This window comes from Stegostoma tigrinum, chromosome 3 (assembly GCF_030684315.1).
Source record: "Stegostoma tigrinum isolate sSteTig4 chromosome 3, sSteTig4.hap1, whole genome shotgun sequence".
Lineage (NCBI taxonomy): Eukaryota > Metazoa > Chordata > Chondrichthyes > Orectolobiformes > Stegostomatidae > Stegostoma > Stegostoma tigrinum.
In genome coordinates, this window is record NC_081356.1 from 120,816,941 (window position 1) to 121,105,298 (window position 288,358).

At 42.8% G+C, this 288,358-nt stretch overlaps 1 protein-coding gene across 2 annotated transcripts; it reads left to right on the forward strand.

Moving 5' to 3' along the window:
* Nucleotides 1-24,640: 24,640 nt before the first annotated feature.
* On the forward strand, nt 24,641-237,670 carry vegfc (vascular endothelial growth factor c). Of its 2 annotated transcripts, none has more exons than XM_048525761.2 (7): nt 24,641-25,517; nt 146,742-146,949; nt 158,619-158,809; nt 181,895-182,046; nt 210,914-211,026; nt 222,262-222,595; nt 237,092-237,670. In XM_048525761.2, the coding sequence occupies exons 1-7, from the start codon at nt 25,398-25,400 to the stop codon at nt 237,210-237,212; spliced, it is 1,239 nt and encodes a 412-aa protein (XP_048381718.1). In that variant the 5' UTR covers nt 24,641-25,397; the 3' UTR covers nt 237,213-237,670. The 2 variants fall into 2 exon arrangements, with proteins under 2 accessions (XP_048381718.1, XP_048381728.1); XM_048525771.2 differs by lacking the exon at nt 24,641-25,517 and adding an exon at nt 140,835-140,854.
* Nucleotides 237,671-288,358: the final 50,688 nt, after the last annotated feature.

Genomic DNA, 288,358 nt, shown 5'->3' on the forward strand with positions numbered 1-288,358 from the left:
TAATGTGATAGATCATGCTAATGTGACAGGGGTCTTGCTTGCCGGCTTGAGAGTTGGTGTGAGACCTGTGTTGTCTTCTCTCAAGAAGACCTGCCAAGCCATGAGACACTCAGACAAATGGGAAAGAGGAGCATCGGGCCTTTTGCTGAGCTCAGGATCTGAGGGATGGAAGTCCCATCTGCCAAGAGCTGCTGCTGATGGTTTTTATTCAGCCATGTCACTGGGGAGATGCAGACTGTTACAAGGGTGACAGCCACTGGAGATCCAGAATTGCCCAGTGTCACAAGCTTAAGGCAAAGGCAGTAGTTTTGAGGAATATGGATGGCAGGGTGAGTTGGTGGAGGATTGGTAGCAAAGGTATGAGAGTGGCTTCCAGCCGATCCTCCCCTCCCATGACGAAATCTAAACACTGCTGAATGAGGCAATTTGTTTCCATGCATCTTGTATATTTCAAAATGGATAATCAGTGCCGCTAGCAAACTCATTTCCAATTCTTACCTACTCAATTTTCCTACTCAATTTTCCCTTCAGACCTCCTAATGCAGGGTCCTTCAATCAGTCAGTGGGGTATTTGAAGGAAGGGCCTTCTCCAATCTGGACAGTGACCTCGTGTTCGCATGTGGGAAATCAGATACAATGGAGAAGCCAATGGAGATGGTCATGAAGTAGGTCTGGGTATCATTAATATATTTGTGGCTGTTTGACCTGTTTCTATAGATATTGTTGCTGAGGAACAGCGTCAAACTGAGAAAGAGGCTGCATTCAAGTCAGAATATAAAGAAAAGATTTATTTTGTTTTCGTCAGTCTATTCTTTATTTTTCACAAGGATTATGTTTATATTCATTTGGGTGAAGAACATTCTGTTCAGATGCTGTTTCCTGATACTATAGCGACGACAGATAAAGGAAAATATGATGTAAGTTATTTGTAACCTGTGGCTGGGAGATATCCAATTTTTAAGCTTAAAAATCTCTTTAGAATAATTGTTAAAAACAAAGAAAACAATTTAATAAAAGCAGTTCGTCAGATACTTCTGTTATTTTGTGTAACTAGACTGAGAAATTTCTCATCAATCTACTGCTGAACTAGAGGTAGGGCATTTCAACACAATCACATTTCGGCAAGCTGTCCAATAATAACAATAAACTATCCTTGCTGAAACAGAGATTTGAAATCTCTAACAAATACAGAAAGTGCTGGGGAAACTGAACAGATCTGGTAGCACCTGTGGAGGAATATTCCAAGTCCCGTGAACCTTTGTCAAAACTGAAATCTCTCTTTGAGCAAGTCATTGGAGAAAATGTGCGTGTGATTGTTGTGATAATTAATGATTTGCCCTAGACATTGCAATCATAGAGAACACAAGTTTCCAACCTATTAGCCTGGTTATCAGTCTGTCATTGAAAGAAAGCAAACCTTTCTCACCAAAATAAGCATTTCACTCTCATATGGCCCAGTATCACATATGGTGGAGGAAAACAATCTGTCACTCTTCTTTAGAATATATCTGACTTAATAACTTATTTAAGCTTTCTTTCAAACAGTCAGATGGGTGCAGAGGACAATCCACTTTTTTTTTAGCTCGTTGTATAAGTATTGCCTGTATAGCAGCTGTACTGTTAGAAAAACAAACAGGTCCCAGAAATGATACAATATCAGTCTGTAAATATCACTCACATATTCCAAGTTAGATGCTAGTATTTTTCACAGGAAGACAAGCCTCCAATTTCAGACTGCCTTGTCATCAGTGGTTTTCAATTAGACCCTGGGGTTTTGGGGAAGAGAATGGAGCAACGTTGGGGCTGGAGGAAAATATATGAGTATGATTGTGGGAGACAATGTGGCATCACAGGTGGGACAGTCTAGCTCCTGTTGGTTCTCAGAGATCAATAAGATCCAGTTGCCTTGCCAGTGACAATCCGTGGCTGGAATTCATCCCAAAAATTGGATGGGACTATCTGATCCAATTTCTGATTCAGTCTCTTGTTAACAGGAAGGAAATGAATGCCTAATTTAGTTGGTGACCAGTCAAATGAGCTTCCCAAGTTACAGATCAGTTTGGTTGGGCACACTTGGACCACATGATGTTGTGCCATAGAAATGGTTCTCATTTTCATCTATTTCAAACATGCATCCTAATGCAATTGGGAATAGTTTCTGCCTTTACTTTGCTGGGGCCAGACTTCTTGCCTCCAGTCTAGGTCACATTTTTCTCATATCCAAGAGAGTTGGATGTGGCATTCTACATTTTAAACTTATGCATTTGAATGGTCTGACAGTCTCTCTGGTATTGTGGTTATTGAACAAGTGTGTTAAGGTCTGAAAGGGCTCATGCTGCATTCACTATGATGGTACCATGCAGACGTGTGGCCAGCACAGCTCGGCATCATGAACAACCAGCTCCTAGGCCTCCTGCAGTGCCACAATGATGCCACCCGCAGGTTGCAGGAACAGAAACTCATATTCCGCTTGGGAACGCGCAGCTGAATGGTATCAACGTGGACTTTACCAGCTTCAAAATCTCCCCTTCTCCCACTGCATCCCAAAACCAGCCCAGTTCTTCCCCTCCCCCCGTGCATCCCAAAACCAGCCCAGTTCTTCCTCTCCCCCCAGTGCATCCCAAAACCAGCCCAGTTCGCCTCCTCCCCCCACTGCATCCCAAAACCAGACCAGCCTGTCTCCGCTTCCCTATCCTGTTCTTCCTCTCACCCATTCCTTCCTCCCACCTCAAGCCGCACCTCAATTTCCTACCTACTAACCTCATCCCGCCTCCTTGACCTGTCCGTCTTCCCTGGACTGACCTATTCCCTCCCTACCTCCTCACCTATACTCTCCTCTCCACCTATCTTCTTTTCTCTCCATCTTCGGTCCGCCTCGCCCTCTCTCCCTATTTATTCCAGAACCCTCACCCCATCCCCCTCTCTGATGAAGGGTCTAGGCCCAAAATGTCAGCTTTTGTGGTCCTGAGATGCTGCTTGGCCTGTTGTGTTCATCCAACTTTGTTATCCTCCTCATAGTCTCTGTAACAATGTCTTTCAGATGAACGTAATCTGCAGCTGGTTGTTAATATGCAGAAGGCTACTTTCTGTTCAATGCAGGAATTTCTTCTAGTTAGGCTAGTAGTCTTCCTCTACCACAAGCAGGCCCCATAAATCCCGAAAACTATTACAGAAAATGCCAGAGAAGCTCATCAGGTCTGGCAGCATCTGCGGAGAGAGAAACAGTGTCAACATTTTGAACATGATATAACTCTTGATCCCCACAGTTAAAGAGGATAGCAGCTGCAAACATATAACTTGCAGACAGGACAGATGATCCAACGAACATATTCGAAGCTGACTGGAATTATATATTTCCTTGTTTTGAAGATAAAGCAAAGTAAAAATAATGGTAAAATCCCTCTGGCCGTGGTCAGAATGGAAGGCAGCAGAATCTGTGTGCACTTATTAACTCAAGGTTGATCTAATCTGACCCACCATGTTGGACAGCTAATCCTGGATAAATATGATAGTGTCACTTTACTGCTTTTTTTGGCAGTCTTGTAATTCATAACATACTTTCATGACGGACACTCCTATCCACAATGATGATTTCCATGACCTTCTCAACTGCCTGCTTCCTTTAAAAAAAGGAACCCACCTTTCTCCCTTCCTCTCTTGAAGATGGTGACTTCAGTTTAAGTATGGTTCAAAGTCTCTCTGGTAGCCATCTACTAACTTGCTGCATCCCATTGTTCATGTGTGTACTTCTGTGGTATTTGAACCATTAACCATCACAGTTAAACCTCGACTAACCTCCCGACAAGAACGCTTTCCGGTGTTGATTATGGAACAGCAATCTGCAATATCTGTTTTGTTCTTGCATTCCTTACTTAGCTCAGGCCAACTACAGTTGATTTATAGAAACATAGGAATGACTTCTGTAAAATAATCAGGAAGGATTGCATGGGTTGGTCCTCTTTACTCTAGCAATGTGGAAGCTGAGGGTGACTGCATTAAATAAAATTGCAAAAACAGATGATCTGATTGTTATCAGATTGACAAGCACAATTGTAAATGGTGATGGAATAAGGATATTCATCTGAGTTGCCAAGACAATGAAACCAGGAGCGGAAGTCTGTAAAATATGAAGAGCTTTGATAGGGTAGGTTAAAGAGATATTTTCAACTGTTAGGCAGGTGGTGGAGGCTGTTTTAAAGAAAAAAGAAACTCAAAATTAGAAAATAAAATTGTCACTCACATATCCAGTAAAGAATTCAGGAGAATTCCTTTTTTTACACAAAGTGGGATTAATGGTGTGTTGGATAGCATTTCAGATGCAGTTAGGGGTATGCGAGTTAAGCACATGACACAGAAAGGAATGGGAGGCCACACTGATCATATGAATCTGTTGGGTCAAATGGCCTGCTTTCATGTTGCAAATTCTCTGCAACCCTTTATAAAGCCCTTTTGTACCAATTAAGTCACAGCAGGCCTGTAGTCTTCTGTTAATTCAGTTGAAAACATAGAAACTGGGAACAGGAAGGGGTCATTCTGACCTTTGAGCTAGCTCCAACATTTAAGATGATCATAGCTATACCTCGATCAAAATGCCATTGTCTGGCTTTCTCACCTTACTCCTTAATGCTTTCAATGTGTAAAAGTTATCAATCTTTTTTTAAATATACTCAGTGACGCAATTTCCACAGCCTTCTGTGGGAGCAAATTCTACAGGTTGACTGCCCTCTGGGTGAAAAAATGTTTTGTCATTTCAGTCCTAACTGGCTTACCCTGTGTCCTGAGACTGTGACCCCTGGCTCTAGACTCCACACCAGGGGAAGCATGTTCCCTGCGTATAGCTTTGTTAGAATTTTATGCATTTCAATTCAATTCCCTCTCATTCTTCTAAACTCGAGTGAATACTGGCCCAGTTGAACTAATTTCTCCTCAAAGCACAGCCAAGTAAATCTTAACTATACTTCTGGTGCCAGCAAACAAATTACAAATTCAGTGCACTAAGTTTTGAGATTCCAATAAAAACAATATTCTAAGTTACCGCTAGGATTGCCAGTTTTGCTTGGATGCGTTACCCAAAGCTTCATTGCATTGAGAAACATAATGAGGTGACTCTGCTGAAACATGCAAGATTCTGAAGGGTCTTACTTGAATGTACACTGAGCAATTGTTACCACTGGTCTGAGGCTGTAAAACATGGGGCATGTTTCAGCTTAAGTGGCCAATAATTTGGGAACGAAACAATAAGACCAAAAGTTTGTGGCTCTTTGGATCAAATTACCCCAGGGAGTATGGGCACTTCAAATTTGAATCCATTTAAGGCTGGGTTGAGTGGCTTTTTTGGTCTCCTAGGAAGTCAAGATGAAGATGACCTACGATCATATTGAGTTGCAAAGCAGGCTTGATGGGTTATATCCTATGCCTATGTCTCCCGTTCTTGTTCTTTTAAGTCCTCCCATGTCTGAACATGCTGGTGAGCCAACAGCCCTTTCTCCAAGTTACCTATATAACTATAAGGAAAGGTGGTGGAAGAACCTTAGGAATTTTCTTTTGGATTGCCAACAGCAGACATTAAAGGACACTCCAGGACAACATTAAGGAGTGAGAAATCTAACTACACATACCATTTAGCATTGTCAGGTTATTTAGCTAAACCTCCTCAGTTCAATTAACACAAACATTCTAAATGTACTGCATCAGCTTTTCAAAGTTCTTATCTATAGTTTACATGTATTTTTTTCTCTCTGGAGCAGTGTCATCTCACTCCTGCTGCCTGATTAGTGGCCTACAGAGGAACTTATTCTCCATGATACAGATTTATGCTGGAACTGGTAAGACATATGAACAGCATGTATTTGTTAAAAGATATTACAAAGAAGAGAAGTTAAGAAAACACATGCTGAATAAAAAAAATCGATTGACCTGTAAAGGGCTGAAGATTTTCAAACACTGTGGCTTAATGCAAATCCTTATTACGCAAAAATAACAGTGTAAGTAGATCTGACCTTCATCTGCAAATTCCAATTTGATGTCTGGCAGAATGTGTTTTGAACCTGCAAACCTCACACCTCCAACATATACAGGCTCTAATGTCCATGAGACGTCATATAATATCCATCGGGGAGAATGACAAAGTATATGTGCACTGGCAGAAATGGGTTCCAATCACATTACTGATTTCTCAACACAAACCAGCACACCTTTTCAATGCCTTCCTGTATGTGCACAAGGCAAAATAACAGAATAAGAGACAGCCCATAACACCTATTTGTTCCTATTTGGGAGATTTATCCAACTTGGTGAAAGACTCTCTCTAGTCTGCCCAAAACTTGCTGGTCTTCCAGAATATGGAGGTGACCCCCAGCTGAGTGTTGCAGTCTGGCGCATTCCAATGTCCAGGACTATGTGCGGAGGGATGCACTAACGCTTGGGCGAGCTGACACCAAGGCGCAGTAGGGAAAGACCGCTGTCTGATATCCTTCTACCAAAGTTAAATTGGGATCTGTCCAGTTATTGAGCCCCTCTAGTGCCTCAATTGCATGGTCATGTTCAAGTAAGAGATGCCTTGGATTTGCTTCGTTAGAATCAAGCTCCAATGTTTAGTCAATACAATGTGGAGCTGAAGGAACACAACAGATCAGGCAGCATCGGGCCAAGGCCCTTCATCAGGACTGAACCTGCAAACCTCACAGCTACAGCATATATAGCCCCCAATGTCTACTATACATCATACAGGGAAAAATGACAAACCATGTGTGCACAGGCAGCAGTGGGTTCCAATAAAAAAACTGATCTCTTAACAGAAACCCAGGCGGTGATTGCCCAGTAGTGTTATTGCTGGACTGGTATTCCAGAGACCTAAATAACATTCTACAGACCTGGGTTCAAATCCTACCTCAGCAAATAGTAGCATCTGGATTCAAGAAAATATCCGAGATTAAGAATCTAATGATGATCCATGAATTGATTGTCAGAAAAGCCCAACTGGTCTACTCACATTCTTTAGGGAAGGAAACTGCCATCCTCGCCTGGTCTGGCCTACATGTGACTCCAGACCCACAGCAATGTGATTGCCTCTCAAGTGCCCTCTGGGTAAATTAGGGAAGGGCAATAAATGCTGCCCAGTCAGCGATGCCCTTATCCTATGAATGAATAAAGGAAAAAAAAGGCTTGCCTTTTGAACGCCTTCCCATATGCACAAAATAACAGACTTGTGGTCCTGAGATGCTGCTTGGCCTGCTGTTTTCATCCAGCTTCACACTTTGTTATCTTGGATTCTCCAGCATCTGCAGTTCCCATTATCTCTGAGACTAAAAATGGCAGGCTGGTGAATGGTCTTAGCCTGAAATGTCAACTCTACGACTCCTCTGATGATGCCTGACCCACTGTGTTCCTCCAGCTCCACACTGTATCGACTCTGACTCCAGCATCTGCAGTTCTTGCTATCCCCAAAACTCCAATGTTTGATTGTTTTCTCATGTGCTACCGTACAGAGCCAAGTTGTATTTGTGACAATGTAGGTATATAAAGGTATCAATAAGTACATTTTTGAAATAAAAAACAATATCTCCAGTAAGGTCCAATTTTAGCAGAACAGCCATGTTCTTTGCCCAATTCAACACCTGAGAAACCAGGATCAGGGTCATCACCCCATGATAACAAGAAGAAAATGATGGTAAGAAGCGCAGTATAGGTTTTCTATAAAATAAACATGGTTCTGTATGCACAGATTGTTGTTAGAAAAGTTAGAAAGTTGCATCAGACAGAACATATCAACTATCACAGTTGTGATATATTTGTTGCATTATGTCTCACAGCCAGTATACATTTAACATTAAGAGACATGCTTATAAAAGTAACACCTTATCGAAGCATGTGAGCTGACTGTATACTTTCTGTTAGACATAGCATGCTAATGTTGACTTCTATGTCCAGCACACAGGGTATTTGTTTTTAATTCATTCACAGGAGGGAGATGTTTCTGGCTTTTCTCCATCCCTAATTGCCCAGAGATCAGTTCAGAATCAACCATATTACTGCGGCTCTAGAGTCACATATAAGCCAGGCCAGTAAGGATGGCAGTTTCCCTCCCTAAAGGACATTAGTGAATGAGATAGGTTTGTCATCCCAACAATTGGCAAAAATTTCATGATCATCAATTGACAAATAATTCCAGATTTTAATTTTATGTGGAAACTGATTTCCGCTATCTGCTGTCAGAGATAATGGGAACTGCAGATGCTGGAGAATCCAAGATAACAAAGTGTGAGGCTGGATGAACACAGCAGGCCAAGCAGCATCTCAGGAGCACAAAAGCTGACATTTCGGGCCTAGACCCTTCATCAGAGAGGGGGATGGGGAGAGGGTTCTGGAATAAATAGGGAGAGAAGGGGAGGCAGATCGAAGATAGAGAGAAAAGAAGATAGGTGGAGACGAGAGGGGAGGTAGGGAGGGGATAGGTCAGTCCAGGGAGGACGGACAGGTCAAGGAGGCGGGATGTGGATAATAGGTGGGAATTGGAGGTGTGGCTTGAGGTGGGAGGAGGGGATAGGTGAGAGGAAGAACAGGTTAGGTAGGTTGGTTTTGGGATGCAGTTGGGGGAGGGAACGAGCTGGGCTGGTTTTGGGATGCAGTGGGGGAGGGGGAGATTTTGAAGCTTGTGAAATCCACATTGATACTACTGGGCTGCAGGGTTCCCAAGCAGAATATGAGTTGCTATTCTTGCAACCTTCGGGTGGCATCATTGTGGCACTGCAGGAGGCCCATGATAGACATGTCATCTAAGGAATGGGAGGGGGAGTTAAAATGGTTCGCGACTGGGAGGTGCAGTTGTTTATTGCGAACCGAGCGGACGTTTTCTGCAAAGCGGTCCCCAAGCCTCCACTTGGTTTCCCTAATGTAGAGGAAGCTACACTGGGTACAGTGGATACAGTATACCACATTGGCAGATGTGCAGGTAAACATCTGCTGAATGTGCAAAGTCATCTTGGGGCCTGGGATGGGGGCGAGGGAGGAGGTGTGGGGGCAAGTGTAGCACTTCCTGCAGTTGCAGGGGAAGGTGCTGGGTGTGGTGGAGTTGGAGGGGTGTGTGGAGCGGACAAGGGAGTCATGGAGAGAGTGGTCTCTCCGGAAGGCAGACAAGGGTGGGGTGGGAATAATGTCTTGGGTGGTGGTGTCAGATTGTAGATGGCGGAAGTGTCGGAGGATGATGCGTTGTATCCGGAGGTTGGTGGGGTGGTATGTGAGAATGAGGGGGATCCTCTGGGAGCGGTTGTGGCGGGGACGGGGTGTGAGGGTTGTGGTGTGGGAAATGCGGGAGGCGGGGTCAAGGGTGTTCTCGACCACTGCAGGGGGAAAGTTACGATCCTTGAAGAATGTGGACATCTGGGATGCGTGGGAGTGGAATGCCTCATCCTGGGAGCAGATGAGGCAGAGGAATTGGGAATAGGGGATGGAAGTTTTGCAGGAGGGTGGGTAGGAGGAGGTGTATTCTAGGTATCTGTGGGAGTCGGTGGGCTTGAAATGGACATCAGTTTCTAGCTGGTTCCCTGAGATAGAGACGGAGAGATCCAGGAAGGTGAGGGATGTGTTGGAACTGGCCCAGGTGAACTTGAGGTTGGGGTGGAAGGTGTTGGTGAAGTGGATGAACTGTTCGATACAACTCTGGATACAACGCATCATCCTCCGACACTTCTGCTATCTACAATCCGACCCCACCACCCAAGACATTTTTCCATCCCCACCCGTGTCTGCTTTCTGGAGAAACCACTCTCTCTGTGACTCACTTGTCCGCTCCACACTCCCCTCCAATCCCACCCCACCCGGCACCTTCCCCTGCAACCGCAGGAAGTGCAACACTTGCCCCCAAAACTCCTCCCTCACCCCCATCCCAGGCCCCAAGATGACTTTCCATATTGAGCAGATGATCACCTGCACATCTGCCAATGTGGTACACTGTATCCACTGTACCCGGTCTGGCTTCCACTACATTAGGGAAACCAAGTGAAGGCTTGGGGACCGCTTTGCAGAGCACCTCGGCTCGGTTCACAATAAACAACTGCACCTCCCAGTCGCGAACCATTTTAACTCCCCCTCCCATTCCTTAGACGACATGTCCATCATGGGCCTCCTGCAGTGCCACAATGATGCTACCCAATGGTTGCAGGAACAGCAACTCATATTCAATGTGGACTCCACAAGCTTCAAAATCTCCCCTTCCCCCACCACATCCCAAAACCAGCCCAGTTCTTCCCCTCCCCCCACTGCATTCCAAAACCAACTCAGCTTGTCCCCTCCCTCCACTGCATCCCAAAACCAGCCCAGCTTATACCAACCCCCCTAACCTGTTCTTCCTCTCACCTATCCCCTCCTCCCACCTCAAGCCACACCTCCATTTCCTATCCACTATCCTCATCCCGCCTCCTTGACCTGTCCATCTTCCGTGGGCTGACCTATCCCCTCCCCACCTCCCCACCTATACTCTCCTCTCCACCGATCTTCTCTCCGTCTTCAGTCTGCCTCCCCCTCTCTCCCTATTTATTCCAGAACCCTCTCCCCATCCCCCTCTCTGATGAAGGGTCTAGGCCCGAAACGTCAGCTTTTGTGCTCCTGAGATGCTGCTTGGCCTGCTGTGTTCATCCAGCTTCACACTTTGTTATCCACCATCTGCTGCGTCAGGATTCAATCCTGATCCCCACAGCATTACCTGGATTGCTGGAATCATAGAATCTCTATAGAGGCCAGTCAGTCTGCACTGCCTTGCTGAAGTACATCCCACCCTTCCACTCTGCAATTCCTGTGGTTAAACCACATAACTTTCATATCCCTGTACACTACGTGCACTTTGGCACAGCCAATCCACCTAACCCACACAACTTTAAACTGTGGGAGAAAACACATGCTGACATGAAGAGAACACACAAACATCTTACAGGCAATCACCCTGGGCTGAAATTGAACCTGGGTCCCTGGCACTGTGAAGTAACACTACTAACCAATGTCTTATGATAATATCATTAGACCATTCCCTTTCCTGTGAATGAGGGATGTGTATGAGCATAGTGTATCTCTAATAGAAATGGACTCACCTAGCCTCACTTTTCAGCCCTTCCTCTTTACTTCATCCAAATAATACATCTTTCGGGAGTTCATGCTGGGTAAAATAAAAATAACTTGCAACAGTGCCAATTCAAAGGAATCAGCTGAGGTACCGTTATTTCAGTATTACTGTGTTCTTTCCATCAGCTTCTGTGTACTTACTGCTACTTAGAAAGCATGCTGACAAATTTGACAGGGATGTAATTTACAGAATCGCAGAACTATGGGAAATGGGCTGTTCAGGATGTTCCCACATGATGAGGCAGATGCTTCCCACAGGAATTCTGGTGGAAATGTAACAGGCACTAAAGGAATAGTGGTCTTCTGAGGCAAAACTCCACCCCGGTTTCTAAAATTTCTGCCTGATCAGTGTCCAAAGATTGGGTGAACGGAGACAGTAAAATCGAGGCAACACTTTCAACATTTCTCACGGACAAAAGCGACCCCAATTCCAGCTGATTTTCCGATTCCAACAGCTTTACCCTCCTTATTATTGTAAAGCTCTCAAAGTCACTTCCTCAACCCCCAGGAAAGTCTTAGATTCCAAGAGAGCCATTACTGCACAAGGCGCTCCCTGTTTAAACTGACTGAATTCAACACCCAAAGCAAAAGACCGCTAACACGTACTACTCGCCTCCTTTCGGTCCAACAGTCCTAAACCCGACTTGGAATTAAAGATTTTGATCCTGACAGGAGCCCCAATTTGTTTTGGCCCAGACCAGACCCCCTCAAAGTATATTAAGAGTGTAGACAAAACCTTGCTTTTTCTTATTTTCAAGACAGAGGTGAAGTTTCATGTTCCAGATGCAGTTTGATCAGTCAAACTACTCAGCATTAAACAAAACATTTAATTTATTTAAACACTATAGTTTAAACAAAAACAAAAAAAAGAGGAATTTAGAATAACAACGTTTGGAAAACTTAACTGAATAAGAGATACAGTAGCTATTACTAATCAACTGTTCCAAGACAGTATTATCCTATAACACACCCCGGGCAAAAAGACAAATTCAGACACAGATTCTCCCATGCAATTCTTTAATCCAGGCAGAAAAATAACATCAAGAGAAAATTCAGAGAGTGTAGCAGCCAGGAGACATTTGCAGAAGCTCCAATTCTTTTGATAGCTTCTGATGTTATTGAAAAAAAAGCAAAATCTAGAAATCTAGATCTGTGAGAACTGGCCACACCCATTCAGGCTGTTCAAAAAAAATCCAAGGCCTAACAAGTTGTTTATACAAGTCGTCTTCAGCTGCCAGTTTGGAGCCTCTCCCTTATAACCTTGTTTCAAACAAAAACCAGGACAAAATAACCTTTAAAAGTGACAGCATCATCACATTTGGAATACAGAAGAATGTAGCATGCCCTTATTGGAATAGATAAGATTCTTAGGGGGCTTGGCAGGATAAATGCTCAGGGATAGTTCCCTTTTATGGGAGATTCCATGGCCAAAGGTCATAATCTCAAAATAAAGGGTTGTACATCTAAGACAGAGATGAGGAGGTATTTCTTCTCTTAGAAGTTAGTGGATCTGTGGACTTCTTTACCACAGAGGGCCATTAAGCATTATTCAAGGCTGAGATAGTCAGATTGTTAATCATTAAGGGAACGAAAGTTTATTGAACAAAAGCAGAAATGTGCAGTTGAAGATTATTAGATCAACAACAATCTCATCGAATGATGGAGCAGACTTGATTAACTAAATGGCCGATTTCTGCTCCCATATCTTCCCATTTTATAGTTGACTCTGCCTCAAGTTGCATGTTTATAACCCTAACCTTACTTTCATAGTTTTCTAATTATTTGCTTGGAGATAGCAAGATCTGCAGATGCTGGAGTCAGAGACAACGCAGCGTGGAGCTGGAGGAACACAGCGGGTCAGGCAGCATCAGGCGAGTAGGAAAGTTGACATTTCAGGTCTGAAGAAGGATCCCGACCCGAAATGTCAACTTTCTTACTCCTTTGATGCTGCCTGACCTGCTGTGTTTCTCTGCTCCACACTGCGTTGTCTCTAATTATTTGCTTTCCTGATTATAAAAAGTCACCTGTTTCCCCTTGTGTGAGAGACGAAGAGATAAAGTTTAAAAATATGGGTCTCCAACTTTAAGATGAAAATCAAAGTGAAAGGACCGCAACTTTCCCCCCACAGTGATCGAGAACGCCCTTGACCGTGTCTCCCGTATTTCCCGCAACACATCCCTCACACCCCGCCCCCGCCACAACCGCCCTAAGAGGATCCCCCTCGTTCTCACACACCACCCCACCAACCTCCGGATACAACGCATCATCCTCCGACACTTCCGCCATTTACAATCCAACCCCACCACCCAAGACATTTTTCCATCCCCTCCCCTGTCTGCTTTCCGGAGAGACCACCCTCTCCGTGACTCCCTTGTTCGCTCCACACTGCCCTCCAACCCCACCACACCCGGCACCTTCCCCTGCAACCGCAGGAAATGCTACACTTGTCCCTACACCTCCTCCCTCACCCCTATCCCAGGCCCCAAGATGACATTCCACATTAAGCAGAGGTTCACCTGCACATCCGCCAATGTGGTATACTGCATCTACTGTACCCGGTGTGGCTTCCTCTACATTGGGGAAACCAAGCGGAGGCTTGGGGACCGCTTTGCAGAACACCTCCGCTCGGTTCGCAATAAACAACTGCACCTCCCAGTCGCAAACCATTTCCACTCCCCCTCCCATTCTCTAGATGACATGTCCATCATGGGCCTCCTGCACTGCCACAATGATGCCACCCGAAGGTTGCAGGAACAGCAACTCGTATTCCGCCTGGGAACCCTGCAGCCATATGGTATCAATGTGGACTTCACCAGTTTCAAAATCTCCCCTTCTCCTACTGCATCCCTAAACCAGCCTAGTTCGTCCCCTCCCCCCACTGCACCACACACCCAGCCCAGCTCTTCCCCCCCACCCACTGCATCCCAAAACCAGTCCAACCTGTCTCTGCCTCCCTAACCGGTTCTTCCTCTCACCCATCCCTTCCTCCCACCCCAAGCCGCACCCCCAGCTACCTACTAACCTCATCCCACCTCCTTGACCTGTCCGTCTTCCCTGGACTGACCTATCCCCTCCCTACCTCCCCACCTATACTCTCTCCACCTATCTTCTTTACTCTCCATCTTCGGTCCGCCTCCCCCTCTCTCCCTATTTATTCCAGTTCCCTCTCCCCATCCCCCTCTCTGATGAAGGGTCTAGGCCCGAAACGTCAGCTTTTGTGCTCCTGAGATGCTGCTTGGCCTGCTGTGTTCATCCAGCCTCACATTTTATTATCTTGGAATTCTCCAGCATCTGCAGTTCCCATTATCTCCAATCAAAATGAAATGCCTTTTTTATTTAATATTTTCCACAGAGTGGTGCAGGTAAAGTAATTGAGTATTCTATCGATAGATTCTTACAAAATGGGAGCCTAAGTGTGTCGCAGTTCAATCGGGATTGAGACCACAATCAGTTCAGCCATGATGTTGTCAAATGACAGAACAGGATCAAGGGGCCAAATATTTTACTGCTGCTGTCGATTCATTTATTAGTGTGCTTGATTGTAAGTAAGTTGTGCACTGATCCATATCGTTCAGACCAGTGCTACATTCTTCCCGTTGCAAGCATTTAGGATTCCAACTGGAAGTGAGCAAAACAATGTTGCCAGAATTCTGTTATGGTAACAGTTCAGCTACTGCTACCCGTAACTGCAGCACGGAATATACTGAAAGTGGAAATCAGTGGATTTTTTCAGGTCTTGAAAATAATATATTGAAAATGCTGTCCTTTTCATTTGTATTAGGAAGAGAAAAATAACAAGGCAGACCAAGTCTACAAGGATTATGGTCATGTTTTATGTTATACTGGTCCAATCACCTTTGTATTTATATTGGGCACAAAATGCACAAAGGCATTTAATGGAATTCAATCATTGCTCACCTAAGTGCAGAGGCAATAAAGAGCAGGCAACAATGTTTTAGCAGCAATGGGTCATGCCTCACAAATCTGGTGAAATTCTTGCGGAGGTAATTAAACTCTGTGATGAAGGCAATGTGCTTTATCAAATTTATGCGCTCTTCTGGAAGTCAAAACTTCAAGAGAGTTTAACATTTATGAAACTGATGGAAAGTTATCTTAATGGACTGAAAACTGGCTTGGCAATGGAAATTGGAAGGTATGATACACTCAAACTGATTCTCTGCAGTTCCATAGATGATCTGTTCTGATTTCCATACTGTTCACCTGAGTTGAAAAAGGGCAGTTTGTCAATTCAGCTGATGACATCAAAGTTATATGGCAATAAGACAAATACTGTAAGATTAAATGGAACAAATGATTCCAGAAAAACAGTTTAATTGCAGATATTCATATGGCTGCATTTATAATGGACATAAGATCAACAATACATGAAATGCATGCCAAGCTAGAAAAAGGGGTTCCATTTGGAATTGGTCAATCCAGGACTAGTTTTAACTCAAGTTTGCAAAACAAATGCTACCTGTTTGAAAAAGTGTACAAGAAAAGGTATATATTATTGACCAGCACAGAAAGCTACCAAAAATCCAGCGTAAAAGTCAGTAGCAAATTCAGTTTGATAACAAGTTATATAAACTCTTCATGTCCCAAAAGTCAGCTAGTTTACAGTATTACTGCTGTCACTTATCTGATGGTATGCTGGTGAGATTTGCAAGGCTGAAGGTGAGACTTCCTGTGCTAACAATTCTTGAAAGGTCGTATTTTTACATGTGCTACTCCTTTTGGCAGAGTGACTCCACTTGGTGACCAGATTCAGTGCTTCTGAAGATCCTTGTGGTGAAACTCAGCACTACTTTGAAAAGCCTGCTGCCTTGGGAGAAAGCAAAAGTGCAAAATATCGAAGCTGGAAGTGGAAAAAGTGCAATTCAAGGAGGCAATTTTTAACCTTTGTATTGTTGCTGTTGCATACAATAAGCCAACTCGCAAAACTTCTTGGTATTTATTTCTAACTTTGTACCAACACCACATCATGAGGATGTAAAATATTAATTCTGTAACACACATTTTGGAAGAAGTATCTTCCAAATGGTATTTTGAAAGTTGTGACTTCCTAAGACTTCTTGGCTAAATGAACCAACCAACATCCACATTTGCATCCAGATTTGAGAGGAGTTATATTGAATTCAAAATGTTCACTCAGTTCCTTCCTTCACAGATGCCAGAAGACCTGCTGGGTTTCTCACTTTCTGCTCTTACACTGCTGTTGTAACCTTGTTCTGTGAAGTGTACCTATAGACAAGCAAGGTAACTACTCTGCTGGGATGTCTCTTTGCGTGATTCAGCAGGGAATGACTGTCAAAACACATAAGCCCAATGGAAGCCCTATATTAAATTCAAATTAAATGGTGACTTTAATTCCACATTCTCTCCAACCTGATAGCCTTTCCCTCACTCGTTTAGTCAAGGGTATATCTACCTCTGCCTGTAAAATATTCAATGAATTGGCTTCTCTTCCTCTCTAGCTCGCAATCCTCTGAAAGGAAACAATCCCCATTTCCATCTTAAATGGAAGACCCCATGTTTTCAAATTATTTTTCAAACTAAAGCTTGGCTATAGATATAGATTTAAAGGAGCAGCTTAAATGATGTGATGCAGAGAATTGAACAAATTTAAGAAAGGAATGCCAGATCTTAGGGCCTTAGCACGTAGAATCCCTACAATATAGAAACAGGCCACTCAGACCATCAAGTTTACATTGGCCCTCTGAAGAGCATCTCATCTGGTTCCTCCACCCCTCCCCTATAAACCTGAATATCCTATGACCAATCCACACAGCTTTGAACTGTGATAGGAAGCCAGAGCACCTAAGGGAAACCCACATGGCACAGGGAGAACATGTGAACTCCACACAGGCTATCATGCATGAGGAGAACTGAACCCAGGAGATATGAGACAGCAGTGCTAACAACTGAGCGATTGTGGCACCTGCTACGTCACTGTCAAGGTCATAAATTGTACATGGCGTAAGAGTCAATAATAATAGGTGTACAAAAACTTCAAAGGTTGAAGGGCTGCTGGAGGAGGCTACAAAGATGGGGAAGTGAGCCCTTAAAGAGATTTGAAAACAGGACACAGAATTATGAAGTTAGGATTTTATTGTTCATTCTTTATTCACCCATACGTCTAAGAAAGTAATTAACCTGACAAAACGAGTTTGAAATTATTTCCGCTGTAGTAGAATAAAATATGTATTATATAGCCTACCTGACATTACTCATTGAGGTTCATGTCGGAGTTTCCATTTCAGTGAAGGGCTGGAAATCTGCCATTATCTGTGTAACAGCATGACTGATGGTCTTGTAAAATGGGGAGAGTGGTTACGGAAATCATATATAAATTTCTCATTATGTATTGCTTTGAATGTTGCAAGTATAGAAACAAATTATCTAGCTTTCTGTGGGACCAGATTATTACCGTCGACTGCAGTTGTCTGTGCAAATAAACTTCAGCTTTTATTCACTCACTCATCCACCCAAAGATTTTATGTAATTGGTTATTTCCTACTTTTGTTATACTTGAGAATCTTTGTGACACACCCTCCACTTCGGTTTCAGAAGGAGAGGAAAACATACTGTTGCATTATTGTAGGCTGGTTCAGCCCTGATTCTAATCACTCTACAATCACTGCCATGCCATTGGGTGGCATGATGGCTCTGTGGTTAGCACTGTTGCTTCACAGCACCACGACCCCAGATTTGATTCCAGCATCAGGGTGACTGTGTGGAGTTTGCAAGTTCTCCCTGTGTCTGTACGGGTTTCCTCCCACAGTCCAAAGACTAGCAGGTTAGGTGAGTTGGCCATGCTAATTGCCCATAGTGTCCAGGGATGTGGAGGCTAGGTGGATTAGCCATGGGAAATGCAAGGTTAAGGAATTGGGTACAGTGGCAGCTCTGGGTGGGATGGTCTTCAGAGGGTTGGTGTGGACTTCATGGGCTGAATGGCCTGCTTCCAAACTGTAGGGATTCTATTTTGTACCCTTTGTTTCCTTAGGCTTTAAGATCTGGAATTACCTCCCTAAACCTCTTGGCCTCCTGCTCCTCATTGAGGATGATTCTTTTTAGTGAAGCTTTTGTTGACTCGTCCTACTATCTCCATATATGACATTTTTTCCCAAAACAAAACTTCACCCATGAAGCTTGTTTAAAAAATGACAAAACATTTGACTCAAACATTCCAGAATTTGACAGCAAATTCATCTTATCCCATTCCAGCATGTTGTATAATGTCAATAGTCTTGGTACTTACAAAATACATTCCACATCAGGTACACAGTCTGAGGCCAAAGCTTTTCAATTGGAAACCACAGAAAGTGTAACAGATATGGAATCTTTCTTTCTAGATTATGTTTCATTCTGAGATGCTTCAGTACGTTTCCATATGTATAGGGGCGCCTATGGCCCATTGGTATTATTGCTGGGCTGTTAATCTAGAGATGCAGATATGTTCTTGGGACCCAGGTTTGAGTCCTGTCACGGCAGATGGTGAAGTTTGGATTCAATAAGAAAATAATCTGGAATTAGGAGTCCATGATGGCTCTGCATCCATTGTTGATTGTCAGAAGAACCCATATGTTTCACTAAGATAACAATGTGTGGAGCTGGAGGAACACAGCAGGCCAAGCAGCATCAGAGGAGCAGGAAAGTTGATGTTTTGCGTTGGGACACTTCCTCAAAAATAGGGGAGGGGAAGGGGGCTCTGAAATAAATAGAGAGCATGGGGTTTGGGCTGGGGATGGTAGGTGAGATGATGATAGGTGAGTGCAGGTATATAGTAATGGGATTGGTCAGTGAGGTGGGAGGGGCAGATAAGAGGGAAAGAAGTTGGACAGGTCAGGCAGGTGGGTTTGAGAGGAAGGGTTGGTCTTGGGATGAGGCTGGGGGTGGGGAGATTTTGAAGCTAGTAAAGTCCACATTGAGACCATTGTGTTGTAGGCTCCCAGGCGGAATATGAGGTGCTGCTCTTCTAGTCTCCGGGTGGCATCGTTGTGATACTGGAGGAGGCCCAGGATGGACATGTCATCCAGGGAGTGGGAGGGGGAGTTACTAATGTCCTTTAGGAAATGAAACTGCATCCTTACCCGGTTTCATTGAATCATAGAATCCCTACAGTGTGGAAGCAGGCCATTTGCCCAACGATTCTGCACTGACCCTCCAGAGAGCATCCCCCTCAGACCCACCCCCTACCCTACCCCTGTAACACTATTTTTGCCATGGGTAATCAACCTACATCCCTGGACACTGTGAGCAATTTAGCTAAGATCTGGATTACATGTTACTCCAGATCCATAGCAATTGGTTGATTGCTTAACTGTCCACTGGGCAATTAGGATTGGGCAATAAATGCTGGCCTAGCCATTGACCCCTTCATCCAGTAAATGAATAAAAAATATATTGAATGTCCAACATGCATTCTTTGTAAGGCACAGAATTAAGGTGTAATGCAGTTTCCAGCCCCTCAGTAGGCTGTGGCTCATGGATGCTTGGCAATGATCTGTCCCAAATGCATCCTTGCAACAGCTGCACTGAGATTTACTGCAGCCCTCAGCATGTCGTCCTTGGAATGTGCCTGTCAATGACATCCAGTCCAGGACAACTCTTTTCACTGAAAGACCAGCAAGTGTTGGCCAAAGAAGAGTCACATAGGCACAAAGCTCTATTTCTCTCTGCACATACCATCAGGCCAGCTGCATTTCTCCAGCACTTTCTGTTTTAACTTGCATCTTCAACGGCAATGATGGCCCTCCAAATGAGGTTGATACTAAGACAACAAAATGTGAGGCTGGATGAACACAGCAGGCCAAGCAGCATCTCAGGAGCACAAAAGCTGACGTTTCGGGCCTAGGCCCTTCATCAGAGAGGGGGATGGGGTGAGGGTTCTGGAATAAATAGGGAGAGAGGGGGAGGCGGACCGAGGATGGAGAGAAAAGAAGATAGGTGGAGAGACTGTAGGTGGGGAGGTAGGGAGGGGATAGGTCAGTCCAGGGAAGACGGACAGGTCAAGGTGGGATGAGGTTAGTAGGTAGATGGGGGTGCGGCTTGGGGTGGGAGGAAGGGATGGGTGAGAGGAAGAACAGGTTAGGGAGGCGGAGACAGGTTGGACTGGTTTTGGGATGCAGTGGGTGGAGTGGGAGAGCTGGGCTGGTTGTGTGGTGCAGTGGGGGGAGGGGACGAACTGGGCTGGTTTAGGGATGCAGTTGGGGAAGGGGAGATTTTGAAACTGGTGAAGTCCACATTGATACCATTAGGCTGCAGGGTTCCCAGGTGGAATATGAGTTGCTGTTCCTGCAACCTTTGGGTGGCATCATTGTGGCAGTGCAGGAGGCCCATAATGGACATGTCATCTAAAGAATGGGAAGGGGAGTGGAAATGGTTTGCGACTGGGAGGTGCAGTAGTTTGTTGCGAACTGAGCGGAGGTGTTCTGCAAAGCGGTCTCCAAGCCTCCGCTTGGTTTCCCCAATGTAGACGAAGCCACACCGGGTACAGTGGATGCAGTATACCATATTGGCAGATGTGCAGGTGAACCTCTGCTTAATGTGGAATGTCATCTTGGGGCCTGGGATAGGGATGAGGGGGGAGGTGTGGGGACAAGTGTAGCATTTCCTGCGGTTGCAGGGGAAGGTGCCGGGTGTGGTGGGGTTGGAGGGCAGTGTGGAGCGAACAAGGGAGTCACGGAGAGAGTGGTCTCTCCGGAAAGCAGACAGGGGTGGGGATGTAAAAATGTCTTGGGTGGTGGGGTCGGATTGTAGATGGCGGAAGTGTCGGAGGATGATGCGTTGTATCCGGAGGTTGGTGGGGTGGTGTGTGAGAACGAGGGGGATCCTCTTTGGGCAGTTGTGGCGGGTGCGGGGTGTGAGGGACGTGTTGCGAGAAATACGGGAGACGTGGTCGAGGGCGTTCTCGATCACTGTGGGGGGAAAGTTGAGGTCCTTGATGAATTTGGACATCTGGGATGTGTGGGAGTGTAATGTCTTGTCGTGGGAGCAGATGCGGCGGAGGCGGAGGAATTGGGAATAGGGGATGAAATTTTTGCAGGAGGGTGGGTGGGAGGAGGTGTATTCTGGGTAGCTGTGGGAGTCGGTGGGCTTGAAATGGACATCAGTTACAAGCTGGTTGCCTGAGATGGAGACTGAGAGATCCAGGAAGGTGAGGGATGTGCTGGAGATGGCCCAGGTGAACTGAAGGTTGGGGTGGAAGGTGTTTGTGAAGTGGATGAACTGTTCGAGCTCCTCTGGGGATACTGGGGATATTGGTTGATACTGAACTCATTTTGCATTGCTGGAAACAGCCTGTAGACACAGAGACCTCAATAAATCACTGCCCAGGACAAAAGTTTGACAAATTGCTCCAGGGTGTGGTCCAAGGACAAAGTTGCAAGATTTGCCTCATTATCCCTATATTAATTCAATGAGTATTGGTAGAGTAGAACACCCGATAATAAGTAATAAAATTATGAAAAATTAATCTAAGGCATCTAAGACATTTAATGAATATTTTCCTAATGAACAAACACAGAAATGCATTAATGAAACATAATAATCAGACATATTCAGATTATTTTCACTTTCTAGAGTAACAACTGAAATATACTAAAGAGGTGCATCCATTTTACAGATTTCAGGCTAATCCCAATTCAATTCACAGATATCTTTTTTCTGCACCAGATGATTCCAAAACCTGCAACAATCAGCCACATATTCAGACATAAAAACAGAAAATGTTGGTGAAACTCAGCAGGACTGGCAACAAGTGGGGCAGAGAAACAGAGTTAACATTTTGAGTCTGAAATGATTTCTTCAGAATTGAAAGTGGTTAGAAAATGATGGCTTTTATGCTGTTAACAAAGGAATGTAACAGATTACAACTGATGGCGAGGCAACAAAAGTCAAAGTCATTGCTAAACGTGTAGTAGAGGGCTATAGGTGCTGAATAGGTGTTAATGGCAGGTGTGGACTTCAGAATGTAGGTCAACTCCTCTGAGTCAAGCCATGCAAACATGTGTGTGTGTGTGTCGGGGTGGTGATGGGGGGAGTATTGGGGGGGGGGGGGTGGTTAATCAAAATAGAGCCGAGTTTTCATGATCAGACATTGTTGCTCCTCAGCAGAAAATCAGATGTTGTTCTTGTAGGTTTCTTTGGGTTAGTTAGATTCTGTGACAGGCCAAGGACAGAAATGTTAGCATCTGAAAATGATGCTATCTTGAAATAGCTAGCAACTAGATGTGGGTCATTCCTCTGGACAGATTAAAATATTCCCCAAAGAAATCTGCATCTGGCCTTGCCAAAGAAAAGGGGATAGCATTGTGAGCAGCAATAGAATAGATTAGATCAAATAAAATTCAAGTGAAATGCTACCTCACCTGGAAGATATGTATGGGGGCTTGAATGGTGAGGAGGTGAATGGACAGGTGTTACAACTTCTGTGATAGGAGGGGATGATGTCATGGAAGGGTGAAGAGGTGCTAGGAGTGATGGAGGAGTGGACCAGAGTGTAACAGAGGGAATGGTCTCTGTGGGATGCTGACAGGGGAGGAGCAGAGAAAGCAGAAGACGAACCTTTAAAGGCAGAAGCTGGTGGGGTGGAAAGTGATGACAATCAGAACCTTATCATTGTTCTGTAAGGGACATCTTCATCAAGGGGATTATATTACCAAAAAGGCATCAGGCATTCCTTTAGTTAATTTGTGGAATGTGACTGTTGCTGGCTGGGCCAGCATTTATTGCCCGTACCTAATTGCCCTTGAGAAGGAGATGGTGAGCTGCCTTTTTGAACTCCTGCAGTCCACCTGCTGTGGGGTCGCCCACAATGCCATTAGTGAGGGAAATCCAAGATTTTAACCCAGCAATAGGGAAGGAGTAGTAATATATTTCCAAGTCAGGATGGTGAGTGTCTTGGAGGGGAACTTGAAAGTGATGTGGTGAAAAAACAGAAAATGCTGGTGAAACTCAGCAGGACTGGCAACAAGTGGGGCAGAGAAACATTTAACATTTTGAGTCTGAAATGATTTCTTCAGAATTGAAAGTGGTTAGAAAATGATGGCTTTTATGCTGTTAACAAAGGAATGTAACAGGTTGCAACTGATGGCGAGGCAACAAAAGTCAAAGTCATTGCTAAATGTGTAGTAGAGGGCTATAGGTGATGAATAGGTGTTAATGGCAGGTGCAGACTTCAGAATGTAGGTCAACTCCTCTGCGTCGAGCCATGCAAACATGTGTGTGTGTGTGTGTGTGTGTGTGTGTGTCAGGGTGGTGGTGGGGGGAGTATTGAGGGGGTTAATCAAAATAGAGCCGAGTTTTCATGATCAGACATTGTTTACATCTATCTGCTGCCCTTGTCCTTCTAGGTGGAAGTGGCCGTGAGTTTGGAAGGTGCTGTCTGAGGATCTTTGGTGAATTTCTGCAGAGCATCTTATATGCACTGTTGCTACTGAGCGTTGTTGGTGGAGGGAGTGGATGTTTATGGATGCAGTGCTAATTAAGGGGGTTGCTTTATCCTGGATGGTGACAAGCTTCTTGAGTGTGGTTGGGGCTGCACTCATCCAGGCAAGTTGGGGGGTATTCCATCACACTCCTGACTTGTGCCCTGTAGATGGTGGACAGGCTTTGTGGTATCAGGAGGTGTGTTACTAGCCATCGTATTTGGCAGTAAGTCATTCATTGCCTGTCATTTTTTTAATTGAAATGTTTGTGATTTCAACAACTAGCCACAATTAAAAAAAAAGAAAATCAAAAGTTGGTTTTATCGAAAGTGCCCAGTGAAGTTTTCCAACTATTGTAACAACCTAGCTGATGTCCTTCAGAGATGTAAAGCTGCCAGGTTATCCAGGTATTGTCCTATGTGCCTTCAGTCTTACTGGTGCAATGAACTTCCCTGCTTTCTCAAGAGCCCCATGGATCACAGTCAGCTTGTCGGACGGGGGGGGGTTGGACAATAAATCTCGTTCTCTTCCAGCAATACCCATATCCAAACTAATCATTTAGTAAAAAGAATGGCTCAATTAGCTTACTCTTACTAACTGTTTGTAATGGTATTTTCTCGCCCTGTGTTGCAAGCTGGAGGATGGGCCTGCAAGCTGTTGCTTCCCCACTTCACTGACGGCGTCCTTCACTGTCAGAGATACCCTCCCCAGTCCAAATATTGAATCGAAGTCCACTCCTTCAAACAGTCGTAAAGCATCCCAGAACACAATCGAGGGAAGGGCAGTTACATCATGCAACTACTGAGCGCTGACCTGATCTTTATTTCATTGTTTCTGCTGGGATCTTGCTGTGCACAAATGACATCAACCCCCACCCTCTCATCACCGAACACCGTTGCCCTCTTTCCACATTGCAGCACTTCCAGGAAGTCTCCGGTGCCTGTGAAAAAGCATTTTGTCTGCGGGGGGTGGAAGGGCACTATACAAATGCAGGTCCTCCATGTTATTGAAAGAAACCTGTTTCGGACAGAGCTGGACACCGGACCCGCCTCCCTCCCCGGGAGGGGGACATTGCCAGCGTATTTAACACTGGAGACCTGTGAAAGGGGGAGAAAAGGCTCCGAAAGCGGCCAGCCTGCATACAGTACGCGGCTAATGTAGCCACAGCGAAAGCTGGAGAGAGAGACAGCTGTCAGACTGGAAGGAGATACAAGGCAGAGCCTGGCTTGTACATTTTATATTATTTTTGTAGCCACGTGGGGATTGTCAGACCCGTTTCCTGGTTGTGTAGAGCTTAAAATGTGCACGTGTCTCACCCCTCACCACCCCCTCTCTCTGGTGTTCCTTGCCAAACTCCTTATATAAATAGTGCAGGCAAGGGATCACATCGAAACTCGGTCTGTGTGGGGAGAGAAGCTGCACTGAAAGCTTTGAGGGGAACTCGGAGCTGTCTGCATATTAAACATGCCATACCTCCCTCCTTGGCTGTCTCTCATCCACCAGCCAGAAGGATTCTTTCACCGGATCGTCAGAGTGAAAGCTCCGCTTATTCAGACAACACGTGGATAAACTTTACTTCCCCTCCTTTACAAAAGAAGTGTCACTTATTCCGCTGAAGTTAACGATCCAGAAAGCGCCACCGTCCAACAGAATATCACGTTTCGTGCCATTTTAAATCCTTTGAGTCCCTCTTTTTGTTGTTGTTTAATATCACCGCCCCGCACATCCCCATTCTCCCGCCCTCTCCTTTCCCTTCCACCTTGATCCCTAAAGGAAAAGGCAAAAGATCCGAGGATTATTTTTTTTTAATATTGCACCGGCCGCCTTCGCTTTCTGTTGTATCCCGGCACAAAGATGCTGCTGGTTTCAGAGATCGCTCTCTTTCTGATTTACACGGCCTTGCTGCAAAGGGACTCCGCTTATGAATCTAGCCAAGACTATTACGATGACTATCAGGAGCTGGGAGAACCGAAGGTAAGGGAGGTATTTTTTTTAAATCATAGAAGTGTACTCTCCTACCCCCTCGGCTGTCTTAGTCTGTTGTTGCTGTCTGGCTACTGTACCACTGTTCAACGAGGAATCACCTTCACTTTCTCACTGGCGCTACAGGAATTTATTACTAGGACCTGGACGGCACAAGCGGCAGCGAATCTGTGGGCGAGAAGGGTGCAGATTGCCGAGCTTTTTCTAACATCTGTGGATTTTTGATACATGTAATGCAATCTCCAGTCATAATCTGACACTTATGCAACTTTTTAACATAGATGTAACTTTTATTGTACTTTGTAACTTTGTAATAACAAAAGTTTTCCAATATACTTTTTATGCGCATTTCAGTAAAATCGAACGTTTGTGTAACTATATATTCTGCACCATTAATACATATTTTGCATTTTTTAATACATCACGTGAATTTTCAATGCATGTAAATAATTTTAATGCATATTTTCCGAGCCATATACACTTTCGGCACACTACTTTGGATTACATTCCGTATACATATTTATATGAAATAGTTGGCATTTGTAGTATCTGGGAATTTGTCTCCCTCTGAGGTAAGGACACAACAGAGTGGTGAACTGCTCACAGGAGATAGGGTCCCTGGAAGATTTGCTCTGGGTGTTAACTGAACTCTGGCGGAGTTTCGCTGCGACCTTCCACCAGCTCCTTGTAGGTCAGGAACACCTACCTCCCCGCACAGACGGGCCAAAGGTTTCAGTTTAGAAGAGAGGGGGAAAAAAAATCCCAGTCTGCTAACAGACGGGGGCGTGGATCCTATGGCTCTCTACATTAGAATGAAGCTCGCTGAGAAATTTAGGAAGTGGCATATTCAAAATGCACGGAGAACCTCTCTCTCCTTCATTTCGACTGAATTAACATGGTATGCCCGTCAACTTTCTCTCACAAAGTCCCAGGTTTGCCACAAGATAGACTTTCAAGAGTGGGAGATACAAATTTGAGGCACGGGGATTTATAAATCAAAGGCTCCTTCTTTAGACTTTGAGAAACATTTTGTTAAAACGAGAAAGCAGTAATTGTGTGTGTGTGTGTCGGTGGGTCAGAAGCAGTAAGGAAAAACGGGTTGAGAAATGTAACACAACGAGGAACCCAGCCTCTCTCCAGCGATTTGTAGAAACGAATTCCACCCACTGATGTTCTGAAGAGAGAGAGAGTAACAGGGATAATCTTGTGAGTTGGAGACAGTCCGTGGAAATTTGACAATTCCTGTTGAAGGTGTATAGGTGTCAATAATTTAAAATGATAGAGGAGGAGGGAGTGTGGACTGGCTATATGAAGAACAGATTCATAGAAGATGATGGTAACTGATACGGATAAGGGGTGCAGGAGGGAGGGAGAAGGAACAGAACTGGACACAAGTTAAGAAAGAGAATCTGCATTAATACATAAAGAAAGCAAGAATGAATACAGCGAGAGAACGGTTGCACTGACAGGGCTTCACAGGAAGAGAGGGAGGGGGAGGGCAAAATAAAAGGAAAGGACAAGAGGAGGGAAATCATATATACAAATTCAGCAGCCAGCATTTAAGAGTGAGAATAGCGCCCAGATGCACACAAAGACAAATGGAGATCCCGCACAGGGAATTCTCACGCCTAGGCGGATCTCTTTTCCTCACTCAATAAAAACTGAAACAATTGTGGATGCTGTACATCAGGAACAAAAACAGAAGTTGCTGGAAAAGCTCAGTAGGTCTGGCAGCAATTCTTCACATGCTGCCAGACCTGCTGAGCTTTTCCAGCAACTTCTGTTTTTGTTCTCTTTTCCTCACTGTCTCACACAAATGCACAATGCAGAATCTGAGACACACGCTCAGGTATAGAAAGTCAGTGACCAACAAATACATTTCAGTGACATACGTAGAGACAAGCAATTAAAAAGTGGCAGAGAGAGAAAAAAAACAGAAAATAATGCAAAGGTTGAAGTGCCCACTCAAAGGTAGAGATGCATACAGCACTACCAGACTTGTCAAATTCGCTTAAGTATAAGGCTTTTTTGTAAATTGGTGGGGGACTTTCATTGGCAAGAGAATGTTGTTATCTGGGATGGTACACTTTCACATGAAGGAAGTGATCCCTTTCTCCATTCAGAGTGAAAATGTGAGAGAAGTATTTTGACTTAGTGATTCCCTGCTTGAGGTGCATTCTGCTGAAGCCAGAGCGAAAATATTAACATTTCCGAGGGAGATACCGAGACAGCCTTGAATCTCATACGTACCCGCAGGGACAAAGACAGGGAAAGAGAATGAGATGCAATTGAGACACCATGACATGTCAGAGAAATCGATTTTCGGTGATAGACAGCGAACGCGTAAGAAATGTGTAAATGATTGCAGGTTTTAACGACCTAATTACACGTTTAGAAAATCTAGGAGGAGCTGAAGTTAGGATTCTGCTGTTTTGAAAGGTAAAAGGAGTTCTCTCTTTGCTGTCATAGCTGGAGGGCGCTATCACTCACTGAATGAGGCTACTGTAACTTAGATCCCCTGCTTAGCTGATTAAAACGTTATGTGATTTTTTTTAAAAGGTTGTGGATTACAGATGGTGTGTTTATGGCATTTTGCAGAGTGGGTTACAGCTGAAAGCATTTGTCAACACCACTGCAAATGTCTTAACCTCTCTCTGCTGATGCTGTTAGTTGCCAGATACACAACGTATTTTCCCAACAACTGTCGTTGCTTCTCCAACCTTTTCTCTCTCCTGTCCCGTTTTGTCCCTTTCTCAGTCTCACCTTCCTTGTCTTTTCCAGCTTTTTATAGTTCTTTCCTCTCTGTTCCATTGTCACTCAGAAATCTAAATTCTGCAGTTAGAAGTTAAGAAGAGCTTGGGGGAATGGTTTCAGCAGGGCATATTCCCTTTAAAGTGAGTATTTTTGACATGATAATATGTGCAAGAGATGTGGCAAAATAACTTGATGCAATTCACACCTTTTGGTTGTGTGCTTAAACAAATGAGAAAGGGCTGGCTCAAACGATAATTGCACTCTTGCCAAAAAAAAGCTATAATTTAGCCATAAAAGTTCAACAAAGGTCTCCATGTGTTATGAAAGCTAGTATGTAGCATCGAGACTGAATTTTCAAGTGCCTGCTGCACTTATGGAGTGCTACATCTGTCCCTTTATAATCCCATAAATTAAAACCAATAAGTTACTTGCTAGTTTTTCTTTTATCTCATTACATTAAGCGACCTTGCAGTGTTCACATTTGCTGTTGTGTTTCACTATGTTGCAACAATAACAATATCTCAAAAACACTAACTCACTGATGGTAGTACTTTGGAATGTCACTGCATATTGGTGAAATTTCTTTTTTGATGCTTTTCCTTCCTTGCCTTATTGCACGACAGAAATGCACTGCAGTTTTGTACCCCCTCAAACCTGTGACAGCATTCGGCTGCAGCGTTGTTGCAGGGAGCTATGCATTTTGACTGCAGATTGACAGCTGAAACAGGCCTACCAAGTTTAAAACTGTAAACTTGCTCAGCCATTGTGAATAATGCTAACATGTCAAATGAAGCTGGTTGCATGTGGATATTGTGATTTGAAATCATATAGCACAGCTTAATTATGTGGTTTCTACCACAGAGCAATAAGTCCAACCAATATTACTGAAGCATTCATGAACTGTGCACTATAAGAGCAGCCAAAGAAGAGAATTACTCTCAAAGGGGTTGACGTCTGCCAAATTGACAGAAAGCTATTTTTATAAACCTATAATTACATTATCCAAGGCAATTGTGACTATCATGACAATAGCTGCAATGGTCTGCCCTGCTTCCCCACCATTGGCGATAGCAGCCTGGGGAAAGCTAACATTATCTTATCACACACTGCAATGTGCAAATTTATCTTTCAACTTCAAGAAAAAGCCAAGTTCCTTGACGTGAAGCAAGATAAGGAGTTGCAGAGACCACAAATAACTTTGCTGTTGGTTTATATAAACATTCCTAATTTTGGGCAGTGAAAAATATTGTCCCGGCCTTAATAATTAGCTCAGAAATTGCCAAAAGGGTAACGGGCATAAATGATTCATGTGTTAAAACAAACCCATCAATTCGAGTTAAAGGAGTTCTAATTCTCCTGGATGTTTTTCTTTACAAAGGACTATGGATGCACTTTTTGCAGCAATTTCTATTGTTTTTTTCTTTGAGCTTCGTCTTGACTCAAATAATTACCTTCCTACTGTGAGATTAGTCATTATGTGCCCTAAAATTGTGGAGTGACACCACTAACACATGTGAACCTTATCTCAGCAATTTTGGGCTGGTATTTTATGTTACAATTATGTGATTTATGGTCCTGATGTGAAAATGAACAGTGGAGGTGCAGAAATATAAAATGGAAATGTGGGAATCTCCCACCTCAAAGTAATAAATACTTCAGAAAGATTCTAAAATTTGTTTTTTTTAAACTTTTGCTTTCTGTCTATTGTCTCTCATTCTTAAACCGTGTTCTTCCTTCCTTTCTCTATTATCCTTTCTGTAAGGAATTGGTGTTAGCTTCTTTCAGTTTGCTTCTTTCTCTGTTCTTCTACTTCTTTGGTTACAGCGATAGACTTGATGCTGAAGAGGTCCTTACTACTCTGATAACCTCCTTATCAGCTCTCACTTATCACACTTACCGTACTTTTGCAGTGCAAAAATAAATGAGCGGATGGATACATTAAAAAGTCGAATTGCACCAGCAACACCAGGGCCAATATAAAACATCAATTTCAGTATAAATGTGCTTTTACTGCATTAGGCATTCAGTAAAGGCAATTTTCAGAATTGAATATATTGTTAAAACTAATGTTTTCAGAGTGAATATGCTGATAAATTATTTGATGAGCTATACGACAGCATCAGCTTCTTTATTGCACATGGAAAATCCTTGTGCAGTGAAGTCATATGGTGACTCAGTGTTAGGCAAGTAGTGTTAGGAACTTGGGTTCAATTCCAGCCTCACAACTGTCTGTGTGCACTTTGCACATGCTCCCTGTGTCTGCATTGGTTTCTTTCCCAAAGTCTAAAGATATGCATGTTAGGTGAATTGCCAGTAGTGTGCAGGTTAAGTGGGTTAGCCATGGGAAATATAGGATAGAGGGGTGGTCCTTGGTGGGATGCTGTTCAGAGGATTGGTGTGGGCTGAATGGCCTTTTTCCACACTGTAGGGATTTTATGATGTACAAAATAATGGGAATTAGTGACACACCTTACTGTTGATGTGAGGGAAGACTAATGAATGGTAAATTATATGCTGAAGTCACGTACACGGAATAGTTCCAACTTGTTTTCCAATCTATATCATGCTATTAAAATTGTTTTGTTTCGCTGTTGTTTAATTATTTTATGGCATGGAATAGAAACAGTCCTTTTAGAATTAATTTCAAAATAGCTCAATATTAAGGAGTGCTAGTATTGCAGGTATGAGTGCAAATTTCCCTGCCAGCAGCAAAAGAATAGCATGACAAAGCCCATCAATTTCTGGAGTAAGTATCTTTGGGTAATATATTGGTCAAAATGATGCAAATGGCTGCCAGTGCTGGAAAATTGGAGTCCTTATACCAGATGATCTTATGGTCTTATGATGCCCTCAAATTTCCTGTGCATGTCAATTTGGAAGAAACTAGGAAAAGTAAATAGAAAATTTTAAGACTAACTTTACTAGCTCAAGTCATCTCAAACATAAGGAGCCAATTAAGCCAGACCTCAGAGGATGGACAGTCCTCTGTGTGTTGCACTTTACCCATTCCATCCGCAACTCAACCAACATGACAAAATATCTTGATCCAAATTTTCATTCTAAAAGTGGCAACAGCCTCACCAGTTTAGCACATATTTTATAAATGTTGTGGCACTAAAACAATGCCACATAATTAAATCTGTACAAACTATAAAATCAAAGTTTAATACCCAAGCAGGGTTTCAAACAAACTTTGATTCAGAAGTTGGCTCCAAGCCTGAAGCATCAGGGACACTTTTTCCTTAACCTACCAGGCAGAAAATCCACAATCTGAATGCCAGTTTCACACCTTGTCTAATATTAGCGACCACCCATTGGAGAGGAAAATTCATGGGCAGTATAAACAACGTTTCTCTTGATTGGTTGCCTGACATGTGGGTTCTCTTAATGTTGGAATTTTATAAATGATCATACACTGACAAGTAAGGATAATATATTTCTGCTGAGTAATCCAGTTATGAGGAAAAGTAATCAATCAAATGCATCAGTAACCTTTGCCTTTTTCTCTGCAGAAGCTACATGTTGGGTATTTGTATAATTTTTGATTTTGTCTCACACTTGAACTTCTGGAGAATTTTTTTTCTTCTGTGAGAATAATATTGTTCTTTTTTTTAAATCAGACTTGGAAATACAGCAGCCTGCTGGTATGGGTTAAATTCTGAGAATAAAGTATCATATTCAATAGCTGGCGCCTGACATTCATTCAGTACTCTGCCTTGTCGTTTGTGTCGAGCGATCCTTTAATTGTGCTGTTGCAGCTTAAAAATAACATTGATGATAGTTGCTGCATATTTGGGATGACAGCACAAAGTGATGCATGCAGTATCTGTGGAATGCATAAATACTTTGATGAAATAAATATGAATGAACTAATAATTTTTTTTATATATCCATTATGTCAATTCTAAAAAGTTCTGAATTGTGTAGCTGGGTGATGAACTGATTGGTCAGCAAGTGAGTCAAAGATATTGCCCACTAACTTATTCACTTAATGGTAGGGCCCTGGCGAATGTCACTAACCAAAGAAACCTATGGGTGCAGGTGCATAGATCCACAGTTAGACAGAGTGGTGAAGAAGTCATTTGGCATGCTCACCTTCATTGGTCAGAAGACTGAGTATAGGAGCTAGAACATCATGTTGCAGGACATTGTACAGGACATTGCTGAGGCCACTTTTGGAATATTGTGTACAATTTTAGACACCCTTCTATAGGAAGGATATTGTTAAAGTTGAGAGGGTGCAGAAAAGGTTTACAATGATGTTGCCAGGGTTAGAGGGTTTGAGTGATAGAAAAAGGGGTGAATAGGCCAGGGCTTTCTTCCCTGGAGTATCAGAGACTGAGGTGTGACCCTATAGAAGTTTACAAAATCATGAGGGACATGGATAGGGTAAATAGCCAAGGTCTTTTTCCTAGGGCTGGGAAATCCAAAACAAGAGAGCGTAAGTTTAAGGTGACAGGAGGAAGATGTAAAAAGGACCTGAGGAGTAACTTTTTTCACACAGAGGGCGGTACGTGCATAGAACAAGCTGCCAGAGGAAATGGGGGCTGGTAGAATTACAGCTGTTAAAAGAACATCAGAGCATAAGAGCTAGGAGCAGGAGTAGGCCATCCGGCCCCTCGACCCTGCCCTGCCATTTAATAAGATCATGGCGGATCTTTTTGAGACTCAGCTCCACTTACCTGCCCACTCACCATAGCCCTTAATTCCTTTACTGTAAAAGTCATCTGTATAGGTATATGAATAGGAGGGGTTTAGAGGGATATGGACCAAACTCTGGCACATGGGACTGGTCAGTTTGGGATGTCTGGCCAACGCCGATAAGTTGACTGAAAGGTCTGTTTCCGTGTTGCATTAATCTAGGACTCTATAAATCTATCCTGCTAACCTGTTCAAGTTTTAAGTAGATTTTGTGAAATTACAAAGAAAACAAACATTGGCAGTTCTTTTTAACAGAAGTATTACTCAAATTCAAATGAATATTAGTGAGTAACTCTTCAGATTCTGTATAAGCATTAATTTGCAGTTGCAGCCCTAGTTCTACTGTTAACATCCAAGTGAAATTGTTCAGAATAATTTTGCTACTGTGTTGAAGCTCCTTCCCAAGCAAGGGATTCAGTTTTGACCCATTCATCAAGACATTTATGCTGATCAGCTCTTATTGGGTTGGTGTGTGCCCAATGTGAGGGCAGGCTGCTGTTAATTATTTCTTTTATGGAATGGCGGGGTCAGATCACCTACAATTTAGCAAACTGTTGGGCTGCATAGCATCTTCTCATGTTGTAGCCATTGATACTAATTAGTGTATGACCCTTGACCACAGTTAGTAGTGGAGATAATGGTTGTCTTACATAATCTCTGAAATGTGTCATGATTATTTACCAGCCTGGTTTTAGCAACCATGTCCCTGACTTAATCCGTTTGTCCACATTTATCCATTTGAACTGGCGATGTCTCCAAGCATGCACTCACATTACCAAATTAGCAGCAGTGCAAAGCCAGAACCATTTTTCATCATTTAGAGACAATATTTAGCCCTCAATAAACATCACTGGAATTGATCATATGGTTATTATCACAGTGCTGTTGGTGTGCACAAATTGGACGACATGTTTACTCTATTAAAGTCTAAATGTAAACAGTTACAAAATGCTTTGGGGATGTCCTGAGGTCAGACAAGGTGTTATATAAATGAAAACATTTTTTTCCTTAAATATTTTGTTAGCCTAACCCCAACAAGCTAGAGCAAGCATTAACAAGTAATTGGTATTGGGTGGGGAGGGTAAGCGGGGTGGGAGAGAATAATAAGTGGCATGTTGTGTCCATCTGTCCAGTGGGCTGTTTAGCTTATCTAAAGTACTGGTGGCCCTGATTACTGCCAGAGAGAAAGCACATTACAAGCCTTTCACTGCGTTATATATTATTTTAAATCCATTAAGTGAAAACTTGTGTGTGTAGTTACCTAAATTGGACCACTTCACTGGCAAGCAAACTACAAAATAAATCTAGTATTCAGCAGTAATGTTCTGTCATTAAGAGTGCAATAATTTTGGAAGCTGTTTATAAATCAAAATTACTGTTTGGGCTGTGCATGGCAATGCCTCTGGGTAGCAGCCTCAACGTGCAAGCATCAAATTTTCATATTTTATCAATTTAGAAAATTATTTAAAACAGTTTCTGGCTGAAGTACTGCACATTGTGGGAACATAAGGAGAAGAGAAGGTCACTTAGTGTTCCTGGAGTCCATTCTGTCATTTATTTAGAAATGTGGCTGATCTCAAATTCAGCTACAAGCCATGATTTCTTAACTGTTAATACCTTTTCAGTCAAAAGTCTGTCAACCTCCGGCTTGATATTTTCAGTTGACCCATAGTTTCAATCGACTCAAAACCAGAAATCTCTGAAGATCTGGCAGCATCTGTGGAGGAAAGACAGAGTTAAAGTTTTGGGCCTGGTGACACACCTTCAGAACTGATTGTAGCTAGGAAAAAGTTGGTATATATGCTGAAGATGAGGTGGGGAGAGGAAGATGAACAAACGAAAGGTGGCGATGGAGCCCAGGGAGACAGAGAGACAGTTAGGCAGACAAAGGAATGGGTAAAGGTCAGGCTGGGATAAACAATAGCTGCAAATGGGGTCTGTTAGTGGTTGACAATGCATTGATTGTGGTAGCAGCCCATGTAATGACATGGCCTGTTACGTGGAGATTGGGGTAAGAACATGGGAGAACGTGCTTAGACCCCAAAATTGTTGAATTCGATATTGAGCCCTGACCGAAGCAAGGTCATCTATAGGCTGTCTCATGAGACAGTCAAAGATTCCCACCATTCCCTCTTACCTCCATGACAACCTGGTTCACTCCTCCATCGAACCTAACACTCCACCAACCACAAAGCACGTTCCCATGCAACTGCAGAAGGTGTAACACTTGCCATTCACCTCCCCACTCACTGTTTAGGGTCCCAAACACACATTTCAGGTGAAGCAGCATTTTCCTTGTACTTCTTTCAATCTGGCCTGTTGCATTAGCTGCTCACACTGTGGTCCCCTTTACATTGGGTGAGACTAAATATAGACTGTGTGACCACTTCAATAATAACTCCAGCCTTCCAGTTGATTACCGTTTCAATAAACCATCTTGCTGCCATGCTGACATTGTTGCCCTAGACCAGGCTTCCACTGAAACTTTACACAGAGTGGTGGAACAGCACCCCATTTTCCATTTGCGTACCATACAGCCTTCAGGACTCAATACTGAGTTCAACAGCTTTAGCACATACGCATTGCCTTCTACTTTGATTTCACAGACCCCATCTAATCCTGTCTCTTGTTTTTGGCTTGTTGGATTTGTTTGTAATGGAATTTACCTATTTTCTCATAACTTAAACCTATCATTAATGTCAATTTAACATCCCCATATTTTCTCTATGGCCATTAGAACTTTGTCTTCTGCTCTGGACACCATCACTGTCTGTTCAACTTGTTCCACTGCTTCCTTCTTTTATCAGCAGGATAAGAAACAAAGTTTTCTAGCCGTTTCAGCTCCAAAGAAGTGTAATTGGATTTGAAATCTTAACTCTGTTATTTTCTCCGCAGATGCAGCCAGACCTTCTGAGTTGTTCCAGCATTTTCTGTTTTAATAACAGGAGAAGGGCATTGCTTTGGTCTGTCAGTTTGATATTATTCGTTACCTTGAGTCCATGACTGTGCTTTCATCTTGTGCCTCCTTTTCAGCACCCCAAACTTTGCCTGGCACATCAAATGCCTTTAAAGTAATCAGCAGGGATATTGCAACAAATAATGCTTATTTCAAACTGAAATATAAGTACACTACAATTGTAATAAGAAATATTAAACTTCACTTTGTTTGACCAGAATTTCAGTGTAAGACGTGAGATAGTTTCAATAAACATAACCATTCAATATTTGGCTCAAAACGGAAAAGAACATAAAGCTTCTGACCCACACTTTGGAAACATTATCACTTCTGATTCTTGAGAGGTGGCAGGGTAGAAAAATCAAGTTCAAAACTGTGGGTGGTAGAAAATGGCAGCAGGACAATTATTGCTTGGTATGAGGTCAAAGGATTTTCTTTTCCCACTTGCAGCTAGAATTGATTCAGTGGAATCTGTCTGAATTTGAGATTAAGACTGCAGTCGTTCCTGAGATCCAGGATTTCTTCTTCCTCTTTCAAAGAGAAACTCACAGTTAGTTGGAGTAAGCGATTCAGAACTGAGACAAGGAAGAATTTCATCACTCAAACAGATGTGAACCTGTGGAATTCTCTCCCACAGGAAGCTTTTGGGGCCAGTTCATTTGATATATTCAAGAGAGAGCTGGACGTGGTCCTTGCAGCTAAAGGAATCAAGGGGTATGGGGAGAGAGCGGGAATGGAATACGAGATTGCATGATCAGCCATGTTCATCATCAGCAATCGTGCAGGCTCAAAGGGCCAAATGGCTTACTTCTACAACTATTTTCCATGTTTTTGTAAGTCCCAGATGATTTGAAATAATGCCTGCGCTTATCTTGAATTGAGCACAAATGTTGCTCCACAAATGAAAGCAATCTTTCATCTGGGTTTAAACCAGAAGAATGTTTGAACATTTGAAGCCCAGACTCTCCTCTCCAAGTTTTAATTTGAATCTATTTAGCTTGTCTGTGTATGTCAGTATGGTCCTGATATGTCCTTGCAGCCTCTGATTAGGCTTATTCAGGTGCTCAAATCCATCAGCAAAGTAAGGCTGCAGCCAGATGCTGGGATTCATTGTGCATGAATGACCTCAATTCTCCTTTCAGTCCATAAACAATTGACAGAACTTTGTGCCTCTTGAGATCCAGTGATCGCCAGTGCGATAGAGAAAGAATTGATGGTCTGCCCTCATTTCTTTGCATAGAACTGAAAAAAAAGCTGTCATGCTTGTTGAACTTGATGATTTTCACATTTAGTTGGCAAGCTACATGACACGAGAGCCTCTCTGTCAAGAAAGCAGTGAGGGATTTGAACCTCTGGGTTTCCACATTGTACTTTGGACGCATTCCCTGTCATTGCACTGCAGCTCGCACACTTATGAAGTCCTGCTGTGGAATTCCATTTGTTTTAAATATTTGTTGCTCTCTCTGAATGTTTCTTCGTTATTTGCTGTAGACGCTCTTTGCAAAATAAATAATGCACTTTCAAACTGACCTCCTCACTGAGCTGAACAACAGCAGTCAGCTGTGCACAACTGTCAATGGATGTAGATTCTTCAGGCCACAGGAAAAACTTTCCTGACCCATGTATTTTCAGGATCAGTGCTGCCTTTGTGACCTGTGCGTTGTCTTCGGTGCACATGCTGACGGTGTTATTTGAATGTGAGACTGTTGCCTCTTTTGCTGCTTCTTTGCCGATCAGCGTGCAATCAATTTCCTGGCAAGTGGATGGATGGAGAGTTTCAACAATTGCATGTTGCTTTTTTGCTTTGCCAATCAATCTGGCAACATTGCAGCTGGCTTCTTGAGCACAAGCCGATACTTTTGCTGGTTATCTCATGAGAAAGCTTTGCTTTGCGTTCTGTTCTTGCAACTTTTTGTAACATGTTGTTTTGGGGTTAAGTGGGATGCTTTGTGTAGAGATGCCGTTCCTGTTTGCTTGGAACCTTGGTTTAATTTTACAATAAGGTGGAACCTGTATGGACTGTAAGCAAAACATGGAATGAGCATAATTATTTCAATTAAGTGTGTCCAAACAACAGCCTGATGACGTTCTCCACCAACAACAGCTCCCTTTGGCAGAATTTTACAGTTGTCTGGACAAGATGCAGTTTCTCCAATTGAGAATGACGCACGCAAAAAAAACGGAGTTTTGTTTAGTTTGACATGCTGTGCAAATAAACAAGCCTTTTCTACATTGACTTTAAACAAAGTCAGTTCGATCAACCCTTAACCATGTCCATCTCGGTGACGTTTTGCGACTTGCAACCGCGAATCTCAAACCTGATATCATCCAGATCCTGAAGTACAAGTTTAAGCCACCCACCCTGTATAAAACATTGCAGCCAACACTCCAAGGTAGTAGGAACTGCCAATACTGGAGTCTGAGATAACAAGGTGTGGAGCTCGAGGAAGACAGCGGGCCAGGCAGCATCAGAGGAGCAGCAATGCTGCAGTTTCGGGTCTGGGTCCAGATCCAAACTGTCAGCCTTCCTGCACTTCTGATGCTGCCTGGCCTGCTGTATTCCACCAGCTTCACACCTTGTTATCGCAGCCAACACTCTGACTGCCATGAACCCTTGTTACTTAAAACAATATTGTTATTTAGTGTTCGGTCAGCTGACCAGCTGATTTACAATGCAGAGTGACCCAGGTCCAATTCCCACACCAGCTGAGGTTAGCCGGAAGGTCCCACTTTCTTAGCTTCACCCCATGCTCAAGTTATGGTGATTCTCAGGTTAAACACACCACCAATTTTCTGTCTGAAATGAGAGAGGAGAACTATGGTGATTTTACCTTTGCTGATGATGATCCTCATGTTACGCCACGATTGGTCATCTCTCTCTGAGGGGAGAGCTACACTGTGGTGGTAGGACTATGGAGACTTTACTTTTAGAAAGTGTGTTTTCACACAATTCTGCTTGAGGCTGGGTTACATTGGGTTTCTATATATGTCCTGTCATTTATAGCCTGTTAGTTAATGTGGCCCTCAATGCAAAATGTTCGGACTCCCTTAGTTTACATTGTAGCTATTGCTTTGCATGTTATTAACATACTTTTCTTCAAAGAAAGGTAAACATCAGTTCCTCGCTGTGAAAATTAATTTTAACAAGCCATACCAACATCAGCAACAGAGACCAAAGACTCTCTATTAAACTAAGCAACAGGAATATTGATGACTGTATCGGCGCCGCCTCTTGCTCCCCAGAGGAGCTCGAACAGTTCATCCACTTCACCAACACCTTCCACCCCAACCTTCAGTTCACCTGGGCCATCTCCAACACATCCCTCACCTTCCTGGACCTCTCAGTCTCCATCTCAGGCAACCAGCTTGTAACTGATGTCCATTTCAAGCCCACCGACTCCCACAGCTACCTAGAATACACCTCCTCCCACCCACCCTCCTGCAAAAACTCCATCCCCTATTCCCAATTCCTCCGCCTCCGCCGCATCTGCTCCCACGATAAGACATTCCACTCCCGCACATCCCAGATGTCCAAGTTCTTTAAGGACCGCAACTTCCCCCCCACGGTGATTGAGAACGCCCTTGACCGCGTCTCCCGCATTTCCCGCGACACATCCCTCACACCCCGCCCCCGCCACAACCGCCCCAAGAGGATCCCCCTCGTTCTCACACACCACCCTACCAACCTCCGGATACAACGCATTATCCTCCGACACTTCCGCCATTTACAATCCGACCCCACCACCCAAGACATTTTTCCATCCCCACCCCTGTCTGCTTTCCGGAGAGACCACTCTCTCCGTGACTCCCTTGTTCGCTCCACACTGCCCTCCAACCCCACCACACCCGGCACCTTCCCCTGCAACCGCAGGAAATGCTACACTTGTCCCCACACCTCCTCCCTCACCCCCATCCCAGGCCCCAAGATGACATTCCACATTAAGCAGAGGTTCACCTGCACATCTGCCAATGTGGTATACTGCATCCACTGTACCCGGTGCGGCTTTCTCTACATTGGGGAAACCAAGCGGAGGCTTGGGGACCGCTTTGCAGAACACCTCCGCTCAGTTCGCAACAAACAACTGCACCTCCCAGTCGCAAACCATTTCCACTCCCCCTCCCATTCTCTTGATGACATGTCCATCATGGGCCTCCTGCACTGCCACAATGATGCCACCCGAAGGTTGCAGGAACAGCAACTCATATTCCGCCTGGGAACCCTGCAGCCATATGGTATCAATGTGGACTTCACCAGTTTCAAAATCTCCCCTTCCCCCACTGCATCCCTAAACCAGCCCAGTTCATCCCCTCCCCCCACTGCACCACACAACCAGCCCAGCTCTTCCCCCCCACCCACTGCATCCCAAAACCAGTCCAACCTGTCTCTGCCTCCCTAACCGGTTCTTCCTCTCACCCATCCCTTCCTCCCACCCCCAGCCGCACCCCCAGCTACCTACTAACCTCATCCCACCTCCTTGACCTGTCCGTCTTCCCTGGACTGACCTATCCCCTCCCTACCTCCCCACCTACACCCTCTCCACCTATCTTCTTTGCTCTCCATCTTCGGTCCGCCTCCCCCTCTCTCCCTATTTATTCCAGTTCCCTCCCCCCATCCCCCTCTCTGATGAAGGGTCTAGGCCCGAAACGTCAGCTTTTGTGCTCCTGAGATGCTGCTTGGCCTGCTGTGTTCATCCAGCCTCACATTTTATCATCTTGGAATCTCCAGCATCTGCAGTTCCCATTATCTCTAACAGGAATAGATAGATTCCCATTCTGGTAATCTCATGAGAAGGCACCCTTGGATGACTATACAGTGCCAGTTTCCATTGCTTGATGGTGGTGATGTATTCACTTAATAAGCAGTCATGTGATCATTACTACAGCAATGCCCAGCAACTAGGGCACAGGACCTCTCAGAAACCAGTGTGATTAGGTAAATAAGAAAGAAATTCTGATATGTGATGATGGAGCCAGGCAGAAATTACTGTTATACAGAGTATCAAGGAGAAAATAACTAAACATTAGCATCTTAGAAATTTTATCATCTAATTAAAAAATTATGTTGCTCAATTAAAAAAAACTTAATAATTGCAACAACTCTGCAGCAGTTCTGTGACCCTTCTCTGGCACACTGTTGTGCCATGGCACATAACTTGGGGAAGCGCTATTCCAAGATGTCACGACTCATAGTCTGTCTTAATCTGATATCGCTAAAACCCATTGCTGTTCGTGCACCTGGCTGTACAGAAGTTGCTTGCCCAGTTCTTACATTACTACACTATAGTTAATAAGTACTTTGTGGGATATTCTCCAAGGCACAAAATAAGTATAAGCTCTTTCTGATTTTTCTATTGCACTGTTTTATGCTCCATCGAACACAGTTTATTAGTTTTGTTCGCTCACAGGTTGTGGTCATCACTAGCTGGGCTGACAATCATTGCTGAACCCTGAATACTTGGAAATGAGCGGCTGGCTAAGCCATTTCATTGGCAGTTTCAGAGTCAACCACAGTGATGGAGGTCTGAGTCACATATTGGACAGGAAGGATGGCAACATTCCTTCCCTTAAGAGCCTTTGTGAATCCGATGGGGATTTATTTACATTTGGCAATAATTATATGGGTGTAGTATAACTCCAGGTTTTTATTGAATGCTATGCTGGGATTCAAACCCACTAGCAGGCACTGAGAACCTAAGAAAGCACCATTAAAAGGCAGCCATTGTAAACATTTTTCACTGTATTCCTCTACTTCTATATTTTAGTACATGTAACAATAAAGGAGATGCAATTCAATTGAATCCACTCTGGATGACACACCACATTACCACTTCCCCTTTTTTGTCACTGACATGATGCACAACATACTGTGGAGTACAGTCCATGTTGTACTCTATATTAATGTTTAAGTCTTGTATTGAATTGGCATGCAAGGAGCCCTGGGCACTGGCTCTTTTAAGTAAGTTAAGAAAGTCTGAGCAGGTTAATTGGTACCCACTCAAAGTGCCCTTAATGTAGAATTGACGCTTGGTGATGTCATACCTTGCTGTTCTCAAGACCTGTGAAAGTCATCCAAAGTTCAAGAAGCTCATTACTTCAGCAGACTTTAAATTCTTTCATGATGGCAGATGGCCTGATTTTCCAAGATCAAACATTACTGCAGAAAGCCCTTTTCAACATGCTCACAGAAAGCATGTTAAAGTTTTTGCCAGATCTCACTTTCCCAGCGAGAAAACTAGCACATTTTGCAGAAGTATAAATTTTCAATTTTCATTCTTTCCCTGCCACTGTTTGTAGATTATTGAAATAATGATTCCATTTATGTAAATTCTGCCTATGAAAATCTTGGGCTTTTTCTCTGGTAAGGATTCCTTTATAGAACAGTACTGTGTATTAATAGGATAAGACTAAAAATGGGATCAACCTTTCCATCTTGGCAAATCTCAAATTTGTTTTAATCGCTTGAGGATCGCATTTAGAGATGATCTCATAAAGGGTGAAGGTTTAGGTGCAAAAATACACTGTTGTATTTTTTCCTCATGCACATTTCCACAACTATGCTTCAAATATTGGTATGTGTGGAAACTTGGATTAAGTAGTAAAAGGTATGGGAAAAAGGCTAGGGAATGAGATTATAATTGTTAGCTCTGGTCGGAAAGCCAGTACCCATGGAGGCATGATGGATGACGCTGCCTCCTATTTGCTGAAATTTCAATGCTTCTGTGTATTGTACACAATACAGTCTACTGTTAATTCAAAGCCCCATTATACAACAACATTTGTATTAACTAGTTTTTTGAATGAAGTAATTTAATTAAAACAGCATTTAGCATTTTTTTGCATGTTCGGCAAAAAGTAATTAACCAATAATTTCGATGAGGTGGCATTCGAACTAAAAGGGATATATTGTCTTTTAGTAGATGTTATATCATAGGAAAAGAATAGCTACCTGCTTCTGTAACAAATGAAGAATTGAAGAGCTATTATTTGAAGGCAAAATATGGAGATCAACTCCAAAACTAATTGTGGAGTATTTGACTGAATGGATATTTGTGAAAAAAATTTAATGCTGCTGCTTTGATGCATTGCTGTAGAACTTTTACATGTTGAACATCAATTTGATTCCTCTCCATGGGATGCTCTCAGGACCCTACGCAGCATCTGCCAAAATTATGGCAGAGTAAGAGGGGCCATTGCTGTGGGAACTATTCTCCAATGTCTCCTTTGTCTATCGGCCTCAAATGTGAACCTGACGTCAATGTTGTAATAAGTAGCAATAAACGTCCAATCCCACGCCAAAGATCACAATGAGTGCTGATGGATGGGAAATGGAAATCCCATACGTGTAAAGAAAGCTTTGCATTTTTATTCACTTCATTCTTTCCATAAAGCATCTCAAAGTGATTCGCAGCAAAGAAAGTATCTTTTCTAAATGTATTTACTGTTGTGGTGTAGGGAGCCAATTTGTGTACAGCAAGCAGCTGTGTGTTAATGTTCTGAGGAAGGGTCATTCTAACCAAAATGCCAAATCTGATTTCTCTCCACAGATGCTGCCAGATCTGCTGAGCTTCTCCAGCAATTTTTGTTTTTGTGTGTGTGAGAATGTGATTGGATGATTTTTTTTTAAGTGTTGGTTGAGAGACAGATATGACCCTGATAGAGAGACAGTTCTACCCTTGTGGTCTCTTATGGAAAATCCAATGGGAGAATTAATATTGAATAACAAAACAGATGAATTAAATGGCTATTTCACATTGGCCTTTCCTGTAGGTGATTCAAGTAACATTTAGAAGCATTTGTGAATAAGAAATGGAAGGGACGGCTGAACTCAGCAAAATCACAGTCACCAGAGACATGGTACTAAGTAAAGTGTTAGAGTTATAGAGTCATAGAGTCCATGATGACCATAATCCCCAACTAAACTAGACTCACCTACCTGTGCTTGGCCCATATCCCTGCAAGCATTTCTTATTCATGTATTTACCTAAATACTGTTTTAAATGTTGTGACTGTAGATGCATCCACCACCTCCTCTGGAAGTTCATTCCACACACAACCCACTTTCTGTGTTTAAAAACATTGCGCCTCATGTCTGTTTTAAATATTGCTCCTGTCATGTTAAAAATATGCTCTCTAGTCTTGGGCAGACAGGTGTTTGGATCTTGATGGACTTCATGCAAGGGTCTGAAATGAAGTGATGAGTGAGTTAGTTGATACATTGATTTTTACTTTCCAAATCTCCTTAGATTCGATGGCCCCGTTAGGTAGTGACTGTAACTGCTTTCATTAAAATAGGGAGGGAGACAGAAAACAGGAAACTGCAGATTAGTTAGTTTGATGTCTGTCTTAGGAAAAGTGGTCGAAGCTATTCATAAACAAGTTACAGCAGTGCACTTGGATGACTTCAGAGTAATCAGGCAGCATCAACATGGTTTCGTGAAAGGGAAATTATATTTGTTGATTTGATTGGAGTTTTTTGAGGAGGTAACTCATGCTGTGGACAAAGAGGAATAAGTGGATATACTGTACTTAAATTTCCAGAAAGCATTTTATAAGGGGCCACATCAAACGTTACTATGGAAAATAAAAGCCCATGATATAGTGGGTAACATATTGGCATGGATCGAACATTGGAAGGCTAATAGGAAACAGAGATTTGGCAGAAATGGATCCTCCTCAGGCTGGCAGGATTTAATGAGTGCTGTGCTTCGGGGACTGGTGTTGTGACCTCAACTGTTCACAATTTATTGAGGTTACTTGGATGAAGGGACAGAAGGTAAGCTTGCCAAATTTGCTAAGACATAAAGACAGGAGGGGAATTGAATTGTGAAGAGGTCATAAAGAGGCTACAAAAAAGCTATAGATAGATTATATGAGTGGGCAAAGATGTGGCAAAATGGCGTATAATGTGTGAAAAGGTGAAATTGCCAATTTTAAAAAACGAAGCATATGATCTAAATGGTGGGAGATTGCAGAGCTCTGGGATGCAGCAGGAGCTGGGTGTCATTGTGCATGAGTCACAGTGGTTAGTACGCAGGTGCAGGAAAGTATCAGGAAACCTAATAGAATGTTATCATTTATTGTGAAAGGAATTGAGAACAAAATTAAGGAGGTTATGCTTCAGTTATACAGGGCGCTGGTGAGACCGCATGTGGAGGACTGTACATACTAATGGTCACCTTAGTTAAGGAATAATTTCAATGTACTGAAGGCAGTTCAGAGAAGGTTTATGAGCTAATATCTGAAATGAATGAATTGTCTTAAGTGGAAAGATAGGGCAGGCTAGGCTTTTATCTTTTAGATTTAGAAGAGCAAGAAGTAATTTATTTGCAACTTATTAAATCCCGAGGGTTTTCAACAGATTAGTTATGGAAAGGATGTTTCCAGTTAATGGGCGATGTAGATCAATGGGGCATTGTTTAAAAATCAGCGGTTGCTCATTTTAAGCAGAGTTGAGGAGTATTCTTCCCCTTTGTTGTTCATGTGTTTGGAACATCTCCTGAAACTGTGGTGGAAGCTGACTGTTTGAATACTTTCTAAGATAGAGATGGATTGTTTTTATTCACTCATTGTGTTGTGTGTGTCACTGGCTGGCCAGCATTTAATGCCCATCCCTCGCTGCACTCGAGGTGGTGAGCTGCTTTCTTGAACCGCTGCAGTCCAACTGCCAAAGGTTGATCCAAAATGCCGTTCAAGAGGGAATTTCAGGATTTTGACCCAGTGACACTGAAGGACTGGTGATATATTTCCAAGTCAGAATGGTGAGTGGATTTGATGGGAACTTGCAAGTATTCCTAGGTATCTGCTGCCTTTGTGTTTCGAGATAGGGAGTGGTTGTGGTTTCGGAAGGTGTTGTTTAAGAATATTTGGTGAATTTCTGCAGTGTGGAGCTTCGGTATTAGAATAGATTCTTGTCAAGCAAGGAAGTGGAAAGTTATCAGAGGCGGAATTGTAGATTTGAGGTTACAATCTGACCAGTCATGACGTTATTGATTGGCAGAGCAGGCTTGAGGGCTGAATGGCTTAGTCCCGCACCTAATTATTACATTTCTGTATATATACCAATGATATCTGATGCCTGTAAGTTGCTCAAGTGGGATAACTTCCCTCATGTTGAAGCAAAAATCTTCATTCATAGCAGATGCAAGAAAAGTGGAGGTGCAAAGGGACATTATTATTTAAATTAGAACCCGACATTACGTTGTCTAAAATCCAAGGCATTACAATGAAATCAGTTGTTAATAGTAATTGTTAGTTTAAGTCAGAGTGAAAATGTGAAGCATAATTTAAATTAGAATTTACTCTCGTCTGTGAGTGCTGGAGCCACTATTAAGAAAAGTGTGTATATGAACCTTAAGTACAGTCTTCTAGTGGCAGAATCATAGACACAAGTACGGTTTCAAACTGAGTTGTTTTGCTTAGAATCAAGTTACCTTTTTCCATTTGCTACACTAATCGAGAAATGACTTGACAATTTACCTTCATAGCTCGTTTTTGAAACACCCATCCCCATGCAAAACTGTCCTGTGTACACTGGGAATGTGGCTGGTTGGATTCCTACCTGTGTTGGGACACTGAGAGAGCTACAGTTTGTGTTTACACCCTGAGCTAAGCATTGGTGGAAAGCCATGATCTAAGCACAGAACGATGGTGTTGCATGTTGGGTATAGATAGGATCTGAGTAGAGTCTTCACAGAAGAGGTAATTTACCCCCTTTCAATCCTCTGTGCCTAGGGAGTACCATTTTCCCCTTCCTATTCCCAAAGCCCTCCAAGTTTAAGTCCCTGTATTACAGTTGTATTTTCTTTTGAGTCATTGATTACCTTTGCTTCTATCACCCTTAGAGACAGTGTTGCCCCCTTACTCCCATAATTAAATGATATGGGAGGTTTTGTGAGCCTTGGCAATGAGCCTTAGCTGTTGATTGCACGAATAGAGAAATTGCTAGCATCCTGTCCAGGTTGGATCAGCACTGTCAACAAGCTGGACTAGATGTGACATCTTCTTCGCCTTTATAGTCCACATTGCCTACATTTTTGCAACATTTGACAGCACTCTGGAGACAATGCAGTGCTTTGAACAGCAGGGACTATTGTCATCTCATATGATTTCTAAGTTGCAGACCAGTGAATGAGGAGATCGGTCTCTGTTAACCTTAAAACAAACCATTGAAAGTGATGTCTTCAACTCATACCCCTCACTCTATTTTGAGCAGACTGTCAACACCATTAAGAAAGATTGCCACATTGTGAGGTTGATGCAGGCACCAGTACGCAATATGTCATTGACAATTGACTCCAGAATGACATCTAAAGTAATGAGTTTTACATCAATTAACATAGCACAAGGTCATTTAGCACAAAGCGCATTTCATTCAGCCCATTCAGTAAACCCAAGAATTTACCTTGAGAACTGATTGACGTGCATGTGAGATTGATGAAGAGACTGGAAAAGACTGATGTATCATGGAATCTAGTGATTGTAATGTCAAGGCTATTTCTGGTGCTTAATATAATTGACATATATTTAAACAAATGGGGACTTCAAGCAAACTGCATGTGCTATGTGGAGTATTTTTTTTAAATGCCTAATTAAGAATTTAACCAGCTATTATTTCAGGACAGATGTGGTGCACAATTACTCATTGTTTCAAAGTCATGGAGAGGATTGAAGGCAGCCAGGATGGCATTTTTTCCTGTACTCTTCCCTGCTGCTATGTTGGGAAAGCAATCAATCAAATAGTTAAGCCTTTGGCTGTTTGTGTTCCCTCATTCTGCTGCTGATCACTGAGACAATATTGAGGTCAGTTTTTGATTTGTGTGGCTTGTGGGTCTGGTATTCTAGCTTCCCCAGTCAGGACCCCAGGGACAAAGAGCAGACCTCGATAACACAAGTGTGTTAAAATTAGCATTAGCTCTGTGAGTAGTATGCTCATTTCTGTGTTAGACAGGTCATGGGTTCAAGTCCCACTGCTGGGACCTCTGTGCAATAACCAATGTTCATAATCCCATTTTAATGCTGAGGGATGGCTGTGCTGTTGGAGTTGATGTATTTCAGATGAGTTGTTGAAACAATTTCCTGATCTTCACCCAACACCACCACCACCCCCTCCAAGTACAAGTAAAATATCATGTAGTAGTCTACAAAAGAATGGAGAGTAACATTTGACTCGTAACTAATGTTACTGAGCTGACATTGGAGGCTGACTGCTCCCCAGATCTTGTTAGGCTTTGTGTTAGTCTCTTAAAAGAAATGGCTAGTCAGACAGCGGATGTGTTAGTTTACATCTCCCAAATGAAGTTTCCATTAGATTGAAAAAATAACAAATATAACATTTTTATTCAAAGAAAGGAGACCGAAATCTGTAAAATCAAGCTAGTTATTGTAATAAGTGTTACAAGAAAATTTTGGAATCTTAAGCTTCACTGAAAAAAGTATAGGTTTTGAGATCTTTACATCTTGCACTCATCAGGACAACTTGCAGTACCAATTCAAGAGGAAAACCAACCTTTATACCACATGCGATTACTGATATTTTTGGCCAGTGGATTTTGATCGGTAGAGGAGTTAGCATGGAGAAAACACCCATTAATGACAGCTGATAACTAAATGTCACACTTCATTTAAATTTTAAACAAAGCAGGTTGGCTCTGATTGGCCATAGCAGTGAACCAGTGAAATGGCAAGCATCTGTTTTGTGTAGTTGAAACAGATATGGTTATATGATAAATTGATATGCAGAGGGATCTGAGTGCGCAGGTCCACAGATCACTGAAGGTGGCACCGCAGGTAGATGAAGTATTAAAAAAAGGCGTATGACATGTTTGCCTTCATTAGAAGGGGCATTGAATACAAGGATAAACAAGTTATGCTGCAGCTTTGTAGAACTTCAGTGAGCCCACACATGCATATAGTTCTGGTCACCACACTACCAGAGGGATGTCAATGATTTGGAGAGAGTACAGAAAAGGTTTACCAAGATAATGGGAACTGCAGATGCTGGAAAATCCAAGATAACAAAGTGTGGAGCTGGATGAACACAGCAGGCCAAGCAGCATCTTAGGAGCACAAAAGCTGACGCTTCGGTCCTAGATCCTCCATCAGAAAAGAGGGAGGGGGAGAGGTTTCTGAAATAAATAGGGAGAGAGGGGGAGGTGGATTGAAGATGGATAGAGGAGAAGATAGATGGAGAGGAGAGTATACGTGCAGAGGTAGGGAGGGGATACGTCAGCCTGGGGAGGACAGACAGGTCAAGGGAACAGGATGAGGTTAGTAGGTAGGAGATGGAGGTGCGGCTTGAGGTGGGAGGAGGGGATAGCTGAGAGGAAGAACAGGATAGGGAGGCGGGGACGAGCTGGGCTGGTTTAGGGATGCCATGGGGGAGGGGATATTTTGAAGCTGGTGAAATCCACATTGATACCATTTTAACTCCCCCTCCCATTCTTTAGACGACAAGTCCATCCTGGGCCTTCTGCAGTGCCACAATGATGCCACCCGAAGGTTGCAGGAACAGCAACTTATGTACCTCTTGGGAACCCTGCAACACAATGGTATCAATCTGGATTTCACAAGCTTCAAAATCTCCCCTTCCCCCACCGCATCCCAAAACCAGCCCAGCTCATCCCGGCCTCCCTAACCTGTTGTTTCTCTCACCTATCCCCTCCTCCCACCTCAAGCCGGGCCTCCATTTCCTATCTACTAACCTCATCCCGCCCCCTTGACCTGTCCGTCCTCTCTGGACTGACCTATCCCTTCCCTACCTCCCTACTTATACTGTCCTTTCCACCTGTCTTCTCTATCCATCTTCGGTCCGCCTCCCCGTCTCTCCCTATTTATTTCAGATCCCTCTCCCCCTCCCCCTTTTCTGAAGAAAGGTCTAGCCTGAGACATCAGCTTTTGTGCTCCTGAGACGCTGCTTGTGTTCATCCAGCTCCACTCTTTGTTATCTAAGGTTTACCACGATGTTGCCTGGTATGGGGGATTTTGGCTATGAAGAAAGGTTAGATAGACTGGGTTTGTTTTCACTGAAATGCCGGAGCTTGAGGGGTGATCTGTTAGAAGTTTGTAAGACTGTGGATAACATGGATAGGGTGGAAAATATGAGGCTTTTTTTTCCCCAGTGTAGAGCAGACGCAATAGCAGCAATCAGGAAACATGAATAGTTTTATTTTAAAACATGAATTCAAGTTGTGAAAACACATTTTCAGGGAAGCAATTTGTCTGCCAGCTTCCTTTCTATCCTTCAGGAAGTGGATGAGAATGTTTCCCTTTGATCCTTTCCTCTCTCTCTCTGGAGGAAGTTTTAGGGCTCTGAATATGCACGATGTTCGAAATTCCATAGCAGCTTGTGCTGTTCCCACCAGATGAACAGCCCTGCTCATTAAATCACTGTTTTTGTGAAAATCAATCTTTGATGTGCTTTCATTTATACAATAACTCCTGTTTGGTATCTATCCAACCTCCAGCTCTACCAAATGGTGAAGAAAACTGAAATCTTACTAACAAAAATTCTTCCTGAAATTGACAGGGCCCCCATGATGACAGCTAGTGAGTTCTACCACTAGAGCTTCAGCAGCTGTCATGAAATGCAGATGTTACCAACTCATTTCAGCGATCCTTTCAGCCTGCGTAAAACTAGACAGTTTTCGATTTTTGAGTTGATCATGCATGCAGCCTTGCTTTCGGGTGAACCCGATTATTCTGCCTCCCATTTTCCTATATTGTCCATGGAAATGGGTGATAACCTAGTGGTATTCATGCTGGACTGTTAATCCCCAGACCTAGATAAAGTTCTGGGGATCTGTGTTCAACTCCTATCATGGCAGATGTTTGCATATAAATTTACAGGGGAAAAATCTGCATTAAGATTCTAATGATGACTGTGAATTGATTGTTGGGGAAAGGCTGTTGTCCTTAGCTGGTCTGGCCTACATGTGAGCAATGTGGTTGACTCTTAACTGCCCTTTTGTCAATTAGTGATGGGCAGTAATTCTGCCCTAGCCAGTGATGCCCTCATCCTGTGAATAAATAAAAGGGTATGTAACTTGTCCACAGTAATAAGGACTTTTGATAGTTTGACAATAGCTAATGATTTGATTCAATCTTTTTCTTAAAATGGCAGCCTTGCATTTATGTAGGGCCCTTCCCAATCTCCATTTACTCCAAAGTGTTTTTCCAATTAGCAACATTTGGAATGCGGTCACCATTTCAGTGTGTGAAATGCCACAACTATTCTGTGCATAGCGAACTCCCACTAACAGCAGTGAGTTGCCAAGCCACAAAAATCTGGATAGACACTGCCGTGGAATCTTGCAGTTCCCATCAGGATTGGTCATTGGAGCAATCAAGAGCCAAATGATCAAATTTTGCATCAGAACATCTCGTTAACATGTTCTCACTTCTAAGCCATGCCCAGGTAAGTGATTTCTTTCTTTCTAATTTTAGATGGGATTTGGGTTTCATGGGCAGAGCTACCATCTGTTGCCCATTCCCAATTCCCAATGAACTGAATGGTCATCTCAGAGGGCAGTTAAGAGTTAACTACATTGTTGTGAGTCTGGAGCCACAAGTAGGATAGCAGACTGCCTTTCTTAAGAAATGTGAGTGAATTACATTGATTTTTGCAACAAATAGTGGTAGTTTCATACTCACCACTACAGAGATTAAATTCATTCTCAAGATTTATTAGATTCGTTCATATTCCACCAGCTATCAACGTAGGATTTGAACCTGTGCCCTCACAGCAGTAATCTGGTCCTCTGAATAACTATCCAGTGACATGACCGCTGCACCATCGTTTCCCTTAATGGCAGTTGGTTGCTATTAATTAAATGTCCACTTGGGGGCATGTTAGTGATGACTTCAGGCTCTCCCCAACAGCAAATGGGCTACTGGCTGAGGTCAAAGGCTGTCAGTTGAAGTGGATAATGCTTCGCATTCTGGAATCAGTCTTATTGAAGGGTCCCAACTCCCTGGCAACTTTTGTCAACCTTTCAGTGACCTGGGCAGTGCCTCAGTTGCGATCAGAGATAATAGGAACTGCAGATGCTGGAGAATCCAAGATAACAAAGTGTGAGGCTGGATGAACACAGCAGGCCCAGCAGCATCTTAGGAGCACAAAAGCTAACGTTTCGGGCCTAGACCCTTCATCAGAAAAGGGGGATGGGGAGAGGATTCTGAAATAAATCTGGAGAGAGTGGGAGGCGGACTGAAGATAGATAGAGAAGAAGATAGGTGCAGAAGACAGTATGGGTGGGGAGGTAGGGAGGGGTTAGGTCAGTCCGGGGAGAACAGATAGGTCAAGGAGGCGGGATGACGTTAGTAGGTAGGAAATGGAGGTGCGGCTTGAGATGGGAGGAAGGGATAAGTGAGAGGAAGAATAGGTTAGGCAGGTGGGGATGAGCTGAGCTGGTTTTGGGATGCAGTGGGGGCAGGGGAGATTTTGAAGCTTGTGAAATCCACATTGATACTATTGGGCTCAGAGATAATGGGAACTGCAGATGCTGGAGAATTCCAAGATAATAAAATGTGAGGCTGGATGAACACAGCAGGCCAAGCAGCATCTCAGGAGCACAAAAGCTGAAGTTTCGGGCCTAGACCCTTCATCAGAGAGGGGGATGGGGAGAGGGAACTGGAATAAATAGGGAGAGAGGGGGAGGCGGACCGAAGATGGAGAGTAAAGAAGATAGGTGGAGAGGGTGTAGGTGGGGAGGTAGGGAGGGGATAGGTCAGTCCAGGGAAGACGGACAGGTCAAGGAGGTGGGATGAGGTTAGTAGGTAGCTGGGGGTGCGGCTTGGGGTGGGAGGAAGGGATGGGTGAGAGGAAGAACCGGTTAGGGAGGCAGAGACAGGTTGGACTGGTTTTGGGATGCAGTGGGTGGGGGGGAAGAGCTGGGCTGGTTGTGTGGTGCAGTGGGGGGAGGGGACGAACTGGGCTGGTTTAGGGATGCAGTAGGAGAAGGGGAGATTTTGAAACTGGTGAAGTCCACATTGATACCATATGGCTGCAGGGTTCCCAGGTGGAATATGAGTTGCTGTTCCTGCAACCTTCGGGTGGCATCATTGTGGCACTGCAGGAGGCCCATGATGGACATGTCATCTAGAGAATGGGAGGGGGAGTGGAAATGGTTTGTGACTGGGAGGTGCAGTTGTTTGTTGCGGACTGAGCGGAGGTGTTCTGCAAAGCGGTCCCCAAGCCTCCGCTTGGTTTCCCCAATGTAGAGGAAGCCGCACCGGGTACAGTGGATGCAGTATACCACATTGGCAGATGTGCAGGTGAACCTCTGCTTAAGGGCCTCCTGCAGTGCCACAATGATGCCACCCGAAGGTTGCAGGAACAGCAACTCATATTCCGCCTGGGAACCCTGCAGCCATATGGTATCAATGTGGACTTCACCAGTTTCAAAATCGCCCCTTCTCCTACTGCATCCCTAAACCAGCCCAGTTCGTCCCCTCCCCCCACTGCACCACACAACCAGCCCAGCTCTTCCCCCCCACCCACTGCATCCCAAAACCAGTCCAACCTGTCTCTGCCTCCCTAACCTGTTCTTCCTCTCACCCATCCCTTCCTCCCACCCCAAGCCGCACCCCCAGCTACCTACTAACCTCATCCCACCTCCTTGACCTGTCCGTCTTCCCTGGACTGACCTATCCCCTCCCTACCTCCCCACCTACACTCTCTCCACCTATCTTCTTTACTCTCCATCTTCGGTCCGCCTCCCCCTCTCTCCCTATTTATTCCAGTTCCCTCTCCCCATTCCCCTCTCTGATGAAGGGTCTAGGCCCGAAACGTCAGCTTTTGTGCTCCTGAGATGCTGCTTGGCCTGCTGTGTTCATCCAGCCTCACATTTTATTATCTTTGATACTATTGGTCTGCTGGGTTCCCAAGCGGAATATGAGTTGCTGTTCCTGCAACCTTCGGGTGGCATCATTATGGCACAACAGGAGGCCCAGGATGGACATGTCGTCTAAGGAATGGGAGGGGGAGTTGAAATGGCTCTCGACTGGGAGGTGCAGTTGTTTACTGCGAACCGAGCGGAGATGTTCTGCAGAGCGGTCCCCAAGCCTCCGCTTGGTTTCCCCAATGTAGAGGAAGCCAGACCGGGTACAATGGATACAAGATACCACATTGGCGGATGTGCAAGTGAACATCTGCTTAATATGGAAAGTCATCTTGGGGCCTGGGATAGGGGTGAGGGAGGTGGTGTGGGGGCAAGTGTAGTACTTCCTGTGGTTGCAGGGGAAGGTGCCAGGTGTGGTGGAGTTGGAGGGGAGTGTGGAGCGGACAAGAGAGTCCCAGAGAGAGTGGTCTCTCCGGAAGGCAGACAAGGGTGGGGATGGAAAAATGTCTTTGGTGGTGGGGTCGGATTGTAGATGGCGGAAGTGTCGGAGGATGATGCATTGTATCCGGAGGTTGATGGGGTGGTATGTGAGGACTAGGGGGATTCTCTTTGGGCGATTGTGGCAGGGGCGGGGTGTGAGGGATGTGTTGCGGGAAATTCGGGAGACACAGTCGAGGGCGTTCTCGACCACTGCAGGGGGAAAGTTGCGGTCCTTGAAGAACTTGGACATCTGGGATGTGCTGGAGTGAAATGCCTCATCCTGGGAGCAGATGCAGCAGAGGCGGAGGAATTGGAAATAGGGGATGGAATTTTTGCAGGAAGGTGGGTGGCAGGAGGTGTATTCCAGGCTTCAGCTGTGCCCTTTTCTGCCATTTGGATTGCTGGTCATTCCCAGCCTCAGCTATTGTTAGTGAAGTTTCCTACCCAATTCAAATTGGATACAGCCCACTCGGGCAACTACAACAGGCTGCCTCCAGGAAGACTGTGCAGATGGGCAGAGCTCTGACCCAAGTGATCTCGATGCCCAAGAATCTTCTAAGTCCGAAAGACTCTGCCTCTTGAAGTAGTACTGAGGGAACGCTGTCAATGGGGGAGGCCTTCCAAAAGGCCTTTGATACGGGTGCCTCACGGGAGGCTGCTGAGCAAGGCGAGGGCCCATGGTGCTCGAGGTGAGCTACTGGCTTGGATTGAGGATTGACTGTCTGACAGAAGGCAGAGAGTTGGGATAAAAAGCTCTTTTTTGGAATGGCAACCGGTGACGTGTGGTGTCCCACAGGGTTCAGTGTTGGGGCCGTGGCTGTTCACCTTATAGATTAATGGTCTGGATGAAGGGACTGGGGACATTCTGGCGAAGTTTGCCAATGATACGAAGATAGGTGGACAGGCAGGTAGTACTGAGGAGGTGGGGAAGCTGCAGAAAGATTTAGTCAGTTTAAGAGAGTGGTCCAGGAAATGGCTGATGAAACTCAATGTGAGTAAATGTGAGGTTTTACACTTTGGAAAAAAGAATACAGGCATGGACTATTTTCTAAATGGTGACAAAATTCGTAAAGCAGAAGTACAAAGGGATCTGGGAGTGTTGGTCCAGGATTCTCTGAAGGTTAACTTGCAGGTAGAGTCCGTGATTAAAAAAGAGAATGTAATGTTGTCGTTTATCTCAAGAGGGTTGGAATATAAAAGCAGTGATGAGCTTCTGAGGCTTTATAAAGCTCTAGTTAGGCCCCATTTAGAATACTGTGTCCAATTTTGGGCCCCACACCTCAGAAAGGACATACTAGCCCTGGAGCGTGCCCAGCGGAGATTCACACAGATGATCCCTGGAATGGTAGATTTTACATATGATGAACGGCTAAGGATCCTGGGATTGTACTCATTAGAGTTTAGAAGGTTGAGGGGAGATCTAATAGAAACTTACAAGATAATGTATGGTTTAGAAGGGGTGAACGCTGGGAAGTTGTTTCCGTTAGGCGCGGAGACTAGGAACTGTGGGCACAGCCTTAAAATTAGAGGGGGTAAATTTAAAACTGAAATGAGATGACATTTCTTCAGCCAGAGAGTGGTGGGCTTGTGGAATTCATTGCCACAGAGTGCAGTGGAGGCCGGGATGTTAGATGCCTTCAAGGCAGAGATCGACAAATTCTTGATCTCAGAAGGAATCAAGGGCTACGGGGAGAGTGCAGGGAAGTGGTGTTGAAATGCCCATCAGCCATGATTTAAATGGCGGAGTGGACTTGATGAACCGAATGGCCTTACTTCCACTCCTATGTCTTATGGTCTTAAAAGTAGGGGCGGTGGTGAGGTAGAGCTTAGCTATGCTTAAGTTTGGAAACAGATAGTGTTTTGTGACAAAGACCCTGGAGGCAGCCTGTAGATGATGGATCTGTGGGCAGCTCCAAGGAATAGCAGTACATGGGCTGGAAAAGAAGCCGATGGAGCCAGACAGAGCTAACTGGATTGTCACCCAGTTGGGTGAATGGTGTTAGAGAACGATGGTGCCATCGCCTGAGTCAAAGAGTCCAAACAGGTTGGGAAAAATGCCAGTCTGATAGTACAGTGCATTGGTCCCTTGTGTTCCAACGGAGAGGAAAATTGTTGGTGTTGCTCGTAATCACTACCCAGTAACCCAAGCTGGATGTGAGCATGGATTATGTAGGGAGGCTGTATTCAATTCACTACTTGACCATCACTCTCAAGTCCTTTGTGATGAAGGGAAAGGTGTTGGAGTGTTTCCCTCATTTCTGAACTGACACTTAAAACAGAATCAATGCTTTCAAGCAAATCTATGAGAAAATTGGTGAGAAGCAAGCACTTACTTTTCACGTGTAATAATATCTCTGAACAAGGTTGGATCAAAAATAACTTTTTAATGCACAGCTAATATTCATATTCTGCGCAAGAACAATCTGGTGTTTGGTAGAAGCCATCGTCTTTGGTATTTGTTCTATCCCTTTGCTGACATGATTTTGAACACTCGACTTAATTAGTGCCGTTCAACCGGAGTGTTTTCCAAGGGCTTTTGAAAGTAGACTTGGTACACAGAAGGTTGCAATGACCTGCAGCGCTCATCAATGTCTGGCACCATTTCACTCTGATGGTCGTCTGCCAGACTATCTGTTTCATTACATGAACTGTGAAAGTACTTCGGAAATGCTTGGATTCATTGACTCTTACAGCACAGATAGAGACTATTTAGCTTGTCATATCGCACCACTCCTTTGAAAGGACGATTTGTGTAAGCTCACTTCATCCCCAGGCTCCATTCACCCTTTCTCGAGTCCCTCCAACCTTCACGCTGCCTTGCAATCATTTTCTTTCGAAAAACAGTAGTCATCCGACTCCCTTTTGAAAGTTAATATTGCATCTAGTTCCAGCCCGTCCATTCCAGATTCGCAGAGTCAGAGAAGTGTTACAGTGTGGAAAGATGGCCATTCAACCCGTTGTGCCTGCACCGGCTCATCCAATGAGCATTACTACCAGTGCCAATACCCTGCTTTTACCCCGTACCCTCGCACACTGTTTTTACCCAAATGATTCTCCTCTTTGAATGCCTCAATTGAACCTGCCTGCACCAACCTTCCTGACAGTACATTTCATACCCTAAGTACTTGCTGAGTGAAAAAGCTTTTTCTCTCTTACTTCTTTTGCAAATCAGTTTAAATCAATGCCTTTTTATCCTTGCTCCTTTTAACAAGTTTGAACAGTTTCTCACTATCTGCTCTCTCCGGCCTACTCTGTTTCACCTCCATATATACACATAATCAAATTATCCTCCCTGCTGTGGGTGTTTTTCTACAACAAAAGATGTTAGCTTAAAGCCCTTTTTAGACCATTCAACTACTGATATCTTTCTCCATTCACGGAAATCTGGAATTGTCAATTTTAGTGGAAAGGTGGGATGATGATCAATTGGGAATGTAAAGGCTGGGAATGACAGATTGTTGTCAGATAAATGCAATAGAGGGAATATGGAATTAAGATTCAGATCAACCATGGTTAAATAAATGCGGCAAAATGCTGGAACAAAGAAGAATACAGCACAGGAACAGGCCCTTCAGCCCTCCAAGTCTGTGCCAGCACATTTTGCCCTTCCATATTAAAACTGTCTTCATTGACAAGATCTGTATCCCTCTATCCCTTCCTATCCATGTGTTCGTCCAGGTGCTTCTTAAATGCTGCAATTTTGTCTGCTTCCACCACTTCCTCAGGAAGCGTGTTCGAGGCACTCACCACCTTTTGTGTGAAAAATGTGCCTCACATGTCTCTTTTAAACTCCTCCCACACCCCTTGCACCTTGAACCCGTGTCCTCTAGTAATTGACCCCTTCACCCTAGGAGAAAAAACCTTCTATTTTCCACCCCATCCATGCGATTGACAATCGTATAAACTTCTATCAGGTCACTCCGCAACCTCCTGAGTTCCAGTGAAAACAAACCCAGTCTATCCAACCTTTCCTAGTAGCTAAAATCCTCCATTCCAGGCAACATCCTGGTAAGCCTTGTCAGTACCCTCTCCAAATCAACCACATCCTTCTGGTAGTGTGGTGGTGAGAACAGTACGTAATATTCCAAGTGAGACGGAACTCAAGTTCAATAAATCTGCAGCATAACTTGTCTTATCTTATACTCAGTGCCCTTTCCAATGAAGGCAAGCATGCCATGGGCCTTTTTTACTACCTTATCTACCTGTGCAGCCACCTTCAGTGATCTATGGATCTGCACCCCCAGATCCCTCTGCAGATCAATACTTCAAAGGGTTCCACCATTCACTGTATAATTTTCACAGGTACTTGATCTTCCAAAATGCATCAACTCACATTGATCCAGATTAAACTCAATCTGCCATTTTTTCTGTTCATGCCTCCAACTGATCTATATCCTGCTGTATCCTCTGACAATCCTCCTCACTATCCGCAATCCCACTAATCTTTGCATCATGTATAAACTTACTAATTAGACCAGCTACATTTTCCTTCAAGTCATTTATGTGGATTATGAACAGCAGAGGCCCCAGCACTGATCCCTGTGAAATACCACTGGTCACAGCCTTCCATTCTGAAAGGCATCCTTTCACTGCTACCCTCTGTCTCCTATGACTAAGCCAGTTCTGTGTCCATCTTGCCAGCTCACCCCCTGATACCTTGTGACTTCACGTTTTGTACCAGTCTGCCACGAGCGACCCTGTCAAAGGCTTTATTAAAGCTCGTGTAGACATCAACCGTTTTTCCCTCATCATCTTCATCACCTCCTCAAAAAACTCAATCACGTTAGTGAGGTACGATCTCCCAAAACCGTGCTGTTTATTGCTGATCAGTCCATTTGCTCTGAAATGCTTATAGATCTTGTCACTGAGAATCTTTTCCAATAATTTCCCTATGACTGATGTGGGGCCACAGGCCTGTAATTTCCCGGGTTATCCCAGTTACCCTCTATAAACAATGGGACAACATTAGCTGTTCTCCGGTCCTCTGGGACCTCACCCGTCTGAATGACCTCCTACTGCTCCTGAGCGCCTAGCTGCAACAATAGATACACCCACAAGGCAGCATGGTTGCTTCACAGTGCCAGGAACCCAGGTTCAATTCCACGGCATTGTCTGTGTGGAGTTTGTACATTCTCCCTGTGCCTTTCCTCCGGGTACTCTCGTTTCCTCCCACAGTCCAAAGATATGTAGTCTAGGTGAATTAACCATGGAAAATGCAGGGACAGGTTAGTTGGGTGGGTCCAAATGGGATGCTCTTCAGAGGGTCAGTGGGCCAAATGGCCTGCTTTCACACTGTAGAGATTCTTATACAGTAATGAAACATAAATTGCTGGAGAAGGTCAGCAGCATTAACATTTCAGGCCCAATGACCCTTCTTCAGAAGTGAACTGGGCTCCAGTATTAATTCTGCTTTCACTGCCAGTCCTGCTGAGTTTTTCTGGCAATTTCTGTATTTTCTGGCATCTGCATTTCTTTGTTTTTTTTCTTATACAGTGATTAAACTTTCAAAGCAAAGTCTCACAGTCATCTGATGCACCTTTTGATTTTAACTGGTGGAATAGTTCAAAATTGGAATGACTAAAAACAGTGGTTGTTTATCTCAGCACTCAGTACCTGACCATCTGTTATTTGAATATATTCTGAATGGCTGCCAAATCAGGAAATTTGTGGAAATGCAACAGAGGTTCACCAGACAAATCCCTGGCTTGTTGGATTGTCTTTTGCTGAGAGTTTGAAAAGATTGGAACTGTATTGCAACATGTTTAGATGAATGATAGATGCATAGAACCTTACAAATTTCTTAAAGAGTGCAATGTGGTAAGTGCAGACAGGTTGTTTCCTCTGAAGCAAGCCATTATGTAAAATTAGGGGACACAGTCCCAAAACAAGACGCAAACAAAGCAGATGGGGAAAGTTTTTACTGTGAGGGTGTTGAATCTTTAGAATTTTTTTATCCCTGAGGTCAGTAGACGCTCAGTTATTCAGTAAGTTTCACGTATAGATTAATAGACTTGTAGATACTGGTGACATCAAGGGATATGTGGATAGAGCAGGAATATGGCATTGAGGTTGATGAGCATCCATGACCTAGAATGGAGGAGCTGCCTTGTGGGGCTGAATGGCTTACATTTGCTCCAGTGTTCCTATGTGGTTTCTACTTGGGTTTTGTATGTGTATCTTAATTCAGTTTTGCAAAACAGGATTGAAATGGCAAAACCATGTGCACTGTCGCCAGCAGCTCAAGAATATAGAGTCATACAATGAAGCAGCCCAAAAAGAGATCGACCAGCCCATGCTGCCTGTACTGGCATGGTTAATGAGCTATCCAGATAACCCCACTATGTACTGCTTTACTGAATTAGTTTTTCCCCTGTCAAGTTTTCATCTAATTTCCCTTTGAGACCTATTCTCCAGTCTGTTTCCAGGCAGCCTTTCAAATAGCTTATTCCAGTTTACAGTAATTTATCTTTTTTTTTACTAATTATCCACTGGAAAAATGCTGACAAAATTGCTTTAAAAATTTCTTGGTAGTGTGTTAAATAAATCCAGAGAGAGATAAACACACTGAGGAGGCCCTGGGTAAGAAGCTTTGAAAGACAAGCCAATTTGTGGGATGTGTGTGTGTGTGTGTGTGTGTGTGTGTGTTTTCCAAGAAATTGAATATTTAGTAGCAGTTTGTAAGCTGAGCAGGTGTGTCAGCTGGAAAGAATGAATAATAACCTTAGTTTAATAAAAACTGAAAGAACTGCGGATGCTGTAAGTAAGGAACAAAAACAGAAGTTGCTGGAAAAGCTCAACAGGCCTGGCAGCATCAGAGAAAAAAATCAGTATTAACGTTGTGAGTGCGGTGACCCTTTCCCAGAACTGATGGTAGGAAAACATCAGTTTATATGCAGAAAATAGGGAGGGGGATGGGATGGTTAATAAATGATACGATAAGTGATAGAACCAAAAGAGAGAGAAGAACACTTGGATAGACAAATGATTTGCTAATGATCAGGCTGGGAGGGTGAATAGTTGGGGACTGTTAGTGACTCACAGCAGGGTATGTGTACTGGCAGGCTCGGTGGTAACAAGGCCTGGTGTGTGGGGTAGGGGACTGGGACATGGGGGAGTTTAGGCCCTAAAATTATTGGTCTCGATATTGAGTCTGGAGGGCTGCAGAGCCCCCAAGTGGAAAATGAGGTGTTGCTCTTCTAGCTTGCGCTGGGCTTCGGTGGAACACTGCAACAAGCCAGAGATGGAGATGATGGCCAGGAAACAGGGTGGTGTGTTAAAGTGGCAGGCAACAGGTAGCTCAGGGTCTGTTTTCGAGTAGAATGTAGATGTTCTGCGAAGCAGCCACCCAGTCTACACTTCATTTCCCTAATGTAAAGGAGACGACATTGTGAACAGCGAATGCAGTAGACTAGATTCTGGGAAGTGTAGGTGAAGTGTTGCTTCACTTGGAAAGTATGCTTGGCCCCTTGGATACTGGGGAGGGAGGAGGTAAATGAGCAGATGTTACACCTTCCTGCTTGCAGGGGAAGGTGCCAAGGGACTGTTGGGCGAAGGAAGAGTGGACCAGGGTGACCTGGAGGGAACAGCCCCTGGGGAAGTTCTTAAAGGAGGGGTGGGGAACTGTGCCTAGTGGTGGCATCTTGCTGGAGATGGTAGAAATAGTGTCTGGGATCTTCTGGATGTGGATGCTAGTGGGATGGTAGGTAAGGACAGGGAGAACCCTATCGCTGCTGCAGGAGAGAAGAGGAGGGGTGAGGGCAGAAATGTAGGAGACGGATCAGACCTGGTTGAGGGCCCTGCTGACAAAGGAGCTGGGAATCCTTGGTTGAGGAAGGAGGTGGACATTTTGGAGACTCCCTGGTTGAGGTTGACCTCATCTGAACATATGCAATGGGAAGGAGGATCTGGGAGCATGGGATGGAGTCTTTGAAGGAAGCAGGGTATGAGGATCTATAGTCCAGGTAGCTGTGGGAGTCAGTGGGTTTATAGTGGACAGTAAAACTTAGTTTAATGTTATCAGAATTGTTTAGCATGTTACCTTCTGTGAGCCAGTAGCTTACTGCACTTCCTACAGTTACTAGATTTCAGAATAATTTATTGTGTCTTAGACATAAAGCATTTTAACAAACTGAGGTGCTGTCTCAATGCAGGTGCACAGCTCAGATAGTGTATTCACAGAACAATTATTAATATGTAAATGACATGTTCAGATGGGTACTTTCTGTTCTGCTTTCTGTTGTATACAAATTTGACCTTTTGTTTTTGTGGGAGTTTATAGTAAAGAGGTTGCGATACATTTCCCCCCCACCATTTATAATGACAGCATTATTTTTCAAAATATTTTTCTCATAGTAAAACAGCATTGCATAAAGTAATGATCTTTGTCGTTTGAATAAAACATAAAGAACTGTAAATGTTTTCAATGTGTTTGCTTTTTGTTTTATCATGTCTCGTACAGTTTAATGTATTTACTTTTAGCTGGGTGGTACAGGCCGAGGGATGTCTGCACATCTGTTCATCTGCGTGAGAACATGGATGTGTGCCATGGTTTTTTTGGCCTCTTGTTTTGGCCTGTCCAATCTGCATAAACTGCTGGATGACAACTTAATGTAATCAGCAGACAGACATGTTTTCTTGGAGCAGAGAGTAGGACTCCCTTCCCTTCCCCCAACCTGAGTTATATTTAGAGGATTCACCTGGAAAAAAGTATAATCTCTTTTGGATTGACCCATGGCCGTGGCATTTTGTAAAGTTAATATTTACGGCTTTTGATGTGCTTTGAGCATTCTGGAGCCAAGTTTCTGATAGAAGTCTATATAACACAACCAGTACAAAATTTTAATTTGCAGTGTTGGATTGTTTTCCCTTTCCAAATAGTTGGATTGTTTGTCTGTGTTCCAAAATCTCACTTTCTTGTCAGGCAAGCCATATTTTTAAACAAAAAACAGAAATTGCTGGAAGAACCCAGCAGGCCTGGCAGTATCTGTGGAGATAAATCAGAGTTAACATCTCAGGTCACTTCCTCAGAACCGCTATGTATTGTGCCTTTGTGATTATTTCAGACCTTCTTTGAAGTGATCCCTTCAGCCAATCAGCTTTAGTTTTGTTCCTGTCTGACTCTGGATTGTGGTTATTTTGCATGAGCTCATAGACTCATAATCTCTTTTCATCTGTAATAATGATGAGAAAAACTACGTGACCCACGAGGATGGAACTGTTAGCACAGGAAGCCAGACAGGAATAATTTAAATCGTTGCCCTCACAACAGTAATCATTTTCCATTAAACATGCATTACCTTGGGTTTGTGGACAGCAGTCAATAATCTACTATGCCCGGGATAATAGGTACTGCAGATGCTGGAGAATCCGAGATAACAAAGTGTGGAGCTGGATGAACACAGCAGGCCAAGCAGCATCTTAGGAGCTGGAAAGCTGACATTTCGGGCCTAGGCCCTTCATCAGACATGGCCCATTTCTGAAGAAGAGTCGAGTCCCAAAACATCAGCCTTCCTGCTCCTTTGATGCTGCTTGGCCTGCTGTGTTCATCCAGCTCCACACCTTATTATCTCGCAATCTACTATGCCCATTGCCCACCGTTCACTCTCTGCACCGCATGCACATTTATACTTATGCACACACAACCATCATGGATTCAAATCCACAAGAGTTCCTTAGGTTTGAATTTGTTGGGCCAGCATTAGCTACGATGACAGCCGTAAAACTAGACACAGGAGCTAACCCGTGCTGGCTTGGAGAACCATAGTTAGATCCTGTAGTGATGAGGCCGTTCACAGGTGAGACATCCCCACATCACTGATTCCTCCCTCCAAGAGCTAATGGTCATTTGGGATCAGGCAGCTCTTCAATGAAGACACTGCCAGTGGAGGTGACCACAACAACATTTGAGTGAAAACAGGCCATTCAGGCCATTCAGTTTTCTGTGCCATCCAATGAGATCATGCTGCTCTAATAACCCTCAATTCCATCTTTCTGCCCTTTCTCTGCAAACCTTGATTTCCTTACTGATTAAAAATGTGTCCTGCTCAGCCTTGAGTATAATTAATCATGCAGCCTCAATAGCCCTCTACAGCAAAGAATCCCACAAAAGCTCTATTCTCTGAAAGAAGAAATTCATCATCTGTGTCTTTAAAGGGAGATTACGAATTCTCATTCTAGACTGTCCAACAAGGGTCAACAACATTTCTGCATCTACCCTGTAAGCTTCCTGAGAACTTTGTATGTTTTAATGTGGCCACCTCTCAGTCTTCTAAACTCCAATCGGCACATGCCTGACCTACTCAACCTCTCCTCATAACACAGTTTCTTTCTACCCAAGATTATCCTAAAGAATCTTCCCTGGACTGCCTCCAATGCCGCTATATCCTCCCTTAGATAAGGCCTCAAAATGGTTCCGAGTAGACCAGCTGTGGTCTGACAAATACCTTTTTAGTTTTAGCAAGACTTCCCTATTTTTATATTCTATTCCCTTTCAAAAGAGGTTAATATTCCTTTTGCCTTTCCTATTACTTGCTGAACTTGTTTGCCAGCTTTTTTGTGATATGCAGGCAAAGACTCCCAAATCCCTCTATTCCATAGTTTTCTACAGCCTTTCTCCATTTAAGTAATATTCAGCTCTGCTATTCCTTCTCACATTGTTCTTACAGTATATTCCATCTGCCAGATTTTCGATCACTTGCTTAATCTGTTCATATCTGTACTTTATCTCTTTGTGTCGTGCACACCATCTGCCTTGTCAACTACTTTTGTGACAGTCACAAACTTGGCGAGATTGCATTCACTTTTCTCATCCAAGTTATGAATATGGTAAATAGTTGAGGCCCCAGAAAAACACAGTAGGCGCTGCTCAGTCAGTTGCAGTACATGTCAACTGACCTCTGAGTAACTCTCTATCCTTTTGTGTTTTAAAACCCTGAGGAAAAGAGGAGCAGGAGAAGGCCATTCAGCATTGCGCTTCTATCGTTTACGTATTTCACAAATGGTGTTATAACTTAAGCGCTAGGCAGTGGCAAGTTGCCAAATAAATGTGAATATTGCTTGTTACACACATTGTTGAGGGCCCAACTCACCTTGTTGATATTCAGCTTTCTGCACTACCAAACTTTTCAAACAAGCTTAATATTTAGAAAAACCAAAAGAACTGTGGATGCTGTAAATCAGGAACAAAAACAAAGTTGCTGGAGAAGCTCAGCAAGTCTCGCAGCATCTGTGAAGGAGAAAACAGAGTTAACGTTTCGGGGTCCGGTGACCCTTCCTCAGAGCTGAGTTTGGAACCCAAAATATTAACTCTGTTTTCTCCTCCAAAGATGTTGCCAGACCTGCTGAGCTTTTCCAGTAACTTTGTTTTTGTTCAATATTAAGAAATCTTGACATGGAAGTCAGAGCAGGTACCTGTTGACTTGATCTTGTTGCTCAATCCAAAGGACCTCCATGTTGGACGTCGCACACTGACATCTCAGGGCACGCTCAGATGCGATCCACTTCATTCTTTACTCATTCATGAGATGAGGGCATCGCTGGCCAGGCAGTATTTATTGCTCATCCCTAATTTTCTAGAGGGCAGTTAAGAGTCAACTACTTTGTTGTGGGTCTGGAGTCACACGTAGGCCAGACCAGAGAGGGATGACAGTTTCCTTCCCTAAAGAGCATAAGTGAACCATTTGCGTTTTTCCCCCCAACAGTCAACAGTGGATTCATGGTTGTCATTAGACTCCTAATTTCAGATATTTATGAAATTCACATTCCACCATCTGGCCATAGGGGGATTCGAACCTGGGTGCCCAGAACATGATCTGGGTCGCTGGATTAATACCACTAGGCCATCGCCTCCCCTTGGACCATGAACTGTGACATTCAGCATGCACCACTTTCTTAAAGAGCATATTTTTCCCAGTCCTGCTAAAGTGTAGCCTGTCCAACTTGCTCATATTCTACCTGCCCAGAACTGCTCCCAAGGCCTTATAAATATGATGGTCTTTCTCCTATACCAATTTTCCAGCCATGTGTTCAGTTGATGAGCCCTGATATTCTTTTGCTGACTTACACTGGAAGTAATTTGGTAATGACTGCTGTTGAAGTATTGCTTATTAATTTCTTCCCTAGGTCTAGCCTCAGGGCATTACCCTTATTCCTACCTATGTACTTGGTACCAAAAATGGACCATGATCTCCAGCTGTTCACCTTCTCTCAGAAGGATGTCCTATAATTGACCTCGCCAATATCTTATCCCTGTAGCTCTAACATGGAGGGACAATAGTGACTCCAGCCACTGGTAGATTACCAATTCCTGGAGCTCAAGCTTCTGCACACAGTGAGACTTGCTACAGATTTATTCATTTGGAACACACGGTGCATTCATGACCTCCCACAAACTGCAGAATGTAAATTCCACTTGGCTGAACTGATCTGCCATGCTGTAACTTAGCGTTTACTCAGCAATCAGCTTCAACCCCAGCTCTCAGTGCACTGTCCTCATATTCAGACAGCTGTCTGGCCCTAATCAAGCCATTTCCAATTTTCTGGCCCCTTTCAAGCAAGTTTTTCAATCTTACTGTCCTGGAGGCTGAGAAAGTTATAAAATGAAAGGACCCTTTTGGTCCCTTTTCTTCCACAATCTTTTGAACTGCGCTCCACACCCTCTGCATTTTAGCCTTCCTTATATATGTGATTGAGATGTTATGCTCTTTAAAGAATAAGGTCAAATTAATTCATGATTTCAATGAAGCAGTACTAGATTTTAAAACAAGTTAATGTTTAAGATTCACTCCCTTATTCTCAGGTTTTTGAACGCTGTTTTAGCTGCATTCTGTGCTCACTGCTCTCTTGCCTTCATTATTGTGATTTAGATAAGACAGGTTTTATAGCAGGAAAAGGCTAGATTATTTAGTCCCTTCCACCTCTCAATTGCTGAGTCTGACACTGGAGATTGGTAGTTGCTCAAGGCAGAGTGTCCGCATTAATAGATGTCCACAAACTGAGGAAAAACACAAAACTGAAAGTAGAAACCAGGTTACCTTGTGAAGTATAAAATGCAATTTGAACTAACAGCTAAAAACAATTCCTCTGTTTTCACATTTTGCAGCAAATTTGCCAACTGTTTTTAGAAATTAAATTTGCGTGTTCTTAAGAGAAAAAGAGGTAGAACATTGGCATTCTTTCACCTTATCTGCACCTTAAAGCACGCTGATGTTCTTTTCACGTCTAATGGCTTAACGGTAGCAATAAATAGAAATGCTCTTTAGTAGAGAGGAATGCAGATTGCAGGGGGAAAGGGTAGCATTTCAGGAATTCACAGTTTTTACTGCAAGGTTAGACATGGAAGCAATAAAACCAAGTGGGATAAAAAAATGATGCATGCTTTCAGCAGGTTTATTACATAAGTGTATCTTTCTGTTTGTTTAATGTGTTCTGATTGTTGAAATGAACTGTTCTTTCTCAGTCACATCATGTGTAGTGGTAATTAGTTAGAAAAAGTTATGCAGACAAATATTATATCATTTAACATGCAAATCCTGCAAATGGAAATTAATATATGAAACGATTAATCTGGCCAGGACCTGGGGAGAACACCTTATTCTTTGTGTTCCCTTTGGACCTTAACCAATTGATGGGTAAATGAAAGTGCAGCACTTCCAAAGAAGCAGCGCTCCTCAATTTTAAACTGACCTTCAACTCAAACCTTGGGATGAACACAGAGATCTACAGCCTTCTGATTTAGAAACACAAGCACTAATAATTGAGACAAGCAGAGACAACTAATCTTGAAGTTTTCTTTGGGACATTATTCATTTACATAGCAGTCACTTAAAAAGTCCAATCAACTTGTTATTTCTTTGACTAAAGCAAAACAATGTAGGTCTTGGCAATCTGAGAGAAAACCAAATAGAAAATGAAACTATTCAGATTTAAATGTTCAACATGCTTTTTTCCCTTCACAGTTAAAGCCTAGTTGAACATTTCTACTTTTTTTTTCAAATTTTTATATAACTTGCACAAACATATTTGCAATATTACTTGTGATATTGTAGCCTATAGCTTGAGTGATGCTGAAACAAGACACGTTTTCTCGATGTTTTCCATCTTGCACACATCAGGGCAATTCGTATTTCATTTGAATTTCATTTGAATATCAACGCCAAGAGAAAGCAGCCTTCTTACACTATGTCAGAGGAGAGTGCTGATTGTTTAGCAAATGAATGATGATTGGGAGAGGGGTAGCCATGGAAAATGCACCAGTTAGAAGATAACTGACAATTAACTGCTAAGCTTTGTTTAAATTTAAACAAGGTAGTTTGACTCAAATTGGCCAAGACAGAGTATATGAAACAGAATATGATTTCATCTATTCACAATGAGCAAGTTACTGACCATCCTGACCAGGTGGGACCTACAATTTCACATCATTATCCTGATCAGTGCAGGATGGAAAGCATCAACATGCTATGTCTTTTTACAGCAATACTTAAATGTTGACAAATGCCGCAGACCTTTGTTACAAATTGTTCAGAAGGCTACCAGACAAAATAAATTGTAACAAACTATGTCTTTTTTCAGCAATACCCAATTACATTGCTGTGAGGCTATTAATTTCTCCTTAGTGGTACATTATTTTTCTACACATTGACAATTTAATCATGTCTTGAATGTGCTTCTCTCATGAAGATATCATTTTGCAATGAGGACTCAATGCATTTTTGTGTTTATTGAATTTGGTCATGAGCTGTAGAAAAACTTCTGCCAACATCGGGGCAAATTTTTTTTTAGGACCATAAGACATGAAGAAATAGGAACAGGAGCCTCCTTTGCCTTTCAATAGGATCATGCCTGATCCAACACTTCTCACAATAATTTGTCTGCATTTCCCCCATAACCCTTGCTTCCCTGACTGATCAAGAATCTGTTTCAGCCTTAAGTATACACAAGGAATCTGCCCTTACAATTGTCTGCAGTGAGGAATTCCAAAGACTCATAAGCCTCTTAAAGAAGAAATTCCTCCTCATCTCAGTCTTAGATTGGACCCCTTAATTATTTTTGCATGTTAAGTATGGAGATGCTAAGCATGCAGCACTAATCTGATTTCCTCTGTAACTTTCTGGGGTGGCCACTGTTAGCTCTGGAACAGTTTAGTGGTCGTTGGCATGTTCTGGTCACCTATTGGACTCCTTTCATCTTGCCAACCCTCCACATAGATGTAAAAAGCCCTTGACCATCACGAGTGTTTGATTATGAATTGTAATGTGTTATAACATTTACCAATGTGTGCTTAGCCAGTTGTGGCTCCGCCCAAAACTGAATTCATTTCTGCTACTACAACAACGACAGTTGCATTTATAAGGTAGTAAAGCATCCTCTCACATTTTGATGAATTAGTGTCAAGCAAAATTTGACAATGATCTACGAAAGGAGATATTTGAACAAGAAAGGCATCCATTGAAGGAGCACATTTTGAAGCATGTCTCCAAGGAGGATAGAGACATACGGAGGGAATTAGAGAGTTTAAAGCTTTAGCAGTAAAAGGCATGTCCACAAATGATGCAGCAAAGGACATCTTTGACACATAGCACAGTTTTCCAAAATAAGATCCATGGACACCAAGACTCCCTGGTGTCTGTCTGACTTAAACTGCAGAGAGGACTTTTAAGCTTGCTTCAGGGTCTATCTGGAACACTTATAACATTTGGAGAGGCAATGGCTTAGTGGTATTATCACTAAGCTGTTAATTCAGAAATCCATGCAATATTTTGGGGTCCTGGTTTCAAATCCGACTATGGCAGACAATGCAATTTGAATTCAATTTTTAATAAAAATTGGAATTAATGATCACTATGTTGGGTAAAAACCTATCTGGTTCACTAATGCCTTTGAGGGAAAGAAATCTGCCATCTTTACCTAGTCTGGCCTACAAGTGACTCCAGACCCACAGCAACGCACTTGACTCTTAAACTGCTCTCTGTGTAATTAGGGATGGGCCATAAATGCTGACCTAGCTAGTGATGCCCTCATCCTGTGAATGAATTTAAAAAACATTGTAGAACATTTATTACTAGCCAGAACATGTGCCTGCATGCTCAAACTAGTTTTCAAGGTTCAATAGCAGCCTAGCCAGCAGTGCCTTTATTTGGCTGACCTCAAGAGATTGCAATGGAAGAAAGAAATCGGCTTTCAGTTTTAACTTAAGCTTGGTATGGAGCCAGGAGAAGCAGGAGTGTCGACTGTGGACAAGCGTTTCATTGTTGAGCGAGGGGAGGTTGCATTCTGGTTCCACAGCAAAAAACACTGCGACTGCATTTGACCTGAAATCTTCATATTTGTGGCTCTTTGTAAACATGCAAAAGTAGGCTTGGGTCACCAAACTGCTTGGAGAGTGCCCGCTGTAATTACAAGGAAGGCCAAGCAGCACTTTTCCAAAATCATCAGGCACAAGATTAATAAAGGCAAAATATTGCGGATGCTGGATATCTGAAATAAAATCATGAAGTGATGGAGGAACCCAGCAGGCCTGGCAGCATCTGTGGAGCGAGAAAAAGCTTTAAGTCCGAAATGACACTTGCTCAGAAAATTAATCATTTACTAAATGTATTTGATGTCTACTCCAGGCTAAACTAAATTCTCCCTTAATCTCCAGATTGCTTTATATTTATATTGAGCCTATCGTTGTATTTTATACCTTGACGATGTACAGAGATACCATGCCAGCATCTACATCTTAATGCAAGTTTTATTCAATGTTTCAAAACATCTGCTTGCTCAAGCTTAGAGCTCATTGTCCCTTGTTTCTTTTTAGTTCATTGTTCCTTCTTTATGCACATGTGGGTTTGATTAATAGCACCATGAACAGTGGAAAAAGTAAGCAGCGATCAAACATTGAACAATTGAATGAGTGAATATAAAACCAATCCCCACCACTCCCTACCTGCACTCAGCTATCACCATCCAACCTACCTTCCAGGCCCACCCCTCCTCCCTATTTATTTCTCAGCTCCCTTAAACCCTCCCCATTTCTGAAGAAGGGTCCCAACCCAAAATGTCAACTTTCTTGCTCCTCTGATTCTGCCTGGCCCATTGTGTTCCTCCAGCTCCACACTGTGTTATCTATGAAACTTTTTTCCCTTTGTTTAGTTAAAATATCACAAACGACAAACATGTCTGCATCAATTCACTTAGAGCTCAGTTTCCTAATTGGGTTTTTTCAAGCTCATTTCCTGCAAGTCCACAAATAACCTTTGAGATAATAAAGTTATTGACAAGAATGCTGAGAAAACACGCACTTTGAGGTTTTTGGCGTGCATGATAAGCTTGCCAAGGGGAGGGATTAATGTCGAGGTCTCACATCAGGAAAGGAAATGGATCCTTATAATTGCTGTCCTCAAAATATTGTGGTCTGGTCACTGTCTTGCTTTTCTTTATGCTGTCCAACAGATTAGCATTGGTACCCCACAATGGTCTATATCTGGTTTTCTCCAGACAGAGATGAAGTGAGTTTATGACTGCAAGTTGATCGCTTGATGCAAATTTCCAAGTGTAGATCATGGCTGCTTGAGCTTCGTTCTTTATTTTTAATTCATTCACCGGATGAGGGTGTCGCTGGCTGGGAAGCATTAAGCACCCATTCCTAATTGCCCAGAGTCAACCACATTGCGGTGGGTCTGGAGTCACATGCAGGCCAGAGCAGGTAAGGATGACAGTTTCCTTCCCTAAAGGACATTGTTGAACCAGATGGGTTTTTCCTGACAATTGTCAATGGATTTATTAGAATCATTTGATTCTTAATTCCAGGCATTTATTGAATTCAATATTCCACTATTTTCCGTGGCAGGATTCAAACCTAGGTCCCCAGATTAACAGTCCAGCGATAATACTGCTAGTTCATTGCCTCCCCATTGCTTGTTAAAGTGAAGATTCTCATTTTGCGATCCTTTAAACTTCATTCTGGCATTCTTGTTGGATCTGTTAATGTCATGTTTATCAGATGGGCATTGTTTCTCCTAGTTAGGAAGTATAGCGCAGATTGATTGGTGATAAGTAGAATATGAATGAATTGTTCAGAATTCAACACTTATTAGGTCTCAGTGTGATATTTAGCAGACCATGCGATCCCGACCTGATGTAGACACACAGGTTAGAGCAGCCGTAGCCCTTGGGAGCAGTGTGCAGTGGAGGAAGGTCAATCTATTTTTCCAATCGAACAGGTTAATTGCCAACATCTTCTCTCCAATACCTCACACCAATTCTACTTCTGTTACTGCATCCATTTCCCACCAAGGCTCATGCTCTACCATTCTCATTATTGCATGCCAGCCTTCTCCTCCAATTCTACCGACGATCTCATTGTAGCCCATGTCATCGAGGGTGTTATTAGATTCCACCCATGATGGATTTTGTATCAATCCACATGAGATCTCCTGAAAGAATGATGAGAGCTAAATGTTCTGCAACACTGCACAGTACTTTCAATGTAGAACATAAACAACAAGCACAAATTATTGTTGGCCTGGGCTGTTTCTCCAACATTGACTGCTCCCCAAGACCAGTCTGAGCAGTGACAGCAGCAGCAACAAAGCAAAGGAGAACAAACCCAGGGGGTGAACAGCATGATAAGTACCTGAAGAGTGCGGTCAGCCAGAGTGAATCTGGGAGTGAACATCAGGATAGATTTTAATTCTTTGAAGAGGTGACAAAACACATGGATGAAGGTAGAGCAGGGGATGTAGTATACATGGATTTAAGGAATTTGATAAGGTTCCCCATGGTAGGCTCATGCAGAAAGTAATGAGGCATGGGATAGGGGAAAATGTGGCAGATTGGATTCAGAATTGGCTGACCCTGAGAAGACAAAGGGTGGTAGTGGATGAAAAATATTCAACATGGTGCTCAGTTACGAGTGGTGTACCACAAGGATCTGTTCTGGATCCTCTTCGATTTGTGATTTTTGTAAATGATTTGGATGTAGGAGTGGAAGGGTAGACAAGTGAGTTTGTGGACGATACGAAGGTGGGCTGAGCTGTGAATTGTGTGGAGGGATGTTCTAGGTTACACAGAGACACTGATTGGATGCAGAGTTGGGCTGAGAAGAGGTACGTGGAGTTTAACCCTGAAAATTATGAGGTAATTCATTTTGGAAGGACAAATTTGAAAGCAGAATACAGGGCTAACAGAAAGATTCTTGGCAGTATGGAGGAGCAAAGAGATCTCGGGATTCATGTTCACAGTTCCCTGAAAGCTTCCACCCAGGTTAGAGTTGTTAAGAAAGTGTACGGTGTGTTGGCTTTCATTAATAGAGCGATTGACTTCAAGAGCTGTGAAGTAATGCTCCAGCTATACAAAACCCTGGTTTGGCCACATCTGGAGTATTGTGTCCAGTTCTGATCGTCTCATTACAGGAAAGATGTGGAAGCATTGGGAAAGGTGTAGAGGAGATTTACCAGGATGTTGCCTGGAATGGAGGGAAGGCCTTAATCTACGGCTTTTCTCTTTAGAACGACGAAGGATGAGAGGTGACTTAATAGAGGTGTACAAAATGATCAGAGGTATAGATAGAGACCTTTTCCTCAGGCAAGTGTAGCTATTACAAGGGGGCATAGTTTTAAAGTGAGTGCAGGCAGATATAGGGGAGATATCAGAGGTAGGTTCTTTACTCAGAGTGTGGTAGAGGTGTGTAATGCATTGCCAGAGAGGGTAGTGGGGTTGCTGTCATTAGGGGCATTTAAGCAGCTGCTAGATAGGCGTATGGACGATGCTATAAGACAGGAATGGAGGCCAGGTAGACCTTAGGTTTAGGTTTAGGGTAAAAGTTCGGCATAACATTGTAGGCTGGAGGGCCTGTACTGTGCTGTACTGTTCTAGATACGTGAAGAGAGGAGTCAGTCGGAGTGAACCTGTGAGTGAATCTAGGGTGGAACGCAGGAGGACATCATGTGACCTCGGCTTGGCTGCTCAGTAACCAGGTTTGCAGATTGAGTGAGCAATGTCTGGAGAGACATAAACTTTTAAAATTTTTATAGCCATAGTCTGCAAGGAATGGAGAACGGGAGAGAGAGAGAGAGAGAGACCTGAGTTTGGTGACACATATCTGTAGCTAAGGTCTATAGTCTGTAGTTGATTTAGTTGATCAGGTTTGGATTGATGGGATAACTGGGCCCAGTGGTGTCCCTCTCCTGAAATATCTGGGAAATCAGGGACATTTCCGGTGTTTGTGCTGACTACATATGCAGAAGTGTGTTCAGCTGCAACTCCTGATTTACCATGTGGAAAAGCCTGGAACTGTAGTTGAACTCTCTATGGATCATCCATGAGGCTGAGAATGGCATGGATGGCACGTGTAGCGAGATGATCACACCACCCATAAGGGCTATAGAGATAGAAAAGAATTAGAAGACAAGTAAGCATTGGCAGGCAGTGCAGGGGTCCCTTGTGGCCATTCCCCTCTCAAACTGGTAAACCATTTTGGGGAGGAATGGCTTCTCAAGGGAAAGCTGATCAGTGGCACCATGCCTAGCACTGGTGTACAGCAAGAACGGTCAAATGTTAGTAAGAAGTAATGATAAGGAACTGTCTAGTCAGGGGCACAGATAGGTATTTCTGTGGCTGCGAGCAAGACTCCAGGATTGTGTGATGACTCCCCTGGTGCTCGGTTCAAGAATGTGTCTGAATGAGCACGTGATATTCTGAAGTGGGGTTGGTGTGCAGCCAGGCTGTGTTTCTATGTTGGTACTAACAGCTAGGGGCAGAAAGAGAGCGAGAGATGAGGTCCTGCAAAAGGAATTGACAGTGTTAGGTAGGAAATTAAAAAGCAGGACCTCTAGGGTTGTATCTTGGGATTATTGCACATGCCAACAAGGCAAGTAATAGGAAGATACTTGGCAAAAGAGCTGGTGTAGGAATGAGGGCTTCAGCTATGTGGACCATTGGGTGGTCTTCTGGGGTCTGTGGGTCCTATATAAGAAGGATAGGTTTCACCCAAATTGGAAGGGCACCAAGATCCTTGTAGGGAGGTTTGCCAGTGCCACTTGTGATTGTTTAAACTAGTGTGGCAGCAGGGGTGGGAACGAGAAAAGTAGGTCAACAAGTAAAATGACCAAGTAGGAATCTGAGACTAAGGCCAATAAGACTAAGAGGGAGGACAGAGATGAAAAAGTTACTGAACATGGCAGGATTGGAGGCCTGAGGTGTATTTGCTTTAATGCAAAGCATTTGACAGGTAAGACAGATGAATTTAGACCTAGGATTAATATATATATATATATAACTATAATGTACCTATTACAGAGACTTGGTTGAGAGAAGGACAAGACTGGCAGTTTAACATTCTGGGATTTAGATGCTTCAGGTGAGCTAGAGTGGGATATAAAAGAGGTGGAGGGATTGCGTTACAGATTAGGGTCAATATAACAGCTGTACTGAGGGAGCACACCTTGGAGGGCTCATCCAGCGAGGCCAGATGGGGAGAACACAGGAATAAGAAGGGTGCAATCACTTTGATGGGATTATAATACATACCTCCCAACAGCCATTGAGTGATACAGGAGCAGAAATGTGACAGCTTATGGAAAATGTAAAAACAACAGGATTGTTTTGGTGGGCGATTTTAACTTCCTCTCTGTTGACTGGAACACCCTGAGTGCCAGGGGCTTGGATGATGGGGTGAGTTGGCAGGTGGTGCAGGGTGGCATTTATTAGTTGTGTTCAGGATGGATTTTTGAAACAATATGTAAATAATCCAACAAGAGAAGAGGCCACACTTGACTTGACTTTGAGGAATGTGCCTGGACAGGTGATCAAAGTTTCAATGGAGGAGAATTTTGAGGAAAGTGACCATAATTCTGTAAGTATAAAGTTACTTTTGGATAAGGATAAGAATAGTTCTCAGTTGAAAGTACTATGTTGGCGGTAGGCTAACTACCACAACATTCGGCAGGAACTGCAGAATGTAGATTGGTGGCTGTTCAGGATCTTTGGATGACAAGAGAAATTGAGATAATGAAATGTGAGGCTGGATGAACACAGCAGGCCCAGCAGCATCTCAGGAGCACAAAAGCTGACGTTTCGGGCCTGGACCCTTCATCAGAGAGGGGGATGGGGTGAGGGTTCTGGAATAAATAGGGAGAGAGGGGGAGGCGGACCGAAGATGGAGAGAAAAGAAGATAGGTGGAGAGGAGAGTACAGGTGGGGAGGTAGGGAGGGGATAGGTCAGTCCAGGGAAGACGGACAGGTCAAGGAGGTGGGATGAGGTTAGTAAGTAGGAAATGGAGGTGCGGCTTGGGGTGGGAGGAAGGGATGGGTGAGAGGAAGAACAGGTTAGGGAGGCAGAGACAGGCTGGACTGGTTTTGGGATGCAGTGGGTGGAGGGGAAGAGCTGGGCTGGTTGTGTGGTGCATTGGGGGGAGGGGACGAACTGGGCTGGTTTTGGGATGTGGTGGGGGAAGGGGAGATTTTGAAGCTGGTGAAGTCCACATTGATACCATTGGGCTGCAGGGTTCCTGTCCGTCTTCCCTGGACTGACCTATCCCCTCCCTACCTCCTCACCTATACTCTCCACTCCACCTATCTTCTTTTCTCTCCATCTTCGGCCCGCCTCCCCCTCTCTCCCTATTTATTCCAGAACCCCCACCCCATCCCCCTCTCTGATGAAGGATCTAGGCCCGAAACGTCAGCTTTTGTGCTCCTGAGATGCTGCTGGGCCTGCTGTGTTCATCCAGCCCTACATTTAATTATCTTGGATTCTCCAGCATCTGCAGTTCCAATTATCACAGAGAAATTGAGAGCTTGGTTAGAAAAGAAAAAGGAGGCATACATAAAATTTAGTAAACTGAAGATAGATAAAGCCCTTTAAGAAGATAAAGACAACAGGAAAGAACTCAAATAAGGAAGCAGGAAGGCTAAAAGGGGCCTTGAAAAGTTTTTGGCAAACTGAATTCAAGAAAATTCAAAGGCATTTTATGCATTTATATGGATCAAGACAGTAGCCAGGGAAAGGGTAGGCTCACTCAAGGACAAAGGGAGGGAACTTATGCATTGAACTGGTGAAAGTTTGATTACTTTGAGCAATGAATACTTTGCATCAGTGTTCACAAAGGAAAATAACATGTTGTAGGAATATGTTGATATTCTGGGTCATGTACAATATGAGAAAGGAGGAGGTGTTTGGTGTTTTAAAAAGCATTAAGGTAGACACGTTCTTAAGACCTGATTGGATCTATCCCAGAATGCTGACGGAGGCAGGGAAGGAAATTGCTGGGCCCTTGTCAGAAATTTTGTATCCTTTTTAATCACAGGAGAGGTCCTAGAGGATTGGAGAATAGCCAACGTTGTTTAATTGTTTCAGAAGCTCAACAGGGATAATCCAAGAAATTACAGGCCAATGAGCTTTATGTCAGTACTGGAGAAATTATGGGAGGAGGGTTGCAGATGACACAAAGATTGGAGGATGTGTCCTTGTTCTTCTTTGGATTTGTTGCCATGGGTTTGTTTTAAGGATGTGGGATACATTTGACAGATTTTTCGCTGAGTGAAACTACACCATTTCTAGTGAACTCTTCCATATGCTGATAAACTGTTGTGATCAGAGGTAATGGGAACTGCAGATGCTGGAGAATCCGAGATAACAAAGTGTGGAGCTGGATGAACACAGCAGGCCAAGCAGCATCTTAGGAGCACAAAAGCTGACGTTTCGGGCCTAGACCCTTCATCAGAAAAGGATGATGAAGGGTCTAGGCCCGAAACGTCAGCTTTTGTGCTCCTAAGATGCTGCTTGGCCTGCTGTGTTCATCCAGCTCCACACTTTGTTATCTGCTGATAAACTATTGTCTGCTTCACAGCATCATTGTTCACTTCAATAGCACTCAGGTGCCCTTTGTGGGTAAGAATAGAATCCATACAGTGTGGAAACAGGCCCCCACCCTGACCCATTCCCCTACCCTTTCCCTGTAGCCCCACATTTCCCTTGGCCAACACTCCTAACCTACACATCCCTGAACACTGCTGGGAATGTGGAATTCAAAAAAACGATCAGAATGACGGTACAGGCTGAAGGGGCAGAATGGTTTAATACTGCTTCTCTTTCTTATGTTCGTAGAAACCCTTAGTCTATCTCCAAATCTGGGAAATAAACAAGGATAGTATGATGTGTAGTTATCTTTATTGTATTGGTGTTTGTAACTTTGAAGCCAAACTTGTCTGGGAAGTTTACTTCTGGAGAGGCAAAGGCTTGGTGTTATCACTACACTGTTATTCTAGAGACCCAGGTAATGTTTTGGAGAGCCAGGTTTGAATCCAGCTGTTGGAATCCAGTTGGTGGAATTTGAATTCAAATTTTAAAAAAATCTGAATTTAAGAATCTGATGATGACCATGAATCCATTGTCGATTGTTGGGGTAAAACTCATGTGGTTCACTAATGTCCTTTAGGGAAGGAAACTGCCATCTTTACCTGCTGAGTACTACATGTGACTCCAGACTCTCAGCAATGTGGTTCACTCTGAACTGCCCTCTGAACGATTAGGGATGGACAATAAATGCAGGCCAAGCCAACGATACCGTCATCCTGTGAATGAAGACAGAAAAGGTTGTGTGCCTTTTGTCCATGTAGAATGGGAATCTTTATGCATCATGCTTTTGGAGCCCATTTTTTTCGAACTATGAACTTGTTATGATAACTATGAATAAAATCACAGATTAGACACAGGACCCAGTGTGTTAGCTCTATATGCCTAGGAGGCATAAAACACAATTGCTGAATGCCATACATTGCATGAGCACAGTGTGTGGCAAAGTATTTTACAGCCAATTAGTTTTGAAATGTAATTCCTGCTGTCCTGCGTTTCACCCAAATTAATGCACAGGAACAGCTCCAAACACCAATGTGATAATGAGTGATAGCAAGGTGTAGGGCTGGATGAACACAGCAGGCCAAGCAGCATCAGAGGAGCAGGAAAGCTGGCGTTTCGGGCCTCAACCCTTCATCACAAATCAGCAATGTGATAATGACTACATAATCTATCTTTGTGATGTTGATTGAGGAATACATTTTGACAAGACAACAGTGAATGTCACTCCTGTGTCTTTTGATCTTTGAGAACCAGCTGAGAAGACAGAGTCTCATCCAAATTACAATACCTCTGACAGTGCAGCTCTCTAAATTTGAACAGGGCAGATGTTTTTTCAGGTTGGACAGACTAGAACTCAGGACATGGTCTCTGCATATGTGGTAGACCATCGAGGACAGAGATGAAAATTTCTTCACACAGGGGGAATGAACGTGAAGAATTTTTAACTACAGAAGGCTATGGAGGCCAAGTCACTGAAAATATTCAGGAAAGAGATAGTTAATTTTTTCAGAGTTTAAAAGCATTAAGGGAGCTGAAGAAAGAGCAGGAATATGGCATCGGGTTAGATGATCAGCCATGATTGTACTTATGGAGCCATAGAGTCATATATTCATACACGTGAAAACAGTCCAATTGGTCTACACTGAACAGACATCCCAATCAGACCTAGTCACACTTGCCAACATTTGGCTGATATCCCTGTAAACCCTTCCTATTCATATACCCATGAGTGATAATGGGAACTGCAGATGCTGGAGAATCCAAGACAACAAAGTGTGGAGCTGGATGAACACAGCAGGCCAAGCAGCATCCCAGGAGCTCTCTCATGAAGGGTCTAGGCCAGGATCGTCGGCTTTTGTGCTCCTGGGATGCTGCTTGGCCTGCTGTGTTCATCCAGCTCCACACTTTGTTGTCTTCTATTCATATACCCATCCAGATACCTTTTAAATGTTGTAATTGTGCCAAACTACACCACTTCCTCTGGCAGCTCGTTCCATATACGTGCCACCCTATGCCAGAACAAAGTTACCCCTTGAATCCTTTTTAAATCTTTCCCCTCTTGCCTTAAACCTATGCCTTCTAGTTTTGGACTTGCCCACCACAGGGAAAAGACCTTGGTTATTCACCCCATCTGTGCCCCTCATGATTTTATAAAACTCTATAAGGTCACATCTCAGCATCCAACACTCCAGGGAAAAATACCTCAAACAATTCAGCCTCTCCCTATTAGCTCAAACCCTCCCCGACCCAGCAACATGTTTGTAAATCTTTTCTGCACCCTTTCAAGTTTAACAACATCTTTTCTATAGCAGGACAACCGGAATTGTATGTAGTATTCTAAAAGTGGACTCACCAATGTCCTGTACAGCTCCAACATGACATTCTAACCCCTGTACTCAAAGTTCTGACCAATAAAAGCAAGCATACGAAGCACCTTCCTCACCACCCTGCAAATCCACTTTCACTTTTTCAGACATGTCAGAAGTTAGTAAGGTAGTTAGAAAAACTATTCCTGTGCTGGGGGAGCTCTGAACAATGGGGGAGAAGAATGCATTTCAGAAGTGAAGTGTAGATGTAGTTCCTCACACAATCCACAGAGTTTAATCCAGATTAATAATCCATAATTTAATCAGGGATCCAACCTATTGACTGGAGATCCAGCAAAAGTCCCACTTTGCTGTCAATGAGAAAGGCCCTGGTATTAAGTGACATTTACTTCTCGCACGTCCAAGGGCAAGGACAGTAGATATTTGTGGACACCACCACCTGTAAAGTCATTGAGCCCCCACCCCCAGACTTCATCATTACGGAGGGCTCTGCAAACCAGACCACACCCATCAGCCCAACTTAAATATCCCCTGCCCCCAGACTCACCTTTGGGGGAGAGGGGGGTGGTCATTAGATTTTGCCCCCAATGCAGTGGAGATTCGGCAACTCTCTGTGCATACCTTTGCCTTTTTCCCAGCAAAATACTGAGGCTGCATGAGCTAAAAGACTGATATTTATAGATGTGTGTTGTGCAAACAATGAAGTGTTCCAGAAATAAGGCACGTGCCATACGGACCAGCCATAATTTAATTGTGCACCACAACAGGCTCAAGGGCTAACTGGCATATTCCTGTTTCTATTTCCTTATGTTTATAGCAATCAGTTAATTGAATTGCAGTCATTTCTTGTTATGTAGACACATTTATCCAGTGTAGCAAAATAATCTACAATCTGATTCATTTTACGTCTGGTTTAACAAGAGCTGGCTGAGCCTTCAAAATACATGTCAAATATATCATAATTATTGCTGCACCTTCTTTGATTCCCTCTACCATTTAATGATTATCCTTAATTGCAATGATTAGCTTTTACTTTATCTGCGTTTGTCCCACCATGAGAGGGTACATTTGCTGAGCGCTGATGTTTTGTAGCTAGAAGTTTGTGAAGGTAAACCAGATCCCTTTTCTTCCCTCCAGGGCCTTGAAATTTGCAATGATAAGCATTGTGTTCCCTGGCGTCAGCAGTATGGGAAAAATAAATCCTTTAAAATGATATGTAATAAACTTTAAAAGCCAAATTCTCTTATCCAATACCATGTGCTAGAACATCACATTCACAAGGTTAACAGACTCACAACCAATAAGTAAATGCTCACTCAGGATAGGAAATAACTGGTTTCAGCAAACTGACAATTTCCATTGTGCTGAGTAAACAAGAGCTGCATTCAGCCACTAATGAACAATTAATGAGCAAAACTGAAGTGTTGACACAGGGGAGGCTGTGCTAAACTGGCTGAAGAATAAGCTGTTTTTCACTTGCCATCGCCCATTCTTAATATGGGAAGAATTGCAGCTGGAACTGCTACCTCAAAGAATGAGTTGATCAGTAAAGTTTACACTCTCCGTCTGCCTTCTCTCAAAACTAAAGCGGCTTTTCAAGAATGTATTTTTTCACGAGGTGTGGGCATTGCTAATTCGGCCAGAAATTGTGCTGCCCATCCCTGAATGCCCTTGATCTGAGTGGCTTACTGGGCCATTTTAGAGCACAATTAAAGGTCAGCCACATTGCTGTTTGTTCAGAGTAGGCCAAGGCAAGGAATTATGGCAGATGGGTTCTTATAACAATTAATGACAACTAGAACATCATAGTGCTGAAAAGGCCCTTTGCTTCATTGTGTTTGTACCAGTCAAAAACAACTACTTAGCTGTTCTAATAGAACTTTCCAGTATTCAGCCCAGAATCTTACATGCTTTGGCATCACGAGTGATATAGGGGTTTCTGCCTCTACCATCCTTATAGGCAGTGAGTTCGAGTTACCCACCACCCTCTGGATGAAAAATCTTTTTCCTTATATCTCCTCGAAATCTTTTGCCCCTAAATCTATGCCCCTAGCCGTTGATCCTTCACTGAGGGGAAATGTTTCTTCAAGTCTACCCTGTGTATGTATGTCTCTCAATTTTATACATCTCAATCCTCATCTCATCAGCTCCAAGGTAAAAAAAAACCCATTCTATCAAATCTTTCGTGTGGGTGTTGGGGTGTCGGGGTGAAGGGTGAAGTGAAACGTTTGAACCCAAATCTGAAAGCATTTACCTGGGTGGCTGACTCTGCATTGGAGAAACACAGACAGGGTAACCATTTTGCAGAAAGTCTCTGGTCCGTGCGCAAGCCTGACCCTGACCTTCCCTTAGCTGGTTCGTTTCAATGCAGTGCCCTGCTCGCATGCCCACACATCTGACCTTGGCATGTTGCAATGTTCCAGTGAGTCTCAGTACAAACTGGAGGAACAACATCTCATCTTCAGCCTGCTAGACTTAATAATGTGTTCAACACCTTTAAACTGTGCACCAACTCTCATTCCTTCCCTTTCTTTTAGCATTTGGCATATGGATAATGATGGGATAGTGTAAGGGGAGGGGCTTAGATTAATTCACAGGTCGGCACAACATCGAGGGCCGAAGGGCCTGCTCTGCACTTGTATTGTTCTATGTTCTATGTTCTATTACTTGTCACATTCTCTGACGCTATGCCGTCTGGGACTGTCTGCTCTTTCCAGTCTGGCAGTTGTTCTCCCATTCTCACATTCGGATCACATAATCTTTATCAATGTCCTTTCTCTCCCAGCTACGCCACCTCCCCACTATAGCAAAAATGCTACCCCCTCCACACTTCACGTCAGCTCTGATTGTGAGTCGTCTTGACTCAAAACATTAGCTTGCTTTCTCCCGATGGATGCTCCCTGACCCACTGTGGTTTCCAGCAATTTTTATTTTCAGTACAGTTTGGACCTGACCAAATTATATTTGAATCATCTTCATAGAATCCCTGCAGTGTGGAGACAGGCCCTTCGGCCCAACAAGTCACACTGCCCCTCAGAGCATCCCACTCAGACCCATCCCTCATAACCCACCTAATCTACACACCACAGGTAATTTAGCATGGCCAATCCACCTAGCCTGCACATCTTTGGATTGTGGGAGGAAACTAGAGCTCCTAGAATGGACCCATGCAGTCACGGAGAGAATGTGCAAACTCCACATGGACTGTTGCCTGTGGGTGGAATCGAACTCCAGATCCCTGGCGCTGTGAAGCAGCAGTGCTCACCACTGAGCTACTGTGCTGCACCATTTGGTCTGCTATTAACAAGATTAATTAATTACCACAGAGTTAAGACAATTCTAGGTAGCAGCAACCACAATATGATTGAATTTCATATCCAGTTTGAAAGGGAGAGGAAAAGGTCTAAGGTTAGTGTTTCCAACCTAAATAAGCACAGCTATGTGGGTGAGAAAGCTGAAGTGAACTGGCATTCTAGGCTAGGAGAGAGACATACAGACATTTAAGGGGACATTTCAGAATAGTCAGAATAACTACAGTTTTACTATAATAAAAATAAAAATCTAAAAGGAGCTCACAGCATCAGCAATTAACTGACGCAGTTAGAAAAAGCATTACACTTAAGGGAAAAAGCATATAACTGCGCAAAAATTGTGTATGTTTGTGTATATTTAAGGCTGAAATAGATAAACCCTTGATCACTTGGGGGATCCAGGGTTATGGAGAAAGAGCAGGAAAGTGGACATGACAAATATTGGATCAGCTGTGATCCCCATGAATGACAGAGAGACTCCCCGAAGCCAGTCAATCTTCAATAAGTTATAATTCAGGAGTGTGATTGAATACTTCCCACTTGCCTCCAATGACACTCAAGAAACTCAGGACAAAGCAACTGAGGTTATTGGCACCACATTCAGAAACAGTACTCCCTCCACCATCGACATTCAGAAGCAGCAGAGTATTCCATTCACAAGATGTGCCACAAAAATTCATCCAGGCTCCTTAGATCTTCCACACTCATGGCTAGCTACCATCTTGAAGAACAAGAGTAGCAAGTGTATGGGAAGGCTACCATCTGCAGGTTCCCCTCCAAGCCACTCACCCTCCTGACTTGGAAATATATTGCTGTTTTTTCTGTGTCATTGGGTCAAAATTCTGGACCTTTCTCCCTAACAGCATTGTGGCTGAATGTGTACTAAATGATTCAAGAAGGCAGCTCACCACCAGTTTCTCAAGGACAGCTAGTGATGAGTAATGAATGCTGGCCCAGCAAGTGATGCCTAATTCTCATGAAGGGAGAAGAAAAATAGATTGGTTGAGTGCATGGCAGATAGACTATAATGTGGGAAATTGCAAAGTTTTCACTTTGGCTGGAAGAATAAAGAAAAAGGTGCAGAGGAGTTTGGTTGTTGAAGTGACAACGTGTTAACACGTGGGTATAGCGTGCAATCAAGAAGACTAATGGGGTGCTATCCCTTACTATGAGAGGAATTGAACTTAAAATAATGATATTAAGCTTCAGTTATACCGGGCATTGGTGAGACTTCATCTTGAATATTGTGTGTAGTTTGGTCTCCTAATGTGAGGAAGGATAGAACCGCATAGGAGGCAGGTCAAAGGAGATTCACTGAATTGATGTCTGTAAAGAGTGGGTTATTTAATGAGGATAAATTAAACAGACTGGGCTTCTTTCCACTGGAGTTCAGAAGAATAAGGAGTGATTCCTAGCCCTTGATCTGCCCCTGCACCCACAGAAATTATATGGCTATTCCTGTTCAGCTCCTAAACAATGGTAACCTCCGAGATGTTAATAAGTTTATAAGAACCTGTGTAGTCTTTTCAAGGTGGAAACGTGGAAAGTATATGTCCTGTCATGTAACAGTACAGAAACAGGTAATACTGCTTTGCATTGGGATCATGCTCTCAGGGCACAGATGCAGATTTTTTGCTTCTGTCAGAGTTTTGTGCAACTTTGGAACTTTCTGCCTCAGAAGGTGGTGGAGATGGGATCGTTGAATATTTTTAACATTGATGTAGGTAGATTCTTGCTTCTCAAGGAAATCAAAGGTTATCGGAGATAGATGGGAATGTGGAATTTGAAACACAGACAGATCTGTCATGATCTTATTGAGTGGTGGAGCTGGCTTGAGGGGCTGAATGGCCTCTATGGTCAATTTGTATGAACCATTTATCTCCCTGGCTAATTTTAGAAATATAATAGCACTGAAAAAAAAGTTCTGAACAAGATCGAGTTTAGTAAGCAAATCACTGTGAATGCTGGAAAGATAAGAAATAGGAAATGCTGGACATTCTCAGCAACCTTGCATATCATCCATAAAGTGAGAAATAGAGTGACTGGGTAAGATTTGACTGAAACCAGTGGTTTTTGTGCAGGCAACAGTACACTCGGGAAAATGCCCCAAATCAGGCAATTAATTATTAAAAATTGATCACTTGCCAATTGGCAGGCAGCTGAGATGTTTGCTGATCCTCCCTCTGAGAAACCTTCCCAGTGACAGGACTTCCTGAGGAGTTATCTCAATTGGCATTCTACCAGCTCTCCCTTCTCCCAAGCTGTATTCCCAACAAGTGGCAGCTGGTAAAATTCGATCCACGCTTCATAACATCAATGAGAGGTCCGGGAAGGATTGCTGCTTAGGAACTGCAAACAAAGACAGAAAAATGTGGAAATGTGATTTCTCTCAATTGGAATTTAGGAATATTTATTCAGAGTTTCCATGGTTAGTTGGTAGGCTGTGTATCATAGTGTTGCAGCTCTAGGTTGCACAAGGAGTGTGCCAGCCCTTGGACAGTCAGGGAAGTAGCAGCAGCTGCTGAGTGCCATGTGGTGAGGGAAGCCTTCAGTGCTTTCCTGCTGCTGGCCATCGCCCCCACTCTGGCATTCTCAACAGGGTTCTTGGTCCCAAGCTCCCCTGGACATGCAGAAACTATCCATAGCAGGGCCATGTACAAAAATGCATCCAGTGAATTCTTTATTCACAGGATATAGTGATGATGACCTCGAGTTTGCATGTCCTTTCTGGCTTATGGAAGTTTGCTGTCATTGACTGGCATCACCTAACCTGTTTGCCCATGCACAGGTGCCCAATTTGGTGCCCGTCTTTATGTTCATGTCAATTACTCCATGTCTGGTACAAGGAAAGTTTTGGGAGAGACGCGTTTGTAAATGCATAAGCTTGTGACTTGCTGTTGCCATGGGACATCTGCAGTTAGTTGATTTCACTCTCGATTGAGTGACCATTCCATGATCAAGTCCCTGGTGGTGCATCATAACATGTCCAAATGTGTTAATTAAATATAGGTTTTCTTTGAACAGACTACCTGAGACAAAAGGCTCCATCTATTGTTGTTGGGAGAAGTTGTTAATTGAAAGAAGAACAGAGACTTAAATGCCAAGGTTGCCCAAAACTCCATTGTTTCGAGAGGAGCCTTTCGAAAAAGTAATGTGGGAAATGTCAATTCACAAGGCCTCCTCCAGCTAACAAAATGTGCCCAGCATGGCCTTAGGATAATAGACACCCTCCTCTGCCTTAAGGACAAGTACAATGCCACATGGAACATCTACGACAAACAAAAACTGGAATTTCCTGAACTTGCACCAACACAAAGACATTGTGATAATCAAAGTTCCAAGAAAATGAAAATCAATGTGTCACGCCGACCAACTGAAGATGGGAATTCCAAATGCAGCTCACAACCAATCTGGAAAATCTTCACACAGCCAACACAATTTCAGAAAATTGGGCTCAAATAAAGTCAACTGCACTGGAACCTTGTGCCCAGACTATGGGGTCTGAGCATCATCGCTACTAGGACTTGCTCAGTGAAAGTAAGGCAGAAACATGTGACCCCATGATCAGCCTTCATTGCCTTGCAGGACAACCCAAGCTCACAAGTCAAGAAGGCAGCATTCCGACAACTCAAAGCTGACACCCCAAGTCAAACCTGAAAATAAAAGACAAGTGGTGGGGAGAGAAAGTATGAGAGGTCCAACAGTTTGCTGGCTGTCGTGACATGAGAAGCATTTTTGAAGCCGCTTAGTGCCATCCATAGACCAAGGTCAAATGGACAAATTTCCCTTCAGTCACAGTGTGGTGTCTCTGTAAACACTGGGAAAAGTTTTTCTGACAATATCTCAGCAGTTAATCGATAACAACAGTTGGTGCTGCCACGAGTGAACCACTGTTGATAAAGAGACCTAACAGATGAAAAACAACAAAGCCTGAGGCCCAGATAGTACTCCAGCTGGGATCTTCAATCCTGTTGGGCCTTGCTCACATCTGGAATCCATGCACTCATCCAATGGAGTTTAGAAGGACAAAGAGCACTGAAATATACAGAATGATTATTTACTCCGAACCTAAGATTTTTATAGTTGCAAAAAGGAGTGCTGAAGATTTAAATTTGTGTTTTCAGAACTCTTCCTAGGCACTGAGTAAATTTTCAGTCTCTTGAATTTAGGGCCATGATGGACTACAAGCTTGGCTGTCTGCTAGAGACAAATGTTTCTATAGCTTAAGGTGTTTCTGTCCACTTCAAGCATTGGACAAGACAAGGAGACATTATTCCATGAACTGCCCCAGCTGTTACAGATGTAAACCTGTGTTGCTAGCACTATTTGCACCACACTCTTGCTAATTGAGGCTCCCTGAAACCACCCTCCCCCACCCCACCCAGCCTCCGCCACTTAGTGTGGTACCATCATGACATCTGTGTTCCTTAGATAACACAACTGTGCTGCTAACATTTATACTATATTTATAACCATTTCATCCCCTCTTCCCACACAAAAAATATCTTGGTCTCCTAAGCTACTTCTGTGTCACTGACAAACTCCTTTGGACGAAATGGCAGTGTTGGAACAGACAATTAAATTCTGCCCCATTGTTGGCACTTCCTTTCTGGCATCACATGGCATTGTTACGCCAACATGAAAGAACTTCATAAAGAAAGATGAAATGAAATTCTGAAGCATTTGATGGCACTGTTATGTCACACTCTTGGAAAGATCGCTTGGCTGCCAACAATTTGCAATGTCAAATTTCATTCTGTTTACAGACAATGCCAAGAGCAAAAGTAACATTTTGGCTGTAAAGATGTGATTGTTTAAAGGTTAGTCTGTGGTCCCCGGTGGATACTGCCACACTTGAATACAGAGGCAGAGGTTAATCAGAAGTTCAAGGTGTTTTTGAAGGATGGATGGTCAGAGCTTGACCTTGTTTTCTATTGTACTGTCTGCCACAGGAAGCAATCTTGCAAGATATATTGCTCGGCCTGTGACATGTATGGCTTAGTTGTGACTTTTAAATTCACATGGGTGTGTACTGACATAAATAAGGAGTCAGGAATCACACAACACCAGGTTATATTCCAACAAGCTTTCGGAGCTCCGTGTTGTAAAATAAACTTATTGGACCATAATCTGGTGTTGTGTGATTTCTGACTGTGCACTCCAGTCCAACAATGGCACCTCCACATAATAAGTAAGGAGATTATGCTTGTCTAGTAAGGTGATATTTCAAGGCACTGGCCTGCTTAATGTCTGTACTCATAATTTAGTTGTAGTCACTTTGTGATGACATTTCTGCCCTTTTCATTCATTCTTTCACTGGCAAGGCTAGCAATTGTTCCCCTTGAAATATTGGCAGTGAGTCACAGTCTGGAGCCTCTGTAGTACATGTGCTGTAGCTTCGTGGACAGTGCTGTTATGGAGAGACCACCAGAGTTTTGATCCAGCGACAATGAAGGAACGTCTCCAAGCTGGGATCGTGTTTGACCCGGAGGGCAACTTGCAGGTAGCAATGTTCCCGTGTATCTGCAGACATTTTTCTTCTAGAGAAGAAATGTGGGTTTGGAAGGTGCTGTTGATGCGTTAGTGAGTTAGTGCAGTACATCTTGTATGTATTGTACATTGGCAATGCTGTGCTCTGGTCGTGAAGAGTGAGCGTTGTGGTTGATGGTAGGTATGCATTAGGTGTGATTAAGCAGACTGCTTTGTCCTGAATGAGCCACATACATTCAGGCATGTGGACAGTGTTCCATCAAACTGCTGACTCGAGCTTTCTACGTGGTGGACCCAGCTGAAAGGAATCAAGAGGTGAGTCACTTGCCGCAGAATTCCCCTCCCATGACTTGCTTTTGCTGACGCTGTATGTGTGTAATTTGTTCGCTTCAGTTCCTGATCCATGGTAACCTCCAGGATGTTGATAGAGGGAGATTCAGTGACAGTAATGCCATTGAATATCAAGAAAAGACAGTCAGATTCTTTATTTTTTAGATGATTAATTTAATTCCTCATTTCGAGACATTCATTGAACTTTTGGCAGTCCTGGTCCATTCTGGTCATTTCTTCAGTTACCGTTAGATGGTGATTCATCCATAGTGAATATTCAAAATTCTGCTGACCGCCTCTTGACTTGCACAAAATCCTTATTGAACTAGACTGGCTTTGCGAAATAATTCTTGTTATCACATCCTTCTATGTCCTCATCCCTTATGTAATTTCTTCCAAACCAACAGTCCTTTGGGAGATACATGCTCCTCTGATTCTATTCCCCTGTATCTTCCTAATAACAATCACCCTACCGGAAGTGCCTTCAGTTGATTTTGTGTCCAGATTCTCGAGTAAAACTTCTTAAACTTTCCAGATCTTTATGCCACATTCCTCATTAAGATGCTGTCTAAAAGCTACTTCTTTGACCAAGCTTTTGGACTTTGGACTATTTCCTTATGTGGCTTGGTATAACACTCTGCTATGTAATGCTCTTGGAGACCGCCTTTGGCTTTTTTCGCTCTACTCAAAGGTATGTAAATACAAGTTGTTGTTGTTTGCAGTTTCCAGCTCCATCGTTAGCCGTGCCCTTGAGATGCTTAGTATTGCTCTTGGTTAAAAAAAAACGAATGGAACTTTGCTGTCAATACCATCTCCTCAGTGCAGCCTGAGAGTGATCCTGAAAATGATGGAAGTTACATTAGACGTAGGTGAGGCATCCAAAACAGGTGATATCATTTCAGTCACTCATCATGTGTACCATTCAAAAGTCATTTCCATTGGCTTCAATACAGCTGAATATTGGGCATGTCAGATCACTGAAAAAATAATCAACCATCGCTCTCATGTTGAGTTTTGCCTCTGATGTTTACCATGAATATTCACACTGTATGCACAACATGTATTTCGAAGCCTTGACCAATATATTGAAGGAAGGGACAAACTTGCATCTTTCTCAGAAATTAGTTATTTATTGTTCATAAGATCATACAGCCCAAGAGCAAGGAAGTGATGTTGAACTTGTACAAGACACTTGTTAGACCCCAGCTGGAGTATTTTATGCAGTTGTGTCACAGTTGTTGTGACAAAAAAATATGAATGCACTGGAATGCAGAAGCAGCTCACAAGAGTGGTTCGAAGAATGAGAAACTTCAGTTGTGGGAATAGATTTAAGAAGTTGAGGCGGTTCTCCTCAGACAGAAAAAGGCTGAATGGAGATTTGTGGGAGGTTTCAAGATTATGAGCTGCCTGGAGGGAGTAGATGGAAAGAAGCTCTTTACACTCATAAAAGAAAAACAAAATGAGAGGCCATCGGTTTAGGGTGATGTAAAAACAAAACAAAGGTGATAACTAAACCTTTTCACACAGAGTGGTTTGCACCTTATAAGAAGTTTCAATTTGTGACACAGTTTTGCTATAGCAGTTTAAAGGGCTATGCGTTTAAGCCTCGCAACAATATGCTGATAAAACAAACAGAGACCGGTGAGGAAGCACTGCCCTGTTGGCACTGAAATGCACTGCCTGCAAATGTGATGGAGGCAGGTTCATTTGAGGCATTTAGTTGAGGCATTGGATGATGAATTAGATAGAAATATTGTGGAGGATATAGGGAAATGGAGATTGGTGCGAGTTAACAGGACCAGTGCAGGCACTATGGGCCAAATGGCCTCCTTCTGCTCATCACAATTCTATGATTCAGCATTTGCATTGGACACATTCATTCATTCATGTAGTGAAATCCAACAAGACTACCACATAGCAAAAAACGGAAGGCACCAGGTCACCAGTTAATCAGTTTTGGCAATGCTTCCCATGGGATAAATGTGGACTGGGCCAACTTCCCGACTCACCTTTGAATAGTGAGCCCTTCCAACCACTACATGGGTCCACATCTCTTTCAATAGGCTGTACTACCAACAGGGCAGTGCTTCCTCACTGGTTTCTGTTTGTTCTGTCAGCATATTGTTGCGAGGCTTGAACACATAGTCTGTTAAATTGCTACAGCTAAACTGTGTCACAAATTGAAACTACTTTTAAGCTGCACAATGATCCAGGCAGAATTCTATGAGCATATAAGAACTCAGTGAATGGGCACAATATACTGCAGGCATAATTGGGGGAAATGTACCTCTTTGAATGTTACAGTTTCAGAAAGGCCTTTAGCAAAGGACTTTATCCATGATTAGATAAATCTATACAGTTTTATTTCTGGATGTGTTGACAGAGGAAGTATGTTATTAAAATCAAGAGAGTTTGGAAAAGATTTACCAGGATGTTTCCAGAAAGGGAGGGTTTGAGATATAAATAATAGACTGGAAAGGCTGGAACTTTTTTCACTGGATTGAAAAGTAACCTTACTGTAGTTTGTAAAATCATGAGGAGCATGGATAAGTGAATGACAAGGGTCTTTTCCCTGGGGTGAGGCAGTTCAAAATGAGAAGACATATTTTTACAGTGAGAGGAGAAAGATTTAGAAAGACATAGGGGTCAGCCTTTTCACACAGAGAGTGGTTCATATATGGAACAAACTGCCATTGAAGTGTTGGATACAGGTACAGATACAACATTTAAAAGACATTTAGATAAGTTCGTTAATAGGAAAGGGATATGGGCTAAGTGCAGGCAGTTGGGACTCGTTTAGTTTGGGAATATGGTCAGTGTAGATTGGTTGTACCGAAGAATCCATTTACGTGCTATATGACTCTATGACTGATGCAAGCAATTCATTCTCAAAGGAATCAAACTTGCAGCTTCTCTGATATCCAGAAAGGATAAAGCCAGTTAATCTGAGATGAGAATTACTGCCTCCCGTTATGGCAAGATGAACACAAAATCCAACTGCATTCATCAACACAGTTCTGTCATGATGAGCAAGATGTCATGCTATTATCATAGCACAAGGAGAAAAACAGACCAGCACTAACCAGTGCGCATGAGGGATTGTGCCACAAACCATAACATCATCAATTCACAGCGGCCATATTGGTTCGGTGCTACTATTTAAGGTACTTGCCTCTGGCAAGACAACTTTTTGTGGTCTCTTTTTTAAAATTTCTTTCACATGGTGTGGGAATCGCTAGCAAGGCCAGCATTTACTGCCCATTCCTAATTGCCCTTGAGAAGATGGTGATAAAGCACCTTCTTGAACTGCTGAATTCTGCCTATGTGACTTTTTCTTTCGCAGTGCAGTGCAGCAATGTCACCTGCTATACCATTTCAGAGAGCAGCTAAGAGTCAATCACCTTGCAATGCACATCTGGAGACATATGTAGGCCATACTGAGTAAGGACAGCAGATTTCCTATTTTAAAGGATATGCATTAATCAAATAAATGTTTAATGATATAGGTTAAGAAAGAATGGCAAAGATACTTCCAGATTTTTTGTACTCCAAAGTCATATCAAGAATGAACAAAAACAGAAATTGCTGAAAAAACTCAGCAGATCTGGCAGCACGTGTGGAGAGAAAACAGAGTTAGCGTTTCAGATCCAGTGATCCTTCTTTACAACTGATTGAACTACTGCTTTCTCTCCATCGAGCTGCTGAGCTTTTCCAGCATTTTTTGTATTTATTCCTGATTTCCTGCATCCGCAGTTCTTTGTTTATTTTTAATCATCTTAGCGATGATTGTGCCACGCTCACCATTGACCAAGATTAGCTGTTAGTCCCAGATTTACCAATTAATCAAATTTAAATTTTACCAGCTACTATGTTAAGATTTGAAAGTAAATCTCTGCAGTATTAGCCAGGGTCTATGGATTACTAGTCCGGTGACATTACCGCTATATAATGCACACAGTGGTTGAAAAATGTGTCCAAGAATATATGCTGAGAGGAAATCAATGCGCAAAGACTGTATTCTGGGAGCGGACCTGTTTTGTTTTCAAACTGCCCTTTTGAAGTAACTGTGTGGAATTTTTGAGGAGGTTATTTAGCCAAAATGCTATTAAGCAACAGGTGGATTTTGTCATGCTCAATGATGAATAGAGACTTTATTTTGTTAATGACATAGACTTCCTTCCTTCTCTGTCAAAATTCTAGGGAATAATGATTTACAGTAATGTATTTTATAGTGTTATTGGGAATAAATGCAGATTTAAAATGCTACCAAATGCCTAATGGTAAAGCTTCAGAATACAAAGGAGCTCTGGTTATATTAATTAATTTTGGTTTTATTTTCCATTCTTGGCTGAAATATTACTTGTTCTAAGTAGTTCGCATTTTGTTGTCTTGAATAGATGGGGGTAGGGATATGACTTTACATGATGGTGCAAACTGAATGTCAGTGAATTGAAAGAGATGGGGAATGAGGGGCTAATTTACTTTTATCCATTTTGCACTGTCACACAAAGTGCAAAATTCCTTATCGAGGGCCAAAATTAAACACTGCCTAATTCTAATGGTGTGATAATGTCCTTTGAGGTTTTGATCTATAATTAGACACCATATATTGCACTGACAGCAAATTTAATGTTGGAATAAGTTCATTTATAGCTGATCAACCTTTACATGCTGCAATTCACATTTACAAGTTTCTTTCCACAGTACAATATTATCATGGAAAATCAGTTATGTGAATAAATTGGATAACTTGAGGTTGTTTTCTGTAACTTCTCAACACTTTATACAATTGGACTATATTTTGTCTCAGTTCACTGAAGGAACAGAATAATAGTTTCATTTCATAGCTTAAAGAAATCATTTTTGCCATTTTTTAAAATCCTGTGCCTCATTTTCCCCTTGACTATGACTGTTGCCAAATTGCCAGTTCCCATCACTGTTATTGATTGCTGCAGCATTTATATCTTTGCTATTCGAGTCTTGATGTTTCCATTCCTCTTTTGGCTGGTCTCCCACCTTCCACCCTCCACAGACACAACTTCATCAAAACCACTGCTGCTTATACACAACTTGTACAATCCCATTCGCATAACAACCTTCATTGAGTGCTAGTACAGCATGCTTTGATCTTAAAATCTTAATTTTTGTTTTCAAATATATCCGTAATTCTCACCACTTCTTTGCTTTGTCCATTCCTCCAACTTTAGGGTCATCTGAGACCTCTGTAAACCTCCAATAGTGGTCTTTCTCACATTCTCCCCTCCTTGTCATTGTGCTTTTAGCGGCCTTTGCTTTATGCTCATAAATTCTCGCCATAGACCTCTCTGACTTGCTATCCTTCTGTAAGATCCTTGACATTTATCTTCCAAGCAAGCTTTCTGTCACCTGTCTTTTTTGGGGTCCTTTCATGGGATGTGATTGTTGCTGGCAAAGCCAGCATTTATTGTGTTTCCATAGTTGCCGTTAAGGAGGTAGTAATGAGTCGTTTTCTCAATTCACCATAGTCCATATGGCATAGCTCCATCCATAATGTTGTTGTGGAGGGAGTACCAAGAGTTTGGTTATATGACAGTGTAAGAACAGCAGTATGGTTTCGATGCAGGATAGTGCATGACATGGGAGTAACTTGTAGCTGGTGGTATTGCAATGCATCTGCTGCCCTTCACGTTCCAGGTGGTAGAGGTTGCAGGTTTGGAAGATGCTTCCTCAGGATCTTTGGCAAGTAACTGCAATGCACTTTGTATAGAGTACACAGCATGAGTACTGCATGTCTGTGGTGGAGAGTTTGGTTGGTGAAGGGGTGCTGATCAAGTGGTATATTTGTGCTGAGAGATGTTGAGATTTCTGAGTATTGTTAGAGCTGTGCTCATCCAGACCAGTGGAGAGAATTCGACCACACTGCTTACTGACTTGAGCTTTGTAGATGATAGAAAGTTTTATGGGATCAGGAGGTGAGTTATTTGCTTCAAAATCCATGCCTCTGATCTGCTATTGTATCCACCATATTTATATGGCTGGTCCAGTTCAATTTCTTGCCGGTGGTATCATCAAAGATTTTGATGGCAGGGAATTCAGTGATCATAATGTCATTGAATGTCAAGGGGAGATGGTTAGATTCACTCTTGTGGGAGATGGTTTTAGCCTGGCACTGATGTGGTGCCAGTGTTAATTGTCACTTATCAGTTCATGCCTGTCTGTTGGCACAGGTCACTTCAGTATCAGAGGCGTTTTGAATGCTGTTGAATGTTGTGCATCCACAATATGGACGTCTCCACTTCTGATCTAACAGTAGAGGAAAGATAATTGATGAAGCAACTGGAAGTGGCTTAGAAAATTACCCCGAGAAACCCTCTTGTAATGTCCTGGGACTGAGTCGATTGACATCCAACTAGCAAACTATTTCCCTTTGTGCTCAGTGCAATCAGTGAAGAGATTGCCCCTTGACCCTATTGACTTCGAATTTTGCCAGGGTTCCTTGTTGCCATATTCAGTCAAATGGTGCCTTGGTGTCAATCATACTCATGTCCTTTCCAGAATTCTACTTTCTTCTCCATATTTGGAGCAAGATTAAAGTGAGGCTAGGAGCCAAAAAGCCTTGGTTGAACCTAATATACACATATCTTCCCCCGCATCAATTTTTTAAAAATACTGTTTCATGGACTTTTGTTTTTCATGGACACTGTTAAAAATGCTATTTCGGTGCAATGTTTTGTGACTGTTCAGCTAAGTTTAGAAGTTCAAACACCTCCTCTGGATTTATTTCCTGAGGAACAGTGACTTCTCCAGATATGGTAAAAAAAAACTCTCTCTTAACCATCAGCACCAAACAGATTCACTGACTCAACTCTCCCTGAATCAACTACACCAAAAAGGCTCAGTGATGCGAAACACTAATGTATGTCAGACATTCCTTCAACATAATACATTTTGAGATGCATCTGAGATGTGATAAGGTGTTCCATACATGCAAGTCTTTATAATTTAAATCCGATCAACTAGCTGATTCCACGCTGCTTAAACTTCTTCCAAAAGCTTGCTCCCAAAATTTTTCTTATTCATTCATTGGATGAGTGCGTTGCTGGCCAGGCAGCATTTATTACCCATCCCTAATTGCCCAGAGGGCACTTAAAATTCAATCACAACACTGTGGTTCTGGAAACACATGTTGGCTAGACCAGGTAAGGATGGTAATTTCCTTCCATAAAGGATGTTAGTGAACCAGAGGTTTTTTCTCCCCCCAACAAGCAGCAGTGGATTTATGGCCATCATTAAGTTCTTAATTCCAGATATTTATTGAATTCAAATTCCACCTTTTGCCAAGGTGGGATTTGAACATTGATCCCCAGAGTATTAACTGGCTCTCTGGATTAGCAGTCCAGCAATAATATCAGGAGGCCATCACCTCCCTGACAAGACCGCAAAATATTTTCAAATGTCTTCTGAAAATCCAGGTAACTCATTTCTACTGGAGAGCTCTCCCATGCAGTTTCCTTTTCAAAGAATTTCTCTAAGATGTGAGACATTACGTATCACTAACTCCACGCTGGCTATTCCTGAGACGTCTTGATGAATTTTGACAACAGAAGATAAAAATGTCTTAAACAATTTCCTTGCACCAGACATCAGAATGGTTTGCCAAGGATTCCTACCTTGTGTCTCATTCACTTTGTGAATATTGGGATAGCACACCACGCTGAGCAGTTCTTGTTAGAAATTCAAGTGATTGTGCAACCACTTTTAAATGCCAGTGAGAAGCCAGCCTTTGAACCTCAGCAGAATTTACAAATGTTTGAGTGCCTGGTGAAATACAGCTGCCATTTCTTATACATCCCGTTCAATTTATATCGACCATTTTTCTACGAAGGCAGCACTCACATTGTAGGAGTTTGAAAGGTGACCTCATAGAAGTTTATAAAGTCATAACAGGTGTAGACAGGGTTAATGGCTGGTGTCTTTTCCCTGGAAGGAGGATTTCAAGACTGGGAGCATATTTTTAAGGTGAAAGGAGAGAAATGTTAAAAAGACACGAGAGGCAAATTTTTTACACAGAGTGTATTTCGCATGTGGAATGAACTTCCTGTGGATGTGGTGTCTGTGGGCAGAATTATAACATTTAAAAAAAGCTTAGATAAGTAAATGAATAGGAAGGTTTGGAGGGAAATGAGCCAGGAGCAGGTAGGTAGGACTAGCTCAGTTTGGGATTATGTTCGGCATGGATTGTTTCGGTGCTGTATGACTCCATGACTCTATGTCAAGTTCCCAACTTATTTCAGGTCAACTCTGCTGTTAAATCAGCAGTACTCACTTCGCTAGTGTCTACCTTTATTCTGAGGATGAAAGAGTTATCTCATGAGGAAACGTTGAACAGGTTAGGCTTGGAGAATAGAAGAAGGTGTGGTCATCTCTTTTCTCCTCTCCCTACCTCGCGCTCACTCACCTTTGATGGACTGCATTACCTTTCATGGGCACTGTCCATAAGCTAATCAGTTGTCGAACATGGGTGATTCCCTACTAGTGGCTATAGATGAAAAGAAAACACCATGGGTGATTATAGTGATTGGTCATTGGGAAAACCAAACTGTTCATTAGTGAATAAGAGCACTTCTGGATATAAAGAAAAAAGAAAACAAACCAAAAAAAAATTTAAAAATAAAGAACGATGAGTCTCTTAAAACCTCCAAGATTCAGAGGGGCTTCACTGAGTAGATGCTGAGAGGATATTTCCCTCATGGGAGAATCTACAATTGGACATGTTGTTTCAAAATGAGGAGTCTCAATTGAAGACTGAGATAAGAAGTTTTTCTCTTTTCAGAGGGTCATTAGTGTTTAGCATTGTCTACCATGGAGATTGGGCCATTGATAATATTCAATTTAAAGGCATTTGATCTCGGAAAGAGTCAAAGGTCAAGAGACAAGGCAGGAAAGTGGAATTAAGACCACAATCAAATTAGCCATGACCTTGTGCAATGGTGGAGCAGGCTTGAGGGGCCGAATGGATCCTGCTCCTATTTATGTCTTTCTTTGGTTCTTGTTAAAGAATGATAAGCTTGCCTATGGACTCCCCAGTCATTGTGTCGGGTTATAGTTGGCATAAGGGAGGTGATAGTGTTGCAAAATTGTAATGGGATTAATAACTTACAATCCCCAGATAATATTTGGAACATGGGTTAAAATCCACCAAAACAGCACCCAATAGCACACCCAAACTGCAGTGTGATGTACTGCCACCTGCAGGCTGATCATGCACTTCCCTTCCCCCTTTAAGAGCTGATGTAGCACAGGTGTAGTGTTCCTACCTCTGGACCAGAAGACCTAGGTTCAACTTTCACTGGTTCCAGAGGTGTGCCAAAGCACGGGCAAAGAAGCCAGTGTGAAATCATCCACAGTTTACATGATACCATCCACCCATGGCCTCATGGACAAGGCAACTAAATTCCATAAGAACATTCAATGTGAATCAGGGTATTATCAGAAGGTTAAAAACCAAAATAACTACAGATGCTGTAAGTCAGGAACAAAAACAGAAGTTGCTGGAAAAGCTCAGCATCTCATAACATAAACTCTGATTTTTTTTCTTCACAGATGCTGCCAGGTCTGCTGAGCTTTTTCAACAATTTCAGTTTTTGTTATCAGAAGATTGCACGTTCAAACCCTGGCACGTTCCTTTCGAGGCCTCTTGTGGTGCAGTGTGTCTCCCCCATGCTAGAAAGTCTGAGTTCAAGTCCCACTGTCCAGAAATGTGTTTAACATGTCTAATTAAAATAACTAGTTTGTGTGATGAGGGTCTTCAGGTAGAATGGTAGTGTACTCACCTTTAGGTTGGAAGTTCCAGCTTCAAGGCCTACCTGCCACAGATGTGTGTTATAACAAGTCTGAGCAGGTTGATTAAAAAGACTTTGTGGTTTGCATGATCAAGATTGCCCCTACAGTGATAATCTTCAGTGTGACACTGACATCCTATCCTGGACATTTGAACTGCTGAAGATGAGCCAATGTGAATGTGGTGGCTTGACTATCAGGTTCTTAATTGGAGAAACACTATTTGTTTTACTTCTCACTTCATGTAGTCCACGTTTAAACTAATGTGTCTGATACAAGTAGCCTGGGTTCAGTAAGGCTGGAATCTCTGAAAAACTGAAACAGGCATCATGACTTGTGAAGTTCCAGATACAATCAATCTAACTAGCACTGTCATATCCTGCACAATTTACTGGCAGACCTTATGGAACACCTGTCCTGATAATAAGCTATTTCAATATACTGGTGCTCCTAACAAAATTAGTCTGGTATCATCCACCTTCTTAAGTTAAGAGTGCTTATCCTCTCATTTAGAATTTATCTATGTATCTGCATTGAAGCTCTGAAAATGGCTGAGAGCTTTTAGTCTTTAGCAGAATGTTTTTATGCTCAGTATTGTACTTTAGTTTTGATAAAGCTCATAAAAAATGTAAAAAGAAGAGAGAATTTGATTTCTGCTAAATGTATATTTCGCACAGACTTTAGGCTTGGAAAATATTGTCTGCTAACAGTTGGGAAACATGAATGAGAGTGCAACAAGACATGAGAGGAGAGAGAGATCATGCAGGAAGAGTTCTTATCAATCAAATTTTCAGAGGAACTCAGCGCATGACAAGGCCGTGAAATGAAATGTCTCTGATGGTTATCGAGTTAACCTCAACATTACAGATGGGTGTTGAACTTTAACGGATCCCAGTGTCAGCGTTTCATGGTTAAAATGTAATTTAAGACAAATAAGGGAAGTGGTTTCTGGCGTGGCAGGTGTTGTGATGCACGCTTAGGACATGCTGTGTGGGTCAGATAGTGTTTATCCATCCGTCATTGTCCATATGTCAAAGAAATCAACAGGCACCAGAACTGGTCTTCGGCCTGTCTCCCTAAAGCAGCTGTATGTCTTGGTCACTGGGCAAATCAAGAGCACCAGCCCAATAATAAAAGCATGGACTGACTGTGTAATCTCTGGGTGTAAAAAGAGCTAATTTGCAATTCCACATTGTCCACCATAAAAGCGTCTCATTTCCAGGGTTCCCATGATGACAAGACAATCCTAAACAAGCCTCCTGCCAGCAGCGACTTACTGAAATGTCACATCACAAGGAATGTTACGCAGCAAGTATGACACTAAAGCACGTATATTAATCTTAGAACTCAAGAACATAAAAACTAAGAGAAGGAATAGGGGATTCAACCCCTCTAGCCTGCTCCACCATTTGATATGATCATGGATGATTCTTAAGTATCTGGAATTAAGTATCTAATGATGACTGTGAATCCATTGTCCATAGTCGGAAAAACCCATCTGGTTCACTAATGCCCTTTAGGGAAGGAAACCACCGCCCTTACCTGGTCTGGCCTACATGTGACTCCAGATCCAAGCAATGTGGTTGACTCTTAACTGCCCTCTGGGTAATTAGGGATGGACAATAAATGCCTCCCAGCCAGTGACGCCTTCATCTCTTGAATAAATAAAGAAAAAGATTCGAGAACACACAACCAAAGAAAGCACCTATTATTCATTTTCTTAATTTACTAATCAGAAATCCAGTTAGACATAGCTGGATTAACAAGTTGTTACATGTGGTTAGTGGTTTACACATTGGACACTGCTGCTTTTCTGCTTCACAGAGAGATGTTATGTGGGAACGTGTCTTGCAGACTGCAACCACAGAAATTCCTTCACTGGAAAAAGGCAATTTAACCCTCTGTGTTAGTCATTACTTATGCTCGACAGGAACCTCTTTCTAGCCTTCCTCATCTCATTGTCTTCTCCCATTCCTTTCTTCCATACTTAACTTCTCAAGCAACCTCCTAAAAAGCTATTTGCCTCAACTACTTCCATATTCCAGTCACTCTTTCAGTGAAGAATTTCCCCCTCAATTCCCAATTTGTTTTATTAATGACTGCCTTCTGTTTGTGAACCCTGAGGCGAGAAGCTTCCTCGGCCCTGAACTTGTGTGACCATTTCTTAACCCCAGCTTTGACAGGATCTTCAAAAAGGAAACAAAACCTTGCAACAATTGTGCTTTTCCAAGTAGTCAACGTGAACAGTTTGTCAAGCCGGCATTCAGTCTTTTGAATATCCCCATAATATGCCTTGTGACTACAGAGGATAGTCAACATGTATGAACTTGACCTGTGGAAAACTTACAATCCTGCACATAGCTGACATCCCTGTACGTTATAAAGACTTTTGTTGACTGGACTGCTCCCTGTCTATTAAACTAGCAATAGTTGTTCCATTTATATTAGTTTGTGCTTGAGGTAATGATATAGAATAAGTATAAGGCTTGCCTTGTGGCAGTCAGGACAGTGTTAAATTTAACTTTAACCTCAGGTGGCTCCCTTCGCAATGTTCAGATATTTGGATCAAACTACCAGATGATGAAAAGACCAGCCTAGATGTAGAAGGATTACTCTTCAGTGAAGCAATTGCATAAACTGTTTCAGTATTTTTTTTAGTTCTTTCGAAAGCAGGGCCCTCATTGACAGCAGGCAATTGGCAAATGTCGACTAATTATTGTTCAAACATGTGGGTGGACCACTCAGTTGACATTTAAATTAATGTCTGTAATACAACATTCTGCATAGATTTTTAGTAGCTGCCCACTGAAAATAGCAGTCTCTGAATGATATATCATGGAAGGATGCTATTGCACGTGCTGTTTCAAGCCCCATTCTCATTGCCCCGAGTCAAGGAATTGATCAAATTCTGTTTTAGAAGTTACTATGGAATCTGCTTACAACTCTCTTTTCCAGACCACAACAACAAGCTGCATAAATATTTTTGCCCATGTCGCATCTGATCCTTTTACCAATCCCCCTTTAATCTACGCCCTCAGCAATTACTGATCTTGCGAAGCGTGGAAACTTTTTACCTGGCACTCATCGGGACTAGGCAGCAAGAAAGGGAATACCAGTTGAGAAAAGGATGGTGACTGCTTGGAGTATGGTTAGCGTGGAGTTGCAACAGAAAAAACCACTCATGTAGATTTGCACTATAAAGAAAGGCTGGGTAGGCCGAGACTTTTTTCGCTCAAGTGCAGAGGGTTGACAGATGATCTTACAAAGGTTTATAAAACCATGAGGGGTATAGACAGGGTGAATGGCAGGTGCTTTTCCCCTAGGATGGGGATTTCAAGACTAGGGGGCATATTTTTAAGGTGAAAGGCGAAAGGTTTTAAACATATACAAGAAGCAAATTTTTTTTACACAGAAGGTGGTTCACTTGTGGAATGAACTTCCTGAGGAAGTGATGGATGCGGGTACAGTTCCAATGTTTTATAGACTCTTAGGTAAGTAGATGAATAGGAAAGGCTCAGTGAGATATGGGCCAGGAGAAGGCAGTGGAACTAGTTTAGTTTGGGATTATGGTCAGCATGGACTGAGGGGACTGTTTCCGTGATGTATATGACTCTATGAGCTGATTAAACACAGGACAGGCAGGAAGACAGTGAATGATTCAGGCATTGTGGTGGAGAGAATGGAAGAGATTGGCAATCTTCATAATCTTTTCTCAATGAAAAAAAGCACAAAATATGCAGAATAGAGTCCTGCGTGTGAATATCAGTAACTTCTACCACGCGCCAATCAAACACACTCCAATCACAACTGAGAATCTTATTGATCCTTTTGCTCTTGAAAACATTTCGCTTCTTTCATTTTATCAAAGAGGTGACAGCTCAGTGCATTACTGGGTGAACCAGGAGGAAATGACGAATAAATGTTGTAGACTGAAGGACTATCTCCTACCAAAAGAAAGAACTTGCTGTTCTATTATGCCTTTCATAACCCAAGGACTTTGTAGTCAAATTGCATACATTATTACTTTGCGTAACATGCAGGAACCAATTAAATCATAGAACGAAAATCAAAACAACTGCAGATGCTGTAAATCAGAAACAAAAACAGGAGTTCCTGGAATAGCTCCAAGATTACAAAGTGTGGAGCTGGATGAACACAGCAGGCCCAGCAGCATCTCAGGAGCACAAAAGCTGACGTTTCGGGCCTAGACCCTTCATCAGAGAGGGGGATGGGGTGAGGGAACTGGAATAAATAGGGAGAGAGGGGGAGGCGCACCGAAGATGAAGAGAAAAGAAGATAGGTGGAGAGGAGAGTATAGGTCAGTCCAGGGAAGACGGACAGGTCAAGGAGGTGGGATGAGGTTAGTAGGTAGGAGATGGAGGTGCGACTTGGGGTGGGAGGAAGGGATGGGTGAGAGGAAGAACCGGTTAAGGAGGCAGAGACAGGTTGGGCTGGTTTTGGGATGCAGTGGGTGGAGGGGACGAGCTGGGCTGGTTGTGTGAGGCAGTGGGGGGAGGGGAAGAACTGAGCTGGTTTTGGGATGCGGTGGGGGAAGGGGAGATTTTGAAGCTTGTGAAGTCCACGTTGATACCATTGGGCTGCAGGGTTCCCAAGCGGAATATGAGTTGCTATTCCTGCAACCTTCGGGTGGCATCATTGTGGCACTGCAGGAGGCCCATGATGGACATGTCGTCTGAGGAATGGGAGGGGGAGTGGAAATGGTTTGCGACTGGGAGGTGCAGTTGTTTGTTGCGAACTGAGCGGAGGTGTTCTGCAAAGTGATCCCCAAGCCTCCACTTGGTTTCCCCAATGTAGAGGAAGCCACACCGGGTGCAGTGGATACAATATACCACATTGGCAGATGTGCAAGTGAACATCTGTTTGATATGGAAGGTCATCCTGGGGCCTGGGATGGGGGTGAGGGAGGAGGTGTGGGGGCAAGTGTAGCATTTCCTGCGGTTGCAGGGGAAGGTGCCGGGTGGGGTGGAGTTGGAGGGGAGCTCTGATAATGATGCCCATCCCAAGAACAAGTATGAGAAAACTGACATGTAATGCTAAAATACACTACTGGGTTTGCCAGAGATCTGAAACAAAAGTAGAAATTGCTGACAAGACTCTGCAAGTCTGGCAGCATCTGTGGGAAGAAAGCAGTGTCAGATTTCGAGTCTGGTAACTCTTCATCAGGTTCCTGCAGATTTTGAGTTTCGCCAGCAATTTCTGTTTTTGTTTGTGACATGTAAAGGCGAACCTGACAACACTTTGTAAATAGTGCTAACACCGCCACTAACCCCCACCAACCCCCACCAACCCTCATCCCACCCCTGAGACAACTGCAGATACTGTAAATCAGAAGCAGAAACTTCTGGAAAAACTCAGCAGGTCTGGCAGCACCCGTGGAGAGAAATCAGAGTTAATGTTTTGGATCCGGTGGCCCTTCCTCAGAACACTTCTGAGGAAGGGCCATCAGATCCGAAACGTTAACTCTGATTTCTCTCCACGGGTGCTGCCAGACCTGCTGAGCTTTTCCAGAAGTTTCTATTTTGGTTGTAAATATTATTGTCTGGCATACATTACCACATAAGAAAAAGAAAACTGGAATAAGTAATATACCACAAAACACACTTTTGCAATTTATATATAATTGAAAGCTCTCCATAGAAGACATACTCTCATGTTTGGCATTGCTTTTTGATTACGTTACCGGAAGAAAGCTCAAAGGAAATTACATAAAGTGTGTTTCCAGCTATTTCTGTGCCTGTTAGAATGTACTTGGACATTCTCTGTCATTTAAACAGGACAAGATTGTTTCATTTGTAATGTTTTTTAGGGTGTATATGAACAAGGAACAAGAGTTGGTCACTTGGCCCTTCGAAACTGCTCCACCGTTCAATAGTCATGGATTTTATCCTCAACCTGCACATAGCCCTGATAATCTCTCATCCACTTGGTAATCAAGAATCTGTCTTGCTCTGCTTTAAAAATATTTAAACATTCAGTATCCATTGCATTTTGAGGACAGGAATTCCAAAGACTCACAACCATGTGAGAGAAAAGAGTTTCTCTGCAATGTTCAAATTACATTCTCTGCTGATTGCAGTTTCTCTCCGAAGACTACTGTAAGAGGAGGTGAGACAGGAGTGAGTGGATAGGCCAGAAGAACTAGCACAATCCACATCACAAAAATCTGAGAAAAAGAGTGAAAGCTTCAACAAATCTTGGGAGGCTCCCCTTCAGACATGCACTATGATTTTGCCACAGAGCGTTGGAAAATGGAAGGAAGCTAATCTGCAGTTCGTGGGAATATCAGAGCTGAAATGTCCTCCTATCACGCTTCATGGAAGTTGGGATTGTGGGAGCAGAATGGAGAGGTGCAATGGAGGAGAGGAAGGTAATCGACTTCTTTTACTGGAACATGAGAAGCAGCGTTACAAATTGAACTTTCACCTTCCTAGACTGCTGTGTCTCAATGCGACCAAACATCAAGATCAACTCTACTTTCTTGCCCAATATTCGTATTCTGTTACTAGCCAAAAATCTGCCATTCTCAGTCGCGAGTACACTCATTAATTCTGTAGCTCTCTGGGATAAGGAATTCAAAAAATTCACAAGCCTTCAAAGTGAAGAAATCTAACTGTCTATTTCCAAGCTGTGAACCATAGCTTTGATTTCTCCAAAGTGGAGAAATACCTCTCATCATCTCATTTATCAAGTCTCTATGAAATTTATACATTGATATGAGGGACATCGGGTCCAGATTCACCTTAAAAAAAAACACTTGTTCACTTCTCCAGAGTGTGTAGAGGCTATGTTTATGATGGTTGACATGAGGTAAGCACTGTTGAGGCCTTGTAACTAAGAACACTTCTCAATAAGCCCACAAACTCCATCAGGGCCAGCGTTGGACTTCACTGACAAGTGGTACACCCAGTGCCATTGCCAGCCTCAGGTACCATGGGTTTTTAAGCCCAGTGCCTACTGAAGGCCAGGGCTGTGAAGTCTGTAGCAACTCTCGTAAACAGCTTAAGTTCAATTCAAAATGAAAACAAGCGCAACTAATCCACTGGGAGACTAGGGTGAGACCAATTTATCAGCCTATGCAGGAGAAATGCGAATCTTTTGACCCTTTGAAGTTTAGTACTTGCGTTGATGAAGTAATCGCCTTGAGAGCCCACGTGCACAGATGCTGCCTGACCTGCTGAGTCTTTCCAACAACTTTTATTTACAATACAACTAGTCTAATGTTGGCTTTGGCTCAAGGTTTAGTAAGTATGCACTCACTAACTGCTTAGATATTTTGGTTAATATTTAGCTGTGCTGTTAGCTATGGCACCTTACCCTTGAGAATTGAACAAATTAAATGTTGGACTTTGGGACTGGGTTTTGTTAAATTTGGTTTGATGTCAAATACTGGATGTAATCTTGCCTCCCACCACTGGATGGCATTTATAGTCACATTGTATGAAAGTAACATGGATGTTTTGCAATTGGACAATGAGAGATAAAGCCCAGGTAGGGAGCAAAATGACTATATGCATTGAGAATATACAAAGGGATAAGAGCAGTGGAGACTGCAAGTAATGTAAAGGAGAAAATACCTATGCATGACCTGATAGTACAGTCTGGTCGATAAAAACTTGAGCATTACATCAACTTTACATACTGAACCTGATCAAAAGCAATTATGGGAACAAATAGTGTGTTCCTGTGAAGGCCCAGTGAAGAGATAGGAAAAAAAATGGAAAATAAATGTACAACGAGTTGCTGTCACCCGTTATTGTTCAAGGTATTTTGCAGTCAATAAGATTGTTAAAAACCCATGTTGAGATGAATAAATAGTTTAGCCAGTATTTGGGAAGCTAAGAACTCTGAAAGCTCACCAGAATCTTTAACATTGCCGAAGTCACAGGAACTGTTAGGACGTTAGGAAGTCTCACTGCAATTGCAGAGGGTCTTGGGGACCTTGTATCGAGAACACTGTGGTCAATTTTATTTTCCTGAGCTGGGCAAGGTTTACCTTGCTATATTAAGTATACAATGAAGACAGATTTTCTGGGATGAGATAACAAGGTGTAGAGCTGGATGAACACAGCAGGCCAAGCAGCATTAGAGGAGAAGGAAGACTGACGTTTCAGGCCTAGACCTTTCTTCAAACCCTTCTTAGGGTTTAGGCCTGAAACGTCGGTCTTCCTGCTCCTCTGATGCTGCTTGGCCTGCAGTGTTCATCCAGCTCTACACCTTGTTATCTCAGATTCTCCAGCATCTGCAGTTCCTACTATCTCTGAAACTCTTTTTTTCTGGGATGAGACACTTACTTCATGGAGAGAGACTGAGTAACCTGGGCCTATGTTGCTTTGAGTTTGAAAACACCAAAACATCTAAAGTCTTAGAACATAGAACTGCACAGCACAGTACTGGCCCTTCAGCCCACGATGTTGTGCCAAATTTTTACCCTGAGCCTAAAGTCTATCTAACCTCCACCCTGACCTTATACTATCATCCATACGCCTGTCTAATAGCTGCTTAAATGCCCCTAATGAGGCCAACTCCACTACCCTCTCTGGCAATGCATTCCACATCCCAACCACTCTCTGAGTAAAGAACCTACCTCTGGTGTCTCCTCTATATCTACCTCCACTCACTTTAAAACTATGCCCCCTTGTAATAGCTACACTTGCCTGAGGAAAAGGTCCACTGTCCACTCTATCTATTACCTCTGATCATTTTGTACACCTCTATCAAGCCATCTCTCATCCTTCATCGTTCTAAAGAGAAAAGCCCTCGCTCTCTCAACCATTCCTTGTAAGACCCTCCCTCCATTCCAGGCAACATCATGACAAATCTCCTCTGCACTTTTTCCCTTGCTTCCACATCTTTCCTGTAATGAGGCAATCAGAACTGGACACAATACTCCAGGTGTGGCAGAACCAGGGTTTTGTACAGCTGGAGCATAACTTCACGGCTCTGAACTCAATCCCTCTATAATGAAAGCTAACACACCATACGCCTTCTTAACAACTCTATCACCTGGGTGGCAGCTCTCAGGGAACTGTGGACATGAACCCCAAGATCCCTCTGCTCCTCCACACTGCCAAGAATCTTTCCGTTAACCCCATATTCTACTTTCAAGTTTGTCATAGAACATAGAACATAGAACATTACAGCACAGTACAGGCCCTTCGGCCCTCGATGTTGTGCCGACCTGTCATACTGATCTCAAGCCCATCTAACCTACACTATTCCATGTACGTCCATATGCTTATCCAATGACAACTTAAATGTACCTAAAGTTGGCGAATCTACTACCGTTGCAGGCAAAGCATTCCATTCCCTTACTACTCTCTGAGTAAAGAAACTACCTTTGACATCTGTCCTATATCTTTCACCCCTCAATTTAAAGCTATGCCCCCTCGTGCTCGCCGTCACCATCCTAGGAAAAAGGGACTCCCTATCCACCCTATCTAACCCTCTCATTATTTTATATGTCTCAATTACGTCACCTCTCAACCTTCTTCTCTCTAACGAAACGAGCCTCAAGTCCCTCAGCCTTTCCTCGTAAGACCTTCCCTCCATACCAGGCAACATCCTAGTAAATCTCCTCTGCACCCTTTCCAAAGCTTCCACATCCTTCTTATAATGCAGTGACCAGAACTGTACACAATACTCCAAGTGCGGCCGCACCAGAGTTTTGTACAGCTTCACCATAACCTCTTGGTTCCGGAACTCGATCCCTCTGTTAATAAAAGCTAAAACACTGTATGCCTTCTTAACAGCCCTGTCAACCTGGGTGGCAACTTTCAAGGATCTGTGTACATGGACACCAAGATCTCTCTGCTCATCTACACTACTAAGAATCTTACCATTAGCCATGTACTTTGCCTTCCAGTTACTCCTACCAAAGTGCATCCCCTCACACTTGTCTGCATTAAACTCCATTTGCCACCTCTCAGCCCAGCTCTGCAGTTTATCTATGTCTCTCTGCAACCTACAGCATCCTTCATCACTTTCCACAACTCCACCGACCTTAGTGTCGTCTGCAAATTTACTAACCCATCCTTCTATGCCCTCATCCAGGTCATTTATAAAAATGACAAACAGCAGTGGACCTAACACCAACCCTTGCGGTACACCACTAGTAACTGGTCTCCAGGATGAACATTTCCCATCAACTGCCACCCTCTGTCTTCTTTCAGCAAGCCAATTTCTGATCCAAACTGCTTTATCTCCCACATTCCCATTCCTCCGCATTTTGTACAATAGCCTATTGTGGGGAACCTTATCGAACACCTTGCTGAAATACACCACATCAACCGCATCAGCCGGTTTACTCTCATTACTCATCCTTCCAGAATGAATCACCTCACACTTTTCAGGGTTAAACGCCATCTGCCACTTCTCAGCCCAGCTCTGCATCCTATCAATGTCCCTTTGTAACCTAGAACAGCCCTCTGCACTATCCACAACTCGACCCACCTTCATATCAGTCTCACTGTCCACGGGTACAGTGCCGGAAGATTGGAGAGTGGCAAATGTCATTCCCTTGTTCAAAAAAAGGCATAGGGATAGCCCCAGAAAGTCTTGAGAGGCTTGATGGAGATGGGGAGAGGGTAAGCTGCTGTGTGGGTATTGTCACTGCCCAGAGAGTTGAGAATGAATGATCAGCATAATGGGCAGCTATTTCGGGCTGTGATTTGGAGAAAGGTCTTCACTGAAAGAGTTGTAGATATTTGCAATTCAGTATTCCAGCTGGGAGCGCTCTGTCGTTGAGTAGGTCTGAGTCTGTCACAGAGTATAATTAAGTCAGAGATTGATGGAAGCTTTCGTTGCCCCAGCACTGATCCTTTATAGCCTGCCAACTTGAAAATGCTCAATTTATCCATGTTGTCTGCTTTCTATCCATTAACTAATCCTCCATCTATGTTAATGTATTATCCCAATTTTTTTTAAGGTCACCCATTGGACCTTGGCATCACTTATTGGCCAGCCTATCTCTATTAGGCCTTGAGAAAGTGGTGGTGAGCTGCTTTCTTCAGTTGTAGCCCACTTGCTGTGGGCTGACCCACAATGCCCTGAGGGAGGGAATTTCAGGGTTTTGACCCAGCGACAGTGAAGAAATTGTTCCATACACATTTCACATGTTGATTTTTTTTCTGGCATATTATCAATACCTTTTGAAATTCTAGTGATACAATATCTACTGGCTGTTCTTTCCATGCTACTAATTATACTCTCAAAAACCTTACTTCTTAAAAAAATGTATTTACTCATAGAATGTGGGGTTCACTTGCTAGGTTAATAATTATCACTTTTCTGTAGTTGCCCTTGAGAAGGTTTTGGTGAGCTGCCTTCTTGAACCGCTGCAGTCCATATATTGTAGGGACATCCATAATGCGTTTAGGGGGGAAGTTGCAAGATTTTTGATCCAGTAATAAGATATTTTTGTCCTGGATGGTGAGTGGACGGGAAGGCAATTTTCAGTTGGTGGTGTTCCCATGTATCTGCCTTGCTGGTCTTTCTAGATAGCAGTGGTCATGGGGTTTAAAGGTGCTGTCTAAGGAGCCTTGCTTGATTTCTTCTGGGCATGTTACAGATGGCATTTGCAGCTGCTACTGAGCATCAGAGGTGGAAGGAGTGATTGTTTGTGGATTTAGCGCCAATCAAGTGGACTGCATTGTCCCAGGTGATGTCAAGTCTCTCGAGTATTGTTGAAGCTGCACCCATGCAGGCAAGTAGGGAGTATTCCATTGTACTTCTGACTCGTGCCTTGTATACAGTGGACCAGCTTTGGAAAGTCAGGAGGTAGGTCACTTGCTGCTGTATTTGTAGCATCTGACCCTCTCTTGTAACCACTGTATTTATATAGTGATTCCAATTCAGCTTCTAGTCAATCGTAATTCCAGAACATTGATAGTGTAGATTCATCAGTGGAAGTGCTGTCGAATGTCAAGGGACGATGTTTAAACTCATCTTATTGGTGACAGCCTTTGTCCAGCATTTGCATGGTCAAAATGCTACTTGCCACTTGTTACTTCAAGCCTGGATATTGTTCACATCTTGCTCCATTTGAACGCAAACTCCTTCAGGATATGAATCATGAATGATGCTGAAGATTATGCAGCCATCAATGATAATCCCTATTTCTGATGTTAAGATGAAGGGAAGGTCATTGATAAAGCAGGTGAAGTGGTTGGGCCTGGGACACTTGCCTGAGGAACTCCTGCAGAGATGTCCTGGAGCTGAGATGACTGACCTGCAACCCAACAACGATATTCCTTTGTGCCAGGTATGACTCCAACCACTGGGGAGATTTTCCCTGATTCCAACTGAGTCCGGTTTTGCTATGGCTCCTTGATGCTGCACTCAGTCAAATACAGTCTTCATGTCAAGGCCAGTCACTGTCACTCTTTTCATTTTTGAGCGAAGGCTGTAATGAGGTGAGCAGCTGACTGGACCACAAACTGAAAACCTGTAACCATTACTGAGTAAGTTTTTCTTAATTAAGTGCTGCTTGATAGTATCAGTGATAATGGGAACTGCAAATGCTGGAGAATCCAAAATAACAAAGTGTGAAGCTGGATGAACACAGCTGGCCAAGCAGCATCTCAGGAGCATAAAAGCTGACGTTTCGGGCCTAGACCCTTCATCAGAGAGGGGGCTGGGGTGAGGGTTCTGGAATAAATAGGGAGAGAGGGGGAGGCGGACCGAAGATGGAGAGAAAAGAAGATAGGTGGAGAGGAGAGTATAGGTGGGAAGGTAGGGAGGGCATAGGTCAGTAGCAGTTTCAAGGCTGAAGAAATTACAAGAGAGTTGCAGTGGGAGAGAGATTCCCTGAGGTTGGTCCGGAGGGTAACTTCTTCAGGTTAGGCATCCCTGGAAGAGGCTTCGCAGTGAGGTTAAAATTGTATCAGTGATAATGGGAACTGCAGATGCTGGAGAATCCAAGATAATAAAGTGTGAAGCTGGATGAACACAGCAGGCCAAGCAGCATCTCAGGAGCACAAAAGCTGACGTTTCGGGCCTAGACCCTTCATCAGAGAGGGGGATGGGGAGAGGGAACTGGAATAAATAGGGAGAGAGGGGGAGGCGGACCGAAGATGGAGAGAAAAGAAGATAGGTGGAGAGGAGAGTATAGGTGGGGAGGTAGGGAGGGGATAGATCAGTAACAGTTTCAAGGTTGAAGAGATTATAAGAGAGTTGCAGTGGGAGAGAGATTCCCTGAGGTTGGTCCGGAGGGAGGGGGTTGCTTAATAGTATTGTTGGTTACATCTTTCATCACCGTACTGACAATCAACTGATGGGGTAGTAATGGGCTGGGTTTGTCTTACTTTTTGAATACAGGACATACTTGAACAATTTTTCACGTCATGTAGATGCCAGTGTTGTAACTGCACTTGAAGAACTTGGCTGGGGGTGGGGCACGTGGGAGATGGGGGAGGTGAGGTTGGGGGGAGGGAGCAGGTTCTGGAATGTTGCTAGAATGTTGTCAGGGCCCAAATGTTTGGTACATCCACTTCCTTCAGCTGTTCCTTGATGCTCCATGATATGCCTGAAGATTGGAATCAGAGATGATGGGAACTGCAGATGCTGGAGAATCCAGGATAACAAAGTGTGGAGCTGGATGAACACAGCAGGCCAAGCAGCATCTCAGGAGCAAAAAGCTGACATTTCGGGCCTGGACTCTTCATCAGTTCTCTTTCATAACATCATTTTGGCTGTCTGATCCTGCTATTGTTTTCAAAACCATTGCTAATTCCGAATTAATATTTAATTCCAATATTTCCTAATGTCTGATGCTTCACTGGAGTTTCCAGGTTTCTCTATCCCTTCTTCCTTGACTAGCCCTGTTACATTTGCTAACTTCCAATCTGCTGGGAATGTTTTTTTTAATGTAGGAAATTTTGGTAAATCATACTCGGGGCTGTGTTTCTGCTGCTTGCTGTTTTGAACTCTGGGGTGTAGATAATCAGTCATGGGGATTTGTTGCCTTTTAATCCCTGAAGTTTGTCTAATAATTTTCCTATGCTGACATTAGTGTAGATTTTTCATGGTTATTAGTCCCATGGTTGTCTCAAGACAGACCCAAAATGATTCCTCAATGTCTCTGCCATTTCCTCATTACATAGTAACATAGAAAACAGGAGCATGGACAGACCATTTGGCCCTTCGGACTTGCTACACTACTCAATATAATACTAGCCGATTATCCAACTCAGTATCCTGTTCCTGCTTTCTCCCCTTACCGTTTGATACCTTTAGCCCCAGCAACTATATCTATCTCCATCTTGAAAACATTCAACGTTTTGACGTCCACCGCTTTCTAAAGGAGAGAATTCCACTCACCACTCTCTAGGTGAAGAAATTTCACATGTTCTTGGTGCTAAATGGCCTATCTTTAAATTGCAACCCCTGATTGAGGAGTAAGCAGACAGGAAGGAGTTACATTCAGCACACCACCTCCCAACCTCTGAAATATCACCATAGGCTTAGCATACGGGTGGCAAATCTAAAAAATCTAGCCCAATCTCTCTTGCAACATGGGCCTTTCCTATTTCCCAACGTTCATCTGCTTCACACACGGTTATTCCAGTCCTTCTCCTGTGATTCTAAACTTCTTTTAGGGCTCTCTTGGGATTGAGGCAGTTCTCCTTCAGATCTGTGGTCACTGTGGTGGTTTCCTCTCATATTCACATAAACCACCAAAAGGAACCGTTTTCCTCCAGAGGACTGCGGCATTGCTAAGGAGCAGTAGCTCATGTTAATCTCTGGCAGTTTACATAATGAATTCCAGGTGACCCTGTGGTACTGTTGCATCACCAGATAGAAATATACATATCGACTCGGGATACTTGCTTTGGTATTTGTTTAAAAGTTGAAATGAAGTTTGCAAGGTAATGGCTGAGAGTGATAATAAGGTTTTAATCCTTCTCCCTCTCACTTGACTCTGATTTCAGTCACTCCCCTGTTAGTAGAATAAAATAAAATCTTGCCAATGAAGGAAATGTTTAAAATACTTCACCATTTAATCGAAGTGTCTAGTAAAAAATAAGTGGAAAAGTGTAAGAGAGGTGATTAATGTCAAACAACAAACGGGTAAACTGGGTTTGTCATTATTAAATATTGTGGCTATAAATTTCTCATTAAGAAATGAGAAGGCATTGTGCTATTCATCTCTTTTATTCAGAAAAGCTACATTTGAGCAAATATCACGAACAACTGCGGTGTCTTGAAGAGAAATGGTTTTGTCAGTGGTGTGTGGATTTTAACTTTTTAAAGAAGATATTTATTACCCCTAATGTTAACTCGGATTAAATTAATTGGTGTGGATCAAGGATAAGAATGCTTTTCCTCACCAACTGCATTAGGGGATCAGTGGCTCACACTCCCCTGCAAAACTGTTAACGCCTCTGCTAGGTAACTACTTCCAAAATAAATGACATATAAAACCAAAATAATCCAACTGCTGGTCATTTGAAAGAAAATAGAAATTACTGGAAACATATAACAGGTCAGGAAGCGTTTGCAGGAGAGGGAGAGAGAATTGGTTTCCTGGCAGGGTAGGAATCCAGGTGTGTGAACAGGAAGTGTAACAGAACAGAATGGAAGAAGGGTCATATCATATGCGAAACATTAACGCTGTTTCTCCCTCTAAAGGTACTGACAGACTGGCTGAGTTTCTGTCTGTAGTTCAGATATTCCACATCCTCAAAATTTTGCTTTTGGATGAGATTCCCAAAACCTGCCTTCATGCCGAACTTGGAATTCGGAAATGATCGCAAAAGAACTTTAGTCAAAATTGACAGGTGAAACTGCATTTCCAAGGGAAGGGCTGCAGTTAGGCCCCACTGGTAGACCCACTGAGAGACATGGGCCCTGCTGAGGCTGACAGGAGATGAATGCTTCTCCATTGAATGACCTGTGCCCATGACTTTGACCATCTGGCATAGAATAAAAATTAGGACCAGACCATTCAGGAGAGATGTTCAGAAGCGCTTCCTCACACAACCCCCTTGCACAAATGGCAGTGGATACTGGGAAAATTGTTTGCTTTAAATCTGAGATAGAAAAATTTATGAAGGAATAAGGACTAAATGCAGGTTTATGGAGTTAGGCCACAGATCATCCCTGATCTTATTGAGGGGCAGTGGGACCATGAAGATTGTTGAAGAAGACATTGCTGGCTCTCCAGCTTCGGCAGAGAGACTGTCATCGAGCAACACCAGGCTTTGGACTCTTTGGTGGGAGGGGGATTTTTCTCCATTGGGAAGATCCTGGTGGCATCACTACTTTACCCTCCAAGTTGGCAAGTGCAAGATCGTGTGGAGGTGCCATGTGTTGTGGGGCTTGTGCCCATCAACTCCCTACCTCCCCCTCCCTGACATGAGAATCAGAAGTTTTTCTCCTGATCCGATCTCCACAGGACCAGGGTACATTATCCCAATATTTCACGTCAATGAAGATCTTTCCAATGAAGGCTCATCGACCTGAAATATTAAGTTGGTTTTTCTTTCCCCAGAGATAATCCCTCACCTGCTGAGTATTTACAGTGTTTTCTCTTCTTATTGCAAAAAAAAAATCACTATGTGGTAGAATGACGTTGAATGACACAGAAACAGGCCATTAGGCCAACCAGCTGTGATAGCTTTAATGTTCCATTTGAGCCATCTATTAGAATTTGAGTCTCTTATCTAACTTAATAAGCATGAGCCTCCATCCTCTACCCTCCAATATGCTTTTATAGATGACTAAAGCTTTTTGTGATTGGTTTTCAAATGGAAAGCCTTCACAGGGATCCGCTTGAACCAAAGAAGCAAGCCAAACCAATCAAACTGAATTTAGTTATCATCAATTTGTGACATCTCAACGGCCGCCGAGTGTTCCTTCATAGACATTCCCTCAGGATCAAAGATGACTTGCTTCCATTCTGTTTCAGTATGTCTGAGTCCACTGTGTGACACACACAATCTGCCACATGCCAACCAGCTGGTTGTTTCTAAAATTCATTCACAGGATGTGGGCATCATTGGCTATGCCAGTACTTATTGCCCATCTCTAATGGCCCAGAGGACAAGAGTTGAGAGCCTGTGGGTCTGGAGTCACGTGTAGGCCACAATTTTCCCCAGCCAATCGACACTGGTCTCATTAAACCCAGATTGTTGTTGAATTCAAATGCTGCCATGATGGTATTATGAGCCTAGGAACCCCTGGGTGTCTGAATTAACAGGTCTGGCAATAACACCACAAGGCCATCGTCTGTGCTGTTCAAAGACAAGGTGTTTGGAGAGGTGTGCACTCCCTTGGATGCCTCAACTTCACCTTGGCTTTTTCCCAACAAAGTCTCCTGACGTGCTCTGAACCTTGAAGTCATTGGAAAATTACGGTGCAGAAGAGGCTCTTCAGCCCATCGAGTCTGCATTGACAAGAAAAAGCTGAATGATTTCCTGTAATTTGGCTGGTCACAGGCCAGGGTTTCCAGTGAGGAGACTGGAATGTTCGAGCACGTCAGGAATACTTTGAGGATGTCCGTGTCCTTCTAGGAGTCTCCTATCATGACTAAGTTGCAAGTAAAGCAGTTCCTTGGGGAGTCTGGCATTCCTTGAGAATGTGCTGCCCACTATATCTGGTTTTAAGTGAAACCATGTGGAATGACCAGAATAGCTATGGCTGAGCCTTGAGAGTATGTGGGTCAGTTCACAATATATCGTGATTATAATCAAGTGTTCAGTCCTCTTCCGTCATTGATTGAGGAACTGAAATGGGCTTGATGTAGTATGATTCCAGAAAGCTTGTTACTCATACAAGTGTGACATCATTTTTGCATACAATCGAAACAACTCCTTATATAAAAAATCAGATGAAAAAGGTACTTAAGAAGTTAAAACATAACACCAAAACAATGGAGCAATAAAGAAAACAATTAGGGTGACCTTTCACCAAAGACGTCCATTGTATGAGTCTCAAAATCAGTTTGCTTGCTATTAAACAGGATGCTGCACCATTTCCCATTGTTTGCCTTATAACGCTTGATGAAATAGTTTAAAATTAGCGTTATGTCCATGGGAACTTGCTTTGGTCATTTGTGTGATGTTAAACAGATCGCTTTCAATTTTGGAATTCATGTGGGATGCACTGTCTGATACCAAAAAATGGTGCGAAGAGGCAGGAATGCTGATGGGGTACATTGTACTTTCTCCCACTTGGGAACAGCGGGAAACTGAAATCACAGGGGAAAATCTTGGGAAGATTCAGCAGCTCAGTCAGCATCAGAAATATTAGGAAAAAAGTTTCCTAATTTGGCAAACACCTCATCAAGTGCAGCATTAAATTGCCTCTTATTTGTCTTTTATTACTGCTTATACCAATTGATGCTAGTGAGAGTTTTACAACATTATAGGTTACCTTACTGTTGAGTAACCATTTGACATTGGATTGTGAGTGAGTGACTTGACGAACTCAACCCAGAGATAGCACCCAGATTCAGTGCCTGAGAAATGAATGTCCAGGAGATGATGGGAAGTGTCTCATGACCAACAAAGGCCAAGTAGCTCATCTCCTTGAAACAGTATTATTTTTGACCACCCTTCTGATCACTTGTTCATGAGTTGGCTTGGCTTTGAAGCTGACCTCTAACCCTCAAGCCCTGACCATCAAATTATATCAGGATTCCCACTTGGTACACAGAGCTGGACTGCTTTGGTCAATATAGCCATGATTAGCTCAAGCTTCAGGGGTTGACACAAATTGGTGTCCCCTGGCTGCCTGCTTCTTTAGAACACAAGCTGAATTTCCTTGCCACTGATTGCATTAAGTTAACTGCAAATCCTTCTGGTGGCGGGGACTTCAATTGCCCAAGCTCGGGAATTTCATCACTGCACCCCTCCACCTCCCTCCCTTACTTTCCTCCTTTTAAGAAACTCCTTTCCCTGGGTTTTGGTCACTTGACCCCATGCTCCTCTGGTAGAATTTTACTGTTCCCTCACAGGTGGATTTGTCAGCTGGGAAACCTCTGAGAAATTTCATGATAGCTGAATACTGTCTACCCAGCTGTGGTTCTATAAGTTGCAAGCAAGGCCTGGGCAAGCAAACAGAGGCCTTAAGGTGGACCAAGAATGGATATTTTGGAGGTATTTCCCAGGCCAACCACCTCATTTGTCCAGAATATAGGAGATTGTGTGGGTTGGGAGACACATAACCCCGCTGGTTAATCTACTTGGGCGTCTTGGGTGCAAAAAGTACTACTTTATGGACTTCCTTTTCTGATCACAAGCACTCCCATTCCCCACCCCATGGAGAGGTCATTTCCCTACCCAGGTGGCCCTGCCTCATTCTCTGCTCCCCTCGCTACTTCGTTGCTGCCCCTAGCGGATAAGTTGTAGAGTAAACCATCAGCAAGCCATGATAATAAAATGTGTTCATCCAGCCTCACATTTTATTATCTGTAATAAAATGTGAGGCTGGATGAACACAGCAGGCCCAGCAGCATCTCAGGAGCACAAAAGCTGACGTTTCGGGCCTCGACTCTTCATCAGAGAGGGGGATGGTGTGGGGGTTCTGGAATAAATAGGGAGAGAGAGGGAGGCGGACCGAAGATGGAGAGAAAAGAAGATAGGTGGAGAGGAGAGTATAGGTGGGGAGGTAGGGAGGGGATAGGTCAGTCCAGGGAAGACGGACAGGTCAAGGAGGTGGGATGAGGTTAGTAAGTAGGAGATGGAGGTGCGGCTTGGGGTGGAAGGAAGGGATGGGTGAGAGGAAGAACAGGTTAGGGAGGCAGAGAAAGGCTGGACTGGTTTTGGGATGCAGTGGGTGGAGGGGAAGAGCTGGGCTGGTTGTGTGGTGCAGTGGGGGGAGGGGACGAACTGGGCTAGTTTTGGGATGCGGTGGGGGAAGGGGAGATTTTGAAGCTGGTGAAGTCCACATTGATACCATTGGGCTGCAGGGTTCCCAAGCGGAATATGAGTTGCTGTTCCTGCAACGTTCGGGTGGCATCATTGTGGCACTGCAGGAGACCCATGATGGACATGTCATCTAAAGAATGGGAGGGGGAGTGGAAATGGTTTGCGACTGGGAGGCGCAGTTGTTTATTGCAAACCGAGCGGAGGTGTTCTGCAAAGCGGTCCCCAAGCCTCCGCTTGGTTTCCCCAATGTAGAGGAAGCCACACTGGGTACAATGGATACAGTATACCACATTGGCAGATGTGCAGGTGAACCTCTGCTTAACATGGAAAGTCATCTTGGGGCCTGGGATAGGGGTGAGGGAGGAGGTGTGGGGGCAAGTGTAGCATTTCCTGCAGTTGCAGGGGAAGGTGACGGGTGTGGTGGAGTTGGAGGGCAGTGTGGAGCGAACAAGGGAGTCACGGAGAGAGTGGTCTCTCCGGAAAGCAGACAAGTGTGGGGATGAAAAAATGTCTAGGGTGGTGGGGTCAGATTGTAGATGGCGGAAGTGTCAGAGGATGATGCGTTATATCCGGAGGTTGGTGGGGTGGTGTGTGAGAACAAGGGGGATCCTCTTTGGGCGGTTGTGGTGGGGGCGGGGTGTGAGGGATGTGTTGTGGGAAATGCGGGAGACGCGGTCAAGGGTGTTCTCGACCACTGTGGGGGGAAAGTTGCGGTCCTCGAAGAACGTGGACATCTGGGATGTGCGGGAGTGGAATGCCTCATCGTGGGAGCAGATGCGGTGGAGGCGGAGGAATTGGGAATAGGGGATGGAATTTTTGCAGGAGGGTGGGTGGGAGGAGGTGTATTCTAGGTAGCTGTGGGAGTCGGTGGGCTTGAAATGGACATCAGTCACAAGCTGGTTGCCTGAGATGGAGACTGAGAGGTCCAGCAAGGTGAGGGATGTGCTGGAGATGGCCCAGGTGAACTGAAGGTTGGGGTGGAAGGTGTTGGTGAAATGGATGAACTGTTCGAGCTCCTCTGGGGAGCAAGAGGCGGCGTAAAAACAGTCATCAATGTAACGGAGAAAGAGGTGGGGTTTGGGGCCTGTGTAGGTGTGGAAGAGGGACTGTTCCACGTAACCTACAAAGAGGCAAACAAAGCTGGGGCCCATGCGGGTGCCCATGGCCACCCCCTTTGTCTGTAGGAAGTGGGAGGAATCGAAAGAGAAGTTGTTGAGGGTGAGGACGAGTTCGGCTAGGCGGATGAGGGTGTCGGTGGAGGGGGACTGGGGGGCCTGCGGGACAGGAAGAAGCGGAGGGCCTTGAGTCCATCTGCATGCGGATTTTTCCATCCCCACCCTTGCCTGGGGGCTATCATGGGCTGCATGAAAGATCTGCTTATAACTACACTGCATGAAGAGGTTTAAAATTTTAAAGAGGAGGGCTATGGGTCAACATCTTCAGCAATGTCATTTATTAGACTTCAGAGTTGTGCTGTTGCCCTGCTGTTTTGGACCTCATCTCAACCCATCTATGTTGCCTGCAGTCCCAGAAATGGTCGTTGCTCTGGATGGTGCTGATGGGACCAAAGAGCTGCCAACCAGTCATGTCATAGATAACTCTTGGAGACGGGACTTGCTTGTCAGGTTGGGGAAAGTGGGGAGGGGAGAGGTGGCTAATTGAAACTAGTTGACGCCCCCCAGAAATAATTAAATCAGGGTCGCATCGATAGCTAGCTTCTTGGCGTAGACATTTTTTGACAAATAATTAGATCAGAGGTGTATCAAAATATACCTTCTTGAATATGCAATGCTTAGTAGACTGTCAATTCTGGAGCGACCATCTGGAATAGGATTGTGGCTGACTGATTCTACTTAAGTGACTGCTAGTCCAGATATCTATTATCCAAACATATCCATATGTTGTAAATGAAGTGAACAGTCAAGACCTTAACCAGGAGCCTGAGGTTGTAGCTAGTATCATGGGAAGCAATCAAAACTTTCACTAGACTTTAGAAGTTGCCATCTGTTTGAGAGCTCCTTTTAACTGGTAGTCAAAACAATTCACAAGATTCCATCCTTAATGGTTTTCCTTTAGCCTTAGAGACCAGGCTAACCTGCTGTCATCTGCAAAGGTATATACCTCAGATTTTCAAATGCCGAAACGGCTGTGATGCTTTGAGAGGGGGCTCCAATTTGACATTCAGCCCCGGAGGGTGTCTGAAAGTTTCAGGGCTGCGTTTGTTGCCAGTGTAGCTGCAGGGGGTGCACTCACTGCACTTGCCTGTGACAACATTGCATTCCACCAGGAGCTTAGTTTCAAATTACAGGGCAACAGCACAACTGTGAAGTCTAATAAATGGCATTGCTGAAGATGTTGACACATAGCCCTCCTCTTTAAAATTTTAAACCTCTTCATGCAGTGTAGTTATAAGCAGATCTATCATGCAGCCTATGGTAGCCCCCTAAACATGATGCAATCTAATGAAAGGCTCAACAATTAGTGCTAATGTATTCTAAGTTGCTAATGTCAACATGGCTTGCTGATGGTTTACTCTGCAACTTATCCACTAGGGGCAGCAACGAAGCAGCGAGGGGAGCAGAGAATGGGGCAGTGAGCAGGGCAGTGAGGGGTGGGGTTGTGGTGAGTGGGGAGTGGGTCTGTAAGGGAACAATCAGCGCTGGATCGCTAGCTCTGGTCTTAATTTTACCTCATCACCCTTATTCCCAGGCATTTATCCTGCTGAAGCTGTGAAGAGTTGCCTCCTTTGCATACCGAGGCTGTGACAGTCTCAAACATGGCTGCTGCCTTCATGTGGGGCTAGATCTGGACAGACAGTTCCCATCACTTCAGACTATTGGCGCCTCTCAATTAGATGCCGGGTTTGCCTCCTATACAATTAGTGCATTTGCACCCAAAATTGGTGATGCAACCAATGCCCATGGTCAAGTTCCAGAATTCATCTGGATGTTGGGTTCCTGTTTTGAAAATCTGACCTCCATGATCAGAGCAGTATGCTAATGTGCATACTGATACAGTTATAGTTAAGATTTTGCACACATATTCTGTTCCATTATAGATGTTCCGTGATGATGGAGTGTGAAGTTTGAGAACTCTGAGCCCGTACTTTGTGGAGGTTAGAAGGATGAAGGGGGATCTAATTGAAACTCACAGAAACCAGAAAGGTTTGGACAAAGTGGATGTTGGGAAAATGTTTCCATTGGTAGACGAGACTTGGACCTGAGGGCACACCTTTGGAGTAAAGGGAAGACCTTTTAGAATGGAGATGAGGAGAAACGTCTTCAGCCACAGAGTGGTGAATATATGGAACTCAGTGCTACAGAAGGCTGTGGAAGCCGGGTCATTGAGTACATTTAATACTGAGACACATAGGTACTTGATTATCAAGAGGATCAAGGGTTATGGGGAGAAAGTGGTAGAATAGGGTTGAGAAATATATCAGACATGATTGAATGGTGGAGCAGACTCAATTGAATGGCCTTATTTCTGCTCCTGTATCTTATGGTCTTATGAAGTTGAAGTTGATTCCAAAAAAGTAGTAGGTCAGCATCTATTGGTGAGACAACACTGCTTGTCAAACCTGATGGAACTGAAATGGCTTGCATAGCTCAAAGCATACCTATAGTCGGGGAACCATAGTGTCGGGATGAAGTAGCATAATGGCATTGTTATTGCTAATAGTTGCAGAAAGGTTTACTTTTATTTATCATCAGATTGTTAGATGGCCAATCTTTTAAATAGAGTAGGTGACACGTGTGCAAATTGAGGGTAACGAAGGATAACAGATTCTGTGTACTAGATAACAAAGTGTGAAGCTGGATGAACACAGCAGGCCAAGCAGCATCTCAGGAGCACAAAAGCTGACATTTTGGGCCTAGACCCTTCATCACAAAAGGGGGATGGAGAGAGGGTTCTGAAATAAATAGGGACAGAGGGCGAGACGGACCGAAGATGGATAGAGGAGAAGATAGGTGGAGAGGAGTGTATAGGTGGGGAGGTGGGGAGGGGATAGGTCAGTCCGGGGAGGACGGACAGGTCAAGAAGGCGGGATGGGGTTAGTAGGTAGGAAATGGAGGTGCGGCTAGAGGTGGGAGGAGGGGACAGGTGAGAGGAGGGGATAGGTAAGAGGAAGAACAGGTTAGCATCCCCCTCTCTGATGAAGGGTCTAGGCCCGAAACGTCAGCTTTTGTGCTCCTGAGAAAAATCCCTAACCTGTTCTTCCTCTCACCTATCCCTTCCTCCCACCTCAAGCCGCACCTCCATTTCCTACTTACTAACCTCATCCTGCCTCCTTGACCTGTCCATCCTCCCCGGACTGACCTATCCCCTCCCCAGCTCCCCACCTATACACTCCTCTCCACCTATCTTCTCCTCTATCCATCTTTGGTCCGCCTCCCCCTCTCTCCCTATTTATTTCAGAACCTTCTCCCCATCCCCCTCTCTGCTGAAGGGTCTAGGCCCGAAACATCAGCTTTTGTGCTCCTGAGATGCTGCTGGGCCTGCTGTGTTCTTCCAGCTTCACACTTTGTTATCTTGGATTCTCCAGCATCTGCAGTTCCCATTATCCCTGTATACTAGATACCTTGGTTGTTCTGACAAGCTCATTCATCTTTTGCCTATTCGATACGAACATGGGCTTCATAAATGACAGTCATCGCTGGAAATCTCCCTACATCATTTTCACTTCCTGTCTTAGCATTCTACTGCTCTGATTCCAATTTCTCCTGATCTGGATCTCAATCAACAGGACACTATCAAAGTCAAAGGCTCTTTCTTTTTCAGACTGATGGCGATCTCACGTATCTCCTGTTCCCTTTCTGACTACCCTCAGCCTCATTCTCGTGGGTGATCAGCCTCGCCAAATCATCCTGTCCTCAGACACGCATTTGATGTAGCTACTCCACTTGTGCTCTATATTCTTGACATGCTGCCCATCTCTAGCCACTTTCTCCCATGTGACTATCACTGTAGTATAATAACTTACCTCAGCTTTTAACTCTTTATTATAGTTGGCAGGCCAACACTGCTCAAATTCTGGGGTACCATCCATTACCTCTGACTCCCTCCCTCTTCAGATCCTGTGACAGACCTCCTGCCTTATTCAGTTCTGGCACACAGCATGGACGGTTTTTTGTAAGGTTTTATTTCAGTGCAGAGGCTCAGAGGAAACACTGTTGTCTTTGAGACAAGAGGGATCACAGATTCAATGCTCATTATAGGAAACCTAAACATGTAAGCTAGGATGACTGTCTCTTCCGGCATTGTTGGAGATGCTGTGTCTCTCATGAGATATCCATCTAAGACCCTGTAAACTCTCTAAGATGGTTCTATAAAGCCCCGAGACAGTATTCTGCAGCAACTTCGTTAAGGTATTCTGGGCAATATTTAACCCTCAATCAACCGACAAACCCAAAACAGATTATATGGTTTGGTTTTTGCTAGATTGATGTTTGTAGGGCCTTGCTGTGTGCAAAGTTCTGCATTCCCTGCATTACAATGACAACTGTATGTCAAAAATACTTAACTGGCTGTAAAACACCTGAAGGGCTGTCGCATGAAAGTTCACAAGTCTGTCTTTTAGCTCTAGCAGGTTACTCTTATAGCTGTTTTTAGCAGTTTAGTACATCTGTCACTTAAGGAGAAAATTACTACTCTCGTGATTCTGAACTCTTTCACTCATTTGTTCATGGTAATCCTTTTGATTCTGTGTACACATTTGAGGATTTCATGTGTTTGCACTTTTCCACACAGTTTTAATTCTCATTCTTACTTGCTTGCAGCTAGTCTCTCATTTTCCCTTCAGTCTGCCTCCAAACATTAAGATTGGAAGATGTATGGCTATATCAGTGGGAGAGCAGCCAATTCTCAGCATGGTTTTAAAAGCTATATGAAAAGAAACAAATTGCTTTCAAAAGAAACAGCATCTGTTTAAAATGTTAGAAAATGTGTAGCTTTTGTTTTATTCTGCAGTTGTTCATTTTTAGTTTGGTCTCTGATAGATTCACTTTATATATAGTTTTCAGTCTTGCCACATGCCCGTATTCCCTCTATATCCATTTAATATTTCCCTTTTGTTGAAATAATTAACAAATCAGGCAAATTTATTTAAGTACAGTGGAAAGTATCAGAAACATGGTGGTCACTGGTTAATATGTTGCATCTAAAGTCCTTGCTCAGAGCTTCTTTGAACAGAACAGCCTCTCAGAAGAATCACATCTTAATTAGGTAACATAATGATGTAATTGCAATATAAATGATGCCACTGCAGTATACTTAAGTTTATTGGGACATAAAAGAGACATAAGGAACCTGAAGAAGCTGCAGCGGAGAGCCACAAAGTGAATTCTTGATGTTGAGGGATGGACTATTAGGAGCAATTTGGCAAAATGAATCCTTAGCCTCAAAAGCATGTCTAAGATGGGGCCCAGCAATGTAATGATATCCTTACAATTCTATAAATATAAGTAGTTGTTATTCTTGCATGAAATGTGGGTGTTGTTGGCAAGGCCAGCAGCTGTTGCCAATTCCTTAATTGCTGTTGCACCTGATTGGCACTGTGGACCATTTCAGAGGGCACATTGCCATGGGTCTGCAATCACAAGTAGGCTAGGCCCGGTCAGGCAGATTTCCGTCTCGAAAGTACATTATTAAACCAGATGTGCTTATACGACACTCAACAGTGTTTACCATTAGGCTGGATTGGCACTCCAGCACAAATGCTGAGGGAGTTTTTCACTGTCAGAGTTGTCTTTTAGTTGAAATGTGAAACTGAGGCTTCTTCTTCTCTCCCCGGATGCTTTAGAAGGTACCCTGATCATAGCAAAGACCAGCAGAGTTCTCCATTGTGTCCTGGCCACCAGTTATTCCCTATCCGTCATCACACAAGTAGATGACCTGGTGATTTATCACTTTTTAAAAACTCGCTCATGCCAAGCGAATATTGCCGGCAAGGCCACTGTTTTTGCCCATCTTTAATTTTTAAATTCATTCTCGGGACATTGGCAGCTCTGGCTGGCCAGCATTTTGTTGCTAGTCCCTAGTTGCTCTTGTGAAGAGGGTGGTGAATGCCTTCTTGAACCGCTGCAGTCTCCTTGCTGTAGGTAGACCCACAACACCATTAGGGATGGAAATCCAGGAGTTTGACCCAGCGACAGGGACGGAATGGTGATATATTTCCAAATCTGGACCGTGAGTAGCTTAGAGAAGAACTTGCAGATGATGGTGTTCCCGTGTATCTGCTGCCCTTGTCCTTCCAGATTGAAGTGGTCATGGGTTTGGAAGGTGTGGTTAAGGATATTTGGTGAACTTCTGCAGTGCACCCTGTAACTAATATACACTGCTGCTACTGGGCATCAGTAGTGGAGGGACTGGATGCTTATGGATGTGGTGCCAGTCAAGTGGGCAGATTTGTCCTGGATGGTGTCAAGTTTTTTGAGTGCTGTTAGAGCGGCACCTATCAGGCAGTGGAGAGTATTCCAATATGCTCCTAATTTGTGTTTTGTAGATGGTGGGCAGACTTTGGAGAGTCCTCTGTCTAGAGGCAATGATAAAATTTCCTGTTCTTGGAGATGGTCATAATTCGATATTTTGTGTGGCATGAATGTTACTTGCCATTTGTTGGCCCAAGCTATTGTCCAGATCTCGTTGCTTCAGTATCTGAGGAGTCACAAATGGCGCTGAACATTGCGCAATCATTGGTAAACATCCCCACTTTGGACCTGATGATGGAGGGAAGGTCATTGATGAAGCCGCTGAAGATGGCTGGACCTAGGATGCTGCCCTGGCTCCTGTAAAGATGTCCTGGAGCTGAAGATACTGACGTCCAACAACCACGACCATTTTCCTATGTGTCAGGTGGGACTCCAACCATTTTGCGTTCTGATACTCATTGAATCCAGTTTCAAAGCCGCATTAAGTCGAATATAGCATTGATGTCAAAGGCTGTCTGTAATGCCTTGAGAAAGTACTGACGAGAAGACGTCTTGAACCGCTGCAGGTTGTGTTATGTAGGTTCACCCAAAGAACTGTTTGGGAGGGAATTCCAGCAATTGAACAGAGCAAGAGTGAGAAAGAACTGCAGTATATTTTCATGTCAGAACGACGTATGACTTAGGGAGAGACTTGTAACAATTGGTATTCCCACATGTCTACTACTCTTGTTATTTTAGCTTGTACAGATAGTGGATTTGGAAGCTGCTATTAAAGAAAGCTTGAGATAACAAGGCATAGAGCTAGATGAACACAGCAGGGTCAGCTTTCCTGCTTCTCTGATGTTGCTTGGCCAGCTGTGTTCATCCAGCTCTATACCTTGTTATCTTAGATTCTCCAGCATCTGCAGTTCCTTCTATCATTAAAGAAACCTTGTCCAGATGTTGCAGTGCACCTTGGAGATGGTGCACACTGCTGCCACTGTGCACTGGTGGTAAATGTTGAAGCTGGTGGATATGGTGCCACTGAGGTTGGCTGTTTTGTCCTGGATGGTGTCGAGCTTCTTAAGTGTCGTTGGAGATGCATTCATCCAGGCAACTGGAGGTAATTCCATCACACTCCTGACTTATTGGATTTGGGAGCTAAGTTACTCTCTGGAGAATACTCAGTCTTTGACCTGCTCTTGTGACCATAGCGTTTATGTATCTGGTCCAATAGGAGTCTGTACATGGGGCATGAAAGGAGCTTCAGAAGTGGAAATTCTTTCTTTAATTATTCGAGTAACCTCACACAACTACTGATGTACTGTATGGAGCTGGAAAAGATCCAGCAAACAGAGGAGCTAATACATATTAATTACACTTTAATGCATGTAATGGTTGCACAGAGGAATCTGGCTTTTATGCCTTTATTATCATAGATAATTGTGTTTTGTTCTTGGGTATAAAAAGATACAGAGCCTAATCAAGCCATTACATGAAATAATGCAGCCACAGCCTGGCCTCAGGATGCTGGGCCTGCTACAGCTGTTGCTAAGAAGAAAAAAAAGATGCATGAAAGGAGGTCCATCATATTCAGTTGAGTTGTCACAAAGTGGTGCGTGCTGAAACCTATGCTCAGAAGCAGCGAGGATGTTATAAACTGTGAAGCGCAGGCCTATACTTGTCTCAGGAAAGTACGCATTGTGTTTAAGTGAGAAGAACAATCTATAATATGTGTACAGCTTCCAAATTCACCAAGTGATCTGCAGCAACTGGTCGGCTATTGGCGGATGCCTGAATCCACTGATCCCAGGGGCAAATTGAATCTCAATTCTCTCACAGAATTCCAAATGGCCCACTGCATCTGTTTGCTTTCCAAAGTGAGCATCGAGACCCTCAACTGGGTCCTGAGCTGATACCTTGGTGTCTCGAGCTCCAAGGTAGGAATGGCTAACCCCTTCCCGCTTGTTCCCAAAGGTCTTCCCCACCTCCTGCACAACTCGCTGAGGCAATGTCTAAACCTCAAAATGGGGTCACAGTGGGAAAAGAAAATTGGGAAACACCGGCCCACCGACAGCTTGAGATACAGGCAATGTCACAAGACGAGGACGGGAGACACAAGAGATGTGTAATATAGGGCAATGACTGACTGCCCTTCAGTGCAAAACGATGTGCGCCAACATCTCCCAATGCTCCTCCACCCCCACACAGCATCAGCCCCCTCCCAGTCAGCACCACTCCATTTATTGTGACAAGAATGTTACTGAGGAGAGGTCATTGTGCTTTTCAGAAACTGTTTTGGCAATCTGTTGAGACGGCAGAGAATAAACTGCTCACACTGGGAATTCAAGTGCATAGCAGAACTTGGGGTCAGAGATACAGCAACCATCTTTGGAACCTGTGTTGTCGATACAAAATCAGTATTCAAAACTGGTGCACACTTTGAGCAGTGTGCAGTAATCCTCATTCCAAAATAGCTAGAAGGAACAATTCTTTAAGTTTGGCAGTCATACCATTGCAGAAATAAATGCACTGATATGACATCAAGTTTTGGAGAGTGGTTTGAGCCAGAGTTGGGAGGAACAAGTGCATTTGTCTCAGAGCTGGCAGTGATACAATAATATTCAGATCAAAAAAGAAGTTTCCACTCCTAGTAGCCAAAGTAAAGTTTCTTGAAAACAGATCAGCAGCTGATCAGAAATGGGAAAGTTGTTTGACTGTGAATCGTATGAATTAGAAAAAAAAAGTTTTTGGCACCAGCATGGTCTAGAAATCTGGTTATCGTTTCAGTGCTAAGCTTTCTGCATGTATCATCCTGATTCTAAAACTTGTAATCTCCAGGTACCTGTGAATCAGCTTCATTTACCACCCAGTCACAATGTGCAATACATCTTTTGAGAAATGCTCCTGGAAAAGAGCAGATTCGCAGCACTGCTCTCCCTGACTGCTTCACTGCTGGGTTCCATGTTGCACTATGCTGACATTCTCATTTGTGCATTGTGAACAGGGATGCATTTCTTTAGCGCCTTCACAGCTTCAGACTCTGTCCCCAAAACACAACTGGCAATCAAGCGAAGTGGCTGTAATGATGTGGGAAACAGATCTGTTAATTTGAATGCAGGAAGGTCCCACGCACTGCCAGAAAATGTGCTTTCTCAGAGACCTTGACAAAGATTCAAAGGAATATTGTATAAACACACAATGTCAACCATTGCCAATGTGTGGTTACGTAGATAGCTATCACCATCCCCTTTCCTGACTTGTTGTACAGATCTACTTGGTCTAAAGCAGCAGAGTAGAGCAATTAGGTAGTCTAACGAGAGGAGCCTCTTAGTTCTAAATAAGATGTAGCTTATGGCACGATAACAATCAAGTAAAAGTTGGACTAGTAAGGCGAACATTGTTACAAATTTAAGGAAGAGACCAAGGATAAACTGGTTACTAAAGTTAGATCACAAGGGATCCCGGAAGAGCTAGCCAATTAGATAGAAGGTCTAGGCCCGAAATATCAGCTTTCCTGCTCCACTGATGCTGTTTGGCCTGCTGTGTTCATCCAGCTCTACACCTTGCTATCTCAATTAGATATAAAATTGGCTTGATGTTAGGAGACAGCGGGTGGTGGTGGAGGGTTGTTTTTCAGACTGGAGGGCAGTGACCAGTGGTGTGCCACAGGCATCAGTGTTGGGTCTGTTGTTATTTGTCATTTATATAAACAATTTGGATGAACCTATAGGAAGCATGGTTAGTAGCTTTGCCGTTGACACCAAAATTCATGGTATAGTGGACAGTGAGGAAGGTTATCTAAGATGTAACAGATCAGACCAGACACCCTAAATATAATTTAAGAAAGTGGCTTAGACGATCACATTTTCTTATTTTAAAGGTAGATGTGAAGTGCCATGTTCCACATGAAATATGACCGGTTAAGGAAAACACAATTTCTTTAAACACAATAATTAAAAAGCAAACAAAAGAAAAACAAATTTAGAACAACTGAACTATTGGAAAACTTAACCAAATAATAGATACGGGAACATATTACTAGTTAGCTGTTCAAATTAGTAACTTCCCAAAAACATACGTAAGAACTAGGAGCAGGATTAGGCCATCCGGCCCGTCGAACCTGCCCCGCCATTTAATAAGATCATGGCTGATCTTTTTGAGACTCAGCTCCACTTGCCCGCCCACTCCCCATAACCCCGAATTCCTTTACTGTTCAAAAATTTATCCAGCCTTGCCTTAAAAACATTCTGCGAGGTAGCTTCAACTGCTTCACTGGGCAGGGAATTCCACAGATTCACAACCCTTTGGGTGAAGAAGTTCCTCCTGACCTCGGTCCTACATCTGCTTCCCTTTATTTTGAGGTGATGCCCTCTAGTCCTAGTTTTACCCGCTAACAGAAACAACCTCCCTGCCTCCACCTTAGCTATTCCCTTCATAATCTTATATGTTTCTATAAGATCTCCCCTTATTCTTCAGAATTCAAATGAGTATAATCTCAGTCTACTCAGTCTCTCCTCATAATCCAACCCTCTCAACTCTGGAATCAACCAAGTGAATCTCCTCTGCACCCCCTCCAGTGCTAGTATATCTCTTCCCAAGTAAGGAGGCCAAAACTGCACACAGTGCTCCAGGTGTGGCCTCACCAGGACCCTACACAGCTGCAGCATAGCCTCCCTGTTTTTAAACTCCATCCCTCGAGCAATGACAGTCAAAATTCCGTTTGCCTTTTTAATCACCTGCCTGCACCTGCACTCACACCTTCAGCGATTCATGCACAAGGACACCCAAGTCCCTCTGCACAGCAGCATGGCAAACACTTCTTGGCAAAAAGGAAAACTCAGATTCTCACATGCAGTTCGCCAATCCAGGAGGGAAAAAGCATCAAGAGAAAATTCAGAGAAAGTAGCAGCGAGAATACATTCACTGAAACTTTCAACATTTTTGAGATCCCAAAGGTTTCTGCTCAAAACTAAACCTAAAAATTAATATAAACTAGAAAGCCTGCTCTGTGAGAGTTGGCCATACCTAGGCTGGTTCGATTACTCCAACTTTAAAATAAAACCCAAGACCCCACAAATCGTTTCCTCTCTTAGACTCAGATCTACGTTACAACCTCTCTTCAAAAAAAAGGACAATATAATCTCCTAAAGTGACAGCATCATAAAAAAGAGGACAACAGGGTCTTGATCAGCTGGGCCACTGGGCCAAGGATTGGCAGATAGAGTTTAATTTAGATGAACATGAGGGTCTGCATTTTGTTAAGACAAACCAGGTAGAATTTACACAGTAATGATAGGGCCCTGGGAGGTGATGTTCAGAGAGACCTATGGGTTCAGGCACATAGTTCCTTGAAAATGTGCCACAGGTAGACAGGGTGGTGGCGAAGGGGTTTGGTAGGCTTGCCTTCATTGGAGTTACAGCATTGAGAAAAGGAGTTGAGATGTTTTATTGTGGCTGTAAAGGACATTGGTGAGGTCATTTTTGGAGTACTGCATACAGTTCTGGTTGACCTTCTCTAAGATGAATATTATTAAATTACAAAAGAGTGAAGTAAAGATTTACAAGTTAGCTGCTGGGACTGGAGAGTTTGAGTTGTGCAGAGAGGGTGGATAAGCTGGGACTTTTTCCACTGGAGTGTGGGTGCTTGAAGGGTGACCTTATATAAGTTGATATGAAATGCTGGAGTTCAGAAGAATGAGGGGGAATCTGATTGAGGTATATAAAATGCTAAAGGGGAATGACCAGGTGAACGTTGAATAGATGTTCCACGTTCTGGACAGTTTCGAACAAGAGGTTATAGACACAGAATGAGAGGAGGTAGGTTCAAAACTGAGATAGAAAGAAACCATTTCTCCCAGAGGGTCATGAGCCTGCAGAACACGCTGTCCCAGGATGCATTGAAGGCAGAATTAATCAACAGATTCGAGAAAGAAGTAGAAATGTTACCAATAAAAAGCAGGATAAAGGACTATGGGGAGCAGACAGGAACGTGGAGTTCAGACCAGGATAAGAACAGCCACTATCATGTTAAATGGTGAAGTGGAATCAAAGTGCTGAATTGCCTGCTCCCACTCCTAATTCCTAAATTTTTATCATGATGGACATTGATAGGGTGAATAGTAAACTTCTTTTCCCTCAGCTCGGGGAATTCAAAACTAGAGGGCATAGTTTGAAGGTGAGATGGGAAAGATTTAAAAGGTACCTGTGGGGCACCAGTTTCAAACAGAGGGTATTGTGTATATGGAATGAACTGCCAGAGGAAGTGGTATTTGCAGGTACAGATAGAACATTTAAAGTATATTTGGGAGGTATAAGAATAGAAAAGATTTAGAAGGATATGGGCAAAATGCAGGCAAATGGGGCTAGTTTACTTTGGGAAATTTGGTTGGAATGGACGAGTTAGTCTGAAGGGTGTGTTTCCAGGCAATATGACTATGACAGACTCCTTCAAGATTCTAAAATATCCTGCCTTTCCCCACCCAAGTCCTCATAATGCCGTCAGTTTGGATGGAGCTTTATGCACTTTTCAGCATTAACACTTTCGGAATCATTACACAAGAGAGAAACCTATTCAGTGTCTTCTCTTGCTCTGTTCGTGTAGGGCAGATTCTAAACTAGGATTTTCAGGGGAGGTTCAGATACAGATCTGAACTGCTCCCTCATTGCATACAACTACAGTTAAATGGCAAACTGGGTCTTTCAAAGGAAACTGAATCGATCTTTTAATCCAAGATTCCCCATGACCTCATCCACTCCATAAAGCCCATTCTTCAAAGTCAACACCAAGCAAGATTTTGACAATCTTAATCTGAAAGCAGCAATGCTATAGCACAGTGATAATGGGAACTGCAGATGCTGGAGAATCCAAGATAACAAAGTGTGGAGCTGGATGAACACAGCAGGCCAAGCAGCACCTCAGGAGCACAAAAGCTGACGTTTCGGGCCGAGACCCTTCATCAGACAGCGATAGCACACTTAGCTGGTGAGTGAAAAGAGCTGAATCAGCGAAAAGAACAGCTGAGGTTATAAAAACAGGAGTGGAACAATCAGCATCCCCTTCCCTCCAAGCCTGAAACTGAACTCCTTTAACTCATCTTTTATCCATGTCGATCCAGACTCTTAGCTAAACAAAAACAAAAACTCTTAACAAAAACCTTAGCAGCTGAATGCTAAGTTCTTTGTGCAGATGCCCTCTGCCCTTCCAAATGTTTCTAGTGCTATGCCCGAATCTGAGTCCGTCCTAGTTATTTTTTAAGATAATTGTGGTGATTTTTGAGAAGTTGCCGGTGGGTCTTCTTCATGTACTGGCCCTTGTTGTCCCATGCAGAATTAGTAGAAATGATTTAATCAGGATGATGTGTGGCTTGGGAACAGGTGATGCCATTTCAATCTCATTGCTGTCCCTTTCTGTGGTAGAGATCATGAGTTCAGGAGTCCCTATCAACCTGGGCTTAATGGGTTGATGCCTTGCATTATCCTGTGGCTAGCAGTCATTATCAGAGCTGGTCAGTAGATCCAGGGACGCTCATCAGTCTTATTGCTCTGTTCAGATTTGGCGTTAGGCTTCCTGATTGTTTCATACTGGAGAGGACTCAGGCGAACAAGTGTTTGCCCACAGTTCTGACTTGAATTGTGCATTGTGGAGAGAGTGTGTGGGGTCAGCAGGTGGATAAGCCATCAGAACATACCAAGGCATCTGTCCTGCTATTGTATCCATATTGTATGGTCAGGTGTTCTGGTCAGGCTATTTAGAGAATAGCCAATTTTTGCCCTTCAATCAATATTACGAAACCAGATTATTTGGTTGATATTGAGTCGCTGTTGGTGGAAGCTTGCTGTGCACATTTTGACTGCTGCGTTTCCTACGTTCACAAATGTACCCAAACTCCAAAAGCCTTCCATTGGCTGTAAACTGCTTGGGATATTGTGATGTTGAGGAAAGCTCTGTAAGAAATGAATTTTCTGAAGAAGGGTTCAAATCCAAAATGTCAGGTTTCCTGCTCCTCTGGTGCTACTTGGCCTGCTGTGTTCATACAGCTCTACACCTTGTTATCTCTGTATGAAATCAAACTCCTTTCTTTCTCGTAATTTATCCTCAGTGAAGGAAATACAGCGTGCTTGTCTAATGTAGACATTTTTACTGTAATAGTTTATGAGCTTTCAGTTCTGCTGGCAGAAAGCAGTGTTTAGAATGGAGTATTTGTTAAGATTTCTCAGAATAGTGGAAGCTAGGTGGTCCTCAAATTGCACTTTCCAACATTTGCAGTGAATTATAAACCATGCATGGGCTGTTTAACAGTTGGTGACTCACTGTACTTCCTTTCAGACATAGGTTTATGAGGCAAATTAGGAGCACTGTCCAAAACAATAATTACTTTTAGAATGGAGCTTGTATTTTAATAAGATACACTTTAAAGAGGGAACTGTACTCCATGCGTCAAGAGCCGTTTATACTCTTGTTTACTTAGGAAGCCTGATGGAGGCAAGAATTGCAGTGACTACAGCAATATTATAAACTAGATAACAAGGTATGGAGCTGGATGAACATAGCAGACCAGGCAGCATCAGAGGAGTAGGAAAGCTGACGTTTTGGGTCTGGACTTTTCTTCAGATTTCTGATGAACAATATCAATTGAGACAAGTTTGGCCGAGTTAATGTTACCCTGAGTCAGAAACTAATGGAAACAAGATTCCACGAGTTCCTGATACTGTGATAAAAATCTCCAATTTTATAGCCTCAGATCAGGTTAGATCACTTTAAGATTAGATAAAAGATAATGAACAGTTGACAGGAGTTGCAAGACAATAGTTTAATCAGGGCTATATGGCTCATACCCCAGTCTGCATGAGCACAGCTAAATGGCCAAGTCCTGCTGTTGTACAGATATGTCCAACAGGACTGGTTGCCGGCTTTGGGTAATTTGACCCTTTAGCTCTCATAACAGGAGCTATTTTGAAGGGGATGTGAACTACAACATTATCATTAATTAATTGGTTGGTCTGTACTCTGATTGCACATTGCTTCCTAATAAAGGTGCAGAGTTGCAAACTTACTTGATTCTGTAAGTAACGACCTCATAGAGCGTAGAACATAGAACAGTGCAGCACAGTACAGACCCTTCAGCACACAATGTTGTGCTGACCGGTTATCCTACTAGGATCAATCTACCCTGGATACCCTACAATTTACTATCCTCCATGTGCCTATCCAAGACTCACTTAAAAGTCTCTAAAGTATCTGACTCCACTCCCACAGCTGGCAGCACATTCCATGTGCCCAACACTCTCTGTATGAAGAACCTGCCCCTGACATCTCCCCCGTACCTTCGTCCAATCAGCTTAAAATTATACCCCCTCATAATAGTCATTTACACCCTGGAGCATTTTAAATGAAGAAAATATTATTGGTTAAAACATCCAATTGGAGAAAATCACTTTGATGTTTTTGCATATTAAATAAACTAAAATTGAAGAGACTGCTGTGACTTAAGTGTGCTGCCAAGTCACTGGTGAGTCAATGGTTTCTGATCCAAATTAATGGCTCAGTAGCTATGGCTCACACGGCTTAAACTGTCAATGTAGAACATAGTATTAATAATTCACAATCAAGACATCAGAAAGGTGTTTTTTTGTCCCTCCACTCAAAAGTGGGTGAGTTAACATTTTGTTTTAAGACAAGAGCCACAGAACACAATCAGAAGAGAGCAAGAAAGGGGATGGATCTTTGTCAAGGCCACATTCATACAGAGATCTGAAGGGGCATTGGGAAGGGATCACTATTCCACATAGTACAACTGTAAAAGAGACCATGATTACAAAGTCTGAGGTGAGAGCTGCAGCCAGATGCTGGCCAAGGTTATACCTCAGATAGTCCCTGACCAATGGGCACTTCCTTTGTACTTTGCCCCATGAGACATGTCCTCAAAAATTCTGGAACACAGAAGGCAAAATTCACCATGGTTTCAGTTACTGATTCATTTTTATCCATTGTAAAAGGAATGTTTGTCGTTATAAAATGAGAATAAGTTTAAGCTTTTCCAGAATTGAATAATCTGCTGACTCCTTTCAGTCCGCTGGTATAGTTCATGTACAGAAGGCCCCAAAAAAGGAAGTAAAGGTATCTGGGCGAGTCAAGTTGATTTGAAAATATGTGATAATGGGAACTGCAGATGCTGGAGATTCCAAGATAATAAAATGTGAGGCTGGATGAACACAGCAGGCCCAGCAGCATCTCAGGAGCATAAAAGCTGACGTTTCGGGCCTAGACCCTTCATCAGAGGTCTGATTTGAAAATATGGAAGTTTGAGAAATTTGGGATAATTTTACTGAAACAGAAAGTGCTGTAAGTACACAACACTTTTACCATTGAGCAAAGACAGATGGTAAAGATAAAAGGTTCAGGCTGCTTATAATAGCTTCACAACTGAGGCAATGTCTTTTCAGTGTCTCACACATCCCCAGTCATTTACAATCTATGTTTGTACTTGGATGAAGAAGGGGTATTAGAGTCAAAGTCTTGGATAACACAAAAGTAGGTCAGAACGCAAGTGACAAGGATGACAAGAGTCTGCAGAGGGATAGACAAGTGAATGGAAAACAGAACTTGTCAGATGGAATATTATCTGTGGAAATATGAAGTTATGCATTTTGGCAGAAAGAAAGAGGAGCTTAATATTATTTAAATGGAGAAAAACTGCAGAAAGCTCCAGAACAGAGGGATTTGGAGTCTTCATCCATGAATAACAAAAAGCCAACATTCAAGTCAGTAGGTAATAGGGAAAGCAGCTTGAAGATTGGCCTTTACTTCAAAAGGATTGAAATATAAAAGTAAAGCAGTTTTGGCTGTATTGGCTGTCCTGTTTCCTACATTGCAACTGGTGTCTACATTTCAAAGCTGCTTCACTGATTGTAAAACACTTTTTGGAATATTGTGTTATGTTTTGCATATACCTTTAAGAGACACACTGTGTCACACTGTGACTTTTAAGAAAACATGACTGAGATACCAGCACTGTCAGAGCGTATGACCTGACAGCATAACGATCACAAACACTATCTTAACTTGGATCACTTGAAGCAAGATTATCTTTATGATTTAGTGGGTTAACTTTGATGTCTCTGTGAACGTGATAACCACATATGTTAGTGAGCTGTATTAAACATGTACTGGGGAATCTTCCAATACTGCACTAGTCATGCCTCACTTCTTTTTGTAAATGATACCATTAGCATTACCACATCAGGACAAATACACTGCTGGAGATAAAATCCACATCAGCACTCATTTAAATGAAATGTTTTCTTTCTTTTCTGAATAAGGGATAATGCACTGATACAGTGTAGAATAATTTCTGCTCTACTGAGGCTAGAATGTGATATATTATTGCTCAGAAGAAGACTGGGAGCAGTGTAGATTTGAGACTATTATAATCATTGATGGAAAGAGGCATTTAAGTTGACGTGGTGTCTTTCACATCCTAAAGTGCCTTGTAGTCAATACATTGCTTTGGATGTGCAGTCATTGTTTTAATGTATGTTATGACTGTGAAAATTATCCATTTCAAGATGTGACATAGATGTTTCCTTTCTATCTAGTCAATGTTCCTTCTGTCATGTCTTATAAAAGATTTCTTTTGGTGGTATGATCTTATAGCCACCTTCAGATGACTTTATTAATCGTTTTTCTAAATGTCACCATTGCTTTGACTCTGAAATAACTCTACCGAGGCTGATATTCTGTCACCAAGTCACCCTTTATTTACACCTGCACGGTACATGAGCTCTGACTAGCTAGCTCAGAGCCAGTCCCTAGAGTGAGGAGAGTCCCTGTGACTCCTGTTTATATCTGTCAGCCAGGGTTCCCTGATGGGCCCAAGTTAATAGCCTCAATCAGGGAACTCGTACTCAATGAGATCCACCTGGCCAACCTCATTGAATCGCGACAAGCCCATTATAACTGGGCCATCTGCCAACCCTTACTCAATGTCTCAGTGTAAGTAAGATGGAAAGCAGTCAGCAGCTGCAACCATAGCTGGTTTATCACTACCCCGAACTAGGAGTGCTGCTGATAACATTCGCACCAAATTAGCAGCTTCACCACAATCTGGGATCTACCCGTCATGTGAGGCTGAGAGGTTTGTTGTGGAAGATCACTGAACCACCCGCAGAACCTGAATGACAGGTACATGGTGAGCCTGTCGACCTACTTTGTGTGATTAAATTCAGCAGAGAAGAAAGTTCTATATGAAAACCAAAAGAACTGCAGATGCTGTAAATCAAGAACAAAAACTAAGTTGTTGGAAAAGCTCAGCAGGTTTGGCAGCATCTTTGAAGAAGAAGATAGAGTTAATGTTTTGGGTCCGGTGACCCTTCCTCAGAACAGTTCTACAGTTTGCTCACCCTCAGATGCCATCAACCACCAACTCTGGAGGCCACACGTGCTGTAGAAAACGCTAAAAATAGAGTTAGACAGCGGTTCAAGTCCTGAAAGTAGTGATTAGAAGTAATGCCTGTGAGATGATAAGGAGCACAGTGTTAGGCCAGCATTTTTAAAGGGTTTGAATTAAATTTGTAAATAAAATCCCTAAATTGTACTGAGGATAATTTGATGTTTACATCCTTTTCGCTCCTCTGCACAAAGCATTCATTCATTTCAAAATATCTTCCAATAAACCAGCTACACATTTGGTACAGATCAGACTTTTTTTTGATGGCTGAAGCCTATAATCTGGTTGGATTCTTTGAGTCCTTAACTGTCAAGATGCTGTTAGTCAAACAGCAAACAGCAGAATTAAAATCTTTTTCCTGACAATTCAATCGACTCCTGTGGAATTGCCATGATTTTATAAAACCTCATCTTTTCCACTACTAAATGGGGCCCTACCTTAAAATCATTTGATTTGTTCCACTTTAACACACAAAAGTGTTCTTTTGCAAAGTTTGGGAACAAAACGTACGTACTTTGGTCATACTCAGCACAAGATCTTTGATGTAAATAGTGGCCCGGACTCGTGAATATCTGGATGTTAACAGCGAGGTGGTTGATAATGTTGTGGGGAAAGCAATGTTGCATCTGGGACCTTGGTGATCAAGGGGACAAACTCTGTAACTGATGACTTTTAAGAATTAGCACACGAAACAGAAGAAGGGTGAAGAAGACAAAAGAATTAAAAGTGATGTCACACAACTTACAGAAAGAGAAATAATGCGAGTGAAAGAAAAATTGAGTTCTGAGTGAGACAGTTCATGGATGACCTTCTTGCCCCATCACCAATTAAGGCTCTTAAGTAGTCACTTAGCAACCATCTAACGCCCTAACCTCACCATCTCATCCATTAAATGCCTTCCTGCAGGCATGAAATGCGGCTCGTTTCTCAACCAAGAGAATGAAGGTGCCCTGCCTTGCAGAGGAGTATTTATTCTTCAGCTGAGGGAGCACAGTACATCGTAATCAGCAGAGGTTACTGTGTTTGTGTTTAACCTGAAGCCATGAGATTTAATGGGGTCCATTGTCAATATTGAGGTCTCCCAGAGCAACTCCCCTGCAACACAATAGCACTACATCACCGCTTCTGTTGTCCCTGTCATGTTGGTTAGACAGGCCTTCCCCGGGAATTTGATGGGACATTGTGTGTAAGATGTGATTCTATGAGTAAAAATGTGCCAGGATGTTGGCTTGACTAATCTGTGAGACAACACTCCCATTTTGTCACTAGCACCCAGATGTTAGTGAAGAGAGCTTTGCAACATAGACAGGGCTGTGTTTGCCACTGTCGTTCCTGGTGCTGAGGCAAAATCCATCTAGTTCATTTATTTATTGTTACTTGTTAGCAGTTGAATACAGCTGAATGTCTCACTAGGCCATTTCAGAGGTCAGTTGACAGTCCACCACATTGCTTTGGGTCTGAGTTCAAATGTAAGACAGACTAGATAAGGGTAACAGATATCCTTCCCCAAAGGTAGATTAGTGAAAGTGGGTTTGCACTTCAGTTGATTCATGATCATCAGGAAGCCTTACCTTGGTCTCTTGATTAGTAGTCCAGCAATAATACCACTATAGCAGTGCCTCATACTTGGAGTCACAGATGAGGAACAATGGGATAGACGCTGAAATCCATAATCCCTGCATATGTCTCCACAGATCGGAACAACTTGCTGCATGACGTAATTACCAAGCTAACTGAGTGAGTAATAACATCTTCCAGAACATAGAAAGGAAAAACCATTCGTGGCCTGAAATAGTGCATTGAAAAAATTGGGGAAAAGCAGAAATTTTTAAACAGCCAATACTTAACAGGCTGGCAGAATGCTTTCTATATGTACATATGTATAATATATATTATACACACACACATATATGTATATCTCCAGTAAGTGAACTAATAATACAGTTTTATACTCTCTACTTTGCCACATTTGCTCTAATTATCTCTTTCCTTGATTCCTTTGTCCGTCTTGTAAGCATTAAGTCTGTCCTTCAGCACTTCAGTTCCGGCCTATTTTTACCACTCCATGTTCTGCATTCTCATCATTCACTTATTCACACAATTCAAAAAGTTCTTCCAAAATCCTTTCATTCATTCTGCACATGATCGTCTTGTATTTATGTTGCCTCGCCCTGGACTTCAGTTGTCTTTTTGCTGTCTCTTTGAAGGCAGTACCTGTTAATTGTATTCCCTCGATTCTCGAAACTCCTGCAACACTGTACTGTACTCCTCCACACTGTAGCGAATCTAATCTAAAAAATCCACGATCTGCCCATTTGAATGTTGGAGCAGGCTTGAAGGGAAGCATTCGTAATAGTGATGCATTCTTAATTGCAAAGTTTCAGTTATTTCCACAAACAAGTCAACTCATTGCAGACTGGGATACTGGGACTTTTGATTCAGATCACTGATGATCACACTAGATGGCACTTTTTGAAATTAGGCCAACTCTTGAGAGAACCTTGTTTTTCAAGTGTTTTAAATGTGACTTTTTAATTTGCTGAATGTAACACTTTCAGCTGCTTTCCTTAGCTGGAATAAAGCAACAATCCCCACTTTGTGTCGGGCACCCAGCCATTTTTATGCACAAACTAATCCAAACACCAATCAAATGGATATATCTCACTGGTAAATTGAAGCCAAGCAGTCAAGATTACTGGTATGTGTTTCTGCACATGCCAGGAATCTTGGTGCAGTAACTGTCGATTAGAATGAGGCTGTTGGGAATGAAGCCCTCATGTAATTGTGGTTTCAGTAAACCTTGGTTAATTAAATCCACTACATCCTACAGGAGTCTGTGCATTGGGGATTTGACAGTGATTGAGAGCTTGCATATTGTAGTTATTACTATAATACCAACATTGAAAAGGCATTCAGATTATAATGATCAGCTGTTGTGGAGTGTATTTTTGTTATTCTAGTGGAAGAGGAGTGAGAACCAATTTTATTAATCCTCTGAGAAGACTTTCTGTTTGTTGGCATTTCTTGCCGTAGCCTTTCTGTTGTGGATCCGAAACCGTCTGATCAGTGTATCAATTAACCAGTGGTAAAACTGAAAACCAGGGTTTCATTGGCTAGTTACAGGGTTGCAGATGCTCAATAATCCCTTCCAAATAGACAACAGATCTTCTTTAAATAGTTGGGATCTACAGAGGGAATTCTTTTTGGGTCGAGCCTAAATTGTACTTAAACGCTGTGATTTATATGCAGCTTAAGTGACTTTGGCATTCAGGAATGAAGAACTTGGACTTATTTTGAAATCAAAGTCATGCTGAAATACTAATCATTGGAGATGCCTGAGTCCCATCTTTTGACCTTTAAGCATTAGGGTGCCCTACCACTGCTAAGATGCAGCACAGTTTAAGTGAGCTTTTGTTTATTGCTTAAAGGCAATGCTCAAATGAGTATGTCAACGTATGCTGTGACAGCTTCACCCAATTCTTTTCAAATTCACACACAGTTGCCAGCTGGCCCTGGTTGTGATTAAAAACGATCTGCACCATGCCAGCCCATAACTTGACGCGACTGTGTGGCCATTTTTGTTCAAATCTATATATAGGATTACACAAATGAAAGAGTTAAAGTTGAAATCTCAATTTGTGGTTTGAAGGAAAGTAGAACAGCAAGGCCTGAAAATGTGTTGCAGCTTTCGGAAGGAAAGCCAAACATTTAGTCAAAATCTTCCATCTTGGCATTTAGCACACAGAAAAAATATGTTTGCTCGATGATCTCAAATGCAGATTAAGAATAAATGTTACCTCATTCATCTTAAAATAGTACTTTAGATTATGGAACAATCAATGACAAGTTTGGAGTTAATTGAAAAAAATAGCTCAAATGACTGTAGAATTTTTCATATCAAATTCGTAGACTTTGTTTTGAATTGATGTTTAACTCAGCTTTTTGTCTATAGCCCGAAGTGCTTTCACACATAACGAAGCATTTTTGTCCATCACCATGTTACTTTTCAACTTTATCTACCGCCACTAAATCACCTGTGTTCCCAATTAATTATCAATTTACGTGCAAAGTCCATCAGAGGTGTTGCAATTACACCAAATTAGCTCAGCTGCTTTTTTTCTCTTTGGTTTTCCTTTACACACAGGAGTAATTTCACACACAACTGAATGACTGTCCCCACCACCAAAATATCTGTGGCAATTTGTAACTATTAACCGCCACCAATCTAACACTTGTATTTTCCAATTGATTATTTCACAAGCACAGCCTGCTAAGGGCAGTGCAGATGATTTAGTCAGCGTTTTTTTTCACAGTATGATTGAATCCTTGCAGTGTGGAAGCAGGCCATTTGGCTCACTGAGCCCACACTGACCCTCCAAAGACCATCCCCACCCAAACCCATCTCCCCACCCTATCCCTGTAACCCTGAAGTGTTCTTATACAAATTGAGCATTTCTTTTCAGTCACCAAATCAGCCATGATACTTGTTTTAAGCTATTAACCACCACCAGTAAATCACCCATTAACTTACATACAAAGCCTATTAAAGGCAGTGCAGTCTGTTAACCGAGCTTTCAGCTCCACATCCCAATGTTTAACAGCTGGAAATTATAAATCCTTTATCCAAAGTAGGTTTGCTTATCTGATAAAGAGAAAACATTGTCAGTTAATTAAAACAAATTAAACACTTGATCATGTATATAAATAAACTTGACAGCCATATCATCGCATTTCAGGCCATTTCTTCAAAACCAGTTGCTTTATTATTTAACAATTGACTGAGATAAAAAGTTATATGCCTGATTTTGGCTTCCAAAGCTGCGTGACCTAATCTTTAACAGAAGAGTAAATTAATGGGATGTGTCAAACCCAGCATGTGGATACCTCTGTGAGTGGAGTTTCAGAAGATGGTCACAATTGCTTTACCAGATTTCCTTAATGCAGTTTGTCCATACAGAATCCAATTAGGCAGGATCAGTCTTTAATCCCTTTATAGTTGACAGTAATATCGTGATAGTGGGAATTATATGTCTTGATTTTTACAGTGTGCCACCTAAACATTTTTTAATGGCCCCATTCCCTCATACTCACTCCCCACCAAAGATAACGATTCACTCCATATTAAAGTTGTTTTCTTATTTCTTGATAAGGCTTGACGATTAGCAAAAATAAGTTGTGTCACATTGTTACATAGAAGTTTTAAGAAACTTAGGAACATAGATAGGATTTTCAGCCTCATAAGGCTGTTATATCAGACAGTTAGATTGAGGCTGTTCCGAACCTTCTCTCAGAGGGTTGTGCATCTTTGGAACTCGTTGTCTCAGACATCTGTGGGGCAGAGTTCTTGTGTATATTTAATGCTGAGATAGATTCTTGATCAGTAGGGTAATCAAAGGAGTTGGAGAAAAAGTAAGAATGTGGACATGAGGAATGTCAGATCAGCTTTGATTCTGTTGAATGGCAGAAAAAACTCAAAGGGCCAAATACCCTGCTCCTGTTTCTATTGCTTATGCTTTCATGGTTTTAACTTCAGCCATCTACACTTCATCCTCCTACACTATTTGGACACTTGCATAACACAATTCTATAAATCCGCATTCAATTAGCTTTGCCTCAGCAGCTTTTTTTAAGAGAGAAAGCTCCAAGCTCCTACTCCTTGTTGTGTGAAAAAATGTTACCCAGCTGAACAGCTAAGTTCCCATTTTATGTCATGCCCCATTGCTCTGTACTTCTTTGCCAGAGGGAATCATTTCTTACTATCTACCCAAGAAACTCGTTTAGTCATCTTAAACACCACAATCAGATCATCCCTTTATTATTTTACTAATGCATTTCTTGGGGCAGTTGTGAAGTTGGCTAGGGCACCTTTTAATGGCCACCCCTAATTGCCTTTGAGAAGGCATTGATGAGCTCCTTTCTTAAACCACTGCAGTACATGTGTAATGCACTGACGGTGCTTGTAGGAGAGTTCCTCATATCACTGGGACTATAAATGAATTCCAGTGTTTGTTCCTATAAGCAATTGCGCACTGCATTCTTTTCAATGGGGTGATGTCTGCAATAGACAATTATAAATTTATTTTAAAAGAACTTTATTTTATCTTATCCCTGCATTGACCCTGAGACATGTCATTGATGCATACTAGGTGTGATATGAGAGTAAAGGTGGGTTGGGGTGGTGAAGGGATATGGGGTCTTGAGTTTGCTCAGGAGCTCTGAAGCATGATGGGTGTGTGGAAGAAGGGGTATAGTTTGAATTCAGATGGCATAGATTGGCATGCTCGAGGCATAGGACATGTGTGAGGGAGAAGGATATGAAGGGGTGGGTGGAAGTTTTGTGTTTTGTTCTTTTTCTTCAAATGAAACTATTGTCTGTTTATCCAAGGCAAGCTTTCTACATAACTCTCTCCTTCACAGCCAGAACCTCCTACTCTTGTTCCCTGTGATTTGCTCCACTTCCCATTTGGAACACATCACTTCACAACAAAAATTTCCGAAGCTATCCTGACTCTGTGAATCCACACCCATATAAGAATAAATAAAAACATTAGATCCAGGAGTGGGCAATTCAGCTCCTCGAGCCTACTCTCTCATTCAGTACGAACATGGTATCTGACCTCCTTCTCAATTCCAATTTCTTGCCCACTCCCCCTAACCATTTAGTCCATCACTAATTAAAAACCCCTGGTTTATCTCCTCCTCAAATTTATCCCTGGCATCCATCGCACCGTGGAATAGTGAATTCCACAGATACATGACCCTTTGGGAGACGTAATTCCTCCTCATCTCTGTTTAAATCTGCCGTTCCTTATCCTCAAACTATGACCTCTCATTCTACATTGCCCCAGAAGGGGAAACATCCACACCACATCTATTTGTCAATCCCCTTTAGCATCTTGCTCACATCATTTGAGTCTCTACTTATTACAAACTTAGCGAGCATAGGGCTAAACTGCTTGATCTCTCCTCATTAGACATGCCTTGCATCTCTGGAATCAATGTAGTAAACCTTCTCTGAACTGACTCCAATGCAATTACATCCCTTCTCAAGGAAGGGGACCAAATCTGTATGCATATCTCTATGTCTGTGTGGATTCGATTCGTACAGATTAATACAATTAATGCTAAATAGTTTAACAACTTTACCCCCTACCCCTTCCAATTTTTCCAGTAACTGTTTTGAATATGAATTTGGTTTATAAACTGCATTTGACAACACAAGTAGCCTTGCTAGGAGTTGAACTCCCATTTCCAGGAATATTAGTCCAGACTTCAATAATTGTTGCACCAGTAACATTATCACTACACCATTTAGCTCTGGTGTTCTTTATTGAGGTGCACAGGCCATTAATCTTTGTGGCTTTTGCATTTTATCAAGTGTATCAGCAGAATTCATTGCTATGGTGCAATTATCTTTCATTCCGAACAAGTCAGGGCCATCTGTTGCACAATGTATCATCCAGAAATGGGATTCCATTCATCTAGTGACAGGATAGCCTCAGCTGCAGTCAAATATTTGTAAATGTGTGTGCCAGGCCACTGTGCTGCCCTAATTTCAAGCATTGCCACATCTGTATTGCTGCCCGTGTGCTGTTTCACTGACGGTCTTTGTGTTCTTTGTCAGGGTCATATGAGCAGTGAACTGGAACATCAGTTGCGGTCTGTATCCAGTGTGGATGAACTCATGACGATATTCTACCCAGAGCACTGGAAAATGTTGAAATGCCAGTTGATGAAAGGCCGACCACACTACAAAGAAACCGGCTTTGGAACAGCCACGGAGGAACCAGTGACATTTGCAGCAACATACTATAACCCTGAGATCCTAAAAAGTAAGTCTCCGTCTCGAAGCTGAAAGCTTCTCTCAACAGCATTCCAAACTTATGACCAAAACATTTGTTATTGTAAACTGCATTTCAATCATTACCCCGTGCTGAATTTAGCAGTGTCCTCAATGTGCAATCTACAAATCTCTACCCTTTTAACTGAAAATAACTTTAAGGTAATTGCCAAAGCTTTTTTTAACTTCTGAAGGAGAGTTTAGACACATTTAACAACAGCACTGGCAGAGAAATACAGTTCAATAATTTCTACTTGGAAGAGTATGTTGCCTGCCCCTGAAAGTATGTACCCCATTTGGAATGTGTCTCAGATTGGCCCATGCTACTACATCACTGTCATTTCAGTTTCCCTCCAGGATTTTTAAAGGGTTACCATAGAACTCCTACGTTGTGGAAGCAGGCCGTTTGGTCTGTTGAGCACGCACTGACTCTCTGAAGGACATCCCGACCCACCCCATCCCTGTACCTCCACATTTCCATGGCTCACCCACCTAGCCTGCATATCCCTGAACATTCTGGCCAATTTAGCATGGTCAATCCATCTAGCCTGCACACCTCTGGACTGTGGGAGGAAACCAGACCACCCAGGGAAATGCCTGCCAACATGGGGAGAACATGCATACTTCATGCAGGCAGTCACCCAAAGCTGAGAATCGAACCCAGATCTCTGGAGCTGCGAGGTAGCAATGCTACCACTGAGCCACTGTGCCACCCCTAATTTTCTTCTACAGGCAGCAAAGCTTCCCTACCCTTCTAAACAAGTGGCTGGCAGTACCTGAAAACCTTGGTTTCAATAAATGCAGGAAGGAATAAAAGCACCTTGTAAGTTTCAACATTTACACATTACAGAATAAGTTGGTGATATTTAGAAACAGATGTTCATACATATCTGTGTGTGTTTTTTTGGGGGACATCTCAAAGGCCTTGGAGGTGTGATGATAGATGTGTGAATGAATTGCCTGGATTGTGTTTACAATTTGATTTATTGAAATTTGTATTTTTATAAAATCTTCATGATTCTCAGTTTTACATGCAACTTGCAAGATCTATCACTGCCTCTTTTAAGTCCCTTCATATGGACTTTTTCTAGTATTTCCAGCTTTATAACAGGGTAGAATGATCAAACAATTTAACTGACTGAGTTTGGAAGACAAGTTAGTGTACCTGAAGGGACCATTTTGGTACCAGGTTTGTAGGAGACATCTCTCTGTACTTGCAGCAGAAGTCATTACTGTCGCTGTGGCACATTTGTCAGTAGTTAGCAGCAAATTGTTCTTCGTGGATTGTGACTGCTTTCAGCGAATAGTTTGTTGAGCCTTTTTGCATGGAATCTTTTGATGCTAATTAGTTAATGTTTCACATGTTATATTGGAATAATTGCATTGCGCTTGTGATATATTTTGGAATCGAAATGCAATTGGTTTGTCATCTTGCCTGATACAAATGTTGAGTCCCAGGATTGTCTTCATCCTTGGGACTTGCTACAACATTTTCTGCTGTCATTCCATTGAAAGATCAATTATCGAACATATATTGATGGACCTCTTGCAAATGTATGGTCTGTGTTTCTTTAGGTGCTCCCATGGTGTCAAGTGAGACAAGAGAGGGATGAAAGTGGAGGTGGTGGTGCATTATTAATTAAGGACAGACAATTATTTTGAAGGATCTTCAAGTGAGACTTTGTGAGTAGAATTTAGGAATAAAAAAGAGGCAGTCATATTGCAGGGAGGGTATTAGAGGGCCCAAAATAGTCAGCAGGCAATAGAGGAGCTGATATGTAGACAATTCATTGAAGGTGAGTTTAGAAGTTTCAAGTTGTACATCATTGATTGGGACAGTCACAGTGTAAATGTTTAAAGGGAGTAGAATTCTTGAAATATATTCAGGGGAGCTTTTATATCAACACGTGGAAGATCCAACAAAGAATGACTGAGTGCTTTGTCCAATTCTGGGGAGCAAAGCTAGATAGGTGATCCAGGTCGCAATGAGGGATCATTTTAGTGATCATGACTACAACTAGAATATGATTGAAGTTTGTTACAGAAAAGGAGAAAAATGGTCGGCACTAAAGGGTTTCAACTGGGGACAAGGCAGATTTTATTAAAATAAGGCAGGATCTAGCCAAAGTAAACTAGAAACAGCTGCCTGTAGAAGAATCTACAGCAGAACAATGGGAGGTATTCAAAAACAAAATGGGGAGAATACAGGCCCAACATGCTCCTTTCAGTGTGAAATGCAGGAGCAGCAAGCCCAGAGAACCCTGGATCTCTAGGAATATTCAGGGATGGATAAAATTAAAAAGAGGCTTCCAAGTAGAAAGGGAATGAATCAGTGGCGGCAGCAGTAGAGCATAGAAAGTGCAGAAGGGGATCTCATAAAAGCAAATAAGAGAGTAAAGAAGGGGATATGAAAATATAACTGGCACGTAAAATTAGGGAAAAGCCCATGATATTTGATAAGTATATTAAAGGGAAGATAGCCAGCGAATGAGCACAGTCCATTTGGGACAGTAGATATAATCTGTATGTGTGGAGCCAGAGGACATGAGTAGGGTGTTCAATGAGTACTTCACTTCTGGCTTCATGCAGAAGAAGGGAATATAAGTTCAGAATTTGGGGATAGTGCCTGAGAGATTCTTGAGCAGATTGTCATATCTCCAGGCTGTATCCCAGGCTGCTGTGGGAGGTGAAGAGGAAATTGCAGGTGCTCTGATTCAAACTTTTAATTCCTCTCTGACCACAGCAGAGATGCCAGAGGATTGGCGAACAGATAACGTGGTTCCACCTCTCAAAAAACATGTTGAGGATAAACCCAGGGAGTTACAGATCAGTGAATCTCACTTTAGTGGTAGGGAAATGAATGGAGAAAATTCTTAAGGAGAAAATTAATCTCCACTTAGGCAACGTTTGATCAGCATGATTTTTTCAGAGGACATTATGCCTAATAAATTTGGATCTTTCGAGGAATTGATCAAGTGTGTAAATGAGGGTAGTGCAGTTGATGTGGTGTACATGGACCTCAGTCAGGCTTTTGACAAGGTCTGACATGGCAGGCTGATTAAGAAGCCAATGAGATCCAGGGCAATTTGACAAACTGGATCCAAAATTGACTTAGTGCAGGAAGCAGAGAGTATTGGCCGAAGGGTAGTTTTGTAACAAAGCCTGAGTTCATTGGTGTACTACTGGGTTTGATGCTGAGTTCCTTGCTGTTTGTATTGTACATGAATGTGGAAAATATGATCAGTAAGTCGAGCAGATGTTACAAAAAGTTGTAGTAAATAATGAGGAAGGCCTTAGACCACAGGACAATATAGACAGGGGCTCAATAGTGGCAAATGGAATTTTGTCTGAAAAGTGCAAGGTGGTGCATTTTTGGAGGACTATCAGGGCAAGGGGGGACATGATAAATAGTTGGATTCTGGGACGATTAGAGGGGCTTTGGTGTGCATGACCCTAGATCCTTGCAGGCAGTCAGACAGGCAGATGAAATGACCAAGAAGGCAAATAAGATACATGCCCTTATTAGTCAAGGCATTGAATACCAGAGCAAGAAGATTATGATGGAGCTGCATATAGCATTAGCTAGCTCACAGCTGCAGCACTGTGTAGTTCAGGTTACCACACTGTAGAAACAATATGATTACGCGAATGAAGGCACAGAGGAGGTTCGACAGGATGCTTCATGGTCTTAGGCGATTCAGCTATGAAGAGAGACCAAGTAGGCTCTAGTTGTTTTCCTTAGGGCAGAGATGGCTTGGGGAGGAGGTGGGGAGGGAACCTGATTCGGGTTACGAGGGCCATCGAGAGAGAAGATAGGGTGAAACTTTTCCTCTTAGTGGAATAGTCAATAATCAAAGGGCACCATTTTAAGATAACGTGGGAGGTTTAGAGGGGATTTCAGAAAGAGTTACTTTCATCAAAGGATCGTTTGTATCTGGAACTTATTGCCCATATAGATCATAGAGGTGGAGCCCTCAAGGTGCTCACAAAGTATTTAGATGAGCCAAAAGAAACATGAAATTCAGCCCATGGTCTACACATACAATTTTTTCCAAATGGTGCTCTGAAGATTCAGTCTTCCTGACATATTTTGGCTAAACGAACTGACCAATATCTCCAGCATCTGCAGTTCCCATTATCACTGACCATTATCCATGTTTGGTACTGGCTTGGAGGAAACATATCAGAATCGAAATACAAAGTCTGTTTCTCTCTCTACAAATGCTGCCAGGCCTGCTGAGTTTTTCCAGCATTTTCTGCTCTATTCATTTCTCCTGGCCAAATGTAGTTGCACTTATTACTACGATGGTCCCGCTGTCTAAGAACGGTGCCTCTCCTGTTGATATTTTATAGTGGAGTATCCTTTACCAGTAATCACTAGAGAGGTCAAGGAATAGCAAAGACAGAGGAGAACTGGGGGCAACAAATTGCCGCAAACAATCTTTAAACAGCATCACTTCTGGTAACGGTCGTAAATACCACAAAATACAAGAGAGGTCACCTGAAAAAATACTGCAGTAACCTGGTCATGTGCTGATATTATGAGATTTTGATATCTGTCCCATCTGAGTACCAGGACGTGTTTACAAACAGAGGCTGGATTGATTACGTCTATACTGACTGCAATTTAGAAGGATCTCATAGAAACCCATGAATTTTCTAAACAGTACTAAATAGGGTAAATACAGAAAGGCTGTCCCTGATGGTCGGGGAGTCCAGAAGGAGACGTCACAAGGTAGGCTATGTAGAACAGTGACGAGGAGAAATGTCTTCACCCAGACAGTGGTGAGCCTGTGGAATTCTCTTCCACAGAAAGAGGTTGAGGTCAAAGCATTCAATATTTTTCAAGAAGGATTTATATGTAGTTTTTAGGGCTAAAGAGATGAAAGCATATGGGGAATAAGCAGGAACAGGATATGAGTTGGATATCCCCTGCTGTAGGAAAGATGGTGTTAAACTTGAAAGGACACAGAAAAGATTTACAAGGATGTTGCCAGGACTGGAGTGTTTGAGCTACAGGGAGAGGTTGAATAAGCTGAGGCAATTTTCCCTGGAGCGTTGGGAGGTTGAGGTTATAGAAGTTTATAAAATGATGAGGGGCATGGAAAGGGTGAATAGCCTAGGTCTTTTCTCAGGGTGCGGAGTCTAAAACTAGCGGGTATAGCTTTAAGGTGAGAGGAGAAAGATATGAAAGGGACCTAAGGGACAACTTTTTCACGCAGAAGTTGGTGCATGAATGGAATGAGCTGCCAGAGGAAGTGGTGAAGGCTGGCACAATTACAACATTTAAAAGGCATCTGGATGGATATATGAAGAGGAAAGGCTTGGAGGGATATGGACCAAATGCTGACAAATGGGACTGAATTAATTTAGGATACCTTGTTGGCATGGATAAGTTGGACCAAAGAGTCTGCCTCTGTGTTGTAAAACTCTATGACTCTATAACCATGAAACTGCTGAAATGTGCAGTGGGCCCAAAGGGCCTACTCCTGCTCCTACTTTCTATGTAACAGTCAACAAGCAGGAGAATCTATGTCGTAAATATGGTTCATGTCTGAGTCTTTCTTAGATACCTTCTCGGCTCAGTGGTACCAATTACGAAAGGTCGAGGCATTTTACTTTTTATTGCAGCAGATTTGCACTTCCCGAAACCTACTTATAGCATGAAGTAGGATGTGACAAATATGCCCCCTTGTGACCTGAATAAAATATTCACATCTTGAATAGCTCCATTCTCCTGAAGGCAGACTGAGCCAGTACCTAGTGAGATGGCGTTGGCCCCCACACTATGAAGAGTCAATTCTTGTTTGGTTTACTGTGTGGATTAATACAGACAGCAGTCAAGAGGAAATTATATGCCTGTGATTGCCAACAATAAGTGGAACAACTGGCCTGGCTCGTCGGTATTTACGTTTGTGCTGTGACAAAGCTGGTAAGCTGATGTTGGGAAACTTTCCCCACAGAAGTTTCCTCTCTGTCCCTGATCTGAGATGAATCATTAGGAATTTCGTAAACCTGCTGACCCAATTTGAGGATTTAGCATTTTTATAGATGCTGTGGCTAAACTGGTTCTGATGGCAGGAGTTTTCCTACCTTGGCAATAAAAGCTGTTCTTTTCAACAGAAAGGAATATTAAGAAAGGCATGTAACTGGTTAAACAGACCCAGTGCTACAAGTTACCTGTTCCCCACCTGATTCAGTTTTTATCCCCTCGCTGTATTAATACTTTCCACCAGGAAGTTGAACTTAAAGTGAAAAAAGCAACCATAGAGAAAACGAATTAGAGACCACTTCAGGGACTCAAGGTAGCCTTATAAATTGTGTTCTACAGATTTAATTTTGAAGTCAAAATGGGTTATATGTAGAAGTCAAAATCGGAGGCTGAAAGGAACTCTAATTAATGCGTATAAAACTATTTGATAGCGTGAGGAATTCCTATTCACCTCAGCGAACCAGGCGTGTAGATTGGAGATTTATTGGGAAGCTGAATGGCAATGCTTTTGCCTGCATCTTGTAGTTACCTGCTGTCTGCCTGACAGGATGAGACAGGAAGAAATGTTCAAGGTAGTTAAAATGTATGTGCATATGTGCGTAAGGGAGGTAATGACCTAGTGATATTATCACTGGACTGTTAACTCAGATAATGTTCTGGGGACCGGGTTCAAATTCCCACCACAGCAGAGGGTAGAACATAGAACATAGAACATTACAGCACAGTACAGGCCCTTCGGCCCTCGATGTTGTGCCGACCTGCCATACCAATCTGAAGCCCATCTAACCTACACTATTCCATGTACGTCCATATGCTTGTCCTATGATGACTTAAATGTACTTAAAGTTGGTGAATCTACTACCGTTGCAGGCAAAGCGTTCCATACCCTTACTACTCTCTGAGTAAAGAATCAACCTCTGACATCTGTCCTATATCTTTCACCCCTCAACTTAAAGTACAAGGCTGGAATTGAAAAGTCTAATGATATCCATGAATCGATTGTTAGGAATAAGCCCATCTGGTTCACTAATGCCCTTTAGGAAAGAAAAGTGCCATCCTTTCCTGGTCTGGCCTACATGTGACTCCAGACCCACAGCAATGTGGTTGACTTTTTTAACTGCCCTCTGAGATTAAGGATGGGCAACGAAGTTTGCCTGACTAGCCATGCCCTCATCCCGTGAATGAATAAGGGAAAAAAAATTGTCCGTGGACATGTAACACGTGAGGCTACGGGCTGAAGTCTGAAAAATGGGGTTAGACTTGATGTTTATTTGTCAGCCATGATGTCCAAGTGACCTTGTTTGATATTGGAACATTCTGTGATTGGCTGGTCCATCAACTGGATGCAGTGTCCCAGTTGCTGTGTGAAGTGCTTAGCAGAATAGAAGCTCCAATATAAGGTGTATTTCTTCTAACCTGGTTCTGCGAAGTAAGTGGGTTTATTTAAGATGATCATCAGTTTGCAGTGTTGAATCTGTCGAGTTTATACTGGCATTAAGAGACTGAACTTCACTGCGTTTAAAGACCTCAAACAACCTCAGAGATGCCAACACAAACAGGATGGTGTATGCCTAGCGAAAGCATGATGACCGAATCAACATTGAGTACTTTCGGTTCACCGCCCAATTGGAAAAGAAGGAGAACATAAGCTCAAGATTCTTTTCAGTGTGCTATATGGAATGTGTAACAAAATCTGGTCTTTAGAGATTCAATAATTAATTCATTCACAAAGTGTCCAGGAGAAATTGTTTGCTGAAATATGTCATTTTGTGGCCTGAAGGTATGATTCAAGAAAAGAAATCAATATCTAACTGTATAATACTTTATTATATTTATAACATAATACTTTCTTTAATATAATGCTTACAGTCACAGGGTCATGAAGCACAGAACCAGACCCTTCGGTCCAACTATTCCATGCTGACCAAGTTTCCCTACCTAAACTAGTCCCGTTTGCCTGTATTTGGCCCATATCTCTCCAAACCTTTCCTATTCATTAACATACACTAATATATTTTAAATATTGTAATTATACCTACATCTATCACTTCCTCTGGAACTTCATTCCATAAACACATCATGTAGTTGCTGCTCAGGTCCTTTTTTAAATATTTCCCCTCTCACTTCAAAATATGCCCCTTAATTTTGAATTCCCCTACTGTAGGGAAAGACCTTTGCTATTCACTCTATCCATGCCACTCATGACTTTATAAACCTCTGGAAGGCCACCTCTCAACCTCCTATACACCGCTGAGAAAAGCCCCGGCCTGTAAATATAATTATTAATGAAATATGTCATTTTATGACCTGAAAGTATGATTCTATAAAGGAAATCAGTGCTTAACTGTATATGAATACATTGTAACAGCTGTTTTGCGGTAAAATTGCTCTACTTCTGTGCCATGATGATTATTTCTTTCATTGTTCATGGAATGTGGGCATTGTTAGCTGGGCTAGAGTTAATTGCCCATCTCTGATCATCCTTAAGAAGGCAATGGTGAGCAGCCATCTTGAACTGCAGTTGTCCATGTGATGGAGGTGAACCCACATTGCTGTTGGGACACAGTCCTGGGAACAGCAATCCATTGCTCCACTTCTCTCACTACTCTGTGACTCTGCCCCATTTTTGATATATGGATAGACACGTAACTTTTGAGTTGGAAATCCTGTTTGGACGATACTGGGTTAAATAATAGGCAGCATAAAATATGTGTTGAAATGAGACGTAGAGGGCCAAATCAGCTTTCCTGATATTAACCTCCGCAGTTGGCTGAATCAAAGCATAATTCTTCTTAGCATGCCGCTAAATCACCGTTTGTTTTAAACACAGTAGAATTCACAATTAAGGAACCATTCACAAGGTTACCATAAGTGAAAGAAAGAGGAACTTTATTGCCAAGCAGCCCTACTCAAAATCATGAACTGCCTCAGCACAGGAATGAATTTTTAAAAGGAGACAGTGTCAACTACTAAAAGGAAGATTAATAATTGGTAGTCTTCAAAAGTTCATCGAGGTATTAGATTGTAACCTGAGACCATGATTGTTTAATTAATGACTTATGAGCTCAGCATTTGGCAAAATTCATAGATGCCCTTTAATGCTCACCAAATTCCCCAATTTGTTTTATTGCTACCTGGTGTTCCTCATGAGGCAAAAAGAAACAGAAACACAGAGTGAAAGCCTTCCAATTTTCCTGTTATAAATCATTTTCCTTCTTCCATATTACCCAGAATCAGTTGCCTGAAATCCAGTTACTTTGTGTGTTCCCTGTGACTGGTTTTATTGTTTTCTCTGAGCTGAATTATTTGCAAACGACTTTCATTCGAATATGTGCAATTTTCAGAAGGGCATCCAGCAAGTAGGACTTACAGATCTCAATGATTGGTTTCAGTTGTTTCAGAACAGTTCAGGCTGAATCTTGTTTGTTGATGATTTTTCAAAAACTGCCTCAACCTATGGTCAGATAAACATCACAGCCATGTCAATTCAGTGCCTCTCCTTCATCAGAAACATTTCAGGCCATGAGAGGTTGCAGATATTAAAAATTAGATGGTAGACTTGAAGATTAATGGTCCATTTGTAGCACTATCATTTCAAATGTGAAGTATTTCATATTTACATCAAAACTGATGACAAGCAGACCTATAACAAGCATCAGGCACACTTTGGTAAAGTCAGCATTAGATTGTTTGTCCTCAAAGCTAATTCAACAAAATTACATCTTTTGTTTTAGTCTTCTTTGTGCGAAAGCAAATAATGAGGCTGAGAAGTTTGATCCAAAATTTCAACTCCGCTTGCTATTTCTTATTGCACAGACTGTGAGTACATGCCCAGAGGAGAATGTATATCACAGAGACAATTCATTATTTGGAGAAGGGTCCAACAACGTGAATCCCTGGTTAAATTGCATGAGAATGTTCAAAGCTAATGGTGAGGCAAAGTCAATAATATTATGTATGTGGCCATAAACTAATTAGTAGATATTGCCATGTTATTGTTCTGTGACCCTGGAAAATGGGGCGAGAGGGTGGGCAGTTTACAGAGGTTGTTAGGATAAATATTCATATTGTAAACCAATGTGTCACTTTTTTGGTATCATCCTAGATCTGGTACATATTTCCAAAGGTGGGAGATGGGAATCAAAGGACTTAGTCATCCACAAAAGTGTAGGTGTGTAACTAAGAAGAGTTTGTGACTCCTAACAATCTAACTATCTGAAGAGTGGGAACATGCAATGACGCGGGGAGGTATAAGGGCAGAACGTGAATCTCTCCTCAGAAGAGCCAGCATGGAATTAAATGGCCTTCTCCCGTGCTGTAATGATTCTGTGAGGAAGGCATGTTGATAGTAGTTGACTGACATTTTCTGGTCAGCATGCAGGTTCACCAATACCTCTCCCACTGAGGTGTGGAGAACTGAACCTTTTGTCTCTTAATTCATTTGTGTTAAGTGGGTGTCATTGGCCAAGCCACCAGTTACTGCCCATCTCTAATAGCTCGGACAGCAGTTAAGAGTCAACCACGTTGCTGTGGGTCTTGAACCACATATAGACCAGACCAGGTAAGGATAGCAGCTACCTTCCCAAAAGGGCATTAGAGAAACAGATGAACGTTTCCCCATCAATCAACTCATGATCATCATTAGACTCTAAATTCCAGGTTTTTACTGACTTCAAGTTCCACCATCTGCTATGGCAGGTTTCAGACCCAGGTGCCCAGAACATTACCTGGTCAACAGTCCAGCCATAATAACACCAGGCCAAACCTATAGAAATGTTCTATAGCCGCTGTGAAAAATTTTGGCAGCATGCAGAGCGACATAAGAATATAAGAAATAGAGGCAGGTAGAGGCCATTCATCCCCTCAGGTGTGCTGCATAATGGCATATTTGATCTGCCCCAGGCCTCAGCACATCTTTTGTTCAGCTCCACATAGTTGTCAACTCTTCAGCGTTCCCAAAATCCATCTATGCTCTCTTAAGATACTTCCTGGGATCTCGGCAGCACAGTTCCTTTTGCCTTTGCAAGCTGCCCAGAGAGAGACAAACAGGTTTAACGGCTCGGGTCTGTGACTATCCATCAAAACTAGGGGAAGTTAACAATATCAGAGATAGTGGGAACTGTCGATGCTGGAGAATCTGAGAGAACAAGGCATGGAGCTGGATGAACACAGCAGGTCAAGCAGCATCAGAGGAGCAGGAAGGCCGGTGTTTCAGGTCTGGACCCTTCTTCAGAAAAAGGGTCCTGAAGAAGGGCCCACTCCCAAAACGTCAGCTTTCCTGCTCCTCTGATGCTGCTTGGCCTCCTGTGTTCATCCAGCTCTACACGAAACCAACCATATCCTTGGCTTTGAGCAAGTGGGGATGGGAAGGAGTGCAAAGAAGAAAGGGAAGGCCTTTGACAGGGCGAAGGGCAGGAGAGATCAACTGACAAAAGTTTCCATGGTGCAAAAGTCCACGGGGATGGTAATGGGTAAAATGAAGAAACTAAAATCTCTCTGGCTGAAGTGTGAATGGCCATTTGCAAATAAGCAAAGATTTGGGACGAAATTGAAACTTTTCTTGAATGTCATCGCGATCGATTTATTTAAAGGCACTTTATTGTATTTCATCCATCTTATCCAAGTAGGTTTTGATTATTGTTCTGTGATATTTGAATCTGCCCAATCAGGTATTGATACTGAGTGGAAAAGGACTCAGTGCATGCCCAGGGAGGTGTCCTTGGATGTGGGGAAAGAATTTGGGTCAGCAACAAACATCATCTTTAAACCGTCCTGCGTGTCTGTCTACAGATGTGGCGGTTGCTGCAACAGCGAGGGAATAACATGCATGAACACCAGCACTTCTTATGTCAGCAAGACAGTAAGTACTCATTGCTTTTGTTGCTCACTTTACAAAGCTTACTGCAGATAATGTTAACTGCATCTGTGTGGCATTGACCAGCTACTGTAAGAACATGAGAAAATAAAGCAGCCATACTGCCCTTTGAGTCTCCTCCGTCATTTCACACGATCCTGGCTGATTCCTTGCCTCAACTGCACTATCACTCTAATATCCCACGATTATTTAATGGCAGCAATAACATAATGCATTTTGCAGGAGCATGCTTAGCTCTAGTTTGTGGAGCCTCTCCATGATTCCACATGAGACGAAAAAGAATCTTGCATTTATATAGCAGATTTCATGACTAATGGACACCTTGAAGCGTTTTAATCATTAAAATAATGGTGAAGTGTACTCGAGAAATTATGTTGCTTGCAATTTTTTTAGGCCATTGTGAGAGGCATAGATAAGGTAGATAGCCAACAGCTTTTCCCAATGGTAGGGGAGACTGAAACTGGAGGGCATAGGTTTAGGGTGCGAGGGGAGAGATACAAAAGGGGGGAGTGGGGGGGGAAAATTTTTCACACACTGGGATCTGAGTATCTGGAATGGGCTGCCAGAAGTAGTGGTGGCAGTGAGTACAATTTTGACATTGAAGATACATTTGGACAAGTACATGGATGGGATGGGTATGGACCAAATGCAGGCAAATGGGACTAGTTTAATTGTGAAAACTGAGTGGCATGGGCCAGTGGGGTTGAAAGGCCTGTTTCTATGCTATAGACTTCTGTGACTCTATAACAGGTAACATTGAGGCCTAATGGTATGTTATGTGTTTTTGTGATGCTGCCTGGAGGTTGAATACTCTCCCTGAACAGTGAGTTGAACCTAGTCTAAACAGTGTTTTAGGATCCTTGACATCCAATAAAGCAGACTGATAGGGCCTCAGTTTAACATTTCATCTAAAGGACAGCGCATCCAAGAATGTTATCATTTCTTTAGTAAAGCAGCAGAATGTCAGGCAATATTCAACGCTCATGTCCCTGGAGTGTCACTGGAACCTATCTCTCTTTGACTCAGAATTAACAGTGCAGTCTCAAATGGTGGCACTGCCAGAAAGCTTAAACTACCTTCTAATATTTGGGCAGAGAATTTCACCACAAATAACAAGAGAAAGCTAATAGTTCTCTACCACCCCACCCTCTCAGACAGTTATCTTCAGTCTCATAAGGCCTATAAAATATTTTTGAGAAGCTTCAGGATGAACCACACCATCATTACTTTCCAGAAATTGCTGGCTACATGCATTCAAGTCTTGGTTTCCTTAGTAATATAATTAATGAAGAATTTTCAGAGGTGTTGAAATTGTTGCTCTCCATTGGGGATTTCCATCAGTAAAGCTCTTGCCTGCTGCTAAAAAATTCAACAAAACTGAACAACTATTTTGTCTTTTATTACTATTTTTTGGATGTCTGAATATTCCTTTGTCTCAGCTGGAATCGAATAGTGAAATGAAAGATTGAAAGCCCACAGTTGTATCAATGAAATGGTCTTGCAGTTCCCTTTGTTGGAAACCCCAGACCCAGAAATTGAATGGAGTACAAACCCAGGAGCCTGTTTATCACTCCTGCGGAGGCCAATGGCAGGAGTGCAGGGATTTGAACTGCCAACTGTATCTGGGAAATGACCAGTGACTGGCCAGGCTGGACTTGGTGAAAATTCTAACCATTCCAGGAGTGGGGTAGGCTGCAGAGTGAGGAGCTTGAGCAGAGAGAGTCACAGTCAGAGACAGCAGACAAGCCTGAGAAAGGCTATCAGAGGAGGATTGGAACAATGGTGGGATCAGCACAAGTGAGCAGAGCCGATATAGTTTTCAGACTGAAAGCGTGCACAACTTATGATCCACATGACCGTGTTTTAATGATCTGCCTGTACGGCTCGCAAAACAAAACTTTTCACTGTACTCAGCTACATGTGACAACAATAAATCAAGCCAAATCATATTAAATCTTAGACTTAGATTCCCTACAATGTGGAAACAGGCCTTTCAAACCAACAAGTCCACACCAACTCTCTCAGCGTTCCAACTAGACCCATCCCCTGTAACCCACCTAACCTACACATCCCTGAACCCAAGATAATAAAATGTGAGGCTGGATGAACACAGCAGGCCAAGCAGCATCTCAGGAGCACAAAAGCTGACGTTTCGGGCCTAGACCCTTCATCATTGCCTTTATTATCTTGGAATCTCCAGCATCTGCAGTTCCCATTATCTCCATCCCTGAACCCTATGGGCAATTTAGCATGGGCAATTCACCTAGCCTGCACATCTTTGGACTCCTTCAGTGGCTACTTCTCTGCCAATAGAGGTGCAGTTATTAGATTAGATTCCCTACAGTGTGGAAACAGGCCCTTCAGCCCAACAAGTCCACACTGCCCCTTGGAGCATCCCATCCAGAACCATCCCCCTATAACCCACACACCCCTGAACACTACGGACAATTTAGCATGGCCGATCCACCTTGCCTGCACATCTTGGGACTGTGGGAGGAAAGCATTCCAGGGAAAACTCACATTAATCTCACATGTTTACCTCAGAATGAAGCTCTGGTGTACCCAGTACACTAATTCCCAATTATTGATGATTTATACTGTATTTTTTCCCCTCTGAGTCATCCTTTCTTTCCCCTAGCTGTGACTGCACTGAGATAAATAGGTAAATGAACAGAAACAGTGGTACTCCCAGGAAATTGAATGTGCATAAGAACTTGGGGGAAGGAAGCGAATGTTCTGTAGTCAAATTGGCAGATGACACAAAATTATAGATAAGTTGTGAGAGGGAAACGAACATTTTACAGAGAGATATTGATGAGTTGAGTAAGTGAGCAAAGGTTGGCAGATGGATATAATATGGAAAAATACAAAGTTCATTTTGGAATGGAGAGCAAAAGAATAAAATATTAGTTAAATAGAAAGAAACTACAGAAAGCTACAGAAGCAACACAAAGGGACTTTGGGGTCTTTGTGCATGAAACACAGAAAGCTAGCAAACAGGCTAAGCAGGTAATCCAGAAGGCTAATGGAATATTGGCCCTTATTTCAAGGGGGTTGGAATATAAGAGAAAAGAAATCTCAGTACAACTGTACAAGCTGCTGGTAAGACCATATCTGAAACAACGTAAGCAGTTTAGTTCCCTTTATTTAAGAAATATATCATTTTATTGCAGGCAATTCAGGGAACATTCACAAGAATGGAGAGATTGTCTTATTATTGTCTAAAGTCTTATGATATTTGGAAGAACGAAAGGTCGTTTCATTTTTATGAGGCTTGACAGTGTCAATGCTGACAGGATGTTTTCCCTCATGGGAGAGTCTAGGACTAAAGGGCATTGTCTCAGAATGAAGGGATGCCAGTATAAAACTGAGATAGGGAGAAATTTCTTCTCTCAGAGGACTCTGAGCCTTTGGAATTCCTTACCACAGCGAGCTGTGAGGGAAGAATCCTTATGTACATTTAAGGCTGAGATGGATAGATTCTTGCTCAGTAGGGGATGATGAAAGGGCAGGATAGTGGACACGAGGACTGTCAGATCAACCATGATCGTACCCTGGCAGAGTAGCTGTGAGGGCTGAATGGCTTTGACCATAAGGCATAGGAGTCGAAGTAAGGCCATTCAGCCCATCAAGTCCACTCCACCATTTAAATCATGGCTGATGGGCATTTCAACTTCACTTCCCTGCACTCTCCCCGTAGCCCTTGATTCCTTCTGAGATCAAGAATTTGTCGATCTCTGCCTTGAAGGTATCCAACGTCCCGGCTTCCATTGCACTCTGCGGCAATGAATTCCACAAGCCCACCACTCTCTGGCTGAAGAAATGTCGTCTCATTTCCGTTTTAAATTTACCCCCTCTAATTTTAAGGCTGTGCCCACAGGTCCTAGTCTCCCCGCCTAACGGAAACAACTTCCTAGCGTCCACCCCTTCCAAACCATACATTATCTTGTAAGTTTCTATTAGATCTCCCCTCAACCTTCTAAACTCTAATGAGTACAATCCCAGGATCCTTAGCCATTCATCATATGTTAAACCTACCATTCCAGAGATCATCCGTGTGAATCTCTGCTGGGCACGCTCCAGGGCTAGTATGTCCTTCCTGAGGTGTGGGGCCCAAAATTGGACACAATTCTCAAATTGTTGCCTTTTTTAAAAAAAAGTGCTACTACAGGAAGCAGCTAACATGTGGAAATAGTTCAGAAGAGTTTAAATAATTGTGTGAATGAGAAGGAAACAGAACTTTGGGATAGATTTAGGCAAGGAAAGTTTAGAGGAGGTTCAAATGGAATACAAACACTGGTTTCGACTAGTTGGGCCAAAAGTCTTGTTTCTGCAATGTGTATCCAATGTAGTTTTATATCAAGCACTTTGTTTTCATTTTTCTCTCCTTTTGTATGTAACAACATGGATTGCATCAGTTCAAGAATGCAGCCCACCAGCAAATCCTCAAGGGCAACTTGGGATGGGCAATAAAATGACCAGCAAACAACACACACATCCCATAAACATTTTTTTTAAATGATGTCAGAAAAATGTTAGCATTGTATGTTTTGCCTTCTGAAAGCCGCATTCTTTTTAAAGTGATTATGTAGGTCGAATGCAGCGTGACCTCTTGAAAAATGGCAGAATTCTGTCTTTATCTTTTAGGGAAGGCTGCCAATTTTCTAGTTTCATAAGGTGACCATTTTATAATAGAAATAAGAAAGCAATGCCTTCACCAACTACAGCTGGCTTCAAACCATCCAAGACAAAAACAGCTCATTTTTAAAAACATTGTTCTTGGGATGTCAGTGACGCTGACAGTTATTGTTCATCCTTAACTGCCTAGAAGCCATTTAAGAATGTTACCATGTGTCTGCAGTCACATATAGGGTCAGATCAGGTAAGGTTAGCAGATTTCCTTCCCTAAAGACATTCGTGAACCAGATATGTTATACCGTAATCAACAGCGGCTATGCGGTCAGCATTAAATTCCAGATTTGATTAAATTCAAAATTTCTCATTTGCCAAAGTTGGATGTTACCAGAACTTTAACCTGGGTTCTGGATTACTTGTCTAGATTGAGATCTTGTCCATTCCCCTCCTCCTCAGTAGCCAGCAGCATGCACCATTTACAAGATGCACTGCAGAAATTCACCAAGGCTCCTTAGATAGCATCTTCCAAACCCATGAACATTATCAATGAGAAGGGCAAGGGCAGCAGATATATGGCAACGCCACCCCTGCGAGTTCCCTCTCACTGTCTGATTTGGAAACATTGTCATTCTTTCAGTGTCCCTGGGTCAAAATCTTCAAATTCCTTTCTGCATGCATTGTGGGCCTACCCAAACCAAAGGGACTGCAGTGATACAAGAAACCAACTCACCACCACCTTCTCCAGGGATAGGCAATAATTTCTGGCCTTGCCAGCTATACCCACATCCCATGAGTAATTTTTTTGTTTTAAAAATGAGCCCCATCAAAAAATGGTGGCAAGAAGAACATGGGTGAGAGTTTCGGTAAATGTGCAAAAATGGGCAAGAGTTGGACATTGAGGGAAGCAATGTAGTGAAGAGTGACCATATGGCTGAGGTATTAAATATTTTTGAGGTGAGTTTGCTTGGGACATCTCTCAATCCCCTACAACGCAAGTGAAGAGGGAGATGGCAGCCAGATCCTGTTTATACTCCAGTGTTCTCTATGCTTGTTTCAGATTTCTAGCATCTGCAGTATTTTGCTTTTACTTCTGTGGATAATTTTGGTTAAGCAAATGATTGTGTCCATTTACTCCACAGCGGAGTCCCTAACATAAATTAGAAAGTGAAAAGAAGAGATGAATAAACAGTGGTCACTGTCTGCTAGCAAATCTCATTAAACTCTGCAGTTTAAAAGCGTATACAGAGTATACGATATGGCAGGGCAGTAGTAGTGTCACTGAATTTACAATCCAGAGGGGTGGGCTAATGCTATAGAGACATGAATCTCAATCCCATCATGACAGCTGAGCAGATCTGGATTCAATTAATCAGTCTGGAGACAAAACCTAGGCTAATGGTCATTAAACTATTTTGTAAAAGCCCATCTGGTTTACTGACATTCTTTAGGGAAGGAAATCTGTTGTTACACCTTACTGTTTCCTACATGTGACTCCAAAGCCACACCAAAGTAATTGACTCAAAAATTCTTTGCAATGGCCCATCCAATCACATTATTCTGTCGCAAACAAAAACAGAAATTGCTGGAAAAGCTCAGCAGGCCTGGCAGCATCTTTGGAGACAAATAAGAGTTAACATTTCAGGTCCAGTGACCCTTTCTCAGAACTGGACCCGAAACATTAACTCTGGTTTCTCTCCACAGACCTGCTGCCAGACCTGCCCAGCTTTGCCAGCAATTTCTGTTTCTGTTGCCCATTTTAGGCATCAGGAGTTCTTTCAGTGTTTACTTCATTCTATGAAACTGCTTCAAAAGTGCCCCCATGGGCTTGCACCAATTCAGTAAAACAGCTCCCTACTACCTTCTCAAGGGTAATAAAGGATGGGCAATTAAAACTGATCTAGTCGATGATGCCCACATCCACTGATTGAAGAAAACAAAGTCCCTTTTTGCTGCAACATAACGTTCTGTGCAAGACCATAGTAAATGAACATGACAGAAGTAAAGAAATTTTGTCAATGCAGCAAAATCCTAAACGAAAGGAGCAAGAACAAAAAATTTAAATGCATAAAAGCGCTTGGCTTTATGTTACATACGGCTCCCTAAACGGCACGGTTTCAGCTTTAGCATAGAGGACTGATGAAATTTATTTATTTTTACCTGATTGGAGGAAATGTAACGAAACATGAACCATTTCCTCTGTAATATAACTTTCCCATGTGAAAGTAAGGTACGGGAGTCAAACGTATCCAGTCGGTTCTTAAATCTATTTAGCTTGTCTATATTTGATCAGAGTCTGAAAGGAAACCTGTATCTCACTTAAAATTACAATGGACTCTATTTATCAACACCAGCATATCCTGATTATTGAAGTCCTCTGAATGAACCATAAGAAAAATCAGTAGCCATAGCAGTGTCTAAGTTGCATAAGTGCAAGCTGGACAGTGGAATTCCAAGCTTGTCAGCTGAACAGATTTTATAGAACCTGATTAAAGACAAGGTAGTTTGTGTGATACATAAACATCGGCATATAGCAGTCAGGTCAAATGGCCTGTTACTCTGTAAATGCAATTCAGTACTTTGTAACTAAAGCTGAAAGTGTCTCAGTGTTATTGCAGTTTTGGCAGGCTGCCGTATTGCAATTTATTACCTGTGAACAATTTGAAAAGCAAGTAAAAATGACAAACTTTTGACATCAGTCCTCGGGGTGCCTTGGGAATGGCATCCTTATGGCATCCTCTGAAATGTGAGGAGCAATTGACCCTCATGGGCACAGCCTTCCACTGAGCTTGCAGCAGGAAGACCCCACCCACCAGCTTTCAATGAGTGGCAAAGAATTGTGTGCCAAAATGAAATCAGGCACACACTGGCTGCCCGTAGAGGAATTTCTCCACAGTTTCATTTCTCATTCTTGACCATTTGTTAGTGGCTGATTGCTTGGACAAATTTCCCGGTGATGCTAAATTTCAATTGTGCTGATGCTTCTCAGGGGGAGCAAACAAAAGTATTCTTCGTCAAAGTAAGCTGGCAGACTTTAAAGGCTACGCTTTACTGATAACCAAAGTGGCATTTGCCAATATTTGTGATGTTGTTGATTGAGTTTGGTGCACAGAACTAATCCCCCACCCATTCCCCCTTCCCCCATTCGTTCTAGACGATGAATCATCGTAAGTCATTAACAAAAACTTCTCCAGCGCTTACATTTTCCTTCCAGGTAATTTTTTATCAATCAGTTTTGGTACAGTACACAAAGCACTGGTGCAGGTGGGATTTGAACATATGCTTTCTGGCCGAAATGTACGAGTCCTACCATGTATGAATGACAGCCCTAAACGTTTATCTTTCAATTATATCATTCAATTCCCTCCCCTGTGCATTAAATATGTTAAATGTTAGAAACTTGATTATAGTGTCAAACATTACTTAAAGTATTTTTTAATCAACCTGTTCATAGATGATATTACATATTTCTGGAGTAGATAAGACTTGAATCCAGATCTCTTGACTTAGAGATAGAGATTTTATTTATGGATTTCTTTTTGGATCTCCTCAAGAATACACAACATTTCCTGTTGACTGGATTCTCTAGCATTGTGGAAGGTACTGTACTATTTCTATATCAAACTTAGGATGAGGTCGTCCATTTAATTTACAGATAGAGACACTACTAATGTATCACAGGAGCTCTTGACAGATCATTTTAAGTGATGCATGATCTGCTTACGATTTCTAAAACTATCACCTCATTTGCTTCTTGGGTATTCGCCAATCTGATTTGTCTTAACCAGATCCCATCATTAATTCACAGGTCATTAGATGCCATTAGGTGCTTGTAATTTGATGGCCATGTTTGTGACTACTCTTAGTAGCACTTGCTCTCAGCTTGGGATTCCTATACCCAGTCCGACCCATCTCCCTGCACCCCAGACCTCAGCCTGAGACTTGACTTCATACTGAACTGTGAACTTCCTTTTCATATTTGACTTCAACTTGCTACACTTGGATCTCAAACTTAACCTCGCCTTAGGTTTGGAACGGGGCCTTACTGAACTTAGCATCATAGCTACGACATGTGCCCTTCATATCCTCAATCCAAACTTTTCCTGTACCCACTCTCTGGATAGAGTCACATTGAGCAATTCAAGATAGAATACCTGTAATTTTATGTATAATTGAAAGGAATGTATAAATATCAAATCATGGATACTAGAAAATAAGCTTTCATTTTACAGTAAAGGACATTTGTGATAGGTTAATGGGGAGTATTATTGTATACAGAAGTAAATGATAATATAGAATGACTCAACCTTTTTGCCAATAAGCTTGAGGCGATGACAGTGGTGTAGGCCCAGGTACTTGTACTCATACAACAGACCCTCTTAAATGAAGGAGCCATGGGCAGGCCATAGAATAACACCATATAGAAAGAGTCTATTCAGTCAAACCAACTGAACCAGGCTTCTGAAAAAGTAAACTATTATTTTGACTTATCTTCTCTTTCCCTATAAACTCACAAATACTCTCTTTTTGTCGTCACGTTGGCAAAACTTTCTCTGAACCTCCTCAGACTGTCAAAAGGCAGCAGTGGACTTTTCCATTCCCATACCAGTCTCCTCGCTACACTGTACGATGTTGCCAGACTGTCGTGGCATTATTCAAATTTATTTCATTTAGATAGGCTGTAATTGGTAGACAGAAGGCACTTCCAAAATACTTGCTGACCGGATTACAACTCAGGCCCAGGTGTGAAAGGAAGTGTCTGTAAACTCCTGAGCACCCTGCAACAGATATTTTAATCACTATAGCAGAATATGTCTCACAAACATCAAAATAGGATGCCACCATTGAAAATGGCCACTAAGATCCATCTGCAATAAGTGATGGACATGTGAAGAGAGTTTTGACAGGCATTTCAAATTCCAGACTAGTTTTATCTGATAATGGATTCTGTAAGCAGAAGAATATATGATTAAGCAAAGATTTGTTTTGTTCTGATTTTTGATGGGACTTACCATCGAAAAATAGACACTGTGGCCAATGCAGAAGAACCTTGTATTATGGATCTCCTCAGGAATACACAGTTATTCGTATTGATCGGATTGCTATTGTAGTGGAAGGTACATCAAGCCTAGTGTGAGGTGAAACAAAAACCGAAATTGCTGGAGAAACTCAGCAGGTCAGAATTACTGGACTCAAAATGTTAACTCTGCTTCCTTCCTACAGATGCTGCCAGACCTGCTGAATTTCTCCAGCAATTTCTGTTTTTGTTCCAGATATGCAGCATCCATAGTTCTCTGTTTTATTTGAGGATGAGGTGATTCATTTGATAAACAGCATTTTCCTGTTTGATGCAGTCATTAAAGCACCATTTCAGTTTTACACACAAATAGCCATTTCTCTGCCCATTAGTGACATTGGACACAAATTCAACCTTTCCAAAAATAAACAGGGAGGTCATAATATCCATGTATTTCACCTAGAATAAACTTTCTTTTAAAGAAGTTACCGTGTTTGAATTTAAAATGACGATTAAGATGCGCAGTAATGTTTGCAAACTAAAAGGTAGGACAAAAGCAGCAGAACAACAAGCAAAAGTTTGCACCTCTTGATGTAGTGACTGTGGCCAGACAACGCTTAATTGAGCATACAAAAATCAGAAAACCATAGATTCAAAAAGGGTGTAGACGTAAGTGCAGCAGACTGTTACCAGAATCAGATTATATTATCTTCCCCCTGGAGACTTTATACTCAATGCTACCACCAGAAAATCTAACAAAAACAAACTTTGAAATGGAAAAGCGCACAGGAATGCATTTTGTTACAGTGAGTCAAATGCAAAACAATAAGATTGATCTTTGGCCCAATGGCAAAATCAACACTGGAGCTGGATACAAGGTGAAAAGAAAACCTCTAAGGCAGAATCTGAACAAAATAAAGTCTCTCTCAGCCAAAATATTGAAAAAGAAACATCTGTAAACCAGATTACAATTTAGTAATTTGCAGCGGAGTTATGATACATATTAATGACTTAGATGAGCAAAGTAAATGTAGTAACACTAAGTTTGCAGATAACGCAAAATTAGTAGAGAAGGCAAATGTGAGGATGAGACAAAGGGGATATAGACAGGCTGCGTGAATGGGTAAAACTTGGCAGATGAAATATTACATGGGAAAATATGAGCTAATACATTTTAGCAGGAAGGATAGAGGAGCTGAATATTATTCAAATGGAGAAAGACTTCAAAAAGCTACAGGACAGAAATTACAAAAACACAAATTGCTGGAAAAGCTCAACAGATCAGGCGACAGCTGTAGAGAGAAATCATAGTAATGTGTCAAGTCTAGTGACCTTTCCTTAGAACCTCTTCGGAATAGAGGGATTTAGAAATCCTCATCCATGAATTACGAAAAGCTCACATCCATGATCAGCAGGTAGTAGAGAAGACAAATGGAATGTTGGTCTTTACTTCAAAGGGAATGAAGATTGAAAGTAGGGAGATTTTGCTAAAATTATACAATGCACTCGCCAGACCAGAGCTGGAATACTGCGAACAGTATTCTGCTTATCAATGGAAAGATACAGTGGCATTGGAGGAAGCCCAGGGAAGGCTCACCAGGCAAATATTAAGTATGGAAGGACTGCCCGATGAAGACAGGTTGAGTAGATTGGGTCTGTACTCATTGGAATAATAGAAGCTTGATAGGTGACCTGATTGAAACAAACAATGCTTTGAGATGACTTGACAGATTGGATGCAGAAAAATTGTTTCCTTTTTGTTGGAGGACCTAGGACCAGAGGGCATAATCTCTGAATAAGGAGTCACACATTTAAGACAGATTAGGAGGAATTTCTTCTCTCATTGGTAGTTTAGAGGGCTGTCAAGGCTGAGTGTTTACATATGTACTCGACTGAGATAAACAGATTTTTCAACAGTAAGGCAATCCGGGGGTAATGGAGAAAAGGCAGCAAAGTGGACTTGAGGATTGTCAGATCAGCCATGATCCCATTTATCGCTGAAGCATTCTTGATGGCCTCAATGGCGTCTTTCTGTTCCTATTTGTAATGGTCTTTGAATACCAAACTGGAGCCCCAATTAGTTTGTAATGATAGTGGTAAAAATGGACAATCAATTTTCAACATTCACCATCTTTTTCTAAAATACCTGGAACATTTTGTGAACTAAATTGGTTTCAATGGTGAAAATAAACTCAAAAATAAGATGCCTGACAACAGCTTGAACTAATTCATGAAACTGTCGATAACCAAGACCCAATCTGAAATAAATTAAGGTGCCATCAAAATGACTGAAACTAGTTACTCAGATCAGTATCCTCCATTTGATTTGCACCTTTTTGGAAGCTTATTCCTGTTTATTCCTCGCCATTTTGAAAAACAACGCCTGTTGATAAAGAAAATTTAAGAAACATCCATTCACCAAGAACTGAGAAAGAAGTTTTGTCACTGTTGAGGACACAAGACATTAATTTAACAACTAGTCCCTCACTCTGAGCTGTGCCATTGGGTCCGAGTCTCCCCTACTAGTGGAAACATCTTCTCCGCATCATCCATCCAGGCCACGCAGTATTCTGTAAGTTTCAATCACGTCCCCCCTCATCCATCTAAATGCCATCAAGTACAGACACAGAGTCCTCAACTACTCCTTATATGACAAGCACTTCACTCAGAGGGTAATTCTTACAAACTTCCTCATGACCCTGTCCAACGTCGGCATATCCTTCCTCAGATACAGCACCCACAACCGCTCACAATATTCCAAATACAGTCTGACCAGAGCCTTATGCAGCCTGAGCAGTGCATCCCTGCTCATGTATTCTAGCCATCTTGAAGTGAATGCTAACTTTGCATTTACCTTCCTACCTACCAACCAAACCTGCATGTTAATCATAAGAGAATATTGAACTAGGATTCCCCAAGTCCCATTCCCCTTCAGATTTCTGAAGCTGTTACCTGTTCAGAAAATATCTTTAGTCTGAAAGAATAGCCTTTATTCTTCCTACCAAAGTGTACAAGCTCTCACTTTCCTACATTGTATTCCATCTGCTAATTCTTTGCCCACTTGCCTAAAATGTCCAAGTCCTTATGCAGCCTCCCGACTTCCTCAACACTACCTATCTTGTGCCTTCTGCAAACTTAGCAACATTGTCCTCAGTTCATTCATCCAGATTGTTAATGTATAACGTGAATAGTTGTGGTTCCAACACTTTCCCCTGCAGAATTCCACTAGTCACCAGCTGCCATCCTGAAAACGATCCCTTTATCCCTACTCTCCGACTTCTGGCAGTCAGCCAAGCTTCAATCCATGGGCTATTAGTTAATTAGCAGCTTCCTGCGTTACACCTTTTCAAAGGCCTTCTGGAAATCCAAATAGATCACCTCCGCTCTGTCTGCTTTGTCTAACTTGTTCATTACATACTCAAAGAATTCTAACAGATTTGTCAGGCATGGCTGCCTTCTGATTGAGCATGCTGACTGCACTGTATATGGCCCATACATTTCCAAATACTCAACAAACCCATCCTTAATAATGGCCTCTAAATTTTTACCAACAATTAAGGTCAGGCAGGCCAGCCTTTGGCTTAATAAATATCAAACTGCCAATGCAAATGGCCCAGAATGCAATGCTTTACTAATCCCTTTGTACTGTTATGATCACAAGTGACGATACAACTGGACAAGTCAGATGCCAGACTGAAACCAGGCTCAAAATGTCATGTTAAAAGTGTAGAGCTGGATGAACACAGCAGGGCAAGCAGTATCTTAGGAGCACAGAAGCTGACGTTTCAGGCCTAGACCCAATCTGATGAAGGGTCTAGGCCCGAAACATCAGCTTTTGTGCTCCTCAGATGCTGCTTGGCCTGCTGTGTTCATCCAGCTCCACACTTTGTTATCTCGGATTCTCCAGCATCTGTAGTTCCCATTATCTCAAAATGTCATATTTTTGTTTTTGTTTAGTTAATTAATGTGACACTCACTCACCAAGAAATAATGCCTTGAGGTTGCAGATTTTCTTTAACAATAAAATAGCAGTTCATTGCACAAAAAAAGGTAATCATAAAAAACTCTCTAAAATAGAAGAAAATTAACACATTTTAAAGCACATAACCAATCAATTTCTAACCCTTTTCCATCGCAGAGAATTAATTCCAGAAAAATTACACCGCTATAATAAAGTGTGGAACTGGATGAACACAGCAGGCCAAGAAGCATCTGAGGACCACAAAGGTTTTCTGATGAAGGGCCTAGGCCCGAAATGTCAGCTTTTGTGCTCCTGAGATGCTGCTTGGCCTGCTGTGTTCATCCAGCTCCACACTTTGTTATCTCAGATTCTCCAGCATCTGCAGTTCGCATTATCTCTGATACAAATTACGCTGCTATCTCAGTTCTTTAGCGTTCTATTTAAATGACTGCTGACAACTTAATTGCTGTGGACTGCAGAGACAAATCAACGAGGTCTTTCCAGATTTTCAGACAGTTTTATTCATAGACCTATAAGCCTAATCTTTTGCAGTTCTCATAACCTGTGGATTCGTAACAAAACTCTCATGGTCTGTGACAACTTACGACCCCGCTACTGAGATCTCTCCACTATCCTGTATCCTTCCTAAACTAATCCTACTTCTAAACTCAATTCTGATGTCTTCTGAGCTGATTTTCTTTTTTAAGTCTTGCTCATCCAGATCTTCCTAAACTGAAAATAAAAGTAATGGCCTTACATGTTTACCCTACCTGCCGTAAACACAGCAGTACAAATGTCCTTCTGTTGATGCCACAGTGGTCTGCAGCCACCTGCTCTCTAACATAATTCTGGATTCAGTCACTTTCTGGAAGGAGTCTGACTATAAAAAGAAACCCTGCACACGAATAACCAATACCCATCTGCCTCTGTTCTAATATATGATATGTATTGATCAATTGTTTGCCAATGGATTACCAGTGTCTTGGGTAACCACATATTGGATTTCTGCCACAATGGATCAGTCTGACCTCTTTGTCTGGCTTGGTTTGTTTCAGTCAGCTGAGTGCAGGTTAATTTGCTAAACTTTGTCTGTTCTACTGTACCAGTAATCTCGACATAGGCATGGTAAGGTACTTCTATGTCATGGAGTCAGAGAGATATGCAGCATGGAAACAGACCCTTCAGACCAACTCATCCATGCCGACCAGATATCCTAAATTAATCTTGTCCCATTTTTCAGTATTTGGCCCATATCCCTGTAAATCCTTCCTATTCATGTACCCATCCACATGCCTTTGAAATTCTATAATTGTACCAGCCTCCACCATTTCTACTGGCAGCCCCTTCCATACACGCACCAGACTCTGTGTGAAAAAGTTGACCTTTGGATACCTTGTAAACTTTTTCCCCCTCACCTTAAACCCATGCCCTCCAGTATTGGATTCCCCACCTTGGGAAAGAGACCTTTGTTGTTCACCCTAACCATGCCCCTTATTTCAGTAAGGTCACCCCTCAGCCCCTGATGTTCCAGGGAAAATAGACCCAGCCTATTCAGCCTCTCCCTATCGCTGAAACTCTACATCATCAATCCTGGCAGCATCCCTCTAAGTCATTTCTGAACCCTTTCAAGTATCTTTCCTATAGCAGGGAGACCAGAATTGCTTGCAGTACTCGAAAGGTGGCCGAACCAATGTCTTGCACAGCCGCAAAATGGCCCCCCAACTCCTATACATAGTGCACTGACCAATAAAGGCAAGTATACTATTATAAAGGGGGGGGTTGCTTCCCCCCCGACCCCAATGATTAAAACTGAAACACCCAGAGAGGAGCACCTCGCCTTATAATCTATTAAAAGAAGTGTGAGAAGTGGTGTAACCTGCCCCCCAAATCTGTTAAAGGAGAGATTAAATGAAATAAACTCCTTTCACTCACTGTATAATCAACAAGTAACAATTAATTTATCTAAGTCTGTGAGGGAACAAATTAACTGAACTATGAACAAACTAAACAATTTCTATCTAACCGCCTCCTACCCTCCCTCGACCTCTTCATCTCCAACTGCCGTCGAGACATTAACCGCCTCAACCTCTCCACCCCTCTCACCCACTCCAACCTCTCCCCCGCAGAACGGGCAGCCCTCCGCTCCCTCCGCTCCAACCCCAACCTCACCATCAAACCCGCAGACAAGGGTGGCGCAGTGGTAGTATGGCGTACTGACCTCTACATCGCCGAGGCCAGACGCCAACTCTCCGACACCACCTCCTACCGCCTCCTCGATCATGACCCCACACCCGAGCACCAAACCATCATCTCCAACACCATTCATGACCTCATCACCTCAGGGGACCTCCCACCCACAGCCTCCAACCTCATTGTTCCCCAACCCCGCACGGCCCGTTTCTATCTCCTTCCCAAAATCCACAAACCTGCCTGCCCTGGTCGACCCATCGTCTCAGCCTGCTCCTGCCCCACCGAACTCATCTCCACCTATCTGGACTCCATTTTCTCCCCTTTGGTCCAGGAACTCCCCACCTATGTCCGTGACACCACCCACGCCCTCCACCTCCTCCAGGACTTCCAATTCCCTGGCCCCCAACACCTCATATTCACCATGGACGTCCAGTCCCTGTACACCTGCATTCCGCATGGAGATGGCCTCAAGGCCCTCCGCTTCTTCCTGTCCCGCAGGCCCGACCAGGCCCCCTCCACCGACACTCTCATCCGCCTAGCGGAACTCGTCCTCACACTCAACAACTTCTCTTTTGACTCCTCCCACTTCCTACAGACTAAGGGGGTGGCCATGGGCACCCGCATGGGCCCCAGCTATGCCTGCCTCTTTGTAGGTTACGTGGAACAGTCCATCTTCCGCACCTACACAGGCCCCAAACCCCACCTCTTCCTCCGGTACATTGATGACTGTATCGGCGCCGCCTCTTGCTCCCCAGAGGAGCTCAAACAGTTCATCCACTTCACCAACACCTTCCACCCCAACCTTCAGTTCACCTGGGCCATCTCCAGCACATCCCTCACCTTCCTGGACCTCTCAGTCTCCATCTCAGGCAACCAGCTTGTAACTGATGTCCATTTCAAGCCCACCGACTCCCACAGCTACCTAGAATACACCTCCTCCCACCCACCCTCCTGCAAAAATTCCATCCCCTATTCCCAATTCCTCCGCCTCCGCCGCATCTGCTCCCACGATAAGACATTCCACTCCCGCACATCCCAGATGTCCAAGTTCTTTAAGGACCGCAACTTCCCCCCCACGGTGATTGAGAACGCCCTTGACCGCGTCTCCCGCATTTCCCGCGACACATCCCTCACACCCCGCCCCCGCCACAACCGCCCCAAGAGGATCCCCCTCATTCTCACACACCACCCTACCAACCTCCGGATACAACGCATTATCCTCCGACACTTCCGCCATTTACAATCCGACCCCACCACCCAAGACATTTTTCCATCCCCACCCCTGTCTGCTTTCCGGAGAGACCACTCTCTCCGTGACTCCCTTGTTCGCTCCACACTGCCCTCCAACCCCACCACACCCGGCACCTTCCCCTGCAACCGCAGGAAATGCTACACTTGTCCCCACACCTCCTCCCTCACCCCCATCCCAGGCCCCAAGATGACATTCCACATTAAGCAGAGGTTCACCTGCACATCTGCCAATGTGGTATACTGCATCCACTGTACCCGGTGCGGCTTTCTCTACATTGGGGAAACCAAGCGGAGGCTTGGGGACCGCTTTGCAGAACACCTCCGCTCAGTTCGCAACAAACAACTGCACCTCCCAGTCGCAAACCATTTCCACTCCCCCTCCCATTCTCTTGATGACATGTCCAACATGGGCCTCCTGCAGTGCCACAATGATGCCACCCGAAGGTTGCAGGAACAGCAACTCATATTCCGCCTGGGAACCCTGCAGCCATATGGTATCAATGTGGACTTCACCAGTTTCAAAATCTCCCCTTCCCCCACTGCACCACACAACCAGCCCAGCTCTTCCCCCCCACCCACTGCATCCCAAAACCAGTCCAACCTGTCTCTGCCTCCCTAACCGGTTCTTCCTCTCACCCATCCCTTCCTCCCACCCCAAGCCGCACCCCCAGCTACCTACTAACCTCATCCCACCTCCTTGACCTGTCCGTCTTCCCTGGACTGACCTATCCCCTCCCTACCTCCCCACCTACACCCTCTCCACCTATCTTCTTTACTCTCCATCTTCGGTCCGCCTCCCCCTCTCTCCCTATTTATTCCAGTTCCCTCCCCCCATCCCCCTCTCTGATGAAGGGTCTAGGCCCGAAACGTCAGCTTTTGTGCTCCTGAGATGCTGCTTGGCCTGCTGTGTTCATCCAGCCTCACATTTTATTATCTTGGAATCTCCAGCATCTGCAGTTCCCATTATCTCTGATCTCTATCTAACCGCCAACTATTCTCAAATAAATCAAAATGCTAATGGTATGCTGTTCCAATAAATACAAGTCCCACTTATATAAACCAAAACAATAATTTAAAGAATTAAAAGCTGGTCTCTCGAAATTATAGCTGGGATATGACTTTCAGAATGTTCTGCCCCTTCTCCATTGATCTTCAGTTAGAAATGCCTTTCTCCATTGAATTATTGTGTCAGGAATATTAGTTGAGAGTGCCACTGAACCTTTAGTTGCCCTGAGAGCTGAGAGAATTCTGTGACAGCAGTCATTTTCCCTTTAGAGCTGATGGTTGTTAACTCTATCAGATGGCAGTTGCTCTCACACCAATTTTCAAATACCCTCTTCTTTTAAGCACTTGATGACCAATCAATTTCTTACCATAGGATTGGTCCAAAGTTGTAAAAACCATCAGATTTAAACTTAATTGTTTTTTGACCTGTAAGTGCCTGGTTTAAATTATTTGGTTGATTCAAATTGGTTGCTTTAATAACAAAACAAGACTAATGCCTGGATTGCTAATCACATAGCATTTTGATACAAATATTTAAATTTCAGGAACTCTGTGCCTGCTGCTCGCAGATACTTTTTTAAAATCTCCAAGCCTTGAAAAAGCACATAATCTTTTAAAGGGACCAGGCACTCCTCCCCCCTTATCACTTTACAAACAAATTCTAACACCCTGCTTTCGAATCCACAAGTGCCCTACCTAACTTCGCAACAGTACCAAATGCCTTCTTCACTAACTTTTCTACCTGCCACTCCACTTACAAGGAACTATGAACCTGCACTCCAAGGTCTCTCTGTTTGACAAGACTTACCAGGACCTCATCATTAAGTGTATAAGTGCTGCCCTGATTTGCCTCACCAAAATGAAGCACTTCACATTTATCTAAATTGAATTCCATCTGGCCATCGCCCATCTGATCAAGGTCCCACTGTACTCGGAGATAACCCTTCTTGGCTGCCCACTACGCCACCAATTTTGGCGTCATCTTCAAACTTACTAACCACACCTCCTGTGTTCACATCCAAATCATTTAGATAAATGACAGTCTTTAATCGCACATTGTATATTGCTCGCAGTTAGAACCATGTCTTTCCAGGTAAAAAGTTTTGCTTTTCCCTGAGTTTCTGGGTCACACTGTTTGGATTATGTCTTGCTTTGCTCTTCAGTTACATCACAGACTAATTTACAATCACTGAATGCTCCCCTTGAGTGAATAAATCATTTTGGTTGGATTTTTCAGGCCAGTTTTAGAAAAATATACTTACGATCCAATTAGTAAAAAGCCGAAAATTTGGTTTTGAGAGAATGTTAATACTGCAGCAGGAATAGATGAATTAACATCAACTGAATGAAGTCATAACCTATGTTTTGGCTAAACATGAAAAGAAAAGTTAGCTCTCAATTACTGATATGTGCTCCATAATAAATATACAAATGACATTGTATCTTTTCTTTACGTGGGAGAGAAGATTGGTGCAGGAATGTTTAACTTACAGAGCCAGATTTTTATTCAAGTCCACTCAATTACTTTTGATGAGCTGTTCCCATTCGTAAATAATTGAAGGATTAGGGGTTGCAGATTTAAAGTTTCTGGCAAGAGATTCAGAGACTAGGAGCGGAGTGGAGGCAAGTGAAGAAGAAGCTTTGAGCAGCAATGACAGACAACTTCCTGCCTATGACGGTAGTGGAAGCAGACTTTGTAAATGAATTTGAAAGGAAATTGCGTGGCCACTTGAAGGGAAATAAACTTACAAGGCCAGGAGGATACGACAGGTGAATGGAACTGACAGGACTGTTCTCCAGGGAGTTGGCATGCAGTTGATGGGCTGAATGGCCTCTGCCATACCATAATTAAGTCGTTACCGATGAGTAAAGAGCAGGGCAGCATCATTTATCAGATTCCTCTCCCAAAGAGTCAGCACAAAATGGGATGAGTGACCTGTTTCACTGCATTATTCTCTGATTCTATCATTTGAGTCCTAATCACCAAACTGGGGAGATGTTCTACTCCATTGAACTTAGGTATTCACTGCACAAGAAACATTACAGATAATTGAAAAGACAGGGGAAAGGGAAAGGGAAAGACCAGTTGATTGAACAGACCCATCCCATCACTTTGGACTCGAGTTGTCACTTTAATACTGGAAAGCCAATTAATGGTGCTGAACACAAGGAAACCAGAGACCAACTACGCTCCAGAAGTGAACTGTAGGAATAATTGAAGGAGAGCAGTCAGTGTTTAATGCAATATATAAGTGAGTAAATAGCTTGTCAGTATTATCTTACTTCATGTTTCCCACATCCTTATGCATGAATGTGAATCGTACAGTGGCAAATTAAACATTTACCTCCTTTAAAGTAATCTATCGGTTTAAGAGTTGCACAAATCTAACAAAGTACATATCCCTTTATAAAGTGGGGTGGGCCCAAATTGCGTTTGAACAACGCTGGATACATTTAAATAGCATTTTTTTCTCCATCCCATCTATAGTTTTAAATTATCTGGGATTAAGAAAATTGTGCAAATAAACAAGGAACCTTAGATTTAAGCATGTGTGGCTGTAAAAATGTTAAAGTTACAACAACAAAAGAACCTTTAACGTAATAACATGATCTGCTTCACGAGAGCAGAAGGAAACAAAATTAATACCAAAGCACACAAGGCCACATAAAGATAGATGGCCAAAACTTGGTCAAAGAGATTGAATTTAAGGATCACCTTAAGGAGGTCTTAAAGCTATGGGGAGACAGTACCCAAGTTCACCAACTTTTCATAATCTAATCAAAGTTATGCATTTTTCACATGTATCCTGTAGACTAGTAACTGCACACCTCCACGTCTGCGCAAGATTTGTTTCCATTCATCTCTGCCAAATTTAACATCTCAAAAGTGAGGATCAGGTTCCCAAGATAGTGTCACTAATTATGCAGAAAAATGCAGTGGAGTTGTTTCACAGTTAGTAACCCCAATTTTACATAAACCTTCTCAGTTAATTATGCCATGCAGTCTATTCATTCCCCTTCCCCCTTTGACTGCTGATAAATTCCATACCATGCTTTATCTCTGTTACTGGATACTGAACTCTTTCTAAAAAAAACTGTTGCATTTATGTAATGGTTTCCACAAAGACTGGATGTCTCAAAGTGCTACACTGCCAATGAACTATTTTTGTACTTTTGAATTGTAGTCCCTGTAGTAATGAAGGAAATGGAACAGTCAATTTGCAGACAGCAAACAGCAATAGATCAGGTAATCTGTTTTATGATGCTGGTTGAAAGCTAAACATTGGCCAGAACTCCAGGATAACTCCCTATCCTTCTTCAACTTACAGCTGTTGGAACTTTTATATTCTCTCATTGTGTGTGTGTGTGTGTGTGTGTGTGTGTGTGTGTGTGTGTGTGTGTGTGTGTGTGTGTGTGTGTGTGTGTGTGTTGTGTGTGTGTGTATCCATCATTATGAAGCCTCCAGAGCAGCACATGACCTCAGTGGCTAGCACTGCTGCTTCACAGTACCAGGGACCTGGGTTCAATTCCACACTTGGGTGAACATTTTCCCTATATCTGGGTGGGTTTCCTCAGGGTGCTCTGGTTTCCTCACACAATCCATAGATGGCCAGGTTAGGTGGAATGGCTGTGCTAAATTGCTTACACTGTCCGGCGGTGTATAGGCTAGGTGGGTTAGCCAAGAGAAATATAGGATTATGGGGATGTAGTGGATTTGGTAGGATGCTGTTTGGAGATCAGTGTGAACTTGATAGGCCAAATGATCTGTTACCAGACTGTGGGGAATCCACATTTGTACACTGGCCTACCTGCAGCTGATGTGATGAAATGATAAATCCAAAACCAACAATTTGTATTTGCCCAGCACCTTTGAAGTCGGAAAAATACCCTAAAAATCTTCCCAGTAAGGCAATCAGATCAAAATTAACACAGGCCATTACAAGACATGACCAAAGCTTGGTGAAAGACTCAAGTTGCGAGAAGATTTTGAAAGGGAAGGGAGACAGAGGTTTGGAGAATAAATTCCAGAACTCTGTGGCGAGAGACTGACAGTAAAAGGAAAGGAAATGGAAAATATGCAAGAGCACAGGGTGGGGCGAAAGCAAAAATCTCAAAGCATTAACAAAATTAGAAGGGACAGCCCAAGAAAGGGTTTGAAAACAAGCATGATGATTTTAAAATCAAAGCCTTCCTTGCTAGAATGGAAGAAGATGTAAGTTAGTAAAGGCAGAAGCAAAGGTAGAAGAGGACTTAGTGAGATAGAGGAGACAGACAGCAAACATTCAGAGCAGCTCAAGCTGATGGAACTATTGATACATTTATTTGTGACAAATCTGACACAGAAATTTTAGCCTCACCAGTGCAAACATTTGTAGTGGAATGGTCGCATCCCCTTCTCTGACCAGGAAGCTTCAGGCCCCACTCCTGGACTTAATGGGTTCGGAAGGTGCATGCACAACGTGATCAAACAGGTTAGGTATAAAATCCCTCAGCGCTTTACAAGCCGTTCCAATGCATGCCAATGGCAGGTGGTAACAATAGGACAGATTCCTAATCGGGTATGAGATTGAAAATATCAATGCCTCCATCATCACAATTCTGTGACATGCCTTTAAAAGTGTACATTTCCACAGCAGCTAGGAGTAGGTGGGAGATGGTAATTAACTGTATAGCTGGTGTGGACCAGGCTGGAGCCAAGATCATGGGGTTTCAGCGGGACTGGGGCCATTTCCTTGCCTTACCCAAGGTAGAGATTGTAGTGTTATGGATTTGTTCAGAGATCTAAAAAAACATTGTGAATCCTTTTGAATGACTGCGAATTTTCAATGTAAATGCGCCAGAAGGAAATAACTACTAAGTTATTTATACATCTTGCTAATGAAGCCTATTCAGTGAATTCGGGAATTGCGCTTGTGGTATACAGATTTACAAGATACATATGAATGATAATCAACATGATTTACTCTTTCTCAATCATTGATTTATTTTGAATCAATTTCTCTTTGTTTCCTAGCTGTTTGAGATTACAGTGCCGCTTTCCCAGGGACCAAAACCCGTAACTATCAGTGTTGCAAACCACACGGGCTGCAGATGTATGTCAAAACTCGATTTCTTCAGACAGGTTCACTCCATCATCAGACGTTCCATATCTACATCCCAATCAGAGTAAGTTCAACTGTGGTTATTAACTTCACTGAGGATATATTTTCCATGAACTGCCTTGCTATAAAAACAGAAATGCAGCAGATCTGGCACTATCTCTGTGGAGAGATAAACAGCGTTAATGCCTCACGTCCAATTTTTGACTCATAACTAATTCTGATTTTCGTCTCTGCAGATGCTGCCAGACTTGCTAAGTTTCTCCATTACTTTCTGGTCTTATTTCAGATCTCCATCATGCACCATATTTTTCTTTTGTTTTTATAGCTCCCTTGCTCATGGTTTGCACGTCAGGAATTTGTTGGCAGATTGCTCACAGATTTTCAACATACGTTATTAATGGGCGCTCTGGGATTTGGATGTTAGGCTGTTATATTTAAGCCTTGGGTAAATGGAATCCATTTTTCAACACATCATACTAATAGAGCACAGTGATCAACAATGAGAGATTCTTAGTAATTGCGGAATCAGTATCAACATAATTTAAAAGATCAGATTCTAGGAAGTGACCTCAAAAGCACTGCAGCTTATTGTATCTTATTTTCAGAATGCCATGTTCATTGGACAAAAAAAAATCATAGTTAGAGCAAATGACCACCAATCTGACAGGTTGCCAATTATCCAGTTGACCAATGATGCAAATAAAACAAAAAAAACCTAGAATAAACCAAGCTATCAATTCCCTCAGTTGATTTTAAAAGTTACCATTCATTAATCACTCTATTTTTGTTCTTCATAGTTCTGCAATGTAAACATCTTGCATGCATGCACTGTATCACTCACCCAATTCTTATTCTATTTACACTCAGGTATAACCCTGAACCACCAAGGGCTATAGGCAATTTTTAAAACAATATTGAATCTGCCATATCCTACTGCTGTGGTACTGCAATATTAGGGCACACAATAACAGGGTATTGCATGTATATGGGAGGTGATGGCCTAATGGTATTACCACTGGGCAGTTAATCCAGACAACTCAGGTACTGTTCTGGGGAAGGGGTTCAAATCCTGCCTTGGCAGATGGTGGAATTTGAGTTCAATAAATACCTGGAATTAAGAATATAATGATGACCATGAATCTATTGCCCATTGTCAGGAAAAACCCATCTTGTTCATTGATGCCCTTCAGGGGAGGAATCTGCTACCCTTATCTGATCTGGCCTGCATGTGACTCCAGACCCACAGCAGAGTGGTTGGCTCATAACTGTTAGGGATGAGCAATAAATGCTGAAATAGCCAGCAATACCCTCATCCTGTGAATGAATTTAAAATGTCATCCACAGGCAGAACAATAATTATTTTACAGTGTAAATGAGTGAGAAACAATAAATAGAAGTTTCTTCGATCAAAAATAAGAAACAAATAAAATGTTTTTTTAAATGTATTTTTACCTAAAACGTCTCTCCAATACCATTTTTGTACTCTCCAACAACGTAAAACAGGGTTTAGTTCATTCTGCAGTTGTTCCTTCATATAACAGTGAAGCAATAAAAAAGACTCTTCAATACCTTTGAAACTGTTGACCCTTATTTGTGACAGACAAATATCTTGATTGATGGCTACAAACATTCGTGGCAGCTAATTTGTAGATTTTACGAATGTGCTTTCTTTTTACTTATCCAAAGCATTAACACACAGATTGCCGTAATGTGAAATGAACACAACTATCTAATGAATCCTCTCTTCATCAAGAGAGTTAGTTCTAATTTCAACATTGTGCTTGTTGTCGTGACGCAACAAAGAGAGAACCAGAAAATTGGGGAGGGATGGGATGAAATATTGTTGTGGGACATTGGCAAATTAATTTTTAACACTTTGCAACAAACTTTGTTTTTCTACAGTCTTAAACTTTGCAGTTATTGTTCACTAAATAAAGCTTTGTTAACATAATGAAAAATGAATTTCATACATCCACGTGCTAACAGCACAGAAAATAATTTGCACGGAAATTATAATGTGGAAACAGTTTATTTATCCAAATAATTCTGTGCTGGTGGTTTAAGCTATACATGGGCAGTAATTCTAATGCTTTGGATTAACACTGTTGCCACTTCCCTTTATTTCTCAAAACATTTCCCATCTACATTTTCACTCTATTCTCATTTTCCTGGACTCTGATCTGGTGACCAAAATAACAAACAAGAGTCTTTGTTTTCTGAGAACATATATAATACTAGGTCTCTGATCTATCTGGTTTGAAAGCATTTTCTGCATTGCATCACTTTTGAAATTGTGTGCATTCTCACTGCTGGTACCTGGGTGATAATGGCCAATGCTGATGCAGAAGCCTGAACTGTTCGTGCAACATGAAAGGTAGAACACTTAATCCCGTATGACAGATCTCAAGACAATGAAAACAGCTTTCACCAGAGAGCCCACAATTGGTTTCATTGAGCCTCTTAAGTGATTTCATGGATCACAAGACGGTGTGAAATCAGAAACTGATTATTTTAACCATTTATATTTTCCCAAAGAGGGCAACTTGCCAATCTCAATTAGCCAGATTCCTTTCTTCCTGACTGGCTACCTCAGTGGTCGCCAACAGGAACTCATTCATTTATGCAGCAACTCTTCCTTTCCTATGCTCCACACCTCTAAAGAGATTCTTAATAATAATGAGTGCTTTAACAACACGTCAATGCCCTCTTGTGCCACAATGGTACTTGCAAATGTCAGAGAATAATATTTTTGCTTCACACCATGAGCAGAATCTGGTGCAGAAGGAATTGATTGATTGATTAATTGATTGATTGATTTTATTGTCACGTGTACCAAAATTCAGTGAAAGGCTTTGCTTATGAGCAGTACAGGCAGATCACAGCAAGCAAAGGATGTACAGATCAAAAAATCTTAGAGCCATACGGGTTACATCACAGGTTAAGTGATAACAAGGTGTGGAGCTGGATGAACACAGCAGACCAAGCAGCATCTGATGAAGGGTCTAGGCTCGAAATGTCAGCTTTCCTGCTCCTAAGATGCTGCTTGGCCTGCTGTGTTCATCCAGCTCTACACCTTGTTATCTCGGATTTTCCGGCATCTGCAGTTCCTATTATCTCTAATACATTGCAGGTGACATTGTTTGAAGCTAGGATCCATTCAGCAGTCTGATAACAACTGGAAAGAAGCTGTTCCTGAACCTATTTGTGTGTGCGTTCAGGCTTCTGTACCTTCTGCCTGATTGGAGAGTTTGTAGGCTGTCATTACCACATGCGATGGGTCTTTGATGATATTGGCTGTCTTTCCACAGCAGTGAGCTGTGTAGATAGACTCCATGGATGGAAGGAAGGTTCGTTTCTGTGATGGTCTGGGCTGTGCACACTGCCTTCTGTAGCTTCTTATAGTCCTGGGGAGAGCAGTTGCCATACCAGGCTGTTAATTCAATGGTGCCTCTGTACAAGTTGGTGAGGGTCCTTTTGGACATGTCAAATTTTCTGAGCCACCTGAGGAAGAAGAGGTGTTGTTGTGCCTTCTTTTTTGTTTCAATACTTTTGTCCAGCAATAACCTGGAATTTTGTTCCACCAGAATAGCACCCAAGAGTTAAAAATGAAACTTTATGCCATCATCAGAAATAGGAATATAGCCCCTTGAACCTGGCCTTCCATTCTGTAAGATTATCGTTGATTTATATCTTAACTCTGTGCCCCGGCCTTGACAGCTGTATCCTCACAGAATTCTTGAGGAGCAAAAAATACAGCAGATTTAAAATTATGAATTCAGGAAACATCCATTGGTTTCTGTGGAACAGTTCAACATTTCTACAGTTGCCTTAATGGGCTGAATGTCCTGTTGCTGCTGCACTTAGCAGTACAGCCTTGATAGGCCAAAGGGTCTCTTTTGTACTTGTATGATTCTATGATTCTACATCTTTTGGCCTCCAGAAGAAGTGTGTTTGTGTGTTTGTATGTGTGCGTAAATGTGCCCGTGTTTTGTGTGTGTGTGTGTGTGTGTGTGTGAGAGAGAGCATGAGTGTGTGCAAGCGTGTGTCTGTACACACACACATACATGTGTATTTTTTTAGTTGAGAAAGTCGTGTCTTTTTGTCTTTATTTGATTCTAATGAACGAGTAAACTACATTTTTATTGGAGAAAAATATAAAAATGCTTGCTAAAAATATCAAAACACTGTTGTTGTGGCCAGCAAAGGAGTTTAAAAAGAGGAGAGCTGTTCCAAAGCCCTCTTTGCCTGTCCCTGTGATGACTGACCTACTTTAGACCTTGGATAGAAAATCCTCAATTTTAGAATTCTATCCAGGGCTGCCAGTAGGTTGGGATTCACATCAAGAAAACAGAATTTGGGAAATTCTCATCCATGAATTCCAAAAAACGAGTATCCAAGTTCAGCAGGGGAGAGAGAGGCCAAATGGAATGTCGGCCTTTATGTCAAAAAGGATTGAGTATAAAGATAGGAATTTGCCAAAACTATACAAGGCAGTAGTCAGAACAGAGCTGGGGTACTGTGACCAATCTTGGGCCGTTGTCTAAGGAAAGGTGTTTTGGCATCAGAGATAGTCCAGAGAAAATTCACGAGGCTGATACCAGATGTAGAGGGACTCTCTTGTGAGGTGAATTGTATCTGTACTCATTGGAATTTAGAAGAATGAGAGACGACTTTATTGAATCATACGAAACTCATTTGAGACTGGCATGCGGAATGGTTGTTTCCTGTTGTAGGAGAGTCTGGGACCAGAGGGCATAACCTCAGTATAAGATGTTGTATATTTAAAACAGAGGTGAGGAGGAATTTCTTCTCTCAAATGGTCATGAATCTCTTGAAATTTTTGGCTGAGAGGGCTGTCGAGGCTGGGTCGTAAGGACATTTGAGCTTGTGACAGACAGATTGCCAATCAACAAGATAGTTGAGGGTTATAGGCAAAAGACAGGAAAACAGAATTGAGGATTGTCAGATTGGTCTTATTCTCATTGAATAGCAGAGCTCGATAGGATTGAATGATCTACTTCAATCCTATGCCTCATGGTGCTTGGAAGGAGCTGGTTGACAAGGTAGGCTGCGTGAGAAATACACCTCTCAGCTCAAGCACTATGGCAAAAAAACTTAAAAGAAAATAATAAAATGTAAAATATTCCTCTATCTCATTCGCTTGCATTTCCTCACGCCTTCTCACAACCCATCCTCCACCCGTGCTAACACATGCCATTTAGTGGCCTCTAAACAGTCCTCATGTCTCCTAAAATTCCTGTACCCCTCTAAGAACCTCTACTTATCCATGGTGCTTCTCACCCTGGCAATGCCACCCCGTGTTCTTCTACCGTCCCTCATGGACACGCTTATCTGCTATGCCAACATAGTGCCCCATCCACCCAATATCTTTCACCCCTTCACCTGCCATGTCAAATCACCCAATATCTGGAAGTAACCATCCACACAAGTTAAAAAATAAAATTTTCTAGCTAAAATACTAGGCATTGCAGACAACACTATTTGAGAACAAAAGCAAAGTTGTTGGAGAAGCTCAGAGATAATGGGAACTGCAGATGCTGGAGAATCCAAGATAACAAAGTGTGGGGCTGGATGAACACAGAAGGCCAAGCAGCATCTTAGGAGCACAAAAGCTGACGTTTCGGCCTAGACCCTTCATCAGAAAAGTTGGAAAAGCTCAGCAGGTTTGTCACACTTTTCTCCTCATGGGAGAATTTTCCTTGATATTTTGGGATCTTTCAGTCGCAAACCCGGCTACTGCCACTATGTACAATGGACATTAATCCAAAGGGGCACTGCAGCATCTCCTGATAATTCCAACAAACTTTGCTGCGAACAGGCCTTGCCCCCAGGTTACAGGGATGCCAAGATCAGGTGTGAGTGATGGCAGCTGACGTTTTTTAAATGGCTCCATGTCCATGACCTTTCTCTGTCACCTTCTCTGGAGCTACAACCCTCGAAAACCTCTGTACTCGAACCATTTTCTGTCCCTTGCACAGCCACTGTTTTCACATGTCACAGTTTCTCCCTGTGAAGGAAAAAACAGAGTTAACATTCTGAGGAAGGGTCATCAGACCCGAAACGTTAACTCTTTTTTCCTTCACAGATGCTGCCAGACCTACTGAGCTTTTCCAGCACTTGTTTTTTGTTCCTGATTTACAGCATCTGCAGTTCTTTTGGTTTTTAACACTATTTGAGAAAATGTTTCTTATTCATAAAGATACAAGTTGATAGGTCTAAACGATTTATACACCATTAACACACAATCTCCTCACAGTTTACAATTCCAAGTGGCACATAGAATGCCTACAGGGTAGGAGGAGGCCAGTTGGTCCATCAGGTCCACAAAACCAACCAAAGAGCATTCCACCAGGCCCATCCCCCTACTCTGTCCAGCAATTCTACATTTAGGGCAGCACGGTGGCTCAGTGGTTAGCACTGCAGCCTCACAGCGCTAGGTACCCGGGTTTGATTCCAGCCTCGGGTAACTGTCTGTGCAGAGTTTGCACGTTCTCCCTGTGTCTGCGCGGGTTTTCTCCGGGTGCTCTGGTTTCTTCCCAGAGTCGAAAGATGTGCAGGCTAGGTGGATCGGCCATGCTAAATTGTCTGTACTGTTCAGGGGTGTGTGTGGGTTATAGGGGGATGGGTCCGGGTGGGATGCTGCAAGGGGCGGTGTGGACTTGTTGGGCCGAAGGGCCTGTTTCCACACTGTAAGGAACCTAATCTAGTCTAATTTATCATGGCTAATCCACCTAGCCTACACATCCCTGAACACAATGGGCAATTTAGCATAGTCAGTTCACCTAGCCTGCATATCTTTGAACTGTGGGTGGACCACCAGAAGGGAACATACAGACTTCACACAGACACTCATCCAAGGCTGGGATCAAACCTGGGTCCCTGGCACTGTGAGGCAGCAGTGCTAACCACTGAACCACCATACCGCCCTTTGCAGCATAATATTTAAATTGGTACAAGCATAAGTTAGCAATGAATAGGGTTTCATTTAAAAATAACAGGAAGATTTACACAAAAAAGCAGCACTCACCCGCAACAGGTTGCTGTGTGGTTCTGAGAGGCAGAAGAAGTTCTGCACCATTCCATCACATTTTGTTTCTGGGGGTAGCTTTTCTCTGACTTTTCTCCTCATGGGAGAATTTTCCTTGATATTTTGGGATCTTTCAGTCGCAAACTCGGCTACTGCCACTATGTACAAAGGACATTAATCCAAAGGGGCACTGCAGCATCTCCTGATAATTCCAATAAACTTTGCTGCGAACAGGCCTTGCCCCCAGGTTACAGGGATGCCAAGATCAGGTGTGAGTGATGGCAGCTGACGTTTTTTAAATGGCTCCATGTCAATGACCTTTCTCTGTCACCTTCTCTGGAGCTACAACCCTCGAAAACCTCTGCACTCGAACCATTTTCTGTCCCTTGCACAGCCACTGTTTTCACATGTCACAGTTTCTCCATCTCTCTTGGCTCTAAGCTCTCCCTGAACCTTTCCCCCTCTCCTGTCGAAGATACTGTTGATGCCTCTCAAAACCAACCTCATAAGCTTTTGGTCATTTGCCCAATGAATATGTCCCTCTGCCAATTGTTCCAAATATACCACTACAGTGAAACACGTTGGGATGTCTTACGACATAGAAGGTACTGAATTGACCAAAGTTGGTGTGGAGTGCTCCTTACCTGACATTGGTATTTGAAATGGGCTGAACCATCTTATGTAGTCACCGAAGTGGCAAAGCAGAGCAAGCTGAATGGGTCTTGCTCCCGATCTGGGCCACAGTCCTTAATTTTATTTGCCCATCCACGTGGCATGGTCTGAACTGAAAAAACACCTTAGCGAGGTAACCCAGCAGCACAGAGAGGAGCTGCGCATATATCAGCTGTCATTTATCACCGCTCTGTTCGGGCAAGATTCATGACTTTGGTTTCCAGCAGAGGAAAGACGATTAAGTGTGGGCAAGGTTGGGTTTCTCATAGCCAGCTTCCTGCAAAATGTTTGCAATGTAAAACTACAAACACTTGGAAAGGAGTAGCTTAAGTAGTTTCCTGCCAGAGACGCCATTCACAGTGAAGTGCTAATGTGTTGCTGCCGTGTTAAACAGCATTTAGCACTTGCCAACTTATTTTGCAATGGAGGAGATGCCAAAGAGTCTGGATAGCTAAGGAAGTGCAGTTTATTAAAGGAAAATAAACATGGAAATGGTTTCCGTATTGTTTTCTCAATTTGTTCAACACCATTTATTTTGTGGTTCCAGTCCTGACTTTGTGCACAGGTTTCCAGTGGATAACTAACTGAACTGTCTTCCTATTTCTTTCTGGGTAATCATAAGGAGAAAGTAGAATATTTATTTCACTGCAGAAAAAGTAATATTCAAGCAACAATTATGAAGAAGCTACAACACTCTCTTCAATCAAAATATCTACACTTTTTATTCAAAATTTGCATTGTCCCCTATGTCTTGTATTATTTTGGTAATAGTTGCTTTATGAGTATCATTAACAGGACCAGCATTAGTTGCTCCAATCCACATCAGGTCAAATGAGGAGGAGGAAATACAGCAAACAGATATGAGTGACTAGCTCTTTGAGATCACATGATAAAAAATGATTTCATCTGCAAGATGATAGGGTTCTATAACTCAATGCTTCAAATGTTAGTAGAGGCACAAGCCCCAGTCCATTCAAATGGTGTCTGAAGGATTAAATGCTCGGACAGTGAGATTGGACTGGCTGGCACATGGTCATTGACTGTGTTTAAAACATTCTATGTCATGTTCCAGCCATGCTGAAATATGAAAAGTGTCAGCAAGAGAAGGGAAAGGACAATGCAACTATGAATCAAACATTGAAACATTAAAACATTCAAGAATGATATGTCCACAGAATCAGTTTGGATTGAGGTCAGGAACAAGAAAGAGCAGTCACTTTGCTGGGGGTTCTTGACAGACCCCCTAATAGTTGCAGAGAAGTGGAGGAGAGCTTTGGGAGGCAAATAGTGGAAAGGTGCAGAAGTCACTTCATGGGTGACTTCAACTTTCCAAATATTGATTGGAAACTTTTTAGCTGTAATAATTTAGATGGAGCAGATTTTGTCCAGTGCAGTCAGGAAGGATTCCTGACACAGTATGTAGATAGACCAACATGAGGAGAGGCCACTTTGGATTTGGTGCTTGGCAACGAACCAGGCCAAGTTTTATTCTTGTTGGTAGGAGAGCATTTTGGTGGTAGTGATCATAACTCTGTTACTCTTACAGTAGTCATGGAAAGGGATAGGCACATACAGCTGGGTAAGGTTTATAATTGGGGGAAGGGTAATTACAATTCAGTTAGGCAAGAACTGGGTAACATAAAATGGGAACAGATGATTTTGGGGAAGAGCAGATATGTAGAGATTGTTTAAGGAATGCATACTGCGTATGCTCGATATGTTTTTCCCAGCAGGCAGGAAAGATGCAGTCGAGTGAGGGAGCTTTAGTTCTGAAGAGAGGTCAAACGACAAGTTAAGAGGAAGAAGGATGCTTATATAAGGTTTAGGAAACGAGGATTAGAAAAGGTTCCAGAGGGATAGAAGTTTGCCAGGAAGGAGCTGAAGAACGGGCTTAGGAGAGTGATAAGGGGACATGAGAAAACCCTGGCAGATGGGATCAAGGAAAACCCCAAGGCATTTTACACATATGTGAGGAATAAGAGAATGACCAGAGAACGGGTAGGGCCAATCAAGGATTGTAAAGGGAATTTGTGCACAGAACCTAAAGAGATAGGAGAGGTCCTTAATTCATACTTTTCTTCAGTATTTGCAAATGAGAGAGACTGAGTTGTAGGGGAGGACAGTGTGAAACAGGCTGGTAGGCTACAACAGGTAGATGTGAGTAAGGAAGATGTACTAGGAATTTTGAGGATCTTGAAGATACATAAGTCCCCCAAGCCTGATGGGATTTATCCAAGGATTCTATGGGAAGCGAGGGAAGAGATTGCTTTTGGCAATGATATTTTCATCCTCAATGCCCACAGGTATAATGCCGGAAGTTTGGAGAGAGGCAAACATCATTCCCTTGTTCAAAAAAGTGAATAGGGATAACCCTGAAAATTACACGTCAGTTTGTCTTATGTCAGAGGTGGGCAAATTATTGGAAAGGGCTCTGAGAGACAGGATTTGTGGTCACTTGGAAAGGCTCAGTTTGATTTATGATGGTCCGCGTGGATTTGTGAGGAGTAGATCATGCCTCACAAACCTCATTGAATTCTTTGAAGAGGTGACCAAACACGTGGATGAAGGTAGAGCAATGGATGTGGTCAAATGGATTCAAGTAAGGTGTTTGATAAGGTTCCCCACGGTAGGCTCATGCAGCAAGTAAGGAGGCATGGGATAGGGGGAAATGTGGCAGATTGGATTCAGAATTGGCTGATCCTTAGAAGTCAAAGGGTGGCAGAGGATGGAAAATATTCCACATGGTGCTCAGTTACGAGTGGTGTATCACAAGGATCTGTTCTGGATCTTCTTCTATTTGTGACATTTGTAAACGATTTGGATGGAGGAGTGGAAGGGTGGATTAGTAAGTTCATGAACAATACGAAGGTGGGTCAAGTTGTGGATAGTGCAGAGGGCTGGCCTAGTTTACAAATTATTGGAAAGGGCTCTGAGAGACAGGATTTGTGGTCATTGTGGACATTGACAGAATGCAGAGTTGGGCTGAGAAGTGGCAGATGGAGTTTAACCCTGAAAAGTGTGAGGTGTTTGGAAGGACAAACTTGAAAGCAGAATACAGGGTTAACAGAAAGATTCTTGGCAGTGTGGAGGAGCAGAGGGATCTTGGGGTTCATGTTCACAGTTCCATGAGAGCTGCCACCTCATTAGGTAGAGTTGGTAAGAAGGCATACGGTGTGTTAGCTTTCATTAATAGAGGGATTGAGTTCAAGAGCTGTGAAGTAATGCTCCAGCTATACAAAACCCTGGTTCGGCCACCTCTGGAGCATTGTGTCCAGTTCTGGTTGCCTCATTACTGGAAAGATGTGGAAGCGTTGGAAAAGGTGCAGTGGAGATTTGCCAGGATATTGCCTGGAATAGAGGGAGGGCCTTACAAGGAAAGGTTAAGCAAGTTAGGGCTTTCCTCTTTAGAACTACGAAGGATGAGAGGTGAATTGATAGAGGTGTACAAAATGATCAGAGGTCTAGATAGAGTGGACAGCCAGAGACTTTTTCCTTGGGTGGAGGTAGCTATTACAAGGGGGCATAGTTTTAAAGTGAGTGGAGGTAGATACAAGGGAGACATCAGAGTTAAAGTTCTTTACTCAGTGAGTGGTCAGAGAGTGGACTGCATTGCCGGAGAGGGTAGTAGATTCGGCCTCATTAGGGGCATTTAAGTGGCTATTAGATAGGCATATGGATGATAGTATAAGGTAAGGTTAGAGGTTAGATAGACCTTAGGTTTAGGATAAAAGTTTGGCACAACATCATGGGCTAAAGGTCCTGTATTGTGCTGTGCAGTTCTATGTTCTATGTTCAATTGAAACATGTTTGTCGAGGGAGTGCAGATGGTTGCAGAAATGAACCTGACTAAATTATAAGTGAAAAGTTCCCACCGTGGCAAGTTGGGAAATTTAATTAATCGAATCTAGTAATTTGGTGGGCCAGCACCAGATGAATTAAACAGGAAAGTGCTGGAGTCCAATAAAAATTGCTAATATCCTGAAACACACAAAGGCTCCATCCCCAAACAACCTAATGGTTTGTTTGTCCTAACGAACAACTGGGAATAGTCAATCGGTGCGACAATACAACACCACCTATATCCTGACCACAAAAATTAAAATGACGACAATGTTCCCCAACACTTTTCCCAGTACTATTTTATTTGTGGCATAGATCATTCTTTTCTGTAGCTTCCTGTTCATTTTTCCCTCTCAAAAATTCAATTATAGAGAGATGTAAATTGCATTTTAGTGACTAATTTTGGAAGTAAACTGAGACTAAGTTAATTACCTCTGCACCAAATCACACAAAGTTAAGCGACGTGGTGCAAACTCAAAAGACAGAGGTGTCTGTGTACCTGAAAGAATGAAGTGTAGATCAACCACCCACAGCTAAGGCACGTAAATAACTTCTTCTGAATGATTATGCTCTTCCCTTTTGTTCTTTGTAATAACTTGTCTTAAAATGACTTGCCAAGGAACTTTAATCATTTTCTCGTCACCTTTTGATCTGCCTTTGCACCTTTCTCACACGTCCAAATGAGATTGTGAGTGGAATCTTATGCCGTCTCTTGTGAGGCATTTCGAGGGGAGACGAGTGGTGGCCTGTCACTCTCTGGTCTCTGTGCTGATTAGATAAATGGCAGGAAAGTCTGTGGATGGTCATTCCCACCCGTTGAGTGGACATTACATTTCTTTTTTATTCATTCAAGGAGTGTGAACATATTGGCAAAACTACCTGAAGTATATTGATTAAACCAGAACAGTTGAATAAAGAATCAGTAGGGAGCATTCCAATAAGAGTTGGCTCAGTTAAGAATTCTATATATCAATGTACAGTACATACAGAATAAATTAACTGAGCTGCAGGCATGAACACAAAGTGGAGATTATGATATTGATAGCCATTACTGAGACATGGCTACAGGGTGGTTGGGATTGAGAACTAAATATATCAGGTTATGAAGTTTGCAGGGCGCCATTAACAGGACTAGCATTAATTGCTCCAATCCACATCAGATCAAATGGGGATGAGGAAATATAGCAAACAGATATGAGTCACTGGCTCTTTGAGATCACAATTAAGGAAAATATCCTTAATAATTAGAAACAAAATTACTTCAATGGTGAGGGAAGATACCATTGGAGACTGTATGGGTGGATCAAAAACAAAGCTGCTGAAAAAGCTCAGCAGGTCTGGCAGCATCTGTGAAGAGAAGACAGAGTTAACGTTTCAGGTCAGGTGACCCTTCCTCAGAACCATGTTCCAAAATGAACCCGGAATGTTACTTCTGTTTTTTGCTTCTCAGATGCTACCAGAACTGCTGAGCTTTTCCCGCAACTTTGCTTTTGTTCCTGATTTACAGCACCTGCAGTTCTTTCGGATTTTGTATTGTATGGGTGGAACTGAGGAACAATAAGAAATCTAGAACCGTAATGGATGTTAAATACAGACTCCTGGTAACAACTCGGAATTGTTATATTATATAAATGCAGAAATTAGGCAAGTGTGTAGCAAAGCCAGTGTAATATTAATGGGGGATTGTTCACTTTAGCATAGATTGGGAGAGGCAAAGAAGCGCCTGTCAGAAAGGTAGTGAATTTCTGGAGTATGTTTGGGATAGTTGCCTGCAGCAATATGTCCTGGATGCTACAAGTTGACAAGCAATATTGGATTTAGCAATGAGCTAGATTTAATTAGTAACCTAATCGTGTGTGAGCATTTATCAAATAGTGATCATAACATAACAATCAAGTTCAATGTAGCGTTTGAAAACAAAAAGCATGAATTAGCTGCGAGAATTTTAGATTTGAGTAAGGCTGACTTTGTCAAGACGAGACAGAGACTGTCCACGGTAAGTTGGGAAAATTTCTAACAGATAAAACAACTGAACAGTAGAGGATATTGAAAGGAACATTTAACATAATACAAAACTAGTTTATAACCCTGAGAGGGTAAAGCTTAACTTCACAGAAAAAGAAGAGCCAAAGATAACTAAAGAGATTAGAGATAGCATAAAACTAAAAGAAAGGGCTTACAAAAACACAAAACAAAAGAACAGATCCTACTGAATGGGAAAGATACAAAGAGCAACAAAAAGCCTCAAAGCAGCTTATGAGAACTACTAAAAGAGAGTATGAAAGCAAACTTTCCAGGGGCATCAAAATCAATAAGAGGAAACTTGGTAGAGGCCATAAAGGGAAGGTGAGTAGTTAGGAACAATGTTGTCCCACTAAAGACTGGAAGCGTGGATACTGGCAATTACTATGGGGAAATGGCAGACATGTTACATTTCTTCAGTACTCATAGTTGAAAAGGGAGATAGTTTGGTGGAAGTCTCAAAAAAATTAATAGTGGATCAGGAACAAGGACTGAAGAAAATTAACATTAAGTAAAACTAGTGATGATGAAACTAATAGAATTAAAACTTGATTAATCCCCAGGACCTGATGATTTCTATCCAGGGGTGTGAAAGGAAGAAGGCGGGTATATTGTAGACTCCTTAACTATAATCTTTCGGAGTTCCCTAAACGTAGGAGTCATCCCTCTAGTTTAGAAAATTTCACATCTAACTCTGCTTTTTAAGAAGGCCAAAAAGGAAAACCAGGGAATTGCAGATGAATTAGCCTAAAATTTGTGATGGGGAATTGCTGGAGTTCATAATCAAACATGGGGGTAACTGAACATGTTGTAAGTTTTCAGCTAACCGGGGAGAGCCAGCATAGATTCATGACAGGTAGGCCGTGGCTGGCAAACTTTATTGAATGTTTTGAAGAGGTGACAGGGAAATGCCTAAGGATGTTTTTTATATAGACTTTCAGAAGATATTTGATGAAGTACCATATAAGAGACTGTTAACAAGGTAGAAGCCTGTGGAATTGAAGGCGAATTACTGATATGGCTGTGAAATTGGTCGACTGGCAGGTGGCAGAAAGTAAGGATAATGGATAGGTGCTCCAATTGGCGGGAAGGGAAGAGTTGTGTCCCACAAGGATCTGTGTTAGGGCCTCAATTATTCACATTATTTACTAATGACATGGATAGGGGCATAGAAAATCATTTATCCGAATTCACTGTCAATGCAAAATTAGAAGGCATTATAGACAGTATAGATGATAGCGTAAAATTACAAATCGGATATTGACCGACAAAGTGAATGGGCAAAACTGTGGTAGATCAAGCTCAATGTAAGGCAGAAAAAGGATGGATCAGGGTATGCTCTAGATGTTATGAAATTAAATACAGTGAATGGCCAGAGAGGTTTGAGGATTCAGATTCATAGATCTTTAAAATATCATGTACAGGTGCAGAACATAATCAAGAAAGCTAATGAAATCATGGCCTTTACATTTAGAAAACTGACATACAAGGATGCAAAGGTTATGCTACAGTTACACAAAACCCTGGATAGACCCCATTTGGAACACTGTGAGCAAATCTGGACACCATTCCTTAGGAAGGAAATATTGGCCTTGAGGGGATACCACATGGGTATACAAGATTGTTTTTTGGACTTCAGGGGTTAAGTAATGATGAGAGATTATTCTAGCATTTTTTTCTAGCTGTTTTTTTCTAGCATTTAGAAGGTTAAGTGGCGATTTGATCAAAGTCTGCAAGATATTAACAGGACAGAAAGAGTAGAGAAAGATAAACTATTTCTACAGGTTGAAGATTCTGGAACTCAGGGGGCATAGCCTGAGAATTAGGCAAAGTTTGAGATCGTTTGAACTCTCTTCCACAAACGACAGTGTCTGCTGGATCGGTTGTTAATTTTAAATCTGAGGTATGTTTTTTTTCTGTTAAACAAAGGTATTAATGAATAAGGGCCAAAGACATATGGAGTTAGACTACAGATCAACCACGATCTCATTGAATAGTGGAATAGGCTCAAGAGGGTGAATGGCCTATGTCTGTTCCTGCTGTTCCAAAGCCAGCATTCATTGTCCATCCCTACTTGCCCCTAAGATGGTGATATCCTAAAGATGCAATGAGTGCACATTTAAAGGCCCCTTTCTGCTATTGTTGGTATTAACCCCACAGCAGGCACACCTCTCCCCATGCAGAAGCATGAAATGCAAACCTGTGCTGATTGCCTGAGGTCTCCAGAGTAAGGGTCCCTTGTTTAAAGACACCTTGGGCCCGAGTAAGGAACCTGGCGCCAGGAACGATAATATCAAGCCTCACTGGGTACTGCATTGAAATTCAATCCCTTACTATTCCCACAGTCAGCACAAAAGTTCTTAAAATCCACCAAAGTACTCAATGTTCTCAATTTACCTGTCTGATAAAGTCCGATTAACAAGAAACTGCGGCCATGTTTCTGTGTTTAAAAAGAATTACTATTTATTACACATGTGTAGATTCTGCATAGAAGTAAACATCTATGAACTGTTGACATACAATTCTGCTAGTTCAAACTCTGAACTCCTTCAGTTCTCCGATCCTTTCTTTCAGTTTCCTTCACAGGAGGACACAGAGTGACCAATTCATAACTTACGAAGTCTCTGACCTATTGGTTTAAAGCGACAGCTTATAGCAACTTCAGGCTTTAGGTGTTTTACTGGAGACAGACACATCATCTGCCCTTCCAGCAGTATGAAGGCTTCTGCCTGTATTTTTCACATCCACAAGCTGTCCAGCTGCCCAGGACCCAATCAGGGCGTTGTCAGGTTGATGGCCACTAGCATCCGCCACTTGTCACAAACCAATCAGGAACGTGTTGTTGGGCTGAATCTCACTTTATGTACACACTACTGAGGGTGAGGGAAACAGTATCATGGGATCTGTCTGGATCACATCTGCTATTTGACTTCTTAACTGTGGTGTGTTTAGTCACAGTTTGTCTCTTAGCCGTATCTGCCTCATGTTAATTTAGGGTATTAGAATATAGATTATATCTATCTCTTCATATTCTAAACTTACTTTTGACAACAAACTACTTTTATAAGTGTACTTTGTGATAAGTCATTAGTTTTGTCGAATTAAAAGAACTGGTTGACTTGTTTTGTTGGGAAAGTTGGATGATCCTCAAGCAACTATCATCCTCGTGCCTTCAAAAATGTTAAGGATTCAATCAAATTACTTCATCTCCCTAACTTACCTGTCATTGAAAGCAAATTAACAGAAAACAATGGCCTGGTGTCTATACTTAACAAGAAGTTACCATTTATTACAAATAAAACAGTCCTAACCAGTCAAACATAATATAAATGATCAACTTAAAATTTTACTTCTTCCTAAATCCCTGCACACACACACACACACACACACACACACACACACACACACACACACACATATGCTCTCTGGCCTTCGTCTTACAATATCCTTTTAGTTCTTTACTGCAGACACAGGTCAGTTGGCACACTAATTGTTAAGTCTCTCAGTCACTTGTTGGAGGCAGCAGCTTATAGGCAAATGGTGATTGAGAAGACCGAGCTAGCTTTCAATTTTTCATCCTTTGCTTACAAGGATAGAGAGAGAGAGCAAGAAATGCTGCCTTTCTCGAGTTTGGAGTCTGCCCCTGAATTGTTCACATCCACCTTTAACGAGTTGCGATGCTGATGACTCCTGAGTGAAAAACAAATCAACAGGCTGTCTCTAAGCAAAACTGCCCTGAACACACACCCACAGTGCAAATGCATCTAGTCATTCTCCAGCGAATTGTAAACACAATAAATATGTTTCATGTACTTGGCTTAAAACTCTAACATCTCTTTCCACAGTTCACTTGGCTCAAACTAGCATCCTTTTCCCATTTAGAACATCGGACAGTACAGTACAGCACAGTACAAGCCCTTCAGCCCACAATGTTGTGCCGACCTATTATCCGACTAAGATCAAACTACTCTGCATACCCTATAGTTTACTATCCTCTATGTGCTTATCCAAGAGTCGCTTAAATGTCTCTAATGTACCTGACTCCACTACCACCGCCGGCAGCGCATTTCATGTGCCCACCACTCTCTGTGTGAAGAACCTACCTCTGACATCTCCCCTATACCTTCCTCCAATCACATTAAAATTATGCCCCCTCATAATAGTCATTTCTGCCCTGGGAAAAAGTCTATGGGTAACCACTCTGTCTATGCTTCTCTTCATCTTGTACACCTCTATCAATTCACCTCTCATCCTTCTTCACTCCAAAGAAAAATGCTGTAGCTCCCTCAACCCTTCCTCATAAGACCTACCCTCCAGTCCAGGCAGCATTCTGGTAAATCTCCCCTGCGCGGTCTTTAAAGCTTCCACATCATTCCTATAATGAGGCCACCAGAACTGAACACAATTTTCCAAGTGTGGTCTAACCAGGGTTTTACAGAGCTGCAGCATAACCTCATGACTCTTAAACTCAATTCCCCTGCCAATGAAAGCCAACACACCGTACACCTTCTCAATAATCCTATCAACTTGGGTATCAATTTTGAGGGATCGATTGAGGGACGTGGACCCCAAGATTCCTCTGTTCCTCTACACTGCTGAGAATCCTGCCATCAACCCTGTTTTCTACATTCAAATTCAACCTTCCAAAATGAATCACCTTGCGCGTTCCCGGGTTGAATTCCATCTGCCATTTCTTTGCCTAGCTTTGCATTCCGTCAATGTCCTGTTGCAACCTACAATAGCCCTCCACACTATCAACAACTCCACCAACCTTTGTGTCATCAGCAAACTTACCAACCCACCCTTCCACTTCCTCATCCAAGTTGTTTATAAAGATTACAAAGGGCAGAGATCCCAGAACATATCCCTGTGGAACGCCACTGGTCACTGAGCTCCAGGCTGAATACTTTCTATCTACTACCACCCTCTGTCTTCTATTGGACAGCTAATTCTGTATCCAGACAAACAAATTTCCCTGAATCCCATGCTTGTCTACTTTCTGAATGGGCCTACCATGGGGAACCTTATCAAATGCCTTGCAAAAACCAATGTACACAACATCGACTGCTCTACCATCATCAATATGCTTTGTCACATCCTCAAAGAATTCAATAAAGCTTGTGAGGCATGACCTGCCCCTCCCCTCATGATGCCATGCTGACCATTTCTAATCAAACTGTGCTTTACCAAATAGTCATAAATATTATCTCTCAGAATCCTGTCCGATAATTTGTCCACCACAGAAGTAAGACTGACTGGACTATAATTCCCAGGATCATCCCTTTTCCCTTTCTTGAATAAGGGAATGACATTTGCCACCCTTCAATCATCTGGTACCACTCCAGTAGACAGTGAGAACACAAAGATCATTGCCAAAGGGGCAGCAATCTCTTCCCTCGCTTCCCTTAGTAACATTGGGTATATCTCGCCTGGCCCAGGGGACTCACTATCCTCATGTTTTTCAAAACTTCTCACACATGCTCCTTCCTAACATCAAGCTGTTTGAGTATATCAGCTGTTTCATGCTGTCCTCACAAACATCAAGGTCCCCCTCACTGGTGAATACTGAAGCAAAGCATTCATTGCCTTACCACCTCTGACTCCGTGCATAAGTTCCCACCACTATCCCTGATTGGCCCTACTCTCACTCTGGCCATCCTCTTGTTCCCCTCATGAGCATCAAACACCTTGGGGTTTTCCTTGATCCTACCCGCCAAGGCTTTTCATACCCCCTTCTAGCTTTCCTTATCCATTAAGGGCATTTAAACAGTCCTTGGTTAAGCATATGGATAATGATGGAGTAGTGTAGGGGGAGGGGCTTAGATTAGTTCGCAGGTCGGTGCAACGTCGAGGGCCGAAGGGCTGGTTCTGCGCTGTATTGCTCTATGTTCTATGTTCTATTCTTCAGTTCCTTCCTAGCCACGGGGTAGCCCTGAAAAGCTCTGTCCAATCCTTGCTTCCTCAACCTTAAATAAGCTTCCTTCTTCCTCTTGACAAACTGTTCCACATGTTTTGTCATCCAAGATTCCTTCACCTTACCATCCCTTCCTTGCCTCAGTGGGACAAACCTATCCAGCACTCGTAGCAAATGCTCCCTAAACAACCTTCGTATTTCTGTCATGCATTTCTCTGAGAACATCTGTTCCCAATTTATGCTCCGCATAAATTTTGGTGCATATTGCAAAATAAAGATTTAAACAATGCAGCCTTCGCAGTTTCTAACGCTAAACCAGATACAGAATAATACCTAAAAAAAAAAATTGGCCGTAACATCAGAGATAATAGGAACTGCAGATGCTGGAGAATCCGAGATAACAAAGTGTGGAGCTGGATGAACACAGCAGGCCAAGCAGCATCTCAGGAGCACAAAAGCTGGTGTTTCGGGCCTAGACACTTCATCAGAGAGGGGGATGGGAGAGGGAACTGGAATAAATAGGGAGAGAGGGGGAGGTGGATTGAAGATGGATCAAGGAGAAGATAGGTGGAGAGGAGACAGACCGGTTAAAGAGGTGGGGATGGAGCCAGTAAAGGTGAGTGTAGGTCGGGAGGTAGGGAGGGGATAGGTCAGTTCGAGGAGGCACAACTTAAAATTTATTGTGACCAGTGGAGGAGTGAGACCAAAAACATACCCTTCAAACTTCAATGATAACACCCTTGGATCAGTGGCCTCTGGTTCCCAAATGAAGCAGTTTATTTTTACCTACTGTGTCCAAACCCCTTAGTGATTTTGAACCCCTTTACTGAATTCTCTTAAAAGATTCTTTCAAAGTAAAGACCCCAGTGGGTTATATGGTGAAACAAAAACACCTCCATTTCTAATTCCTAATTGCAGTCACTGACCCTGGTTATGAAACACATTTGTGCTGACATCAGGTTTACTGACATATTGAAGAGGGAGATCAGATGATTATTATGGGTAAATGTAAGAGCACATTCACTAGAATAGCTTCAAGACATGCATTGAGGTCTTGTGATTGACCATGAAGATATACCATGTGCATGAGGGATAAGAAAGTGCTTGTTAGCAGTGGAACTGCAACACAGAATGGATGAATTTGCAAGGAGAAGGGGGAATCTCTTCCATATTATTACAATGTTCTACAAAAATAGAGTTCCAGCAGAAAATCGGATGAAAGAAGAGACATGCTTCAAGCTTCTGGTTCTCAAAGAGTCAGGACCTCACTTGGTTTCACTGATAAGCTTCACTCTGGATTTATTTTCAATCCTGCTAATTGTGTGAAAAAGCCTGTTTGAAAACTCAGTATAGATGCACCTGGTAAACCTGGATGTAGACCACTTTTCATTCACAGAGACCAGAGTTATTATAGATAGTTCTGTCGAGGTCCGCTAACAGGCTTTATTGCAGCGTGTCTAGAGAAAAAATAACCTGTCAAAGTGTCAGCTTTTTTGGGCTAATTGGTTCATAATGTCTTGCCATATGCTAATTTTAGAAAGGGTCCCAAAAAAACTATTGAAAATCTTTAGACTGTTCCCTTGTGGTTCATATATTGTTTACAGTGAAATTTTCAAGACAATTATATAAAAAAAGGAACTAGTGACTCATATTGACTTGCTTAATTTTTGCTTCAATATTAAATCCCGAACAGGAGGAGTCAGTAATCCCCTTGTGCTTTCAGACTGAATCACCCTGGCTTCAGCTACAAGAAATTGTAGAGCGTTTGTTTTTGCCAGTTTAGCTCTTTTTCCCATAAAGGTTCGGATTTTCATTGCCATAAGTATTTGTCTTTAATACTTATTAATAGACCTACTTAATTATATCTCGGGTTGGGTACTGTAAATGTCTTGATCATATTTTTGTATTGTATTCACAAATGGTAATCCACAAGCATACTTCATGTAGGAACTTGCAGGATTGTATGATTTGTTACCTCCTTTCACATCCACTTTGGAAGTGCTCCCTTATACCTTCTGTGCTCACATGAGCATGTGTGTGCTGGCACTGCTCAGCAATAACCTGCTCACTGGCACTCAGTTTGGGTACTGTCAGAGCCACTCAGCTTCTAACCTCATTACAAACAGGAGAAAGAGTGGAATCCAGAGGTAAGGTGAGAATGACTACCCTTGACATCCTAGGCAGTATTTGTATCTCATCAAGAAGTCCTAGCAAAACTGAAGTGAAGAAACAATGATATATTTCCAAGTCAAGAAAGTGAGTGACTTTGAGGGGAACTTGCAGGTTGGGGTGCTCCCATGTATCTGCTGCCCTTGTCCTTCTGTAAGGATATGGTCGTGGGTTTGCGAGGTGCTGTCTGAGCATGTTTAGTGAATTCCTGCAGTGCATCTTGTAGATAGTGCATACTGCTTCTACTTGGCATCAATGGTATGGTGGATGTTTATAGATGTAATGCCGATGCTTGGGCTGCTTTGTCCTGGATGGTCTCAAGTTTCTTTGAGTGTTATTTGAGATGCACCCATCCAGGCAAGTGGGGAGTATTCCATCATCCACCTGACATGTGTTTATTGATAGATGGTGGTCAGACTTCGGGGAGCCAGGAATATTTCTAGCCTTTGACCTGCTCTCTGTTTTCATATGGCAAGTCCAGTTGATTTTCTGGCCAATGGTCATCCCAGGATGTTGATATTAGAGGAAGTTCTTATAGCAACACAATTTAATGGGGCAGTAGCTAGATTGTCTTCTACTGAAGATTGTCCTTGCCTTAAATTCATGTGATGCAACTGTTACTTGCCACTTGTCAACCCAAGCCTGGATGTTTTCCAGATCTTATTGCATTTCAACATGGACTGCTTCAGTATCTGAGGAGTCGTCACTGGTGCTGAATATTGTGCAATCCTCACTTCTGACCTAATGATTGAGAGGAGGTCTTTGATGAAGCACCTGAAAATGATTGTGCCTATGACACTACTGTGAGGAACCAGTTTAAAACTGGTTGCAACAGCTCATGGTGTACAGAACCAGTCAGAAATGAAATGAGTTAAGGGGTCTTCATTTTTGTGTGCCTTGGGCAGCCCATACATCCACGAGCAATGGGAATCAGGCAGGTTATGACCCCTACACAAGTCCAATTTTACCTGCAATAAAATAACAATGGTTGAAGTTATTCAGTTTATGCAGAGTTTGACATGACATTCCAATATGGATGATTAATGTAGAATAAATCCAATACAGCCTCAAAAGAACATAAATATTTTTGAAATTACGTTTTTAAGACTATCTTGAAAGAGCAGAAGATTGAGGCAAAGTGCCAGAAATATCATTAAAGGACAACAAAGTGTGGAGCTGGAAGACCACAGCAGACCAGGCAGCATCAGAGGAGCAGGAAAGCTGATGTTTTGGGTCCACACTTTCTTACCTCTTGTTATCTCATTAAAGGACGATTTGGTTTCTTCTCTGTAAAAGTTTCTTTAAACAACTGTAATTTTGGCACTGAAATTCATGATTTAACAAGTCTGAGAATGCTTTACACTTGGAGAATAATACATGAACATTTGCTGGAGCAAAAATAGTTTAAGTAGTACACACTTTGGAAGTTCAAGATTTCAAAGCAATCAAGCGTGAGATTTCAGATGTTCAAAGTAAAAACAAGGAACATAGGAGCAAGCTTACAACATCTAGTCCCTTGATCCTGTTCCACCAGTCAATGAGTTCGTGACTGATCTGAAACTTTGCTCCATGATACCTTTGCTGGAAAAAATCTATCCACTTCAGTTTTAAATTAACTATGACCTGTTATTCACTGTTAGTTACAGAAGAAAGTTCTAAACTTCTCCTGACTTTTGGATGTGGATATTTTTATGTATTTATTTATATAGATGAAATATCTTTTTCCACACATCATGTAGTCAGGAATGCAGTGCCTGGAATTCCTTCTCAACAGTGCTTGTGAATCTATGGAATTCATTATTCCAGATTGCAGTGGTGTCTGGGACATTGAGTAATTTTAAGGAGGAGATAGACAGATTTTTAGTGCGAAAATGGTTGAAGGAGATTAGACAGAAAAGTAGAGTTGAGGCCAAGATGAGAGCAACAGTGATCATATTGAATGGCTGAGCAAGCACAAAGGTTAAGTTTCCTAATCCTCCTAGTTCTTATGTTTTTACATTAGAGTGGTGTGACAAGTTCAGTAGATGCATTCAAGAGGGCATTGGATAATCAATTGGTTAGGAAAAATGTTCAGAGTTATGGGAAAAAGGCAGGAGGTTGGCACTGAATAATGGTGCTTGCTTAAAGAACCCAGGACAAGTACGATGAGCCAAATGGCTTCCCTCACACTGTGACAATTCTAAACATGAATGTTCTGGCTCAACTTATTCTGCTGTCCTATCATGTCCTAGAAACCTCAACCAGCAAAAATAATCTGCCTGTAATCACTTAGCTACCTGTTCCCATTGATATCTTTAAAATGTTGGTCAAATTAATCCTGCCTTGTAAGTTTCCTGGGGAATAAAATCACAGTTTATTTACTTTGTCCCCCGACTTTAACCATTCAAGTCCATACATCAATGTGGGAAACTATTGTTCTGGTCAACCTGTTTAAGTCAAAAGACTGAGTAGCCAGTCAGTAGTTTGAACTCTTTAAGGCTCACCTCTGCATTTCCCTGCAAGTCAAAACAAGAGTAGATAAAGTCATTAAAAGTTCAAATGTATTTTGCATTTTACGAAGAGGAGCCATAGAGCAGCAAGTTAAAGAGAAATGATCATTTATACAATATGGTGATTTCCTTGAATTTCAAAATCAAGCCCAAAAGTGGGAGGGAACTCCCAAAATCACTCCGATCCTATTGGTGTTTTAAATTAAAATCAGGGCTTACAATTAGCTACATGGGGCTACAGTCAAATTGTGCATGAGACCAAGTTAGGGTGGCGAGCCAGATTCCTTGAATGGCATTGTCGACCCATGTGCGATTCTGCTGTCTCATTCAGTGCCCCTGGAGTAGATTTCTTTAGATAATGCAGTGAAAGCAGTTCAGCAAAAGAAAACTATAACTCATTTCCTATAGCCACAACCATCCCCCTTTGTGCTCTCTCATTCTCAATGACTCGGGTTTTGCTACAACTGTTGATGCAGCAGTCGAATAGTTGTGGTTTTGATGTCAAGGACAGTCACTCTAACCCTCTCACCTGACCTTAAGCATTCACATCTTTTTTTTGAACCAAGGCTGGAATGAGGTCAGGAGCTGAGTGATCCTGGCAGAACCCAAACTGAACGTCACTGAGCAGGTTATTGCTGAGCAGGTGCTGCTTGATAGTGCTGTTGTTAACACCTTTCATCAATAATGATCAAGAATAGGTCATTGGCTGGGTTGCATTCGCCCTGCTTTGAGTCCCAGATGATGGGGAAGTGATGCCCTAGTGGTATTATTGCTGGACTGTTTATCCAAAGACCTAGATAATGTTCTGGGGCCCAGATTCGAATCCCGCAATGGCAGATGGTAGAATTTGAATTCAGTAACTATCTGGAATTAACAATCTCATGATGACTGTTAATCCATTGTCGATTGTTGGAAAAATCATCCGGTCCACTAATGTCCTTTGGGGAAGGAAACCGCCATCCTTAGCTGGTCTGGCCTACATGTGACTCCAGACCCAGAACAATGTAGTTGACTCTGAACTGCCTTCTGGGCAATTAGGGATGGGCAATAAGTGCTGCCTGGTCAGCAATGCCCTCATCCTGTAAATGAATAAAGAAAAATAAAAACATACCTGGCCAATTTTCCACATCGTCAGGTGGATGCCAGTGTGATAACCGTACTGGAACAGCTTGGCTAGGGAAGTTGCAAGCTTTACAGCACAAATCGTCAATATCATTGCCGGGATTTTGTCAGGGCCCGTAGCCTTTGTGGTTTGCAGTACCTCCAATTGTTTCTCATTGTCACATGGAGCAAATCAGATTGGCTGAAAACTGTTATCTAGGATGATGGAGTTCTCAGGAGGAGACCAAAATGGATCATCCACTCAGCACCGCTGGCTGAAGGTCATTTAAAATGCTTTAGCCTTTTTTTTTTGCACTGAGTCTGCGCCAAATTCTCCTTCGTGTACTCAAAAATATTCCCTTAAATGTCTGCTGCTGCATCCCCATTATCTTAATCTCAGGGGATCTGTCTCCCACTGCAACTCTCTTGTACTCTCCTCTCCACCTATCTTCTCCTCTATCCATCTTCAGCCTGCCTCCCCCTCTCTCCCTATCCATTTCAGAATCCTCTCCCCATTATTGAGGGATGGGGATGTTTGCAAAATAGCATCATTTGTTTCCCAGTGGAAGTTCTTAAAAGATGCTGAAGTTCTTAAAAGCACTGAAATGTTGATTAACCCTGAAAGGTAGATGCTTTTGTTAGAGCTTGTCTTGTTCCATCAGAACAACTTGCAAAAATGGCAATGCAAAGAAGAACGATATTTTTTATAAAGCAGGAAAAGAGCCGATAGATCGTTTGGCATGTATTCTTTCGCCATATTGTCAGCAAAATAAGTTAACAGTTGTGCTTTTCTTTTGAGTTTTCCCACCCCACTCCCTACCAAAAGTTAATGCCTTGTTCAGCCTTGGCATCTGCCATATATTTCTAGTTGATCATTCCCTGGACTTATTAGAGAAGCCTTCATTTAATCTGACTCAGTGTACTCCCACTGTCCCCAATGCATGCAGTTTTTTTTTGCAAAAACAATTATTCTTATCCACCAATAATAAAAATAGCTCAGTTTGTCCTTTTGCTAAGTATACTGCAAAAACATGAGAGTACAGTTACAGCTGATGCTAAATATATTTCGATAAGTTCCATGGGGACTTTTTAGACAGTCTGGAAATTTTATTTAAAACAAAACTTAGAAAAGAACTGATTGTTATATTGATTCTGATGATTTCAGGGGAAGATGTGTTGACATGTTTGATTGTTAGCGTGTGAAGCCCATCAATTGACACTGTTTGGTCAATCAGAAGAAACAAAGGAGCAAAATTAGCTCCATATTACTGCAAAACATCTTGTATTCTCAATCAACGTCTGCAATATCATCAAGAGAATAAGCACTGCCAATGAAATGTCCCACTGAATGATGTAGTTAAAGGGTGAAAAGAGTGAGTCCTTGATTACTATTTTAAATGTAACTGAGCGCCAATACAAGTTTATGGAATTAAAGCTAGTTAAAGTGAACTGGCAAATTAGCTTAAGGGTTAAAATTGTGATCAGAGATAATGAGAACTGCAGATGCTGGAGAATCCAAGATAACAAAGTGTGGGGCTGGATGAACACAGCAGGCCAAGCAGCATCTCAGGAGCACAAAAGCTGGTGTTTCGGGCCTAGACCCTTCATCAGAAAAGGGTGATGGGGAGAAGATTCTGAAATGGATAGGGAGAGAGGGGGAGGCGGACTGAAGATGAATAGAGGAGAAGATAGGTGGAGAGGTGAGTACAAGAGATTTGCAATGGGAGAGAGATCCCCTGAGGTTAAGATAATGGGGATGAAGCAGCAGACATTTAAGGGAATATTTTAGAGTACACAAAGCAGAATTTGGCGCCTCAACATTTTTGCAATTTAAATAAATGCATGGAATGAAGGGCCAGAAGGTTTAGTTGCTAAGTTTGCTGATGAAACAAAGATTGTATAGGAAGTAAATTGAGAAGAACACTTAAAGTGGCTGTGGAAGGATAATGAAGGGTTAAGTAACTGCACACAGATTTAGCAATTGGAGAATAATGTGGGAAAATGTGAAATTGTCGATTTTGGCAGGAAGAATAAAAAAGAAGCATGTTATCTTAGTGGTGAGAGATTGTAGAGCCCTGAAATGCAAAGGGATCTAGGTGTTCTGGTATGTGGATCACATATTATTAGTTTGTAGGCACAGCAAGTAGTTGCTAAAGCTAATTGGATGGTATTGTTTACACAAGGGAAATTAAATGCAAAAGTAGTGAGGTTATGCCTCTGTTATGCATGTCCTTGATGAGACCACTTCTGAAGCACTTTGTACAGTATTGACCTGCTTATTGAAGGAATTTTTTAAATGCATAGCAAGCAATTCAGAGTAGATTACTCAATTAATACTGCCGCTTTGTCTCATGAGGAAAGAATGGAGAGCCTAGCCTTATAACTGATGGAGTTTAGAAGAGTAGGAGATTTGATTAAAATGCATTAAATCCTGCTGGATCTTGACAAGACAGATGTGGAAAGGATGTTTTCTTTTCAGGGAAAATCTAGAATTACTCGTTCATTCGAAGCAAAGATGAAGAGAATTTTTGTTCTCGGCGGCAATGATTCTTTGAAGCTCTTTCTTAAAAGGAGATGATTAGAAGCTGGATAAACATGATAGTGAAAGGGTATCAGGGTAGGTAAGTATGTGGAGTAAAGAGATCAGCCATGATATTATAAAATGGAAGAGTAGGCTTGAGTAGCTAAGTGGATTATTCCTGATCCAGTCTGGATGTTTGTCCTTTGTTCCAAGTCCTTGTCTTGTCAGCCATGTTAATTTGTTTTGGATCAATATTAAATTTATGCGATAATATGAGATGGGTAAAGGCAAGCCAGTAGCCCTTTCCACATCTGTCCTCATTACATTTTCCATTGATGCTATTGGTAGCTGTGGAGATGCAAAAGAGGGTGTGGAATCAGCATTGGACAAAAACAAGAGCCATCCCTTTGAGAGATAGTAGGAACTGCAGATGCTGGAGAATCTGAGATACCAAGGTGTAAGAACTGGATGAACACAGCAGGCCAGGCAACATCAGAAGGGTCTAGGCCCAAAAGTTTAGCCTTTCTGCTCCTCTGATGCTGCTTGGCCTGCTGTGTTCATCCAGCTCTACACCTTGGTATCTCTTAACCATCTCTTTGAATTAATTTTAGGTGGGGTCAGGACTGTTGCTGGGAACTTGTCGGCTTTGTGCTGTCACTGGGAGCTGGTGGGGCAAGGGGATTCTACTGGGAATTGTGTTCAAATCAGGACTCTCACTAGGAGTCGGGTTGTGTCAGACCCATCACTGGGAGCCGGGATCTGCATGGGACTGCCTCTGGGATCTGTTTTGGATGTATCTGAGAGTCGGATTGATATAGCTACTGACCATTGGGCTAGCATGTTTATTAGCTTTGATTCAAAACTTGAAAAAGAATTTTCGTTTAACTGTACCCATTAAAGAGCTGGCCCAAACAAGTTTGCATGTTTGAACCAATGTGGGTTAGAAATGTTTACATGTGGTTCTGTGAGCACACTGATCAAGTTGCTAATGTAATTCCCCTATTTTCTAAGTTCATGGATAATCAGTGAAAATTGTTAAGCAGTTTCTCTTTATTGCATGAGTATTAAAATTCCATATCACAGATATGTGTTGAACCAAATGGTCACAAAACTGTCTGCCTACTTTCAACAAAAACATCTTTGCTTCCTTTACAGCTGTCTGATGCCGAACAGAACCTGTCCCAAGAATCACACCTGGAATAGTTTTCTATGCAGATGCATGCGGCACCAAGATTTCAGCAGCTTTCTGCTCCCCAAAAGAGACTCAGGTTGGTTAGTTTATTTTATTTATAGATTAAATATGTTCTTTGAATCATTGCTCATGTACCTATGAGGGAGTCTGTTGTGCTTGGTGCAGACTGACACAATGGAAATCGTTTGTTTACAATGAGACCCTGTACTGATACATAAAAGGGAACAAAGTAAATGCAGTAAAATCACAAGTGAAATGTAAAAACACAACAGTTGCTGCAGTGCCCCTGAGTTAAATACCTACATACAGTTTTGTCCCCCTCAATATCCATACTAAATCTGACAAATGTTGATCTTTTACAATGACCTTTGTTAGGGCTTCCTCAGTGATTTGAAAGTTTTGGACACTCAAAAGTTGATTCAACTTGATATTGATAGTCGCCTTCCCGTAGCATGTATGAATGTGCCTCACAGAGATCCTTTGATATCACAGCTAGAGGTACAGTTCACATCTTTTTCATGGGATGTGGGCTTGGCTGGCAAGGCCAGTATTTGTTGCTTGTCCCTAATTGGCCTTGGACTAGGTCACCTGCCGAGCTGGTTCAGAGGGTAGTTACGAGTTAGCCACATGGGTCTTGAGTGTGGAGTCACATGTTGACCAGACTGAGTAAAGATGGATTTCCATACCTAAAGGATATTAGTGAAACAGTTAGCATAACAATTGATTGTAGTTATCCATGACTATCTTTCAATTCCAGGCTTTTAAAAAGAATGAAGCTAATTTAGCTGATATTGTGGCATCAGAATCCAAGGTTCCAAAATGATACATTAAACCTCTGGATTGCTAGCCCAGCAGAATTGCACCACTAACTCCCCTCATCCACAGTAGGAGATTCTCACTTTGCAGTTGCCAATGCAAGGCCATTATCCAAAGTAGGACAACTGATGCCCATTTTTGTCATCACCTGATTTCTTCCCTCAGTCTCTTTGTCTCTACTGATTCCTTTCAAGGTTCCTGTAAACTTCTCATTTGCTGTTCAGCCCTCTTCTTTTTAGCTTCCTCCTTTTTTGACATTTAATTTGCTCTTATTTTTACCTTCCTTGAATCTTCTTCCTCAGCTGTAAACTCCATCCTCTCTTATCTATTCACTCATTTGTTATGTTCTGTTTCCTTCATTCCCATCAATAACCTGCCCTCACATACACACCTACACCTTTCTCCATCCTGCCAATTCGCCCTTTCACCTCATGATTTGACACTACACCTTTTTCAGTCTTTCAGCTGTGCTCTCCATTCATTTTGATTCCCTTGGATATAACTCTTTCCCTGTTCCTTCCCTCAGCAGTTGTTACTGGAGTACTTTCTGTAGACTTTCATCTTTATTCTTTAAGTGCACTGGAGATTGTTCAGCTTTGCCACAACTAATATTAAGCCGTTATTTTTGTCTGACGTGCACCAAGAGTAGCTGTCAAGCCAATCTGCTAATTCATCTGCAGGTACTTGCAACTGTTCTAGACAATATCACACAGATAAGTAATCAGGCCGTTCAGTAAGAACCTAAGTAACATTAAATATCTCAGACCTCTGTTTGCAGTAGGAACTATTTGCCAGTGGGGAAATGTTAATGGACAAGATGTTGATTCACGTATTTTGGTAGGTCAGATTCAGTCTACTCAGATGCTTTGTCTGGCTCGGAGACAATTCCAGTATTTCACAGCTATATCGATCATGCTGGGCCTGACCATAAAGCAGCAAGAGTAGCAGCTGTTATAACAGCCCCACTGCCAACTTGTGCTGTTGCCTTTCTCTTTCCTCTTGCTGTGGAGAGCTGCATTTTAATGACGGAGCTAATCCTTATCACCACAGAAAGGTACTGTGAGTGTTGCGAATCTGGCTGATGAAGTACACTTGCCATTTAGCACTTTGGGAGAGTCTCATGGTCTGTTGTAACAAGTGGTGCCTGATCTCACACGGACACAACTTCAGAATGCGTGGCCATTCAATTGACAGCCAGTAATCTGTTGGCAATGTAAAATGATAGCCTGCATTTTTCCTTCTACTCACTCACAAGGTGTGGACATTGCTGGCTAACCAACATTTATTACCCATCTATGGTTGCCCTAAGACGGTGGTGGTGAGCTGCCCTTGAACTGCTAGAGTGCATGTTCTGTAGGTAAACCTACAATGTTATGAGGGGGAGAATTCCAGCATTTTGACCATTTGACACGAAAACAACGGTGATAAATTTCCAGGTCAGGGTGGTGTGTGGATTGGAGGAGTACTTGCAGGTGGTGATGTTCCCATGCGTCTGCACATGGGAACAGCTAACGTGATGACAGCTAACAGAAAAATTTGTATCACCTATAAACATTGGTGAAGTACTGGAGGACTGGAGGGTGTCTAATGTTGTGCCTTTATTTAAGAAAGGCTGTAAGGAGAAGCCTGGAAATTGTAGACCTGTGAGTCTGACAGTAGCAGTCGGTAAATTGTTGGAGGCGATTCTGAAAGATAGGATTTACATGCATTTGGAGAGGCAAGGACAGATTAGGAATGGTCAGCATGGATTTGTGCGAGGGAAATCATGTCTTACAAACTTGATTGAAGTTTTTAATGAAGTAGCCAAAAGGATTGATGGAAACAGAGCAGTAGACGTTGTTTATTTGGACTTTAGTAAAACATTGGTCCAGGTTCCAAATGGTAGACTAATAAAATTAGATCACATGGGATTCAGGGTGAGCTTGGATATAAAATTAGCTTTATTCAAGAATACAGAGAGTGGTAGTGGAAGGTTGTTTCTTGGAGGCCTGTGAGCAGTGGTGTTCCACAGGAATCAGTACTGGCTCCACTTTTGAATGCCATTTGTGCAAATGATTTGTATGAGAATATAGGAGACATGGTTAGTAAGTTTGCAGATGATGGCATAATTGGTGGTATAGTAGATAGTGAAGAAGGTCATCTAAGGTTATGAAGAAATCTTGATCAGTTGGGTCAGGGCTGAGGAGTGGCAGATGGAGTTTAATGTGGATTTATGTGACGTGTGGCATTTTGGTAATACAGACAAGGACAGGACCTATACAGTTAATGGTAGGGCCCTGGGTGGTGTTGTCAGACAGAGACCGAGGGGTTCAGGTATATAATTCACTAAAATTTGCATCACAGATAGACAGATGGTTAAGAAAGCATTTAGCACGCTTGCCTTCATAGTTTAGACCTTTGAGTATAGGAGTTGGGATGACATGTTGAGGTTGTACAAAATGTTGGTGAGGCCTCTTCTGGAGTACAGTGTGCAGTTCTGGTCACCCTGTTGTCGGAAAGATATTGTTAAGCTGGAGAGGGTTCACAAAATATTTGCCAGGCTGTTGCCGGGAATGGACGGTTTGAGATATAAAAATAGACCAGGGAGCATTTTCACTGGAGCATAGGCGGTTGAGGGGTGACATTGAAGTTTATAAAGGCATAAATAAGATGAATGACAGGGCTTTTGCCTGAGGGTTGGGGAGCTTAAAATTAGGGGGCATGTTTTTCAGGTGAAAAGAGAAAGATTGAAAAAGGACATGAGAAGCAACTTTTTTTTTGTATTTTACACAGAGTGTGGTTCATGTGCGGATTGAACTGCCAGAGGAAGTAGTGATGAAAGTATGATGACAATGTTTAAAAGACATTTGGATAAGATCATGAATAGGAAAGATTTGGAGGGATATGGACCAAACACGGGCAAGTGGGATTAGTTTAGCTTGGACACATGGTCAGCATTGACTGGTTGGACCGAAGGGTCTGTTCCTATGATGTGTGACTCTGTAACACTATGGCTGTGGTTGTGGTTAGGGAAGGTGCTGTCTAATTTTTGCAGTGTAATCTTAAAGCTGGTACACACTGCTGCTCTGAAATGTCAGTGATGGGGGGATTTGCAGTTTGGGGATGTGCTGCTAAGCAAGCAGGCTGCTTTGCCCTGGTTGAACACCGGCCTCTTGAATGTTGGACTGTTCTGTACAGTCCGTTGAAAGGAAATTTCTATGACACTGGAACTTTCTTCCCACTTTATCAAGAATTATTTTCACCCATCTCCTGAGGTTCATTCTGCCCTGCACCCTCGCTGTTAGGATGTGGAGGAAATGATTGTGTGGCCACATTATCAGTCACTAGCAAAAGGTTTTATTGCTTGTTGCTCCCCAGAAGTATGTAATGAGACGAGGACCACGTATCTTGTTCTGAAACTCAGTGATTCAAACTCCAGGAGTAAATTCAGGAAAACTGTGGCAGTGATATGGAATGTGCTCTTTGAGAGTGTGACGGGGCCAGGTTCAATCACAGGTTTCAGCAGGGTATTGAACAATCATCTGAAAAGGAAGAATGTGCAGGTATAGAAGCGAAGGTAAGGGCACAAGCTAAATTGCTCCTTCAGAGAGACAGCAGAGACACCACGGCTTGAATGGTCTCTTTCTGTGCTGTAATCATCCCGTGAAAATAGCCAATAATCTGAAAATACAAAATAATGGCAAAGCAGCCAATGGAGGCATGTGATAACAAAGTGTGAAGCTGGATGAACACAGCAGGCCAAGCAGCATCTCAGGAGCACAAAAGCTGACGTTTCAGGCCTAGACCTTTCATCAGAGAGGGGGTTGGGGAGAGGGTTCTGGAATAAATAAGGTGAGAGGGGGAGGCGGACCGAAGATGGAAAGAAAAGAAGATAGGTGGAGAGGAGAGTATAGGTGGGGAGGTAGGGAGGGGATATTCAGTCCAGGGACGACCGACAGGTCAAGGGGGCAGGATGAGGTTAGTAGGTAGGAAATGGAGGTGCGGCTTGAGGTGGGAGGAAGGGATGGGTGAGAGGAAAAACAGGTTAGGGAGGCGGGGACAAGCTGGGCTGGTTTTGGGATGCGGTGGGGGCAGGGGAGATTTTGAAGCTTATAAAATCCACATTGATACCATTAGGCTGCAGGGTTCCCAAGCGGAATATGAGTTGCTGTTCCTGCAACCTTCAGGTGGCATCATTGTGGCACTGCAGGAGGCCTATGATGGACAAAACATCATGATTTGAAGGGCCTGTACTATGCTTTACTGCTCTATGTTCTATGGCTTGATCTCTTTGTCCACCTCATTCCCAAAACGGTGTCAAACAGTGCCTCTTAACTTGCTAGACTGGTGTCATAGGGAATCCCCAAAAAACACTATCTAGCTACAGTATCTTAACTATTCCTTACACTGCCATTATTCCAGTCAAAATCAGGGATCAAAGCATCCCATTATCACACCTCTGTGATGCTTCCATATCTCTGTAAGGTGCCTGCAAATTTGTTCTTGTATTTTCTTCTTACTCGCTAGTGGCCCACATTTTGCTCCAAGCACTGTGATTGTGCCCTTCTTACTCCTTAGCTCTAGCCAATTTACTTCAACAGGAAACCTCTGAAACATCTTTCTCCAGAACTGCAGTGCTCGCCTTCACCAAAAATGCAACCTTCCTTTGTTTTTATCCTCTCTTTCTTTTCTGGACATTTTATATTTGGGAATAATAAATAGTGAGATCTGCCCTTCCTTAAGCCAGATCTCCATTATTGCCACTATCATAATCCCACAAATCAGTCTGTACCTGCCATCAACATTTCCTTGAACTATTTTTCCTGCTCCACAGACCTCAGAATCCCAAGCACAGCAGCAGCTTCACGCTCGTCAGTTTTAGGTATCTGTGCGGCTGAAGTAACTCTACAGATGCCAGTACCCCATTAGCAATTCAGCTTAATTTACACATACATAGTGCTTGACATTGGCCCACCTTCCTCAGAGCCAGATCTCAGAGTGAGCAGAGCCTCTGACACTCCTGTTTGTATCTGTCAGCCAAGGCTCCCTGATTGGACCAGGTTAACAGCCCCAATCAGGGAACCTATTCTCTATGTTGTCCACCGAGCAGACCTCAATACAATCCCTACAGGGACCATGCAGCTTAACTCCCCAGCCTGGTCAATTATACCCTATGTATTCACATACATTCAATGTGATCCTAGTTTAAACTTCATTCCTTCTTCCTTTACTCCAACTTCATCTCTAACTTAAATTGTCCAGTTTTTCTTTTGCTAATGCCACTCTGTGCACATTTTGTGCACATTAGCATTACTTTCTAATATTTCTCCCCTGCCGAAATCATGTAAGCCCTTCCCAACAAGACTTGCAAAGCTGCCCACTCTGTCCCAGCTTTGTTCAGATGCGACTTGCCAAGCTTGTACAGGTACCAAAGGTCCTTACTGCTGTGGTCCCAGAGGTTCAAGCCTCAGCACGTCGTATCAGTTCCAAAAGAATGATACGTGAGGTGAAGTCTAACACATACTTGTCTGTTCCTTCTGCTTTTAATTCCCTTTCTCTCTTTCTCTGCTTTAGAAGTTCTGCAGTGCTGAATGTTTAACTTCATTTTTTTGATTTCTAAGCTATACATAAGATTTTGTACCTAGGTACCTTTGTCTCTAAAATGGCATCAGAGCTGGTGACTTTGTATACTTTTCACCATATTCCTATATCCCTGAATTTGAGTACATGTGACAATAATTCTAATTCTAATTTATTGGGGGAGAGTGCACAAGTCCCATTATCCTTATGACAAACAGGGTAGCAAAACCTGCCGATGGAAGATAGGGCAACATTTTAAGTTTAGTCTCTACTGCTTTGCCTCTACTTTGTTGAATTGGAAAAAGAATTTTAACAACTAAGCAACAATAAACAAAGTTAGGTTGTTTGCATACATTTCATCTTGTAAATAAACTGCTTTAATTTCTGTTTTAAGAAGCAATGGATATATAAATGTGAGAAGTTTGGCGGGTACATCTTACTGAAGCCTAACAAGCAGGAGGTTCATGATCGGAACAGATCATTCCTTGAATTTAACTCGCATGAGAGAGAAGGCCCCCGGTGACGTCTCAACACCCTTCGCCAGAAGAAAAGCCAGCAGCAGAAATAAACTTGCCAACAACAATTTGTCTTAAAACAATTTCGACCCAAAGAAACAGGCAGTGTTTCAATCAGTGTTTTCTTAAATAATATGGCAATATCCCAGTCAAAGGGGGGGTTACACTAACAAGGGAGCTGGAAAATACTTTGAAAATGTGATCTTTGAATGTTCCTACCAAATAATAGTGTTTCTTCATTGAACACCGAGATCCCAGTCCTTAACCGGAGAAATGCAGAGATTGCAGCCAAAAACAATGAGCAGCCAGATCTTGAACCAATATATTACAGACATTCCATCTGTCACTCTGTGGAGATGTGTGTCGGAAATGAGAAATACATTATAACTAGAGTTCACTGCCATTTGCAGCCTAGGTTTGTGCTACAGTAGAGCCATAACGCGTCAATCATTTGTACAGTTTTAATCCCAAAGTGAGACATTTGCAGGCTGTGGTAGCACACAAGCAATGGAGTGTTATTAAACACATTGGCCTCAAATGTAGTGGAGTCTGGCGGAGCCAATCCAAGCTTATTAATTAGGAATATTTGTGCAATGATTTAAAAATAATATTCCTTTTTGACTTTGCAAGTCTCTTCCTTTTCAGTTGACCTGGATGCCGTTTGACAGCTGTGAGGGATTTAATGTTCTGCTTTACTTGTTTCCGTTGTTTGATCCTCACAGAAACAAAAAAAAGCCGAGCTGTGAGGAACATGTGCTTTGAATTTTAGAAGTATTAGACTGGTGTTATGAGTAAAATTATCAAACGTTATTTTGTTTCAGTCTTTTTTAATCGGAGTTTCAATGTTGGACTTGACTTATCATGTGGAGATGACAAAGATGGAGTACAAATACTGTCATGGACTGGTCAGCCCCAAATGGCCTTAGCCTATACAGTAGAGGCCTTGTTCTGTTTGGAACATTGACAGAGTTTCACAACATTTAATAACCAAAAGAACTGCAGATGCTGGAAGTCAGGTATAAAATCAGAAGCTGCTGGAAAAGCTCAGCAGGTCTGGCAGCGTCTGTGAGGAGAAATCAGAGTTAATATTTTAGGTCCGGTGACCCTTCCTCAGAACTGGTATTCTGATACTTAATATTTATTGTCATGTTTTATTGGAGACTTGACTGTTTCAATATGACCAGTATATATTCATGGACATTACTCCTTCAGCATCCAGATGCCATGAAGCCAAACCAGTTCTGAGGAGGGGTCACTGGACCCAAATCATTAGCTCGTGATTTCTCTTCACAGGTTCTGCCAGACCAGCTGAGCTTTTCTGGTAAATTTTCTTTCTGTTTCACGACATTTACCCTGGAGATTGATATTATTGTTATCAAAGCAAAATACGGCCGGAGATAAAATAAGAACAAAGTCCCAAAAGTACTGGAGTTCAGAAGATTGAGAGGTGATCTCATCAAATCATGCAGAATTCCAAAGGGGCTCGTCAGGGTAAATGCTGCGAGGATGTTTTCTGCTCATGGGAAAGTCTTGAGCCAGAGGTAAAAGAATTAAGGAGCACCAATATAAGAACGAGATGAGGAGGAATTCCTTCTCTCAGGAGGATTGCGAGTCCTTGGAACGCCTTGCCACAGAGAGCTGTGGGGGAAGAGTTCTTGTGCATATTTAAGGCTGAAACAGATCGCTTCTTGATGAGTAGGGTAATCAAGGGTTAGAATAAAGGGCAGGAAAGTGTATGTAAGGAATATCAGATTAGTCACAATCCTGTTGAATGGCAGAGCAGATTCAAGGGGCTAAACAGTCTACTCCTGTTCTTATATCTTATGGTGTTATGGAACAACTCAGCTGTTTTGGTAACATGTGTGGAGAGAGCAACAGAGTTTACGTTAAGAATCCAATGACTTCTTTATTGCAGTGCAACACTCAATCATAAGGCTGACAGAAATAATATTAATAATACAGCCTTATGATTGAACATTGCACTGTAATAGAGACACGCAGTTGATTTACTATGTAGTTTACTGCGAAGTCTTCTTGTTTATACACAGCAGAATCTATATTTTCAGTTGACATTGTTTTAATGCCAGGTGTTTTAATTGATTTACTAACTATGGACCCATTAAACTGCTGCCAGAGCAGAGGTAAGTATTCACTACCAATATGTCAATAATTATTTGCACGAAGTAAGCACTTTAAACATAGTAAAGCGTTACTCGAGAATTTCACAGGAATGTAACCAAACGTCAGGAATTGACATTGAAACAGAGAAGGAAACAATAAGATAGGTGACCGAATACTTGCTGAAGGGGGGGTGTTGTAAGAAGTGGCGTACAGGGGGCGAGAGAGTTGGAGATGTTCAAGGAGGTTTGGGGTCTAGACACTGAAGGCATATTGGATACCCATAATATCGTATCAGTTACTTGAAATCTGCTGACAGGCTATAAAAGCAAGAAATTTCAAGTAACAGCGAAACCAGAAACCAAGGCTCATTCAGTGCAATTAAATTGGGAAATGGCATGTACAGGCGGGTAGCTCAGGCGTCCAATATTCTGATGCTCCGAGAATTTTGTAGAACACTTAATTCACCTCTGACGTCAATACCCAAAAGATTCAAAATTTACTGTGTGGGCAAGTAAGTTGTGAGCCACCATCCGAACTAAGACTGATCACTTTGGAGCTCTATAATTGTAAGCCTACACCAAGTGGTGTTGGCTGATAATGGGGGAGGTGTAAAGGTGGGCTGGAGCTTGTTATGCTCCTCAAGGGGAGTTCCTAATACCTGCATGGGTTTACTCTGTACCTCTATCAGTTTTCCAATGCCCAGCATCTGTTTGCATTTGGGGAGAATTGGATCAAAGACAACACACCCAGAATTGGAAAATTCAATCCTAGTTTACAGTACTAAGAATGGGATACACAAATGAGATAGGCTTCCAGGGTATATTTCATACCTGTTCAACAAGCCTGGCTTCTCAATGAGGAATTATCTCATTTCTGGGCATGGCCATCTTTCAACCCAGACCAAAAGACCCTGAAAGCCAATATCCTAAAGCAAATACAGGTTAGAGAAGCAATTATACTGTTCTGGAAAGTAGTACAGCTTTAGTTGATTGAGCTAGTTGATGGGGCGGCACAGTGGCTCAGTGGTTAGCACTGCAGCCTCACAGCGCCAGGGCCCCAGGCTTGATTCCAGCCTCGGGCGACTATCTGTGTGGAGTTTGCACATTCTCCCCGTGTCTGCGTGGGTTTCCTCCCACAGTCCAAAGATGTGCAGGTTAGGTGGATTGGCCATGCTAAATTGCCTGTAGTGTTCAGGGGTGTGTGGATTATAGGGGGATGGTTCTGGGTGGGATGCTTCAAAGGGCAGTGTTAGGCCTGATTGTCGGGCCGAAGGGCCTGTTTCCACACTGTAGGGAATCTAATCTTAAAAAAAACTACAGTAGGACACTAAGCATATTTGGCTGTCTCTGAACCTTGCCTCTTTAGTACTTGTACCATAACTGCCTGCATTGAAAGAAGTGGTACGTATGTCATTTCTGTTCTTTAACCTAGCGATTAAAACATAGATTATGCTTATTTATCCTCTGACATCTTCTTCTGAGGGTAAAGCAAATGTTGCACTTATATAACACAGTACAGCCACAAGACGTCCCAAAACATATCGAGGCAATGAAGTACTTTGAAGGAGTGTAACTACTTTTCTAATGTAACCAAGTGTGGCAGTCTCAGTAAAAAACCCTCAAGCAGAAGTAAGATCATAACCACACAATCTGGCGTGATCAGGAATAAATGCAGGCTATGATACCAGCGAGGAATTCCCTGCCTTTCCATCATAATGGATCTTACATGTCCAGCTGGGATAGCAGAGGGATTGGGAACAGGCAAGAATGACTCTTTGATCTTTTGAAATCCAGGTAAGAGTGTTACTTTGGAGTCAATAAATGTGGAGCTGGAAAAGCACAGCAGGTCAGGCAGCATCCGAGGAGCAGGAAAGTCAACATTTCGGGTTGAAACCGTTCATCACAACTTTGCAGCCAAGGTTAACATCCAGTTCAAATCATTCAGGGAAGTATTGATTTTCTCCATGCTGCCGTTAATATTCAAATTTCAGCAAAAGGAGAGAACAAAACTTTTGTGCTTAATGAAGAACACAGATATTTCATTACAACATCACGATCCACCTGGTAACATCACATCTGGGAAAATTGGATAGTATGAACTGTCCATGAGAAACAAAGTCCAACAGATCAGCCATGTTCTCCAAGCTACATTCAGGCAACACTTTATGCACAAGTATGTAAGAGGAAAAAGTGATTTCATTGCCATTGTATCAAAGCAGTACACATGCATAATCTTGTGGCATATTTTGTAATTTATTGAACACTTACAGCATGTATCTGTTTTTGTACTTTCTTTCCTAGGTGGTGACGGCAGCTACTACAGCGTCTGTGGGCCTAATAAAGAACTGGATGAGGAGACCTGTCAGTGTGTGTGTAAAGGAGGGCGACACCATTCCAGCTGTGGACGTCACAAAGTACTGGATAAGGACTCATGCCAGTGTGTGTGCAGAAATGGACTATATCCTGCCCTGTGTGGTCCCCATAAGCAGTTTGACGTGGATTCCTGCGAGTGTGTTTGCAAAAAGAGTTGTCCAAGAAATCAGCCTTTAAACCCAGTAAAATGTGCCTGCGAATGTACAGAGTCTCCAAATAAATGCTTTCTGAAAGGGACGAGGTTTCACCCTCACACTTGCAGGTCAGTGTTGTTTCTGCTTGATGTCACTGTTCCAGACTGACATTAAAAGCAAATTATAATTGAATACTTTGAGACATTTTGGCAATGCGATGAAGCACAGTATAAATATCTTTCTTTCTGACTTTATGTTCTGTTTAAAATTCTTTCACAAATACGGCAAGACCAGCAATTATTTTCCATCCTTAGTTGCCCTTCAGAAAGTCGTGGTGGTCTATTTTCATGAAGCCTGTTACAGCCCTTGTACTGAGGATGCTCCTACAACACTCTTATAGGACACTTATAGAAAAGATTTGGGTGTGAACATCAGGGTTTGGCTTGTAAGTTTGCAGATGACACCAAAATTGGTGATGTAGTGGACAGCAAAGAAAGTTACCTCAGAGTACAACGGAACCTTGAGCAGTTGGGCAAATGGGCCGAGGAGTGGCAGATTGAGCTTAATTTAGTTACATGTGAGGTGCTGCATTTTGGAAATGCAAATCAGGGCGGGACTCACACACTTAGTGGTAAGGTCCTGGGGAATGTTGCTGAACAGAGACCTTGGAGGGCAGGTTCATAGTTCCTTGAAAGTGAAGTTGTAGGTAGATGGGATAGTGAAGCTGGCATTTGGTATGCTTGCCTTTACTGGTCAGTGCATTGAGTATAGGAGTTGGGAGATCATGTGGTGGATGTACGGGACGTGGCTAGACCACTTTTGGAATACTGCATGCAGTTCTGGTCTATCTGTTGTAGGAAGGCTGTTGTGAAATTTGAAAGGGTTCAAAAAAGATTTGAAAGGATGTTTCCAAGGCTGGATGGCTTGAGGAATAGGGAAATGTAGGAGCGGCTGAATAGGCTGGAGCTATTTTTCCTGTAGCATCAGAGACTTAGCAGTGACTTTATAGAAGTTTATAAAATTATGAGAGGCATGGATAGGATAAATAGCCAAGCTCTTTTTCCCAGAGTGGGAGAGCGCACAACCTGAGGGCATAGGTTTAAGTGAGAGGGGAAAAAAATTAAAGGAACTGAGCTGCCAGAGGAAGGGGTGGAGGCTAGTACAATTACAACATTTAAAAGGATTCGGGATGGGTACCTGAGTAGGAACGGTTTAGAGGGATATGGGCCAAATGCTGGCAAATGGGACGAGATTAATTTAGGATATCCGGTCAGTGTGGATGAGTTGGACCGAAGGATCTGTTTCCATGCTGTACAGCTCTATATTCTATGACATTTCAAAACCTTTCCTGTGGCAGTGCTGTAGCAGAAGTATATTTCCAAGTCAGAAAGCGGGTTTAGGAAGAAGTGGTGCTCTGTTGCCTTTTGAACTTCTGGCTGGTAGGGTTCACAAGTTTAGGAGGTCTGCATATCTTGCAGATAGTACACAATGCAGTGAGAATACATTGTAAATGGAGAGAGTGGATCTTCAAGTCAGTGATTAGATAGTGTAGCAACCAATTTGACTTGATCAAGGTTCTTGAGCATTGTTTGAACTGTACCAATCCAGGCTAAGCAACGTTTTTCCAAAACACTGTTGAAGTGTGCTGTGCAGATTGTAGAGGTGCGTTGGGGGGACAGAGATGACCATTCACCACAGAATAACCAGCTTCTGACCTCTTTCAAAAGACATGACATTTATGTGAGTCTGCTTCAAATCGGATTTGGATGATCCTCAGGACTTTGTGGTGTGTGGCACAGTGATGGTAATGCAATCTATTGGTCGATTTTCTAGCTGATACTGGAATAAGAACAAAAGAAACAACAGCAAGAGTAGAATTTACAGCCCCTGAAGCCTGCTCCACATTTCAATCCAATAATTATTGGTTTTCTGCTTCAACTCCTTTTTCCCACCTGCTCCCTCTACCTCTTGACTCCCTGAGAGACCTAACATCTGTCTATCTCATAGTTCAATATATTCAATGGTGGTGAATCCACAACTCACTGTGGTCGAAAAAAGATTAGAATGAATGAATGAATTAATTAATTGTTATATTTAATGAATTTGTATATGGAGTCTTTCACAACCTCACGAAGACCAAAAGCACTCAAAGGCAAAAAATTATTTTTGAATTCAATGTTTCAATGTAGGATAGTAATTTCCCAATTTAAGCTAAAGAATGGCCAGAGGCAAGGCCTGAGATGAACAGTCTCCTGAATGGACGTATTCATCTTCCAGTTTGGATTTGAGGACATGGTTGAAGTCTTGTCTGATGTAGAACAAGGCTTGAACACTCCTTTCTGAATTATAACTTTGTGTTTCAGAAATAAAGTCAGTCCCATAAGTCTTTGCTTCACTCAATAATTTAAAAGCACTGTCTTCCCTAATCACCCAACTAAATCCACTGCAGAGATAATGGGAACTGCAGATGCTGGAGATTCCAAGATAATAAAATGTGAGGCTGGATGAACACAGCAGGCCAAGCAGCATCTCAGGAGCACAAAAGCTGACGTTTCGGGCCTAGACCCTTCATCAGAGAGGGGGATGGGGGGAGGGAACTGGAATAAATAGGGAGAGAGGGGGAGGCGGACCGAAGATGGAGAGTGAAGAAGATAGGTGGAGAGGGTGTAGGTGGGGAGGTAGGGAGGGGATAGGTCAGTCCAGGGAAGACGGACAGGTCAAGGAGGTGGGATGAGGTTAGTAGGTAGCTGGGGGTGCGGCTTGGGGTGGGAGGAAGGGATGGGTGAGAGGAAGAACCGGTTAGGGAGGCAGAGACAGGTTGGACTGGTTTTGGGATGCAGTGGGTGGGGGGGAAGAGCTGGGCTGGTTGTGTGGTGCAGTGGGGGGAGGGGATGAACTGGGCCGGATTTGTAATGTAAAACCAATACCAGGATCATTTTATCTAGAAATAAATGTCTGCTAATTCCAAATTCCAATTTGAAAAGTTTGTTACAAGCTAGAGCATGAGCCCAAACACGACAAGAAGCGTTTACAAAACATCAATTCTGATCCCATTATACACGTTGGTGCGTGGGGAGACAACGGCCTTGTGGTATTATTGCTTAACTCTTAACCCAGGGACCCAGCTAATGTTCTGGGAACCCAGGTTTGAATCCTGCCACAGTAGATAGTGGATAATAAAATGTGAGGCTGGATGAACACAGCAGGCCAAGCAGCATCTCAGGAGCACAAAAGCCGACGTTTCGGGCCTAGACCCTTCATCAGAGAGGGGGATGGGGGAGGGAACTGGAATAAATAGGGAGAGAGGGGGAGGCGGACCGAAGATGGAGAGTAAAGAAGATAGGTGGAGAGAGTGTAGGTGGGGAGGTAGGGAGGGGATAGGTCAGTCCAGGGAAGACGGACAGGTCAAGGAGGTGGGATGAGGTTAGTAGGTAGCTGGGGGTGCGGCTTGGGGTGGGAGGAAGGGATGGGTGAGAGGAAGAACCGGTTAGGGAGGCAGAGACAGGTTGGACTGGTTTTGGGATGCAGTGGGTGGGGGGGAAGAGCTGGGCTGGTTGTGTGGTGCAGTGGGGGGAGGGGACGAACTGGGCTGGTTTAGGGATGCAGTAGGAGAAGGGGAGATTTTGAAACTGGTGAAGTCCACATTGATACCATATGGCTGCAGGGTTCCCAGGCGGAATATGAGTTGCCGTTCCTGCAACCTTCGGGAGGCATCATTGTGGCACTGCAGGAGGCCCATGATGGACATGTCATCTAGAGAATGGGAGGGGGAGTGGAAATGGTTTGCGACTGGGAGGTGCAGTTGTTTGTTGCGAACTGAGCGGAGGTGTTCTGCAAAGCGGTCCCCAAGCCTCCGCTTGGTTTCCCCAATGTAGAGGAAGCCGCACCGGGCACAGTGGATGCAGTATACCACATTGGCAGATGTGCAGGTGAACCTCTGCTTAATGTGGAATGTCATCTTGGGGCCTGGGATGGGGGTGAGGGAGGAGGTGTGGGGACAAGTGTAGCATTTGCTGCGGTTGCAGGGGAAGGTGCCGGGTGTGGTGGGGTTGGAGGGCAGTGTGGAGCGAACAAGGGAGTCATGGAGAGAGCGGTCTCTCCGGAAAGCTGACAGGGGAGGGGATGGAAAAATGTCTTGGGTGGTGGGGTCGGATTGTAAATGGCGGAAGTGTCGGAGGATAATGCGTTGTATCCGGAGGTTGGTAGGGTGGTGTGTGAGAACGAGGGGGATCCTCTTGGGGCGGTTGTGGCGGGGGCGGGGTGTACACATCCCTCACACCCCGCCCCCGCCACAACCGCCCCAAGAGGATCCCCCTCGTTCTCACACACCACCCTACCAACCTCCGGATACAACGCATTATCCTCCGACACTTCCGCCATTTACAATCCGACCCCACCACCCAAGACATTTTTCCATCCCCTCCCCTGTCAGCTTTCCGGAGAGACCGCTCTCTCCGTGACTCCCTTGTTCGCTCCACACTGCCCTCCAACCCCACCACACCCGGCACCTTCCCCTGCAACCGCAGGAAATGCTACACTTGTCCCCACACCTCCTCCCTCACCCCCATCCCAGGCCCCAAGATGACATTCCACATTAAGCAGAGGTTCACCTGCACATCTGCCAATGTGGTATGCTGCATCCACTGTACCCGGTGCGGCTTCCTCTACATTGGGGAAACCAAGCGGAGGCTTGGGGACCGCTTTGCAGAACACCTCCGCTCAGTCCGCAACAAACAACTGCATCTCCCAGTCGCAAACCATTTCCACTCCCCCTCCCATTCTCTAGATGACATGTCCATCATGGGCCTCCTGCAGTGCCACAATGATGCCACCCGAAGGTTGCAGGAACAGCAACTCATATTCCGCCTGGGAACCCTGCAGCCATATGGTATCAATGTGGACTTCACCAGTTTCAAAATCTCCCCTTCTCCTACTGCATCCCTAAACCAGCCCAGTTCGTCCCCTCCCCACACTGCACCACACAACCAGCCCAGCTCTTCCCCCCCACCCACTGCATCCCAAAACCAGTCCAACCTGCCTCTGCCTCCCTAACCGGTTCTTCCTCTCACCCATCCCTTCCTCCCACCCCAAGCCGCACCCCCAGCTACCTACTAACCTCATCCCACCTCCTTGACCTGTCCGTCTTCCCTGGACTGACCTATCCCCTCCCTACCTCCCCACCTACACTCTCTCCACCTATCTTCTTTACTCTCCATCTTCGGTCCGCCTCCCCCTCTCTCCCTATTTATTCCAGTTCCCTCCCCCCATCCCCCTCTCTGATGAAGGGTCTAGGCCCGAAACGTCAGCTTTTGTGCTCCTGAGATGCTGCTTGGCCTGCTGTGTTCATCCAGCCTCACATTTTATTATCTTGGAATTCTCCAGCATCTGCAGTTCCCATTATCTCTGATACAGTAGATAGTGGAATTTGAATTTGATAAATACCTGGAATTAAGAGTCTAATGATTGTGAATCCATTGTCGATTGTCGGGCAAAACCCATCTGGTTCACTAATACCCTTTGGGGAAGGAAACTGCCATCCTTCCCTGGTCTGGCCTACATGTGACTCCAGACACACAGCAATGTGGTTGAATCTGAACTGCCCTCTGGGCAATTAGGGATGGGCAGTAAGAGCTGGCTGATCAGCAAGGCCCTCATCCCATGAATGAATAAAGGAAAATGACTCCAAGTCCCATCACTGCTGGAATTCCAAAGCATGTAATAGATGTTGTTCTACCAGTCTTCTGTCTAACAACTAGGAAGAATTCTGTCAAACCAAATGTATGAAGTGTATCTTTTCTCAGTATAGAGAGTAGTAAGGGAATGGAACGCTTTGCCTGCAACGGTAGTAGATTCGCCAACTTTAGGTACATTTAAGTCGTCATTGGACAAGCATATGGACATACATGGAATAGTGTTGGTTAGATGGGCTTGAGATTGGTATGACAGGTCGGCACAACATCGAGGGCCAAAGGGCCTGTACTGTGCTGTAATGTTCTATGTTCTATGTTCTAACAGGTATATATTTTCTTGTTGCATGTGGAAATACCATGCATGGGCTGATTTGTCAATTATTTTCCTTTCAATAGTGTGAACAAAGCTAAAGGTAGAATTTTCTTCTTTCCCCCTTGCCAGCTGAATAAGGCAAGGGTGATGGGTAGCTCCCAGCCCAGATATCAACTGAGGCAGTTAAGTGACCCATTTATCTGCTGCAGAAGTCTCCAAATTCTCCAGTTTAAGTGGATACTTGTGGATGGTTCCAATTAGAGGAAACTAGCCTGGCCGAATCTTCAATTCCTGAGTAATTCCCTCAGACTTGCTACATTGCAGATTCCACGGTACCCTTGTGCGCAATTCCTATCTGCACTGTTAAAATGATTATCTGGGTATCAGAAAATCCCTGCTTTTATTTTCCAAGTTTGCAGACGACACAGAACTAGATGGAACTATAGATGTGAGGTGTGTGGGTAAAACTTTGGCAGATGTTTATTGCTTTGGTAGGAAAAACAGAAGTACAGAGCATTTATTAATTGGGGAAATTCTGGGAAGTGTTGAGCTTGAAAGAAACTTGGTTGCCCTTGTTCATGAATCGTTGAAAATTAACATGTAAATACAGGGAAAATTAGGAAGGCAATTGATATGTTGGCCTTCATAACAAGATGGTTTAAACAGTTGTAAAGATGCCTTGCAGAAACTGTGTAAAGCCTTAGGGAGACCACACTCGGACTATTGTGCACAGTTTTGGTCTCCTTATAAAGGAAGGACATATTGCCAATAGCAGGAATGCAGTGAAGTTGGCAGACTAATTCCTGGAATGCAGGGATTGTCCTAAGAGGAAAGATTAAATAGCTAAATGCACTGCAATTGAATGTAAACAACGGCAAAAACATGAGATCCATTAAAGGAAGCCTCAACAAAAACTGAAATTGCTGGAGAAACTTAGCAGGTCCAGCAGCATCTGTGGAGAGAAAGCAGGGTTCAACATTCGGGTCCAGTGACCATTCTTCAGAACTGATTGTGGCTAGGCAAAGGTTAGTTTCTACGCTGAAGATGGGTGGAGAAGAGGAAGAAGTAAACAATAGGTGGAGATGGAGCACAGAGAGAGAGAAACAGTTGGGCAGACAAAAGAATGGCTAAAGGTCAGCCTGGGAGAATCAATGGGGGCTGTTGGTAGCTGACAATGGTTTGTTTAAGGTTGCAGCCCATGTGATGACCAGGCGTGGTACGTGGAGTTTGCGGTAAGGACATGGGAGAAGGTGTTTAGGCCCTAAAATTATTCAACTTGATATCAAGGCTGCAGGATCCCCAAGTGGAAAATCAGATACTGTTCCACCAACTTACACTAAGGCCAGGTGGTGTGATGAAGTGACAGGCAACTGGAAGCTCAGGATCATTTTTGCAGACAGAATGTAGGTGTTCTGCAAATCGGTCACCCAGTCTGCGTATTGTCTCCCCAGTGTATAGGAGACCATATTGTCAGCAGCATCATGACCAAGGCTCACACTGTCTTTACCCTTGTCACAGCATTTAGCCTGATTTAAACATTCCACCCTAATACATAAGCATTTGAGGTTAAAAATAAACTTTGTTGATGATTTGCAAGTTTATTGAGAGATCCATTTATGAACATTCAATATTCATTAGGTGAAAGGATACAGATTAGGATTGTATGAATGTGACAGTATCAGCAGAAAGATGGAAATAGATTCTAGCTGGCACTGATAAGATTCTGAGTTCAGTAATCAGGGAGTACATGGCCCTCTGTCTCAAGACTTTTTTGTCATTGATCACATGGAGCAATCACAGTTGTTTGGAGAATATCCTCAGGGTGTAGGGTAAGTGTTGTGAAGATTGGTTTGACCCACTGTAATGAGATGTAGCCTAGAGACAAAGGAGATTTGATTTTCCAATGCGGTACACCTCTGTTTAATTATTCACTGATTAACTGAGCTGTTTCATGTTTTGCAGGACACTGAGTCCAATCTCATAGTAATGAGAGGCATAGTCAAAATGCAGCATTTATTTGATGTGGAGTGGAGAAGCATTCATGTTGAAAAATTTTATATAAAAACAGATAACTTTGCAAATATTATCGGAGATAATAGGAACTGCAGATGCTGGAGATTCCAAGATAATAAAATGTGAGGCTGGATGAACACAGCAGGCCAAGCAGCATCTCAGGAGCACAAAAGCTGACGTTTCGGGCCTAGACCCTTCTCTGATGAAGGGTCTAGGCCCGAAACGTCAGCTTTTGTGCTCCTGAGATGCTGCTTGGCCTGCTGTGTTCATCCAGCCTCACATTTTATTAACTTTGCAAATATTATCATTTGGTTAGTAAGTAGTGCAGACAGGAATGGACAGACATTGGTGGATTAAGTGAGGAGAAAACTTTGGCAGATAGAATTCAATTTGGGACAAAATGTGACAATCCAAGTTGGACCCAGGAAAGATAAGTCAAGATACTTGTCAAATGGTGCAAATCCAGAAGCAATGGATGAAGGTTGATGTGTAGAAATGGCTAAAATCTCACAGATAGGCACAAGAAAACCTAATTTGAACTCTGGACTATATGCCTTGGAGCTGAAAGGAATCAGTTATGACCTCATATAGATTTGCAAGGGTAAATGCAGGAAGGATGTTTCCCTTGGCTAGGAGAGTTTAAAATCGGAGGAGGGGGGGGTTGCCTTTACTGAATAAGGCAGAGGGCAATTAGGAGTGAAATGAGGAGCAATTTCTGCACTGAAAGGGTGATGAAACTTTGGAAATCTCTGCCTGAGAGGACAGCGGAAGCTCAGTTCTTTAATATGTCCAAGACTGAGATCAATAATTTCAACATACTAAAAACATAGGACAAAAACAAAGTTACTGGAAAAGCTCAGCAGGTCTGGCAACATCTGTGGAGGAGAAAACAGAGTTAACGTTTCGGATCCGGTGACCCTTCCTCAGAAGGGTCTACTATGAGATTGGAACAGTGTCCGACAAAACATGAAACAGCTCAGTGAATATTTAAACAGAGGTGTACCGCATTGGAAAATCAAATCTGCTTTGTCTCTCGATAAATAAGTGTGGAGATGGATGAACACACTAGGCCAAGCAGCAACTTAGGAGCACAAAAGCTGATGTTTCGGGCCTAGACCCAAAAAGGGGGAGGGGGAGAGGGTTCTGAAATAAATAGGGAGAGAGGGGAGGTGCGGGTCGAAGGTGGAAAGAGGAGAATATAGGTAGAGAGGAGACAGACAAGTTAAAGGGGCAGGGATGGAGCCAGTCGATGTCCCCTATTCTCCTATTCCCAATTCCTTCACCTCCGCTGCATCTGCTCCCAGGATGAGGCATTCCACTCCCATACATCTCAAATGTTCTCGTTTTTCAAGGACAGCAACGTCCCCCCCGCAGTGGTCGAGAACGCCCTCGACCGTGTCTCCCGCATTTCCCGCAACTCATCCCTCACACCCCGTCCCCGCAATAACCGCCAAAAGAGAATTCCCCCTAGTCCTCACATACTACCCCACCAACCTCCGGATACAATGCATCATCCTCCGACACTTCCGCCATCTACAATCCAACCCCACCGCCAAAGACATTTTTCCATCCCCACTCTTGTCTGCTTTCCGGAGAGACCACTCTCTCCGTGACTCCCTTGTCCGCTCCACACTCCCCTCCAACCCCAGCACACCCGGCACCTTCCCCTGCAACCGCAGGAATGCTACACCTGCACCCACACCTCCTCCCTAACCCACATCCCAGGCCCCAAGATGACTTTCCATATCAAGCAGATGTTCACCTGCACATCTACCAATATGGTAAACTGTATCCATTGTACCCGGTGTGGCTCCCTCTACATTGGGGAAACCAAATGGAGGCTTGGGGACTGCTTTGCAGAACACCTACGCTCATTTCACAATAATCAACTGCACCTCCCAGCCGTGAACCATTTTAACTCCCCCTCCCATTCCTTGAACGACATGTCCGTCCTGGGCCTCCTGCAGTGCCACAAGGATGCCACCCAAAGGTTGCAGGAACAGCAACTTATATTCTGCTTGGGAATCCTGCAGCCCAATGGTATCAATGTGGATTTCACAAGCTTCAAAATCTCCCCTCCCTCCACCGCATCCCAAAACCAGCCCAGCTCGCCCCTGCCTCCGTAACCTGTTCTTCCTCCCACCTATCCCCTCCTCCCAACTTCAGCCGCACTTCCATTTCCTACCTACTAACCTCATCCCGCCCCCTTGACCTGTCCATCCTCCCCGGACTGACCTATCCCCTCCCTACTTCCCCACCTACACTCACCTCTACTGGCTCCATCCCCGCCTCTTTAACTTGTCTGTCTCCTCTCCACCTATCTTCTCCTCTATCCACCTTCGACCCACCTCCCCTCCCTATTTATTTCAGAACCGTCTCCCCCTCCACCTTTTCTGATGAAGAGTCTTGGCCCAAAACGTCAGCTTTTGTGCTCCTGAGATGCTGCTTGGCCTGCTGTGTTCATCCAGCTTCACACTTTGTTATCTTGGATTCTCCAGTATCTGCAGTTCTTTTAGTTTTTAATATACTAAAAACATGAAGGGCATGGAAATAGTGCAGGAAAATGATGTTGAAATGGAAGATAAAAACCAAAAGAACTGTGGATGCTGTAAATCAAGAACAAAAACAAAGTTGCAGGAAAAGCTCAGCAGGTCTAGCAGCATCTGTGAAGGAAAAAATTAGAATTAACCTTTTGGGTCCCATCACCCTTCCTCAGAACTGATTGTGACTGGGAAAGTATCAGTTTGTTAGAGAAAATAGGGAGGAGGGTGGGGTTGGGAGTAAATGATGGGACAGAGCCCGAGGAGAGAGAAGAGCAGCTGGGCAGACAAGGGAGTTGATAATGATCTGGCAAGCAGGGTGAATAGTTTTTAATGAGCACTGTTAGTGACTGACAATAGGTAGTAGGTCCCATGTCCCTCCCCACACACCAGGCCTTGTTATCAGTGATAATGGGAACTGCAGATGCTGGAGAAGTAAGGCCATTTGGCCCATCAAGTCCACTCCGCCATTTAAATCATGGCTGATGGGCATTTCAACTTCACTTCCCTGCACTCTCCCCGTAGCCCTTGATTCCTTCTGAGATCAAGAATTTGTCGATCTCTGCCTTGAAGGCATCCAACATCCCGGCCTTCACTGCACTCCATGGCAATGAATTCCACAAGCCCACCACTCTCCCGGCCTCTACTGCACTCCGTGGCAATGAATTCCACAAGCCCACCACTCAATTCCATGCTATATAACATTACGGTTCAAAATCATTAACATGTACCTATCGCTCTGTTGATTTGCTTCAATAACTCAATGAGACCAGCGCCTCTGGGTGCCTGGAACTCTTTGCCAGCGGAGGTGGCAGAGATGGCACGAGAGTGTCATTTAAGATGTGTCTAGACAGATACATGAATGGGCAGGGAACAGAGGGATACAGATCCTTGGAAAATGGGTGACAGGTTTAGATCGAGGATCTGGATTGGTGCAGGCTCGGAGGGCCAAAGGGCCTGTTCCTGTGCTGTACTTTTCTTTGTTCTTTGAGATCATTTGATTCAAGGCAAAACACTGTGAATGATGGAAATCTGAAACAAGAAAAGAGAATGCTGGAGAAACTCAACAGTTCTGGCAGCATCTGTGCAGAGAAAACAGAGTCAGCACTTTTTTCCTTAGAAAAGTCCAAACTCCGAACATTCACTCTGTTTCTCTCTCCAGAGATGCTGCCAGACCTGCTGAGATTCTCTGCTGTTCTTCATGTTTGTTTCAATTAGATTATTCCTTTGTTATTCTGAATTCACATTAATACAAGTCTTGTCTATGTAACCTCATGTAATAATTTTCCCCTTCCAGCCCAGGTATTGTATTGGTGGAGGTGTTATTCCCAATATCATGTCTGGGATGTTGTCTCCAGATTAGAATGCAGTGCTCCAAATGGGATCTAACCTGAGTGCTACATAATGCCCACCCCTTTTTAAAGCTATTTTGAGACAAAGACTACCATTCTACTGACCCTTTGAATTGTTTTTTGAACACATCCACAAGTTTTTAGCGATTTGTGTACTTTGACCTTCATCCATAGCTTCTGGCTTTGCACCATTTGAAAAATATCTTGATTTATCTTTCTTAGATCACACACTTTCCCTATCAAACTTCATCTGCCAAAGGTTCTCCTCACTTAATCTGCCAATGCCTGTCCTCTCCTATCTGTGCCACTTACTCCCAAAATGGTAGTTTTGCAAAGTTATCTGTTTTTATTTAAGATTTTCCAACATGAATGCTTCTCCACCCAACCTCAGATAAATGTTGTATTTTGACTACACCTTCCATCACTATCACCCAGCACAGAGTCACACAGGAAACTCTGAGCAGAGATTGATGAGCATGTAACACAGCACATAAAACTCACAAAACACACATAAAACAGCATGTTCAACTGGAGGTCTACCCCATTGGAAAATCAAATCTCCTTTGTGTCTAGGGTACATTTCATTAGAGTTGAGTAAAACCAATCCTCACAACAGTTAAAATAATAGTGTGAAGGTGGATGAACACAGCAGGCCAAGCAGCATCCCAGGAGCACAAAGCCAGCTTTTGTGCTCCTGAGATGCTGCTTGGCCTGCTGTGTTCATCCAGCTTCACGCTTTATTATCTTGGATTCTCCAGCTTCTGCAGTTCCCATTATCACCTCACAACAATTACACTGCACCCTGAGAACATTCTCCAAAACAGTTTCTATTGCTCCATGTGATTATTGACAATAAAGGAAAGTCCTTAGATGGAGGGACATGTGATTAATTAGCTCAGAATCTCATCAGTGCCAGCCAGAATCTATTTCCACACTTCTGCTGCTAACTTCTGTTGAATTTACACAACCCTATTCTGTATCCTTTCACCTAATGAATATCTGTTATCATAAGTGGCTGTCTCCAAAAACATGCAAATCATGACAATAGCAAAGCCACAGCAGCAACTATTTTTACTGCAGGTGCCTGTGTATGAAGACAGAGTGTGTTAATCAGGCCAAGTGCTGTGTTGTGGGTATGGACTGTGCAAGGCTTCTTTTAATGAATCCTATGTTTCCCCCATTGTTTACATTCAATTACAGAGCACCACTATAATCAGTTATTTAACACACAGCAACCTTCGGAAATAGTCACTTATTTAATCATAAATGTCATTGTATACGTTCTGCAGGGATAGAAACTTTGTTTATGGAAAATGACATGTTTTGCAGTCTTTCCATCCAAAACAATGATGTGAAGATACTGGTGTTGGACTGAAGTGGACAAAGAGAGAAGTCACATGACACCAGGTTATAGCCCCAACAGGTTTATTTGGAATCAGGCAAGCTTTCGGAGCACAACCCCTAATAGAGTTGCATTGTCCCTGAAATTTTACTACAAGGGTTACTGTTGCCTGAGTACTAACTATGGATCAATACAGCATGGAGCTGGAGGAACACAGCAGCCAGACAGCATCAGAGGAGCAGGAAAGTTGACGTTTTGCATCAGGACCCTTCTTTATGACTCCTGATGAAAGGTGTAAATCCAAAATGTTGACTCTTCTGCTCCTCTGATGCTGCCTGACCTGCAGTGTTCCTCCTGCTGCATATTGTGTTGAGTCTGACTCCAGTGTCTGCAGTTCGCGTTATCTCGCACTAACTATGGATAGCAGTTTTGTGAAAAATATGACAAATGGATTAGTTGTAGGTGAGTATTGTTGGTCAAGCGTAATTTTGAATGCCACTAATCCAGGATTTTCTTTATAAGAAACTAGCAATGAAAGTGAAAGCAGAAATACCCCAGTTCTCTGCTCACCACTTTCTTTTGAAAGTGCTGCATTCAGAGCACTTTTTCTTGAATCTAAATATAAAAATGTGTGGGTCTGTTGTTGTACCAGCAATGATTTGGTAAGGAATCAAGATGAGTGTAATGGCTCTGTCTTTGCGATGGGACATTCTGAACCTCGACCTTGTCAGCACACTCGTTTGAAACAATTTTCCAAAGTAATGGGAACAAAAGCAGAGATATTCTGTAGAACAGGAATGTAACACATTACAATACATACATTTACATTGGCCTGAAGACTTAGCTGTTATGGCACAGGTGACTGAGCCCTATCTTTGCAATCAGTCTAGTCTTTGTTAGTTTGTCCTTTAGCAATCTTTCAGAAGTTTGGATTCCATTTATTCTCATTTTTCTTTTCAGTTCCTTCCTTAGAGGAATGGTATACCATTCCTCTAATCATTGGCCTCTGGAACCTCCTCATGGTCACAGCTTACCAATTTGCTGACAACTTGGGAACTTCTCTCTTAGATCTCATTTCCCTATCCTCCTGAGGAAGTACCTTTTTGATATCTATCATGATGACTTGTGTTTAAATGTGTTCCTTTGAGACATCTTGAGAAGTTTTCACATTAAGAATGCTATCACAGTGCAGTTTGCTGTTTTCATGCGGCCTCCAAGGTCAAGGTGCCTGTGGTAAAATAGTTGCCTTTAGTCTGAACCCTGCTGCTGTATTCCCTCACACACTAATTGACACCTTCAATATAGGAATGATTAACTGTTCAATGTACGTCAGTCGGTGAAGGCAATAATCCTGATTTCTTTTCCATCCCACAGTTGTTACAGGCTACCTTGTAAAGTCCAGACAAAACGTTGCACCAAAGGCTATTACTTCAGCAAGGAGGTATGTCGCTGCATCCCCACATACTGGAGAAGACCGCACACTGACTATTATTGACGGTGACTGTCATGTGGTGACAGAAGTGCCATTGTCAGACTTTCACACAGACACTACCACTGAGAGGAAGATCGTTGTATAAAAGAAAAAAAAGAGATGCATACTATGTACATCTTGGATTCAGTTGTGCACCGGAGACCTGAGAGGGCCCGAAGCGATCCTGACACTGCATGCTTCTGAACAAAAGTGCAGACATGCGATATAGAAACTTACCTGGAGGCTATAAGTCATGCAGAGAACTTGCCCAGGCTTCATGTGACATGCCGTTGTCCAAAAGGTCTAGATCTTTTCAAGTTAATTTTTGTTTTTAAGATAATGAATCTATATCTAATTTATTGCCACCAAAATGTTGTGCAACATTCCTGTTCATAGCAGTTAACAACTGTAAGAGCTCACTGTGATCAGTATTTTTATATCATGTAAAATATCTTTAAAATAAATGGCAAAAGTGTATTGTACGTTATGCATCCATTGTGGGATTAACCACTGTTGTGTGTTTGGTCTTCCTCTCAATACCAAGTGGTGTAAGGAGATGGTGAATGAAAGAGAGGGGCACAAAAAATGCTCACAATTGTTAATAAGCAGGGGAAAGCACGGTTCCGGAGCCGTGCTGTAATGCTGCAACTGTACAAAACGCTAGTGCGGCCTCACTTGGAATATTGTGTGCAATTCTGGTCGCCCCATTACAGGAAAGATGTGGAGGCATTGAAAAAGGTGCAGAGGAGATTTACCAGGATGTTGCCTGGTCTGGAGCAAAGGGCATAGGAAGAAAGGCTGAGGGACTTAGGTCTGTTCTCATTGGAGAGAAGAAGGCTAAGAAGGGATTTAATAGAGACATACAAGATGATCAGAGGATTAGATAGGCTGGACAGTGAGAGTCTTTTTCCGAGGATGATGACATCGGCTTGTACAAGGGGGCATAGCTACAAATTGAGGGGTGATAGATTTAAGACAGATGTCAGAGGCAGGTTCTTTACTCAGAGAGTAGTAAGGGTATGGAATGCCCTGCCTGCCAATGTAGTTAACTCGGCCACATTAGGGGCATTTAAACAGTCGTTGGATAAGCATATGGATAATGATGGGATAGTGTAGGGGGAGGGGCTTAGATTAGTTCACAGGTCGGCGCAACATCAAGGACCAAAGGGCCTGTTCTGCGCTGTATTGTTCTATGTTCTAACATCTCACAATAAAGAGTCAGCCATTTGGTCTGAAAGGAAGAGAAATTTCTTTACTCAGGGGGTTGCGAAATTCTCTAACCCAGAAGGCAGCAGATGCTCAATCACTGAAGATATTGAAGACTTTGATCAACGTATTTGTGGGAAATAAGGGAAGGATCTAAGGACAAGGTCAGAAAGTGCCTCTGCTCATGGAGAAATCCAGCTATTATCTTACTTAATCAGGGAGAAGACTGGAGGAGCCATAAGACTGACAAATGTTTATGCCAAAACTCTTTCCTTACGATAAAAATATAAAGCATGAAATCGAATCATTGGGTAGCTTCACCAGCAAAAAATGTTGAGAATCTTCATAATAGCAACAGATCTCCCCCTGTGTGGCCCATTGTCAGACCGCAGCAGCCAATACCATCAAGAGGAAGAATATTGTATAGATAAAGGAGATGTATGTTATCCACATCTTGAATTCAGCAGCGCAGTGGTTGCATGTAGTTTTTGAATGAAGAATTCCATCAGGTGGGAGGCAGGCATTATGAACACACTACTTGCCCGACACGATCAGCCTGAGGCCTATCACCTCTCCCAACTCTTCCACAATGTCACAGACTGTTCACCCATCTAGGGTGGGTGAGGGTGAAGTTTCTCTGCAGAGTTGTGCCAGAAGGAAAGACTTAAAGTAATGGTCTCTTCCGTCATTGTATATGTGGAGGCAGAGATCGGTACGGATGGATCTGGAGTGTGTATCAAGGGTTGCTGTGTTGTAAGAAGCAGTCTCCACCAAACGACACAGCTCTCAAGGAGCGGGAGCTAGCTGCTCCAAATCTTTGCCATACAGAATGGTTGATGATCTTTGCAACACCTGAGGCCTTTTGTTCAATAGTGGGGGATTCTGAATGAGCCAATCACCCCACAATTCCTTGGGGCGCCACAATGCAGCACCAAAGACATACAAAAGCAAGAGGCAGCTAATCAAAGACAATTAGTCCACACGTTGTGAGGATGAAACAAAGCGTCACGACTTCCTCTTCTGCCAGACTCGAAAGGGCCCATCATTTCCAGTAAGAGGCAGCAAAACAAACAAAAAAAGCCTGGGGGCTGTAAGCTTTGCAAATAACCTTCTCCTACCCCCTCAACCGATCAAAATTGGCCCAGATGATTGTTTGTATGTCAGGAGCCAGTCCATCATTGTTATGAAACAAATGCAGAAGTTCCTGGAGAAACTCAGCAGGTCTGCCAGCATCTGTGGAGAGAAAACATTTCAAGTCCAGGAACACTTCTTCCCTTGTCCTAGCGGAAATGGTGGAAAATACTTTGAATGACTTGTTATCATTTTTATCTGATGGAGAGGTCATGGTTTCATGGCGTTATGACAAGCCTGATAATCCAGAGACTCAGGTAATGTTCTGAGGATCTGATTTTGAATCTCACCGTGATCAACTTTGAATTCAACAAAACTCTGAGATGAAGAGTTTAATGATGACAGCGAAGCCATTATTGCTTGTCAGGAAAAGCACATCCGATTCACTTACATTCTTGATAGAAGAAAACTGGTTTATGTCTTGACTCTCGACTGCACTCTAAACAATTAAGAATGGGCAACAAATTCTGGCCTGTGAGGCCAACATCCTGCGAATGAAGAAAGAATATTATGTGCCACATTGGTTATGCAAATCGCTCTCCGTAATTTCCTTTAGCTCAAGAACCTCTCCTTTATCCCCTCTGACTCTGGCCTTTTATGCATCCTTCCCACATGTTTAGCAGTCACATTCTGAAATGTCACCCTGAGGCCATCAGCTTGTCTATCTGTCTGCCTCTTAAATGTAGAAACAGAGTAAATCAGAATGAGAGTAGGCCACTCAGCCCTTTGAACCTGCACCAATAATCATTTGATTATGGCTGATCATCCAACTCAACCACTTGTTCCTGTTTTTCCCCAATAGCCTTCGGTTTCTTTAGGCCCACATGCCACATCCAATTCCTTATTGAAATCATGCAATGTTTTGGCCTTGATTGCTTTCTGTGGCCACAAATTCTACAGGTTCACCATAGTCTGGATAAAGAAATTTCTTGCCATCTCAGTTCTAAATGGTTTACCCCATATCCTTAGAATTTGAACCTGGTTCTGGACTCCTCCACCATTAGGAACATTCCTCTTGCATCTGCCCTGGTCAGAATTTTGCAGGTTTCTATGACAGTCCCTCATTCTTCTGAGCTCTCGTGAATCTAATCCCAACTGATTCAATCTTTCCTCATGCATCAGCCCTACCATTCCAGGAATCAGACTGGTAAGCCTTCACTACACTCGCTCTACGGCAAACACACCCTTAGGTACATAGACCAAACCTACACACTATATTTCAACAGTGGACATCAAGGCCTTGTACAACTGCAAAAGACATCCCTGCTTCTGTACTCAAATCCTTTCACTATGAAGACCAACATTCTGTCTGTCTTCTTTACTGACTGCTACACCTGCACAGCAACTTCCAGCAAAATGTGTATGAGAACACCCAGGTCTCATCACACATTCCCCTCTCTCTGTTTGTAGCCATTCAAATAATAATGTCTTCCTGATTTTGCTCAAAAGTAGAATAACCTCACATCACAATATGTTGGCCATTGACTTGTTTATTCACTCAGATTATCCAAATGACACTGAAACATCTCTGTATCCACCTCGCAGTTCACTCTCCCAACCAGCTTTGTATCATGTGCAAAGTTTAGTTCCTCATCCAAATGATTAGTATGTATTGTGAATAGCCAGGGTCCTAACACTGACCTCTGTGGTATCCAACAAGCCACTGCCTGCCATTCAAATAATGACTCATTTATTCCTAATCCCTGTTGCCCATTTGCCAATCAGTTTTCGGTCTATCTGAGTACACTACCCCCAATCCCATGCACTTTAATGTTACACTTGAATCTCTAATGTGGAGCTTTGTCAAAATCCTTTTGTAAGTCCAAATAAATCACATCTACTGGCTCCCCCTCATCAACGCTACTTGTTACATCCTTGAAAAATTCCAGTTGATTTTTCACAAATGATTTCTCTTTCTGAAATCCACATTGACTCTGTCCATCCTGTTAGTGCTTTTCAAGTACTCTGCTATCTTTTATAATGTACTGTAGCAATTTACCCACAAATGACTGGTCAGACCAACTGGTCAAAAATTCCTAGTTTTCCAGAATTCTTAGGTAGCTGCAAGATATAAATCTTTGATGAGAGAATGACTCCCTTCCACAGCTGGCTGTGTAATTCTTAGAATAAAGCAACACCTTCTTTCTGCTGACCAAACAATAACCGTTGTCTGGCTGTGATATTCACTGATTTATATGGAAAACAGCAACCTGATTGCAAAATCTAGCTTCCCAGGCTGTCTTTCTCTGTCATGTTGCATCCATGTGGTAATGCTGATTAGCTATTCTTGACCTCAATTTTCTTTCGTCTTGAATGTAAATGGGCAACTGTTTGCAACCCTGCACCCACAATACCTTTCCGGGAATTTGGCAGACTCAGAATCCAGACATTGTGTTGTCAGAGATCTTGTAAGTACCTGAAATCTTCTACACAGTTAGAAAAAATCTAGGCATTGCTTTAGTCTTTCATAATCAGACCATCCAGGAAGGCTTTAAAACATACTATAGCTTATTTTAGCTTAAATTAGAGACACCGTTCCGAAAGAGATCTCTGCTATGTACTTCCTAAAATTTAGAAATTTTGGACTCCATAATAAACCATAGAATAAGAACACTCTTGCCAAGGAATACCTGTATTTGCAGAGAGGACAAGCACTCGCTAATTCAGAGTGTAAATAACAATAGTTATTGGACATTAACTAATAATTTCTCTTTTTTTTCAAGACATGGCATAATTCCCCAGCTCAATGTTAGTCAGTTTGCCTTTCTTTTTGACCCCAGGATTTATGAGGTCTGTTCTTCATGCTGAAAGCAAAAAGTGCTGAAATCACAGCAGGTCAGGCAATATCTATGGAGAGAGATAATGGGAACTGCAGATGCTGGAGAATCCAAGATAACAAAGTGTGGAGCTGGATGGACACAGCAGGCCAAGCAGCATCTCAGGAGCACAAAAACTGACATTTCGGGCCTAGACCCTTCATCACAGAACCTCTGATGAAGGGCCTAGGCCCGAAACGTCAGCTTTTGTGCTCCTGAGATACTGCTTGGCCTGCTGTGTTCATCCAGCTCCACACTTTGTTATCTATGGAGAGAGAGTTTGCTAATGTTTTGAGTCTAGATATTTCTTCATCAGAATCTTCATCACTGGCACTCTGATGAAGAGTCATTTAGACTCAAGACATTAGCATGCTCTGTCTCCATGGATGCTGCCTGACCCGCTGTGATTTCCAGCACTTGTTCTCGGTACGGATTTCAGCATCTGCAGTAATATGCTTCTACATTCTGTTCTACATGCATCCTTGAACCAATCAATATTGCAGCCATTTTTTTTGCCAATGCTAAACTGACTGAGGTCCAAATTTGTCTTGACTCAGCTTTCATTTCAGTCCTGTGTTTTTGCTTTAAATTTGCATTTTAAGAGATGTCAAAGGGCATCCCATCTAGACCCACTATGCCCCTGAAAGCCTGCATTTCCCTTCGCCACTCCTCCTAACCTGCACATCTTTGGACTGTGGGAGGAAATTGGTGCACCTGGAGGAAACCCATACAGATACAGGGAGAATGTGCAAACTCCACACATGCTGTAACCTGAGGGTGGAATTGAACCTGGGTCCCTGACGCTGTGAAACAGCAGAGTCATGAGGTCGTGTTGCAGCTGTACAAAACTCTGGTGCGGCTGCAGTTGGAGTATTGCATACAGTTCTGATCGCCACATTATAGGAAGGATGTGGAAGCATTGGAAAGAGTACAGAGGAGACTCACCAGGATGTTGCCTGGTATGGATGGAAGGTCTTATGAGGAAAAGGTGAGGGACTTGAGGCTGTTTTGTTAGCGAGAAGAAGCTTAAGACGTGACCTAATAGAGACATTCAAGATGACCAGAGGATCAGATAGGGTGGACAGTGAGAGCCTTTTTCCTTGGATGGAGATGGCTAGTATGAGGGGATATAGCTTTAAATTGAGGGGTGATAGATATAGGACATATGTCAGAGGTAGGTTCTTTACTCAGAGAGTAGTAAGGGCTTGAAATGCCTTCCTTCAACAGTAGTAGACTCACCAAGCTTAAGGGCATTTAAATGGTCATTGGATAAACATATGGATGATAATGGAATAGTGTAGGTTAGATGGGCTTCAGTTTAGTTTCACAGGTCGGCAAAACATCAAGGGCCAAAGGGCCTGTACTGCACTGCAGTGTTTTATGTTCTAACCACTGTGCCACCTAAATTGCTGTCAAATTAAAGAATGTCTTAACAAGTCCCAATAACACTTACATACTAAAGCCTTTCATCTCTAAGCTTAGTTGTGGTATAATTTGGCAGCTCAAACCTTTTTAGTTTCAAAAATGTGCCAACAAAGTGAAGTCTAATGATTGCAACATTCCGAGTATATTGTGGCTGTGGTTATTAATGAATGCAGGAGGTTGGTTTTCCATGCCTTTCAGTCTTTGCAGACAGCATTAAAAAAAACATGTTGTAGTTCGAAGTGGAACTTGCACATTTAGCCAATTTGTTGATTTTAATAGCTTGTTTACACTGTTCACAGGCTACATTAAGACATGTGAAACAACAGTGTAGTGAAAAGGACTGAACCTATAGCATTCAGTTTGGGCGGAGAAGAAAGTAATTGGTAAGGCTGTCAGGCAAGATTTACTAATATGGAAGACTACATCCGCTAAACCTCAGCAAAGGCCTTCAGAAACAAAAACTAACACAGAAAAATGGACCTACAGGTGGTAATAAAAAATCTGATGTTGTTTACTGGATCAGGACAGAGCATGGGATGAACAGCCTTGGAATAGTTCAGAACTCGTCCTAGGTGTTTAGATGAGGTCCTGCTCACTTACTGCAGTTACAAGTTACAGCACAAAGACATAATAAAGCAAAAATCTGCAGTTGCTGTAAATCTGAAACAAACACAGAGAGGATTGGAGAAACTTAGGTCTGGTAGCATCTGTGGAGAGAGAAACAGAATTAATACAGAGATAACAAGGTGTAGAGCTGGATGAACGCAGCAGGCCAAGCAGCATCAGAGGAGAGGGAAAGCTGACATTTCGGGCCTAGGTCGCTCTTCAGAATTTCAGAAGAAGTGTCAGCTTTCCTGCTTCTCTGAAGCTGCTTGGCCTGCTATGGTCATCCAGCTCTAGACCTTGTTATCTCAGATTCTTCAGTATCTGCAGCTCCTAATGTCTCTGAAACAAAATTAATATTTCACGTCTAGTTTGAAGAATAAAGTCATACCAGATCCAAAGCATTAACTCTGTTTCTCTAGTATTAGACATTTAAACTCTGGGTAAAAGAATCTGATTAGACTTCTATCAAGCCTCCGCTCAGCCTCTGCGGCTCCAGATAAAATAACCCGAATTTTTATAGCCTCTCCTTAGAGCTCATAACCTCTAATCCAGGCAGCATTCTGATAATTCTCTTCTGCACCTTGCCCAAAGCCTCCATATCCTTCCTGTAAAGCAGTAACAAGAATTGTGCACCTTACACTATGTGCAGCCTAACCAAAGTCTTATAAAGCTGCAAAAGGACAACATCCATTGCTCTCATCTCAACAATCACCTTCATCACCCCTTCTAAAAATTAAATAAGTTGGTAAGAGGTGACCTGCCACACAAAAAGCCATGCTGACTGATCCTGATTCAGCCATACTTTTCCAAATGCATGTATATCCGATCCTCAAAAATACTCTCCAGTGGCTTCCCAACCACTGATGTGAGACTCACCTGTCTATAGTTTTCTGGATTATCGTATTTCCCTTCTTGAACATCGGAATGACATCAGCTTGCCAGTCCTCCAGGATCTCTCCAGTGGTCTTTGCAGATTCTTATAAGAGCCTGGATAAAGAATTTCCTCCTGAATTCCTTATGGATTCATTGGTTACAGTTCAACATTTATGACTTATTGGTTTGGCCAAGTCAAGACAAGCCAGTTTGCCACTGTAAGATCATTACTACTATAAGAATACCGTCAGTCAGCTACTGGAGCACTGTTACTGACTGAGAGATTACGGCAACCAAGGAAGTAGAAACAGGCAAGCTTAGCATTCAAAAGACAAGCCAACATCAAGAACCTGGTAAGAGGTCCAAGGACAAGGAGTGTGGGCTAGCAAAAGGGGGAAAAAGCCAGTCTCTCATAATTACTGTAGCTGAAGATGTAGAAGTTACAACTGACAGTGGTGAGACTGCACGATGCAGGCGCAAAATAGTGAACCACACAGGAATTTTGCAAGTTACATTTCAACACTGTGCACATTTGAGAGTGAAAAGTGAGTACGTTGCTCACAATCAATAAATATCATTTCAAAGCCTCAGCTTCATGAGAAGAGTTGGAGGGGTTCAACATCCTCCAAGGGAAATATTGATTCAGAAACAAAAGTTTTCGAAACATTGGTCCAAGTACACACTGTGGTTGACCAAGCACCCAAGTGGCAATTGCTAGAAGATTTCATTGGCCCTCCTGGAGTCATGACAAATGCCAAAGGGGAGAAGGAATTCAATGACATTGTTCCTTCCATTGACATTAATGGGCCGTTTAATATTGTTAACATAGAGGGAGTCACAGATATTACAAGGTTAGTGAAAATGTTCAATCTTGTGTCTTTCAGTGTCAACACCAATGGTAGCACTGAATTAGCAGAGATATTTCAGTCACATAACATCACTATTCAAACAATCGCAGCCAGTATTTGAATAAAAAATCCAGCCTGATTAGCAGCTTGCACAAACGATGTGCAGGCAAACTAGAGGCAGGAATAATCTACTGATCCCTTTCAATATGCTCTGCCATTCAACAGGATCCTGGACAATCTGATTGCTAACTGCTCGCTACCACCTCAGTGACATTTCACTCACTTGCTCATCAAGAATCTATCTTCCTCTGCCTCATAGATATAGAAAGACACTTCTTATTCCACCTTTATAGGGAGAAAGTTTCAAAGCCACATGAGCATCTGTAAGAATGCATTTCACTTAACATCTGCCCCAAGTAGATGACCACAGTTTTATAAAGTGATTTCCAGATTAAGGAACATCTGGCAAGAGGCATTTAACCCATGATAATAGATAAGCCAAGATAACAAAGTGTGAAGCTGGATGAACACAGCAGGCCAAGCAGCATCTCAGGAGCACAAAAGCTAACGTTTCGGGCCTCAACCCTTCATCAGAGAGAGGGATGAGGTGAGGGTTCTGGAATAAATAGGGAGAGAGGGGGAGGTGGACCGAAGATCTTTGGTCCGCCTCTCCCTCTCTCCCTATTTATTCCAGAACCCTCACCCCATCCCCCTCTCTGTTGAAGGGTCTAGGCCCGAAACGTCAGCTTTTGTGCTCCTGAGATGCTGCTTGGCCTGCTGTGTTCATCCAGCTTCACATTTTATTATCTTGGATTCTCCAGCATCTGCAGTTCCCATTATCTCTGATACAATAACAGATAGGCCGATATTTTTCCTGCTAATTCCATTTTGCTTATGCCAAATTAACATCATGGCATTGAAGGTTGCCTTTTGGATTGGGTGGATTAGCCATGGGAAATGTGGAGTTACAGGAATAGTGTATGGGAGTGGGCCTTGGTGGGATGCTTCTCAGAGGGTCAGTTTGGACTCTATAGGTTGAATGGTCAGCTTCCACACAGTAGGATTCAGGGATTCAAGCAGTTGAAAGATAATTAGCAAAAGCAACAGCGAAGGGAGAAGGAGAAAGTTTTTTATACAGTGAATTGTTGCGATCTGGAATGCACTGATGTGGAAAAAGTGGGAAAATAGATTCAATAATAATGTTCAAAAGAGAATTCAAAACTGCACAAAAAAGATACATTTTTGCCATTTCATCTTGCACTCATAAAGTGCCAGAGTCATATAGTACAGAATCAAACCCTTTGGTCTAGCCAGTCCATGCTGAATTTATTCCCAAGGTAAATTAGCCCCATCTGCCTGCTCCTGACCCATACCCCTCCAAACCTTTCCTATTCAAGTGCTTATGCAAATATCTTTTAAACATTGTAATTGTACCCACATGCACCACTTCATCCGGAAGTTCATTCCACACACGAACCACTCTCTGTGTAAAAATGTTATGCCTGAAGTCTTTTTAAAATTTTTCTCCTCTCACCTTAAGAATGGGTCTCCTAGCCTTGAAATCACTCATCCTAAGGAATAGACAACTACGATTAACTATCTCTACACTTCATTATTGTATAAACTTCGACAAAGTCACCTCTCAACCTGCCACACTGCAGTGAAGAAAGCCCCAGCCTATCCAACTTGCCTCAATATCTCAGATCTTCCATACCCAGCAACATCTTGGTAAACCTCTCCAGCTTAATAATGCCCTTCCTATAACTGTGCGACCAGAACAAGAATGCCAGTTCAAGGGTAAAACAAACATACATACTGCATGAGAAGACTGTGCTGATTGGTTGACAACTGGATTCTGAATGATAGAGGGGTGGCTATGGAGAATGCATCCATTAATGCTGTATGACAGCTAACTGCCAGGCTTTGTTTAATTTTTAAACCGGAGAATGGCTGTCACCTATTTTGGTGAGTTGAAACAGAAATCATGCATGTACATAATAAAAACCAAAGAATTGTGGATGCTGTAAAATAGGAACAAAAAACAGAAATTTCTGGAAAAGCTCAGCAGGTCTGGCAGTATCTGTGAAGGAAAAAACTTCGGGCCCAGTGACCATTCCTCGGAACTGTTCTGAGGAAGGTAACAGAATCAAAACGTTAACTCTGATTTTTCCTTCACAGATGCTTCCAGACCTGCTGAGCTTTTCCAGCAACTTTGTTTTTGATCAGGTAAGCACATGTTCCTACTGTTTTCAAAGAACAGGATCTTGTCTATAAATATATGTATCTTCCAGTATATATGAATGTAGCACTCTGCAAGCCCATTGGACAATTCTAAATTGGTTGTCAACATAATTCTTTTCACACTCCAGATTATATGGCAAATATTGATAATTGGCATTGATGGGTGTATTCTTCATGGCAATGCCTCTCACAAAGTATCAATATTGATTTTCCTATTGAATTGATATTCTTGCAAAATGTCCTGATGAGTGCAAAATGGAAAGCTTTGAAAACTGTCTTTTTTCAGCAATTCTCAAGCTCAGGACTACAAAATGATTATTTGAGTTCAATATATAAAATTTGATATATGCATGAAGAAAGAAGAATTTGCAGTGCAATGGGGGTGTGCAGGAGATAGGGGCTAAGTGGATAAGTATATTAAACAGCAATCATAGTCATAGACTGAAGACCTTCACTCCATGAATATTTGGTTTGATTTGATTTATTTATTGTTGCATGCATTTAATACAAGTACAGTGACAAATGTTGTTCAGTATTGCCACTCTCCAGCACCATGTTAAAACAGAGAAAATAAACAAACCAAAACACAGAATATAAAGCCAGAAAAATAAAGTTCATCTTATAGTTTTATTTCAGTAAATTTAGGTGGTCTTTGGAATAGCTCCTCATGGGCCTGAATCTGGGTGCCTACATCCCCAGGCCTGCGGTCCCTGCTGTTAAACTGAAGACACTGATGTAATCGTGCTACACTACACCGCGGCTGCTAGAGCAAAGAGTTGCTGCTCTTGACTGCTATTGCGTGTCCACCAACGTTTACGCCACTGCCATGAGCTCACTCAGGGCCGACCTCAATGATATGATCCCATAAGCAAATCAAACATTTACAGGAGACGCCAACACTGCTCAGTTGCAAGGGTTTAAGAAGGGCGCTACATTGGATTCTGCAAAACTGCCAACAATACATTGCAAAATCACTGGAAATATCAGTCAGTTAAAACAAAAAATCCTCCTGTACTTAAATACACCAAAGGCTTCTGGGGGCTGTTTTTACAATGTCACTGGTGCCAGCTAACAGATAGCATGCTGGTAATTCCATGTAGTCCCAACATCATAGACACATTCAAGCTGTTGACTATGTCACATTTAATAAGAGCCGACAATGGATTCCTGCATCCTGACTGACTTCCAGTCTGAGTATCCAACTCTGGTTCTGGTGGACTGTTTGACTAAAAGCTTGCCTGTGGAAATTGGATAAGGAACTATTTTAACTGTAGCTCTGCGATGACTGGAGGGCGCCAAGGAGACTCAGTAGTTCAGCACGGCTACTGTTAAGGAAGTTATTTCACAGCTGGCCCAAAGGTTAAGCTTAATATTCATCATAAAACACCATCTATGAATTTTTTTGCAAGCTTCCTAGATATCTTATTCTACTACTTGCAGCAAGGATTTTTTAAAATTGATTTTGAATGTTAGTTCATATTTAAATACCACCTATCCATTTTGTTTTGTGCTTTTTCATCTGCATCTTTGAAGTGTGAGTTCTTTTGGAACTAACTTCGCATGGTTTGTGCAAAGCAATCATCTATGGTCTAATGTGAAGAGCCTTGTCAAGTAAATGAGATTTAATTAATGGCATCTCTGCATATATAAATTTAACGGATAGATTCTACATTACTACAAAGACTGTGAGGACCTAGTGTTAAGTCTGTCTCCTACCGAAACCTACCCTACAACCCTCGCCCCGTCTCCACCCAACATCTCATCACTGCTTTGTGGGTCATGTTAATTGCACTCAATAAAGTACTAACTCTCTCATGTCCTCCTGTTGCTGCACACAGCATTTTACTTATAAGAAACGGGCCCAGATAGTAGATAAAGGTCAATTGAAGTCCAGGAAAGTAGAAAAGATCGGATGACGAGTTGGTGGGAAGTGTTTCCTTGTGGAGCAGTTCTCTCCTAAGCTGCAATGTCATAGCCTCCAATTGTTGGATAGCCATCCCCTCCCATTAGTGTCCTATAGCGGTTTGGATACCAAACATTGGTATCTGGGGTGCGGGGTGGTTCACTGTACTGTGCACTACCTTTTGTCCTGCGTGAACTGCATCTCAGCATCATGACCTTATCAAATCTTGCAATGTGACAACTGCTAGACTGTTCCCTGTACAATAGTCTGGCTTCTCGCAGGGAAATTGGGTGACTATAAAACTGCTGTCCACCCCCACCTCCTCCAATGAAATTTATGATTTTCTACCTGGTTGGTGTGTTAAAAATATGCCTCACCACAGTCAAGGATTTTTATCTTCTTTAAAATCGGTTCAGCTCTCCTATCAATTTTTGCTCACAGTAGAGTATCAATGCAAAAGTATCTCCCAAAAGGATCTGTGAGTGGTGAGGGAACAGAAAAGTGGGAAGAACCTACCTGACTTCATCCTCAATTTAACTCTTGTCGATGCATCTGTCCGTAACAGTACAGGTGGAAGTGGTTACTGCACAGTGCATGTGAAGGTAAATCCCACCTTCTTAAGGAGGATATTCTCCACCATGTTGTGTGGCACTGCCAATGTCAAAATGAGATTGAAACAGAACAGCTCTGTCTCTACAAGCTGGATATCCATGACGTGCTATAGGCAGCGGCAGATTTGTATGCAGTCACAATCTGTTACCTCATTGCCTGCTGCATCTCTCAATGCAACATTAGCCTCGAAGCAGGGGTTCAGTGCTGTTTCAGTGATGAACACACAGCAGCATGTCAAGACCAGCACAAAACATACCTAAAAGTGAGGCTCCAACCTGTTGCAGCTATTGAGGGAGTCCAGTAAAGGTTCACCAGACTGATTCCTGGGATGGCAGGTCTGATATACGATGAAAGATTGGGTCAACTGGGTTAGTACTCATTAGAATTTAGGAGAATGAGTGGAGATCTCATAGAAACATATACAGTTCTAATGGGACTGTATTGGCGTGGATCAAGGATTGGTTAATTAACAGGAAGCAAAGAGTGGAGATAAAAGTATGTTTTTCTGGTTGGCAAACAGTGACAAGTGGGTGTACCTCAGAGATCAGTGTTGGGACCACAATTGTTAACAATTTGATGATTTGAAGTTGGTGACCACGTGCAGTGTCTCAACGTTTGCAGGTGACACGAAGGTGAGTGGGAGAGCAAAGTGTGCAGAGGTCTATGAAAGTTTGCAGAGGGATATAAATTGTTTAAGTGAGAGGGCAAAGACCTGACAGATGGAATTCAATGTTGATAAATGTGAAGTCATCCATTTTGGTAAGAATAACAGTAAAAGGGGCAATCATTTGAATGGTAAATATTTGCAGCATGCTGCTCTGCAGAGAGACCTGGGTGTCTTTGTGCATGTATCACAGAAAGTTGGTTTGCAGGTACAACAGATAATTAAGAAGGCAAGTGGAATTTTATCCTTTATTGTGAAAGGAATTGAGTTTAAAAGCAGGGAGGTTATGTTGCAATTGTATAGGGCACTGGTGAGGCCACACGTGGAGGGCTACATGCAGTTTTGGTCTCCTTACTTGAGAAAGGATGTACTAGCACTGGAGGGGGTGCAAAGGAGATTCACTACGTTGATTCCAGAGTTAAGGTGGTTGGCTTATGAGGAGAGGCTGAACAGACTGGGATTATATTCACTGGAATTTAGAAGAATGGGGAGGGTCTTATAGAAACATATACAATTATGAAGGGAAGGAGCTTTCTACTGGCAGGTGAAACGAGACCTAGAAAATGGGACATTAGCCTCAAAATTAGGGGGGAGCAGATTTAGGACTGAATTGAGGGGGAACTTCTTCACCCAAAGAGAACAAGAACAGAGAGAATTACAGCACAGGAACAGGCCATTTGGCCCTCCAAGCTTGTACCGACATGCTGCCCGTCACAACTAAAACCCCTTACCCTTCTGAGGACTGTAACCCTCTATTCCCACCCTATTCACATATTCGTCAAGATGCCCTTAAAAAATCATTACAGTACCTGCTTCCACTACCTCCCCAGGAAGCAAGTATCAGGCACCCACCACCCTCTGTCAGTACTCCTAAGGGTTCTGCCATTTACTGCATATTTTCCATCTGGGTTAGACCTTCCAAACTGCATTCCCTCCAATTTTTCTGGATTAAACTCCATTTGCCCTCTCCCTGTCCAAGTCATCAGCTGGCCTATGTCCAGATGTATCCTTTGACAGTCCTCATCGCTATCCACAATTCCACCAACCTTCGTGTCATCGGTAAACTTACTAATCATTTATATTTGTTACAAACGACAAAGGTCCCAACACTGATCCCCTGAGGAATGCCATTAGTCACAGCCCTCCATTCAGAAACGCACCCTTCCACTGCTACCGTCTGTCTTCTATGACACAGCCAGTTTTTTTATTCATCTGGCAAGCTCACCTCTGACCCTGTGCAACTTTACCTTCTGTATCAGCCCGCCATGAGGGACCTTGTCAAAGGCCTCACTGAAGTCCACGTAGACAACATCCACTGCCCTACCCTCATCGATCATCTTCGTCACTTCTTCAAAAAACTGAACCAAGTTAGCAAGACACAACCTCCCCTTCACAAAGCCATGTTGCCCCTCACTAATACACCCATTGATTTCCAAATGGGAGTTGTGATTCTGTGGAATTTCCTGCTCAGTGAAGTAGTTGAGTCTTCCTCATCGAATGGTTCTAAAGGTAAGACAGATATTTGTGAATAGTAAAGGAATTAAAGGTTATGGTGCGTGGATGGGTAAATGGAACTAAGGCAACAAAAATATCAGCCATGATCTTATTGAATGACAAGGCAGGCTCGAAGGGCCAGATGGCATACTCCGGCTCCTGGTCCTTATGGCTAGGCAGGCTAGAAGCAGGAAGAATGTTCCTGCTGTTGGGCAAGTCCAGAACCAGGGGGTCACAGTCCAAGAATAAGGAGTAAGCTATTGAGGACTGAGATGAGGGAGAATTGCTTTACTCAGAGAGTTGTGAACCTGTGGGATTGTCTCCCACAGGAAGCTGTTGAGGCCAGTTCATTAAATACATTCAAGAGGGAGCTGGGCATAGCTCTTGTGGATAAAGGGATCAAGGGGTATGAAGAGAAATAGGGAATTGGATGCTGAGATTGCATAATTAGCCATGATTCTACTGAATGGTAGTGTAGGCTCAAAGGGCCGAATAGCCTATTCCTGCACTTATTTTCAATGTTTCTCTACTACTTGAATGCTAAACAGCAAAAGCAACATTTGATAGATGGAAATAAAAGAATCGGTGAATTTAGTTAAGCCACGTTCTGAACTGTACTAGCTTATTATGCTCATTTGTGAATGATGGTTAACCATTAATAGTTAAATAACAGAGGAGGCTCCACAAATGTTCTTATCATTGTGATCACAGAACACACAGCCATAGTTACGCTCTGATCTGGCTGGGGACAAGCAACTTTTTTTTAACAAGTAGGCCAATGTGTGATCCCTGACACTATGTTACAGTACAAAGTGAAAACAATATATATATGACTTATACTATAACGTTCGACTAGAGTTAAGCTGAATTTAAAACAGATCCCACAACTTTCTGAGCATACCGCATAAATTAGAGACACTGTGGATCAGCAAATCTCATGAAAAATCTGCAAGTAATTCCAGTCGCTTCTTTTACGAAGGCCTAGTTTTAGAACTCCATCAAAAGCCAATCTGTCACAGGCTTCCTCAGCTCACATCCTGATAGTTCACCTTCCCAATCAGGACTGCAGTCCCTTGAATTCAAGAAATAGCCCTCCAGTACCTATGCACAGCTTTTCAGCCTTTCACAGACAGCTGGCTTCATCAAGCTACAACAGCCCCAGAGATTCTTGGAGCCCTACCTTCCTCAGTTGCACAAAGCAAAGACTACATTGCTCAATAGATAACAAAGCGTGGAGCTGGATGAACACAGCAGGCCAAGCAGCATCTTAGGAGCAAAAAAGCTGATGTTTCAGGCCTAGGCACATCATCAGAAAGCCCGAAGCATCAGCTTTTGTGCTCCTAAGATGCTGCTTGGCCTGCTGTGTTCATCCAGCTCTACACTTTGTTATCTCAGATTCTCCAGCAACTGCAGTTCCCATTATCTCTGATACTACTTTGCTCTACCTTGCTCTCAGCTGCACTGAACTATTAATGGCATGTGTTCTACTAATTGCCAACCGCTTCCAGCTTTTTCCTGAGCACCAATTCCAACACTAAAATATACCATCCTTGCCAGTAATGCTCACACCCCACACAAGAATCATAAAAAGAATTGTGTTGCTTCTGGAAAATTATTGTTTTCAAAAAGCCTGTGTGGTACTAATGTCTTCTCCTTATCATCAAACGCAGACTATATCAAGTATACGCACTTAGATTAGTTCAGGTGCTATACAGATCTGGGAAATCAAATTGAAGGCATCAAATTGAACGGTGCCTGAGAGATATCGAGAAGTGATATTACAGCTGCTGAACTCTGTGCACACACAGAATTCAATATTGAGAAGTGAATGGCTGAAGAAGATGCTATCAAACAACTGAAGCAAAGCAGGCTCTGACAGTCGGGCATGTGGCTTAACTAAATTCAAGCACAGATATGTTTTGATGAAGAGAAGTGTCGCTAGCAAAAATTTCATTTCGTCGTGATTGGAAACATAATGTAAGTCAAAGTGTGCACTCTGGCATTTTTCTCTGTAATGCAATCCACTGACTGAAGGTGTAAATAATAAAGGGCTGGAAGTCGCATTCAGTTTCTGTCAAAAATATGCAACAGATTGGAAAGAAATCTTGCAGCATTGAAATTACACTTGAATGCTTCATAATAGCATTTGAACCCCGAGATCAAATTCCAGCCTTGAAATCATTTTAAATTAAATTGCATTGTGGAATAATCTAAAGGTTCATGCTTCATTTACTAGAAGCTGAAGTCTGATAATTCAGGCTTATCAATAACCCTCCATGTATTGATCAGAGAATCCTGGGTCAGGGCACAGAGTTTTCTCATCTGTGCTCCTGACGTAGAATTTTGGAGGTTTAAAAGTCCTTCCTTGTTATTCCAATACGGGAATGCAATTATTCCCATTTAAAATGGCATGCAATTTGTAAAGGTCAAGTTTGATAAAACTTTCAAAGTGTTCAGCCATTTGGAAAATATTCCTTGGAGAAACTATGCAAAATAAATCAGGCTCAAGCTCAGAATATTACTTTGAAGTAAGGGTGAGTTGGCCTCGGGGACTTTAAGTTAGTGACATTTTAAAAGGCATTGATTCATGGGATGTAGGTGTCATGGCAGGACAGGATCCTCAATGGTCAATTTAAAAGGTGATGGTGAGCTGTCTCCATGAATCATTACAGTCTTTGTGGTGTAAGGTACACCAGGAGCACTGTTTAGGAGGGAGTTACAAGATATTGACCCCAAAGACAATGAACAATCAATGCTATGTTTTCATGCCAGGACACAATGACACAGACAGGGAAGCATTAATGGAGAGTGGAGTGGAGTTGGCCTCTTTAGCAGCATTTAAGCGCCTCCTAGATAGGCACATGGGTGATAGTATAAGGTAGGGGTGGAAGTTAGATAGACCTTAGGTTTAGGGTAAAAGTTCTGCAAAACGTCGTGGGCCGAAGGGCCTGTACTGTGCTGTGTTCTATGTATCGGGTTTCCATGTGCTCCCTTCAAGGTTGTATGTGTAGAAAATGCAGTTGCAAAGGACCTTAGAGAGACACTGATGTTTATTTTCTGTCCACAATACTATTCGTACCCTGAAAGGGAGAGGAAATATTTAAGATAGTTAATGAACTGCTGATCAAATTTGTTTGTTTGGCTTGGATGACTTAAGCCACTTAAGTGCTGTTGGATCTGTATTCCATAGATGAATAGTGAGCATTCTATTACAGTCCTCACTTATGCCTCGCAAGTGATGGAAAGACTTTTCAGTAAATAAGCGATTCACTGAAGATTTAGGCAGATATCAAGAATTGCTCACCATCACCTTCTCAAGGGCTACTAGGGACCAGAAATAAAACTGCTGGCCAGCTAGTGGTGCCCATGTCCCACAAGTGAATAAAAAAATGATAAGTGTTGAGTATAATTTCCCAGGTAGTCAATGTTGGATAAGGTAATGATTTTGAAAGGGTTAATGTTCAGGTTACCTTGGAGGTAAGGAGTTCTGCTGTACCTTTCAGATGTACCAACAGGTTCCTTCAGGCCCTAGTACTTATAACTGACCAATAATAGTTGCACTTATTGCTGTCAAGTAATAAAATTCTTGTTTTTAATAACAGTGACTCTTCTGTAGATTCAGTGTTGTGGTTTTTCTTCTACTACTAATCACTAAAATCGGCTCAAGATAAAACAAAACTGAAGAGCAAACTTACTGCAACATTAAAAGACAAAGCTTTGGAAGGGATCAGAGATAATGGGAACTGCAGATGCTGGAGAATTCCAAGATAATAAAATGTGAGGCTGGATGAACACAGCAGGCCAAGCAGCATCTCAGGAGCACAAAAGCTGACGTTTCGGGCCTAGACCTGCTTGGCCTGCTGTGTTCATCCAGCCTCACATTTTATTAGCTTTGGAAGGGACCTTTTCTTGAAGGTTACCTAGCAACAGCATCTAGACATCTGATTTCTGTTTTGCCACAAACTGGATGCCTCCAAGGTGGAAATAGCAAATCCTGCCTCCCTCGAAAATTAGACATTCTAAAGAAAGGAATCAGGCTTTGAAGTTATTGAAGTTGATGTTGAGCCTCACAAGCTGCTGGGTCTCCAAGCAGAAAATGAGGCGTTGTTCATCCAGTTCGCACTGGTCCTCACTGGAACCCTGCAGCAAGCCTGCAACAGCAATGTTGGAGTGGGAACACGGTGATACGTTGAAGTCGCAGGCAACGAAAGCTCAGGGCCAATTTTGTAGCAGGACGTAAGCGTTCCGCAAACTGGTTGCCAAGTCTGCATTTCAACTCTCTAACGTAGAGGACACCAGACTGTGAGCAGAGAATACAACAGACAAGATTGAGTGAAGTGCAGGTAAATTGCTGCTTCATCTGGAAATTGTGCCTCAGGCCTTGGATAGTGAGTAGGGATGAAACAAATGGGCAGGCGTTACACCTTCTGCAATTGCGTAGAAAAGTGCGGTAGTTGTGGGGAGGGTAGGGAGTGTCAGTGTTGACAGTGGAGGAAGATTGAGAGAGAGTTTCCTGGAGGGGAGCTGACAAGGGAAGGGAGAGGAAATAGGTGGCTGGTCGTAGCATCCCACTGGAGGCAATGTAAATGGTGGCTTACAATCTTCTGGGTGCGGAGGCTGGCAGAATGGTAAGTGAGGACGTGGGGATAGGCCGTGGGGGTGTGGTGGTGGGGGGACCCTCTCATTGCTGTGGACGGGAAGGCAAGGGGTGAGGGTAGAAGAGCGGGAGATGAGTCCAACACAGCCATTGGTGGTGGGGTAGGATAGAGGGGAGTGGATAAGTACAGATGGAGCCCAGAGAAAAAGAGATATGAAAGGCAACCAATTTTGCTTGTAATTTCCACCCGATTATCACCTTTACCTGATCCATCTCCATCTCTTCCTTTCCTCAACATCTCTGTTTCCATTTTTGGGGATAGGCTGGCCACCAATATCTATTACAAACCCACTGATTTCCACAGTTAACTTGACTATACTGTACTTCCTCACACTTTGCTTCCTGTAAAGATTCCATTCCATTCTCCCAGTTGCTGTATGTCTGTCACATCTGTTCTGAAAATGCCAGCTTTGATAAGGGGGCTTACAAAATGTCCACATTCTTCCTCAACAGAGGCTTCCCTGCTGCCGTGATTGACAGACCCCTTTGCAGTATGCAACATATCTCCTGCACCTCTGCCCTTACCCCTTTTCTTCCCTCCCAGAACAATGATATGGCTCCCTGTTCTTCACTGACCACCCCATCAGCCTCAACATTCAAAGTATTGTAAGCTGCCATTTCCACCATCTCCAGCATCACCAGGCACAAATCCCCTCCCTAGGCAGTAAGGACTGCAGATACTAGAAGCTACTGTCATTAATTGTGGAACTGGAAAAGCACAGGGGGTCAGACAGACAGCATCTAAGGAGCAAAGAAGTCAAAGTTTTGGGCCAAAACCCTTTGTCAGGACTGGGGAGGGGGAACAGGAGCCCAGAAGTTAACAGAGGGAGGGGGTGGGGCTGGGGGAAGGTAGGTGGGTTGGAAATAGGTGGGTGAAGGTCAGAGGTTACTATGGTTGGTCAGTGGGAAGGATGGTGCAGATTAGTGAGTTAGGAGATGGAGACAGTGGAGGTGGAGAGATTTTGAAGCTGGTGAAGTCAATATTCAGGCCATTGGGCTGTAAACTCCCACAGCGAAATATCAGATCTTGTTCCTCCAGTTTGTATTTGGCCCCACACTGACCGTGGAGGAGGCCAAGGATGGATATGTCACCAGGGGAATGAGAGGGGGAGTTAAAGTGGATAGCAACTGGAAGGTTGGGTTCGTTGATGTGTGCAGACCACAGGTGCTTGACAAACCAGTACCCGAGGCTACATTTTGGTGTCCCCAAGAAATGCAGGTGAATCTCTGATGGATTCAAAAGGATTGTCTGGGGCCTCGGATGGAGGTAAGAGGGGAGGTTTTCTTACCTTTAACTGTGTGTAATATCTCCTCAATAAGAACCAAAAGAACTGCGGATGTTGTAAATCAGGAACACGTTCTGAGGAAGGGTCACCAGACCCGAAACGGTAACTCTGTTTTCTCCTCCACAGATGCTGCCAGAACTGCTGAGCTTTTCCAGCAACTTTGCTTTTATATTCATCTCCTCTTTGGGTTCCATCTCTTACATATCCACTTACCTCTCCCTTTCCTCACCACCTCCACCAAATTTGTCTTCAGCATAAATACCACTTTTCCCCCAACAGTGAACAGTTTTTTTGAAGAGTCACTAAGCTTGAAATGTTAACAGTGCTTTCTTCCCACAGATGCTGACAGACTTGTTGAGTTCCACCAGCATTTTCAATAGTTCTTGCTTAATGATACTGTATCAGAGAGTTAGGGTCCGGAACTGATGAGCTCATGATGAACTTTCAACCTTGAATATCCTTATGATTTTAAATTAGCCTTCAACAAGCTCTCTGAACACGGCTACTCCTTATCGAGAAAAGCCCTAATCCAGTTAAATTAAAACACCAAATGTCGGGCCATTCCAAGATCGGCATTCATTGTTAACAACCCCCACTCCCCACTGCTGTGCATAGTTGATCTGTATCCCACTCAAACAATGTTTAAGTGTTTCTCTGAATGGTGGATGAAAGCAGCGTTTTTCATCATTGCAGCCACAGCAAGTGATCCGGAATTGGTCTCGTGCTCGAATGGCCACATTCTTACCAGAAGGGCAGTACAGTTGCTCAGTGGTTAGCACTGCAGCCTCACAGCGCCAGGGACTCGAGTTCGATTCCAGCCTCAGGCAACTGTCTGTGTGCAGTTTGCTCATTCTCCCCATAGCTGTGTGGGTTTGCGCCGGGTGCTCCGGTTTCCTCCCACAGTCCAAAGATGTGCAGGGTAGGTGGATTGGCCATGCTAAGTTGCCCAGGGATGATTAGGTTAGCTGATGGGTTAGACATGGGAAATACAGGATAAGGGAATGAGACTGAGTGGGATGCTCTTCAGAGGGGCGGTGTGGACTTGCTGGGCCAAATGGCCTATTCCATACTGTAGGGACTCTATGAAAGTATCACAAGAAGATATCAGCTGTAGTCAAGTTTTCTTATACTTTAGCCAGGTGACACCTTTGGTTACACAGATTCCTGGAGAACTGATTACCTGACATTTATGTTCCTGATACTCCAATTGATATTCCATTGGAGACAATGCAGAAGCCAATCCACTCCTGACGCTGAGGAAGATGCCTGCAAAATTGACTTTTTCAATGTGTAATGACCCCAGCTCTGGAACCCACTGGAAAAGATACTTAGAGTTAGAAACTTCAGAGAATTCTGGCTCACTTAAGCTTCGTAGTTAGGCAGGAAGTGATTAGAGAATTTAAAACCTATTCTATCTCCTGAAACCATGACTAACCAATCACTCCATTTCTGACACCCTTCTTCCTGAACCAGCTTATGCTGATAGATTTACCCCTGCACCCATCTATTGAGCCAACTCATCCTCTGTGGACCTGATCAAGCAAATCCAATAGCTGCACATAGCCCCTAGTCCATCTCAGGCCAGAACTGATACCAGCAGACCCAACACCCAAACCTCTCTGACCCCACCTGACCTGAAATTCCCCGGACTTATCACTCACCATCCTGCTCAATACCCGGCCTCCACTTCTGACCTAAATTCCAACCATAACAAGCCCACAACATTCTACCCTGGGCCTGAAATCACCTCAGTCTAATGTCCTGCTCTCCCACCCAACTGGATCCAACACATTCCCCAGACCCAACACATGCCAAACCAAAATGGCCCCTCAGCACCACTTGCCCTCTGAATCAGAGCACCAGCAAGCCCCCTGCCACTTACCAACCGTAAACATTCATCCATACTGCTGTCCCTACCCCCCGGCACCCTTTTCCCCATCTACCTAATGTCTTACTCTCTTATCCACCAGATACATTATCCTATTCCATATCCATCTCCCTATGCATTCCACTCACTAACACCACACACTTGACTCTCCTCAGTCATTGTCGAAGTGAGCTTGGGACCTGTGGACAATTTATTTCCAGGCTCAGCAACATACATCATCATACATGGTCCTTTATAATTTTATTCATAACTACATATTGATTCCAACTCATGAAACTGTCATAATTTTCTAAATGGTCGCAAATGCATCTTAAAAATATTTCACGTACGATTGGAGCTGCAAATTTGCCATCTTAATAACAAATTTGCTCATGCAGTTGAACTAGCTATGCTGCCGTACTGACTCATTTTAAATAGCCAGAGTACTTTTGCTGAATTCATAGAATCTCTGCAGTGTAAAAACAGGCCATTCAGCCCATGTCAACCCTCTGAAGATTATCCCAGCCAGACCCAGTTGCTACTCTATCCTTGGTACCCTGCATTTTTCATGGCTAATTCACCCATCCTGCATGACTTTGGGCAATCCACTTAACTTGTAAATATTGGACTGTGGGAGGAAACCACAGCACCCAAAGGAAACCCACACAGACGCACAGAGAACATGCAAACTCCAAAAAGAACATCGCCCAAGGGTGGAATCAAAACCACCTCCTTGGCAGCAGTGCTATCTGCTGAGCCACTGTGCTGCATGTATTGTGAGATTTTTCACATGACAAGTGCAGCCTTGAGTTGCCTGTAACATACCATGGTTAACTGTGATAAAGGCAGGAAAAGGAATCAAGCCCCTCTTTGCAGCATTTGTTTATTGCAACTTGTTTGTCAATGTGGGATTTGTTGTCATTCATTTTATCCTGCAGGAAGGTGGGTGGGCTATTGTTTGGCGTAGTATGATTTATCCTACAATTTATCTGTCGGATTAAATCTGAAATCAGACCATCTGAATATTTTCCTCTTTAGAATGCTGCAGATTAAAGAGTGCTGCCATCCTCAGGGAAATTGTTTTGTTTTTAATATATTGGCCCATTGTCTTATTTTGCAGCAGTGCTGGCAACCTTTCCGCACTGGGACAAATGAAATAAAAAGCGCACTTTAGTTTCAGAAAGAAAGGGAGTGTCTGTACACGGGGAAAGGATGCAAAAGGATGATGATGACGGGATCTACATACGCATGTATTTCAGTTTTTATTCATTGAAGTTGGGTGGTTCGTGAATCATTTCCCCAGAGATCTGGTTCACATGACATTGTTTCTGTAGATAAACCCTGCCGTTGGAGATGAATTCTGCCTATAGCTGTGTGAACATTCCCACAGTGCTTGGCCATGACATCACTATGCGTCCAAAACAGGAAGTCTAGCTGCAACACCTGCCATTGTTCTATTAGCCACAACAGAAGTCAATGATACCTGCCTGTGTCTCCCAGGCCTGTCATGCCCTGCTGCAGAATGAATAGGCAACGAGACTGCTCAATTCCTCAGTTTGTAAAACTTATAACCTGTACATAAATGATGAGAACTTAATGAACTCTATCTGACTACATAAAATCTATGGGTTCCAATAAAAAGTGCAGATTGCAATGAACTTCCACATTTATCCTGCAAACTGAAGAGAGCTGCCTGCATTTTGCAACATATTTCAATTTTTGCCTAACAGAATGTTCAAAATTCTGCAATTCTTTTATTATTTGGTGCATTATTTTTAATTTAATGATTGTCTGTAATGATGAATTTGTGATGATTCATCTTATTGACATGCGCGTCACAATTTGGCACCTGCAACCATGATGATATTTCAATAAACCAACCGTCCATCTATCTAACCCATAACATACCATCCATCTAATAACCTTCACGAACAAAAGCAGAAGTTGCTGGAAAAGTTCAGCAGGTCTGGCAGCATCTGTGAAGAAAAAAATCAGAGGTAACATTTCGGGTCCGGTGTTGTCCCTTACACAGAACCTGTTCTGAGGAAAGATCGCCAGACCCAAGACGTTAACTCTGATTTTTTTCTTCATGGATGCTGCCAAATCTGCTGAGCTTTTCCAGCAACTTTTATTTTCGTTCCTAATTTTCGACATCCGCAGTCCTTTTGGTTTATACTTCCCATAACATTGCCTGAACTTTCCAGAGCTTCTATTACTGGCCTTGTGTTCCACACCACCAAATTGTTGAGATAATGACAAATTTCTCCCCACCCCGAGAACTGCCACCCTAAAGCTGGTTGGGCCTGGCTGTCCCGAAAGGGGGAAGCTTAGGGGTGAAGAGCAGGGAAAATTTTTCACACAGAGTGTGGTGGTGCTGGAACATACTGCCATTGGGGGTGATGGAAACAGGCATGTGAGCAACCTTTAAAGTATCTAAACACGTAAAGAGGAGATGAACAGAGGGATAGAAATCACACAAGGGCAATTAGTAGGGAGTACAAATAAAGACTTGGAATTGGCTCAGGCTTTATGAGCCAAAGGCCTGGTTAGTGTATTGTAAACATAAAGCACTCCCAGCTGTTGTCCACTTTCCAGTTTCCTCCTTTCCTGGGATTATTTTTACACTCACATTCGCTTTTCTAAAATATTGTTGTTGCCTTTAATGGAAAGATAAATATCTGGTGCTTTTCTTTATTGTCCAACAATTAGTTTAGGTGACACTTAACCTGCTTCTTGTGACCATTTATTACTTGATTATTTCCCATGGAAAGTGACAATGAAGCTTAATAAACTGGGTCAAAATCCTCTCATTAATCCTCTCATCTACATCGCTGAAGAGGGGCAGCATCATCACAGATAAATACAATGAAACTGTTGCTTTACCATTAATATTCTGTCAATTATTTTAACAATAAGTGCATAACTCAGTCTGGGTCAAAATCCTGGTCTTAGCCGCCTTGCCTTTAACAATTGTATATTTAGGCTCAACCACACTTTGACCAGTTAAAGCCAACCTGAACCTTTCAAAACCAACCCCGAAGTGTTTAAAAGTACACTGCAGGTCAGACAGCAGTTTTCCATAACCTACACTTTATTATTTTGCCATTTTTGACCTCCATCATTTGAATTTATTTCTTTGCCTTTTCATTTGGACGCAACACTTGCCTGATTAAAATTTCCCCAATGCTGTGGTGGATCCTGTTTTAGCAACAAGTTCTTGGAGGAAACATTTTGAGAATATTAGCTGGAAAACCCTTACAGCATTCAGTCTGAAATCTTATTCCCTGCTGTTTTAATGGAGCCATCAACTGATGGAAAGGAAATGGCTTGACAGGTCAATTAAAAGGAATTTCATACAAAGAATGTGTACATTAATGTCGTACGGTGTAATTTTTTTGTTCTCATAAATCAGGGTTTGCTGCACTGATAGGAATTGGAGTTGATGGTGCATCTTTTTTTACTCCCACACAAAGGCTTTTATGCAATTCCAAATAAAGTGGCTTTCATTATAGGCTGATGGCCTCATGCCACTGAGTTATGCACTTATTGTTAAAATAATTGACAGAATATTAATGGTAAAGCAACAGTTTCATTGTATTTATCTGTGATGATGCTGTCCCTCTTCAGCAGTGCAGATGACAGGATTAAACCTTATCCATGCTGTCACAGGTTTCCAACAATGTCGGCCCAGCAACACGCAATGGAGATCTCCCAGAGGATTTTCGTTTTTGTTTTCACCATCTAGCTCCATCACTGTGAAACCTTCCATCCATCTGCCTGTCATATGGGCCAATGACGCTGTTTTCCAGGCAATATCTGCCAGAGTGCAAGATGAAAGCCTCCTTTAAGTTGGCTTGCTACATTGCTTTCTTTAAAGTGACACCATTTGTGCTGGAGAAATGAAATGTTCGGCAAACCTTTCCTTTTCTTGGGAATTGGGGCCAATTTTGAAGGCAAATGACCCCTTTGCATTTTGCCCTGTTGTTCCCTTGACACAAAAATGAAAGTTCTCAAATTTTAAGGGGATGGGAACAAAGAACAGAGAGGCTTGGCACTTCACACATACAATTCGTTGATGGCTGAAATTAAAAACAAAGAGATCCTGGGTTTTAAAAATTTTTAAAAAGGGCTTTATAAATAGACCTGCGGAGTATAAAAGGAAGAAATTATGCCAAACCATTATAAATCATCATTTAAGCCTCACACGAAACATTGGGTTGAATCTTCATTGAAATGGCAATGCTACTTGGGAGCCAATTCCAGAATCTGACACTGTGTACTGTAATCCAGACCCAGAATTAATTTTAATTACCATCAGTAAAGATGAAGAGTTACCTATGAATACTGAAGCAGAAAGGCAATTAAAAATAAACCTACATTTGTATAGCTTCTTTCATAAGGCATGGCACATTGAGTGTGCTCTGTCATTCTGTGGAATCATGGCTGATCTGATAATCCCCAACTCCACTTTCATACCTTTCCCCATAACCTTTGATTCACTTCCTGATTAAAAGTCTATCTCAACCTTAAACATACTAAGTGACCTAGCCCGTACAGCCATCCGAAGTAAATAATTCTACAGACCCACTACCATCTGAGAGAAGAAATTCTTCTTCATTGCTGTCTTATATGGATGACCCTTGTTCTAAGATTGTGCCCTCTTGTACTAAACTCTCCCAGGAGAAGAAACAACCATTCCACATCTATCCTATCCTGTCTCTTAATAATCCAGTATATTCCAATTATGGGACCTTTCAATCTTCTATCTCTATCTCTATCAATTTACTCAACTTTCCTCATAAGCCAGTCCTCCCATATCCTGGATTAACAAAGTGAATCTTCTCTGGACTGCTTCCATTGCCAGTATACCTTTTCTTGGACAAAGGGACTAAAATTATTCACCTACTCATGTCCCTGCGTGTTTTATAGCAATGAAGAACTTAATGAAGGCGAATCATCACTGTTGCGATGTGGAACCAGTGATAGCCAATTTGTGAGCAGGAAGTTCCCACAAAAAACTTTGCGATGACCTTAAGAAGCCAAGCTGTTTTTAGATGTCAAGTGAGGGGAAGATATTGGCTGTGTCATAGGTCAGAAATTCCCCTGAGATTCTTTGAAAACATTGTGGGATCTTTTACGCCTGACAGAGAGAACAGCATTGAGCTAAATTAATCAAGCCACTTAAAACATTGCACCTTCGAACATGAGGTACAGCTTTAATCATCAGCCTAGTGACAAAGTCCAAATGAGACTGTGGAGGATCATGTTGTGGTAGATACTTTTTAAATGCAAGGAAGGAAAGTTGAAATAATTTGATGTGCTCAAAAGAAGAGAATGTGCTGAAGAAGTAGGAGAAGAGTTTGAGGTTGGGAATAAAGGTTGAACAATAGCTATCACAATTATTAGTGGGGATCAGGAGGGGAGAAATACAGATCATGTAAGCACGTAGGAAAGATTCAGTGAGGAGAAAGGAACACTCACTAGTCGGCCATGCCTCTGCCATTGAATCAATCCAGGATGAGGCTACGTAAGACTGTGCTTCTGAGGTAGTAGATGGTTATTAATGAAGGCAGGCATTGGAAAAGGTAGGAGGACGATGAATTGGGAAAGATAGTTCTGCGAAGGAATCAGATTACTGTTTGGAAATGCTGAAACCTTGGCTGATTGATTTTTTATTGTCACACATACTGAAGTACAGTTAAAAGCTTTGTTTACAAGCAGTACAGGCAGGTCAGATCATAGTAAGCAGGACTGGGATTTGAACCTAAAAGTTCATGATTAAGGGACAAGAGCACTGGCAGTGACCTCAATTGTTACCAAACAGCTTCTCCAACTCGATTCTCCCCTGGTTAAATTTATTGTAGCTGGTTACCTCCAGTCACCCAAGGCAGGGGTTAAAGTGGTGTGATCCGAGCGAGTGTTCTGAATTCTAATCAGGGCAGAATTCTTGATTTTGAGCCAGCTGAAGTTATGTTCAGCTCCCTTTACACTTTACCGTCCAGAAGCTGAAGGTTGAATACTCTTCGTTGTGATTTCTGATGGAGACGAAAGTTAGATATTTCAAAATACACATTGAGACATAGGCCTAATGTCTACAAAAGATATAGGCAATAATTTCTCCTACTGGAATCATACTCCCCTACATTCAGTGTTTTATAAATACAGCACAATATCAATTGCACAGGGATTTAATAATAAGCAAAATCATAATCTGACTTGCTTCTTTCGTCAGATTTCTCAGCAAGTTGCAAATTCCCTTATTCAAAGTGGGAGTTAGCATTGGCATCATTCAATATTAGCATCAAGAGATATTTTCTTTGAAAATACTTCCACAGATTCTTTCACCTACAATTAACGGTCTAGACCTCCTTTGGCTTTCACTTTGTTTCCTTTCACTTCAGAAAGAAATTTTCTAGGTCCTAATACCAACCACTCAAAGGCCCTAATTGTGTCAGACTGCCTGTTTCAGTTCGTTGAGCTAATCAGCCAGCTGTCAGATACTATAAAAGGCATCTTGCAGAAACTTTCACCTTGATACGTACTTGAGAGAGTGGGAATGTGCCAGCAGATACCTCAAGATTGCAAAGGGCCATTGAGCGACAAGCTGCTTCAACAGCACAGTATTTCCATTAAGACAGGAGCTGTTTGAAAATAGCCCATGATGTGAAAACCATCCCTCATAATAAAAGTGTTGGTTTATATGTGCTGATCTTCTTCATGTACCCTCTTCTGTTAAGGTGTCACCCATTTTTTAAGCCATCTATTATAGAATTTTATTAGCATTAAGAATATGATTAGCATAATTACTGTGGTGGTGATTTTAATCTTTACCTTCAACAGAAGAATGGTTTCTATTGAATGGCAACAGGGGCAAAGGGATAAAGATTGAGTGAAAGTTCTCTTATTTTTGCTGAGCCTGTGAATTTGTGTTTCTCTCAGAAGACTGACTGAATACAAGGTAGAGTTTGCAAGATTTGAGAGGAAAATCAAAGCACTCATGTGATGAGATGTGCCTTTAAGAGGGATTTATTCTGTCCTGTTTCTCTTGAAAACAGATTTTGTCAATCTAGTGGTGAGATTACTGCTCCATGGAAAACTGCTTTGATTTTATTTTTTGTGGGGATTTGGCCTTAAATTACACTTTGGCAGATGGTGGAACCTGAATTTAATTAAAATCTGAAATTAAGTGTCTAATGATAACCATGGAACTGTTGTTAATTGCAGTGGAAAAACCCATCTGGTTCACTAATGTCCTTTAGGGAAGGCAACTGCTGTAATAACCAGGATCTCGGCCTACCTGTGAGTCTAGATCCAGACCAATTTGGTTGACACCTAACAGCCCTCCAGGCAATTGGACGTAGTCAGTAATTGCTGGCTGAGCCAGCAACACCCATTTCCTGTGAACAAAAAATAATGTGATGCACAACTCATTAAAGATCATTTCATGGCAAGTAATTAGCTTGGAACAATTTGTCCACCATCTTCTTTCCTATATTTCAACTTAAAAGGTACTTAAACATTTTATGGTTCACTTGCCGTTAGAAGACTTTTTGAAATACATCATTAATATCTGGACGCATTTTGATAAGACTTCTTTAATCTTTCACAAGATATAATTGTCATTGGTGAGGTCTTTATTTTTTGCCGTTGTACAATTTCCCCTCGGACTGAGTAGAAGAGGCAGTTAAGAGTCAACCATGTTTCTATTGGTCTGGTGTATCATATGTGCCAGACCAGGTAAGAATAGCAGATTTCTTCCCTCAGTGGTGACTCCAATCAATGGTTCTGGTGGGTTTTAACAACATATATTTGTAGTTTTACAATTACCCCCACTGCCAAGGCTAGCTTTCAATTCCATGTTCTATTAATTGTATTCAAAGTTCTGCCAGCTGTCTTTTTCCCTTAATGTAATAGAATGTGGGCGCCACTGGCTGGGTCAAAGTTTACTAACCGTCCCTAGCTGCCCTTGAATTGCTGCAATCCATGTTCTGTAGGTAGATTCACAATGCGCTTCGGGAGTGAATTCCAGGATTTAAACCCAGTGACAGTGAAGGATGTTTCCAAGTCAGGATGCTGAATGCCTTGGAGGGGAACTTGCAGGCGGTGGTATCTGCTGTCATTGTCTTTCTAGATGGTAGTGGTCCTAGGCTTGGAATGTACTGTCTAAGGATCTTTGCTGAATTTCTGCAGTGCATCTTGTAAGTAGTAGACACTGCAGCTACTGAGCATTGGTGGTGAAGGGAGTGGATGCTTGTGGCTGTGGTGCCAATCAAGCGCGCTGCTTTGTACTGTATAGCATCAAGTTTCTTGAGTGTTGTTGGAGCTGCAGCCATCCAGGCAAGTGGGGCGTATTCCATCACATTCCTAACTTGTGCCTTGTACATTTTGGATAGGCTTTGGGGAATCAGAAGTTGAGTTATGCACCACAGTATTCCTAGCCTCTAACCTCATTGTTCTACATTTATATAGCGGCTCCAGTGGAGTGTCTGATCAACGGTAAACCCCAGGATATTGATAGTGAGGGATTCAGTGATCGTAATGCCATTGAATGTCAAGGGGTGGTGATTAGATTGTCTCTTATTGGATACTGCCTTGCATTTGCGTGGTGCGAATGTTACTTGCCCCCAGATCCACTTTGAGGACAACAGGTGAAGATTGGAAGACACCCAGCTGGTGACACTGCTTGAATCTCAGTTGGGAGGAGGGCAAACAGCCTCATGAGTCCTCTTTACTGAGCCAAGGGTCATAACGGCTGAGTGGTTAGCACTGATGCCTCACAGTGACAGGGACCCTGGTTTGATTCCACCCTTGAGCAACTATCTGTGTGGAGTTCTCCCCATGTTTGCATGGGTTTCCTCCAGGTCCTGTGGTTTTCTCCCAACGCCTAAAGATGTGCAGGTTAGGTGCATTGGCCATGGGAAATTGCCTATAGTGGCCATGGATATGTAGATTAGGTGGGTTAACAATGGGAAATGCAGGATTACAGGTGCAAGGTAGGGCATGGATTTGAGTAGGATGTTCTTCGAAAGGTCCATGTGAACTCGATGGGCTGAATGGCCTGCTTCCACACTGTAGAGATTCTATGATTCTATTCAATGATGCCAAGATCTGAACCCTTATGATCTGCCTCCTTTCCTCCCCCTGTCTCTCCATCAATGCCCTCACTCTTACCCTGCGCAAACTTTCATTCTCCGTTCTGTGATCTCCCTGCCATTACTGTTCTGGCACTTACCTTCAGGCCCCAGCGCCAACATTCACCTCTCTCCTTGATCTGGGACTTGGACACATCACGCTGTGTGTATTCCCCTCAATGGCCACTCCAGCTAATGATGCAGGGGAATGGCCCACAGCTTTGTGAGGTGAGACTTCCTCCAGATGGAAATCTCCTTCCTGGCCATTTAAAAATCTTCAGATCATTATATGGTTGACTGGTAACAGTGATTGTCAGGAAATTTACCCCACAAACACTTTGAATGATGGGAGTCAGAAAATCTTGCTATTCAGTAAATTTACCTCATGTTGCTTGGGTTTCACACTAACTATGGTGTAACTCCAATCCACCATTGAAGTAAAACAGTGAATTGAAGTCATGCTATAGTTAGTCTAAGACTTAAACAGTCCTTAGTAATCAATTGCATGGAATAGGTTTGTTCTTTGGCACCATAATCCACCTTTTAAACAATATATTTTGTTTCCTAGTAATGACTGTTTCAAATATCATAGATTTATGGAATCACTACAGTGTGGAAGCAGGCTATTTGGCCCAACAAGTCCACACCACCGCTCTGAAGAGCATCCTAACCAGACCCATTCCCCCCGTAACCCTGCATTGCCCGTGTCTCATCCATCTAATTTACACAATCCTGGACACTACAAGCAATTTAGCATGGCCAATCCACATAACCTGCCTATCGAGAGAATTCCTGAAGTGTGGAAAGACGCCATTCTGCTAATCAAATGCTGCACTGATCCTCTGAAGAACATATGTGCAGCCCTGAGACGCCAGCCCCCTAATCCTGCATTAACCATGGCTAGTCCACCTAACCTGCACATATTTGGACTGTGGGAAGAAACCGATGCAGACACAGCAAGAATGTGCAAACTCCACACAGACAGTCACCCGAGAGTGGAACCAAACCTGGCTCCCTAGTGCTGTGAGACAACAGAGCTAACCATTGAGCCACCGTGCCATTATTGAAAAGATTATTTATTCTGCATTGTGCGGTCATATTAATGAGGGGTTGATCGAAAAAAGTCCATGCGCCCACACCACCACCCTTCATTAGGATGTCACCATTTGTAAGCTCCCCTCCAAGCCTCGCACCATCCTGACATGGAAGTATATAGCATCCCTTCAATGTCATTTGGTCAAAATCCTGGAAGTCTCTCCTTCATGGCACTGTTGGGGTGCCTCCACCAAATGGAGTGCAGTGGCTCAAGAAGGCAGTTCACCACCACTTTCACAAGGGTGGCTAGGGATGGGTAATAGAGGGTGGCTGAGCCAATGCAGCCCACAACCTATGCATGAATTCATAGAATCCCTATAGTGTGGGACCATGCCCTTTGGCCCAACTTGTCCAAAGCATCCCACCCAGACCCATCTCCCTGTACACTATGGGGTAATTTAGCATGGCCAATCCACCTAGCCTGCACATCTTTGGGCTGTGGGAGAAAACCCACACAGGCACAGTGAGAATGTGCAAACTCCACACAGACAGTCACCAAAGAGTGGAATCAACCTGGATCTCTGATGCTGTGAGGCAGTCGTGCTAACCACCAAGCCATCGTGCCACCCCAATAATTTTTAAAAAGCCGAATGCTTAACTTGGGACGGCAATGTGTTTCCAAACAACTGTCCAACTCTAATGGGGCCAGACAAGTTTTCTAGGCTCGGTTAGGCCACAAGATGCAACACCTTCAAATGTCACAAAACCCAAAATACTGTGGATGCTGGAAATCAGAAATAATGCAGGTGAAACTTCATTCTGAAGAAGTGTGATGTCAGACTCAAAATGCTGCCAGAATGACTCTGAACTTTGCCAGGCGCTTCATTTTGACAAAATGTAGATGAGTTGCAAACCTGAGACAACGGACGATGTTTGATTTAGAGATAACAAGGTGTAGAGCTGGATGAACACAGCAGGTCAAGCAGCACCAGAGAATCAGGAAGGTTGATGTTTCAGGTCTGGACCCTTCTTTAGAAATGGGGGAGGGGAAGAGGATTCTGAAATAAATAGAGGTAGGTGGGGAGGTGGATGGAAGATGGATAAAGGAGCAGATTGGTGGAGAGGAGACAGTCAGGTCAAAGAGGCGGGGTTGGAGTCAGTAAAGGTGAATGTAGGTGGAGAGTTAAGGTGGGGATAGGTCAGTCCAGGGAAGACGGACAGGTCAAGGAGGCGGGTTGAGGCTGGTGGTTAGGAGGGTGGAGGTGGGACTTGAGGTGGGAGGAGGGGATTGGTGGGAGGAAGGACAGGTTAGGGAGGCGGGGATGAGCTCGGCTGATTTTGGTATGTGGTCGGGGGAGGGGATATTTTGAAGCTTGTGAAATCCACATTGATACCATTGGACTGCAAGGTTCCCAAGCGAAATATGAGTTGCTGTTCCTGCAACCTTTGAGTGGCTTCGTTGTGGCACTGCAGGAGGCTCAGGATGGACATGTCGTCCAAGAAGTGGGAGGGGGAGTTAAAGTGGTTTGCGACTGGGAGGTGCAGTTGTTTGTCACGAACTGAGCGTAGGTATTCCACAAAGCAGTCTCTAAGCCTCCTCTTGGTTTCTGATTAAGAGTCAGTCTGCCTGGAAGACAAGAGAGATGAAGAATTAGTTTGCCTTTTGATAATAATGTAACCGCTACAGCCTTCACCATGTCTATTTTCTGATCACCTAGGCTCAGGTATAGATACACTGAAGTACATATGTAAAATCTGTGGGTGCAACAAATGTGTTAAGCCTTCATAGAAGATCCACTGTGAACAGAACTGGCCCTATGTCTTCTCGCAGTTGTGACATTTGTATCCTTTTTGCAGTCCAAGTCCTCTCTTTTTTAGGCCTCACCCCAGCATCGCCAAACCCTGCGCGGGTGGTCTCAGCATTTGCCAACCTTGCAGGTTACATCATGTACAATTTAAATTGTCCAAAATTTTCCCACAAGGGAGCAAAAAAAAGCAGGAGAAAAGAAAGAAGTCTTTGTTTTGTATCCTGGTCCCAGTGTTTTGTTTTGATTATTCTATTGCCAGGTGAACTTCAGTCACAAGAGAAGCTTGTCTGTGAAAGATGTTAGCATTCCGGATAGTGATTTAATTATTTGCTCTTACCACAAATACACAATCGTAAACCACAAATGCAATTATCTTCCGCTGTATACTGGGGGTTAGAGCACGGAACAATAATAAAGTATATTTGTACAACCTGAGACACACATTTCCTGAATATGCAAGGATTAGGCCCTATTATTGTGGACTGTGATATACTGTTTGTGAGTGAAGTCCCCACGCTTGATTTAATTCAAATGGAACTCAGAGTCCTGCTTGAATAGATTAAACCACAGATTTGATGGACCTGGGAAAGTGAAACAATTAGAGGACGAGAGTCAAATTGTTGCCTACATCCAGTGAGAAGACTTTGCAGAAAAGTGAAATTTGACTCTAGAACTTGCACATTTTGTGTTACCAAACATTTCGCGACACTATTTCAGAATATGTTCTGACCTGTGGGATATGATGCTTATGATCAAAGCATCCCTTCCACAGAGTCAACAACTTGCTTCACACGTGTGGCCACATATTACCGTGTGAACACAATTCATTTGTGGAGTTAATATGGATATAAGCTGTATATGTTCTTGAGGACTGGAAAGCCAAATAAGACATTTGGGTAAAAAAAATACATCAGGCTCAGCCATCATCCAGATCATGTTTCAAGACTGCAAACAGTTTACTTTGTTTTTTTCCCATCCAAATTCATTCGCTCTCTTCGAAGTCACCTTCAATGGTGTGCTTTGGGTGTTCTACTTTCCTCTTCACTGCCATCGCCATTATTCTCATAATACAAAATAGGATTACTGATGTAATGCAAAGATACAGTACAATCAAGTGTGCCCCTGCAGGTTGCAGTTTCAAGGGATGTGACTTGTCACCCCACCCTAGCCCAACCTCTGCTTTGACTCTGAATTTGCGGACGAAGAAAGAGGTCTCTGTTTTACCTTGTTGTCAGTGCTTTGTTTTGAGTATTCTGTTGCCAGGTGAGCTTCAGTCACAGTTGAACCTTGTCTGCTAATGAGGTTATAATTCCGCTGACTGATTTAATTCTTGCCTATTACCACAAACACACAATTGTAAATCACAAATGCAATTATCTCCCTTTATGGATTTACAGTCATCCTACAGAGACTACATGTTGGTAAAGCTCAAGGGACACATTTTGACAACAGTTACTCAATTGTAAAGATAATGTGAAAGAAAAGGCAGATAAGGAAAAAAATGCAAAAGTAGCTTTCCAGAAATCTCAAGGAATGAAAACAGTTTGTGTTTGACTGAAATATTAACCCATTTTTCTCCTTCAGACTCTGACAAAGTGTACATTTCATAGTCTCCATTTTCACTTCAGATAAACAGCATTCAGAGTTTTTATATTCTCTCTTTACATTACTCTATAAAATTGTACATCAAGTCACATACATAGTAAAGATAATAAAGTGTGAAGCTGGATGAACATAGCAGGCCAAGCAGCATCTCAGGAGTACAAAAGCTGACGTTTCGGGCCTAGACCCTTCATCAGAGGGACCTCTGATGAAGGGTCAAGGCCCGAAACGTCAGCTTTTGTGCTCCTAAGATGCTGCTTAGCCTGCTGTGTTCATCCAGCTTCACACTTTATAATCTTGGATTCTCCAGCATCTGCAGTTCCCATTATCTCCAAGTCACATACATACACTGTTTTGTACAATCTTGTATACATATATCTAATTGAAATATAAAAACTTCTGACAGGGCTCTATAGGCTGTATGCAGGGATGGTGGCTAGGAGAGGCTGGGGTCCCGAATTGGGAGTCACAGTCTGAGAATACACCGGAGACCTTTTAGGCCTGAGATAAGGAGAAATTTCCTCACTCAGGCAGTGGTCAATCTGTGGAATTCTCTGCCACATGAAGGCTATGGAGGAGAAGTCAATGAAGGTATTTAAGAAAGAGATAGATTTCTAGAGGCTAACGCTACCAGGGAGTATGGGGAGACAGCAGAAATGTGGCAGTGAGAAGGAGCATCATCCATGATCATGCTGAATGATGGCACAGGCTTGATGGGCCGAATGGTCTTCTGTTGCTCCTATTTTCTAAGTTGCTACATCACTATTGACATCTGAGGGTTCACACCTTGTTTGCCTTACTCTGACTAACTCCTGAAACTAGGCAGGAAATAATCCTGCAAGGATGCACACTCTTGAAAAATTTCTCTGACTCATGGTGCATGGCAGTTTTTAAAACATTGCTTGCGTCCCTACTAAAGTGTCTCAACTTGGTTTCCTGCGCCCCTGTCCCAGTGGTACACAGATGCTGACTGCCATTGTTACCTTTCAGTCAAAATGTTTTCCACAGTGAGATACAAAAGGGCCTGGCACGTATGCATGCACTGCCGTGGCTGGGTCACTCTGTGGTTACTTTGTTCGAGCACTTGCTGCCAACTCAAATAAGAAACATGGCAGAATGCCCTGATAAGATTCTCAGCTGCCTCACCTTCCTCATGAAATACAAGCTTTCTTTAAATTGTAACTTGTACTGAGACGATATTTGTACATGGCTCTGCGGGAGATTTTACTGAGAATTTCCCCAACTCATTATGATTTCACACAGGATATCCCTCAAACGGTTGTGCTCCCAGATAAGGAGTGATAAACTGGCTTCCCTTCCTTACACAACCCTCACTCTTGTTTGGTTGCCACAAGGTTCACTCAGAAATGGATAACATTCCCCAGCTCAAATGTACTTATGATCGAAAAGGAGTCAACTTAACCAGGTTTTCTTGAGTTGAAGAAAGAGCAAGTTTATTTGCTATTAACGTAAAAGAAAAGATAACAAAGCATGTGCACACAGATCAGAAATGAGAGATGAGTCCAAAAAGTAAAATTCTAATAAAGTGTTGATCTTTGGCTTGTCCATGATGAATAGATTGCAAAAACGTTGTGGCTGTAAAGGTGAATGATTTCCATTGTGCTGAGTTTGACAGTTGTGCAGCTGTTTAGAGAATCTAGGTTCTACAGTCAGCTGAAAGAAATTGACCCCGTTTCCTTCAACTATGGCCTCTATTGTGCATTCAGATATTTCTTCTTTTCTTTTTGACCTGCAGACACGTGGGCATCTAACGGAAGCTCTCAGCAGTGACCCCTTGCAGCAGGCTTCAGCACAATGTAATTTGAACCACAGCTAGCACAGAGAGTAAGGGATTTTGTTGATTTTTAACCCTCTTTCTTATACGTTCTTGGAAGACCAAAACGCCAACATGCCTTTCACCCAGCCTGACTTTCTTTCAGTTTAACATGGGGCACAAACCACAGGGAATCACTGTTCATTTTTAAAATGGCATCTCTCCCTTTGGAGTGTTGCTGTCTGAAGTTCCTTTGACACTCTTCAGCTCTTCACTTCAAATTTCAAGGACATTCCATGAATCTTCTCAGGCTGCAATGTAATGCACACAGGGATTTTAGACTGCCATTCAAACTTTTGGTTCATTTGTCTTTTAAAAAAAATCCATAAGTTATACTTTAAAGCTCAACATGTGAACATAAAGATAGTTTTGGGGTATGATTATTGTCATGACTGTATATGTACATGTAGATCATAGAGATAATAAATACCAGCAAAATGCTTAAGTTGCTGAAAGAGGATGCTTGGGGTGTTCAGATAGAATATGTTAAGGTTCTGAAAAGTTTTTTTTTAATGTAATTACTTGCTACATGATATGACAACTTGCAATTTGTATGATATGCTTTGTAGTTTACTTTTTTATTAATCCATTTAATGTATACTACAGACAGCCAAGGTCTTGTGACAAGTGTTTTGAAGTTTTCTTGTAACACTAATTATCTACCCGGCTATAATGTACTTAGCATACATAAACAGTGTTTACTGTTGTTACTGCACATCACACACAGGCAGCTGGTAAGGATGTGTTGGGCAGAATCTTACCAGACTCTGAATGACATGGGCTGTGGCGAGAATTTTGAGAGTATCATCTGAGAGGTCAAGATGGTCTTGATTGGCATCATAAGCAGTAAGTTGCATATTCCAGCTAAGTTCCAGGTATGTGGATGAGATTTTCATCAGTGATGGGCAAAAAGCCAATTAACAGAGAGGTGATGGCCTAGTGGTACTATCCAGAGACCCAGACAATGTTCTGGGAAACCTGAGTTCAAGTCTCACATTGCAGATGGTGATATTTGAACTCAATAAATGCCTGTAATTAAGAGTCTAATGATCACTGTGAATTCACTGTTGATTCTTTTTTTGGGAAAAACTGCTATCCTTCCCTGGTCAAGACTACATGTGACTCCAGGCCCACAGGAATGTGCTTGACTCTTAACTGCCATCTGGGCAATTAGGGATGGCTAATAAATGCTGGCCTAGTCAGCAACGCCCTCATCCTGTGAAAGAATATATAAAGAATAATCACTCCTTAATTAGCGTCTAATTTCATCTCTTCAACATTTAGGGGTCCCATTCCACCAACTACCAGATAGAAATTTAGATGCCAAGAGTTCCTGAGATGAAAGCCAAAGCAGGAAGCTGGTGATTCCAGCTCACTGTTCCTCCAGACCTCCACCTCAAACACCCTGCACCCCACATCTCAAGGCACACTCTATGACTGTGGCCGCACATACTCCATGTCTATGGACCCTGACATGTGCCAGCCTATCTGCATCATCGTGACACCTCTCGGAACCACTTACACCTCTACATTGGCAAGCTACACATGGCAGTGTACCAGCATCTCTCACTAATTTGCTGCTGCTGCTTTGTGTGCATTAACAGGCACCAACTCACAGGCTAGACAAGTTGCATCCCGCGGCTGCTCCATCTCGCTCGGCTCTCACTGCGTTAACATCTACTTAGACGGTCACAGCATTCCTGCCTTGCTTTACCTCACCTTTTACCACTCTAGCCCCTCATTCACAGTTTAGAAGCTCACAGGTTTTTTTTGCCATGCCTTCTAGCTTTGCGCAGAAATAAAACCGGGCATCTCGCCATGCTGCTCACAGTCATTATTCAAGTGTATGGACACTTTGCTGAATGGTGCTGTGCCATGTGAACCTCTCACCTGCTCCATGTGCCAGCTGCATACAGGACAAACTCACTATGTGTGCTGCAGGTGGACAACCATGCGTTCAAAGTCTAAGGGGAGTTAACCTCAGTTAAACTATGGGAGACACTCTTCAGTCAGGGGTGCCAGCACAGCAACCAAGTCACACTCCGTCGTCAGTTCCAGGGCTTCGGCACAGTCAGCCAGCTTGGGGTGGTCAAAGTCAAATAGTCCAGATATCTACAGTCCAGGGAATGAGCCACAGTCATCCACATGCTTACTGTGAAACCAGTCCAGGGAACACAGTCAGGGACCCGTAGCTATATCAGTCAGGGATTTGGTCAGTTATCATTTGGGGCTTCCTGCCTAAGTCACTCAAGTGTGGGTGAGTTACAATCTGTCTGGTGTATCCGTCCAAAAAAAAATCCAAGGAATTTATCAGGGGCAACTGATGTTGGAGAGAGGCTGGCGGATGTAATTGTTGGGATTGGAGACTGAATGCTAGCTTGCAGAGGGGATTACAGTACTAAGGGGTTAATTCAATACATGAGGTGGCGAGATGATACTGCATAGAAGGGAAGGTGGTCAGACAGGAGTAGGAAGGCATTGACAGTAAGCAACACCACAGCTTCCATGGAGAGACAACATGCCAGCAGAACTGGTACATTTCCATGATATACCTTTAACCCATGAATAATTAAAAATTGGTCTATCTCCCCCTTGAATGTATTCAGGGTCCCCATGTCTACTGCAATCAGGTGGAGTGAGACCCATTGATTCAGGCCCCTTTGAAAAAAGCTATTCCTCCTCATCTCTGTTTTAAATCTGTCCCACCCCTTCTTCTAAAACTTTGACCTCTTGTTTTAAATTGCCCAATGGAGGGGAAACATTCTTTCTATGTCTACTTCGTCAGTCCCCTTTAGCATCTTATATATTTCAATTTAGTCTCTCATTCTTTTAAATTCTAGACACTATATGCCTAAATTGTTCAATCTCTCAAAAGGCAAGCCTTTCACCTCTGCATTAATCGCGGAAAACTTCTCTGAACTGTCTCCAATACAATTATATCCTTCGTCAATTGAGGGGACCAAAACTGTATGCAGTACTCCAGATGCAGTTTCACAAACACCTTGTTCAATTGGAAACTCCTACCTAATTTTATATTTCATTCCTTTTGCAATAAATACCAAAATTTCATCAGCCCTCTGTTGTATCTGCATGTTAGCTTTCTGCGATTCACACAAGGAAAGTTAGGATGAGAATGACAGGTAGGAAATCCAAGGGCCTTCTGGAATATCCTGAGAGGAATTGACCAGGGGATCTATTTACAGTCTCCCTTCCACTGGGGTGCTTATTGGAACCAGCTGGTCTTCTTATGAGGAAGGGGCGTCCGGAGGGAGCTCAGGGGCTCACATCATTTTGTCGCCTTGTTACTGATGCTGAGCACCAATGGGGATGGCAGTGGAGTGCAGGTCTATGCACATCTCCGGTCAACTCTGAGACTGCTAAGCTTGGCTCCCCAGGGTAGAAGCAGCAGGGTCCCAGCTGCATTGCTGCTTCTGTAGCCTGTTTGTCAGATTCCCAGTGCCTGTTCATTTCAATGAAGTCATTGATTGACAACACTGTGGTGTTCTTCTTGCCTGTAGCTGAGCAAGTGCCTGGTCACTGCCAGTCCTCCGAGTGTCAGCACCCTGGCTCATCGCTTATTTAATCAGTGGTGGGAACATGACAGAGAAGTGCTCACCAACAGTGGCAGCCAACTCTAATCTAGATAATCTACCCAGATAGCTGAGCTTTGCCATACTTTGACAGCCTTAGGCATTAACCCATTATGTACAGGTGAATTCCTTGCCCCAAGCACTCTTGACCGTATATTGCAAGATATACTTGATGCCTGGTGCCTGTGATCCAATAATAATGTTTGTCTACCTGGAAAGATGGCATCCAGTTGCCATTGTAATAGGGTCATGTGTCATTGGCTGCACAAAGTGCAGAAGCTGCTCACTTTACACCTTGGACCCCCATGGAACCTCATACATGGTGAAGGATGGCAGCCTCTGTACTTTCAATGCTGCATTTATGGATCAACAGAGACACACACACAGACACACACACACACGCGTGCGGGTGCACACACATATACACGCACACGCACACACACACACAGAAACACACACACGCATGTACGCACACACACATACACACACACACACACACACACACACACACACACACACAGACAGATGGCAGATGCCATGACGCTCTCTTCAGAAGACGTGAGGAGATGAATATCCAGCAGGCTGCTCCCCTGTCCTGGCCGTTTCACCACCTATTAAGAGCCATTTTGTCCTGGAGAGAGAAAAGGGGAAGTATCGAGCATGTTGAAAGTGAGCTAGTGACTCTGGTGCAAGTCTGGAATGATGGCAAAGTGGTGAGCGAGAATGCAGTGCACAGGGCATGCAAGGGTTCGGAGTGCAGAGGTAGTAAGTGCAAGTGAGGGGAGATGTTGCAGACAATAGTTAGAGAGCTTAAGCCTTATTTGGAGGTGCAGTAGCAGAGCTAGAGTAAGTGTGAGTTATCAGAGACAGGATGGTTCTTAAAAAGAGTCATGCCAGACTTGAAACATTCACACAATTTCTCTCACCATGGATGTCACCAGACCTGTTGAGTTCCTCCAGGAGTCTTGGTGTTTGATTCAGATTTCCAGCATCTGCAGTGTTTTGCTTTAATTCACTTAAGAATTCTGCTGGTTTGCTGCATTTGTTTCAAGCTTGTATTCTTCTTCTAGCACAGCATCCACAATATGTACTTTGGCTTTATCCAAAAGTGCTTTTCTGAAGGATTTGCTGGATATCCTGATGGTGGCCAGTTCCGCAAAGCCTCTCAGCTAAGTTAGCATTGATGAAAGCATATTCTTTACCAGTATGTTGACACCCACATGAATCAATTAAATTGTTCTGTCTGCTGTTGGCAGTATGACATAAACTCAAATCTATCCACATAGCAGTTTTTGTAGGGTAAACAAAAGGAAGTTGTTTCCCACTTGTTTCAGAGATCAGAACTAAGGGCTGCAACTGTAAGTTAGTGGCTAATAGGGAATTTAGGAGTGTGGTATGAACTATCTGTACCGCTGCTCATCATGTTACAATATTTCTCTGCATTATTGCTTGTGGAAAAGTAGATTTTATTCTCACAATATGGACCTACAATGCCTGTTTCATTTGATGTAAAGGCAACTGCAAAGACATGAGGGAGGAGCTGACCAGAGCTGATTGGAAGGGGAGACTTGTGGATAAGATGGTAGAGCAGCAATGGCACGATTTTCTGGGAGTAATTCAGAGACACATCAGAAATTCTTCCCAAAGAAGAAAACACATAATAAGGAGAGGACAAAGCAACCATGGCTGACAAAGGAAGTCAGGGAAATAAAAAAAAATACCCAAGATAAAGTGTACAATGTGATGATGGTTACTTAAAAAAGCAACATGGGGGAGAAGATGAAATTTGAGAGTGAACCAGCTAGTAATATAAAAGAAGATTGCAAGAGTTCTTTTAAATATCTGAAAGGTAAGAAGAGGTGAGACTGGACATTGGGCTGCTGGAAAATGAGGCTGGAGTAGTTGTAATGGTCAAAGAAATGGAACAGAAACTGAATATGTACTTTCTGTCAGTTTTCACAGTGGAAGACACCAGTAGCATACCAAAGGTCAAGAGAGCTGGGGCCAGAGGTGAGTTCATTGGTCATCACTAACGAAAGGTGCTGGGGAAGCTCTAAGGTCTGAAGGTGGATAAATCACCCAGACCAGATGGACTGCACCAGCAGTTCTGAAGGAGAAAGCTAAGGAAATTGTAAAGGTGTTGATGACTATCTTGAAGGAATAATTGGAGTCATGAAGGGTACCAGAGGATTGGAAAATGATTAATGGAACACCCCTGATTAAGAAAAGATGGAGGCAGAAGACAGGAAGCTATAGGCTGTTAAGCCTGACCTCATTCATTAGTAAGGTTTGGAGTCCATTATTAAACTGAGATTAAGGGGCACTTAGAATTGAATGGTAAAATAGACCTGAATCAAAACTGCTTCTTCAAGGGCAGGTCATACAATACTAATCTGCCAGAATTCTTTGAGTAGTTAACAAGCAAGCTAGACAAAGGAGAGCCAGTGGATATGATCAATTGGATTTCCATGAGGCCTTTGGCTAGGTGCTGCATAGGAGGCTCCTAAATAAGAAAAGAGCCTGTGGTACTGGGGCAAGGTATTGACATGGATAGAGGATTGGCTAATTGACAGAAAACAGAGGGTGAGGATAAGGAGGTCTTTTTCAGGGTAGCAGCCTGTGACTAGTAGAGTTCCACAGGGGTCAATTTTGGGACCATGACTATTCATGTAATATGCCAATGATCAGTATGAAGGAACTGATGGCATTGTTTACTGAGTTTACAGATGACTCAAAGATAGGTGTAGAGACAGATTGTGTTGAGGAAGCCAAGAGGCTGTAGAAGGACTTGGGCAGGCGAGGAGACTGGACATATGGAAGTAGTAGATGGAATATAGTGTGGAAAAGTGTGAGGCCATAGGGACAGCTTGGTGGCTCAGTGATTAACACTGCTGCCTCACAGTGCCAGGGACCCCGGTTTGATTACACCCTCAAGCGACTGCCTGTGTGGAGATTACACATTTTCCCCGTGCCTCTGTGGGTTTCCTCCGGGTGCTCTGGTTTCCTCCCAACGGCCAAGATGTGCAGGCTAGGTGGATTGGCCATGCTAACTTGTCCATAGTGTTCAGGGATGTATAGACTACGTGGATTATGGGGTATGTGTCTGGGAGGGACAGTGTGGATTTTTTGGACTGAAGGGCCTGTTTCCACATTGTAGGGATTCTATGATCTATGAATTCTATGATAATGCACTTTAGGAGGAAGAATAGATGTGTAGACTATTTTCTAAATGGGGAAATGCTTCAGAAACACAAAGTGACTTAATTGCCCAAGTTCAGCTCACAGCTAGGAAGGTGAATGCAAAGTTAGCATTTATTTCAAGAGGTCTAGCAAGTACAAGAGCAGAGATATACAAATGAAGCTATATAAGGCTCTGGTCATGTTGCATTCGAAATATTGTGAGCCATTTTGGGCCTTATATCTAAAAAAAGGAAGTGTCAGCTTTGAAGGGAGCCCAGAGGAGGCTTACAAGAATGATCCTGGGGATGATGGGCTTGTCATATGAGGAGCAGTTGAGGACTCTGGGTCTGTACTTGATGGAATTTAGAAGGATGAAGGAGGAACTCATTAATCTTGCAGAATACTGTGAGACCTGGATAGAGTGCTATGGAGAATATATTTCCACGAGAAGAGACTAGGAGCTGAGGGAAAATTCTCAGAGTGAAGGGATGACCCTTTCGAACTGAAATGGAGAGGAATTTCTTCAGCCAGAGAATGGTTAATCTCTGGAATTCATGTCACAGAAGACTGTTGAAGTCAAGTCATTGAGTTTATTTAAGACAGAGATCGATGGATTCTTGATTTGTGAGGGAATCAGAGTTGGGGGGAGAAGACAGGACAATAAGGTGGGACTGTGGCTCAGTGGATAGCGCTGCTGCCTCACGGTGCCAGGAACCCGGATTTAATTCCATCCTTGGGAAACTGGGCTTCCTCCCGCAATCCAAAGATGTGCAGGTTAGGCGGACTGGCCATGTTAAATTGCCTGTGTGCAGGTTAGATGGATTTGTCATGAGAGACACAATGTTACAGGACAAGGTGGGTGCGATGCTCTTCTATGGGTTGATGCAGAGTTGATGGGCTGAATGGCCTGCTTCCACATTGTAGCAATTGTATAATGGGATTGAGAAACATATCGACTATGACCAAATGGTGGAGCATATTCGATGGGCCAAATGGCCTAATTCTGCTCCTGTATCTCTGGTACAATCATGCCATTACCTTCATGATGCTCTCCATTTACTTTTTTTACTTGGGCTTTTACTTTTGCTCTTTGGCATGAATGTTTGCAGGTCTGTGGGTTTGTTGACACATTAAATTTTTCAAAACATGCAAACATCCTTTCTCTAGAGCCCATTTATTTTAAGCTAGGACTGATAGATGGCAAGTAAAAAACATACCACATAAGTGCCAGTCAAGGACCATCTCCAGCTAGAGAGAGGCTAACCATGTACGTTGACATTCAATGGCATTACAGTCACTGAACCTTCCATTATCAACATCCTGGGGCCACCACTGACCAGAAACTGAACTGCACTGGCTTTCTAAATACTATGGCTGCAAGAGCAGATCAGAGGCTAGAAATGCTGCAGCGACTATCTCAGCTCCTGACTCGCCAAATTCAATCCACCATCTATCAGGCACAGGTCAGGAGTAGAATGGAACATTCCCCGCTTGCCTGGAAGAATGCATCTCCAATAACACTCAAGAAGCTTGATAGCAGCCAGGGCAAAGCTGGATTGGCACCAATGACAATCAGTCCCTCTACCACAGACACTCAGTAGCAGCATTGTGTATATTTTACAAGACGTACTGCAGAAATTTACCATAACTTCTTAGAGAGCACCTATAAATGTACAGCCACCAGCAGGTAGAAGGAGAGGGGGAGCAGATGTACGGAGGCATCACCACCTCTGCGTCTTCTTCCAAGCCACACAGCATCATTATTTGAAACTATATTATACATTTGATCACTATCACCATGTCAAAATCCTGGAACTACCATCCCTGCCGGGCCATGAATGTCTGCAACACCCACCCACCTACCCCGATATTGGATTGTGGGTGGTTCAAGAATGCAACTCATCACCACCTTCTCAAGAACGATTAGGGATGGCAGATAAATACTTAGCTGGCAAAGCCCACATCCCGTGAATAAACACTATAAAAGTGGTAGGTGTGTGAGATTTAAATGTTCGTCTACATGGTATGCCGGCACTGAATTGTAAAGTGATGCAGTTGGCTCACCAAATGTCCACTTGTTGTTTTATAGATTTATCCAATTACTTCCTCTTCTATGCTCTTTTTCCAATGACCCTGATCTATTTTTTTTTTCTATTCAATATTTAGCCAAGTTAATTTTGGATATTACGATCAAACTTCTTACCCTTTCAGACACTACTGAATGGCATAGCAGGCTTGAAGGGCCAAACAACCTACTCCTGTCCCTGTTTCTTGTGGTCTTATAACAACTTTCTGTTGAGAAATTATTTCCTCATATTACCTCTGGTAATTTTCAATCACCTTAAATCTTGTACCGTTGTTTCTAGCCCTTCTGCAGCCAGGAAAATTGATTATTAAAAATCTTTGGAAAATTACAGAATAGCGTGAGGCCTTTCAGCCATCAGGTGCATGCTAGTTGACAAAAAAACGATCAAGTTTCTCCCAAAATCACTCGATCAAATCTTTTCACAATGTTCAACATCGCTACCAAATCTCTTCTTCACCGCTGTTCTAAGAATAATTCTTTTCAGATTCTCCATTTCACAGAATTCCTGATGTAATTCCAACAAATTATTTCTGTACCCTTCCCAGGACTTTGATACCCATCCTAAAATGTGGCATTCAGAATAGGATGCTATAGTCTTTCTAAGCTCAAATCAACAATAATGGGTTATTAAGGATCCAACATAATCTTTTATTTTAATCTGCCTTGTCATTTGTCCTACCACCATCAAACACTTACATGCATACTCCCACAGATCTGCATTCCTACAACTCTTTTACAGCTTTTAAATTTCATCTCGATTTCCTGCATTTATTCATCCTATTAAAATGCATCGCAACACACTTCTGTTAAAATGCATCTGCCTAGCCAGGCTTGTCTTCCTGAAATCTATTATTAGTGTCCGTAATATTTCCAGTATGGCCAAGCTTTGTAACTTTGAGATTGTGCCTTGCATAACCAAGCTCAGGTTGTTGATATGTATCAAGAGGGATAGCGGTCCAATGCTGACCCACGGAGGACACTATTGAACTGTTTCCTCTGGTCTGAAAAACAACAATTCTCAATCACTCAGTTTCTGTCCCACAGCCAATGTCATGTCCATGCAGCTCTTTAATCCCACCTGGTGTAATTTTGCAAATAAGTCTCTGATATTATTCTTTGCCTAATACAAATCTTATACTTCATCAAATGCCTTTTGAAAGCCAATGACAAATCAACTTTGCAAACCTCACCAGCCCACTTTGTTCCTTCATAAAATCCACTTCTTTGATCCTGTGCACAGGTTACAAAATGCAATTCGTGCCAGTTCAAGTTAACAGGAGCTGATGGGGGGAGCTAGGCGGTTACACAATCTGCTAGGAAAACAATCTCTCACCTTCAGAAAACTGTTCCATATGGCCCACAACCTAAAGACTAATAAGCTGTTTATACTGTATGACTGTCATTCCTCAGGACTGCCTCATTCCTTGTGTGAGTGAGTTCATCATTTATGAAGAGTCAAGTAACAATGTCAGGTTTGGAAGATTGTGTTTCATTTACTGCAATGTGTGGCATGAGTTTCTAAAACTGTGGATGTGAATAAGCTGTTGAGAACTATTCAATGATCTTAATACCTGAATGAATGGTAACTGATACTGTGAGAAGGGAGAGCGGGTGCAATGAGTTTAGTGTCAATTCATGAATAGCTGGATATATTTCCTGATGGATTAACATTAATTCACCCCTTGAGAAAAAAGATACTGATTAAAAATATGATAAATTATGTTATGTCTGGAGGAGCTCCATGAACCTGTCAAACAAGTCCCGAAGTTTGAGCCATGATTTGTATTGGTCTCTCTGAGGAGCTTGTTTCCGTCACAACTTATTTTGTAGTCGGCTGCATCCAGAGTGCTCCAAGAACTGGCTCCAAGAGAACTTGACTTGAAAGGAAGAAATCTGTGAGGAATGTGCCACCAAAGTAATGTTTTATCTTTGTAAGGCTTGATGTAGAGGGTCAGTGCACACTTATCATACAAAACCAATGGCAGATTCAAGTGTCAGTGACTGCTGAGATTCAGACTACCAATTACGGCAGCATGAAGCAAGCATCACAGCTCAGACTTGGTAATTCTGCATTTCCTTTTGCTATAATTACCGTGAGAAACATTCGGCAGCCACCTTTATCTCCTTGCCTTTATCAAAGAGTGACCCTTAGCTGCCAGACAAGAACAATGAAGATAAATGAGAAATCGCCATACGGGGACTTTACCAGGCAGAAGAGGTTCAGTTCACAATACGAGGCTTTAAAAGCAATCCCAACTTGTCACCTATTATAACAGCAATGCAAGGTATTTCAGTAGATTTGATTACATCTTTGAAAAAGCAAATGAAGCATCTGAAAAGAGACACATTTCAGGATAGGAGAGTGGGACTGCTGTACTCAAATTGTTTGAGCTTGATGTATGCATTCATGACTATCGATGTGCGCTGTGCTTAATCAGTTTAGTCTGGATGTGGTATCAGGGAAAATAAACAAAGCTCTGTCGAGATCTGGAAGCTAGAGCTGGTAGATATTTTAAAGCTCTATCTATGCACTACATAGAAATTTATATATTTCTTGTTGTATTTAGAGCTTTCAGGATATTAACAACTGGTGCTGGGAGGATTTAAGCAGTATGGTGTGTGTTCACTAAATAGCTGTTCTGTGTTAAGTCCATGTAACTAACAGTAATGTATACTTATCCTTAAATCAAGTCTGATGTCTCAAAAGAAACTATCATGTATCTCAGGGGTAATGTAACTGGTTTTTAAGTACTCTGAAATAAACCTATCCTGTTTGACAAAATTGGGCCTATCTTTTGCAAAGATTTGGCGACTGCATCCATCTACACTTGGTATCAATAACTTATATTAATGCCAATAAGAACGATAGGTGACAGTGAATCAAATAGTATAGAGGATATTCTGGGGCTGTACTGGACTTTGGTTGGGCTACAGGTGGAGTACTGCCTACAGTCCTGGTCACCACACTGTAGTAAGGATGGGATTGGACTGCTGAGGGTACGAAGGATGTTGCCTGGAATAAAACCTTTCTGGTTGTGAAGAGAGACGTCTGAGAGGGAACCTGATTGAAATGTAAGAGGTCATGACAGACATGGACAGAGTGGATAAAAAAAACAGCTGTTCGCCCTTAGTTGACACATCATCTACAAGGGGGTGTAACATTAGGCGAAAGACCAAAGGTTTAGAGAGAATTTAAGGAAAAATGTTTTCACCCAGAAGTTGAGGGGTCTAGAATGCATTGCCTGGTAGGACGGATGAGGTGGAAAGCCACACAA

What these genes read in the sequence shown, in the direction of transcription:
- vegfc (XM_048525761.2), top strand. Translation starts at nt 25,398, where the DNA reads ATGCTGCTGGTTTCAGAGATCGCTCTCTTTCTGATTTACACGGCCTTG. An exon ending in AGGAGCTGGGAGAACCGAAG is followed by an intron (nt 25,518 to 146,741) that starts GTAAGGGAGGTA and finishes GTTCTTTGTCAG; the next exon opens with GGTCATATGAGCAGTGAACT. An exon ending in TAACCCTGAGATCCTAAAAA is followed by an intron (nt 146,950 to 158,618) that starts GTAAGTCTCCGT and finishes CTGCCCAATCAG; the next exon opens with GTATTGATACTGAGTGGAAA.